The sequence below is a fragment of the Sinohyriopsis cumingii genome, chromosome 5, assembly GCF_028554795.1.
Source record: "Sinohyriopsis cumingii isolate HCF-2022 chromosome 5, ASM2855479v2, whole genome shotgun sequence".
Classification (NCBI taxonomy): Eukaryota; Metazoa; Mollusca; class Bivalvia; order Unionida; family Unionidae; genus Sinohyriopsis; species Sinohyriopsis cumingii.
Window position 1 is genome coordinate 77,869,108 of NC_142965.1, and position 288,358 is coordinate 78,157,465.

At 36.9% G+C, this 288,358-nt stretch overlaps 1 protein-coding gene across 1 annotated transcript; it reads left to right on the forward strand.

Moving 5' to 3' along the window:
- The first annotated feature begins 24,788 nt into the window (after positions 1–24,788).
- LOC149799535 (uncharacterized) lies at positions 24,789–228,923 on the forward strand. The gene is made up of 4 exons (XM_089957090.1): positions 24,789–24,875; positions 93,718–94,579; positions 227,887–227,965; positions 228,590–228,923. Exons 2-3 carry the CDS (start codon positions 93,804–93,806, stop codon positions 227,936–227,938), a joined length of 828 nt encoding a protein of 275 aa, XP_089813216.1. The 5' UTR covers positions 24,789–24,875; positions 93,718–93,803; the 3' UTR covers positions 227,939–227,965; positions 228,590–228,923.
- The last annotated feature ends 59,435 nt before the right edge of the window (positions 228,924–288,358 follow it).

The following is a 288,358-nucleotide window of genomic DNA, read 5'->3' on the forward strand; positions in this document are numbered from 1 at the left end:
AATGTATATTACTTTCAGTGTATTTCCTTTATAACTTTCATCTTTTTCTTGACAAATGGACAGTTGAATAAAATATATTTGACACAAAAATGTCCTCGTCGCTAAACATTTACAACGGTATTGTATCTGTAATGCCTTGTTAATACTAATGTAATTTTAGATAATATCTTAGCCTTTTATCAAGGTCTACACTCGGCCTTATTGTCAAGCTTAAAATCTCAACAGGGCTATACAAAACTGCTTAAATGATAACATCTTCCAATGGAGTCGTATTTCTCCACTTCAGTCCAAAAATGTCTGGGTGGTATGGATCATCCGACTAATCTAATTGCGACGCAGATGTCAAGGTAGGCACACATTAATTATTTTGCTTGGTTTTTGTGGTAAATCCAGTCCAAAAGTTTATACTGCCCAAGTTTTCAAAATATACATGTGATGTGGATGAAATAATTTAAGTGCGTTGAATTTTGAAGTTTTGACGAAAGAGATCAACAGTTGTTAAGGACTCAGAATTATTGATTAGCATGGTTGCGGATGTGCATACAAAATTAAATAAATATTGCGACAGATGAGATTGGAAAAATGTCAAGAGTATTACGATAGTATAAAGACTGATAATGATTTGCGTTCGATTACAACTTTGCAACGAAAATAATAAATATTCTGCAATACACCCGTAGTATGTAATCATGAAAATTGGTTTTTCATTTTATACGGCAACGTAAGTAGTTTTGTTAAATGCAATATAACTGGAGTAAAATGCCTTTCCGAAGGACACGCGACAGTATCCGACCCAGAGTGATCCAGTGGAAGGATTCGAATCTGCACCCTCTCGTTCGCAAGTCCAGTAGACTAACTACCCAGCCACCGCGATTCCTGCTTCCAGTAGTCACCTCCTACTTCAGGCATGAAGGCACATTGGGTCTATTCCACATCCTTAAGCCTTCAGTGCGTTTACTCACGATGGTGCTTTATTTATTTATTTATTTATTTATTTACTTAAAGTTTATATCGGGCCTGATGCTAATATTAGAAATTGTATGCTCGGATGCGGGAGGTCGTGGGTTCGATCCCCGGCCGAGTCATACCAAAGACTTACAAAAATAGTACTAACAGGTGTCTCGGTTGGCGCTTAGCATTAAGAGGTTAGTGTTAGGACTGGTCGGCCTGGTGTCAGGATAATGTGACTGGGTGGGACTTTATTCTACATGTCTGCGGCATGATGCCCCAGTGCTAGATATCATTATAAACTGTCACACTGCAGACATCGTAGCAATATGACTGAAAAATTGTTAAACCTACGTACGCGCGCGCGCGCGCGCGTGTGTGTGTGTGTGTGTGTGTGAAAGAGAGAGATTTTGATAAAAGTGACCTAGAAGACTTTCATCTAAGCTCCATATTTATCTCATCGATTAATGGGTTTCCTTTGGTGTCACTCGCATTAAGGTAACATATAAATAATCACGTGGACACTGGAGGTAGTTTTCATAATTAAGGTGTGAATCCTTACAGCAATACCCATGAACATGATGATAAATTAGTTCGAGATTACATGTACATGCAATTCAGGATAAAGGTCCGTTATTCCTAACCATGCACAATTGTGTATTGTCTCCAGTATGCATCAGATAAATGACCACTGTACCATTTCCTTCAGGTGAATAGGGCCTAATATATTTTCTAATGAAAGTTTGCATTATATATTATATATGCGATGTCAGCAGTGTGTCAGTTTATAGTCTTGTCTAGCAGCCATGTACATCATCTCCCACCCAGTCACATTAGCCTGACACCAGGCCGACCAGTTCTAACACTAACTTCTAAATAGTGAGTGGCAGGCGAAACAACTGTCAGTACAATTTTTTAAGCCTTTGGTATGACTCAGCCGAGGGTTCTAACCCGCGACCTCCCGCATCCGAGGCGGACACTCTACTGTTTATATGACCTCCAGTTCCGGAATGAGGTTGCAGCTGTTTTGTGAATATGCAACGAATACATGCTTTTTATAGTCACTTTAATGACGTCGGAAAGAGGGTGGTGGTTAGGAGCACACTGGAAGATGCACTTGTACAAAGGAGGGAACGCTTGAAGCTCAGTCTGACTTTGGAACAGATTATTGAATTCAGTCAAGTTCAATCAAGCGAGGGTTGAAGAGTATGCGGTGAAAGAGATTACAACATATCGTTCAGCCCAGGAAGATAAGGTGAAGGACATTACCACGTTTAGTTCAGTTCATTAACGTAAGGCTTGAAAGACTACGCTGATCTGACAAAGATTATTAAAGTTAATTCAGTTCAACAATGTAACACTTGAACACATTACTGATTTGATACATATTACTGATTTTATACATAGTACTACATTTATTCAGTTCAAAAACGCAACGCTTTGATGAATGGATGGAATTAGGAAAATGCATTTTGTTTGACTCGTGATTTTGATATTAACTCCACGTTATCTTTTATATACCATTAAGAAAATGTCCTGACATACAACGTTCGATCAAATAAAAAATTAAATGTATACCAAAACTAAGTTATGCATTTGATTTTATTCAAGATTACATACGAACCACAGGGTATATGTGTATTCCCAGCTCGCTCTTCCTTGTGCGATATAAAAGTATTACTCACCATAAAGTTTCAGATAGTTTATCCCTTAGACACAGCAGTGGCTGAAACTGTTGATCGTTCACATGTTATTGTAATGGTGTATATTGCACAGTTATATAATCGAAGGTATTTCGACATAATTTGCTATAGAAGTGAAACAATTCATAGCACGTGAGCGAATCGTACCACCCACCCACCCACACAGATGTGTGTGTGTGTGTGTGTATATATATATATATATATATATATATATATATATATATATATATATATATATATATACATACACACACACACACACACACACACACACACACACACACACCACTTCAATTCAAGGCATGACTCGCTCGCTCTACCTTAAACATTACCTTTTAACGTGCGACCATTCAAAAAGCTACAGGCAACCAGAAAACTCGAGAAGAAAATTTTGTCCGAAGCACTTTGAATTTCGCAGTTTTCCTATGTAGAAATCTATACGTAAGAGGCACAAATCAAACTGTATACAACGTCCAAACAACATCAGATCAGGAATAGTGATAACCTCGTACATCATTTCTAAATCTCATGAATATTCTAATTTTCAAATACCATTTTGTTATAGTTTAGATCAAAAGGTTGTGCATCAAGCATCTGTTCCATACAATTTTTAAATTATTGTACCCCAATCCAGCACAGAACTGTATATTTTAAACGAGATAGTTCAAATAGAAATCCGTATGCAGTACCTTACTCTTGTATACGTGTGTTTTCATCTCAAATTCATTCCCATTTGCAACAATATTCAATAGTTTTTGTGCTTGAAATGCTAACTACTCATATAGAACGAATCAGTTTGACAATAAATGTGACGGGTCAATGATGTGCATTGCAGCGCTCTGTGCAGTTTGACTTGTTTGCTTTACTAAAGAGTCGAGACGTTTTGGTGTTATTGGGCGGTATTTCATTCAATGGCTGACGTTTACAGTATTTGGCAAGTGTGTACTGACAGATAATTAGAAAGGTAATGCTACATTGATACAAGCAGCGCATCAGTCACTATGTCACAGGCTCTGCTATAAAATACGGGATAGCGCTGTGAGAATATATAAGACTCCAAGGTAAGATTTTAGACGATTCGAAATGTTTATTTGTACACAAATATTTAATAGTACACTTATTCATGTGTGTGGATCTCTCTTTATCTCTCTCTTATAAAAACTATAATGTATCTCTTAGCTCTCTCTCTCTCTCTCTTTCTCTCTCTCTCTCTTTATCTCTCTATCTATATTTCTATATATCGCTATCTCTCTCTCCCTCTCGTTCGCTATCTCTCTCTCTCTCTCTTATCAAAACTATAATGTATCTCTTGGTCGGGGTTAATACTTTGAATTTTCCACGGTTTGTTTTAATAGGATATACTTGACGTAAATCTAAAAACAATTATATGCATGCCCTCACTCTCAAAAGAATGTGATGGTCTAGTTATGCCTACCTAGTATGCGACATAATGTGTACGAGTACGGTATAATCGCAGAGGAATGAAAACGAGTACGGTATAATCGTAGAGGAATAAAAACGAGTATGTTATAATCGTAGAGGAATAAAAACGCTGTTGCCATTTTGAGATCGTCCCATATTTTCAAAGTGAATGATGCTTTAGGCTTAGAATGTTGTCATTTTTGTTTAAAAAATGTTTTCTTTAAATTTTAAATCTGATTTTGAGTCATATATTACTACGTCCTGTTTTAATTATTCTATATAAGCTCGTTTCAACTCCACCATAATAGTAACCTGCGAGGTCTAGATCAGATAAAAATATAGGTTTTCTCAAGTATATATTTTACATGTTTTTGTTTTGGTTGATAGATCGGAATCTCAGTTATGTGCTCATAATGCTACGTAACATTTAAATAGTCTTTCCAGAGTGGGTCGCTCAGGTGGCCTAAGTGAATAGAGCGTTAGCCTCAATTGCGGGAGGTCGTGGGTTCGATTTCCGGCCGAGTCATATCAAAGACTTACAAAAACGGTACTAACAGCTGCCTCGCTGGCGCTCATCATTAAGAGGTTAGTGTTAGGACTAGTGATGTCAGGATAATGTGACTGGGTACATGTCTACGAAATGATGCCCCAATGTAGATATCACTATAACCTGTCACACTGCAGACATTGTAGCGATATGACTGAAAAATTGTTAAAGCTACGTTAAAAATCAAATCTCTCTCTCTCTTTCTCTCTCTCTCTCTCTCACACACACACACACACACACACACACACACACACACAGCGCGCTCAGTCACGAGTACACTCAGATATAAAAATTAAAAAGTCTTGTTGAGATCGGGTGGTGTAATATTTCTTTTCAGCCTATGAATAGAAGTTTTGATTAGTCAATGAAGCTACCGAAGTTTGATCAAATACTCCAGGAATAGAATACTTTTTGTTGAAACCGATATTCGTTCTACGAAGGAGAGTAACTGAATGTTTTGTCGTGTCAATGAATGTGCCACAACAAAGACTTATCTCTGTGCCACCTTTTGTCTAGAAAACTAAAAATCTTGTACTTTTCAATGAAACGTAGAAGACCATTGTTATGAAGGTCATACTCGAGTTGGAACCAGTTTTGGAGAGAATCAAGACACGCAACAATTCCTACTCTAAACAGATTTCGTCGTCTTCATTTTAAAATATAAATATGGATGATATTCATACAGTAATATCACCCTTGTAAGTACTTTATGCATAGAAAGTCAGTTCAACTATTTGGAATGTTAGCAAGTATAAAAAGTGCGTTTTCTTTCTCTTTGCATTTTCCGTCTCTCTCGATTGTACTATTGAAACTTTGCACCATACTTTTTGTCCAGTTTTTCGAAGCAAATGCAAACATAAAATTGGGTATTGTCGGCTTGTATGTAAAAATTATATATTAAATAGGTACGGCTTGTACTCACTTATAGGTCGAGTCTTATCGCAAATAGAGTGAAGCAAACAGGGTATATATTGTTTGTAGTTGCATATTACTTATAAGCGGATGTAGACGGTGCTCTGTTTAACCTAGTAAGTATTTACAATCATTTCCTCAACTTGCATATTTTCTTTATGGATTGAACAAGCATACTTTTCAACAGATATTTATTTCCGAATTTACAGAATTAGTCTGCTCTTGACGCAGCATTATGAAAATTTAGCGATAACTCCCGCTCAGAGTGTACATTAATTAATACGGTCATGTTTTCATAGCGCGAACGACAAAATGCACTGGACGTAGTAATAACAGAGAACGCCGTTCCCTTCATGTAGGAATATTTGAACTGTCAGTCAAGACCAATCCTTGTACTTTGTAATAAGAGGTTTCCATCTTTTTATTCGTACTCTGTTTATTGATGTGTACGAGACAATATTCTCGTAAGTAGGGCGGTCGATGATACATGAGATCCAGAAGGTAATAGGGTTTTAACATAGGTCAACAGCGGCAACGTTTACACACATCCGCTTGTTTATTTTTCTTTCTCGAATGTTGGTGTAGTTAACAAAAGCAGATCCAGTAACATCGTTTATTAATGAATTAATTAATTAATTATTTTGTGAGCTGTAGCATAAATACATAGGCGAAGGGCACGTGGGACCCAAGAGCGAAGCCCGTGCAATCGTCTGCATTGTGAGCATTTCCAGGGAATAACTTTTAACCATTTAACAGTAAAGAAAGCTTACTACAGGAAGCGTTCTGGCTGTTTCGAGTTACTTTCTGAGACATCTTGTATAAAATTTCCTGCTTTCACTACTAACGCTGCATATACGTATGAACGGCTTCTTGAATGATATGTCAGAACACGTCCAACATTTCCACTGTTGTCACTATATATCAGAAATATAAATAAAATAATACTGAAAGCACAAGCAGTTTTATTTAGTGAAACTTGGAGCGAATAAGAAACTGAATATAGGTCTTGATAAGCAGTCTTTTGATTTCACACTTGAACCGATTTGGACTTATTATATATTAAATAAAATATATCAAAATAGTTGTCATATAAATTATTAATATTAGGTGAAGTTCTCTTTTCTTTTGGTACTCACTGGACATTTAATATTTAGGTACTCCATTCTCTCTCTCTCTCTCTGATTTTCTATTTCTTTTTCTTCTTCCCTCCATCAACCGTCTATGAATTGTTTCTATTGTACTAGCAATACTTATATTAGTAACACCAAGAGGACGTCTTAAGATATAGGTTTTACTACACTTGACTCATATACCATATACGTAGGTATATCGGAATATGCCAGTCATTCTTATATTTGATTGGTATGAGTACAATATATTTAAATTAGGTTTGATTCTGTTCCGTTCTGTACAATGTAAAATATAAACTTCATCAGTCATAACTTGAAAATGTGTCAGCCAATTCTCGTGTAATTTTCTTTGAATGAAGAGAAATAATATTGCTTTTAACAAGAAGATTTGCCCTTTTTCGGTATTTGGTTTTTAGTGGACTGATATACGAAGCAGTAGATGGAGCTAGCTCTTATTTGGTGATCCATCGATTGCCTTTGCACGATTATTACCTTTCATGTGTTGATCTTCCGTTAAAAACCAACCAATCAACCAGTCAATTCACTTACTCTAAGAAGTTGAAGTTAATAGACTCTTTAACCCCTGGACTCATCCATTGTCAGTTCCAGCGTGCATTAAAATAGGATGTCTGTTTTATATCGATATGTAAAACTTATCTATATTGCCGGCAGTACGTGTGTTTGGCAAGCGTGTGCGATGATAATTAGAAAGTGATGCTAAGGAGGTATGCATATACTCTTTTAGTCAAGCAAGTTCCTAACGTAGAGATATAATATCGCGAGAATATTATAAAAGAGAAGGAATGTAAGTTAAGAATTTTGACAGTCATAATTTAGGGACACATCTTGGTATATAAAATAATAGACCCATGTATACTCTAGGTTTTATAATCATGAAAGTATTGATGATGTTTTGTTACCTAGACAGAGATAATATTTATATGAATTTTAAAAGTTTGACAAGTGCTCAGATGGATACAATATTATGGATTATTCATATATCTAAAGGTTTGACAAGTGATCAGATGGATACAATATTATGGATTATTCATATTTCTAAAGGTTTGACAAATACACAGACGGATACAATATTATGGACATACTCATATTTCTAAAAGTTTGACCATTGCGAAAATGGATACAATATCATGGACGTATTCATATGTTTAAACGCATTGTGAAAGAAAACATATCCCTAATTGAAGATGCTTTCATTCACACTCTGTTCTAAAACTTTTTGGATGACTAAGTTCACGTTTATGTGTGTGTGTAGTTCCAAATGTTGCGAATACTTAATGCAGTACAAATTTTCTGTGTGAATAGTTTTTATGTTAATATGACAGATCAGCACGTATAATTGTCTTATTTTACTGACAGAAGGGATTCATTGTTCTCTCTCTCTCTCTCTGGGTTGAACTAGACACTTCATGACACTTATTATTCGATAGTATTGATTTTGTACGTATAATATAATACAACGGCAATATTTATTAAGTCTTTATTTATATATTCGATTTGAAATGCACAATCGCGTACAAATTACCTAAAATGAAATTAAATAAGTTTTTTTTTATCGTTCTGTCTGAAAGAGAAGAACATTTTCAGATAATTATATGTTCAAGGCACTAAAGTTACGTATAGATAACGGCTCAAACGCATTTATCCAATTGAATCTTAAGGCCCCCCACCTCTCCGTCTAGTTAATTTGGATAATGCGCATACTCTGTTCTCACTATTGCTTGTATTATCGGTCAGTAAAATTTTCAAGCCATTGCGCATATCTCATTTTGTTTATGTCAGCAAATGTCATAATAGATGTGCCATTTGGATCATCTAACCTTTTGAAGCAAAATATGTGCCGCTCATCACTGTCATTGACCCAATTTCTACGAAGTTTTATATGTATCACATATATTTCATATTCATCAGATATCAAAAGCTGACTTGTATATGAGAAGTGAAATGAATCTTATGTTAGCGAAAGAATGAGATATACATTATCTGATATTTTCAATATCACCATGCAGTATATGTAACATTTACTGTATATAACTGTTTGCAGGGCCACGCTAGGCTACCCCCTAAGCACACACACACACACACACAGTCACTTGAAATTTGGCCATCGTTTTATCATTTTGTATTATACACACTTTGAGTAAATAGATACATAGACATTTGCTTTGGTACCCTTTCAAGGAAAATCAAGGTCATTAATCAGGAGAGAGAGAGAGAGAGAGAGAGAGAGAGAGAGAGAGAGAGAGAGAGAGGGGGTTTATAGGAGAGTTCCAATTTGTTTCTTCCAGTTTTGTTAGCGATAAAGCTGTCAAACATTTAGAAAACTTTGACCGGTTACCAGTCGATTCTGACGATCGGTTTCCCAGAAGTTAAGTTCACATTTTTTTAATTCACACAGTATCTTATGAATTACACTATATGTCATCTGGTACGAAGTCAAAGAATTCCTCCTCCTTGTCTGATCAAGTTCTGAAATCCTCCATCATTGCCCAGTAAATCTCTGTGGTGTAGTCATCATAAATATCATCTGACTCCTTTCCTTGGCCTCGCTGTCATAAGCGGATGCTTGTTTAAAGTCTGAGTTTGAGCTTTGTTAATAACACTTCGATCATACAATTTGTAAAATCTATTAAAGATTGCAACTGAACACATCATTTGTGTGGCAACATGAAATAACCACCCTGTTACTTGCCAGTGTACTACAGTCGCTACTCAGTCGACGAGATCTCTCGTGGTAAAAGAAGCTATAGGATTAAGGTAAATTATTTACAGGAAAAGACACACCTCTGCTTGGCACCGAAAAAATATGTGTACTTAAGGCTCAATCACAACGATTGTCAACTTGAAAACAACGCAGGTGCTGCCTTTACAATCACTGGCAGGAAACTTGCATACCGTTACGATAAACGATAAATCAGGAAAACCCCGATCCAACTTAGTAAAGATGTCAATTGGTATTCAGGTACTTGGGGAACCAGCTATTGATATTAACCTAGGTTATAAATGTGCCATAGGGTACCCATTTCTCGGATGATTTCTTCATGAACTCGAGAAGAGCTCGTTTCACACCAGTTGATTTATTGGTAGATGATTTTGTCCCATTTGTCTGAACGACTGACTGGCAAGTATTCATGGAAGAGCTTAGACAGTCCACAATCGTTGTCATCTTCTTCACTATCCTTTTTCTTTTCTCCTCGCTTTTGTCTTTCGTGCTCTTGCATGATGTATTTTTTGGTGCGTCTTGAATCCACTTGTTTGTTGACCCTTTTGATCTTTTTATTCCATTAATGAGATGTTTGGGTCGGTTTATCAATTCAGTGTTATGACGACCACTAAGTGTCATACCCAATAGACCCTCTCTTGCTGCATATCTGTAAATCATGAATTTTCCAATCTCTTCTGTGGTTGAATCTAACATTTATTGATACACCTCTTGATTCTCCTTGTGATATACATTTCTTAGGATGGGGTCAAAACTTAATGACATTCCCTTTCCTCGATGTGTAAGCTAAAATATTCTTACAATATGGCCCAAGTCATTATCACTGACTTTTTTCCCCATCGACCTTTCTGATATTTTGGATACTATCCCTTCGTATTTTGTCTCATCTTGCTTAATCACCGAAGCATCCTCTCCTGATATGACAGACTGGATTACTGTATGCACTTGTCTCTGCTCGTCTACTGTGGACATCCTTATCATTACGTTTCTTATTGTGACCCCTAGTCGAATACATTTCTTTGCGTCACTGTTATCAATCTCTCGAGCAGTGTCTAATCCAAAGCTGACAATATTACCATTGTAGGGGTGCTGAACAGAGCATGATTTATTTGTCTGTGAAAGTGACCTATTTTTTAATGTTGCATCAAAGCCGTACGCAAAATCAAGCATACCTGGAAGCTCCATGCAAGAGTGAGAATGGAAGTGAAGATTTCACACTACCCAGAAGTAAGTTGTATCTATATTTTCCTCCTATTCTTTCAGCAACGGCGATTGCTACGATTTCGTCACAATGCCTTATTAAATCAGCAATGAGGGGAATGTTTTATTTTCAGTGGATGTTTTCTTAATGAACTCTTTCAACATTATTCCCCATTTCACTTCAAACTGGCTGACAGATAACTCCTGATCACATAATTTTGTTCTCAGCTCCTTTGCATGTGAATGTGGTAGCGAGTCGATGAACGTGACGAGAACCGAGATATACAAAGCTGCTGACAATCGCCAAACGTTTCGCATGGCTGTCTCAATATTCTCAATAGCTACTAATTTACTGCAGTCTTTTTCAACATTATCATCATCTGTCGTGTATTCCAGTATTTGAATGAGGCCTGACGTTTTACAGGCTGATATTAAATTCGTGATTTTGGACTTTCTCAAGTGCAGTACTGGAAATTCTGGATGAAATATTGCATACTTTTTGTTCCCATCTATAAGCTTTAAAATATTTCTTGCAATCTTGTAGTCAGATGCAAATAAAACTGTTTCATTTGTTTTACTCAATTCAGCCTTCTCCACAAAAAAATCATCGAAAACCACTTTCAATGTGATTAGATCGTCATCTCTACCACTGAAAGGTGGAGGATGACGGCATGATGGTGGTGATGGTGTGCTGTTTAGATCTTGATATTCTAGCATGCTACTATTAGTACCGCAAACATTTGCATCTTTGTCATAAATTGTATCTGTATTTCTTCAAAGTGGGCTTGAACATCTTGGAGAATATCTTTATCAGCATCAGCTTTTATGCTAATATTTAAACATGTTTTTTCTCCTCTCCTTCTTCTTCTCCTTCTCTTCTTTCATTCATTATATCTTCATAAATTAGTTGTATATCCTCCTCATATATATCACTGGCATCAATATATGGCAACAAATCACAAGATACATTTGGATCATCCTCGATGTTTTTCATATCCTCGATTGTATCCCAATTACGGTCAACTGATGCAATGGAAGCAATGACTCCACTAATGCCCTCCATATCGTCACTGGAGATGTTTAATGGAAGTTTTCGTTTATGTCATTATTACTAACAGTATCCATTTTCTCCACATCATGAATGGACAAAGATGAAAAGCTTTGCTCTCGATCCACGTTTTCTTGCTTCTGCATTTTTCATCGAAACCGCTTTGTCTAAAATTCCCGTGAAGGACTGTAATGACGTAGGCCTTGTTCAGATGCATTTTAGGATCCATGTGGCTTGCTGCTGAAAACGTTCAAAAGCGCACTCTTCGTCTGAGGTCATCTTTAAGAGCATCCATTCTAGATCTTCTTTTTTCAGTTGTGGTACTTCCTTGCATCACAAAGTTCTTTTTCTTCACACAGTGGAAGATGCCATGTTAATACATCATTTGACTCCTTATGAATGCCTTTGATTGTGATGGACAGGGTGTATGGTTGATTTATTCTCTTTTCAACAGGTTGTGGGTCTGGTTTCATGGTAAGCTGGACAAGATTGTCCATGAAAAATACAAGATGGTAGATTCTGAGACAAACCAAATGTTTTGGAAGATGAGATGTCACTTGCTTTTACATAGATTAGTGGATATGGATTCACATATATTTTAAAGTGACAAAAGTTCTTGAACTGCTGCTTTCTTGAGACGTCTGTCTCTATTTCGCATACTTCGGCTTATATAAGCAGCTGATGTGATGAACACAAAATATATGTGATGTTATAGTAGTTGATGAACAACTCATCTGTGATAATATTTTGTAATTTCTGTTAAGTATGTTGAGTGATGAATAAAAAAGGCAATGTACAGAGGACAGTTTTGAGGTGTAGATATCATCTGAAGATCGACGCCTGAGGCTGTCTTTGTTCAGTAGTGTTTGTTCTAATAAACATTGGGATGGTAAAGGAACGTGCAAGCATAATTCTCTCGTTATTTTAAAATGGTTCACATCAAAGCGGTGCGCAAGCCAATGATTTTCCTCTTTAAAACATTGAAAGCAAAAGGAGTAAAAAATTCTGCATTTCTCTGGGAGATCTTGGTCATCCAGACAAGATGAAAGGTACACGTAATGGGGTCGGAGTTTCCAGATTTCACATGACTTCTTGCAAGAAAACGCTCACCAAGCAGAAGGCAGCCTTTGGAAAAGAAGAGTATGACAGGCGCATACACACTGTGACTTTTCTTCAGAGGCACGAACTATCAGAGAGATATCATCACATGTTTCAATATTATGTTGCAATTCATGTAATTCGATACCAATGTGTATTCCTGCTTTACGTGCACACACATTTGTGCACTGAACAATTACGATATTTTCAGGTATGTCTCTAAGAACATTTTTTGTGTAAGGTTCTATTTTCTCGGGTCAATGGATACTTTCCAGATGGATAGTAATTCCATTTATGGCATCTGCACCAAACGTCCAAGCACCATTCCAATGACATACCTTCAAGCACAACTGAAGGTGTTCTTATCTCTTTTCTGCCAACTCGTTACATAGTCCAAAGATTCCCATTTACTTTCCTGCTCATCTTCATAGTCGGACACTTCTTTCTTACAAAATGTACTATAATGCCTATCAAACAATTGAAATTTATCCCATTCGATGTCGGTGATCTGTGTTTTATAATCAAGACATTAAAGATGGAATAGTCAGCCCCTCAAGTTGTAGCTTTTTAATTGTTTCTTCATACAGACCCAAACTTAAACTTTCAACAGACGCTAGTTGTTGATAAAGGTTCCATGTTGATTTGTTCGATTTGTTTGAAGATATAGACTGTGTTTATTGTTATAAGAGTTCATCACATTCCACTAAGACCAAAATACCATCTCCAAAAAATTCCATTTGCAATTGATTCCTTAAACAAAGTGGCTTAGCAGCCGCCCAACCAACACTCAAAACTGGGGGTTGGAGCTAAAATTAGCATTAAACAACCATTTAATTTGGTTTGGGTGGATTAATGTTAGAATTTCTTGCTATGCCACTACTATGACAATTTTACATTTATACTGATATATTATTTTACATAAATTATATTCATAGTGTGTCATTAGGTAAGGCACATTACTTGCCTCAACATGTTACAAATTTTAATGTGCTGTTGTGTTGTTGTTTATAAAAATTAATTTTAAATTAATTAAATGAAATTAATTATTTAAACAAATACTAATATTAAAGTTCTCATTTATACAAGTGAATATTTAATTTATTTAACTTAACACCATGAAGATTTGATCCCAAATTTTGGCATGTACGTGTAGTTCTATTTAATCATTATTGTTTTGCCCATACAACCCACTCCAGGCCCCTTCCCCCAAACCGCCCTCCGTCATTGAACAGATAGTATTTTAGTCTTAATCTTTGGCAAACGAAAGATGCCATCTGTCGCCTTAAATCAGTTTTGATGTAAAAGGTATCAAGGGATTAATTACAAATGGAATATTTTACAAATTATGTGATGCAGTCGGAATGTACAATATTGGACCAAATATCGTCATATTCACCCACTCGTGGAATAAAATTGCTACTTCGATCCTAATATTTGGCTAAGTCTGAGGTGTCGTGTACAACGAGATATCAATATCAATGTTAAATTAATTAAGGAATTTATTGCAACGAGAATATTTTAGATGACCTGGTACGAAGTGTGCAATATTTGCAAAACAATCGGTACCCTCACCCCCTCGTAAATCAAAAATATTATTAAAGTTCATATTGTGTCATTAAGAAAGAGAATATTAAAGGAATAAATGTGTCACGGTCAGATTAACTAGATCTCTCCATGTGAGGCCATTTGCTTTGATCACGTGACAATATGGCGTCGGCGTTCGCCTGACTTAGTATAGCGGAGTGCAACGCAGGGAGCATACTAAGCAGGGAACCACTCACTTAAGGACGCCAACATGTGCCGAATATTTGCACCTATCAAAACAAAACTTGTCAATGTGCCTGTGCTATCAGGTTGCCGACGCTGTACACACACACACACACACACACACGAGCGCGCGCAATAATTTTTATCAGCACATAAGCTTATGAAATTTCAAATAAGGATATACGTGTATTTTGGTGCAATCCGGCTAAGGAGTTTTCGTCCTGAAATTTACGTCTAAACACAGAGACTTGGTAAACATGGTAGAAATCATTGAATATTCAGCCAAGTCTTTTCACATGCATAGTTCAATGAGTCTGCCATATTAAAGTTCTCTAAGTGTAGTGCATGTTAAGCATTAGTACTAACAAGTTAGAAATGGACTTTAAGACAGACAGTAGAAAATACATGTATTTACAGTAGAGGTGGGCACAAACAATTTTGTGGGTATGTGTGCAGTTAGTTATCGCTCAGACTAAGAAATTCTTGAAAATCACATGACGGATAAGCGAATATCGTTTTCACATCACCTAGTCTGAAAATCGGTATGTCTGTTTCGGTATTTGACTCCACTGTAATACGTGCATTCTGCAGAAATTGAGCTGAATATAGGACTCACTGTACTTATTCAGTTCCTATAGAAAACATATGCAAACACCATATTAAAATTGTTGAAACTTTAAATTTCTGAGTGCTCATGATCAAACATATATTTTATCAGTATAGATGCATCCTGGATGACAGCTTCTGCGCAGAGAAAAATATATAAGCCACGGCATTTTCTGGACCTACATGGGTTTGAAACACGTGCTTTCAATTCTGCACCAAAAACTCAGGTGCTAATTTTAGTGATGAGTGTTGTAGACTCATGACTGTTAAAGGACTGAAATTCCATCAATAAAACAATGTCCCTATTTGTTTCAGCTACAACTAGTCTAAGCTCTCAAAAGATTCTTTTTCTTCTTCTAAAATCTTTTTCTTCTTCTAAAATCTATCTTCCATTATCAGCCAACCCTGGTCAGCCAAACCCATATATACTATATTTTATCTTCACCCAATTCCATACTGGTTCCCATAATTCCACGCCGTTAGTGCTGTGTTGTCCTGCAACTATACCAAATAATTATTGTTTTAGATGCTTCACATGCACCGCAACTGGTAACCCGTCTATGACATGTACGGTTTTCCTAATACGACTTAATTACCTTATAAACATCCCATAATGCAGTTTGTATTATACTCTCTAAAATCGTTGCGCTAAGTCATTGTATATCATCGGATGTACTTGAAGTTGGGTTAGAGCACCATTCAACAATCTCTCAAAAATTATGAAGGGTTCCGCGGCACTCAGTACCTCGCTTTGTACTAAGTTACGGGCTTGCTCAAATATTTAAGCACTGTGTTGACACCGAAGACATCAGCATTGCAATATTTCGCATTTATAAAAAAAAGGCGAAAACAAATACATTTTTCCATGAAAATCATAAGATATTTGTGTGGATCCTTTAAAAATTTTATGTTGTTTCCACAGATCATAACTACGGAATTCTTGTTGCTCTTTCATGTATAATTATTGATTAAAGAGTATCTATTCAACCATTCCCAAAATCGAGGTCAATCATATAGATCATACCTCAAATGTATGCCAATAGCTGCCATGCGTACCACCTCGGCTATTCGCCAAGAAAGGATTGACGCAGAAGTTACGAATACATGGAACTATTTTTTGTCTGTCAATCCTACAAACAATACAATAGTAGAAATATGTGGAATGCGATCGGAACATCGTTCCACTATTTCCGTCATGTCGTGAAATAAACCGCGGATTGAATTCGTCGCCATTGAGAACTACATTCTGAAGCACTTTCGTTCACATGGAATAATATGGCGGCGGAAAGAGACAAAGTCACAATCGAAATGACCTCGACCTTTACTGTCTTAACATATGCAGTGCACTTCGTCGAAGTTGAGTCATTAAACACATCAAAATGATGTTTATTCCTACAACAAATTCCTAGGTTAATTCATGACCAGAAAGAAATGTTTCAATCGAGATGAGGTGGTCTAGATATAATTGGATTTCTTTTTTTGCGGAGAAATTTCCAAGAAACTTACTGTATGACTTTTGTGTATATTACTGCGCCGACATGTAACCAATCATTTTTTTTGTCTCACATATATGGCCGAAGTAGTTCTGAATGGTACAGATATCGCGTTTATTCAAATTTGTTTTGTTTTTTAACTTACACGTTCTTGTACAGATTATGATAATGATTTTTCTTTTTGTTTAATCGTCTGTATCATTACTTTATGTTCTGGATTGAAGGCGATGGTCTTAATTCACTTGTATGGTTACGGCATCATATTCGAGGTTGTCTAAATTTATTTTCTGCTTTCAAAAAGATATTTCGAGATAACATACAAGTTTCATGACTGATGAGGTTTAGATAATGTTCTTCTCACATAACGCAGATTAGAGTTTTGGCTAATTTTTCAAGATAAAGAGCTAAGCTGTGCGCAATAAAAAGAATCGATTTCAGCTTCTGAAAAGCTGCATCAATAATGCATCGTCTATCTATCTATCTATCTATCTATCTATATATATATATATATATATATATATATATATATATATATATATATATATATATATATATATATATATATATATATATATATATATATATATATATATATATATATACACATACACCTACCTAGACGTGTCGCATCAATCTCAGCTCGCAACATCCTCATCATCATGGATGCTATTCAGGTAAACACACTTTCTTCCGAGGTATTTGTTGTAAGTTAATACAATACACAGCATTGTTATGTACACTACATCATTGTTACAGGCCAAGGACTAAACGAATTCTGAACATCGATTCGTTTATTACTTGCACACATCACACAATTATACGACTCTATGGTCTTAAGCTTAAAAAGAAAAGCGTGAGAACCAACAAGTGTTATAAAATGCAACAAATGACTTATTTCCTTAAAATACAAATTGAAAATTAAAAGGAACTTACAGTATTGTAAATTAAATCACATATAGTCCTAAACGTTCTATTACAATTCCAACGGTATGAAGTTCCAATTAAATTACAGTGGTATTCTAAGTAAATTCGATATTAAATGTGTTGATCTGCCTGTAGTTTCGGACTTTCAAATGTGCCAGTGGCCTTGAGTATGCTGATGTACTAACAGTCTTTTGATGTATCACAATAATATAATCCAAAATGTTCTTGTGTGAATTCACTATAATTTCAAATGAATGTTCTAGTCTAAAAATATTACTTGAGTTCTGTGCAATTCAAGAGTATAATAACTTGGATTACTTATTCCACTCAAACTAGAAACTGAACACAACAATAGACTGATTATGCTTCAGGTGGGAAGGGAGGAATAAGTCATAATAGAGCCAGGATGTAGGTAAGTCTCCTTTATCAAACATTCAAAGCTGTTAGCAAGTTTAGGAATTTTCTTATGAAAATGTAATATCCAACATTCAGATTGCAGTAAATATGCTTACTTTTATTGATAATGGTCTTAATATTTAATTCACATCCACATAGAAATATTAGCTATGTATTATGTTGTTTATAAAATAAATGTTACTAGTCAGGTACACCATGACCTTGATTTTTTACAAAGTCAAGAAAAAATAATGATATCCATTGCATATAATCATTAAGAAAAGCCAGCAAATAATGAAAATTAAATATATTTAACAATACGTATACTCATCACTTTTTACTTGTACACATCACACAATACTTATGCATATCACACAATACGTATACATATCACACATTACTTGTACGCATCACACAATGCTAGTACATATCACACAATACTTATACACATCACACAATACTTATGCATATCACACAAAACGTATACATATCACACATTACTTGTACGCATCACACAATGCTAGTACATATCACACAATATTTATATAAATCATTACGTATACCCATCATACAATACTTATACGAATCTCATGCACACCCCTTTATGGCCATCATTGTGCTGATGTGCCGTTCAACCCTATATGCATGCATCCATACATATTTGAAAATATTTTAGAAAAGAAACTTTATTTCATACACACTCAGCAAACAGACCTTAATAGTTCTAGCTAATCATTTCAGATTTATAAAACAACTAAAACTAATTGTAACCAATTTGAAATATGTATGTCGTTTGAAACTGGTGTCAGGATTCTCATAAAGCCCCCTTTGAGGCTGAAAGGTGCCCGGGCCACTTCGAGTGTTTGAGGCTTCTAGATCCTGGTTATATTAAAATTTTTAATTGACTCGAATGCCAAAACAAGCCCATATAAGTTACTATATAAAGATTTAAAATACAACTTAGTACAATACGAAACATATTATTTTCAGATTTTTTTTTATTTAACGAACGATTTTCGAGGCCCCTTTGCGGTTGAGGTTGAGGCCAGAACCATATGCCCCCCACCCCCAATTGGGCCTGCTCTCATGTCGATCAGTGTTTATGTCTTAAAACTCAACCAACAATTTCAACATTCATCTAATACATATTGTAATAAAATATTTGTAGTAAACATGAATGATAAATTATCTCACATTTATAGCAGCCGATTATAATTCTGAATGGGATTCAAATTTCTATGATTGTCATGCAGTGTGCAGCCTACCCGTCTACCAGTCTGCTCCACATATACATATCGCTGTGTATGGTATTTCAGTATTGCATATATACCATCAGCTGTGGTTTTAATTGTGTTTGGAATGCGGTGTGTCACTATTAGTTAACCGATAAGGGTAATTGTAACTACCAACAGTGACACTTGTTTGGCCGTTCTATATACAATTATAGATTGAGAAAATACAGTATTATTGTTTCAAGGTAATATGTGCGATGGTCATTCGATATCTGTGTATTGATCTATTGTCGTACCCGCTTCACCATGACCAGACACATGTATAACTTTGCGCCGGCGTCAGCGTCAATATTTTATGTTAAAGGTTGTTTTCTTTTTTTATGGGGGCAGGGTTTCATATTGTTGTAACTCAGATACGGTGTAGGGTGGTGGAATACATCAGTGCTCAGACGCTAGTGCGATACTGGTTTAGGCTTCCCTAAACTAGTCTCTCTGTAACCAAGTTTCTTTCGCAGACGGATAACATATTCTGGTCTCCATAAGGCTATTTGAATGTTATGTAGTTCTCTTTCGACGGGCAGCCTCTGAGACGACAGTATATTTTTGATCTCAACAGGCCACCCCCCCCCCCTCCGTCTCTCTGTCTCTGTCTGTCTCTCTGCCTTTGTCTCTCTCTCTCTCTCTCTCTCTCTCTCTCTCTCTCTCTCTCTCTCTATATATATATATATATATATATATATATATATATATATATATATATATATATATATATATATATATATATATGTGTGTGTGTGTGTGTGTGTGTGTGTGTATGTCAGTCTCTGTCCCTTTGACTGTCTGTCTCTGTCCTCTCTCTCTCTCTCTCTCTCTACACACACACACACACACACACATATATATATATATATATATATATATATATATATATATATATATATATATATATATATATATATATATATATATATATATATATATATATATATATATATATATATGTATGTATAGATACATATGTATAGATACATATGTATAGATACATATGTATACATATGTATACATGTATATATATATATATATATATATATATATATATATATATATATATATATATATATATATATATATATATATATATATATATATATATATATATATATATATATATATATATATATATATATATATATTAGAATTTACATATATTCTAAAAATAATAGTATTGATAATAATAGCAACATTGGTATGTCAGATCAGCATTCAATATTTAATTTTCAAATGGTTAAAGAATGACGAAAATCATTTCCAAATACGCACATTCCAATGTGTTAGATAGCCGAGGACAGTTATCTTGCACGTCAAGAACATAGGTAATGAGTGAATGCCTGAGGTATAAAACTGATCAATGATTTTAACTTCTTTAATAAGCTGGGCGTTCAAAATGTATTCCAAGGTACGAACGTCCCATTTCAGTCTAACATGGATTTGTCATTAAGAAAAATAGTTGATTAAATATCAATATTTTGGTGCTTTGTTTTGTTTTTATTGGTTGGAGTTGATGGAGGCTGCTGTTGGGGAGAGGGCTGGCTGTGGAATTCTCGGTAACCACAAACACACATAAAAAAATAGAATAAATATTAAACTTTATCGATTTTTCAATTAAAACAATCTTGTATGTTGCTTAGCATTCATTATGGCATGATTATATTACCTGAATACAAGTAAGAATTTGTTATATTCAGTTAGGTTTGTCTTGTGTAACAGGTTTTAAAATAAAAACGAAGCAAACGTTTAATCTACTTTTGACGGTGTTTACTTCTGTCATGTTTATGCCGCTGTGCTACCGTCTGAACATAATTTTTATTGTAGCCTGTAGTTCTTCTTGTAAATGATCTTGCGTTTTGTACTAATCATTTGATGAAACTTGTGGATTTGGAAGAATCTTTCTGAGGATTGCTTGACAGTGAGCAGATATCATCTATCACTATCACAAATTATCCTCTTTTTTTATTCGGCGCGAGGATGATATGGGCAAAATGCATTGAACGGCGGGAGGAAATATCATATAGATTTAAGATATCCCACACCCACCCATGCCACGTTTCGCATTAGTATATTTCCTAATAAAAAAAAATATAGAGCATTAATATAGACTAACATGTTTACCCTAATCAGCCGTATCCTCGGCATTCGTATATTTCAGTTTGTCTGATATAAATTGTAATAATTTGTATCCACAGCCTCGGAACTTGGCAAGGTGCGCAATATTGCAAGGATCGTAATATTATCAAAAGTGGAGTTAATTGCGATACATGTTATGGTTCACGATAACATAATTTGTGAATAGGTATGTTTCTTTTTAGTTAGCTCCATTTTCGGTCTTGTTGCCAACATCTGCTTGACGTTCGATACATTGACAAAAACAAAAGTACTTAAAACCGGCTTAAGATCGAATCCGACACTTCTTTTCTTAAACTATCGCTTAAAACTTATAAATATTTGATCTTTTAGAGCTGTTGAAGACTGCAAAAAAAAAAATTATATTATTTGGAAGAAAATCATCATGTCAGTAGACACTTTTTGTTGTACGTAGAGCGATTTAGGCAAAACATTGTATTACTTGAAAAATGGTTAGCTGTTGCAATATGTAAGTATAACGCATATTTTTATTTTCCAATATATTTTCTCGTTTCCCATTAAAAGAAATAGCGTTTCCTATTCTGGGGTAGTTGTCCTATGTTGTTTTAAACTCTTATAACTGAGTTTTGTTTTATTTTATTTAATACATGCTTTGCATTAGTGCAGTGTTTTTCAAACATTTTTTGTCTTTCGGCGCACCAAAAAGACCTAAAAATTTTTACGGTACACCTGTATAATGGGCTGCATGTATTTATATATCCATAATTGATATATATTTGTATGTTTCCCAGTATAGTCACACATAGTTATTCATGTCAGATATGTACGAATGAGTGTGCGACGATACATGGTTATGTGCATGAACTTCTATTTTTATTATTTTATTACAAAAACTGAGGACCACATGGCAGATGGGTCAGCCATGACCAAATGTGTTATCCTCGTTAAAGATAGTTTATTATTATTATTATTATTATTATTATTAGACTCTTATTATAATTAGAGCGATCGAGTTCTCCCGAGATCTCGCACAAGTCTCGCGTTACAAAAGGAACCAGTGAATGACAGACTGACAGAGTTTGCGTTTTTATATATGTTACTTTTTTAACTTTTGCGACATTGATTTACCATTTAATTTTTCGATATGTTCAAGGTTTCAAAACGTTAGCAATTTTAAATATTTTTCAAAACTCCCACGGCACACCTGCAAATCTCTCGCGGCACACTAGTGTGCCGCAGCATACAGTTTGAGAATCACTGCATTAGTGAATAAAAGTATTTGTTCTAGCATGACATATACCAATGTCTATTTTTACAAAAATATACATTTCTTTTTTAAACCTGTTGCCTTAATTATGGTTACTGAAGTATTATGGCTGCAAGCAATACAACACATTACACCAATTTGCATTTGGGTTTCATATTCTCACATTTAAAAGGCTTTTAAACATATCGTATACAAAAATGTCAATTTCCAATCAAACAGTGAGATGGAAACTCATTAATTGTGTTTGGATTTTGTTTCCGCATGTTAAATCAAAAACTGAGTATTGGGTTGTTTTAGTTCAAAACAGTTTGTCATATCCATTTGAATTGATGCCTTTCACGTCTCTTATGGGTGGGTTGATGATTGATAAACGCGATACCTAATTGACGTATGTAAGAGGAAGGTAGATGTTTGACGAACTCTTCATTTCGAAACGATACGCGATACTCGATTGCCTAATTGAAAAACAGGAGTTAATTTTACGTTTAGTCCCTCGTAAACAAGTTGCTGTGTAGGTATGCACAGCTGAGTAGTCTGCTTTACTTGCAGACGACAGCATATCTCTTAGATGCATCTATTTCATATTCAGCGTTTGTGACCGTTTGTGTTTGGCAAGTATGTGCGACAATGACAGATTACTGAAAAAGGTCACGCGTAAATTATATACGTAACGAATATGTGAATGGAATTATGTTTTCTCTATTGTAATCAAAGGGATGTTTCAGTGAATAGTTTTGGGGGTTTTAAGTACTATTTTGCATAGGTCAAACAAGTTAAGCATTCTTGTGTATGAATCTACCAAATGACTGACATCCTGTAACAAATAAAGTTCTTGTCTTTATAGAATAAAACCAATAATAGCACACTGATTTAAAAAAATATTATTGAATCCTTTCATTAGATCTGAAGGAATCACTTTCCGCTCTTTTTGGTATATATTTTTAACTTTAAACGAATAACTTCTGTCTACTGGTTTCTTTCAGTCCGGCGTGACTGTATATTTAGAGAAAAATAATTTACAAGACATTTAATAAACAGACACTAAAAAAACCAATTTATTTTAGGATTCTGAAATTTCAGTAGACAAGGACAGTTTAAAATATTTTAAAGCAATTTTTGAAACAACTCTCTATAGAAAAATTCATTCTTAGATTATAAAAAGAGAAATTCCAATATATTCGGATCACCTTGGTTATTCTACTGATGGATTGACTGCTAGATTGATCGAGAAGTTACAAATGAAAAAATAAAAACAGTTCAGTCCTTTCTAACTTCTCGGAAAATCCTTGTTTCGTTAAATTCCTACGTGTTCGTATAGCAGCCATTGACATAAGTTCGAGATATAACCCCACTGGACTAACCTCTAAGTTGCGAATAAATATATTTAAATCATCGGTGACCACCACTGAAGCAACGGGCAGGTAACCTCAACTTGTTTATTCTAGTGGCAATTAATTAGTTTTACTTATTCGTAATTACAATAATATGATATAGGTACTCTTAATTTCAATGGATAACCTCTACTGTGCTTATTAGAAGTCACTCATGATAACATGAGTAAAATATGCAACTTCAGCTTTGGTTCTTGTCACGTGATTATTTTAGCTGTTACCGGTAGTAATACAATGCCTTACTTTATGATGTGCTTTGCCCCATTTTCAGACACGTTATCTGAGCTGAAATTTAAACATTGAAAATGCCAAACACTGAATGAAATTTATATCAATGTGAAGTTTGTAATTAAACCATTGATCTTCATCAATGGATGATAATGTTTTACTCTCATCTCAATGCACGCTTTTCCTTGCTGAAGCCGCTATAGTTTAGCTGGTTGGGCTTTGGACTTGTAATCAAAGAGTAAGCTGCCTCTGTGTCATTGGGAAATGCACGCAGCTTTCATTTCCTCGGCATGATATAGCCAATAATGTGTCTAAAGTACCTAAATATAGAAGAAGAGAAAACATTAATAGCACTTTTCTGAATATCTATCTTTTTATGAAACAACTCTGAAAATGAATATCTGTCAGATAGAGCCAGTCTGACAATAAACTTGCTTGTAAACAACCATCGGTAGAGATATGTGCAGTTCGGTCGTGCTAGCATAACTCTGACATGCCAGCATATCACTACCTTCGATTCAACCAATTATCTTGTGTTCGCTTGTTGAGACTCATTGCGTGTAATAAACAAATGGAAAGTGATGCTCAACTCATATACAGGTAGTTTGCATCAGCGAACGGATTCACGTTTTCTTTGCTGCTAAAAAGGATTGATACTTTCATACAAATTTGGACTTCAAGGTAATATTTCCAATGAACATATTTATATACGTTTATGTAATCTTTCATATTATGCATAATTTTAATTTTTGTGATGATTTATCAGAAAGATTTTTTTTAGAACAGAATTATTTGTATCGTTCCCTTCGGCAACATAACCATCCTAAAGAATTGAAGTTTTTATTTGATTCTTAACGTTTTGAGAAACGGACCGCTGCTGATAAATTCAGAGACATTCAACGGGAAGGCAATATCAAACAGCTCCGTTGAACCATACGGTCATAATTGTTGCTTTTGGGTTTTCATTATACAAGTTAACAGTCACTTTACATGGCGATGTGCAAGATCTAGTTCGCACTCGTGTCCAATGTCTAAATTTATTAATAACAACTTTTACAGCGATATATAGTAACATTTATGTTGACTAGGTCCAATGTTATCATAATGAACTGCCGGGAGACTTTTCGAGAATGTATTGAAATATTAGGCTGTCTGTCCCATGACGAAATAGTTTCAACTGCACATGTGACCAACAACGAAGTATTTTAAGTCAACAAGATCAGTTTCCAGATGCAGTTTGTTGACATATTATGTAGACATTTCCGCAAATTTACATGCTTCGGTCGCCATATTGTGGCAGCCTCGCAGTCGGACAATATGGCTGTATCAGTTTATCACCATCTCTACATAATTACGTCAGTAACAATCGATAACTCGTCTCGTGGACTCAGCAGACGTTTTAATAACGTATGCTAATCGTCATGGCGAAGGCAACTTAAAATGTCCATTGGCAGTATTTGGTCATCCAGATTAGAGAGTATTTTGGGAATATGTCCATTACTCTAAGATTCATGATCATTCATATCCTATATGTCCGGACATACGTGACTAGAAATCTAGCAAACTAAATTTTTGAATTGATTAATCTCATTTAGTTCCTTTTATTTAACTTCCTCTTCAATCTTCATTTTTATGATATGAGTAATTAATTCAATAGTTATTATATAACAAGAGAAATAAAGTTTCTTTTTAATATTTCGATTACGATTATGTTGACCAACGTTTATACATGAATCGTTCACAACGGAAAATTCCTATATAATTGTTTTGTAACCGGAAACCACTCTTTTGGTATCTTCTTTTATCGCAACCATTATTATTATTATCCATTATTATTATTATTATTATTATTATTATTATTATTATTAATATTATTAATATTATTATTATTATTATTATTATTATTATTATTATTAATGGGAATAACCACATATAATACAAGAGGTTAAGGAATAGTCTTCCAGAAAAGAGATTTACAATGAACACGTGTGTAACCAATTTACTAGCTGCATTTTCCATTTTCGTCTTTTCCCTACAACATCTCGCTGGAGGTCTCGCATGTTGACAAAAACTTAACGCTCTACAAAAGTCACTTGAGATCGATTGGTGCGATCGTCCTCTTTCAGTTATTTAAATACTTGTTCCCGTGTCAATTCAGTTATCAACCTTTCATCCCGAGACATTTGAACCCTACGGAGGTAGGGTCGTTTCACACCAATCATCAACGAACGAAACTGTGTCAATAACACTTGTCCTTGTGTCGTCTTCTTGGCTTAATAGCCACTTTTCATAAGCGAGTGACAAGAACAATTTTCCTTGCAGGGCAATTTATCAAAATCTTATTTTTCGTTTTGGATTAGACTTGTGGAGAAATATTTTTATTTTTTACTGTATTTGGGTCATCTCTGCGTGTCTGTATTATTCCAGCTCTAGCATTTAGTACTGTCTGATACAATTAATTATCACCTTTCTGCCCCATAGTCTGTTCATACAGTTATGCGCTTTTTATGTAGCAAGAACAGACACCAAATGTGCATAACAGTTATAAATTCCAGTCTCTATGCACTTCGCGTTGAGTCATCCCATATGAAATAAATTCGACTTTTATAATGATTTTAAATTTCACAGTGTACATAATAGCGAACGTAGCTTGCACAGCTATCGCAGTTTAAATGTAAGGCTCCCTTTTGAAACCACTTCTGCGCTATATCGAACATAACAAGCCAAGCGATTGCAATCTAATGCAACGCTCTCATTTATTTCCGCTAGTGCATACGAAAATATGATTTACGCAGCAACAAATGAATTTGAATTTTAATATCTATTTGCCCTATGTTTCCTGTTGACTGATAGTGTTTTTCATGTCTCAAGGAAAAAGAGGTCTAAGAAGAGGCGATTATATATCAAGTTACAGGACATACAAGACGTTCGCTGTATCTCAGGATTTAATGGACGGTGTTTTCTCAGTTTTGCTCTAAAGTTCAGATAATTTATTTTAAAAAATTACTTTCGCAGCGATTTTCTAAGTGTTTTCTTGGATGAGAATCTTTTGGCCTATCTCAGTATGTTTCTCAGCTAAACTCGTTTGGTTTATAGCATGTTGCTTTCTTAACACTAGTATTTCTAATAGTAATCATATTAATCAGAAAGTGGTATTTAATGTGCTGGTGTTCCTTGTGTTCTAAGGCTACAGTTCTATCGACATGTTAACTCGTGAGTAGATAATGTCACTGCATGCATATCGTCAAGCAAACAAAATCGTAACAACACAAAATTATCTGAAAAAAATTAGACCTACAGTCAAATATATCTTAACCAGTCGCTTTTGGGAAGTGATACAAATGGCATCCTAAGATGTTTTTCTTTTCTTCAAAAGGTTAAATTCTACAATAATTTGGTGTTAGGGACCCACAAAGTGTGCGTTTATGAGAGTTGCTTAATAGTGGTGATCTGGAAGATTTTTTGATTGTTTTTACCAGTAAAATTATTTTTACTGTTTATAATAAAATTGTATTCTTTCATTACGATTTCCATCAGTCTCATTGGCCAGACCTTTTGAATTTATTTTGGTTCACATGTATAAACCGAAAAATATAATAATTTAGCTTTGCTCCCGGTTTTACAGATATTCTCACAGAATTAAACGTGAACTATTTGGAAGCTGCACTGATGTAATGCTGGATTACGTCATCAACGAATGCAGTGTGATCGTATAATGTTTACAGTGCAATAAATAAAGCTATAAATAAAATAATAAAATAAGAAAGAAACAAAGATATAAATCAAACTTTATAAGGATCGGAGCATGTAAAGCTTGTTCTGAATGAAAATAAGTCGTGACCAAAATACTGAAAGTAGTTAACATTCTCTTCAGTTGGAATTGGAATTTAAGCATTTTAATAGTTTTGACTGTAGCACTCACACCCATGAAAACAATGGAAGCACCTTGCTCGTCTTTGAAAAAAAGGTTGGTGGTGGCGTAAATCAGTTGAAGCTTAAAGCTAGAGTATCTGAATGTACAGAGGCTGTATTAAAATGTGTTTTACGAAGGTATTCAACAGAGAACTAAACCAAAAACTGGGTGAATCGAACTGTTGAGTTCTTGACCAGACGTTTCAAAAGCAAATAAAGTCATGTTCTTTTCGAATGTGCAATCCCACAATCTCTCTCTCTCTCTCTCTCTCTCTCTCTCTCTGGACTTTTGTAGAAACATTCTAGCGAAATTCAGGTAAAAAAACGAAAGTGGCGGATTTTCGTCTGTGTCATACATACAAAAGCACATTTTCAAAGTCGCAGCATCGTCGCCAGCCACGGGTTTTAATTCGCAATGCTCCTTTATCACAAGTGGCTGCCTGCTTATGCTAAGACTTCCTATTTTTTTCATGAGTACTCATAAACAAAATACATCATCCTCAACACAGTGTAACAGTATCCTATCAATGATAACGGCAACAAATACTGCGGACCTTACATTATTTTTGTGAATTAAAAAAATAATCGGAAAACAATACAAAAACGGTTTGGGGAGAAAAACAATAAACGGATAACGATGCAAAGGACGTTTTTTTGTGTGTTGTTGTTGCAGTTTATGCTTTATTTAAATCCGTCTTGATCAAAATCAAAAACAACACCAGAACGAAGAAAAAATATCAAAACGTTTGTAATAACCTACCTACCCAATCATGATTTTCAATGTAACCGGGACACACACGTTGTTGTATTTGGGATTATTGCCTGTGCTTAGTAGAGAAACTTTGATTGTCTCATTCAGATATAGTAAAGGTCATGTTAGATTACAATAATGATAACAAAAATAACTAGCTATTGCATTTGATTGGCTACGTATGTTTATGTGTATTCGTACAATTTACACTGCGTTGTTTCTTTTGTTTTCGCTTTATACTCTAACGAACGTAACATAATAAACGGTTGGTCCTTATATGTTTGAGAAATACAGTAATTTTTAAAGATTCACCAGTTAGCGTTAAAATGTGAATTATTGTCGAGCCGCCTAATGTGGGATAAGTGACATAGCTGTCACTTTTCCAACAAAGGCCTTGTCAACAGTTTCTTGAAGTTTTGTTTATTTAAATTATATATATATAATCTGTTTATTGATTCACGCCATATTTCGAACCAATCGTTATAAAGCTCTGAGACAATGCATTCTACAACATGTTCGCTTGCCACATTTACTTTGGCATCAAGATCATAGAAAGTTTTAATTTTCTTCATACTTGGAATAAATCGTTATGGAGCTGGGGCGATTCGTTCTGTGACATAGTCACTTGCCCTGTTGACACCGGGGGCCTGAAGCTAACACGTCATTCTTCGGCATGTTCGCTCTCCCATTTTGCCTTGTGTTGAAGATCACAGCAACAGAAACGTTGCGTTAGGAGTTTGCTTTCATATATTTATATATCCTAAACCCGTTGCTGGATTTTCTTCAGTTTTGGCAAAAATCATTATGAAAATCAGACAGTTAATTATGCTATCTCAACCTATTGACACTGGGGGCCAGATCACGCATTTACATCAATGTACTCATGTTTACGACATGGGTGCATAAGTCGTTTAGCTACATTTTATTTCTTATCGTAACTACGCTATTTGTAGGTGTCTAGCTGTCTTAACAGGAGTCCGTTCTACGATTAAATTTGTGGTTACCAACACACAGCAGCGACCTGTGTATTTGTTGCCCATGTGTAATTCTTTCACTATAGCATGTTATCGGTGTTTGGGTTACTTCTACATGATATTCCCTACCTGAAGCTTAATTGTTTTTAAGAAAGGCGTATGATGCTTAGATAATGAAATTAATAATTATAATTGATATAGTTAATGCTTACGTGAACGGGTTTTCCTGTCTCTTGTTTTATTATGTTTGAGTGGATATTAACTTGATAAAAAAAAAAAAAGATTTGCTGAACAGAGATTATTGCCGTAATAAGGATAAAACCAAAATGAAAGTGATATAGAAATTATTTGACACAAATACAAGTTTATTTTTGTCACTTGTTGAAAAGATGAAATTATTCATATTTGCATGCATTGCTGTAACTTTTTTAAACAAACAAACAATAAAACACATACATACATACATACAGACAGACAGACAGACAGACAGACAGATATATATATATATATATATATATATATATATATATATATATATATATATATATATATATATATATATATATATAGATAGATAGATAGATAGATAGATAGATAGATAGATAGATATACATTCGTTTTCTTCCGATCTAAAAAGGATCCAACAATTCGAAGTAACGTCTCGTTAATTAGGGCTATGGGCTATTTTTCTGTTTATGCACTACTATCTACGCCACAACGTGTGATACGAACTACCTACAATGACCCCTTAGTTTTGGAAATATTAAGAAATGGACAAGACATATCCGTTGACTATCCGTTGTTTGTCCATTCTTTCTATTATGACATCTTTGATGTAGAGGATATAAGGCATACATATTTTGCTGAATTCAGATACAGCCATTTTTCCTTGACTTCAGTCTTTCACATTGCTTCATCTGGTAAACGTTTCTTGTGTTATCTCCAATAACATTTAAATTTCGCTGTGTGTTATGTTTTACTGAACCATTCACATGCTTTGAATTCGAATAAAGGCTTTTTTCTTGGATAATTTTGTATCATACTAGTAAATGATTTACTAAACAACACTACATGCTGGCAATATATTCTACATGATGGGGATGGGGTTGGGGTGAGGCGGGGTTTGTGGTGGGTGGGGTAGGCGGGCGTTTTGGGGCTTCTTTAGGAGTAGAAAAAGAAGCATAATTTTTGCGAAAAAATGTATTTCAATCATGCTTGTGCCTTATTTCGCATGTTTGCATATATACTGGTAGTTTAATAGCTTAGTTTAACCCACGATTATTGTGATAAAATAACTGACACTAAGATAATATGATACATATATAGAATTCTGGTGTATAAGATTCGCTGTAGTTGTGTCGTATATGTTCGTACAGTTCCTTTTGAATATATACCTGTAGTGGATTTGAACATTTTAATCCCAATATCACTAAATAACGTATTCCTATCCTTTAAAAATTCGTGCCTTGTCCATGAGTTTTTGGTATTTAAAATTAGTTTAATAAATAATTTTCTTGTAGACAAACTTGGGTGTTTCCGACAGAAGAGATAGCGCGGATTCCACAGAGTCACGAAATTTAGACTGGTATCGATATGTTAATCTAAACGTTTAAGTAAATGTTGTAATAACTGTTAATCAGTCAGCGTTTCTATTGATGAGCTAACACTAAAACAACTATTAAAATGCTACGTCTATCTCAAGAGGAATTTTTAATAATCTTTAACTAGCAGCCCAGCGGTTATAAAGGGCAATATAAATCTCAAGGGATTGTCATGTTTATTTCTTGTTTCTTCTTATGTTCCATAAAATTGTAAAATAGGTTGCAGATCTATATTGGACAGGACTGTAGTAAATAAAAAGATTTTGCTTAACAATACTATGGTAAAATATAAGTTACATACATTTCATATCGCATATTGTACATAGTCGAACACAAAAGTTACGTTAACACCTGGTAATTGATATGTATTATATTCAAAGCCTATCTTTTTCACCTGATATATACTTTTATTTGACACATATATTTGACTTAGTAATGCTATAGCAATACAGAGAGTTACATTCACTGGATTTTGACAGGTTGCAAGAAGTAGAACATGAAAGGTTGTCGTAAAAAGAATATATTTTATTAAAATGTTTGACAAATGCGCCTTGATACATGCTTATCAGATATGCAATATGGTGGGTTTTTATTTTGTTAGTACTTCCTTTTTTCCTCGAAAAGACACGTGATCCTTGTGTTAAAATCGGTCGATTAAAAGTCACATTGGAAATAACTATGGTATGCAACGGCTGAAGCGATGTAAGTACCCGTATGCCTGACTTGTACAAAGTGGAGATATTATGTAACTTGTGGCTGTGTGAGGAACACTTTTGTGCAACCCCTGTTGGTATCTCCTGAGGGAGCTGCTTAGTTAATTCAGGTAAAAAGCATGATTAAACCGACTGACTGTTCTGTCGTGATAAAAGGGAAGGATACTTAGGGAATGGATGCCAAATATGAAGGTAAGATGTTTCTCTGGTTATGTACGCATAGAGGGTCTGCACAACGTGCTTCCTGGAACCAGCTAGTGCACGATAATTGATCATGTTAAATTCATGGACGATATTTTCTTTAATGAAAGGAATTCTGGCTATATTTTGTGTGGTACAAACTAGTAATAATGTAACAAGTAAAGAAAAGCTGGTTTTAGTTTTATCTGTTTTATATATACTCCAGAACTGAACCTTAGACGATTCAGGTCATTCATCGGCATCCTCCCCTATCGCAAGTTCACCTTAATTTTAATCATTTTCATAGGCTGATCATAAAAAAGTAACAGTGATCAAGGAAACAGTATGCTTTCGATGACGTAATTGATTGCAGTACATTGTATTCTTGAGATTTTGTATCAACCATTCCGGACCACCCAAACCCATACATAATCTTATTTGTTTTCCCCCATTTCTAGACTAGTTTCCATTCTTTCATATCATTAGTACCGTGAGTCCTTGAAGACTGTTTTCAAGGTACTCGTCTTAGTATATCTTCATATAGAAGTGAACTGTGGCGAGTCAGATGTCTTTCAGAAGAAAAAAAATTCCCATTCCTGAAAGATAATGCAGTTTCCATTGATATATATAGCACACACAATGCCTGTTTTCTTGTAGCAAGTATAACTTCTATAGGAACACACAATCAAGAGTCGCACAGTATGAGAGGAAATGTTTTTTGTTGGGAGGGGGTGTCATGTGAAAAAAATTAATACATTTGAAAATAGTTCACCAGTAAATTTCTATTTCATGGTTAAGTATATATTTGTATGCATAACATATTTTGCTTGCATGCATAAAGTTGTCCTTACATGATACGATTCTTTGGTCCTCTGCTACTTCAAATATATTGCACAGAGTAAATAAAAAAGTAACATTCGTATGATAAGTGGTGCATACTCTTTTGGCGGGTACGAACTATAGCAACTGATTTATTTCCATGCATACATTTCTTCTTTGTCTGGTCGTTTAAAGTGTAGTCTGCAAAGTATTGACGGTTATAATGTTCTTTTTGTGCAAATGAACATGGACTGTTTACAATATATAAACATATCCATACCTTAAATAGAATCAAATCTCTGTAACACTCTCAGTTCACGTGATTGGCGATATTTTGTCTACGTGTTGCAAATACAAAAATATTTGTTTACACATTTCGATGAATATACATCTTGTTAAATTTCTTGTTGGTTGTAAAAGGATTTGATTGGCAAAATCGTGTGCTATAGTTGTATTAGTTGTTCAAAACAAGCATGCATAAAACTTGATTAATGGAACTAACCCACCAGTTTTGTCTGTGGCGTTGGTGTACTACAGGATTTCTTAACTGGTTCTTGTTTTAAAAGGCGGTATTAACTCTCGTAAATCTGATGCGGGCAACCAAAAAGGGAAATTGTACACATACGCCATCTAGGGCAGAAATGTGTGTTTCTGTTGCTCGGCACCCCCTCCACCCCCCACCCCCGCTCTTTCTCTCTGCGTTAGTTATATCCGTATTCTGACACTCTTCCATATAGCAGGTTGTACTTGATACATAACATCTTTCCCAGAATAACGCTTACCTAGTGTTTGTTTACATTCCATGCTGGTAGGCAAGGTAGGTGTGTACAATATAAAACTTTTTGCTATTCCACTCAACGAGGCAAGCTGAAATTTAATTTTTCATCCATCGATCCCTAAATTAATCTATCCATACAACCAATCATCTTTACATGCATGGGTGGGGGTGGGGGATTTGTAAAGCCGCGAGCAGTATGGAGTTTTTCTTGACTTGAATTGAAAATAGACCTAAAATGAAGATGAAAGAAAATTATAACTTAATTGATTAGGAGGCCAAGATGCTAAACTTGAATTATATAAGACACGTATAAATTTTGAGTATAACAACTATCAGGCGTTTCTACAAAAATATTAAGGAATAACAAGTAGATAACGAAAACACATTTTCTATATTTGTTGTCGAATTACACTTTAATTGATTGCATATTGAGTAAAGGAATTATCTAAGATGACATTTAATGAAGAAAGATTTCCTTTTAGATATTATACATTATACCCACCAAGAGGAGGACGGTTATATGAACGTATTTTTCAACATTGTTTGTGTACTAAAAATATAATTTGTAGCACAATCCATTGAATAAATAGCAACAACAAAAATTTGGATAGATAAATAGTTTGTACCTGACATACACATGTGCTCGTTTCCTCCTTTCCTTACCTGTCAGCAAGTTGTTGGGGATTAATTATTACAGCACACACAAGTGTTTAGCAGATTAAGCGTAAGGTGGAATGTTGGCAATATTATTCACAATCTGCTCTTAAAGCTGGGGCATTATCAGTTATTATTTTGATTTGATTCTACTGTACTCTTAAAACCAAAAGTTGCACTTTATCCACGGCATCTTTGATAAAAAAATATTTTACAAATTTCAACCAATACCTTATTTAGTGTACACCACTTTGGACACGTTTTAGTGCTTGCTTTTAGTATAATTCACTTTGATGCTTACCTTGTTAAAAAGAATTTGCTCAACAGTCATTCAAAGCTCATATCCTTAATAGATGAACCGTATTCGATTATAATGGAGGGAGGGGACCTGTAAATTGCATTTGCGTATACTATCAGTGAAAATATTCAGTGTTCCATGCAACCAAGACTGCATATAATATCAATGGAGACTAGTTGTACTTTAGATCTCACGCGTTAGGTACATTTTAAAATACTTTCACGTGACTTAAGTGGCGTACATTTAATGAAACATGACGTAAGAACAACATAAATCTATAGGAGTGTTAGTTTTATCATGAAGGATAACCACCGCCACACTTTTGATAGTTTATCTGTCCTTCTGTTCATAAATCTGCATCCTCCTAAACGTTTGATGTAAATGCATGCAACTTAGCAGATTAGTCACCTCTTGATGGAAATGTATACAGCTTAGAAGATTAGTTGCCTCTTGATGGAAATGCACACAGCTATCATGTTAGTCGCCTCTTGATGGAAATGCATACAGCTGTCAGGTTAGTCACCTCTTGATGGAAATGCACACAGCTATTAGGTTAGTCACCTATTGATGGAAATGCACACAGCTATCGGGTTAGTCACCTCTTGATGGAAATGCCTACATCTATCAGGTTAGTCACCTCTTGATGGAAATGCACACAGCTATTAGGTTAGTCACCTATTGATGGAAATGCACACAGCTATCGGGTTAGTCACCTCTTGATGGAAATGCCTACATCTATCAGGTTAGTCACCTCTTGATGGAAATGCACACAGCTATCATGTTAGTCACATCTTGATGGAAATGCATACAGCTATCAGGTTAGTCACCTCTTGGTGGAAATGCATACAGCTATCAGGTTAGTCCCCTCTTGATGGAAATGAACACAGCTATCAGGTTAGTCCCCTCTTGATGGAAATGCACACAGCTATCAGGTTAGTCAGCTCTTCATTAAATGCACGCAGCTATCAGGTTAGTCAGCTCTTCATTAAATGCACGCAGCTATCAGGTTAGTCACCTCTTGATGGAAATGCATACAGCTTAGCAGATTAGTTGCCTCTTGATGGAAATGCATACAGCTATCAGGTTAGTCACCTCTTGATGGAAATGCATACAGCTATCACCTCTTGATGGAAATGAACACAGCTATCAAGTTAGTCCCCTCTTGATGGAAATGCACACAGCTATCAGGTTAGTCCCCTTTTGATGGAAATGCACACAGCTATCAGGTCAGTCACCTCTTCATTAAATGCACGCAGCTATCAGGTTAGTCACCTCTTGATGGAAATGCATACAGCTTAGCAGATTAGTTGCCTCTTGATGGAAATGCATACAGCTATCAGGTTAGTCACCTCTTGATGGAAATGCATACAGCTATCACCTCTTGATGGAAATGCATACAGCTATCAGGTTAGTCATCTCTTGATGGAAATGCATACAGCTATCAGGTTAATCACCTCTTGATGGAAATGCACACAGCTTAGCAGGTTAGTCACCTCTTGATGGAAATGCATACAGCTTAGCAGATTAGTCGCCTCTTGATGGAAAGGCTCAACTTTTTAGATTAATTGTCTCTTGGTGGAAATGCATACAACTTAGCAGGTTAGTCGCCTCTTGGTGGCAATACATACCGTGTAGCAGATTTAATTCCTCTTGATGAAAATGCAGACAACTTAGCAGAATCGTTTCCTCTTGATGGAAATGCATACAACTTAGTAGAATCGTTTCCTCTTTATGGAAATGCAGACAACTTAGCAGAATAATTGGCTCTTGGTGGTATGCATAAAGCGTAGCAGATTTAATTGCCTTTTTTAAGCAAAGGTTGTTCAACAAAGGTATGCTTCCTGGCTTCCACCACCTCACGATCGTTATAGGGGCTCCAGTATCAGACATACGAAAATGTCAGCTACAGTAAGATTTTGAACTATTGGTTTTTGTTTTCCTTTGGAGGGGAGGGGAGGGTTAAGTAGTCTAACACACTCGCCTTTACATATCTCGCCTCTGTCCATGTCAGTTCGAGTATCGGCTTGACCACCGAGGGTGTGTGAGCAAGCTTCCCAGTAGGTACCCGTGGGTCGTTGATTCTTCGTCAAGTTCTTCACGGGTTCTTCTTCACCAGATATACCGGCAGCCATGTTTATCCTATCGTCTGCGTCAAACTAAACAAGACACGACAAGACAAGACAAGACATTGTATTAACTATATGTATGAGATTATATCAGTAAGTAACATGCTGTAACCCCTCATATTGGTAAGGCAGCATAGAAAGGTAATGTAAAGCGCGGGGATTTGCGGTGGCGCACTATTGAAATTATTGTAAGGTTTTATCATTATATCCGATTAACATAGTGTTTCAAATAGCAGCAGGGAGGGCGAATCCTACAAAGGTCTAGAGACCGCCAAATGATAAAATAAGCCTTAAAAAAAAGCTAATCCTACAACAGCAACGAGACAAAAAAACGCGACCCCCCCCCTCAACTTGTTGTCGCCCCCGGGGCTGCTCTCTTCGAGTTTCTCACGTTAACCATACAATGTATCAAGGCCGACGCGGTATCGTGTCCGCGGGTCGTGTAAATTTATTGTTACAAATCCGTGCGGGGTTCTTTGAGCGCGACTAAAGAAATTTTTAAATTTATTTAAATCCATATCGCCACCACACCAGGTTTGATGAATATTTCTCAGCGTATGAACATCAACTCCATTGAATATCGCAAGAAGATTACAGTTATCCCTGATTACTTTTGGTATTTGTGTGTAACGTTGAGTAACATAAATGACATCGGTGTTTTTATGACGACCCCGGGAGAATATCCTTGCAGGATTTTTTTGCTTGTCCAGCATCACATCATCATACACTACTAGGTTATTTATTTCCCCGTCGAGGTCCTCAACGCTGGGAGCTTCTTCGATATCATTGATAAATTCAACTACATCCTCGTCACTCAGCGCTTTTGCACTCTCATTAAAATCTTTTATAACATTATAGCATCGCTGATCGTCTACAGATGGTGCTACCAAATACAGCTTATCCCACTTCATCCACTTCATTATCATGTTCAGCAACAACTGCGTTTTACCCGATCCTGACGGTCCAATGATAATCATTCTGATAGAATTTGGCAACACCGAATTATGCTTGACTGGTTCTTTCCTTCGCGTCGCAGAAAAATCAGTGATCTCCATTTGTATATAAGGAATAATAATTATGGATCTATATTGTGTGAAGTGTAAGGCACGAACCCCTACAAACGACATAACAACCATTACAACAAAAAATAACAGACAAGCACTTTCTGGTAAGTGTGCGCAATGTGGCACAAAAAAATTTAGATTTCAAAAAAAAAACAAGGTGGTGACATCGCAGCAACCCTCGGACGACTTCCAGGTACCCCTTGGGCTAAATATCCCGGAGAAAAGCATCTCCCAGGATACAATTACTGCGGTCCAGGGACACGACTAGATATCAGACTTGATGAACAGTCTAAACCAAAACCGGGAGAGTATCCGATAAACGCTATCGACGCAGCGTGTCACATGCATGATGTTGCTTATCGAAGTAAAGATCTGCAAGACAGGCATATCGCGGATGTGAAATTAATTCATGCACTAAGCGCCATAAAAAATAAATCATTTAAGGAGTCACTCGCTAATTGGTTAATAAGATCAGCGATGAAATCTAAATTAGTAATCGGGGCTGGATAATTAATAACAATGGAAGCGATTTATTATTCCCCGGCCGGATACTGGAGAGGTAATGCAGCAATTAATAAACTCGCCAACGCGGCATCAGTAACACGCGAGGTTGCCAAAAATTGGCTATCAAAACAAGCAATATGGCAAATCTACTTACCACCACCTCGACAAATCAATTTTGCACATTTGATGTTAGTACCCCCAATGAAGTTCATCAGGCTGACATACTATTCCTGCCTCATGATACTGTCCGCAGAAAAACATACAAATACGCGCTAACAGTAGTTGATGTTGCCAGTAGATACAAAGAAGCAGAACCGTTAGCGACTAAAACAGCGTCCGAAGTTGCCTCTGCGTTTTCGCGAATTTATCAACGAGGACCTCTAAACTGGCCACGATTATTACAAGTTGATCCTGGCAAGGAATTTCAGGGCGCGGTGTCATCACTGACAAAGCAGCATAACGTTACCATACGACGAGGACATACTGAAATTCACCGGGATCAGGCAATTGTTGAGCGATTTAATAGAACACTCGCTGAGAGATTATTCGGATACCAGTACGCGAGGGAATTCATTTACGATACACGATCTCGTGAATGGGTTGCAAGACTACCAAATGTGATCCACGCACTAAATAATGAAATTACCAGAACAACAAACATGAGACCTGTAAATGCAATCACAAAAAAATATATACCCCCGATCACTAAAGTGATTCACGGACATGTTTCAACGCAGCCAACGACGCTAGCGGGTAATGTCACCGTTAGGTATTTATACGAACCAGGCGAACTAGAAGGAGGAAAAAAAAGAGCAACCGATCCCACATGGAGTGTTACCACACACAAGATATCCAGCATAACCAGATCAACTGGGAGAAACGCAATCTACAGATTAGATTCAACTGCTCCTCAGCGTGGGTTCACACGCGAGCAACTTCAGGTGATCCCCGCGGATACACAATTACCACCTCGATCACTTAAATAACTGCAGCAACACCTCTGCGTCGATTACACTCAAGACAGGTCAGCATTACATTTTCACGCGTATGACCGAGATTGCTGTCTATTCTATCCACGGTAAATTGTCTTGGGTCGTTTTTCGAATACTGCCACAGCAATAAACAATTACAACTCGCGCAGTGATTATTCTGACGCTCACGTAACGACAACACAGCGTTGATATCTAGGTTAAACTCTCTATTATTTTTCTTGTCGCTTTGTCGGTAACTGTCTAATTTTTTTCTTATTTGATCTTTTTGCGTTAACTCAACAACGGCTGACTTCGTTGACGTATCTAATGCAATTCTTCGTAACTGAGCCATCTTTCTTACTCTGGACACGGCTAAATAAACTAAATTTGACCATTCGATGCGGTCATCAACGATCCAAACAGTTGTATCAGAAATAGTTAATCCTTGTGCTGAATGAATCGTCATAGCATATCCTAGTGTCCACGGTGATTTATTTATTGCTAATGCATCTTCGACCGCATCGACGTTAACTGTTACTATATCATTCAATACTAAATTTTGTTTCTCTGGTTTTCCGGGAATATCAACATCAGTATTCTGCAATCGTGTATCATCTGGTCTATAACATAACGGCACTTCCCGCGTTGGAAATTTCTGCCGCTGTAACTGAAATAGTCGCCGCTGAAGTGTATCTCTGACTGATTTTCTACTTGCAACAATTAAATCATCTGGTTTCCACGCCGTTAAAAAGTTATCAAATGAAGTCTCTGGAATTATTTCACGCATTATTTCACATTGGACTTTATTGGTTTGTAGCCTAATTAGTTTTTTAAACTCCTTTAATGTGTCATCAAGCGCTCTGATGTCATCACGCATTTCCTCGTAATAATCAACAAACCCTCGTAACCACTCGTGGGGAGATTCGCCGACAAATGGTGGTGGTTGACCATGATCGCCGCACATCACAACTGCGGTATTTTTCGTTAACAACCACGTCAGGAACCGTTGTAATGTATCCAACGGGACAGTGTCTATTTCATCCCAGATGATTTTCTCCGGGATATACTTCGTTCCCATTCGCGTAGGAGTCCATGTACCGCCGCTGTATTTGAAAAAGCCGTGATAAGTGCAGGCCTTTACCCCCCGTTGTATCATTTCTCTGGCAAGTCTGTGTGTTGGTGTTAGCACGATCAAATCAGAACCGCGGAATAGTTCGATTGCACGAGTTGTCTTACCACAGCCTCCAGGTCCGTTCAAATAAACTGTTCTGTGTCTAGCAATTGGATCGTGCACAGAAGGTCCCGATGAAGGTGTCCATGACATCCCTGTTGATTTCCGATATTCATCTTTAATTTCAACATCAGCTGATGCGCAGTACGAGTGTAATTCTTCTTTTTTTACTCGCCATGTTCCCCATTGACCATCCGATGTTGGCAAATCTAACACAATCAAATCGTCTTCGTGAATATAAAACGAATCTGTCGCAACTCTTGCCACGAAGGGAACTCTATTCACCATCGACAGTAAATTCATAGAAACATAAGCCAGCATAGAGGATCTCAAATGAGTATACTGAGCTGAATCACCGTCTATATAACTAACAACTGTTCCTAATCGTTTTCCGTCCGGGATTATTATGTCCTCGCGGGAGCAGAATGTATCTTTCGCAGTAGTATCAGCGATAATGAAATTTAATTCTTCCTCATCCATAATTAATCGACTGTGATGTCGTTTATGATCATATGCTCCGCCTTGAGTAAATTTACCTATCAATCTTCGGCCGAGATCTTTACAGTTGCGCTCTTCCTCGGACGTGTCCGCAGTTGGTAACCAAACTGAGGTTTGTTTTGAGTAACAAATAATCCCCGTACTGACAGTAATAGATTTTAATATTCCTTTATCAACCATAAATCGCAACAGCGAAAACGGTACCCATTTCTTTTCGTGGAAATGTCTGCCAAACCAAGCATAATTAATAGGATGTAACCGTGTTGCAAATTCGAACGATTCCACGTGAGCAAATCCAGTCAGGTCAAAATCAGGTAAAGGTCCGTTAATAGCTACTCTTGTCATTAAATTTGTGGGATGTCCAAACCGCGCAAAGTATTCAGCGCATTCACCACGGCCAAGAAAACTTCCTGGATAGCACGCAATCATATCCACCGATACCATATTATCACTAACAAATACACTATTCCATAAACCGCCGTGTCCGTATTCGATGCAACTCTGCTGAACATTCTCGAGAAAACTCTTCATGGTTGGTTTCCAATTATTTTTTTGTCGTGCTATATGTGCGGCAACACTTGGAACAGTAAAACAATTAGTTAGTAATTGATCAACTTGCTCAGTTGAATATTTTTCTGTGAGCGCTTTCATTTCATTTTGTAACTCCACAGTTCTATATATTTCTCCGTTCGGGGTCACGAACTGGTCATAATCACCAACTTCAGAACTTCTAAACAACCATACCGATACCGGATCGGTTTTACTCATTTGATAAATACAATCAAACATACCCGCGGAATAATACCTTATAACACGATCGCGTGGAAATATTTTAACTGATTCCGTCCAGGCGTGGCTGTTATGATCAATAATTGTTATTGAAGCTCCACTACGGTTGTATTTCGATTTATACAATTCCTCGCCTGTTAGCGATAATACCGTTATAGGAAATCTTAATAATTTTTCTAGCGCGGCAACATCCTTAATTGACGCCCCTACATCTTTGACTCGATTAGCCCATGTTGTTATTTTATTTTTTCTGATCTCAGTTAGACCATTTCCACGTGCTGCGTTTTTAAAATGTTCCATTACTCGCTCAGCTACACAATTTAACACCACTGATGTTTTCATTGGCGTGAGTTTATCTACACTTGGTTTCTTTATCGGATATATTCCGTAAACGACTGCAGTTACTGGATACGATCTGGCGTAATACGGTATATCAACCCCCGTCAACATTCCTGGTCTAGAATTATTGCTCAACAAAATAGTTTTCCTTTTAATGTCAAGGATAGGATCATTTTTATCACGGATAATCCACGTGTCATCGTCGTTTTCGTTGACCACTTTGACAATAAATTTTATCTGTATGAAATATCTTCTATCGTCGAGATACCCAATTATGTTACGCGCGATTGTATCGTTCATGGTAGCATCAATGATAACGCTCGCGTGAGCGATGCTAGCATCGCCAAAAACTCTTCCAGAAATGCTTTGCATTTCCGGGATAATTTTATATGTCGACCACGTGTGTGCGGCACCATCACGACGAAACTCTTCCTTGGCATTCTTGATAACACCAAGCAGTTCTTTTAACTCTCTTCGTCGTACATCGCCGGTTAACCGGTCAAGATCGAATCGACCTCGGGGAAATTGGAGATTTCCAGGTTTTATTCTGGATAGTCTTTCAAAACTCATTATTATAATTACGACAAGTATTTAAATAGACAAATATATTATATAATGAACCATTGTTGCTGGCTTCGACTTAATTCATCAACTCCGTGTAACAAACCCTGCAGGGGGGAATACTGCGGACAACACGCCCAACAAGTAAGAAATGGAAGTTTAGGACCAATACCGTGTATCCGATGCCACGTTGGAGTTAAAGGAAAAACACAATTATGTGCACGTTGCGGTGGGAAACGATACCGCGAGCTTAAACGATATTATACTAAAAAAAATAATATTTCCGCGGTTGATTTTCATGAGCGTGATTACATAAATAAGTTTTCAGACAAATTATGAATTAGACAAATGATTTGCTTATAGTATAATGAATCAAGAATTCGTCCCCGAACAAGAATTTGTTCCCGAACAAGAATTTGTTGCACATCCAACTATTCCAAATTATGAGGCAAACCGAGATGGCAAGGTGCGACACTGCACGCGAAGACGACCAGTTGGTGGAGTTGATAACAATGGTTATCGTCGGTTTACTGTCACGCCCGGAAAGAGATATTTATGTCATCGTTTCGTCTATGAATGTTTTCATGGACCAATCAAGAAAGGTTTTGTTGTTGATCACATTAACGGTAACCCTCTTGATAACTCCGTAGACAATCTTCGCATGGTCACCCAGAGCAAGAACTGCCTGTCGGGTAAAACAGGACGTGGTAAAAAAACTGTAAGACCTGTCCGGGGTCATAATACACAGACCGGTGACGAAATAGTATTCCCGTCGATGTATGCCGCCGCGAAGTATTACGATATTTGTTCACCTGTTGTACAGCGTGTCGCAGTTGGGATTAACAAAACAGCATTTTCAAAACGACTAAAACAAAAAATCTCATTTTGTTACGTCGACAACTCGGAAGTTAAAGACGAGAAATGCTCTGCATGAGAAATGTGAAACATTTCCAGAAAGTCTTTAGACTTAAAAATGTTTCACATTTCCAAAAATGTTTACATTTTTCCGTATTAGATAAAAAAAATGGTATAATAATATGAATTACGAAAACATAAGAATCGTAATTGATGAAATTCAAAAATTGAAACAGCGGGGTTTTAATATTTTAACAGACCCGGCCACAGTTATGTCGGATTTTGAATCCTTGAATGAGCTATCAACGAAGAAGAATACTCTTCCTTCCCGATATAGGTTCATTAAAATGCTGCAAAATTGCATTTATAGATCACTTGCCGAGATCACCAACGAACAAATATCCGAATTTATTCCACTGACGCGTGCAGTTGAAAGTATTCGTTGCACACTATCACATGAATATGAGACTCGAAAATTAATTAATTCCCGAGTACGACTGCTAAAAAATCAAATAAAGAATTCAGACGCGGCAATCTCAGAAATCAGAGATTTCCACGATTGCTCTGAAATGCAAGCATTTCCAGAAATGCAAGGACTTCTGGATACATTAAGCATTTCTGGAAATGCTTGCATTTCTGAGAAGTCAGAGACTTCCCTGAAAGTCTAACGTAAAAACGCTAGCGTGAGGAATCTCCGATTCCCGAGAAATGTTTCACATTTCCGCAGAAACACCATTGTGAGTTTCCGGAAACGTTAACGTTTCTAGGGTAAAAAAAAAGTATTATTTTTTTTTTGTCTTTGAAATTCTACCTTGGAAACTCTTGAGTTTCTCGTGGAAATGCAAGCATTTCTCGGGAATCGGAGATTCCTCACGCTAGCGTTTCTGGGGAACCCCATTGGGGTTCTCATGCAAGCATTTCTCAGGAAGTCCTTAGATTTTTAAGATTTGCTTGAGTGTTTCTGCGGAAATACACGAATGAGAATAGTTCATGATGTGTTCTTGGTCACAAAAAACTGTGATCGTGTGATACTTCTGTAACTGTTCCTGTTGCGGCCGTGTCAACAAGAAGTCTTCGTTGCCGTGGTCGTCAACGACTTGGTCGTCAACGACTATTTCGACAGGGAACTTGACACTGTCGAGTTCTGAATACTGTTCCGGGAAATCAAATGCGGTCTTGATTGCCGCGTTGAGAATTTGTTTGTCATGTATGCGAACTCGGACATGGATATACTCGCGCATTATACACAACTGCAATTTTTTAAATGAGAAGTCTTAAGACGAAAATCCATTAGGACTTCACCAGCAGGTTTATACTCACAGTCTCACCACGCAGGTCCAACAGATTCCCGTGTTGGTCGGTGAGTTTAAAATTTATCGTTGACAACCACGGATTATTACACCGCAGATAGACCACATTGATTGGTTCTTGCACAATCAGAAAACCAGGGGGGTGTTTTGGTGTGAACGTATACAGGATAAACCCCTGCGTGGCCGTCGTTGTGTCAGCGCTAGCGCTGCCAGCGCTGTAGCTACCGTCGATGACGTCACATACAAGATTGACCGCGACCACATCTGTGATATTTACGATCCCGGGTGAGATGTGTCTGCCATCGGATGCTGTACTGTTATCGTGTCTTAAAATAACAGGTTGTGGTTTTATTTTCGTGTACGCGTCAGTGATATCTTTGTAGGACTCATCGATGAGATCTTGGACTGATTTTCGCAGCACGGGTGCGTTATATCCAGGAAGTTTAAAATTTGGAATATCCTCCACGCGGATACCATATTGGGTTGCAAATTTTATTCTTCTGTCCGGGGTAGAATCAGCCAGAAATATTTGAATTATTTTTAGATTTATGATTTCCACCGCGGATGCAAGTTTGTTTAGTTTTTCTAACGCGGTGATAATTTTATCGCGAGAATGCAAAGCGTTCCGAGAACTGCTAGCGTTTCCCGTTCCAGGTTTTGTTATATCAGAGATATAATCCTGAAAATATCCCCGCAACAATTGTAACTGTCGTTGATGTTCAGTCGATATCGGAATAAAAAATTTAGATTCTATAACATCAAAATTGTAACTAACTGCAGTGGGAGTTTCATAATCACGTGAAAACACGATCCACCAAATATTATCTATCTCCCAAATTTCTCCTTTTCCTTTTGATAGTTTATCTGCAAAGGAAAAATAATCGCCGTACTTGAGGTCGTGTAGTTCTTCCTTGGTGGTCTCGAAATCCGACTTCGATGGTGGCAGTTCCGGACGGGGTTCAACCCGGGGTTGTTCTCGTGGCCATCCTAATACTGTTCGGATTGAGCTGCTATAAATATCCACGGCGTATCCCGGTGTTGAGATTTCAATGACCGCAGACAGCGTTGGTTCATGAGCTGTTATGGATATTTTAGCTTCCTTGCCGGTGATTCGTTTTATTTGGCGTTGTATTTCATTATTGATTTCTTCGATCTGATAACTCCCAGTGGGGAGTGTAATTGTATCCCAGTCGAATTCGTCAGAGTCGGCTTTGGTTTTCCACGAGAACACAAACGAATTATTCGGCTGCTGACCGGAAAATGATTCCGACCTGATATTGGGCCAGCTGTGATACACACTGAGCTTTGCTAATGCGATTTCGCTCACACGAATTGGAGTTCGAAAATTAATACCGAATTCTGGTGTCGTCGAGGACACTGAGATCATTGTGGTCCTTACCGGTGTTGTGTTTGTGACTATTTGTTGAAGCAATTCCTGTGGCGTTGCCATCGTTATTATTTACTGAACTTTTCAAATAGTCATTGTACGCGTGTGACATCGCCGTAAATTCAGAATCTGATATCGTTCCGTCGTCGAGACTTGATGATATCAGCGATGACAGTTTCTGATATGCGGTCACGGCGGTAGTTAATTTGGTTGTGTAATCGTGCAGTTTTGTATTCGCGCATGATGATATTTTTTTTGCTATTATTCCAAAGACGCCGGCGGTGGTTGTTGTCACAGAAACACAAATTGTGGCAGCGACTACTGCAGTCACGGGAGTTATCGCTGATAGTATTAATCCCGCGGATGCAACAGCGGTAGATACCGAATAAACCATAACATCTAATACTACAACGCGGCGTCGGTACTTCCTTACTTTACGATTAAGCTCGTCGATGACGGTTTTTAATTCTGATTGCCACTCATAGACCTGATTGTATCTGTATTCATCCCCGCGGAAATGCTTCGCATTTTCAGAAACGCTTTTGTGTGAGGACTCGGAAATCGGAGATTTCTCATCGGAGAGTCCTTGCGTTGACATTATTTAAATCGCATGCGATTCAATTATGCAGTGACCAATTGAGGCGTTTCTGCGACGAATTCCAAACACCACCAGTAAGATGTTGCGGTTAATTTCTTGTCTGCGGCTTCAAGTATAAATATTTCTTCGGTTCCGCTGTTTAGTATTATAGTTACAACCCCGGAATACTTATCGGTGGAATGTCTCCAAGGATATGTTGTGAAGATTTCAAATTTAGCGGCTGAAAACACAGACAACCTGTACACGCCAGTGACCGTTGCTGTATATTTGATAGTGTTGTTTTGTTGTGACCATGTTGCGAATCCCGATGATACCGTGAATACGATGCTGGTGATATGCCCGGAAGTAACTCCAACGGGGACTTTAATCAAACTGGTTTTGTTAACGATCTCAGGAATACCCAATACTATATCGTGCTGTGTTTGTTTGATCGTGTTAATGTTATTTTCTATTATCTGAACTTGATCTGAAAAACTTCTTTCCGTTCTGACTACACCTAACCGGGTATTAATCTTATTGATATCGTTGGCGTTATTAGTAAGATTTGGTATGATTTCAGAAAGTTTCGTGTCGACGACTGGAGGATCCCCAAAGAACTTATCCACGGTCTCATCAGTTTTTGAGAAGTTTCTTCGAAGTCTTGTAAACGCGCCCACGTGAACATCATACTCTGCACGCAGCGTATTTAGTTTACCGTTGACGATGTCCACGTATTGTTTGTTTGACGCATCCTGGTCGGATTCGGGATTTGCTAACGCGGTTATTTTGTTGCCGCTCATGTCAAGTCCGCCGGTCATTACGTCGCCGGATTTTGTTACTTTGTCGCTGACTAGGTCAACAACGAGTTTGTACTGCGCGTCGACGTATTGTTTGTTTGCTGCATCGTCGTTCGAGGCTGGATCTCTGAGTACGGTTATTTTGTTTCCATTCATGCTGAGTTCGCCTGTCATCGTGTCACCGGCTTTTTTCACACATTTATCAACGCCGCTATCAATACTGTCTTTGATGCTTGCGATTGATATATTCGAGTCCTTGATGCTACCACGGTCAGTAAAAACAGGAAAGTTACCAGGGATAGCTGTACGAACATTACGGATTAAATCATTCCACTTGATGTTGCTAGTTTTTAGTTTTCCTTGCTTGTCCTGAAAAACAGCAACTTCATCTGGGTCAACTCCAGCTAGATTCAAAAGATTATCGACTTCATCTCGGGTCGCATATTTTGAGAGATCAACATCTGTGCCAGGTTTGACTTTTCTTGTGAAAGGTCTTCCGTAAATATCCACCATTATTCTTATTGCTGTTTTTCAAATGCTAGCATGAAAATGCCTAGCATTTCTCGATGCGGTATATTCATACACTACTCGATGCGGAGACGTTGCTGGATTTCTTGAGATTGCATCAAGAACATTTAAAACCTCGTTTCCACAAATGGGCGGATCAATTAATGTTTGTGTTGGTAGCGTCGACTGCCACACTGGAACATTAAAAAATCTGCTGTTGAGAGTGCGAGGCACTCCGCGGACATACTTGAAAAACTCAGTTGGCGGTGCTAAACCGTACGAATCAAAATAGATAATTCCACGTGGATCGATCGCGTAAGCAACCCAGTGAGTTCCCGGACCGTCTTTGTTGTCGAGATTGATAATGCCAGTTTCTGGATTATTCGGCCGCGTCGGTAATTGATCTCGCATAAATACTCCTCTGAAATGTTTTATACGCAATTTTTTAACAGCATCGAGTAAATCAAAATTGCTCAACGGCGTTAGAATTTTTTTGGATACCATGATGGTGGAGTTCCTGGTAGTCTTAGCCCTGATCCGCGAGTGGATCTCCCCTTTTTTTTCTTGTATCCTTTTCCCGTTGCCTTTTTTAGTGCCATTCCAGCTGCGGTTCCAACTGCACCTAACGCTGCAGCTTTTGCCGCTGCGCCGAGTAATCCTGGAATTGCAGCGGCGAGTATTGGGATGAGGGGAAATATTCCACCGGTTTTAGTCATGTCCTTGATAGCTGCAGCAGAGAAATCAAGTCTGACACCAGTTTTTGATGTTAACGCCTTATTAAAATGTTTAAGCTGAGTGGCCGTCAATGACAATTTGTTTGGACCACTACCAAGTTGATCTCGTTTTAACGTTATTGATGTCCCGCACGTGCTTGCGTGTTTCGATTGCAATTTCTTTGTTTGACCGGAAGTCAAGGTGACATTAACGTGACTGTATGACATTATATTTCAGAAACTAATCTAATTGTTACATATTTTCTACGGGAGCGTCAATAACTCTCATTCGTCCGCCAACACCTTCAAGCAGCATTGCTTTATCGGAGAGTATAACCGCGACAGCTCTAAACCCAGCAGGGCCTGCAATTGTAGTTGGAACTAGAGGGGGACCTACGACTTGATTTGCATTAACTATTGCCGGGGGAAACACACCGACATTAGCTCGAAAATAAATATCAACGACAGTTTGTTTGGCTAGATCAAGATGTTCCAACGAAAAGTAATAAATAGGGTACAGCGTTGTGAAATCCAACTGTGATATTTGCAGACCAGTGTCGACATTCTGATCGCGCCCCATAAATGTCATCAAACGATGATACGCGCGTGCAACTTGATTATTCCTAAAACTTATTGTTATGTCTTCGGATGGTTCTTGATGACCGTTTATCCGCAGCGAAACATTAGTGACTTCAAGATTGTCAAATATCATGTGACTTCTTGTTTGTTCACCAACTCGGCTGTTATTTTGAAGTGCAATAAAAATGTGACGCGGCGCTGATATTCCCTGTTGTGATGATATATGCCAAGAAAACTGTCCAACGCCAGAACCTTGAGCAGAATCTGTTGTTGTTGTTAACCATGATATTAATGATTTGCCGCCTTGGTCCATAAAAGAGAGAAGTCGTTGTTCCTCAGCGAGCGATGGTGTCATCACTGGCACCCACAGTGCAAGTTTTGATAATACTACTTTACCGTTAAGTGCTGTCGTGTGAGCAATTGTATCATCTACTTGATGCCAAAGAGCGTCATTGTCGTCACCTTTTCGGGTAAGTATAACCGAATGCTTGGCTCCAAAAATAACCTTTCGGACATTTCTGCAAAACCCAAAAATGTGAGACAGCGGAATTGCGCATGAAAAATCTTTGCGATTTCCTGATAGCATTAATTTACGCGTAGAAAACCCAAGATTATAATTAGGATTTGTTGATATTACTGCGGTTGTATCTGCTGCTCCTCCTCCTGCTCTTACAGTACCTACAATAACGTTTCTTTGATCGGGAAATTGACTATTATCCTTAGCGAACATCATTGTTGGGCCAGCTGATCTAGTGTAATCATCTGAATATCGTGCTAATCCCAAGATTGTTGTAGCAACGTCAACATTATCCTGAATTGTTTCAATCTCCCTCCCATCAATGCTGTATGAAGCACTTTTGAACAGTGCCATGATGCCATTATTAACAAACCCAACTTGGGTATCAGGGTTGTATTCGGTATCATCAGTTTTTAAAATAATACCTTCAAATTCAAGAAATGCTTCCGCGGGCAAGAAATATCTACTTGTGTCTTGGACTTGCAACTCAATTCGGCCCCGTTGATCAGGTGTTCGTGCCTCGTAAGAATAATACTGAAAATCATGTATAGAATCGTCTTTGAGTATTGGTGCATCCATGTCAAATGCGGGATCGGATATGCGTTTGAACATTTTTATATAAAATCATCGCCGTCTAAAACGAAGTCCACTTCCTGATATCAAACTTGTATTTATTTGTTCGGGTGTTTGGGTTATTAATTCCGCGAGTTTTTGATTGGCAGCCTGATTTATTACTTTACTGACGTCCGCGGGCATAAGTTCAGTACTGGCCAGTTTCACCGGTGGCGGTTTTTTTGATCTACGAGTTAACCGTAACAGTCTATCCTTGATTGACGCGAATGCTTTCCCGGCGAGATCACCAACAGATCCAAGGGCTTTATCCTTAATGACATCAATAGCTTTCATCGACAATTGTTTTGCAATCGGTAATGCCTTAGGGGCTATTCTTGAAAACAAACCAGTAATTGTATCACCGAGACCATCTCCGTAGGTTGCTCTGTAGACTGGTAATCGCGAGTTTACTACGCGGACTTGTAACACACGAGCGTGTCCGGGTTGAGAATTGTGCACGATCATTTTATTTAATTATTGTTTCTCTAACTAAATTTGCTAGTCGCTGTGGTAACCGTCTGCGAGTTCATCAATAAGCCCCCGGTAAACGCCGATATCCATAATGCCACGCTGAAATAGTCTCTGACAGATATCTGCGGCTTCATTTATAATTTCCCGAGAGTTGTTTCCGGCACGTCTTCCTCCGATGAGAACTTCCAACCGTGATACGTCATTGACGATATTATCAGGGCAAGTAATGTGACCACCAAGACCACTACCAGTAGCGGCTGGTGCGTCGTGAAATTCTTCCTCTGGAGATTGCGGCCGAAGTTGTGGCTGCGGTGGTGGAGGTTGTTTTTTCCGCTGCCGAGTTTGTTTCTGCTGCTGCGGTGGTGGAGAAGAAGATTGCTGTTGTTGCAGAGGTGGAGGAAGTTGATACTCGGCGGGTTGTTTTTGTTCTGCTTGTTTTTCTCTTGTTTGTTTTACTAGTATATTATGAAGGTTTCTTAAATCTTCATTAAGATTTATAAAATCTGGATCATCATCTCTAGCCTGCTTTTTGTTTGTATATATTCGATATATCCATTTGATAATATTAGCATCAGCTGCTTTTTCATAGGCGGGGGTTAAAATTTTAGTTTTATTATATAAACCGCGTAATACTTTTTTAGGTAATTCTTCCCTTTTAGTATTTTTAATGTCTTCGATAAAATCTTCCTTAAATCTTTTAATCAATTCTGCGGTTTCCTTTACTGATTTTGGTTTTTCTTCCCCGGCGGCGACGTCAGTACCCTCAAGTATTTCTTCACCGACAGGTGGAGGTTGAGCTGCAGCGATATCAGCTGGAAGTGTTCGTAAAATCTTCTTTGTCTGTTTAGTTCTTCTTGCTATTTTTTCAGCCTGCGTCGCAGTTTGTTTTGATACCGGAAGAAGATCTTCTTTGATGACAGTTGTAACTTTCTCAGTAGCTTTGGTCACGGGTTTAAATAATTCCTCCGCGGATTCTGCAAAGACTTCCCGCGCTTGCTGTCTTAGTTGTAATTTTTGTCTGACACTATCACGGACAGGAAGAAATTTCTGAATTGCTTCGAGACGTTCTCGAGCTAATCTAGTAGTAAGTGCTTCTCCAATATTTGCCATTATTTATTTGTCAATGATTTAATTTCCCCGCACGGATTTGTAACAATAAATTTACACGACCCGCGGACACGATACCGCGTCGGCCTTGATACATTGTATGGTTAACGTGAGAAACTCGAAGAGAGCAGCCCCGGGGGCGACAACAAGTTGAGGGGGGGGGTCGCGTTTTTTTGTCTCGTTGCTGTTGTAGGATTAGCTTTTTTTTAAGGCTTATTTTATCATTTGGCGGTCTCTAGACCTTTGTAGGATTCGCCCTCCCTGCTGCTCAAATTGAAGCGATATCGCTACGTATAATTATGGTGCTCTATAATGAAACCTCTCCCCCTCTCTCTTTCTCTCTGTCTGTCTCTGTCTCTCCGTCTCTCTCTGTCTCTCTGTCTGTCTCTGTCTCTCCGTTTTTCGGCTATTCGTCTCTTAATGTCGATGCATGTGTAATATGTTCTAATAAAGCTATTGTAATATTTCTTGCACCCCTGGATGAATTATGTTAATACTTTGATCATAGTTCATTACTTGCCACCCAAGATGGTATTTCTCAGTTCGATACTAATTGCTGTCTTTGCTGTTGCTCTATTTCTGTTTGATATTTTAGTGTTTTTTTTTCTTTTTTTCTCGTGAAGATGCCTTCGAAACTTAACAGATATTTCATGTTATTTGAGCTGTCAAATATTCTTTTCCACCCAATACAACTAAGAGATTTAGGAGTAATTAAGGAGTTTATAAAGTTGCAATAATACGTTTGACATATTTGGGTTCATACCAAAAACCGACAATCCAGTATGATAAAAAAAACTACAATGAATACATATGCATTTACCTGTGGGTAAAAGGAAACTTTTGAGTATTAATAATTCAAAAATCAATTCATATTTACAACAGGTTCCAGATACTCCCATTTCATGGTTTTAGATGATTATGTGATGTTGAGTTCATTTATAATTAGCCCTTAACAATACTATTGTAGTACCCGTGGAAAGCAGTAAAATAAATTCGAGCTGATCACTGTTTGTGAGAATTATTCATACTTGTTTGTAACATTGTGGCTGCTGGTTGTAAGTTGAAGGATTGCTCAAATGGAGAGATCAATTCGCTGCACGAGAACACGTATTCTTTAATTGAAAGCATGATACAAACTCCCTCCTGAACATAGCCCAGTACATACGACTCATATATATTCAAAAATATGAACTTGTAATATATGTCATGTACTCTATGTGTACACTATACTCTATGTGTACGCTATATATTTAATAATTACGTTGCTATGAATGCTAGTACCCTACAGGTTATATTGTCGAATATAATGGTTGTATATATAATAATCAGAGGAATTAAATTCAATTATAAAATATTTATTTTCCTTATTTCTAATTTTACAGAAATATGATGTTATATCAACGGTTTTTCTTCTCCTTTCGTTCTTACAGTATTTTAATTTTAATTTTAAGGATCCGTTTGAAATATTTATTTCTATCCAGGATTCATTTATGGGTAAAATAATGACTATCAGAACTTAAAATTAAACAAAATTATTGTCATTCAGAATTTTGAGTGATATACAATATTTATTATTACGTACTTTCCTCCCCTTTAGTGGATTTGAAATGAGGGAAAGCTTGTTACGAGTTGACTTCCGCACATTTGCATAGTTAAAAAGTAAGTTTGTAAAACAACGATACGTAGGAGTACACTTTTATGGCTTTGTCTAAGTACAGAAGGCAAACTTCCCAAGCATTTCTGAGTTGCTAACTCTAAGTACAGAAGGTAAACGTTGCATTCCTTTTTCAGTTGCTAACTCTAAGTACAGAAGGTAAACGTTGCATTCCTTTCTCAATTGCTAACTCTAAGCACAGAAGGGAAACGTTGCATTCCTTTCTCAATTGCTAGCTCTAAGTACAGAAGGTAAACGTTCAATTTCTTTCTCAATTGCTAACTCTAAGTACAGAAGGTAAACGTTGAATTTCTTTCTCAATTGCTAACTCTAAGTACAGAAGGTAAACGTTGAATTTCTTTCTCAATTGCTAACTCGAAGTAGCCTTTCGTAGTTGCTAACTGTAAGTTTAGAAGTTTTCTCAGTTTCTAACTCGAAGTTCAGAAGTAAACTTTGCATGCTTTTCTCACTTGCTAACTCTAAGTATAGAAGGGTAAGTAATATTATTGTTATTTTGAGCTTTATTTGTCTAGAGTAAGTATAAAATCAAATCCAATATATGCACAATCTAATAATTTCATTCGGTACAGCAGGATCTGACAGCATATGTGTCTGCAGGGGTCACTACATTATATTAGCTTCATTTTAAAGTTTGTTTGTCATTCCCATCCTTTAATGATGGTTATGTTGTATTAATCCGACAAGAGTGCTTGAAACCCTTGACCTACATCGGCACCAAACGAGTATCTGATTTCAGTAGATATTTTAAGTTGGTATTGAAAAGAAAGTCTTATCCGTGTTTAATTTATACCGGCTGTACTAGGCACTATTTGAAGTATTGATTGTGGTAGAAGAAATAAAACTGAGAATTTCAAGGATGATACTTGTGTCAGTATCGCTGAGACTCTAAAAATCAAGGCTGTTAAAACAGTTGTATGCGCCGAGTTTCAACGGCTAGTTTGAAAGAAACATACACATGTGTTCAAAGCTATATTTGCTGGTTAGATATTCATTCTGATTTATCACAGTTGTTGCCATTTACTTAAAAGGTTTGTTTCACAAACCATGGTAGCGACGGAAGTCGACTGTATCTGTATTGGTCATAGATCATTCATAGGCATGCAGATCCATCTATTTGCAAGGTTGAATAAACAATTTGAAAGACGAAATTATGGAATATTGTCTTGAATATCGTCTTTTAGGTGCTTAAAAAACAAGAGCTAGTTTTATATCGTTCTGGGTAATGTATCATATACTAGGTGAGAAAAAGATATTCCAGGCTTTGGATTGTACACATCTGCAGTTCATAGAATGCTGATGTGCTCTGGTTTTCGTGAAAACTGAGATAAACGGTCTCTTATCTGCATGAAGCTTTATTATTGCATGAAATAAGGCTCAAAAGTCGTCTTTTCTGTATAGATGGAAATAACCGTTTCTCAAACTTTAATTAGTACACGTCATCCCTCCGTGTTAGTCAATTGTGCAAATTCTCCCTGTCTGCATTATTCATGGTAACTCAATTTCCTTTGGGAATTGTATTTCGAAATGATATAGATCTAACCAGATATAACAGACTACACATAATATCTGGGAATTCTTCAATAAAATTCCTTTTGTAATCCAGTCCATTGAGCGATCATTTTCTTTTTCTTCTTTTTGTTAACGGTTTGTAGCTTCAGCCGACTGTTGATAATCATACCTTACTCCCCAGGTCTTATATGGATTGACAATCAAATGATATTGTGTAAGGCAGGCGTACGCAACTTCCTCCAGGTGCGCGGGCCGGAGAAGCGATTTTAAAGCTACACTCTATGTTGTAAATAAGCAGATAAAAAAATATTTAAAAAAATAGATCGCGGCCATGTGTTTGACATGCCTGGTGTGAGGCTAGTCCGAGTTTCCTCTCACCCTTGCCACCCCTTTTTTGATATTTGGACATTTATGTTGGGGTATAGGGTCAGAGTCAGATCCCTATCGAAAAGTTGGAATTCGCCGACACCGTTTGGTGTCGGCATAGGGTAACCACCTACTAGTCGGCCTAGCAAACTAAAACGACCGTTCATCGAGATATACCTGCATGAAATCGATAGGAATATTATTTATTTTCTTCAAAATAGCGAATATAGCATTTATGTCTTTAATCCGCTGACAGACGAGATGTAACTACAGCGCTGTTGAAATTTGACCAGGAACTCCCCATTTGACTCACTATTTGCATTCCGAGTCACATGACTACGCAAATCTCGCAACCTACACGTCAGTGGCACCAGAGGTCCAATAACCACGTGCTATCAACAATATACCATTTCGAAAGTTGTAGTACATACAATTCTAAAATATTAATTAAAAGTTACGTAATACTTGTACATAAATATAATGTACACTCAATTCCCAACATATTTATTCTGAGAACAACGACTAGAAACCTGTCGGTATCGCAGCAAGGTGGAAAAAAAAAAAACAGTTTCCTCAAGTTCTAAGCACGTGTCGGCAATGTATTTTGTTGGTATCACGTGACTACCCCATTGACTTGTGCTCTCCGCTTGTTGAACATGGTTTTCTCCAAGTTGCTGCAACATTTACAGATTCCTGGTCGTTGTTTTCAGAATAAATATGTTTAGAAGTTTAGGTTCTTTCATTTTTCTGTAAATAGTACGTGACTTTGATTTATATGTTCGATTTTGTTTCCTGTAGTAACATTAGAAATGATTTATTGTTTATATCATGTGACTATTTGAACTCTGATGTCATTGACATGTAAGTCGCGAGATTTGTGTAGTCATGTGATTCGGAATGCAAATGGCAATTTCCAGGTCAAATTTCGTCAACGCTATTGTTCAGGCTAGTCTGTCAGCGGATTAAAGATATAACAAATGCTCTACTCGCAATATCTGAGAAAATAAATTATATTCCTATTAAAGTTTGCTAGGCCGGCTAGTAAGCGGCTACCCCATGCCGACACCAAATGGTGTCGGCGAATTCCAACTTCTCAGTAGGGAATTGACTCTGACCCTACACCCCCAACATAAACTTCCAAATGTCAAAAATGAGGTGGCAAGGGTCAGAGGAAACTCGGAGTAGTGTAAGGCATATATAGTAGTGCGTAAAATATATATGGCTTGAAGGTCTTATGGTAACGTGTAAGGCATATATGACGACGTGTCACGTGAGGCATATATGACATGACTGCCTTTGATATTTATGAGGCATTTATGACATGACGTGCCTTTGGCATTGTGTAAGGCATATATGACTTGACAGGCCTATGCTATTGTGTAAGGGATATATGACTTGATGTGCCTATGGTAAGATTATGTAAAGCATAGTGCTTGACAGTCATTTGGTATCTTGTGGGGCATATATGTCTTGGTAGGCCTATGGTATTGCGCAAGGCATTGGTCTCGAACTAAATTCACTACGAGGATCACATGAGGACTAGTACAATGACCCGATGGCCGCATCACTTATGAAATAATTTACATTATTAATTATTTTACAAATTCAGTGTGTCGTTGCGGGCCGTAGGAAACGCTTCCAACTTTCGCGTGCTCCAGACCCCAGGTGTAAGGCATGGCTTGGCAGCCCTATGATATTGTGTGGGTTATATATGGCTTGACAAGCCTATGGTATTGTGTAAGGCATATATTTCCTTGGTAGTCCTATGCTGTTTTGTAAGCTTAATATTTTTAAAGTCATCCTAAACACACTGACTCCTCAGAGAATATGTATAATTGTGTATTGTATTTATACAGAGATTTGTCATCACACTGACAGATGAACGAAATGCTTTAAATTTCAGCAATGCGGAATGTCCAGTATTTACCAGTGTCCGTGTAGTGCGTTAAAAGACTTCATTTTAACATCGGTGCATATTATGGAATACATTTGGAACTATAATTAGTCTCTCCTAAAATTAAATTTAGGAAATACCTTTGTAAGCCAAAAAATGTGTGTGTGCGTGTGTGGGGTGCGTTTCTAAAGGGATGATTAGCTGGACTAAGTATGCAGTCAATAAATTCATTTGTCAATATTTTTGTAACTAAGGAGTAGTTCAACAACTGTATTATTGCGAGTAACGGTGTTACCTGGAATTGTATGCTAATTACACTGGTCAACAGTGAAATCATTACTGACTTGAAAAGGCCCTAATCTGTAGTATTTTGGTGTGCCGAACACGAATATAACCGTGAAAAATTTGTATTGGCTCTCGTTTTCAAGATATTCATATACCTCATTTTCTATGTTTCACTGTGTAAATTTCTCCAGTAGGACTGCAGCAACATCCGGAATAATGATGTAACATTGCATAATACCATCATGCTCACATCATCCACAGTTGATTGCATCATTGTCTGATGCAATGCAATACTAATGCCATGCGGCTGCTGAAGTAAGTTGACGTCAGCAGTGTACTATACATGTGTAGGCCTATTATACTAATGCCAGGCGGCTGCTGAAGCTGACGTAAGCAGTGTACTATATAAAGCCCAATCAGATAGGTTCAGCATTTAAAATATTTTAGACGTTGTGCGAGACAGTTCAAGCTACTGTTACATAAAACTTATTATTTTATCCATTTACGTACAATAAAGAACAGTAATGCCTCGAAAGTGTGTTAATACCGCGGACAATTTTTGCTATATTTGTGGGGAAGTGACATTTGCCAACCAGAAGAAAAGTATCAATTCTCAAGTGAAGAAGGCATATCATCTTTACTTCGGATGCAAGGTTGGTGACCAAGACAAGCCTTGGGCTCCGCATATATGCTGTGCTACATGTACAACACAGCTTTCACAGTGGTTGAATTGCAAAAGGTCATCAATGCCGTTTGCAGTCCCAATGGTGTGGAGAGAGCCAAGCAACCACCTAAATGACTGTTACTTCTGCTTGGTTCCTCCTCTTTCCGGCGGAATAACGAAGCGAAAGAAGTCGAGAATAGTCTACCCAAACATTCCGTCTGCATTGAGACCAGTTCCACATGGTGAGGGACTTCCTATTCCAGAACCTCCAGCAGAATATTCTCTTGATTCATCTGACGAAGACAAAGGTGAGTCGACCTGTTCTTCTCCTGGTCCATCAGCATGCAGTGATCCAGATTTTCACTGTGGTGCATCATCAACCCCACACAGAATAACACAGGAAGAACTAAATGACCTGATTCGTGATTTGGACTTATCAAAGAACAAGGCAGAATTGCTAGGATCAAGACTCCAACAATGGAATCTTCTAGAAGAAGATGTCACAATTACTGCATATCGAAAGCGCCACCAGCAATTGGAGCCTTTCTTCAGAAAGGAAAGTAATCTGATATTCTGTTCCGATATTGAGGGCCTCATGAATGCTTTAAAAATCACTCATGACCCACAAGAATGGAGACTATTTGTGGACTCTTCGAAACTGAGTCTCAAGGCTGTGCTTTTGCACAATGGAAACATTCTTCCATCTATTCCAGTAGCGTATGCTGTCCACATGAAAGAGACATACGATAACTTAAGGCAGCTACTGAATTCCATTGAGTATAACAAGTACAGCTGGCACCTCTGTGGTGATTTGAAGGTAGTTGCCCTTTTAATGGGACTGCAGCAAGGATATACAAAATACATGTGTTTCTTATGCGAGTGGGATAGCCGAGCAAGGGAAATGCACTACATGAGGAAGGAATGGACTCACAGGCAGAATGTAGCCATTGGAGAGAAGAATATCCAACACCCAGCTCTGGTTGAGGCTCAGAAAATCTTGCTACCACCCCTTCACATCAAACTAGGTTTGATGAAGAACTTCGTGAAAGCCATTGACCGGACTTTGCCAGCATTCCGATACCTGCATGAAAAATTCCCTCGACTCAGCGAAGCAAAGATTAAAGAGGGAGTTTTTGTGGGTCCTCAGATTCGAGAGCTTTTCAAAGATGACCGGTTCAACAACTTGCTGGAAGGTGACGCGAAACAAGCATGGAATGCTTTTCGCCTAGTTTCTACAAACTTCCTCGGAAATGTTAGGGCAGAAAACTATAAGGAACTAGTAGAAGACATCTTGATGAAGTATAAGAAACTTGGCTGCAATATGTCTCTAAAGATTCACTTCCTTCATTCCCATTTGGATTTCTTTCCTAGCAACTGTGGTATTGTTAGTGATGAACACGGCGAACGTTTTCATCAAGATATCGCAACAATGGAACAAAGATACCAGGGAAAATGGTCCACTACAATGCTGGCTGACTACTGCTGGACACTCCTCAGAGATGCTCCCGAACAGCTGTACAAGAGACAGGCGAAGAAATCTAAGATGTAGTCAATGACTTGATTTTTTATAGGTAGGCTATTACAGTTGACCTTTTACTATTGGAATGCATTTCGTTATGTAAACATTAATTTCTTGCAGATTACAAAAAAACTAGAGCCAATTTTGCAATTTGACTGTCATATTCGTGTTCAGCACATAAAAATTGATAAGAATTGACTAATTTTATTTCAGTAACATGACTTTTGTAAAAATTTGTTGTCCAGTGTTATAAAAATTCTAAAGTAAACGTTAGATTCGTACAATTTTGTTGTTGTCACCCAATATTGCTTCCAAGTTGAGATATTTGAGGAGATTCTTATTCACTTTGTAAAATAACCTCAGCAGTAGACAGTTTCAAATTAAACTTGCTTTTGTACAAGGTTTTTTTCTGAGTGAAATTACAAGATTTCAAGAAGTTTGAGGCATTCTATAAATAATTCTTGACAGACTGATTATAGTCATTCTTATTCCAGCAGAGTATTTATCATATAGTCTGTACACTTTGCATAAAGTGGGTGCAGTTGATATCACAACACGTTAAATAATCAATTTATATGATTCTGATAGGGCCATATATGCCCAAGAAATTCTTGCGCAGTATTCTCTTTACTGACTGGCTGCGTTTGTGGGACACTTTTCTTTTTTTAGCCATATGGAACATTTTCTTTTTACTAATAATATAAACATTTTGGCTTCCATTTTTAAAATCGACTCCCCAAAGGAAATTGGGAAAACTGGTCAGGTCTTTCTGAATATGACAAATTCTACCCCCACATGGGCTCATTACGCCATGTGTTGCATATCGTAAGCTGGAAAATTTAGTTAAACCCCAAACAAGAAGACGAACAATGAACACTCAGGGTCCCAGTCAGTTGATTGCAGGCGTGGGTGGGTGAGTGGGCGGTAACACATAATCCGCCATATTTACAAGAGAAGTTTAAATGTTAACTTCTGGAAGTAAATAAACTCATCTCTGTTCATAGAAGAATGTGGACATAAACCAATCTTCCAAATGACCGAACGTTAGGCCTATCTAACCTCAGCATATTTTACGCGGTAAAATAGCTCGAAACGATCTAATGTTTCTTATGTGATGCAATTTCCACTGTCTCCTGTTCCAAATCAACTAATGCAAATATCCGGTCATACATAAATCACAGTAAATATATAATTTTTTCATCCAGTAATATACTTTTAATATACCCAACAACGTTCAGTACTGAAACTGACATACCTTAGGTGTACCCATTGTTAAAGTGATCGTCTAACCTAAACGAATGAAACTACGCCACATCACACGGAACATTCATATATATTCTGTATTGAATAATGACGTCTGAGTCTAAATTTTTATTCATTCGGAAGGACAGTTGCTCTTTGAATTATAATTTGTAAAAGGAAATATGCTTTTATATGTAATTGGTTATAAAACTGCTAAAAAATATCCACATGCGTTTGGAACTATTTTTTAAGCGCAACACATATTGGTTCAACGTCAGAAAAAACGAAATTGTTTTTTTTCTTCTTTCTCTCTACTGCCATTAAAATAAACACCATGCGATAAACATAATCTCAAATAGTAATGATTTATTATTAGATTTATAAAACTCATTGTTTAATGTTCAGCTTTTGCTCGACAAGGTTAGCAAAAGCTAGTTATAATGAAATTCATAAATTCAGTATTAAATCATTACCCATTTTAGATCCTCTATATCCAGTCAATGCCACTAATTTTCTCCCTGCCCCTAACACCACAAGCGTTTTTACAAAATGAACTTTAATTTTGTTCAGATAATTTCAGTTCAGTTTTAAGAAGGTATTCACTTGTCGACTCATCATATGGTGCATACACAAAACTACACACGTTTGGGCCCCGAGTGGCCGAGTGGTCTAAAGCGCTATACGTTACGGATCACTGCCATCTCACCTCTGTCTGCGTGGGTTCGAGTCTAGGATTCGGCTAATGTGGGTATGTGAGAAAACTGGCCAGTAGCTTCTCGTGGGTCGGTGGTTTTTCCTGGGGTTTTCCCTGGTTCTTCCTCCACCATTAATACTGGCCGCCATGTATAGCCTATCGTATGCTGAAAAATGGCGTTAAACCCCACAACAACACGCGTGTTTTATTTCAAGTTGACGGAAAGAATCATTTTGATATTTTGCATTGTTACGTCGAAGCCTTCAGGCCGAGACGTATGCAGACTAGGTATCGAACACGTTCATTCCCTCGAATGAGAACAAAATGCGAATGTAATTTTGCATTTAATAATGACCCCTTCATTTGCGCTTGTAACAGTAGGAGCTTTGCAATGTGAATGAATTCTAAATCAAATTGTGATTTGTGAATGTTCGACTTAATGTGCCTGAGAAAATATGTGCACGGACGTCAGGGAAAACACGAAAATAAATCCAATCTCAGTGTGAGATTAGGAAATAGGGACTAAACGCCAGTATTAAACACCAGATTAACTATGTGATTAAATGAATAAGTAATAAATATTCAGATAAACATTTATGGGTATAGCTAACATATAAGCTGTCAGTATTCTTGTACAGATAAGTTTCTTATGAAGTCATAGGTTTTAACAAAATTACCTCCTGTGAAATCCCTGTCCACCATCTTTAATATCATCCTCTCGTAATAAAATAATGGGCGAGATTCATTCCATAAAATGTTGATGATTTTAAAGCAGCTCGCTTGTTTTTCAAACGATATATTGCTTTTTTTTTGGAAGTGCACAAACAATACTTCATAACATTTAGCACATTTAGATTCATCCCACAATAATACTAAGGTAGGATAATCCGATAAATGCGGACACATGTTTCCAGTGGAGGTAAGACTGTCAGGAACATGAATCTGTTTCTGTTGATTTTTTTCCCCGTCTCCTTTAAGCTCCAGGGAGACAAATGATACTGAAAGGTACGCGTCTTCATAAAACCATTGTTTATCTTGCCAGGTTTTTTTTCCCTGTACCTAGGGTTTCTACAGGGAAGATGCAATGTTACTGGCCATTTTGTTTGTATGGTTGCTGCTGATAGTTTACAGGTGTAGCTGACATTTGTGGAAAAGAGCAAAGCAGGTACAAAGTAATTAGTTCTGGGACATACTCTTGTATGCTTGCTTCTAACACTGTTATTGTTTGTGGTAAATGCATATAAAGTAAGTTGAAATGATACAATGATTCACGAATGATAAGGGAAGACAGGATTCTTGTATTATATGGATTCGATGGACGTGGAGTGTATAGATTTGATGGGTGTGGAGGGGATAGCTATGATGGATGTTGTTGTTGTTGTTGGGTTTAACGCCATTTTTCAGCACACGATAGGCTATACATGGCGGCCAGTATTAATGGTGGAGGAAGAACCCGGGAAAATCCCAGAAAGAACCACCGACCCACGAGAAGCTTTTGGCAAGCTTTCTCACATACGCACATTGGCCGAATTGGAGACTCGAACCCAAGCAGACAGAAGTGAGATGGCAGTGATCCGTAACGGAGAGTGCTTTAGACCACTCGGCCACTCGGGGTCCCTATGACGGGTGTAGAGGGGATAGATCCAGTGGGTGCAGAGGGCGTTGAGTTTTAATGGGTGTAGATGAGATATATTTGATGGGTGTGGAGGGGAAAGATTTCAAGAACGTTTCATCCGGCGCACGGCTACTGCATATCTTCTTACGTGATTAAGCCTGTTTTAGTTTGACGCGTGCCATTTTATCACGTCAGACCAACTAAAATATGAAATTAACGTAAAAACATGTTTGTGTGTGCCTTTATAATCGTCCCATTTTTATAGGTTTTTAGTGCAGAATCTATGATTTAGGCAATGATCAAGTAATAATAACGATCACACAGAGCTGAAAAGACATCAAACGCTTATTCTCAAAATATTCCGTTTTTAATACTTTGAGATTGCAGACCGTACTTAATACTTTAAGAATGTTCACCGTACTTAATAAATACTGGATACCGTACTCAATACTTTGGGATCAGACCGATGGCTACTGTATCTCATTTCTGTGCAAATCAATATTCCATGTTGGGAAAAAAGTATATCCCGCCTATTTAGTGAGGCTTTTTATTATGGATGTTTTTACCAGTACTACAACATTTATCTAAAAGAAATCTTGCAAAGCTTCCAATATTTAATGCTAAGTCAGTTTAGGTTAACTTCAGGAAAGACACGTATTATGTGCTCGGCCATCTAATGCATAAATTAGAATTATTCTGGAAAACACTAACGTCGATCTTGAGCTGCATTGTATCAAAATAAAATTTCCGTGCAAAAATGAATACGTACACTTTCAAACTATACCAAGAAGGGGTATTAGAGGAAATAGACTGTCCAGTTTAACGAAAGAAGATAAACAAAAATTAACCATGAAGCACATGATATCGTGCGGTAGTAGTCGTCGAACCTTTAATATAGCAGCCACTGCCACACCATATGGTATAACGGTACCAATTGTACAATAACAGGTGGGCGGAACTTGAGGTGTAGGGAACATTGATTCAGAAATAAAGAACAACACTAGCTGTGATTGGTGCATTATGTAAGAGTTGTACTTTCTGTTAGGCTTAAAAAATAAGTTGGGCCTCTTAGCAACATGTGAGATTATGTTAATTCATATCTAGATCACATTTTGTATTTTTTATGATTTTTTAAAAATGTGGTACACATGGCTGAAACTGTCTGTTGTGACTAGATAACTCTTACCCCTGTCTAGTTCCAGCAGAGTTATCTCTCTTAAATGCAATGCAGTACCTGGTTTTGTCCTTGTCAAACTGACAATCTAGCATTGTTCTCTATGACAGTGTGTGACATGCATGCTGAGGTAGGATAGAAAGTATATTTATTTCACAAAACATTAGCATTGAGGTATATGGAAAAACAATTGGTACCGTGATACCATATACAAAGAGAAGATTTCGTAATAACGAACAATATGGGTGGGAAGCTTAAACAGAATCATAAAATAAATTCCTAAGAACTTCATTATTGCATATAAGTTATGTAGCTGTAGAGTTAACCACTAATAAAAGAACAAACGATCTTTAATGTTCCATCCAGGAGACGTTGTTCCCTTCTGGATGGATGATAAACGAGAGCAGTACAGCGCTGCACTGCATGGGTGTTGACATGCACAGAAACGCACAAAGCACATAAAAGGACAAAAGAATTGATGGAAAATATATTGCCACAGAATGATCTATGAAAGAGAAATTTTGTTAATTAAAAAATGAGTGATTTCGTTAATTTAAAAAATACAAAGTTTTTATCTGGTGATCTTAGTAGCTAAAATTTAGTTCTGACTTCAACTCTACGCATCAAATGTTTCCTATCCAGACGTGATTTTAAGACTTGTGTTAGTTTTGATTAAGATTAAGGTTAGACTAGTACTTCGAGGTCAGACTTCTTACAAATAAGAACACATCTCTCTCTCTCTCCACATCCGTCCCCACCCCACTCCGTCTACGAAGTCGTAGTATCAGTCCATCCGCCGATCTATTTATCACTATCTCTTAACCGCTGTTTGTTTCTGTCAGCGCCTCCCTCCTCCATTTTCTCGCTCGGGCTATCTTTAACATGCTTTTCCTATCCTTCCGTTCCCAGTTCTCTCGTTTTCCACCATGTATGTATCTGTGCGTGAAGTCTCTTTCTAGCATGTATTTTTGCTTTTTTGTTTGTTGTTGCTCTGTCTCTTTAAAAATATTTTTTTAATTCGTATGTAATTTGCAATCGATATAAGAGTTAATCATTGCTCCTGACTTGAGGTCACAACCTAGAAGCTGGTCAGCACAGGGTTTGATTGCATCTTTATCTTACTGAGAAATGGACAATGTAACCGGGGCGGAATTATTACAGATCGTTAAGCGCCGGGACGGCAGTATGCTTTGTGTTTGATTAATAGATTTGATCACCCAGACTTAGGCGCCATATGGCGCTTTATTCCTTGATAACAGCGTACACATTACGGGTGTAGAACAGCAATTTGGAGCGGTTTAAATGTAATATTCTAACTTGGACATGGATTGACTTGAGCTATGTGGCTTCTGGCTAGATTAATGGCACGTAAGTTTTATTTTGCTTTCGATTATCTTATCATTATCTTTGATTCACATATTATTTTTCTGTTGATTTCATATCGACTTTTATCATTAAAATTTTGTTACGTAATCACAACTTTAAAAGTATCGTTTGCTTTGAGCGCTAAAAAAATCTCTATCATAAAATTGGAGTTTATACATACGTATTTGAAATCAATGACGCTTGAAGGATAACCTTCATAATGCGCTTGCATAATTCAGTTGTATTATCATTATAACAGGTGCCAGCAAGAATGTTAAATTGTTTGTCTTAATTCCTTAGGTAAAATGTTTTAATATCACTTGTGTATTTCTTTTATTGTTGCATCACATACATACATACATACATACATACATACATACATACATACATACATGCATGCATGCATACATAAACACACACACACACACACACACATATATATATATATATATATATATATATATATATATATATATATATATATATATATATATATATATACACACTTACAAGGGAACAACTGTAAGCGATAATTGCACAAATTAATAAACGCCATAAACTATTTTTAAGCCAAATTGAAATTTGTGATAGGTTTGTTCCATAACATTTGTTAAATCAATATGTGTCAACCAACTTCCTACATATGCGAATATTGCAGCTTCCGATCAGATGGGAAGTTCTCGCTAAAAACAGCCAGAGTGACATGCATCTCAGACTAGATTTGTTTGAAACTACCTTGCAAGAATGTATATACAATGACCGCTATTTAGCCAAGCAAGGAAGGCTGCATGCATCTTTAGAATTAAAGCTGAGCTCTTAAACATTTCCCGCTGTTTAACTGAAAACCAAACATTCTGAGACAATCATAATATGGTAACTGAAAATTATGTTTCGGTGTGACTTTTTGTGGCTCTCTTAGCATTTTACGGTATCTAAAGTTCCACATATCTTTCTCTATTTATTGTTGTTGAGTACGATTTCCCTGACTTATGTCGTTTTATAACCTCTGTTTTCAGCGTATCATCGTTCTTGTCTTCAGTTTTAATCTTCCGAAGGAGTCAAAATTTACAAATCTTTTCCTTCCCGATTCATCTCACCCATTAATCAAGGTCGTCGTAGATCGAGTGAGTGGACTGGTTCTCTCTTCCAAAAGCTTTGTTCATGAGAAAAATATAGAGCACAAGAAAGAATTTATAATAAATCGATATGGTGAATCTTTATGTCATCGATCATTTTGCCATCTAAATGCCATGACCCCATTAGCGATTCTTCTTTAATCTAGTATAATATCATTTAAATCCGCAGTGATAAAGAACGACTTCATATTACAATCATTTGTTTAAAACAAAATTGTATGTCACAGATAAAATTATAGCGCTCTAAAGATAGCATATGGGTAAAGTGGAACGGGTGTAAATGCAGCATAATAGTGTTTTCTTGTAGTGAGATATGCATGTCTCCCTGAATATCAGATTCCTCTTCTCATCGACCTGAGTGTTTTGTGACATATTCATGGTATGCTGAGCACCTAAATCAGTTTGTGTATTCAAAATGCACGAATACATCAATACATCGATACCCTCCGTTTGTGTATTCAAAATGTACGTATACATCAATACATCGACACCCTCCGTTTGTGTATTCAAAATGCGCCTATACATCAATACATCGATACCCTCCGTTTGTGTATTCAAAATGCACGAATACATCAATACATTGATACCCTCCGTTTGTGTATTCAAAATTCATGAATACATCAATACATCGATACCCTCCTTTTGTGTATTCAGAATGCATCAATACATAGATTCCCTCCATTTGTGTATTAAAAATACATGAATACATCTATACATTCCGTTTGTGTATTCAGAATGTATGAATACATCGACATCCTCCGTCTGTGCATTCAGAATGTATGGATACATCGATATCCTCCGTTTGTGTATTCAAAATGTATGAATACATCGATATCCTCCGTTTGTGTATTCAAAATGTATGAATAAATCGATACCCTCCGTTTGTGTATTCAGAATGTATGAATACATAGATACCATTTGTTTGTGTATTCAAAATGTATGAATACATCGATACCATCTGTGTATTCAAAATGTATGAATACATAGATACCCTCCGTTTGTGTATTCAAAATGTATGAATACATCGATACCCTCCGTTTGTGTATTCACAATATATAAATACATCGATATCATCCGTGTGTGTATTCAAAATGTATGAATACATCGAAATCATCCGTGTGTGTATTCAAAATGTATGAATACATGAATAACCTCCGTTTGTTTATTCAAAATGTATGAATACATCAGTAACCTCCGTTTGTGTATTCAAAATGTATGAGTATATCGATACCCTCCGTTTGTGTATTCATAATGCATGAATACATCAATACCCTCAGTTTGTGTATTAAAAATTCAAAATGTACGAATGCATCGACGCACTCAGTTTGTGTGTTTAAAATGCACGAATACATCGATGCCTTCAGTTTGTTCATTCAAAATGTAAGAATACAAATTAACCAAAGTTCGTGTATTCACAATGCATCGATACATCGATACCCTCAGTATTAAAAATTCATGGAAACACCTTAGTTTGTGTATTCATATCGCATCAGTGCTCTCAGTTTGTGTATTCCGTATGTAAAAAAAACATCGATACCCTTTGTTTGTGTATTAAGAATGCACGAGTACATCAATGCCCTCAGCTGGTGTAATAAAATAAGGATGAATAAATCGATGCCCTTAGTTTGTATAATAAAATATGCATGAATAAATCTATGCCCTTAGTTTGTGTAATAAAATATGCATGAATAAATATATGCCTTTAGTTTGTGTAATAAAATATGCATGAATAAATATATGCGCTTAGTTTGTGTAATAAAATATGCATGAATAAATCTATGCCCTTAGTTTATACATTCAAAATGCATGATATTATCGATAACCTTAGGCTTTATTTATTGGTAAGTGGTAATTAAAAAATATTTCGTTGACTATTTATATATTGTAATAAATTTGGAGTATGCGCATTTGGTGATAGCGCCCCTTTTTATGAATTCTTTGTGATTACGTGTCTTATTATTGGAGTCAGTTGCAATGAAAATATTAATTAGCCCGAAATAATTAGCCAGTTACTAGGAGCAAACGTCTCGGAGTGAAGTGTTAATGAGTTTCCGTGATGCCATGGTTAACTAGTAGTGAATTCAGGTAAAAACCGAACGAGTGACCCTGGAATATCAGAGTCCTTATTAAAATCTAGTGGTGTACATTGGTGGTATGACTGCAGTGACAGTATTTACGGTAGGAAAGCTGTAAATTACACAATAGAATCAACAAGAAGGGACTTAGCAGATACTGTTTATGTCGCCTTGGTGTCAAATGTGATGCAGTTGTACTGGCGAAATGTGCCTGGAAACGGTAGACTGACTGGCCTAAGGTGGCGAAGCTAAAATAGTTCCCTGTGTTAGGTTTCTACGGCGTGAACTGCTGGCGGTACGGAAACCTAATTCGAAGAGAAACCATGCAGAAGTGCGGTTGATAGATATTTGACAGGCTGTGAGATCTGTTGTGTTTCTTCGATTTGAGTAAAATTTATGTTTAGAACGGACACATCGGGCTTTCTAATTTACGACACATCCGGCTTTCTAATTTACAACTGAAGTTATGTGGAAGTCTTTGGAAATTTGGGGTAAACTTATGACTTCTAACGGGAAACGCACCAGGGTTTGACACCGCTCGGTCAAGCAAAGACCCCTGGCTTCTAACAATATTATCTATTACAGAAAGTAAGAAACAAGCACACAGACACACATTTACGCAAGGGATAATGAGCCTTTAGTTTGCTAAAATGCATTTGTAATGTTTTTGAACTGGTCTGTAGTCATTGTTTTCAAGAATGTTCAATCTTTTGTTTTATCTCGTCTTTTAAATGAATGATATGTTAGAGAGTGAAACGTTAAGTACTACAGTATTTTGTGTGTGGACACGCATTGAAAGATATTACAGAATGCACACTGTAAATAAACCAAAGTACTTCACGAAATTAATTCTATGTTTGATAGGATGTACATATATTAGGCTGCATGGTTCCTTAATTATCGCCAAAAATTATCTCACTATTTATCAAGAATGCCATTGTTGTCTAAGCACCTTATTGTCACTGGATGGATGACATATATGTTGGAACCTTCCCAAACAGAATAGCTTTAATTTTATCTCTTCGTTTAGCTACTAATGTTCATACCCATTAGTACATCCACTCTGGTTTAGTGTGATGTCCATATTTGTATTGTTGTTAAGTTTTTGTTTTGATTTTGTTCACTTTTAAATCTCATATTTCCACTACACTTTGTCCCATTTATAAAAGCTCTTTTGGTCGCGTAATTTAAGTGTTTTGGAAACGTGTCTGAAATGTTGCACAGCAGTGGCCGTAAATACAGCTTTTTCTGCTTGTCGTGGAGGGAATTCAACATGTAATGGACTGACAAATCTCTCTGAATCTCACTCAGTGTTGATGTGAGTAGTTCACAAGTTGTTTGGCACAGAATGTTAACGTGTATTCTAAATGAATCCAGGCGTTGCTGACCCTAGGTTACATTTATCTGACTCGGTCAACATTTCAGTTTGACAAAAGTTACTACTTTTGCAAGGAAAGAAACTTTTAAACTTATTGAGAAGCAATTTTAAATTCATATCGGTTCTAGACATTTTCAGCTAGATGTTTCCATTTGTTGCTGCCTGATTTTCGACAATTTTTTTTTCAGGTTCAAACTTTCCTTTTAAACATTACTGTATATAGATGCAATATATATACATTTATATGCATATACGTATATGTATATATGTTTATATGTATACACATTTTAATGTAATGCAATATATACATTTTGCTAAATGATGAAGATACGAAATGATTGGGTTTAAAGAGTATACTGCAATTACGTTTTCACGTATAAAATTAATGAAAACTGTTTTTTTTTTCTTCTTTCTAACCAGGCAATTTCGATGGAAGATAAGATTTATATATGGTTATATTATCCTTTATCTTACTCATAACGCAATCAGATGATATTTCATTAAGAATGTCCCCGTTTCCTAAGTTTGTGTCATTTAAAAGACTAATATTTCTGGGAGTTTTTTTTTACGACCGAGTAATATTATTCCAAATGTTGTAGCTTTTCGCAAAATGAGTTCCATCAGCAAATCTCCTGCGATCTAATTTAATTAAGTATATGACTTCATTATCCCGAACACTCTTGTCCATTTTAGCAAAATCTATGGCCATGGAGTGGTTGCAAGTACAAAATGTTCTTTTCTCATACTGACATGTTTTGTATTCAAGAATGGAATACACCCAGTATATCCTTATGAATTTCAAACGTTTCTATTTCGTACTACGAGTGTTGATTAGACTGATGCAAAGAATATTTTGTAAAGACGAGTTAAAATGCATGTTCCAAATATATCAAAACATTGGCATCTTCAGATCCCATTCGTCTGAATGACCTTTATTTAAAAATCTTACACGATACCGCTATATATAAACAGAGGGACACATTTAAGGATGAGGCAAATTGTTATTTGGCTCGATAGAGCGATCGATCAATGGATCGATCGATCGATCGATCGATCGAGAGACTTTCATTTGATTTCACATTGTCGGCGTGTATTTGATTTACGATTTCATATTTAGTCATTTATGCATTAGGGAGTGAAGTAGATTTTCGGCTGTAATAGTCAGGTTCTTTAATGAAAATTATGCTTGCAAGTGTTTCAGACTGGTCTTGTACTTTACAGTACAGTACTAAAAGTAGGTTATTTAGTGCCTAGGCGATTCCAGTAAAACGGTGTTCACAATGACGTACCACGGTAGCGGACTCATGCTGATCCTATGGTAGGATTCGAACCCGCGCTCTTTCTGTCACGAGTTCGGCGCGCAAACCACTGAATCTGTTTCTACTCCAAGTTTAGAACATAGACACTGAACTGTATCAGTATTGCTCCATAAGCCTATCTCGTTTTTCTCGACTACATGCTTTTGATGATATAGAAGAATTATAGTCTTGGTTCCTTCATTTAGTGCCCTTAAAATAATCTCAGTATGTTTAATTAGGACCGTCCTCATAAGTCTAAATAATTTGGAACAAACATATGAAGGAATATCTTCCCTTCCAAGTTATTGATCCTAATGATATCGTTTACTTTATCCGCTTACTTACATGCACCCCATGGTAAATCCTCTGTGACCTTGAGTAATATCATTGTAATCCATAGTTCTGTTATGATCATTCGTAACCACTTCTGTTTAAAGAAACACTATTGCTGTTGTCGACCAGTTACAGTGCCCTGATAGTATGGTCAAAGTCGCTTAATGACAGTTCAAACTATGTAAATTCAGTATATCATGGAACCCAGTTTTGATTTTTTGTCACTATCCTTTATTAAAATCTTGTTTTATTTTTTATATTGTATCTGCTATTCCAACACAAACGAATCAGACATTTACTATACAAATGTAAAAAAGCCACACTTCAATGTGAGGAAAATAATTTTTCAACCAAATCTCATCGGAAATTTACTTAAGTGCGTTTTAAAGTCATATAATATTTTTTCAGAGAGAATTTAATTTCTTTGCTGCCCAATTGTCGTATATTTGTTGGGAATCATTTTTTAAATTTCCTCTGAAGTTGTTAATATTGGATGTATTAATTGATGAAACAATTATATTCCATAATCTTGTCGTTTGGTGCAGACAAGCAGTATTACGTTTTGAGTATGCACACTGCACTAAATGAACATTACTAGAGATTAATGCGTGAGTTCAGAGTTTCGTACCGTGCGTGCACTGCACCAACTTGAGATGCGAGTGAGTAAATCGGGGCGGATTCCATCTTTGTGGTAAAGAGAGATGGAGACTTGATTTTGTTTTTAAGATCCTTTTTGCCGCCAATGTACCCATTCAGCCTCTGGGGTATCAAAGCTCTGCTGGGGAAGACTAATTGCGATTTTATAGGTGACATCGCATTGGCACCGCCCACAATCCAAATCCAATGCGTAAATAACTCGGTAGAGATGTCTCCTGATATTTGCGTGTTCCAAGTTTTACAAACTTGGACGATGCTATTTTACCGGGTAACAGGTAGAAAAGCTTAAGTTAGTTAACTTTTTCCGGTTAACAGGAAGAATTGCCTGATACAACTATCTGACCGTATCACAATATGGGAACAGCTGATTTCATTTGTACAACGCTCTCACTCCACCTTCCCCACCCACCCCCTTTAATTTTGTGAAAAATATGTAAAACGCATTGCAATTCAAAATATCACAACCCCTACAGATACACGTTTGTCAGAATATTATAGATCAATAAAAGGAAATTTCGAGCACTGGAGTTATAACGAAGTATCATATAGTCACTGAATGAGCTTGGATTACTGCTACATCTGCTGCTCTACCTGCTGTCTATCCTGTTAACTAACTTGCTCATAGTTTACTGGCTATCCGTTCAAGTAACCCGTGGCTATTTTAACGGCGTCATGCAGGAGGTCGCACCAGGCCCATTGAACATCCATGTTCCCGCAAGACGAAATGTTGTTGTTGATATAATACTTACATCCATCCACCATATTTATATTGTTCTTCAGATCAATGTCTTAAACAATCCGGTTGTTATATGATGTCAGCTGTTTACAAATTCGACCAATGAAAAATACAACGATTTTGCTGGCTTATGTATATAATTTATTTAACTATACTTATCACAAGTTACGCTGGCCAAATGTGAAGAAGCTATCAGTGGTGTGATATCAGACGAGGGAAGGTGTTCCTTCAAAGAGCGATTAATTGTAATGTTATCGATTTTTTTTCGACACTTTTATCTATATCTCACTGGTAGAGCTTCTGCTTTTACGTTTTGTGTCACGTAATTCCGAAAAGCTCAGGAATAACTTCATCTTCTGAAAACTTGTACCCATTTCGAAAACACTTTTGCTGGCATCGTCGCATACTAAAGTACTTTGGTAATATGGTGGGAAAAGGTAGCAGCTTTCGTATATATGCGGCTTTTCTTTGTCTTGTCACTAAGTGAATTTCAAACGGCAGTGGTTTCCACATACCTTAAATCTGCCTCGGATGCGGGAGTCACGGGTTTGAACTCCGGCCAAGTCGAACCAAAGATTCATAAAGTTGGTACTATTAGCTGCCCGCTTGGCGCTCAGCAAAAAGAGGTTAGTTGTCGGCCTGGTATCAGGATAGTGTGATTGGGTGGGACATGATGCCACCTGCCTGCGGCATGATGCCCCAGTGCTAGACGTGCCTATAAACTGTCACACTATATACATCGTAGCAACATGACTTAAATTATTAAATCTACGTTAACAATCCCGCCCCAACCCCACATAAAACATACATATGATGAATCGAAAACCAATCTCCCCTTTAAAAGGGGCGTTGATTTGAGATTTCCGAAGAAACTTTGGTATAAAGACCTAAAATGCACGAATGCTTCTATACCAATAGGTTACACTTGTTTGAAATCAGTCATGATTCTTTATTTTTGTATTATCTTCTTATATGATACTTTATGTAACTGTTAAGAAACTGACACATCTCACTTTATCTCCACCACCACACGCACATACATATCTTGAAAGGAAAATGTTTAAAATCTGGTACAATGAATAATTAAAATCTCTTCATTTGTCAGCTGTCCGATTGTCAAAAAAGTCCCATCTTTTGTTTTATCTCTTCTTTTAAATTAGTTATCTATTACAAAGATCTCTAATATAGTCCGTTGAGTGGATTTTACAACCTGCACACTCCGAAATCCTGCACGAAAGTAATTATATTTTGCCAAATCATGTATGTCTAATAGAAAATATGTGCTGCATTCATTATTGGAATAAAGTGATATACCCAGCATATCATCTTTGTCTAAGTACGTCAGTTTTATTTTAAAGATAAGATACTTGTTGCAATTCGTTTCCTTCCGAAATGGATTAGTTTTAATTGAACAGTCATTTTTGACACGCAGTGCTTGTATCCAACCACTCTTCCCTGTGTCAAGTTCAATATAATGTAAATCCATGGTTGTTCGTTTCATTTTTATATATCATCTACACAGCAGTGTCACCCATGTTTCAAATTCTTTTAGTGTCATGGTCACATAATTCAATCACTCTGGTAGCGAGATGAAGATGTTGCATAGCAGCGGCCTTATATGCATTTTCCCCTGATTGGCATAGAGTGAATTCAAAACGTAATGTACGGTACAAACCTCTATGAATGTTTATCATTCTTCTCTGTTACGGAAGCGTGCATGCGAGTAGTTTACAGGGTGTGTGATATAAAATTGTGACATTTGTATTCTAAATGAATCCATGCATTGATGAACGCTTGTTACATTTGTTTGACATCGGTCAACATTTCAGCGAAAGAAGAACATTTGCATCTGTTACATAGAAGGAACCTTTTAAACTGATTGAAAATCAATTTTAAATTCATGTTGGTTCCTCGTAGTTTTCAGGAAGATGGTTTCATTTGTTGCTGTTTAATTATCGGGTAACGTTTGATTGTCAGATTCAAACTCTCATTTTGAACATAGCTGTATAATAGAGTGAAATATATAAATTTTGCTATCAGGTGCAGATACACAGTGAATGACTTAAAAGGCACACTACAATTAAGTTTTCATGTATAAAATTAATTAACACTGTATTTTGGTCTAATCATGTAATTTCGATGAAATATAAGATTTATATTCGGTTATAAAAACCCTTATCATACTCAACGCAATCAGATTATATTTTATTAAGACAGTCCATGTTGTCTACGTTTGTGTCATTTCAAAGACTGATATGTCAGGAAGTGTTTTTTATCCACTTGGATCATCTTATTCCTATCGTTGTAGCTAGTTACCAACTGATCCTCGTTATATCACAGGCAACTATTTGTTTTATAAGTCACGGAACCAGTATATGTGCATCTTCGGTAGCCAAGGTTCCAATATGTTAATCATATGTACACCTTGGCAGATCGAGCAGATATGTCTGTGCTTCAGGTCTGTCAATTTAAATGAATGCGACAGAAAGCCATAGCATCCAATCAAAATTAAGTTCCTACATGATCGAGACAAAGGGAGCACACAACTTGAGTAGACTCATAAATAAGCAATTTTCCAGTGCGGTCGTGTTTGCACAAATATATCTCACTCAAATACACCCGTAATGGCGTCTCTGGTACGTATTCATACTTTCGATGTTAAACTTGCAAACTATCCTTTTGAAGTCGATTCTGTCCACCATTTTCGACCGATGTACAATGCGCCGCAGTTACACACTTTTGGTTAGTTGGCATTGCATACAAAGGAGGCAACTCATAAAATCCAATAGATATCGCTGGGACAAAGCACTAAATTATTTGTACTATCCGCCAAGGTGTAGATAGGGTTAACATATCGGAACCTTGGCTTGCGAAGACGTGTTGTGGTATGCTAAACACTGTGTTTAAAACAACGAAGGTGTCTAATTTGTTGAAAATAATTACAGGATAAAATGACCGTAATTTTTCAGAAGTAACATGCGTATGGAAAATTTGTGCACGTTAATAGGCCTGAATCTAAAACCATTTTTAGTTGAATACAAAGGGAAAAAGTTCAACCGGACTTAGTTTACACACTGGGCACTTAAAGGGACCTTTTGTCTAGAAAGGAGGCCCACGGTTCACGCTTTTAGAAATTTCCTCTTGGCTAGATAACTCATAAGATTTGCGTGTGATTTGCCGATGTCACCAAAACAAAAGTATCGTAATTAGGTTAAATAATAACATTACATCCTAATGGAATTGAATTAGCTGTCTGTTCTTAACGTTAGTAAATCATGTATATATATATATATATATATATATATATATATATATATATATATATATATATATATATATATATATATATATATATATATATATATATATATATATATATATATCCGTGTGTGTTTGTGTATGTGTGTAATCACTTCTTCCCACGAATTCTTATGCCCTTTATGAAAAGAATATTTGCTACCATGGCCATACAGCAATTGTAAATGCAAATATTCATATTCTCCGCTGTAACATGAGTATTGATTTGACTTAATCACAAAATAGTAGATGCCAAATGGCTTTTGATATAACAGGGTTGATCTGGACCTGCCGGTTGGAGATGTTAACGGCAGTGGCACAAACGGGCCGATATATTTATTTTAAATAATTGTTTCTCTACTATTATACCCTATACGAAAATTAAACGCCATAATTGCTGTAAGTGGCTAATGGTTGGGAAGATTGTTTGCTGTGAAAAACCGTGCGTGCGGTACATATGCAAAATTCAGCAGCAGAGGCAACAAAGCTGAAGCTTTCCGCCTCTACCATGTGATCATGTGGAAAGGGCATCTAAATCCGAGTCAAGGTGAGCATGGCTTGTCAGAGGGTTTCTTCAAATTATATGTATTCCGAGAGATTATTTTTCCCTGGTAATACTTGTGCCCTAAATTAATTCTTGGACAAGTACAGTTATCGAAATTTACAAAGAATTCAAACACTGGAATATTATTTTCTGCGACTCAACAAAGAACTGTTGCCACATCAGTACGACGCTGACCACATCATACGTCATCGCCTTCCATTTTAGATTTCATTGGCATTCGAACTCAGTTTCATGAGGACATTTTATTACTAGAACTTCTATTTAGTAAAATCTTGGATTATTCTTGGATTATTTTTGGATTTGATATGTAAGACAGTAAGTTCTTTTTCTCATTTTTACTTTGTTTTTCTAGGGAAATAAATTATTTGTTAAAGTTTACAAAGTTTGTTGTCTTCACTCTTTTCTTGTTACTGTTTGAAAGAGCCTAAACACGTAACACAATGCCGACGCTTTGGCGTCCCGTAATACTATAGCGCCTAGTGTAAGCGATATCCCCTCCAAGAACTGAGACAACTGGGTGGTATGAAATTTAGCCTCGCATTAAAAGCACAGCTAGTGGTAGCGCTGCCGCCCTTTCACTACCCATTGACAAGATCGAACAGTTGGCTGTCGAAGCTAATGTCACCATACTAAGACACGTTGAAGAATATGTGCAAAAGGGGAAAAGATCGAAATGTACCAGCTGCAAAGTATTTGACCCAAGTGTAACGTAGTACTGCTTGTTTCAAGGCCAGGGTTACATTCCAACATCATCAGCTTTTGCCGCCAAGAAAACGGTTATCAATGTGGAGAGCAAGGGAAATCATTGCTTTAAGTGGGCTATCCTACTCACGCTTTACCCAGCAAACGAGCACACTTGTCGACCAAGCAATTACCGCCAGCACCTTGAAGAGCTTGGCTTTACAGATATAGACTTTCCTATGAAGGTTAAAGATATTGGCAAGTCTGAGCGTCTTAACCCGACCATCCCGGTCAGTGTCTGTGTCTGGAAAAACCGTCTATTCCCGCTGTGCATCAGCTAGGAAGCTCCGCAGCATACTGTCGATCTCTTGCTGTTTTGATACGTCTTGCGCAGGTAGTTTAAAGTCAGCCTTTTCATACTTCGTTGGCTACGGCTGTTGTGGTGTGATGTGCACTTGTGATGTCATCCTTATTGAACCAATTTAGACGTTTTTGCCTATCATCATTTTATCATCCTTCATTAGAAGTTTGTTGTTACACCATTTTAGGTGTCAATTTTACGCTCCGTTCCTTTGGGTTGGGATCATGTAATAGCAGGCCCCAAGGGCGTAATCTAGCCGGTTGTTTGGTGTATCTGAGCAATTACTGGTATTATTTATTTATCTACGTCGGGGGTGGGGGTGGGGATGTCCATGTCTACTACGTTTGTTAGAAACTGTTTTCGCATATTAAATGCCTTTCCAGATCCCACTACTGAGCTGAACGCTTGGGTTTGTTAGCTCAGGATTACCCAAACTTACGTTAGAACGCTATCGCTGAGACTCTCTACCTCAACTCTTATAAAGTCCTGCGGCTTGTCTAGCAAAAGGAACAATGACAGCCTTGATCCTACTGATAATATGTGTTCGTGAGAATGGTCGCGCACCAAAATATATTATTTTATATTAAGTTTGCCAAAAGTTCATCTCACCGTCTAAGGAGATTATATTATTTATTGACAATATTTGTTCGTTCGACAAAGGAGGTAAGTACTTATCAGCCGTGTCATTAAATAAGGCCCTGTACTAAACGACATCCTTAACATTCACGTCGAGGTCGGTCAACAATTCGTGAACCGGCATTCTGTCTGTATCTCTATAGTTAAAGAAGACAACAACACAATATTTCTCGCCGCTTTCAAAGTGAATTGTCGGTGACAATACGATTGTTTCCGCACTAGTGCTCGATCAATTACTCTGTTCTTAGACGAATAACAATTAATGTTGTAGTGACCAGCACTCTAGGCTAGTTGGATAATTGACACTAGCATATGCGATCAGCTCTAGTTCTGGTATCTGTGTAGCGCTTCAGAGATTTCTTACAGTTCAGGAGCGTACACTGTTTCGACTGTGCTTGGATTTGTTGTATGTCCGACACCAACCGGTTGGCCGATAGCCGTTTACGTCCCTGTTCGGTATTAAAACATAAATTCTTTCATAAAGGTAATGCAGGATTCCATTCGAGGAATGGCTGCTGACCTAAATATGGTGACTGGGAGGATAAGCATCACGTTCACTGGCCCAAAGTATCAGATCAATCTGTTCGAGCTCGAAACCATCATTTGATTTGAGAGCATGATCGAGTTTTACGGAAATGACATGTGCAGAGTAGTCAATCCGTCAACGTTTATCAACATCTCGCTGCTCTATCCACATCGAATAAATATACTCTATTGGAAATTCTGTTATTTTATATCTCTCGTGTGAGGACTTATTCCTCTTAGACGAGGCACATTCACCAGTTAACTTACTGGAGTGAACTATCACTCTCAAAACTGAAGAGTTCAAAGAGTGAACTGTGACACGATGCGTTTGCAAAGTCTGATTTGTTTTCAGTAACAGTGCTGCAAAAATATCTTCAGACCATCACCTCAAATTAAGGTCAACCAGATGCTGAAGCTCTTGACCGCGAGGTGGGCAGTTCTATCACTGTCGAAGCAGGCACTAGTGCCATCTTAACGTTCGTGAACTACTTAACGACCGAAAGTATGACGTCTGTTAGCGGATTTACCATTACAAGCGCTTCTGTTTATTACACTGGTCAACAGTGAAATCATTACTGACTTGAAAAGGCCCTAATCTGTAGTATTTTGGTGTGCCGAACACGAATATAACCGTGAAAAATTTGTATTGGCTCTCGTTTTGAAGATATTCATATACCTCATTTTCTATGTTTCACTGTGTAAATTTCTCCAGTAGGACTGCAGCAACATCCGGAATAATGATGTAACATTGCATAATACCATCATGCTCACATCATCCACAGTTGATTGCATCATTTTCTGATGCAATGCAATACTAATGCCATGCGGCTGCTGAAGTAAGTTGACGTCAGCAGTGTACTATACATGTGTAGGCCTATTATACTAATGCCAGGCGGCTGCTGAAGCTGACGTAAGCAGTGTACTATATAAAGCCCAATCAGATAGGTTCAGCATTTAAAATATTTTAGACGTTGTGCGAGACAGTTCAAGCTACTGTTACATAAAACTTATTATTTTATCCATTTACGTACAATAAAGAACAGTAATGCCTCGAAAGTGTGTTAATACCGCGGACAATTTTTGCTATATTTGTGGGGAAGTGACATTTGCCAACCAGAAGAAAAGTATCAATTCTCAAGTGAAGAAGGCATATCATCTTTACTTCGGATGCAAGGTTGGTGACCAAGACAAGCCTTGGGCTCCGCATATATGCTGTGCTACATGTACAACACAGCTTTCACAGTGGTTGAATTGCAAAAGGTCATCAATGCCGTTTGCAGTCCCAATGGTGTGGAGAGAGCCAAGCAACCACCTAAATGACTGTTACTTCTGCTTGGTTCCTCCTCTTTCCGGCGGAATAACGAAGCGAAAGAAGTCGAGAATAGTCTACCCAAACATTCCGTCTGCATTGAGACCAGTTCCACATGGTGAGGGACTTCCTATTCCAGAACCTCCAGCAGAATATTCTCTTGATTCATCTGACGAAGACAAAGGTGAGTCGACCTGTTCTTCTCCTGGTCCATCAGCATGCAGTGATCCAGATTTTCACTGTGGTGCATCATCAACCCCACACAGAATAACACAGGAAGAACTAAATGACCTGATTCGTGATTTGGACTTATCAAAGAACAAGGCAGAATTGCTAGGATCAAGACTCCAACAATGGAATCTTCTAGAAGAAGATGTCACAATTACTGCATATCGAAAGCGCCACCAGCAATTGGAGCCTTTCTTCAGAAAGGAAAGTAATCTGATATTCTGTTCCGATATTGAGGGCCTCATGAATGCTTTAAAAATCACTCATGACCCACAAGAATGGAGACTATTTGTGGACTCTTCGAAACTGAGTCTCAAGGCTGTGCTTTTGCACAATGGAAACATTCTTCCATCTATTCCAGTAGCGTATGCTGTCCACATGAAAGAGACATACGATAACTTAAGGCAGCTACTGAATTCCATTGAGTATAACAAGTACAGCTGGCACCTCTGTGGTGATTTGAAGGTAGTTGCCTTTTAATGGGACTGCAGCAAGGATATACAAAATACATGTGTTTCTTATGCGAGTGGGATAGCCGAGCAAGGGAAATGCACTACATGAGGAAGGAATGGACTCACAGGCAGAATGTAGCCATTGGAGAGAAGAATATCCAACACCCAGCTCTGGTTGAGGCTCAGAAAATCTTGCTACCACCCCTTCACATCAAACTAGGTTTGATGAAGAACTTCGTGAAAGCCATTGACCGGACTTTGCCAGCATTCCGATACCTGCATGAAAAATTCCCTCGACTCAGCGAAGCAAAGATTAAAGAGGGAGTTTTTGTGGGTCCTCAGATTCGAGAGCTTTTCAAAGATGACCGGTTCAACAACTTGCTGGAAGGTGACGCGAAACAAGCATATAATGCTTTTCGCCTAGTTTCTACAAACTTCCTCGGAAATGTTAGGGCAGAAAACTATAAGGAACTAGTAGAAGACATGTTGATGAAGTATAAGAAACTTGGCTGCAATATGTCTCTAAAGATTCACTTCCTTCATTCCCATTTGGATTTCTTTCCTAGCAACTGTGGTATTGTTAGTGATGAACACGGCGAACGTTTTCATCAAGATATCGCAACAATGGAACAAAGATACCAGGGAAAATGGTCCACTACAATGCTGGCTGACTACTGCTGGACACTCCTCAGAGATGCTCCCGAACAGCTGTACAAAAGACAGGCGAAGAAATCTAAGATGTAGTCAATGACTTGATTTTTTATAGGTAGGCTATTACAGTTGACCTTTTACTATTGGAATGCATTTCGTTATGTAAACATTAATTTCTTGCAGATTACAAAATAACTAGAGCCAATTTTGCAATTTGACTGTCATATTCGTGTTCAGCACATAAAAATTGATAAGAATTGACTAATTTTATTTCAGTAACATGACTTTTGTAAAAATTTGTTGTCCAGTGTTATCGCTGGGATGCAACGCAAACGTTTCAAAACATTGGTTGGTTTACCCTGAGCAACAGCCGAAACGCTATCATTGTCACCGGTACCAGAGTTAATTTTATTAATTGTGTTGTCGAAATACGAGTATCGCTTTTAGTCCGTGTAAACACAAAGTCGTGCGTGCACATAATGTCCGTGCAGTTCAGTTTGCCGTTCTCGCTAACGTATCACACGGAAGCCTTACAGCTAGCTTTGCGTCAATGCTTGCCGCTGGAGACACTGTCAAGTGCGTTTGTGTCAACTTGAACATACAAGCGTCTGGACATTTAGCCACTCTAGCCGTCTTCGGCTTTGTCAGTTAGAATTCACTCCACTGTTAGCAACACAAGCAACAAATAGAGAGCCATGGGTGAGCGATTAGACATAATCAAGGAATATAAACCACTGGTATGAAAGTATCGGCACGTCTTTTGTTTGAGAAATAAAAGAGTAATATTGCGTTTGAACGAGGATGAAATGAAATGGAGATAAACATCAGACAATAAGGAGACCCTGTGCATCCTAAAATGGGCTGTGATTAATTGCTTTTTCACTGTCAGAACAACATCCAGAACTATTGTGGGGTGAGGGTGTGGGTCTCGGGCGCGATAGCTACAGTAATGATACTTTAATGACAACGTGATATTTGACGCAACTCTCTGCAATAACCTTTTCTTTTGGGTGTATAGCGCCACCCATCACTCGTCTTTCAACAGAAAAAAAGCTATATTAAAAAAGACGCGCTATGCCGCATCACAGTAATGGGTGAGAAGAAAAGAAACAGCGAAGCTGCGAACAAGAGGGTATGGTATATGTAACTCTAGATGAGTGAGCTGACCCGCATGTTAAAGACCGTGTCATTTCCTGATCAGAGGGTATTAGGCAGATTAACTTTTAGTTTCGTCCCCATCTTGTTAGCAAACCATGGCGACAGGGTATATGTGCGTGTCCGGAGGACAGCTAACACACACACACACACACACACACACACACACACACACCACACCCACACACACACGCGCACGCACGCACGCACACAACTTCAGGTCAATTAAGCTTTCACATCACGCAGCCTATAGAGACATTATCATGTTGTAATACCCAAAACAACACAAGACGTTCGCTTGAAACAATTTGTACGATTGAAACACCTTATGAGCGGCAGCCGAACGTTGTGTGATCTGCATCAGAAAGTACAAGCGTGTCGTTGATATGGTCGACGGTGTCGACGGCACCCTGACGCTCGTGTCTATGGGACACCGGAGTGACAGGGATCGATCTATTGTCAATTATTATTGCCTCCACCATTACAAGCGCCTTTGAAAGCACAGCACTAAGCTGTGACCTGTTTTCGTTAATCGGCGGCTAGCTACGAAGGCCAAAGCTCACGGTGAAATTCGCGTTTTGGCCGAATTTAAGTTTATCACACCCATTTACTACGCGTCTAGGGTTTCACACATCAGTGCCATTTCTGAAGATGAGTTGAAACTCAACCTTCCATAGGATGGATATGATAAATACAAAGCTTTGAAGAATGAAAAACTCTCCGCTACGAAGACGCTAAACGCAACCGTCGACATCGACTAGGTAACAATAGACGAGCTCATTGCCCGTGGAAGAACGGAAGCCCTAAAAGAGCTTCTAAACAAAACAACAAATATGCTCATGGAAATTCAGCCTGAGCTGCATATTTTCTGTTGGCATGTCAGAGTTTGCAGAAACAACAGACATCGCCACGAAACAATGGTCGAACAACACAACTTTATAACCCAAGGGAAACTATTCTGGTTCTTTGGTGAAGATACGCTCTGATTTGTTTAGACTGATTTAGTGTTTTACGGTTTTTAGTGATAAGTTGGTAGGAATCGAACCCGCGCCCTCTCGGTCGTGAGTTTGACACACTAACCCTGAAACACCGCGGCTTCTGTATTGCAATTTTAGAACAAGTACACAATGTATCCGCATTGCTCCACGAGGGTAATTCTCCTATTTTCAACACGTGCGTTTGATGAAATATGAGTTATATGCTGTTATGTTGCTTCTTTCATTATCAACTTAAAATAATCACAGTATGTTTAATTAAGACTATCTACTTACGTCTGAATCATTTTGAGGACAACACATCCGGGAAGATCTCTTCAATTTTTTTAATCCTAATATTATCGATTAGTTTTGCTGCTTACTGACTACATTCCATAGGTAAATCTAATGTGACTTAGCGTCTTTATCCACAGTGATAGAGCATAAGGTTATATCCTGAACGTTTGTACCCAGATATTTAAAACAAAGAAACAAAAACAAAACATATGCCCCCCCCCAAAAAAAAAAATCAAAGCTATACAAAATACCTTTGCTGTTAAGGTCTGTGTAACGTCGCCCTCTTAGTTAGAGGGGTGGTTAATTAAATCCAATTGGATTTGGCTGGCGTTATCTAGAGGATGACCTCCCTCGATATTATAGCCTAGCAGGAGTGAAACAAGAGTAGAATTTCAACAGAGAACTGAGCGATAATACTGGGAAGAAATAAAGCAATACGAGCTCCCTTTGACAAGAAAATAACAAATTTAATCAGAACAAATTAATAACGGCAATTCCAGTTCAAGTTAGATTATGTCAATGGAATTTAACAGGAGTGTCCAATTTGGATTTTATTCATCATCATAACGAGAGGTGAAAAGAGCACAATGTCTACGACAATTTGCCTCACCTTCCTCCTTTGACCGTGTATCAACGTCTTTCTAGTTCATCGACTTCCTAAGCTCTATGCTTTGTCCCTTCATGGACTTCCTGGTCCTTTTATTCTGACCTCGTCCTTCTTTTTTCTCGGACTTCTGTCTTCAGACTGTCCCGTCTCTCTCTCCCAGAAAGCTGATCCTTATTGAGGTTCTCTTTCAGAACTTGTGCGTCCTAGCACTAAAACCTGTCTTTCTTTTTAAAGACGGCCACCTGGTCCCTTTTCTGTTTAACAAGGAAAGCACTATTCTCTTTAGGCTTCCTCGGAGCCAAGACTACTTTCCTCTTTCAGGAAATTTCAGACTTAAGAATTTCGACCAAGGTCGTCACTTTACATTCTGATTGCTTCTAAAGTGTGCGCCTTAATTTATTCTGTCCAATCGTAGACAGCGGTCCCTAATTTGTCCCAAAGAAATAATTCCTTTCATCAGATGTAGACAGCTCAGAATCTGTGAACAACGGTGCGTAACAATGTTCCTTTGAAAAAAATGATAAGCTGACATAGGTTCCTACCAAGCGGTTAGGGTTGGTAGCTCAAATGTTTACTTTCTAAGAACCGTGTTAAGATACCCCGGTCAATTTCACTGAGTTGGAATGCCGCCCCTTTGAAGTTTACACTGACATGAGAGGATGAACGAAGAATAGGTCGAAGTGACCCTTCACAAACACTTTTCTGGCTTAAATGCGATAACATTTTAATGCTCAATGCATTCAACTTTAAAGTTCACTGCAATTCAAAATTCGACACCTCACAGTCTGTAATTTAATTGCTCTGATAAAGTTGGGGCAAAGTAGCACGTCCGCAAATGACAGTCAACTTTTGTAATAACAAGTGAGCATAATCAGGTACTTCAGCTCTCAGTTTTTGACATTATTCTTTCAAAAAAATCTTTTATAGTTATATCTGTTCTAGTTATATATGTTATACACCCAAAAAAGAAATAAATATCGTCTTACATAAAGATAGAAAGGGCATATATTAAAATGAGGGAAGTTATTATCACGCAAAACCCAACTAAAAAGACCTTTTAACTTTTTTGAAGTGCACTTTAATGTAATATTACATTTTGATACTAATTTGCAGAATGGAAGGGATTATAATTTATTTGCTGCCCAATTGTAGATATATTTTTATGGTTCTTTTTATTGTTTCATCGCAAGTTTTTAATTACGGATGTATTACGCGATGAAACAGTTATGTTCTTTAATTGGGTCATTTGGTGCAGATAATCTGTGTTGGAGTTTGAGTATGTAAATTGCACTAAGTTCGTATAGCTATAAGAGATAACACGCGAGCTGGGTTTCGCGCTGTGTAAGTACGACGCCACTTAAGTTGAGAGTTAACAAATCAGGGATGGATCGATCAATTTGTGGTAAAGTGGGAGGTGGACTTGATTTTTGTTTTACGATTTTAGTATCCTAGGGGTCGCCTTTGTACCCACAGGGGCTCGTTACACAGAAAATGAAGAGTATCAGTCAGTGAAGGTGGGGGGGGGGGTAATCTGTACCAATATAACAACTAGGGAAGACACGAGTCCGTACCCCTCGGTATGTCCAACCGCGCTAGTTTGTCCTATTTTCGTTATCTAATGTACAGCTTACGCCAGTGTAATCAAGAATACTTTCATTTTCAAAACAGGTAAGCACACTTTATTCAGTTCATGGCATATTGGAGATATTTCAATAATTGTTAGCCGATATTGACAAATTGACAAGGACTGGATAGAAAGATGACGTCAGCATTCGGATAGTCTTGTATTTCACCACTGATTGAAAGGTAATATCCGAACAACCTCTTTTGTTATTTTAACGATTATCTAGCAAAACAATGGTATGATACACTTAGCTGATCCTGGTCTAACATCAGTTTGATTATCTGACATCATTTATAACTTTTCCCCATATTTTGGCAACTCACTTCAATCTTTTTTTTGCGTTCCGCTTCTACTATATTATTGTTTGTTGAACACACATCCAAATGAAAATGTTTACTAATATATTCACGAAAAGTCTATTTCCACTTTCCCCAACACCCACAAATTATTTCTTGGGAAAAGTATATTCAACACGTGTGCAGTCAAAAAGAGTGTAACCCCTAGGTACATGAGCATCTTTGTCATACCATTATTGGTTAATAAAAGGAAATGTCAAGCACTTAAGTTACATTTATGTATCATGATTGAGCTTGGATAAATTACTGAACAGAACACCTGATTAAGATGTAAACTGTTGGCCGGACGAGAGCTGCATGTTACTCTTTATGCTGGCTATTCTTTCGTCATCTAGCTTATATTTATTTTTCTGGATATCCAGTCAAGTAGCTCGGAACTATTTTACCGTCGACATGATGGAGAGTGCATCAGGCCCTTTCAGCATCCCGAGCGCACAGAGCGAGAGCTCGTTGGAGGACTTTGTATAACCTTCAGATAAGATTTACGTTATAAGTTGTTTATATTTTTCTATCCATCTACTAAATATATTTTGTTTATAAATCAATGTGTTAACTAATGCACTAGTTCTACAATGCCAGCTGTTTGCTCATTCGTCCAATGAAATATATCATTTTGCTAGCTTATTTACAAATTTCCACGCACCACGCTGGTCAGATGTCAAGAAGCTATCAATGAAGTGATATCATATTTCTGCGTTTTTAAAAAATCCATTTATGGATCTTATGATTCAGTAAAGCAGTAGACTCACGTATAGTGTGTGTACAAACGAGATTAGTGTTCCTAGGTCTCGCTGGAATTCCCATTTTCCTTGCCTCATTTGTCACAAAATTGCATTTATCTTGTGATCTTTATCCCAATTTCTCAATTGTATAAAAATGACCCGCTGATAGAGCAATACCTTTATGAATAATTGAACAGATCAGTTGAGAAAGGTTAAGATCTTTTTACTTACTTAGATACTCTGAATGTAAAATAAATATATTTTGAAGGACATTGCTATATTGAAAATTTATATCATCTTGTGGAATATCTAACCTAATGTATGTGGATCATTTTTTCTTCTTTATTTGTTTTTCTCGATGTTTGGCAATTAAGTTAATTTTGCAGAAGACTAATCATTTCAGCAATCGAGCCGATGTCCTGAAACTCTTTCAACAGCGGCTTGACCATCACTATCAAAGTATGGCACATGACGTATACACTAGTATTGTAATAACCATAAGATTTTTTGTAACATAAAAAGCTGAAAATAAGACACAAATATGAACATCCTTCTTGGAAACCAACCATTCCCTTTTTATTGTTGGTATTAAACATTTAGTCATTCAAATGATCTTTGTAGATGGAGATTTTAATAATGGAAGTTAGCATTGGATGGAAAATGCTGAGGCAAAAAAGTAAAGTTGGACGTTCGAACTGCTTTATTACCATTTCAGTGAATACATGTTGAACGAGGTATACTCGTAGACCAGTCTGATGTTCTGCCTTTTAGTGCCGTTGTACATCAAAAAATTAAATCTTTAAGAAAATAAATGTAAATGAAGATTTTAAAAGGTTACCTAGATTGTACTAATACTCTTCCATATTGTTAACAATCGAATGGACCAATCATTGAAAGTTTGTAGAATGTAACTGATGTCTTACGTTTTTGCACATTGCATTCTCTCACGTAAATTAGTAAATCACGCACGATTTGAACCAGTGAAGGCGCTGGAAGTAGTCTTTGGGCAAGCAAATCGAAGAACAAAAAGAGACACTATGGTTCATCCGTTATGACGGCATCATAGAAGGTGACATTTTCTGCATCATTTTCAAAATTGTCGCCAACATTGTGAGTAAGTTAGATTTGATACGTATTTGGACAATAAAAGCACGCACCAAACATCGATAATATATGTTGGTGTCCTTGAATATCAAATTAACATACGTGGCTTCAAAAAAAGGATAGAATAAAGAAAATAACGTCAAGGTCGGAAAAGTTTATACTAACTTTACTTGTTCTAGGGTCAGTGAGAACATAACACTCGCAGGCTTCTTGGTGTTCTGAGTTCGATCAATGTTACGCGTCGCATACGTAACAAAGGGTTGGCAGATGAAACTTACCCCCGTGAATCTGGTTATGATCCTGGTTTTATATCAGAATCTGACCTATCGTAATATATATATATATATATATATATATATATATATATATATATATATATATATATATATATATATATATATATATATATATAAGCTGCAGAAGAAACAAGCCTACGTTACATGCAAGGAATCTACTTATGTTCAGAGGCAAATATTCACTTCCCAGAGGCTGCTTCTTAGCACAGTTCAAACTATTAATTTTAATGCATCATCTTAGGTTTCAGATATATCTTGCCACGTGACATTTACAGGATTTTATTAAAGGAAGGGTGAAAGAAGATTCTCACTTTTGTCCTATAAATATGACTGCAACTGATGGGGGGGGGGGAGGGATTCAAAACGTTCTACCGTCTATTTTCTTTGCACTCGATTGTATTCTTCTTCGGATTTTACCTTAACTTTAACATAGATTCTCGACATACCTGAAACTGTCAGTTTCTTTGCGTAAGGATACCTTTGTTCTCTCAGTTCTATTCCATTGTATAATTATTGTCTTTCTGAGCCGTCAAAGGTTGCTGAGCAACAAGACTCTTTCCTGTTTTGATTTTATACAACTCCACCATAGCTACAATTTGGATTCTGTTATTTATAAATGCCTTTAAAAACCATAAGAATATTCACTGTAAGTTCAATTATGCTAGTTAACACACCCCTCTCCATTATAAAAGGTAGCAGAAGATTAATATTGGAATACTTCATATGGAGAGATCGATTCCATGAATTAATCAGTCTGTCTAATTTACACATTTATGGCTTGTTACTTAAATTGGATCCGTTGTGACACATTTAACCAGATTTTGATTATTTTTGGTTTTGCGAAATGATGAATAGATATACAAGTACTTACATATCATAACATACAGGAGATATACAAGCTGGTGTATCTACCAGGGGTATTAACGTTAAAAACGTGAACGTCAGAACCCTCCCCTATGTTGTAAAACAGTGTATGTGTGTGTGTGTGTGTGTGTGTGTGTGATTTAGATTTTTAACGTAGCTTTAACAATTTTTCAGTCATATTGCTACGATGTCTGCAGTGTGGCAGTTTAAAGTGATGTCTAGTACTGGGGCAATATGCCGCAGACATGTAGCATGATGTCCCACCCAGTCACATTATTCTGACACCAGGCCGACCAGTCCTAACATTAACCTCTTAATGCTGAGCGCCTAGCGAGGCAGCTGTTAGTACCATTTTTAGAATATTTGGTATGACTGGGGCGGACGCTCTAACCACTAGGCCACCGGAGAGGTCTTGTAAAACAGGGCTGGAAAACGAGGTGGTATTGACCTTGATAAAATTCATTCACAGCTATATCGTCTATCGATTATTCTCGCCTCTACTCTCTTAAACCACTGACATTTGGATTCTCTCTCAGTTAATGTAGCCTTTACAGACCAAAGAGATACAGGTCTTCCCACTTTCTTTGTTCTTTTCTGCTCAACAGTTATTCGAGTTCATTTTTTTTTAAAACTTACTTCGAGCATATCCTTTTAAATAATGTAGCTCAAGTGGATATCTTTTTTCTAAAGGTTCCTCGCGTCTGTTTAATATCATTTTAATTTCTCTCAGTTACTTAAAAAAATCCGTTAAAGGCCAACCACAAGTTGCTAGTCTCATTTCCATACATCTTTTAGACCGCCGAAGAATTCGACCAACAGTAGGTTAATAATTGACTTGCTATATACGGATCAGCAAGTAAAACAAAAACAAAAATATCTTCTTCGAATTCGTTCATTTATCGCTTTTTGACTAATTAAAATTTCTTTGTAGTAGTGCTTTTACGTCGCAGCAACACAATATTATCTATACTGTGCCAACTAAAGGCAAATGTTCGAAAAATGTTAAACTGACTGAAAAATGTCAAACTTGCACAGAAGCCGTCGGAAGATAAACCCATGCAAATAAATGTAAATGTGAAGTACAACAAAATAAATATTAAGCACACACGTGCTAGAATTACGCAAAATGTATATAAAACAAAATATAAAAGTGATATAAGTAAAGCCTTTGGTATTTGAATGTTTGAAGGTCTTTTAGATGCAATAGCTTCATTCCTCATTGCATTCGGTCAAAGATTATCAGAGTTCGTTCGTTGTTCTTGTTGGTTGGTATTATGGCTCCCGAGAATTGAGTAGAAGTGTGAGTTAACAATAGCAATAAGAAAACCAACAGCATCAAACACAGGGACCACCAATTCTTGCACAGCAAGGCATCAGCAACTGATTTAAATATTTAGTGAGGTCTTTGTTCTCATGAAACTATACCTGTACACATAAATCTGATTCAAAACTACAAGTCGGATAAGATAATGTAGAAGAAAAAACGTAAAGGATTCAAGTGTTCAAAATCGTTTACAAAAATCTTGGATTCTTTACTTTTGGTTAAACTTTAAGATTTTCTTCATTTGCTTCTTTGTACGGTGGGCGGAGGAGCGGTAGGTGGGCGAGGAGAGAATAACTTGTAGCTTCAGCTGACAGTTTCCAAACTGGTCCAGTTACCCATTCAGGGACGGTGGTTTACTGACTTCACACTCAACCATCATTATCATTTTGATTCTCTTAGTTCCTTCAAAATGTCCATCACAATCCAAGATATTGTTTCCCTTTTACTTCCATTCATTTCTTACGTTATTATTTTATTTTCTCAATTCCCGATATAGATTAAAGGATTTTCTTTCCGTTTCCATTCCCCTGTACAATTATTGTCATTTTGATTGCGTCAATCATACACCAATGTCGTTACCAATAAAACATAACCTTTTCCCTATTCGGTCCGTTACTCGATTGGACCCAAACTCGAAGAACAAGATTAACATTTAACCTACTTTGGATACATGAATGAATGCGAGCGAAAAACGGTTTCTGATGTATCGTCTTTCTGATTTGCACATTTATCGGATGTGGGAATGTTACAGTATTATTTGGAATATATCGTTTCTAAGGATCGATATTTTGCCGCATAAGTAAATGGCCCTAATGGTCGAAAGTAAGATTTCTTTTATTAATACGTTTGTTCGATGTCCTCTTGTTTACATTTTGTAGTTAATACAGTAATGAACATGAAGAAGAAGAAAAAAAATAAACACGCAAGCAAACAAAAATAAAGAAACAAACTAGTTTAGAGACCACAAATCCTCACACAGAAAAGAAATAATTATCGCAGTTGGAATCTCGTATTATCAATGTCAACTGCTATATCAGTGTTAACACTACTGCCTGCTATGTGCTTTTCAATAGCCGATTAGTAAGTAATTTGGTATATAGACTTGGGGTGGTCAGTGTTTTGGTTTATTGATTGATTGTTGGTGTCTGTCCTTTATCACCTTTTTGAAAGTCTGCAGCATCAAAAATAGTCGAGATGGATGTTTATGCAAGTAGAATGTTTTTCACTCATCGGCAAGAGTACAGGGCCTTTACCTTAAAAATCTTGTATCTGCACACAATTTTACTTTTTCAATTTCTTATTGTCTCATTTTTATAAATTTAGATATTTCAATATAATCGGTATAATCTTAAATAATTAAATGATTCCATTTCATGTCACAAATATATTTTCTTTGATTTTTTGAATAATTTTCAATACCTTGACAGCCCTGTCAAGTGGCTTTCCACTTGGTTCCGTTACGTAGTTATATTACTGTCATTATGATACTCAGATTCGTTTAGGAAATGGATCTCTACAATCCAAACGAATATTCTTTAGCTATGTTCCATGCCCATCTACTATTTTTTATAGTTTAACCCTCCCAGATATTGATAGATGATCGACTGATTGATTGATTTATATTTTGAATCACAAGTGACAAATTAAAACAGAATCTGCATATGTTGTGTTGTTTTATTCTTCAGGCTTCGACAAGCGTGATGAAAATCATGATCATAGCAGCACAACTCACCATCAGCGGCCTCCTCCGCTTCGCCGTAAATTCCATAGCATGGACGGAAGTTTGTTCAACCAGGATCAGCGCAGTAAGTGCATAACGGCACTTCCCTCTTCCATTAGTGAGCACCAGATGGTTTGCACCAAGTCGCCAAGCAGAGATAGCGATAACGTCATGAAAAGACACAAATATGCCTCAAGTCAGCCACTTCATATCGGGCAAATTCCCTCTGATCCTCAAAAACCAATCAAGGGAGATAATTTTTGTGATAGTTTATTTGGAGACTATTTACCACAAAGTGTTACCGAGTCAGAGCCGGTTATTAGCACAGACGGCGACATGGCACATAACAGAAATTTAAGTTATTCGTCAAGTTTTACAGATCCAAATTTTGAAAGCATGGATAAACTGGATATAATTGGTGAAAGTTCTGAGACTCGGTTTCCTTGGCAACGTGACGTGTCCACACAATGTGATATGCCACTGTTTAGTCATAGGAGTAGCATGAGCAGCCGGAGTAGTCGGACAAGTTTCGACTCAGATGATTCTCAAGATACTGCATTTTTGCCCTCTCCTCCAAAAGCAGACGTTTTGAAAAGACAGCGCATGTTTCGGCATAGCCGACCCCATTCAGTTGGCTGTTTTGAGAACACAATTTACGAGGAGGAAGTGCAACAGATGAGGGAGCAAAGTAGAAGGGCCCGGAATTCGGATTCTTTCTTGCACAGCACGTTCCCCTATAACCGAAAACGGGTGCCATATTTTGCTCCGGAAGACTCTGAATCAGCAACGGATTTAGAATCCATCACAGAATATCCGACAAGAGAAGGGTGAGTTTTCTTTCTGTTTTTAATGTGTAGATTTATACACTCTAACCTCAATTCTTTGTATTAATATTAACTGTACTGCGCACCCTTATCCGAAATAGGCAAAAGCCTCTAGACCGGAATTCTCGATACTTATTAAGCACAAACCTCAACATCCTGTTAAAAGTCCTAAATCTGATAGGGGTCTTTGAGTGTATTGACAGTAAGTAATTAAGTACAACTAGTATGCATAATGCAATATTTTACTTTACAAATCTAATTTCTGAGTTAACGATAAAAAAGTTAAAATTAATTAATTTATTTTATTTTGTGATGAAGCTAGTTTTATTCCCAGTGTCGAGTACCATATTACCTTGTTCAGGGCTTAAATCTGACCATAGTATGACACCGCCTTCAAATAATACCCGTCAGTATGATCGTAGTATGATACCAAATTCAAATCATACTCATAGAATATGATCATAATATGATACCAACTTCAAATGATATCCATCAATAAGATCATAGTATCGTACCTACTTCAAATCATAAAATATGATCATAGTATGATTCTTAATTCAAATCATGTCCATAAAATTTGATAATACTATCATACCTACTTCAAATCATACCCATAAAATATCATCATAGTATGATACTTAATTCAAACCATATCCATAAAATATGATAATAAGTAAGTATGATATATACCTACTTCAAATCATATCCATACAATATTATCATAGTATGAACATTACATATATTCTCAGCATTAGGTTGATATTTAAAAACCTTGTATCATTAAATTTGTTTCATTTTGGTAAGCTTCCTAACTTCTAGGATAAGAACACAGTGGGGAGTATAGTACAGTAATACTATTTGATGCTTATTTGGGAATAAAAACTCTTTATGTTTCAGAACAATGATAATGCATCAAACAGTGTTACATATAAGTTTGACCATGTCATTTAAAGGGCTTTCGGTCAAACACGTGTCGCATTTGCTCTGTCCAAGTAATTCTAAGTGCTTTCGGTCAAACAAGTGTCGTATTTGCACTGTCCACAGCCAGCTTATTAAACATGGACGTTTCGTAAGCTGACCTAAGTATTATAGAATTCAGAATTGTTATACAGATTGGCCATCAGTTTTCAAACAGTATGCTATGGAATAAAAACATTAAATACAGCGTATAATTTACGTGTCTCAGAAACAAAGACAAGAATTTACTTTCATCACGTAAAGAGACTTAGTACATCGTCATCATTTCGATACTGCTTTCTTAACTTTGAATGTGTTTTGGCATCAGTTGTGCCAGCAGTGCTTTTCAGAAAAAGGGAGTCAGTGCGTGAGTTATATCAGGGACGGATCCAAGTGGGGGAGGAGGTGGAGGCGGTACCTATGCCCCATCTCTCACCTGAAACAAAAGTGAGCGCGATAAACCGGAGCGTTTTATAGAGTTACTTTTCTTTACAATTTGATGGCTACATTTATGCCATTATCCAACTACCCTGCATTATTAAAGGTACTTTAAAGTCAACAAAAGTATTCTCCCCCAATTCGTTTTTCAGCGTCGAATAAATTCAGTAAGCGTGTAGAAAAGATAAATCTTGGCTATTGTGTAATAACCATTCCTAAATCCGCTTGAGTCTCAGTTAATAACGTATTATCACGAGGAGACTTAGATACTCTTAAATCTAAATATAGCGGGAAAACAGTTCTAAAACAGCTTGCTAAAACAATCGGTCTATAATCTGATATTTCGGTTTGTCACCTTTAGTTTTACAAACTATCGTAATAATACCTTTTGTACAACTGTCTGTTACGTTGCCAGTATCCAGGTTTATATTAAAAAGTTTGATATACACATTTACCATTTTAGCAATTGAGGCTTTTATTTATTTAATATATTAACAATCGAAATTACTTTATTATTTTTAGATTGTTAACGACTTTTAGTATATCTTAACCAGTAGTGGAGTCGTTCAGAATAGATCCGCCACTTGCACCGTTTCCGGATTTCTCGTTCGTCCCTGTGTCCACTTTTTTTTTTCTCTTAAAATATTCAAAGCATTCTTGCTGTGCGATACTTTAAACACGTTTCTTTTCTTGTCGATAGTATTTATTATATCCCAGTACCTCTTTGACTTTCTTCATTGTGAAGTGCGTGTCTTTCCTTGCAGTGATTCTTTGTAACAAGAGTTCTGGTTTGCAAGAATTTCTTTGCACTGTCTACTAGCTTTCGTCTTTATGTTCTTTATGAGAAAATGTCAGTTCAGAAGAGCAAATACAACTACTGCTTATGTCATTGATGCTTCTATCTGCATCATCTCGTGTTATGTTATGTCATTGATAAATTCATGCACTTCAAAGTCGATGTAATTCAAATTATGAACGTTTCTATTCACCAAGAAGTCATTAGCTTTAATTTGTTTTTAAATTTCATTACATGCTATTGTCTATTGTACTGCAACAATGTATGCTGGATTTGACCTTGTCCAAAACTGAGTTCATTTCTGCTTGACCTGATTGACTTTCTTTTCTTTTAAATTTCATTTTATATCAATAACTAATAAATAGCTAAATTATTCTCTATGTCTGTGAGCTTAATATCATAATTATTATTAATAGAAGAAGTATATATGCTTATTTGGGTCAGGGTTTTGGACTTTCCTAAATGAATTTTACAGGTTATGATTTTGATTTTGTAAACATCCGGATCATTCTAGAAGGTTATTTTCCATTACGTAATGTGTTTTAAAAAAAAATAATATGTTGATTGTGACCTGAGGTCAAGTAGAGAACTATATAATCTTGTAATTGTGAGGACTTGGTTATTCGTGCTTTAACATCTAGCACTTTTACTTTGTATTCTATTTTGTGATCAGGAGTTGGGCTGGAATATCTTCATGTTCAAAGTATTGAATTCAAGTGATTTTTTTCACTGGAAATACAAAAGTTCTCTGATAAAATTCTTGCATAGAGACATTTACTGGAAATTATAGTATATTCAAACCTGGAATTCTATTTCTGTGATTCAACAAAAGACTGTTGACACATCAACACTTCAATAGATACCACAAACACGTTATCGACTTCAGTTTTGGTATGTTTTTCTGGACTTTTACTGAATTTTATTCAGGACTTTAAGTTACTAAGAATTGTTTCCTTAATTCTTTTATTGGGGGGGGGGGTTAATTCGCAATACCATAAGTTTTTTTCTTCTTCTCATTTTCACTTTGTATTCTAGGGAAACAAATATATTTGTTGACTTTACAAATCTTGTTGTATTTTCTGTTATTTATTTTAAGAGCATATACTCGTAACAGAAAATTGGGTGCTTGTTCTTGGGATACGAATTTTGCTAAAATACTGCTGATTAAGTTATCGAAGAAAAAAGAAGCGGAAGCAAAAACAGCATCCGCAGCAACATCAACCATAGTCAGCATCGACAATTCTATAGAAATCATTATTATTTCCATCGTCTTCGTTGGTTTTATTGTTTATCACGGTAATAATTATCAATAATTATCAAGTAGATGCGGTAGCAGGTTAACATAGCTTGTTCATTTCGCCATTCTTTCTTATTAGCTTCTCTTCTTGATGGAGGAAAGTAAAATGAATAAGGAATTATGTACCAATCCATCCATTGAAAGGCCACAATAGACACACACGTATATATATATATATATATATATATATATATATATATATATATATATATATATATATATATATATATACACACACACACACACACACACACACACACTCTACAATGTTTGTTTTCGTAGCTTTAATTTGTTTTTAAATTTCTTTACATGTTATTGTCTATTGTACTGCAACAATGTATGCAGGATTTGACCTTGTCCAAAACTGAGTTCATTTCTGCTTGACCTGATTGACTTTCTTTTTTTTTAAATTTCATTTTATGTCTATGTTTGTGAGCTTAATATCATAATTAACACACACTTTTTGTTGCAGCGTTGGGAAAAGGTATGTGGCAAAAGTTGCAGTAAAAACACGTACACTATAAAAGTACATGTACTAATGTACTTTTATCTTAATAGGTTCCTAAATGTTTTCATTGAAAATACTTTATTACTGCATTGGAGAAACACATGATGCCTAGTTAGGAACCTCATCAAAATTAAATTCTCTACATCAAAAAGTTCTTACAAAATGTCATATATCACAAAACGGTGGATCCCAAACTTTTCGAGTATGATGACACATTCCTGTTTTCCAAACATTTCGCGGACCCCCACATGCTAATAGTTGTACGTTTGGCTCCATTAATTGAGAAAATACGTATCCCTAGGAATAATTCCGCGGCTGCCTTGGAATAACCTCTCGCACCTCTGGAAGTCCACGGTCCACGGGTTGGGAACCATTGTCATCAACTATTTGTAAAAATGCCGACAGTGGTCAGTTTCATAATTGTTTCTAAAGTTACCAGTTAAAGTGTCCATGTGTTCTTAAAAGACCCATATAGCGATTGATAACTATATAGATATGTAGTAGGGGTGAAGGAGAGAGAGCACGGAGGATCAAAACGTTAACAAACAATTCTTGGATCTTTCATTCTATGCTTAGGCTACGTAACTTCAGGAATGGTGAAGAGATCATACTTTACTATTAATTTTGACGGCGTCAAGCAGAAATCCAACTGCGACAGTTAAAATGGAAACCACAAAAGCGTCAAAACAATGGGCAAAATTATACTTGTACACGTTACTTTCGCCTTTTATGAAAGAGTTTTGCCAAAGGGAACAATATTTGGCTGTGCATTTTATACTGTATTTTTCTTTTACATTATTCTCGTGTACTTTCATGCCATTTTTCCTGCACAAAAGTTTGGCTAGATAAATGGCAGCGGAATAAACCCCAGATTCATGGCACTGATAAATTTAAGTCATACAAGGCAAAACTTTGTGAGCTAAAACAAAATGTGCGCTTTACGTAACTTAACCATGCTTACCTTTTCTACCGATTCATAAAATATTAAAGTTCTTCTTCCTTATAAAAGGTCAAATATATCGAATGAAAAATATTATACTTGGTGCGATATTAATCTCTCTTTTTCTCTTTTTTGCCATGCGTTCTACTTAAAAGTGGACACTTAATAATAATAATAATAATAATGAGGACTTTCTATAGCGCCTAATCTTTAGAAGCTCTAAGCGCTTTACAACATTAGACAACACCTACAAGATAAAAGAAACATATATAATGATATGATTACAAAACAAGCACCATGATATTAGAAAACATAAAAAACATGCTGAGAATATTTAAGGTAGGAAACATTATGTCTTTAAGTTTGTTCTAGCAGTCGAAATAAGTGAGTTTTGAGAGCACTCTTGAATGGTATCACTGTGTCTTTGTGTTTAAGTTCAGTGGGCAATTCATTCCACGTTGCTGGGCCTTGGTATGCAAAAGAACGCTGTCCATATGACTTTGTTTTCATAGTGGGAATAATGAGTATACGATTGTCAGAAGGCGATGTTACATGACGATGTAATTCTGTTAACTTCCGGTGGTGGGTTGGTATTTTTTAATCGGCCGTCGCATCGAATTCATTTTTTCACGGTTACATTTTGGGTACATGTTGACGATGACATTGACCTCTAACGATTAAATCATGTTTACAATTTATTCTATTTGTTGCTGTTCTGTATGGAAATTTGCAATTGTTGTCATTTAATTGTAAAATGGCACACAATCACTCACACTCAAGGAAACTGAGTGAGCGGTTTTGTAAAATATTCCGAATGTGTGAATGTAAACATACATACACCTATCTGATGATCCATTTAAAGATGCTGTCATAACACGTCATATACGTAGTTACTCTTTTACGTACGCTTAAAGTCTTACAACCACTTGTAAGTTATGTACTAGCTTAAACGATCACCGGGATCAGAAGCTCAATTCCATGGAATCAGGACCTAACACTGTAGAGAACTCTGGATGATAATCTGAATAAATCGATAACGTATTTATTGGATGCAGCAGTAACTGCCCTTGATACCTGAATGTCTTTGACAACGTTATGGATCATTTTAAAAAGTAGTCTATAGTAGACGCGTAGTAACACATAAAAGCAGAAAGAAAACAAAAACAGAAAATTTTCCACACCTTGAAGGTTACAAATATTTGGCAATAGTAAGATGTTTTCCTTTCAGTCGATATCGTACAATTATTGACGTTCAACTGAATAAAGGGAGCTATTTATGTATAAGATAAGTTTATAAACGCCTAATGAATGATGAACCTTATCAAATACGGTCGGACACTGACTTTTTCGAGAGCTAGTTAAGATGATCCATACTTTTATAGCTCATAGGTGAAATAATAATACGTGTAACTGGTTCAGTGTGAGGAAAGAAAGATTGAGGATATATGAAATAGGGAATATAATAGATTTACCGAAATAAGAGTTCCATTCTCAAATCAAAACACGTGTCAATTGCGAAAATTGATCGGACGATAATTCAGCTAGACTTATTAAATGCGACCTAAATTTTTTCACTCATTATCCAAAGTGATCTGACCAATGACTCAGTTTGTAAAACAAATGTTTTGGAGAAAATGAATAGCAAGTATTTGTACAATTAGATTTGAAAATGTCAAGAAAAACCGATTTACGATGAATTTTTTCTTGGAGTCTTACTTAGATAATTTCTCTAATTTGGATTTTCTATATTGTTGCTTAGTTGCAGGATATCTTCCGTTTCGGCGACATACGCAGACACGGTGAGTTAAACATACCCGTAACTCTGTGTGATTTCCTTTGCATAAAATATTATGGCTAATCATGAAGATGTTCTTTAATTTGATGTTGCACAATCTAGAAATTATTTATAAAGTAGAAGTATGTAATTCATTGCCAGAAGTTTTGCATATTTAGAAATTGTATTGGTTCTCTTGACGTATGAAGAAGAGTCTTCATAGGTTTTCGACAAATTTTAATTTCAAAATCAGGTATTATATCGGCAGGCTCCCATGGAAAAAAATCTATATTTACAAGTCCTTGGGTTCTCTTTACCCAGAATAACTTCTTTAATATTTGATTGTCCACCTTTTTTTTAGCGTGTTACGTTTTTCCCAATTTCGTAAGCGATAGCAGCAAATCATTTGACATTCGTACCCTTTGGAGGCCTGACTCACTCCTCCAAGAAACTAATTACGTTTGAATTCAGCTAAATTCTTTTTTTATTTATCAAAACGTTACAAGGGAAATGAAATGTACTATAGTCAAAGTCACATGGGTCACGTATGCACATTTACTGATTTTAAATTAAATGTAAATTTTTTTTTTTCTTCTTCAAGTTTAGCACCAATTTTCTTTAACCAAGGTCTATTCAGTCCTGATTTTTGATTACTCTGTACCTTGACTGTCATCAAGGAACGTCCATAAGAAAGGTATCGATGTCTATGGTCTTTAACAATGGTGGCCATGTACTAAACTTGGGTCAAGAAAAAGGCAAGTCGAGTGGAATCGTCACATTACAGGGTAGTACGAATTTGTTTATCAATATGCGTAGTTTTCATTTTGGCATCATAGCACGACGTTCAATCCGGATTGTACTGGATCACACGTGTATGTTCATTTCGTCCAAAACTGTCTACGTACTTTACCATTGATATTGCCGCATACGCTTCTTGGTGCGTCTAAATGATTACCTTCCATAACATTGTGGATGGGGAAGAATCCAAATGAAGTGAATACTTGCCACTTAAAGGTATGTAGAATCAAATTCTAAAATTTGACACCTATTACTGAAATAGTCGGTGTTGAATGCGTACATGACCTCTGCGACTTTTACTATACCAGATTCCACACACTTATGTTCTATTTGAAAGATCTGATGAAAACGCCAATATCTTCTTTAGAGTAAAATTTTCAATATCAGACTGACTCTTATCAAGTAATGAATTTGATCTTAGGAATAAGCACTGCCATTTATTGCCATCTCGAAGACACGCCTTGAACATCACTTCAGAGAACGTTGCCATTTTGTGACAGCAGCAGTTCAGTTTGTAGGCAGAGATACGCCCCCGAAGTTGCCTGGTGTAACAAATACCTTCCACTGTTGTGCCCAAAATGCCAACGATCAATACGTACTTGAACCAAGGTCACGATCTCTATCTTCGCGTTACCGTGAAACTTAGGCCAATCTGCACTTTTTGGGAAGTTAATATTGCGACATTGACTCCTAAGGTTACGCTTCGCCTTTTGCTCAATTTAAATTTATTTTTTTAGATAAATAGATTCTTTGATGGTTGTATAAATTTGTTATACCGTGTAACAAGATGTCAGGAAGACAATCATCCAACCGTTCGGTCCAATCCATAAATATACAGCGTTTACAGGCATCATAATCCACATCTGTATGATTTCAAAGTTCAAAGTTTATCGGCAAACAGCAATGTGGTATGTAGTTAGTAAGTTAATTCGGAAGCAGTTTCAATTTGATTGAGATGCAGCAGCAATTTGAATAAAAAGGAACCGTTGATCCAGAAATTCGTTATAATAAGCATACTAAGTAGAGACGATATGCTGATAACAAGATCAAACACTTAAATGTATGTTCGCCTCTGGCCAAACTGATGTTGTGTCTCTCACAATGGTAATTTCAAAGTTGTTAACGCCATTTGCAAGATTCGAAACGGTAAGAAGACCAAAGGTACGCACGTTTAGATCGCTACGAAAGGGTTCGATACAGTAAGAAACGGTATGCTGTCCCATTAACAATGAAACGATCTTAACAGGGTTTTTTCCCATTGTTAGAACTTATGATTTTAGTTTCAATATTTTTGCGATGACGCGATTAACTTTATTAAATGTCAGCTAAAGCACACCCACCCACCCCGAAACAACGAACTTTGATACATACGAGAGGAGACACGCTGGGAAAATATCATGACACAATATTAAACTGTTCGTAACAAAATAAATAAATCGATGGATGTTTCGAAACGGGAACGGCACAAAAGACCATTGAAACGATTACCATCATTACGGTGTTGAAGCGGTACGCAAAGAATGGTTGCCAAGAAACGTTTCAGGTCTCTGTACTTCTCTGATCACGCACAGGGGAATCATAATTCCCTTCGTTTATGTAAGGCCATTGCTAGGAAATCTTTCCTCAGAAAACAATGTTAAATATTGACTGTATTTTCGAGGGGAGACTGACTGAGGGAAAGTCAAGAGAGATGGGATGAGGTAGAATAGCATAACTTTGGTTCTCAAATTTACAGCCGTCCCTTGGTGGAAATATTCAGCTGCCGAATCCAACTCAACCATGCATGGAAATGTTCAGTTCCCAAATCCTGTTCTTAAAAAGCAGGGAAGTTTTGTTTTGCCATATTCAATGATTCCATACAAATCTAGGGAATGTAACTCTGTTTTCATAAATTCTCAATATTTTTAAATGGTTGTGAAATTGTAAGGACGCATTAATAACGCTGTATTAATAACTCTAAAATAACAATTTGAGATACATTATTGCAAATCGTTTTGACCGAGTAATTCTGAATGGTTCGGTAAGATTTGTATCAATACAAATCGTTTTGACTCTGTAGCTCTAGGGGCTTAATACAATTATTTATCAATACAGAGCCTCGCCACAGCTGTTAGAGAGTCGATTCAACAACATAATTTTCCTATTAATCTCTCGAACATGTTACACAACATGCTTGCATGTAGAGGGGAGGATTCATTATTAACTTAATTTACAATACAGTCTGGTAAATTTCAAATCGCTGTGACAGTATAAGGCAACGTGTGATAACAAATTAGTCATGAAAAAGTAGTTTTAAGCAAGGCTTTAATATCCAGCTTCATTTTACGAAGTCTTTAGAGTGTCCCAATGCAAATAATGATACATATCAGCCAGCATGTATGTATGTATATATGTATATTTCTACCTACCTACCTATTGTCATCAGCAAAATTGATACAGTTAAGAGCAGTGAAACAGACCATCCCAATTTTCATGAGTTTTGGATTTATACTTTGCACATGTCTGATAAAAAAGATCCGGTTATATTGTGTGGTTTACTTGAAAGAGAATTGACCCCGGAATGATTCACTGTACTCGTTCAACTCCCATAATAAACTTATGGAAACATCATGATAGTAAAGATTCGATACCTTTAAATATTTGAATGCACATGATCAAGCCTATATTTCTCAGTTTAAACGTAACATGATGCATTCTTCTGTGTAGAGAAATACATATGAGCCACGATGTACCAGTTTCTTTAGAAAGAGTGAATTTATATTTTTTTAAAAGTAATTTGTCACATTTTCTGTATAAAGGGCGCTCTATGTAGATTTTAAAATTAAGCAGAAACGCAGTGTTGATTACGTCGTTCGACATAATTCATCATATACTTTACCAATATCTTTGAAACAAGTGAAATAAATTACCCTGTACATTCAGCGCACTATCTAGACTGTAGAATTATTTCTTAACAAGAGAGAAATTCAATGATATTTTCCACAATCAAACCAGTTTGGAGGACTTGTGTTTATCGTTATCTATTTTTGTGACGTACATTATAATCCTGCAATGTGCTTTTGTGTCCCGTCGTTCATGTCATGAGTCAGTTTTTTATTTTTCACGTTTTGTAGGGTTTATTAGAGAATGTGAATTCATTAGTCTTTGTTGTTGGTGAATTCATTGTTTATAATAAATCCCATGTTGTATGAAACTGTATTCTTCGATTGTGCACAGCTTCCAGAAATCAATACCAGTGAATGCTTTAAAATATTCTAGTCTCATAATAGTCGATATAAACCCCATATTGAGCTCAGGCAACCACCTTTGCTCATATTTTGCATAGAAGTGCTCAGACATAGCCCCATTTGCTCATATTTTGCATAGAAGTGAGCACCCGTTCAGAACCTGTACATTATGATGATTCGGTGTTTTAATGCAAGCTATAGCAATTATCAGATACATTTCAGTGCTCTCCAATTCGAAAGACACTACAGTCCTAAACATTCTTTATAAAGTTGTATATTATGGTTCATTAGCTGAGAAACTATAGCGTTAGATGATTTAGGTTCGTCGAATGGATAGAGGATCGTACCAAGGTGAAAGTTAAAAGTCCTCAATTGTCGCAAAATGATTGGCTTAATTTATGCTGTCATCGAATTGTACGCTTACTGTAGGAATCGTTAAATACGCAATTATAAAAAGAACACGATAGTAACGTGCATTTCCCCCAGTAGTACGTGTTTAAGGGAACGACACCTGTCGTCTTTGATGATATAGCAGCTATCTTTTTGACATTATGCCATAACATGTTTCATAAGTATAAGTTTCCATCAGCAGCCTAAAAATGTTTTTTTTTTTTTATATACATTATCTTACATCTAGCAATATATTTTCTGTTTTGTTTTGCTAAGGGGCCTCAGTTGGCCAAGTGGTTAGAGCATCCGCCTCTGATGCGGGAGGTCGTAGGTTCGATCACCAGCCGAGTCTTACCAAAGACTTACAAAAATGGTGCTAACAGCTGTCTCGCTTGGCGCTCAGCATTAAGAGGTCAGTGTTAGGATTGGTCGGCCTGGTGCCAGGATAATGTGAATGGGTGGGACATCATTCTACATGTCTGTGGCATGATGCTCCAGTGCTAGACATCACTATAAACTGCCGCACTGTAGACATCATAGCGATATAATTGAAAAATTGTTAAAGCTACGTTAAAAATCCAAAATCATACACACACACACATACAGAGAGAGAGAAAGATTATTCACACATCTAACTTCTGTCCGCGTAGGTTCGAGTCTTTGCTCAGCCAGTCTGGATATGTGAGAAAGCTTGCCACTAGCTTCCAGTGGGTCGGTGGTTATCCTCTGGTTCTTCTTTCACCTACTCTAGACCATTCTGAAAATTTATTCATGTATTCATGTGACCCTGGGTCGACGAATCAGAAACGAGGCTAAGCTAGTCACTAGCTTCATTTTACCTCGTAACTATGGCTACAACAATTGACAAGGGAAAAATCGTCACGAATATTGTTGTGTTCCGTTCTGCAATGGCAATGCTAGAATTCACATAGATTTAAGCTTCCACCATATTTATTCCTTCAGTGAAGAAGATGGAGCTTCGTAGAAAATGGATTGTTGCAATACGTCGTGATGAGAGGCCGAATTTTAAGGTAAGAAACTGGAGGATTGTTGGTGTTTTTGTATTTTTTCTTTGCAACTGAATGATATAATAAAGATAGATTCAAACGCAAAATAGGTTCTGTCGATGAAGCAAATGAGTGTATGTATGTGTGTTTTAAATTGGTAGGTTTCTAAAAATGTTACCCCTAGTCCCATTCCACAAAACAGGCACATCGAAAACTGGGCCTACCTCCACGTAGCGCCATTATATCAGAGATTATGAATTAATGTACGAGTAGTAATTAGAGAAATATTAAACTTTATTATCTCGTTGAAAAAATATATAAAAACAGTAGAATGAAAATGACCACGATAGAGAAAATAGATAACACCAAACACCAGTACAATGAGAGAGAGAGAGAGAGAGAGAGAGAGAGAGAGAGAGAAAGAACGTGACTGGACAAGAATTAATGCAACTGCTGATGAAACATATTGATGTGTGTAAACGTAAGGGGAAATAAATACGTAAATCCCAGTTCATTGTAATTCTATCATTGTAGTAAGTTAATGTCAGAGACCCCCCACCCCAAATGGAAGCAAATATATATTTGCTTTCCTTTTGGGGGATTCACTGACATTAACATACTACAAAGATATATATATATATATATATATATATATATATATATATATATATATATATATATATATATATATATATATGTGTGTGTGTGTGTGTGTGTGTGTGTGTGTGTGTGTGTTCCTCCCTTTTTTCTTGAATATTCTGGCATATTTATTTACTACAGTTGTACGCCATATGTTTTCTCGATTTGCCTAGCTTAGCCTCGTTTTCGCGATACGATAATATTCATGAAGGTCTCATTAAGAATGGTCTATATCGGTCGCCACGTATAGCATATCATCAGTTCCGTACTAACAGGAGGGGGACCCGGGCGGCAGAAGTCTTGGAGCACCAAAAGCACAGGGGCCATAGATCTTGGGGCGCTAAACCCCTTTGGGACAACCTTGTCACCCCTGGCGCCATTCACCTTTTGATCGCCACTATCTGTCATGGACTGAAAATGGCATTAAACCCCACAAAGAAAACAAATACTAATTGTTCTTCTAACTGGTTTTACTGTTTGCAGCAACCAAAAAGTTACCAGTCATATTGTATATTGGTACATGTTTATTAGTGGATGAATAACCGATCTAATTGATAATGGCTGAATTGCACTGTTACCAGTAATGTACATTTCTTATGCAATGATGCTGTAACATTTGACGATCTTGTTATTGGGATATGTTTGTTCGTTACCTATATCTGCTCCGATGGTTGTTATTGAATCATGCTAATTTTGATCGGTGCACTTGTATTTGGTAAAATTTTAATTTTTCCCCTTGGGCATGGTAACGCGGATTCGTTGTGCAATCTCTGACTTACTATTTGTAATGGTGTCCTAAAATAGCACTAAATCGTACGTCAGAGAGAAACGTAGTCCAAGGTTTTCATTATACGAATCAATCAAACGAATTTATGACTACTCACATTACCATATCGTTTCCGTACGACAGCGTCGAATTGAAGCTGGTTTCTCGTTGATAGAAGTTTATAATGGAATCACAGAATTTAGCTAACTCTAGATATGCTAACACTGAGTGGCTTATACTTATTTTTACATATATTTGGTTTCAATAATTCATTCCAATCGCTGAACGTTTCTGTCACCCTTATTTTCATAACCAATGCTTACGTTGAATTCCATGATATTTGTGCAGGAAGTTATGTCGAACATTCACCGAGGTGTTGGCGTGGCAAATACAACAGTAGTATGCTTAATAGAGGTAGTGACATTGTGATCTGCATGAGGATGCCGAACGCCGCTTGTGTTATTGCCTGTTTTTTGTAGGTCCTTCATCTTCCAGCAGTTCACTGGTATACAAATGCTTCATCCATTTTTCATATAGATGACTGTGAGAAATCATCACAGTTTATTTCCTCAATTTCTGCACGATAACTTTGACAATGATGTATAGCATTGTATGTTTCTAAACGTGTCTTTTCTACTAAATCAACATGATTCCACTGTATTCTTCACAACTTTCCACAAGGATAAAGACTAATTCAATTAAATCCAGAATGTAACAAATAAGTTATATACTTAAACCCCACATTAAAAGTGTTTCGTTTTGCATTTGCTTGTAAGAGCTATTGGAGAGGTTTTGAGAGGTTGACATAGTACTTGTACTTTTGTACTATTTAGTAAGAGGCTAGAACTTACTTTTTATCTATATAAAAATATTGTTAATTTCAAAACTACCTTTAAACGCCTAACGATAATCCGTAGTCTTTGTTGCGGATCTCTGTTTTTTCCTTTTACTGATAGATTTAGACTAGTTCTTTGGATTAGCTCCAGGATAAGATGACCCTTTCCTTCAAGCCTTGCGATGCATATAGTTCATTATAATTTGCAGAGTTTGAATGCACCTCGGTTCATGGGGGCCAACCTGCCTGCTGATACTTATTAGAATTTGTTTAACCGTAAAACTAGCAGGATCCACACCATTGATGGATATCTAATAGTTATCGTTCGGTCCTCTATCAAAAGGAACAATTACTTGTTATTACGGTCAATTTGTATGCTCAAAAATAGGGTGAAAATTTGACTGAAGGCACAAAACTTGAATATATCACGTTTTAGAATTATTACAGTATGATATTCCGTCCTGTATGGTAGTTGCCAAATTTTAATTGAAGGCAGACGCCATGGAGAAATACAATTCTACATGGCCCAGGCCATATTGCATAACTTTTTATAGATATAAAAGCAGTCTAATGTCATTTTTTATTTTCGGCAGAAGATTTATAATATGATTTACTGGATTTGATGGATTGTCTACAGAGCAGCATTGTGAATAGGAAAAGAAAAATATGTTTGTTTGTTTGTTATGAGGCTGCTGTATTCCGTATGAATGTTATAATATTACTTGTATTCCGTATGAATGTCATGAGGTTACTTGTATTCCTTATGAATGATGTGAGGTTACTTGTATTCCGTATGAATGTCATGAGGTTACTTGTATTCCGTAGGAATGCTGTGAGGTTACTTGTATTCCGTATGAATGGCATGATGTTACTTGTATTCCGTAGGAATGCTGTGAGGTTACTTGTATTCCGTATGAATGGCATGATGTTACTTGTATTCCGTAGGAATGATGTGATGTTACTTGTATTCCGTATGAATGTCATGAGGTTACTTGTATTCCGTAGGAATGCTGTGAGGTTACTTGTATTCCATATGAATGTCATGAGGTTACTTGTATTCCGTAGGAATGCTGTGAGGTTACTTGTATTCCGTATGAATTGCATGATGTTACTTGTATTCCGTAGGAATGATATGATGTTACTTGTATCCGTTTGAATGTCATGAGGTTACTTGTATTCCGTATGAATGGCATGATGTTACTTGTATTCCGTAGGAATGATGTGATGTTACTTGTATCCGTATGAATGTTATGATGTTACTTGTATTCCGTATGAATGGCATGACGTTACTTGTATCCGTATTAATGTTATGATGTTACTTGTATTCCGAATGAATGTTATGATGTTGATTGTATCCGTATGAATGTTATGATGTTACTTGTATCCGTATGAATATTATGATGTTACTTGTATTCCGTATGAATGTGATGAGACTTTTTGTATTCCGTATGAATTTCAAACATAGGTGCCTGGTATAAAATCGGTTACAAGTAAAGAACTAAAAGCGAAGAAAAAATATATTGTTCGATACGAGTCAATTTTTTTTTTTACCAGACAGTGTTTGAATAGTTGATGTGTCATGTGACCGTGTAGCTAATCATTTGATCCACACAAACATCAATAACTTGGTCTTATCGATTGCTTTAGAAAACATTCTTTACCGATCCTAGCACTCTTGACAGTGATTGAGTAACATTTGACAATACTTATTAGGAGTGATATTTTCATACATATGTTAGTTGCTCTTATGCTTTTGTTAATCAGATACACACTAATATGCGATCAAGTATTTATAGTGAGTAAATCATTGCTGCTATCTATTTCTGTTACTATATAATATTAGGCGTTGGTGTTCTGGTTCTGAACAGTTTGAATACATCAGAAATAATTAAGTATCTCATACCACGTTTTTGTTATCTCCTTTTAATGTCTCGGAATATAGCAATATCTCATACCACGTTTTCGTTATCTCCTTTTAATCTCTTGGAATAGTTATAACTTTTTAGTTCATCAATCACTTCAAAGAAAACTGTAATATTATATGATGCCATGCTATCTATTCAAAAATTTGATTCGTTCCAAAATAACCGACCGAGGCTTAGTTACCGTTTGGAGTCTGCCTTTCGGTTAATTTTTTACCTGATTATATAGTATAGTGGGTATAATAGGTTATAATCCAGGAACATTCCATGTGTTACCTGTTTCGACTGAATAAGAGTGACTATCCGTAGCAAAACGGGGCTTGTCAGGAAAGTAATCGAACCAATCTGTTGTAATGTATTCTCGCTTAGAAGTACCCTGAAATATGTCTGCGAGAATGACGGGTCTGCGAGGAACTGCTGAATTCTTTAGAAAATTGTGTGAATAGTTTACTGTCAAGCATGTGCTGCACAGCCGCTCAGTGAGTTCGAGTGTTTAGTTATTCCATCCTTTGCTTCTTTGATTGTACTTGTATGAGAGAGTAATCTTATCTCTTTAGGTTCTGGTTTCTTGTATTCATTTGCGTTAAATACGCATTTTATAACATTATAATTAATTTCTTCTAATTTGATAATGATAGCAGCGATTTCAGTATTTTTAATTTGAGTAACATATTTTGTACATTTGTAATACTGTAATAAAACCGAGGTATAAACATATTTAAGCAAAGCAGAAATGAAAAATATAAAATTGAAAAGTACTTATGAAATAGAACATTCTTAAAAACTATTAAAACTTTTTGTGGTGGAGATTTATCTTGTTTGGTAGTGGTAATCGATATCTAGAGGAAAATCGACCACGGTGTTATTGCCCAGATAAAATAGAAATGGATGAAATAAATGGAGAACGGAGCAGAGACACAGAATAAAACAACACGAGCCCCTGTATACAGAACATAACGATTTACTTAATTAAATATACAAAATACAAATTGTGAAGACCGATTGTATGGATCCGCTTCTACAAGAAAAATAATTTAACTCAAAGTTCTACAATACGAATAGAGTTCCGTTTTACGCAGATAAGGTAAATTTCGTCACAAAATCGAGGGAACGACTCGAACTTAAATTGTCTGGCATGTTTTCATAACCTGATTGCTGCTCAGTCTCCAGAATCAACATAAACTGTCGCTTGTGGTCAACTTCCACAGTAACATTATTGCTCACTCTAGCTTACTCTTGTGTCACCAAGTTCAGCGGCCTCTCTCGGAGGTCCAGACTCTTATTCTGATCGTCCGCTTTTGTATCCCGTCGTTCACTCTTATATCAGTCGCAGAAGCTATTTTCTTGCTAAAACAATATAAATGCGACATAATCCTTCGATCGTTTTCTCACATCCGAATTAAATATGCATCCCACTCTGTTATTCAAAATAACCAGCATCATATTTCACAACAGAACGCTACTGCTATTTGGTTTCAGGTCATGACCATGTATTCAGCATAACAGTACCGTATTTGTCCACATACGCTCGATTTTCTCTCTTCCCACAGATAATTTACATAGTACATTAAAATTAATATATTTCTCCATTAGTACATTAAAATTAATATATTTCTCCATTAGAATTAGTTACAATTACGAATTAGTCGATAGCATCGTCTGCTCTCGCTTAATGACAGTTTAGCCCCTGCAGAGTGAACTATTAAGCACTGTCTTGAATTTAATGATGAACACATAAAGCTGATCAATAAATAATCATTTATCCTGCAATGCTGCTCGAACGTTAACACAACTGGTTCATAGGTAAAAGAATTCAAATCTTAGTTACAAAATCAGATAAAACAAAACTCACATCTTAGCTTACCTACACTACTGCTAAATAAATATTCCTCGGCAGGAAACATCATACAAACCTAATAATTATCAGTTGCAGCATATATGATTAAAATAACATTTAAGACAACTCAATTCAAACACTATTCTTAAGACTCATTACAATGTAAATTATGTGTGAAATTAAGACACCGTACCTTTGGCTTTGAGGTTCGCTCACTTGTTACATTTAACACAACCATCTTCTTACACCCCTGGTTACTTGTTTCTCATAGACTCGCAACTACACGTCCTTTGGACAATCTTTACGAATGATATTGCCTACTCACAGAGTCAAGACATTTTAGCCTCGAGCGAAAAATTGGATTGCCTCATTTTGCGGTGTAATCCATTTTTTAAATACGAGACTTCGCATGGGAAACACCCCCCAAACCGTTAACTTGCCCAATCAGTTTATCTAACCTCCACTATTAGCATGCGCCCTTCCAGGTTTAAAAAGTTTACTTTACCACTTTCTATACTATACCGATCTCTGCAAACTTTCAACTTACGACAAATATTTCAGCAATTACAAACGCTGCTTCTGCAACGTTTCAACCATTGGTATTTCGATAACAAACTCATTTCTTTACCCCTGTCCATTTCTGCCTGACATATCTATCAAACGGAACCTCATTAATAGTCGGTCAAGTCTCATCCAGGCAAACGTACTAAAGAGTTAACATCGTTAAACATGGCACAGTTTCAACCCGGTGTAAAATCACATACATTAACTTAAAATTAATGTGTTATAATGACAGATGCAAAATTCACACTTTTACACCTGCATTGAATAAACAATAAATATAATGTGACCTTTCTAAGAAAAGCGGTTATGTTTCGGTAAATGCCACTACCTTATGTATATATTTATTTTTTAAGTAAATAATTTGATATTATATTATGCTACATTGTACACAGTTTAGTGCCAAAGTATTTACTTTTTAACTAACTAAAAATGCTATTAGATAGGCACAATACAAGAATCGAAACCATTGTATCGTTAGTTGCAATGAAACTTGTTTTAGAAAAACGTTTTTGTATCCTGGACGCAACATTTTCCATGTTTAAGTCCGTCCGTCCTTTAAATACACACTTTTCTATAAGGACGAGTGAGTCAACTTTATTAATTTTGAACATTTAAATGAAATTCAACTAAAGTCAGGCAGTGGCAGTATACAAGGTAAACAAAATTAGTGGCAATTACATTGATTTCATGTGGTTGCAATGTTAGCCTAAGATCGTGATAATATTCTCAAACTTAACTCAGACCACATTCCAAATTCGTACATCTTATTAGTCATTAGAATTTAGAGGTGAGTCACATCTGTTCATAAAAATGATTTCACAATTTTGATACCGTTACACCAACTCTTTTAATTTTCAACTGCCCCAACTGGATCATTAGTTTGTACGAAATCAGAACGTTATTTTAGTAGTCTTACTGACTGTTCATCTATCAATATTTGTTTAGGTACAGTACGGTACAAAACCTTGTTTTGCAATAGGAAAATTCGAAGCAAAAATGCTTGTTCACGGTTGATGCACATAGAAAATACAATTATTTTGTCACAATTCCATAAAGGTATTTTTAAAAGACTTAAGGGTTTTCAGTTCAGTGCACTTTCCACCTTTTCTTGATGCATTGAAATATTTTTCATGTCAACTGTGTGATTCTTCATGCGAAAACGTTTCTCCCTGTTCTGTAGATGTGTATCATGAGCACTTACGACCACCGTCAGACGATTGTGCTCTGGTTTTGAGTGCTAGCAGGTACATAAATCGAGTAGTAAGTCAAAGTCTTCTGCAGCCAAGGTTCCGATGTGTTATGCCTAACAATACCTTGGCGGATCGATAAGATATTTGAGTGCTTTGTCATGACGTCATCTGTTAAATTTCATGAGTTGTCTCCCTTACTATGTAATGCCAACTAACCAATAGCGTGTAACTGCTGTGCATTGTTACTTTTTACATCGGCCGAAAATAGCGGAGGCAATTGACTTGAAAAGGATACTTTGTAAGTTTAACATCAAAAGTATGACCACGTACCAAAGAGAAGCAACTGCATGCGTATTTGAGTGAAAGGATGTATTTGTACGAACATCGACGGCAGTGGATAATTGCTTATTTATAGGTCCATTCTAGTAGTGTTCACCCCTTATATCGATCATGTAGAAACAGTGTTCAAATTTGAAGAACCTGGTTTTGATTGGATGCGGTGGCTTGCCGCAGCATTCAAGTGAAATTTACAGACTCGAAGCACGGAATTATGTGGTCGATCCGCCAAGGTGTAGAGAGGGTTAACACATCATAACCTTGGCTAGCGAAGATGTCTATACATATGCTCCAGAAGAGATGCTTAATATTCGAGGAAATACCTTGGAACAGTAACAACAAAATGTATGATGAAATATACAGCTGGGTGCGTAATAATGGAGCAAATAATGTTAATAACTCATGCAGCATGAAAATCATGTTTGTTGAAACACTTATATTTTACTAAAGATTGGTGTCCATTTAATGTACATGACGAGAGTAAAAGACCGAAATGGTACCTTGGTAAAGACGATGTGTAAAGCTATTATGAGTTGATATTTAGAAAGAAGTCCATTGTACAGAGGTATTATTAGTTGTTTTTTAGAGAGAAGTCCATGGTACAGAGCTATTATTAGTTGCAGTATAGAGAAAAGTCCATGTTACAGAGCTTTTATTAAATACTATATCAGAGAGAAGCCCCTGTTGTACACATATTATTAGTTGATATTTGGAGAGACGTCCTTAGTGCAGAGTTACTGCAATTGCTATTTGGAACTATGCCAATACTGATTCCATGGCAATCATATATTACAGTTGATTCTTCCAGCATTGATTTTGGAACATCATCGCCGCCAATTGTTGAGATAAAAGATGTTGACATGAATACTTGCAAGAATGTATGTCTATATATATCGACTTCCTACGGCATAATATTGTGTTCATATGGCTTGACTGTACTTAATTAAATATTTTGGGCTTATTAAATGTTCTTGTGTGTACCATAGCACTAGTGTATACCAAAGTACTTGTGTGTACCATAGCACTAGCGTATCCCAAAGTACTTGTGTGTACCATATCACTAGTGTATACCAAAGTACTTGTATGTATTATAGCACTTGTTTACCATAGCACTTGTTTGTACCACAACATTTGTTTGTATCACAGCACTTGTATGTACCATATCACCTGTGTGTATCATAGTATCTCTGTGTACCATAGCACTTGTGTGTATTCTAGCACTGGTGTTTACTATTGCACTTGTCTAAACTATATCACTTGTGTTTACCGTAGCACTTGTGTGCATCATAACACTTGTGTGTATCATAGCATGTGTGTGTACCATAGCACTTGTGTGTACCATAGCACATGTGTGTACCATAACACTTGCGTGTATCATCATACGTATCTGTACCATAACACTTCTCTGTATCATAGCACTTGTATATTTTATATCACTTGAGTACCTTTGCACTTGTATGTACCATATGTCACTATTATATGGTCTTAAACTAAGTAACAGAAAAGAACGAAAACAAAGTTTTGTCAAATTCAGTAAATAATTTATTTCCCTAGAATACAAAGTGAAAATTTAAAAACAACTTTCATTATTGTGAATTATCTCAAACAGTCATACAAGTTCTGTAAAAAATCCAAATATATAAAGTTTCAACTGTATTCCAGCGGTACTCCAAATAAGTTTCAATATTAAGTATATTCATGTGCCTGTAGTCTCGAACGTAGTAATGTACCAAATGGCCTGGAGTGTGATGATGTACTAACGGTCTTTTGATATATCACAATAATATAATCCAAAAATGTTTTTGTCTTAATTCAATATAATTCGAAATTAATGCTCCATTCCAAGAATATTATTGGTTAGCACTTTGTGTTTCGTGTGAATAATAATTTTCAATAAATAATTCCAGCCAAATGAAAAACTGAACACAATGATAAGATTGATTCTACTTCAAGATCACTCAGCAATTTCGCAAGTAAACAACATTTTATAAAAAGCAAAGATATAAGCACAGAACCAGGATTAGGGTCAAAAGTTAATTTCTAGAATATTCGACATTATCGTCAACGTAAGGTTAATTACTAAAATTATAATAAAGAACACGACAAACATGATATACACTAGGTTTTTTCATGACGAAACCAATGTTCTAGACTCTGATTGAGATAAACATGTCAACCGCCATTGATAATGATCCTAATATGTAATCTACACTCAAAGAGAAATTATAGCTACGTATTATGTTGTTCACAAAATAAATAAGATACACAGTGAACTTGATTTTTTGACAAGGTAAAGTACAAAACAAAAAATTATATATCATATAACCATGGAGGAAGAAAACAAACACTACAAATTAAATATACATAACACATATCACTTGTATGTATTGTAGCACTTGTGTGTACGATAGCACATGTGTCAATAATTGCTATTGTGTGTACCAGATCACTTGTATAAAACTGCACTGAGCACAAATCAAAATATCATAACAAATAATCGGATGATACAAAGGTTAACTGATAATTGCAGTGGTGTTCATTGCAAAATGCTGTGACAAATTTCAACTAACCTGGTAATTACATAATTACCGTACGTCAAGGGGTTATTACATGATTAAAAAACGAAGACAAATACATAAGTTTCTATATTAGAGAGATTTCTCTTCAAGTTTTTGCCTATAAAATTGCTTCTGCGACTCTTGCAGACAGAATGAAGCCCATTTTAGAGGCTGTATAAGTAACACACTGAAGTGTTTTTAAGCCAGAAAAGGTGTTGGCATATCGGCTGCATCGAGCAAATGAATCAAGTTACGCTGTTCTATTTTTTGTGAGGGCTGTTTTAAGATGTCTTTTCATATTTTTGACATCACATTAGAATTACTCCTTTGATTATTAATACTTTAGCATTTCTTATTTAATTTCAGTTTAAAGGTAACATTGTTATCCATGTGTTTATGTCTGAAACATTGACCTGTTGTTTTGTTAGTTTGACCCGTTGAGTTGTAATTATCGGTTGTGTTGTAATTTGACCCGTAGTTGTGTACTTTGACCCGTTGTGTTGTAATTTACCGGTTGTGTAGTATTTGCCTTTTTTATATACAGTCAGGATTTAGTCGTACATCACATGTGCATCTTATCAAATATTCTCAGGTTTAAAGAAAACAGTCTGTCAAATCAGATTAAATTATCTTTTTCGTTAACTGTAATGCGAGTATATAATTTTGTATGATACGCGAGCTATCAAATATATCTTAGGATAAATACATCTTTTAAAATATGTAAGTACAAAATGACAATATCAGTCGTATGATCAACTTCAGCATGACATGTTTTATCATGTTAAAATATTAAATCAATATACCATTCACACCAAAAACTGCGAACGGATTCAAGATCCCATTTTCCAGTATTCCTTTTGGTCTGTACTGTTATGCAATATGTGCAGACCGGTTCACAACTGTTAATGGAATCCCTTTAATTTAGGTTTTGCACAAACAGTGATCAAAATGTGAAAACCTTATGTGTTAACTTTGAATACGGTAAATAACTACATCGAAAGTGCAATACATTTGTACACAGTGCAGTGAATATCCTTGATGTTTGGCCTACATACATTAAGTGAAGATTTTATATTTACAAATAATACAAGCTTGCTATGATGCATTATAAATAAAAGGGTAATAATTGGATCGTGAAGAATGTACTCGAGAAAACGCTACAAATGACACAAATGCACACCCTCATGACTTTTGTTTATTCTCGATTCGTCAGCATTGATCATTCATACTATGGCCATTACTTTACCATTTGGCACTAAATGGACTGACTATTTTAATGGTCATTCAAATAAAAAGTCCTAGAACATGTTATGAAAATCATCCTGGCTTATTTTATTTTAATTTGGATTTTCGAACATAGCTTTTAAAAAATTTCATTCATATTGCTACGTTGTCTGCAGTGTGGGAGTTTATAGTGATGTCTAGCACTGGGGCATCATGCCGCAGACATGTATCATATGTCCACCCACTCACATTATCCTGACACCAGGTCGACCAGTCCTAACACTAACCTGTTAATGCTGAGTACCAAGCGAGACAGCTGTTAGTATCATTTTTATAAGTCTTTGGCATGAATCGGCCGGGGATCGAACCCACGACCTCCCTCATCCGAGGTGGACGCTCTCATCACTAGGCCATCGGAGCGGTGCTTTTTTATTAACTGTCTGTGTATATGATCAACTCATATCATACGACCACCAGTAAAACTTGTACGTGTAACTTTTTATTAATCACAACGGTCTAGCTGTATGCGACAAACAATTATTAAGACGACATGTAGCTGTCAGAGTAAGATAATGCGCTCGCCGTTCTGGGAGATCACATTCTGCGAAAATCAAATAAGTTTGTGGTCCCTCACATTTAATTTTAACATTTTACTACAGTACAATTAACCCAAAACGTTCTACACTAATAAATACGATTTTCTAGGCAATGCTTTTAAATCCTGCTTAGGACTTCGCTGTATGTATTTCGATACGTCTACAAACGGGTTTCAACGGGCTTGACGGCTGTATCTGGTAGGTGAAAACATTTGGTTTACTCAGGTCATATCCATTGTCTTGCTTTACAAGAGTCTAAGTTAGTCATCTTAGAATTTCTCAAATGAACATGATAAAATCTTGAGGATACATTTCCATATGTCATTTTTTAAAATAAATATTTTTTTTTTAAAAACAAAAATAGTATGCTTGAAGGATTTTCTTCGATATCAAAGACATTGGTCTAAAAGGATACCAACATAATCAATCACCTACTCGAATGAGTCAGATAACGTTGTTTGATTGGTTGAATGCTAGTGATGACATCAGTTCGAACGGAACGGAAAGTGGTATCTCTGGATTATACAAGAGCATCCTTGATAATACTAGGCAGAATTAAAGTTTAATGCAAATATTACTATCATACAGGTTAGATAATTTTTTATTCATACTCTACGGAGATTCGAACCGAGGTCCGCGGGTAAACGGCTCCCATCGCCTTGCCTTAGAGTGTGTCTTTTAGGCACTAGTGTATATACTACCGACTTTGTGACATCGCTTTTGGTAACGTGTTCTTACGCAATTATAAATGTTTTTGATCACATTATGTAACATTATACATTTGACAGGTTACTGTTACTGATAGAATTAGTTCATCATACGATCGAGTGAACAATCGAAGTCACTGCCTTGTACAATTGCATAACCTGCTTATCTCTGGTTCACTCCAATTTCACTGTAACTGTTCCCTGTCCTTTTGCCTTTCTTTTCCTTCCTTTTCCGTTTTCTCTCCAACCTTCCTATTGTTTCGCCTCCCTTCGGCCCTCAAACTTTGTGTGGGTAGGTGGATATGTAAGCATGTAGATACCCAGATACTTGAATGCGTCAGTGCGTATGTACATCTGAGGATACGTCTGGGAATACGTCCGAAAAGCTATTTCCCCATTTTAAAACAAACAGAGAACAACCTAAATTTTCTGTCGGTTATCCTACTGGGGATAGATCATTACTCCCCTCTAGTTATCAGATCTTACTATCGTTATTGAACAAATACCAAAGCTATTAGTCGCCCAAGCATGGCAGATCAAACAAACCTAGTTTCATGAGATGCTTGTACTTCTTAATGGCTAATTCATCACTTGCATTAACGCACCTGAGACTTAACAGTTCCGCTCTCGTCTCAATTACACAAATGAGTGAATGAAATTCACTAAATGTTTTAACTACCTTATGCTCAGCGAATACGCACATTCAAGATTTTATCATTTGTGAAATCATCTAAGATCGGTGAATACAAACGGATTCTCGGAACTCATATCAGCTAAAGTAATACATGAAATCTTAGAATACCCCATTCCTACACACAAGACGACAAAAATAAAACAATTCGACAGCCTTATATAAAGATCATTATTGCACGAATTCATATATATAAATCCAACACAGTTATACTCAATCAAGACAATTGATCTACGAATTTAAATAACTAAATCCATGCACATATTATCAAATAATTCAAGGAAAACATTATATTGGTATCAGCGAATCTCATGAAATTGACGCAAATACCTTTGTGCTTTCAATTGACGCAAATACTTTTGTGCTTGCAAGCGTTCCTCGCTTCTACCGCCAAAATTGTGTCTGTCGACCGTCCAGACATCCGTTCCCTTGAACAAATTTTTCTTCCAAATTCACTCTCGGAGTTCCCTGTACCTTTACTCTTGCAGCAAAGCTTAGACTAATTAGATTTTTCGATGGGTCGGGGGTATTTACAGCTAGGAAATTTCGTGTAGGAAACACGCCCCTATTTAGCGTAACCAATATGTATGAAATATATTTACCACCTTTTATCCTCTAGGCCAAAAAATTGCGGTCAGTTTGCCCTGCCAGGTTTTCGACGAACGGTTTCTGGAAATTTTCAAGTTTGACAGTTCCACTAAGAAATCGAAGTTATCCCTGTCCCTAACAGTACGTCTGGCTGCTAGATAAACAAAAACTTAATTAAAAATCAGCACCTCCACCGACCAGACATTAGAAATCATTGCAGTATAGCGATCATCGGTATGTGCTGAGGGTACATGCCTCACCTCAGTTTCAAGAACAACACAAGCAGGAACGATCAAAGTCACAAATAAATTCATATATTTAATTATTACACAATAGTAGCTCAAAAGGTCACATCATACCTTGAAGTTAAAAAATTTGCCAGGGACTAATTTACAAAACTGTCCCGTGCCACCTGTACGATTTAATTCACAATCAGATTTCTGAAAGCTGTATTTCCTTGCCTAATTCAAAGGTCACCAGAATATAATCCCTAAGTGGTCGCTGTAATATCTTCAATTGGGACAGCGGGAATCTGATTTTAATCAGATTGTGCAGCAGTCCAATTTGGTCCTTTATTAAGTACCGATTCCGAGAAATGAAACCTCAGATTTCTCGTTAAGAAATCCCGTTTACCACGCGTAAGTGAAAAATTCCATCATTTCATTGATAATTGATTAAATTCATTTGCTAGATTCTTGATATAATTCAATCGCATTAAAAGTGCATCAAATTCTCTCTCTGGTCTTTTGTGTCCTTTATTGGGAGCTGTCAAATATACACCACACATTATATATCAAGCTTTACATACGGGTCATTGGAATTGTTAGATGAGTTGTTTAGATAGTTCTCGCAGATTCCTCTTGATAATAATTCACTCTTTTTTCGTGCTATACCAGTTTTTGCGCATTTTGGGATTGCCACAAATTACGAATTTAAATATCCATTGAAAAAGTAATTCTTCTTTGCGAACATTTGTATCACTACCCAAGTCTTACATGAAACGATAGAAATCATCTCGGCTAGTTTTGTCCGATAGCGTACTGGTTGTACAACAGCGTCCCCCTTAAATCTAATTCGTCATATTGTGTATGGTATTGAAGGCGACAGTGATCATCAACTCCAATCAGGAGGGATATGCACACTCCCTTATTAGATAAAACTTGATTTGTGCCCCAGGGGGAAAACGAAGTCAGTTTTTCTTCCGATTATATATGCTTGCTCTTTCTTTGGTAATGACTTGTATCCAGTAGCTAGTGCGGGATTTGGTTAACAATATATATAAAAGGATTGGATACTTTGTTCTTTCGATCTTCAAAAACTGATATTTAACAAATCTTTTATCTAAAATTACACGTTTTCCATGAAATTACAATTTTAAATTGATATCATTCTGAAATGGGTTGATGTTCATTTAGGGCGTAAGTTCTAGCAGATACTGTAAGAACCAGTGAAACTTCCTGTGATTTAGATAAATCATGGAAAACATTTCGAATAGATGGCGTAAGTTCTTCAATAAAGTAATTAATACACTTTTTTGGTATAGCACAAAAAATAGTGAATTAATTAAATAAATGTATTTAATAAATGAATGTTTCTCTATTTGTAGCAACTTTGAAGCAAAGCTTCCACATTTGTTTGCATTTTCTCTTGTGTAGTTCTCATCACCGTAAAATTAACGTGCAAGAGAAAGGACAAGTGGAGTGTCCACGATGCGAAAAAGGGCCTAGCCTTCCGTGATCTGATACATGTTAACTCTCTGCAATAACTTTTCTACAAACAAATCATTATTTGGTTGTAAAGACCAATTTGACTAATTTCTGGTTCTGTTTAACTACATAAACTTTAATAAATAAAAATATTACATTTTTGAGCAAAATCTCGACCTATGAATTTTGATTTTGAAGTAAAATGGCCCCAGAACGTTTAATATGGAATTCATAATCTGTAAATAAATGGATCCGAAGAAAACATATCACTTATTTGCCCCTAAGATGAAACCTGTTTTCAGCTCCATGGGACATTTTCAAAAACAGATACAAAAAAATTAATAAACGGCATAGAAATTAGCCGTCTTGAGTTGGCGTACGCACTTTGGAATCAACAAGCGTGTCATACACTCATTTCTGTGTTCACTTCCAGCTGTCATAAAATGTTTAAATCAAAGGATATGAGAATAGCGAATTTTAGAAGTGGATGCCTTCAAACTAAACCTTTAGTGTATTTCTCACACTCGAATAGACCAAGAACCCCAATGTATGCCTTGTTACAGTTATATGTATTATCTTCATTAGACAGATCGACACTTTTCTTTATATTCAGTTTAATACTTTATTCTCCAAATCAAAAATGATGTCAAAAGGCCAAACGAGAAAGATCATAAAAATTGCTAACATAATGGTCCATATAAACCAAACAGTATAAATTCCGAAAAAAATATTTAATTTAATATCTGTCAAATCCTCTTGAGGTAAGAATATCAGACCGTAACAGAGACAGACGAAAGAAAAACACGATTCCAGTGTACCTGACGACTGGCATATAATAAAATGAAGATGGTTTTGGATTCCAGTTAACTATTTTGTCTCATAAAATCCGTTTATAATTTGATAGTGCTTTGTAAACTCCGACATCGATACTTGCACAAGTAATGCATGCCAATTTAGATGCAGCATCAATTTCTAACAGATGAATTTGTGCACCATTATATTATGAGAAACTCTTAGCATGGATTCTACGGCAGCCAGGTATATATCATTAAGAATGTTTTTAGCATTCAGCATTTAAATGCTGTTATTAAAAAAGAAAATTAGAGCATATCAGCTAAAGGTTTGTAGTGTTCTTTAGCATGGTGGGATACAGAGGGTACTTCTTTTGATTTTTGGTTGCTGTGCTTAAATTTTGCAGGTTTTGACTTTCCTAACCTTAAAATTACATCTAAGATATTTTAGCAAAAAATTTTTTGTTTCCTGCATTTGCTCCAACTCAGTTTCCAACCTTTCTTTCCCTTGCAAAATCGTAGCATACAGATTCCTCTCTTAAATCCAATTTGTTGTCTAATGCTTGGTTTTTGAAAATAAAGAATACAAGAATTTGAGCTAAAGGGTGTATCCGAAGAGGAATTGAATGATATGGTAACACCAGCGGAAGCATACAAGCTATGAGCTAACGAATTACAGATACATACAAAGAAATTAGAAGTAGTAAGCAGCTAATTTGATGCATTAAGCAACATATTAGAGGATCTAGAACGAGAATTAAAACGGTTTTACAAGCTGAGACCCATCAATTGAATGGAAAGGGAAGATTGGGAAGAGATAGAGAATTAGATGGAGCAAAGCAATCTTACTTGGATAAAAAGTCTTGGGGAAAATTACACAGAAATAGTTTTGCTTTGTCTGTCATTTTACAATTACCTAACCAAAGCTTGCAGAAATTAAACACAGCGACAAAACGTTAGACGCCGAAACTGCGAAGAAAAATCAGTAACGGTTCTTATACCTTATACCAAAATGCACGGCGAGTCTACAATCATTAGTCCACTTTGCTCTTAATTTTTTTCAATGTTAACAAGTACTATTTAACTACAAATGGATTTTGGCAGATAAAATAGTTACCTGGAATTCGAAGTTACTTACCTTTTTTTATATACTTGCTGTGACGGTTGCACGCATTGGGGTGGGGTTCTTCCAATATATATTAATTAAATTATGATGAAAGTTCCATCCTGGCTCGTGGGGTTAGAAAGTTAAATTAGTGACGAGGTAGATTTACAGCTCTGAGCCCCCAGTCAGCAATGCCGACGGTTAAATTATAGAGAACACGAAGATGAAATTCAGTTAATAACAATTTAATAAATTCGATAATTTAAAACGATAAACTCTCAATCACCCGTCTTTCCCTCAGACAAGTGACAGCCTAATTCATCCCGTGATTTACAGTGTGAGTTCGATTTTCCCCCTGTCCTTGCGTCTACTCATCTCTTTCTTTCCCGCTAATTCCTTCCTTCCTTCCGTTCCTCCAACACCTCCTTCGACTCTGTTTCCCTCTCGACAATCTCCTCCTCCAATTTCGCTCCCAGTTTCCTCTTCCTCCCTTCTCTCCCCTTTTCCTCCTAGACTTCAACTTATCATTGACTTCTCTCCTTTCTTCTCCTTTCCTCCGTCTCTCTATCTGAGACTACGGGACCAAACTGTAACTGGTCTTTCCCTCAAAGCTTCCTATGAAAAAGCACAAGGCGTTAACATATGCTTTATCGAATCTCACCTCACACTAGATCAACAATTAATCATCAGATAAGGCGATTACGGTTTCTGTCACGTATGCGTGCACATCGAAATTCCCACACACTTCTTGCAGGGTAAACAATGGCGTAATAACACGGTATCAGCGAATTGTCATACAGACATCAATACATTGCGTCACATCAGTATACACACACACACACACACACACACACACACACACACACACATATATATATATATATATATATATATATATATATATATATATATATATATATATATATATATATATATATATATATATATATATATATATATATATATATATTTATTTAATCTCATTGTACTACAATATGACAACAATCAGACGCATGCCTGTACATTACACTCCCACAAGCGTACACAAATATTCAACAATGGCAAAATCTATAATCACATGAACACATGTGCTAGTCTGCTATAAAATACCCACATAGCGAAGTACATTTTTAAATTTTACAACGGCTGGCAAGCTATATAATTCTTTACAAATCAACTCATTTCTTCAAAATATGCAAACATATTAACACCACAAAGTAATTCTTCGTACTACGATTCTAGTAATAATAATGTATACATACGATCTACAATTAAAAATGCAGTCGCATTCCGCAAAGACCGAACAACTAGCTCACTGACCTTATTTGAAGCTGTCTGTACTTAGAATTTCCTGTTCTAAGATATTCCCGCCAATAACGAATGGCTGTTCGGAGTTACGCTATCCTCCTCTGGGCAATCTCTCTAGCGAACTAATTCTTGCCGGAAGACGCGGAGATATCATTCTAGCCAAATCAGGGTCTCTTCCCATCTCGATTCTGATTGGGTGGCGCTGTGACCCTGTCAAATCGTCTTAGCGGCCAGTTCAACCTGGCTGGCTGTCTGCAGGGAAAAGAAGTTAAGACACTCCCACTTCTTTGGGCAACGTCTTTTGATCTGGACAAACGTTTCCACATCTAGGTGATAACTGACTATCTGGCGGCCTCGCAGCTCCTAGGTCTGGCTCTCCACTTCTAGCCACGGCAATCTTACGTAAGGAATTAGTGCTAGCCTGCGGCAATGTTTAACAGTTTAACATCAAACAATGGCTTGTCAGAATTACCTTGATTATACGTGTTTCAAACTGGGGCTACTCTGGGTCGGGGTAAACGTGACACCTGCCATACTGCGGAGAGCATAATGTTAAATATTGATTTCATATACATATACCATATATATATATATATATATATATATATATATATATATATATATATATATATATATATATATATATATATATATATATATATATATATATATATATATATATATATATATATATATATATATATATACACAAATAATACTATCGTACAGGTTAGATAATTTTTAATTCGTACTGCGTGAGTTTATTACTAGGTCGTCATGCGAGTGTGTCTGCTACGCACGAGTGCATATAACACCGATTGAGTAACATCATTTTTGGTGATGTGTGCTTAGTCGTGAGGGAATATGGGCTCGTATGTACAAGCAAGGCGATGTATGCCGTTTACTCGCTAACCTGGGTTCGAATCTCCGTAGAGTACGAATTAAAAATTCTCTAACCTGTACGATAGTATTATTTGTATTAAAATATTAATTCTGCCTACTATTATCTAGCATTCTTCTACATAATCCCGGAATAGCACTTTCCGTTCTGTTCGGTATATATAAGCCAGAAAAATGTTTGTGAATGGTCACTTCGACCTTTATACTCTCCGCCCCTGACCCCCCAATTCAGTGTTAAACTTGAAAGGCCAGCATGTAAGATTCTTGAGATTTTACCGGGACATCGCAACGCTGTCCTGAGAAAGTAAACATTTGAGCTACTAACAATTTCCGTTTGATAGGAACCGATGTCAAATAGTCATTTTTAAAGGAAAGTAGATATACATCGTAGTTCAGAGATTCTAGGCTATCCAAAATCTGGCGAAAAAAATGATTATCTTGTGAAAATTTAGGAACTGCTAAGTGCGATTTGTCAGAGTAAATTAATGCGTACACTTTGGAAGAAATGTGAATTTAAAGCGACGACCTTGGTCGAGATTCTTTAGTCCAAAAATTCATGAGAGAAGTTTGGCCTCGAGGGAACCTAAAAAGAATGCTGCTTTCCTCGTTCAAGAAGAGAAAGGGGACCAGGCAGCTGTCGTATGAAAAGACAGGTTTTAGTGCTAGGACGCACAATTTCTGAAAGTGAACATCATTAAGGAAACAGCTTTCTGAAAGAGACGAGACAGTCCGAAGAAGTCCGGAAAAAGATGACGTGTTCAGAATAAAAGACTAGGCTATCCAGAAAGAGGAGAGTTAAGAATAGGAAGACTAGAGAGAATAGGAGAATGTGTGGTGCACTGGTCAAAAGAGGAAGGTGATGCAATTAGTCGTGGACATTGCGCTCTTTTCACCACTCGTTATTGTGATGAAATAAATCCAAATTGGACACTGCTATTAAATTATGTTGATATAACTTAGGTTGAATTGGAGTTTCCGCTATTAATTATTATAGATTAAATTTTGTTATTTTTCTTGTCCAAGGGGGCTCGAATTGCGTTATTTCTTCTCAATAGTCTTGCTCAATTCTCTGTTGATGTTCTATCTATCCACTCATACTGTGCCATAAAATCGAGGGAGGTCATCCACTAGATAACGCCAGCCAAATCCAATTAACCACCCCTCTTACTAAGAGGGCGACGTTACACACCTTAACATGAATAATGGCGAAACTTTGATTAAAATCTGTCGAGTATCTTTGAAGTTATTTTTCAGGCGTGTTATGTATTTTTTGTTTGTGTGCTTTACCTTTGTATGTGACTGAAACCGCTCCGGTGGCCTAATGGTTAGAGCTTCCGCTTCGGATGCAGGTGGTCGCTGACTCAAACGCCATCCGAGTCATGCCAAAGACTTATAAAAATGGTACTAACAGTTGCCTCGCTTGGCGCTCAGCATTAAGACATTAGTGTTAGGACTGGTCGGCCTGGTGTCAGGATAATGTGAGTCGGTGGGACATGATGCCTCAATGATAGACATCACTATAAACTGCCACACTGCAGACATCGTAGCATATGACTGAAAAATTGTTAAAGCTACGTTAAAAATCCAGATCACATGCACATTGTCCGTGATTGAAGATATAGTAGAAATGATGTACCTAAATTTTATCTTTTTTTATAATATTATTTACGGATATTTGAGTTCAATGTATACACACATTTAGAATAGTCTGGTAGAGAATGTTTGACCGACATCCTGTTTATTTAATTATGTCTTAGGCTTTTATATAAGATTAACCTGAATTTATTCTAAAATTCCTATGTTAAGACCAGTTTGTGGAATAATTTTCTGTCGTGTTTAGATATAATTTAAGATGAAGCATTCATTTGAAAAACATATTCATTGGAAATACAAAATACTCATTGACTTTTAGGTCTAAAATAATGTTTTGGAGTTATTGTGAACTCAGGCAAAGACATTATGGATTACATCCTTGTGATACAAGAAGACTGTTAGTACATGAACCTATTCAAGACTATTGGTATATCAGCATATGCATGATTCTTTCGGAACATTCTATATTTTTGGATTTGTGATAGAACATTAGGGTTATTTGGGATTTAGTTCGCAACACCGTAAGTTTCTCATACATTTTAGATTTGAAACTTAGAAAAATAAATTTATTTGTTTATTTTTTGTAAGTGATTATAGACTCATTACCCCTTTCTGACTTTGATCACATCACGGGTAACGAATAATAAATTGAAAACAATTTTTAACCTGTTTGACCGTTTATTTTTCTTTCCTTTTTTGCAAAAAAAAAATACATATTAATTATATTCATCGTAAGATAAATACAAATGTGCATAGCAGGGAATAAATATTATTGAAATCAGGGAAGAAATATAAGTAACAATTATTTTAAAACAAAAAGAGGTGAATTTCAGGTTTCAGGTAAAATGAATGACAATAATCACCAATTTTAATATATTCTTTATCAGCATAATATGTGAAACGCCTATGGTGATACTTTATTGATGCAAAATGGTTATAATGCTGAGCTTTGCAGATTTTTTTTAAAAAATCATTTAAATTTAAAAGTTCAGTGCTTCTAAAATAATCCAGATAACTTTTAAGGTGTAGCATCTTCCATAGCTTTCTTCTTAAAACGTTACATAACATTATCTTTAATTTGTATTATAAATTATCAATGACCAAATTTTAATAATATTTTATCTTTCACACCATACCATCAAAATTCATGAATATTAATAAAAATGACAGATGTCGTATCACCTGAAAGGTTTGTAATGTTAAATATCGGGAGAAGTTCATTGCCGATTTTGGTGTACTTTTCAGTCATTTATTTTGTGAAGTTCTCTATACGATTATTATATTAATTTCTAACCTTTTTTAAGGTGACTTTTTGAAATTAAGTTCTTTGCTTAGTAATTTTGATCCGTTAGATAAATTTAAGTTTAATTACTACGAGATAATATCGCCACACATGTGTATAATTTAATTATTTCAGTTGCAGATTTTATTAAATCAATTAGTCATTCTTCTTGACATGTATAACTAATTATGAGTAATTTACATGTAATTCTGTTGATATTTACCGGCTTTCTCTCTCTTTTTCCACTTGCTGCTTGTTTTTCCTAAACATATGTATTCATTTATCGGCAATTATGAAGTATCTGAATCATTTTAAACATAAATCTCCAATTATTTGCGCCTAGCGTTTAACTTTCAGAGTGTGTGTTCGGTGTTAATTATTTTCAGTTATTTTTTGTGATATGCATTTTAAATTTCGATTATTAATTGGCTTTTCTTAACGATTATATGTTATGCATGTTTATATTTTGTACTTGACCTTGTCCAAAATCAAGTTCATAATGTACCTCACCAGTGACATTTACTTTGTTACCAACATAACGCATAGCTAAATTTTTCTCTGGGATTTAAATTTTCAGATCATTATTAATATAAACATGTTTACCTGAATTTGAGTTAAAACATTCATTCTTGATTATGAACATGGAATCTTCTAGAACGAAAAAGTTATCAAGTGACAAAGTATTTTCATAAAATATTTATTTAAAAAAAATCAGAATTTTGTAATTGCAACATGGTCAGATAGAGGAGTATATAACCTTGTTAATCTAAAAATTACTCATGCGTCAGCATCTGACGCGGAATCATTCTTATTGTTTTCAGTTTTTCATTTTGGTGGATTAATTTATTCATATTAATATTCACTGAACTGGAAAGTGCCCAGTAATATTCATGTTCTGGAACATTAATTTTAATTATAGTGAATTAGAACAAAGAATTTTTGGATTATATTATTATGATACATCAAAAGACTGTTAGTAGTACATCATCACACTCCAGGTCACAGACACATTTGCACATTAGAGACTACAGGCACATCAGCACATTCGATATTGGCTTTTAATTATAACACCACTGGAATTCAGTTGAAACTGAATACATTTAGACTTGTGATCCTTTTTTCTTCTTCAAGACTATTTCGAATTTGATTCATAATACTGGAAGTTCTTTTAAAATGTTCACTTTGTTTTCTAGGGGAATAAATTATTCGTTTCATTTACAAAATGTATTGGTTCTCGCTCTTTTCCATTAATTACTTTAAGACCATAGAATCGTAACATTTGTTAACAGAATTGTTGATATATTTCTTAATGATGTTGAAGTTTGGGTTTCGTAAACATGCACCCCACTACTGAGTGTGGTAAGTTTCAAATATTAATAGCAATTATTTATTGCCGATGATTGCAAAGGTTAGATTTTAAAATGTATTCATTGGAATTGTTTGCTAACAGGATTCCTGCAGAATCCCGTTGGCGACGGATTATCTTTCAGTGGGCGTATGGTTTGTATATGCGTTAGTATCGTACTTAAACCGGAATGTAGCCTCAGATGGCACAAGCTGGGGTCACATCGATTAAATATTAAGTTTCCAAGGGTGATAATTGTCCGTTATCACCTGGAAAACGAACGATTGAGGGGGTAACAATTAAATGACAGTGATTAAATGCTTATATTTTGATTGTTGGATCCAAGGGCGGTAGGACATAAATTTTGATTGCTGACGTCTGATAGTTTAGTATTAATTGATGATTGTCGGATCTTGGGTTTTATGTTGAATGGATTTTAATCAATTACTAATAATGAGCTACTGACAATTGGCATAGCTCGCTCCGTTTGCATATAGGTATTGCGACGACATGGCTAATTGTTTATGACAAGTGTAATATCCTCTGTGCTTGGTCCATAGTCATTAATTCTGTTTTTGTCACGTGGTTGTAGGGTTATAGTTTAAGAACAATCAAAATAAAGTATTTTGTGACTGGTGTAAGCAAGCATGCCATTCAAAGAGCAATGTGGGTTGTATGGTGTTAATTGTTCAGAAATTATATTTGTTAAGTGGGGGTAGTTGGGATGACGTTTGAAGAAAATTTAAAATAAGATGATTTGTGACAGATCTAGGATATACAAGATATATGCTACATAAATGGAAGTGCCCGTTCTGGAACGGACCATATCACATTTATCTGCTTAGCTGTCTTCGCGAAAGATTATAGGCGGAAGAATATTCATTGTCTGCGTGGGGTTTTAAAAATATCTGACAGACTCCATTAATGTAGTGATACCTTCTAATCTGGCCTTTGCATTTATTTTCTTTCGCCAAATCAATTATCTGATTATTTATATGTGTTGCTGTGTTCAAACTTTAACTATTTTCTCTCCCATCCAATATATCCCATTTCAGGTCTTCCGTAAACTGCTGTTGAAGCACACAAACTTTGTTCTCCTTTGCATCCACCCCCTCCCACTTTCATGCACTCGTGTGACCTCATGCAAGGTCGAGGGCTAGATGCCTTCTGTGTGCCGTACGATTCACATGCCTGTATTCATGAGAGGTACTATAATGTTTAAGCAAGGGACTTGAATGAAGTTCAGCTTTCAGTTCATCAAGATTCTGATATTGTTTCTTTGTACCGACTCCTCGGGAGAAATATAAACAGCATGTGTTTGAAATTCAGAAGGGTATAAGATCGCTCTTGAAAGAACGCAAAAGCTTATTATTGTTTTAGAATCCCTTTTTGTTTCGAGATATTTGACGCATTTTGAAAATATCAGAAATCAAGAGACACACCCCCCCCCTTACATACATTTTAGTGGAAAAACAAGAGCAAACCTCTCAAAATTCAAAATCTCAATTTATTCGTCGGTTTTTCAATATCGTTGTTTAATTTAGACTTCTTTCAACGAGTAACCACAAGAAGGTTGTAGTCACTGTCACGTTTTGTACCTTTTCTCATCGGCCGGACGCACAGATCAGGATTATCGTCTTTAAATATATGCAAAGGTTTAAAGCACCCGACCGCCACTTAACCAGATACTTTTGAGACGGAACAGTGTCGATAGGTTTCAAATGGCCGTTCCGTTGTATGACGAAACGTATGAGACCAGGAACACTTGTGGAATTTGCTTAAATGACCTTGTAGTTTTATATGAAATACACATAGACTAGTATTTATATGGAAGACGGATTGTCATGCCACCCACTTTGGTGGTGCTTGATCTTTATCATATATACTTTTTGATAGGGTCAATGACAGATTTCGTACTTCAGTTTGCAGGATGAAGCACACCTGGTTCATTCCTGCCTTTCTGTTGATCAGAATGGCTATCACAAATTCACAATATAGTCAGGTGTTTGTATTTAATCTAACTGGTTGACAAAGTGCAATATAATAATAATAATGGAAAAATCACTTTGTGTGGGTTGTTGATAAAAGCACCGACCATCCGGAAGACGTCAACGTTCAAACTCATCTATTATACATGTGACAGTGTTCCGGAAGAATATACTAGAAGTAGTTATGGAATGCAACAGCTAATAAAAAGTAATATTGATATTCGACACAACTAACCTGAATTATCACGCACATGTTGAATCTTAAATGATCATTTCAGCTGTAGGCAACACAAAGGCACAACGAGTTGATCGTTCCAAGGTAGTACGTCTGAAGCAAAGAACAATTATGGTCTGATCTTGGATATTTATTGAGATTTAAATTATTTATTAATATTGTCTGTGACTCGAATTTGAGCAGGTTTATTACGGGTCTTTGAAGGTTTTTGACAGTTTGGGAAAAATGAGGAAGCATTTTCAAGGCTTTGAAAGTTTGGGGAAATCGAGCAGATTACCCTTAGGTTTTAAAAAGTCTTTGAAAATTGAAATAAACCCAAACATTTCTTTTCTTTCCATAATCACAAATAAAATTGTCCAAGGTTGTTGGATTCGGAGGTAGTCGACCTTTCCTGGTTTCTTTCTTCTGATTAATTAAAGTTTGAATTTTATAATTAAACAATATTTTAGTATTTTGCATTAATTGTTTTCTCATATAAAATAACTTGTATACAAAATGTTAGCGAAAATAGGTCTTATAAATCTGTTTGTGGTCTTTGAAAGTTTGGGAAAAGTCTTTGAATTTATCATTCAGAATTCTGTATGAACCCTGTTAAATAATTAGAGACAACATTATTAATATTATATTAAAATAATTTGTAACGGGCGAAGACGGAAATTGCTATTTCACATTAAAAATCCAATTAAGAAAGTTTTAATTATAAAGCTTTTGTTGCAGTACGTCTAGTGTCATATCGAAGCTTCAAGTCTCTTTTGAGGATTATATATTAACGCATCGAGTACCGTATTGAATCTTCCAGCCTTTTATGAGGTTTATGTTCTAATACTTTGAGTGTCATATTGAAGCTTACAGTATGTTATGAGGTTTATGCTGTAATACATTGATTATGGTATTGAAGGCTGAAGCCTGGTATGAGGTTTATGTTGTAATACTTTGAGTATGGTATTGAAGATTGAAGCCTGGTATGAGGTTTATGTTGTAATACTTTGAGTATGGTATTGAAGATTGAAGCACGTTATGAGGTGTATGTTGTAATACTTTGAGTATGGTATTGAAGATTGAAGCATGTTATGAGGTGTATATTGTAATACGTTGAGTATGGTATTGTAAACTTGCGCCTGTTATGAGCTTCATGGAATAAATAATTGCATCTTTTGATCTTTCTAAAACCCAATTTTGCAGAATGTAACTCGTCACGATAGCGCTTCCATGAGGCAAAATGCCGTTATAAATAACCCCTTTAATTTGACTGATCAAAGCCTTAGAAAAGTTGAATACCAGAACTTGCTTTAGGTTTTGAAGACATATCCAAAGATAACCACCTTGCATGAGTTCGCGTTCCACTGCTTAGACATTGATAAAATGTGATTGGATAGTGCAGGACTTTGATAAAATTTTATTGGATTGCGCAACGTTCCTTAGCAGTTATTTCGTGTTGTCATACGGTAGAAATAAATTCTTGATGTTTGAATTTCTTCAAGGGATTTTGTCGTATGTAATCAAGTTATTTTCAATAGTATAACGGTTTAGTTTGCAAAATACGAAACGTTGGCTTGTGTCATTGTTATTTTTGTGTCTTCATTACATTAAGAAACGAAATACTTCTTTAATCGGATTCAGTAAGGATACAAGTCGAGAGCATTTTATCTTTCACTTGTTCCGGCGAAACAGGGAATACTTTCAATTATAAGTAATGTTTGAATATTTACTAACAACCCATTACATCTGCAGTTACACATTATCTTTTTCGTAAAGTAGCGTGCAATTAAATCCGTGATAAATATGGCCTTCAAGAACATTCTTTACAAGCTTGAAATTTTCCCTAATAGAGATCCGTCCGTTCAGTGAGATCATATTTTTTAATTCATTTACTACGATATACGTGCATTCAGGAGAGAAGGCATGGCTGTAGAGTTCTAACGGAATGATGATTCAAATCATCCAATATATACTATGGTAGGTCGCAGAATATAACATGGGTTATTTAAACTTGATCTGTCCGTGGGAACTTCAGTTATCCTACCTCTGTATTTCACACTGATCATTCTCTCTGTCTCTCTCTCTCTCTCTCTCATAAACATATTCTCCATACATATGCATTGCTGTTTAGCAAAAAGGTAATACATATACTATAACTGTCAGATGAAACGCAGGAGTTTTGAGAAAATGGTCGCCTAATTGACTTTGGATAATTGTTGCTAAATGTATTTGATTGAATTAATCATTTTGGGCAAATAATGCCCACCCACCATTTTTAGCAATGCAGGTAATATACCACAAGAGCTTCTGGGATGGTCTTTTGTCCGTCGTCTGTCGTTCGATATCTGTCCGTTCTTTAGCACAAGTTTGTTATGGCTATTCCTCATAAGCTACATGGAATATTGCCTTTAAACTTTACACACACATTCATCCCATGATCTAGTTGATCCGAAATGAAAACTGTACTTCTTGTACAGCTAACATAGCCGCCAGAGTGGCCATCTTGAAAATCTTGTTATCGCTACTTCTTCTAAATGGATGGTCGTATCAACATGGCTTTTCTCTGAAAGACGTCTGTGATGTGTAGTTGGTCCTAAGTAAATTGGTGCCGATCTGGCAATTAATTTGGCCGTCATGGCAGCCATCTTGAAATTAATTCTTATTATCATTACTACTTATGAATTGATGGTCATATTAACCTTGGATTTTCACTAAAAGATTTTGATGCTTGGTTGATCTTGGTTGAAAATGGTACCGATGTGACATCCATTATGGCCACCACATCAACTATGTTGAAAGTCTTCCTACTCCTCCTGAATGGATTATCATATCAGCATGGGTTTTACTACAAGACTTGTTATGATGTCTAGTTAGTCCTAAATAAAAATGGTACCGCTCTGGCCGCTATGACTACCTTTTTGAAAATCTTGTTATTGCTGCTCCACTGAATGGAATGTAGTATCTTTAAAATGGTTTCATCTTCACTCCTGTCCACATGGATGGCTGTTTCAACATGGGGTTATCTCCACATGGATGGCTATATCAACATGGGGTTATCGCCAATTGACTCCCTTTGATGCCAGTTAGGAACAATGAAATTGGTACCAGTTGTAGATCCAATATGGCTGCCATAATGACTGTCTTGAAAACGTTTGTCGTCACTATTATCCCATAAAGATGATCATTACTATGGGTTTTCCGCCAGAAGACTTCTAATGACGTCAACATTGTCATAAATGAGATTGATGTCAAGCTGACATCCATTATGTGCACCGCAACAGCTAGTTTGAAAACAAATCTTCTTATCCATGACAAATATCAGAGATAGTTTTAACATACAACAGTTAAAAGGAAAAATGGTTTTATCTTGAATTGTTGGAAATTCTTTTCGCCCAGTAAACATCAGTCCCTTCGAGGGACTCTTGTTATTTGATATAGATGGCATTCAAAGGAAAGTAAGCTGCAAAAGTAAAACCTTGGCTAAGCAGGAAATAGTTTTATGAGATTGAGTTAGAATAAGATTCAGTTGCACGTGTATAAACAATTAATATGCGAGACAAAATAGGTTTCCTCATATCTTTTGAAGATATGGTGAAGGTAACCTGATGGTCATTTTCTCTAAAAAAATTAAAAAGAGTTAATACAAACAAGATGCTGACAATACCGAGCGTTCACATTGTTCTGTCATGCCTACACGAGACAATATACTGGAATGCACTTTTCTGTCAAACTGTGAGAACTATTAGTAGTTAATGGGGATCTTATAGGGTCTATGGGATTTATCATTACAAACACCCTTGGGAACATATAGGGTCTATGTAAATTTAACATGGAGAAAAATCGTGGGAACATATAGGGTCTATGGGAATTAACATGGCCAAAAACCCTGGGACAATATAGGGTCTATGTAAATTTAACATGGACATAAACCCTTGGGACTGTATAGGGTCTATGTAAAATTGAAACAGGGAGGGTCTCTATTTTTTTTTTAAAAAAATAAAAAAAATAAAATAAAAAAAGGGGTAGGCAATTCAAAGACTATCTCTTTTCGAGAAATATGGCTGGCCCTGAAAAGGGCCTTTGGGTTTTCTTCTTCTTCTTCTTCTAATTTCTTCTTTTCCTCCACCAAGTTCTTATTTTATCTCCTACACTCTTCTTCTCTTTCTTTTTTTTCTTCTCCTCCTCTTCTTTCTTCTTCTCTTCCTCCTCTTCTTTCTTCCTCTTTTCATTTTCTTCTTCTTTTTCAATCTTTTCGTTCCATTTGCTTATTCTTATTCTTTCCTCTTCATCCTCCTTCTCCTCCTTGATCTCTTTCATGACACCACTAATCTTGTCCTTTGCTTTCCTTAAGTTATTAATTTCCATCTTCACACGATGGGGACTATAGGAATAATGGTCTTCAACCAGTCTTAATAGCATCTGTTCCATTATTCCTAAGTTGTCTAAAACGTCTTGCAAGGTTTGAATTTTGTCGATTTGGTTTGACGCCATCTTCTTTTTATTCTTTGCAGAATGGTTTGAACAAAGAACACTGTGAGTTCTTATAGTGAAAGCGCGGACGTGAAGGAAAACATCCCCCTAAAAAACATAAAATTGATCTTACCTAGATCATGACCCAACAACGCGCGGACGTGAAGGAAAACATCCCCACTTTTCTCATTTCATATAATATAAACCTCAACTATACTCTCCACATACGCTAAGAATCAATAAATAAACCCATAATCTACTATTCACACAAACTTACTTCATCATTTACAAACACAAACACACAATCACATACACTCCCACTATTAATAAAGAGTTAGTGTTTATTTTCACACTACTCTACCTACACACACACTGGCAAATCGATCGTTATTTCTTTTCTAGAGTATTGGGGTAGCCCTGAAAAGGGCTGTTTTGTTTGGAACTTCATGGACACCTGGTTAATGGTGGCACCTTCCAGGCCTGGCGCCACATACGCATCTTATCCCCCAGTTACTTTTTACCTTTTTGGGGGGAGAGAGCAGAGGCAGGATATGTCGCTTCAGAATCCCAATTTTCGCTCTCTGGGATTTTGAAATTTTTTCTTCTCTCCTTTTCCTCCTCCTCTTCTTTGTTTCTTCTTTCCTCTTTATATCTTCTTTCTTCTTCTTCTTCTTTATATCTTCTCTCCTCCTCTTCTTTGTTTCTTCTTTCCTCCTCTCTTATCCTTCCCTCCTCGACAATGGCTTCCGCGGCCAGTTCATTTAATATGCGCCTGGCATATTCCAGATGCACATGAAGCTCCAACAGTTTCTCAAGTCTCGTGTTCATTTTTTGGTGTTGATCAATCAACAAGGGTAACTGGACTGCCGAACGAGTTTCAATTTATACTGAAAGCGCGGACGTGATGGAAAACATCCCCCTAATAACATAAAATTCATCTTACCTAGATCATGACCAAAAAAACAACAACGCGCGGACCTAAAAGAAACACTCACTCACTTTTTATGCTACCCATCACTATTTTAAATTTTTTTTATAAATCACTTCAATAGACTATCCACATACGCAAAGCAATTCAATCTAACTCCAAATATACACCTCAAACACTAAGAAAAGATATCATTTTAATCTACTATCCACACCAACTTACTTGAGCTCTTACAAACACAAACACACCAACACATACACTTTCACTATCAATAAAGAGTTAGTGTTTATTTTCACACTACTCTACCTACACACACACACACTGGCAAATCGATCGTTACTTCTTTTCTAGAGTATTGGGGTAGCCCTGAAAAGGGCTGTTTTTTGTTTGCTATGGCATTCTTTTTTAGTTTCTAAGAATGCGATGTCCTCTGAGGATAGACTTTCTGGCGATAGGTCTGCTTCTTCGGAAAGAGAAGAAGAACTCTTTGGTGTCGATACGGCAATCGACAAAGCCTCTGTCAGGTTCAGGTCGCTGCTGCTGTTGTTGTTGTTGCTGCTGTTGTTGTTGTTTTTGAAGTCTGTACTTCTCTGTCCATTCTTCTTTCTCCCTGTTCACTTCTTCTCTGAAGAGCTCTTCAATCGGTCTTCAGTGATTTTTAACATTCTCACATTCTCTATTTCTTCTGGCTTCGGTATCAGACTGTGTCTGACCCTATGCAAATTCACGTAGGCTTCGTTGAGCTTAGCTAGTTTGGAGCACATCTTCGTAGGAGGATGAGTCGACAATGGATGGTTAGACTGGAAACAACCCCGGTTCTTAAAGTGAAAGCGCGGACGTGAAGGAAAACATCCCCCACACGGTTTTCGATTCGCAACGTTCAGTGATTGTCATGAGAGGGATAGTAAGAAATGAAAGAGCATCAATTCAACATTCTTATAGCTAAACAAAAGACAAAAGCATTTTTTCAAAACACAACATTTTTTATTCAAAAATCACTTAACACTAAACAACAACTCTAACATTTTTTAACAATAATCCAACACTATAACATCAAACAATTTTTTTCAAATCACTAACATTTTTTTCTTCAATTACAATCTACTTTAAACAAGGCTGACAACGTTGTGAATGAAATTGTGATTTCCACTGTTGGAAATCATTAGGCCATTGATGGACACTACGTTTCCTAGCTTGAGACAAAAGATAAGCATAATGGTCACAAAACCATCGATCTACTTTCACATCGTTTCTAGCAGAAGAACGAGGATCGAAATGAGTCACTAAATGTTCTAAGGAATAGCCCAGGCTGCGATGATGCAGAAAATACACACAGTACTGTCCACACACCAAGGAATCTGTGCCTTGTAATTTCACGTTATTGAATCGGGTGGTTTGAGCATTTCTTCTCATAAAGTCAATGATATCGTCTTCCAAAGGGGGCAATCCGTACGAATCGAAATATTCCACACATCCTTCTTGAGGAAAGTAGACGGCTACCCAGTGGGTTCCTGGGAGATGACTGTCGTCCGTGTTGATCACGTAAGCTTGATGGTCTTTAGGTATGCGATGAGGGAGTTCATCTTTAGCACAGACGACAGGATTCCAAGAAGCCGTATACGAACTGTGGTTCAAAAGGTAATAAAGTTCCCAGGTATCCATTGATTTGTGTTTGTTTTCTTCTTCACAGGTAATAATAAGTCGTCAATTCGATCCTGACTTTTTGCTTGAAAATGTCTGACGAATAAACGGTTATTCGTTCTGTTTCCTCACTCTGATTCAGGAGAGCTTCGATACGATGGATCTCTTGAGTGGTTAATGGTGGACAAGAATGTTCACGCAAGTCTTTATACCACTGGTGCAACACGTCTTTGTTCGAGATGAGACTCCAAGCTTCGTCCAGATACTCGTCCAATTTTTCTTCTTGACTCAACATCAGGCATTTATCGTGTTGAATTTGACTGGGATGATCGTTTTGACATCCATAGCAATTTTTCTTGATCAATTCCGTCATTTTGTCGACCAAGTGTTTGGCAAAACAGGAGACTAAATGGGCTTCTTGTTCTGGCCATCTCGATTTCATCATGATCACTTCTTCTTCCACAGTCTCCTCACATTTCATGTCCCAAGTTTCTTCACTAGGTAAAGAGGGATAACAGTCTTCCATGACTTCTAATAATCTAGAATGACTTCTCTCAAACTGTTGATTTCTATGGTATTATCGAATTCTGCATACAGGATGACGTTCACTGTTGCTGGTAGTTTATCTGCAAACTGAAGTTCCACACGAATCTGGCCAGATTTTATAGGGTGGAAATGTCCCTCGTCGCTGCCTTGGTCTGGAGTGAAATCGAAAGCCCACAAAGCATAGCCTCCTGCATATTCGTTGTACTCAATGCCGTGACTGGTGTTGGTTCCTAACTGGCCGGTAGCTTCGTACAGGGACAAGTACGATCTCAAGTAATTCATTTTTGTGGGATCAAAGTTAGGTTCGAAAGGTCGGGTACACAAGGTCTTGCCATCACGACTGACTTCGATTTTCTTTACGTTGAAGTGTTGAAAGTTGAAAGGATTTTGAGCGAAGGCTCCGTTGAAGGCTGAATTCGAGACCATACCAAGGATTAAACGTTTGGGTAACTGTCCTTGGAACAGATGATCTTCGGTCATGGAATGCTGTCCAGCAGGAATGGTGAAGGTTTTCACTTCTACGCGTCGTATGGGATACTTGGCGGTCGTTCTGCTCAACGTTTGACTGATGTCGTTACCCACTTTGGGTAACACTTCCACGCGTCGTACGTAGAGTTTGGCCTCTAAAATTGTGCTTTTAGGATTGCCAGACTTAGTAGCATCACCATCAGCCAACAAATGGAAAGCGGCACTGCTACGATTCAGTCTCAAGCGAAGATTGACCCCGTTTAGCAAATATTTCTCTTGCAACCACATGTCCAAATGCAAACGATCCATCAGTTCTAAACTCTTTTCTTTTAGGATTTTGCTTCGTCTTGCCTCAAAGCCGTCATTGTCAGTTGCGTCAAACTTGCCCGCTTCGTCATCTACCCACAGCACACAGGCATTGAGATGACTTGTCTTGGCATCTGTTCCGTACGTCAAGAGATTTTCCAGGTAGGCACGGTAAGGGTAAGTATCCATGCTGCTGCTGACCAGTTTGTTGTTCAAGTACAAGTCCACTGAGCTGAACAAGGAATGCATGAAATTGTTGACGGGAGCTATATTCTCAGTGTCTGTTACTTCACCATTATCCTTATCTAGAACTTTGACTTTCAAGTACAAGTAACTGCTATTCAGATCGATGTAATCTTCGGGCTGTCCCTTGATTTCAAACTCGATGGGAGCGGAATCGGTCAGTGAGGAGACGGGATGAAATTCCACCCACTGGGATTCTTGCATGGTCATCATGGTAGGGGGCATGGCAAACAGATCCAGTTCCGTCTTGGAACAAGCGCAAGACTCTCGGTGCATCATTTTGTTCTGTTCTTTCTCAATAATCGAAAACGTCTAAGTCTCGAACGGTTCTTCTTTTCTTGGCTTTTCTCGCTTGAAGTCTGGTGAAAGGGTGTTTTCTTCTTCGTCGTCTCTTTCTACCTTGTCCTTGCTGAATGCCTGACTCGGTAGCGTGCAGGGCATTTATAGGTGTGTCTCGTCGGCCTAAAATGTCTTTGCCCGTTTGCAGCAAGACATTTTTGCCTGCCCTCATGAAGGCTTCTTTAGGGTTTTGTTTGTCGATGATGACATTTTGGAGAAATTCTTTGCCTTGCGTCAGTGCCGCATCTTTCAAGGCGTGCAATCCGCGTGTCACCATCGGTTTCAACACTGGGGCCACCGAACGAAAGGCCGATTTTAACATGTCTCCTAAACCGTGTCCTCGCTGTCGAGCCACCCCTTGGTACACTGGATACATGACTTGCTTACGAGTCGTGAGAGAACCGTTTTCGAAAATGGAGTTTCACCGTGACTTTTCCTTTGGTGAATGGAATATTTTGTCCCAAATCTCCTTTTATAGTAATGTTGACCGTGTCCAAATACGACTTGCTGACCGGCAAATAGTGAGGATGGACAAATTCGCGGTGGACGTGGTAAGTGTTTCCACCTTCCTCGTCAGCGTTCGTGGCAGAATCCACTTTGAAAGGAATGACACGCAGTAACGGCACGGAGGTGTGTCCCACCACGTTGTACTCCACCACATCGGAATACACAAAGATCAAATTCAGTCCTTGGTTCAGTTCTACCGGGGTACGAAAATACTGGCCAAAAGTCACGTTGTCAGAAATGATGGGTGATTCGCCTTTCTCTTTTTCTACTTTCTTCCTCATCTCCATGTCCCCGCCCAACATGTCAAACAATTCAGGACAAAATACAATGGACACGATTTTAGGCCGCTCAAATTTCATCAAGAAGCGACGAGCTACTTTGTGGTACTCTATGGTGACACTTTTGTTCTTGACAATCTCAAAAGCTTTCCCAAACACGCCATTAAACCTGGAGGCTATGGCGCTGACCAAATGATGACCACTGAAATAATAGCCTGGGAGAATGGACAAGTGGTAGGTGGTCGTTTTAGTGTTTTGATCATAGTCTTTAATGTCAGATATGGTTCTCTTATCCAACTCCTGTTGCAATTGCTCGTCATGAACTTCCACCTTAAACCAATTTTGCTGGGCAATGACATTGAGGACTTGGGTCGGGTGAATCATTTCTACTAAAGCCACTTCCCAATGGGCTTCGTGATCTAAGGGGATGGCTTGAGGTAATTTGGCCGTGTAACAGCACAACGTGTTGTGGGGAAACACCTCCATGGAACTGTCACTGGGTAAGGTTAAGTAAAATTGGTTTTGGTGACTCATAATTCTAGAGTTCTGTGGCTGTCCGAGGGGTTAGTGGATGTCAGAGGCGTGTCTCCGCCCAAAATGGGGTTCTGGTTGTGGTTGTTGGAGTTGTGACTGGCACTGGCACTGGACACAACGTTCCCGTTCGAGGAGAATTTCAGGGAGGGATTGGGAAGCAGGTAACCGATGCAACTGCTCAATAAAATGGTCCACAATTGTTTGTCTCCTTGTTGCAAACTCAAATTGGCGATGGCTGCCCCGATGACACAATACACCACGAAGATTTGGCAGAAAAAGACGATTTGCGTTTTAGGCACACGTTCTCCACACCACACCCACAAGGGTTGTTTTTGTAAATCTTGCACAGAAGAACTAGGTGAAGGAGGAGTGGTCGACGTAGCTGCGTCTGTGTGAAAAGGCATGATGGTCACTTCTTTTTATAGTCGATGACTTGCGAAGCGTCGATCCAAGAATCGAAACTGGGTGGATATCCTTTCCAACGTACTTTGACTTCTTTGACACGTCGTTTGCCCACTTTACGGGTTCTGCGTTCGAGAATGCTTTCGATGTCGTACACGTCGTCTTCTTTTTTGGTGACACGTTGTAACTCGGGCAAATAAAACGTTCCTTTGAGTACTTCTCCGTTCATGTCTTCCAATTTATAGACGGCAGGATGACGGCCATGTACTCGTCCAGTGACGCGAAACAGTTCGGTCGTCCAGTTAGGTAAGTAACCTTTGTCGAAAGTGCGTTTGGTTTTGCCAATGCGCACCCAATCTCCTACGGTCAACTCTCCACTTTTCTTGGGGACAGCCCTCGTCGGGGACGTACCGAACAGACGCTCAAACACCAGCACTTCGTTGTCGGGAGTCACGTCTTGCGGGGCACGTCCGATGCTTCGATGGTAAGATTGGTTGTACGCTTGCACCAGGTGCGGTAAGATGTCGATGTACTTCAGAGTGTGGTGATGCGTAAAATATTTCCACATGCGTTCTTTCAAAGTGCGTTGAAAACGTTCCACGATGCTGGCTTTGGTTTCGGGATTCTCGGTGGTAAAAAAATGAATGTCACGTTTCTTTAATTCTTTTTGGAAAGCTTGGTTCAGAAATTCGGTGCCTTTGTCCGTTTGCCATCGAAGAGGGTGACGGCCACTTTGTTTCAACACTCGTTGCAGGGCTCGCACTAACTCGCTGCTGGATTTGGAAGTCAAGGGCACGACCCAGGCAAATTTGGAAAAGACGTCGATGACACAAAACAGATATTTGTAGCCACGATTGTAGCTGGCCAAATGAGAGACATCGGCTAAATCGGCTTGCCATTGATGATCGATGCCTTCCACTCGGGTGCGACTTCTGGCAAACTTGCGTCGAATGGGTTTGTGCAAAGTGTAGGTAGCTTGTTCTTGTAACCATCGTTGCACTTGAGGTAAACGGAGACTTTTCAGTCGCGTTTTGGCAGCACGATACAATTTTTGAACTCCTGCGTAACCTGCAGGATGCGAGGGATCGTAGTAAATGCTAGCTAAGACTTTTTCCATTTTTTGTGTTGATTGGTGTCTTAATAAGGCACCCACTCTTGGAAGAGGCTACTCTTTTTCTCTTGGGGTATTTTCTTGGATTGCAAGGCTTTGCGTGTGCGACCGGCAATAGGTGTCGAAGAGGAGGATGTCTGAGCAGGGGATATCGGTTCTTGTTTCACTTCTGTCTTCACTTTCTTTTTCTCTTGTGAGGAAGAAGGGGTGGCCATCATCTTTTTAATCCATCCAATTCTGGAGGTAGGTGGTGTTGTTAACTTGCGTACTTTTTCTGGTGGAGTTTGAAGCCCTTCTTCTTCTTCTTTTCCTTTTTCTGTCTTGACCACTGGTACCGGTACTGGTACTGGTACTGGTGATGGTGCTGGACTTTTCATCAAGGTCTTAAAATCTTTCAAAGTGGGTAGAGCTGTTTCGTCTAAAGCTTTCTGGTGAAAGAGTTGCAGTCGTTGCAAGAGTTGACCGTACTTTTGCGATTTTTCTGTTTCGGACAAATCTTGGCGATCCATCAAGGATTGCAATTCGTGTTGTAACTGGGACATCTCGCTCAAATTGGGATTGGGAGGTAAATGCGGGGTGCGTTGTTCTTGCCACCGATGGTATTCCATCCATCGTTTGTAAGGCACTAAAGCTAGTTTTCGTCCTTCCATGGGGTTGTCAGGGGTCGATTCTGAGATCTTGGAACTTCCGAGGCCTTTTTATCTTGCTCCCACCAGTCCTCCCAACATGGTTCCCAAGACTCCTTTCAGTATGGGGCCTAACAAGAGAGGTAAAATGCCTCCACGTTGGACCAACATCTTCTTTTTTTGACGAATGGGAATTTTCTTTTGAACCATTTGGCGAAGAACGTGACGATGTTTGCCTAAGCATTGTTTCTGGTGTTTGGACAAAGGAATTGTGCCTTTCAAAACGTTCAAACAACATTCGCACACGGTATCGATGACCTCTTTGGAAGCCGTTTGAATGAGTTTTTTTCGTAGGGGTGGAGAAGCTTTGGACAGGACAGATAACAGGTCCCCATGTTTCGCTAAACGTGGTGGCAGTCCTTTCCTTTTCTTTCCTTGGGGTTTTCTGGAGGGTGACATTTTTTGATTGTGGGTTCCGGGACATTCACCGAACAGACACTAACGTCGATGACTTAACGCACGCCCTTTTATCTTTTTTTTGGGACTATCGCTTTGTCATAAAGGTGACAATGTTTTTCCCAAAATCACCAAGGAATCCTCCCCTTTGTTGACGCCTCTTTTTCTTGGAACGACTGTGTCTTTTCTTAGGGTAATGTCGATGCTTGGCTAAGCGCTTTGTCGGATGACGCGTCTGCCTTTGTCTCTTTCTTTTGTGGCTTCTTGGAGGTGACATCTTTTTTACAAGTTCACTGATACCCCGACTTGGTCACAGGCTCTTTTTATACTGGAACGCGTCGCCACTGATTGTCTTTACGTTTTATCAGTTTGAGGACAGGCATGACACGTCGTGCAGGGGTACGCAACGGACTAAATCGAGCCAGTTCTTGCTTGGACAAATCCAGTAAACTTTGTAACATGCCCGATCTTTCTTGGACTTTGATTTTGGGAGAAGGTACTTTGTGAGCAGCAGCCACTGCCACTAAATTGGAGGGTCCTGCCACTGGGGAAGTTCTTTTGGGGGTCATCAACAGAGATGTTCTTGGTGTGATCAACGTCTCCAAGTACTCTTCAGTTCTGGGTGTCATCAACGGAGAAGTGGATGAACGTGAGGATGCCGGAGACGCAGTCACTGCCGTGGCAGGTCGTGGTTTGCGAGTGTAAGGTTGCGTCCTGGCCGAAGTGCCTCTCTTGCGACTAGTTTTCTTCTGTGGACTTTTCTTTTTCTGGGGACTTTTTCTCTGTTTCTTTTTCTGGGGGCTTCTTTTCTTTTTCCGGGGTGGTGGTGTCTGGTAAGAGGAGGGTCCTGCCACTGGAGAAGTTATTCTTCTTGGGGACCTGGTCTTTTTCTTTTTCTTCTTGGGGCTTCGTTGGACTTTTGTCTTGGGGATAACTTTGGGGGCATTAGGATCCCATCTTAAGAGTGAGCGAATGATGACCCCTCCTAGAGTACCGCTCCCTCCAGGTTTCAAAATGATTTGTTTTTTGGTTTGAGTGTCGATGCGGGGATCGGCCAGTTGGACCAAAGCGACTTTGTTTCGATCGAAAAAGCGTTGGGTTTGATGAGGAATCTGAATGATTCCTTGGAGTAATTGACGTGACGTCACCGTGAACCATCGTAAGACTTCTTTGAGACTAGCTTCTAAGACACGGGCTCGTGTTTGTGGATCTTTTTCTCGACTGATGCCATACAAGGCACGAATCAATTTGACGGGAAGATGCGACTGAAGGGACGTCATGTTCACACTGTGTGAGACAGACGAAAAAGGGTCTGAGGTTTTTATAGATTTTTTGATGGGGAGTGAAATGAAGTCGAGGACGGAGACGTGTACAGGACAGGCCCTCCGTCTTGGCACCAGTGGTGAAACAAGTGGGTACGAAATCGCAAATCCTCGGGGGTCGTAGGTTTCAAATCGACGAGTAAATAGGCGTGTGGCGTTTGAGTGGCATCGTCGTACGCCTGAGTCAGCCAAGGCGTTCCTAACTGTTTGGCTAAGACTTGCACTTGCGATTTATCTCGAGGGCTTTTAAACAAGACCACGTAATGCGCATTGAGACTGATGGTGCGATGGGCTTTACTTTGTTGAAACAAATTTTGGGTGATGTAAATGACACTGGCATTACGGTGATGCCCTTTGCGCGTGAACCACAATTTAATTTCTTCTTCGTCTTCTCCTAACATGTCGTCGAAAATGACCAAATGGGTTTGACGGGAGTCAGAGACGATGCCGTCGTCTTCTTTAGGAATGCCTTCCACAAACACGATGGAATCGCCTTGACTTTCTCGCAAGAGGCTGTACGCCGATTGCCACTCTTTGTAACACCACACGATCCGTTGAGGGGGTCGATCGATCAAATGATGTTTATGTTCGATCAAACGTTTGACGAATTCGGTTTTGCCTGAACCGCTAGGTCCAGCAATGAGCATGTTAAAGGGATGGCGAAGATACAAAGCCTCCCAACTGGCACGATCTAAGTGTTCGTCGATGACTTTGACAGTAGAGGAAGAGGGAGCAGAGACAGCAGAGGTAGCCATGTGTGTGAGAAATGTCACTTGTGACACGAAAAGAAACAAGACAAGAGTTTATATACTTTTTCAGAACACGTTTATTGAATGTTTTTTTTCAAACATGAATACGAAAGACAAAAATACATAAAAGCCAAAGGCTTAAGTACAAGGATAAAAGGCACATGATAACGATGAACGTGGAATAAACACAAGTGTCTGTACAACAATCACATCTTTTGGGTAATGTTCTAACCAGTTCAACAGGGGGTAAGGTCACACAAGTGTCCTCCCGAAAGGGTCTTTCAGGTCTGTCCACGACAGTCCTGTCCTGGGTGACGGGTTCTTCTGGCACCGTCACTAACACGGGTTGAAAAGTAACTTTTTTCCTTGAACAACTCTCGTGCATACTGGGCCACTTCTTGGGTCCAAGCCTCAAAATCCCATTCTTTCCAGGCACGGACATCTGTCCAATGGGGATGTAAGTCACAAGCTACACACACATCGTCATACACGTCTTGGGTAGCTAAAAGTTGACGAATCTTTTTTTCCCGTAGAGGTCGAGAAGTATCCAGATGAAAACGCAAGGCTTTGAGCAAAAGGAGTTTTTCGTGACCATTTAAGGCCATGGAGGTGGTAAGTACTGATCGTAAAGAGTCCACAAAGAATCGGCTGGTAAACGAAATCCCAAAAAACAAGTCACTAAGACACACACCACTTGTCGTCCCAAATTGAATGGATACAGTTCTTGTAATAATCGATGGTAATGATCCACGGTTTGAATATGGTCATTGAGTTCCTTCCACGGAATCTGTTGGATGACATGTGACATAAGTCGTGGCATGGCAGCCTGTTTTTATAGTCTCTTTGTTTCGGAAACAATACACGTACTTTCTAGCCAGAGATCTTCGTTCTCCAGTAGGGAATCTAAATCTTGCATACTGTAACCGAAACTTCAGAGTTCGTTTAGAAGTTTCCTCTTCCTCTAAGTAGATTCCACGTAAAATATGTTGATAATCCTTTAACTTGTCTTCCTCAATGTATTGCTGTAGGTGAATCTCGAAGTAACCAAAATCATGAACATTTCGATCATTCACTAACTCAAAGTGTTGAACAAGGTCTGACCACTGAAAGAATTTCTGACGAATCAGTTCTCTTATACCATTCAGGTACCAGTGGTTAAAGATCTGGTGACGTAACGGATGCAATTGTTCTTTACGTTTCACTTGTATTTTGACCAGCTCTCGGTAAATGCGTTCTCTCAACTCCACAGGCAAGCCCAAAATGTACTCTTGTAAAGTATCCATAAGTATATACACTGTTTTTGGAATCGTTGGGTGGTAGCCAATAGCCTCGTTTAACTTTGTGCCTAATGTAATATCCACTCATAATCAGTCTTCTTGTACTTTGGAACAGAGCATAATTTAAAAACGGATGAATCACTTTGAGTTTACGTTTCACTTGTATTTTGACCAGCTCTCGGTAAATGCGTTCTCTCAACTCCACAGGCAAAGCACGAATGTTCTCTTGTAAAGTATCCATGAATAGGTCATACTAAATCCTCTTTGGTCTGACACAAGAAATGTACTCTTTGCACAAACATGGTTTCACTTCAGTGTCGAATTTAAATCGTTGAGTCACTAATCTACACATTACAATTCGTTCAGAAGTTTCCTCTTTCACCAAGTTGACATTGTGTTCAAGATGTTGGTAATTCGTTAACTCTTCCTCTGGAATTCGATGCAGTACGTTTACAATGATGTAGGTAGAATCGTCCATACCAAACCAATCCTTTTTAAAACTAGAGGATCGTTCATCAATGTCTGTCCGATGGAACACTTTCAATTGAATCAATCCTTGTATAGCCTTCAGGTACCAGTGGTTCAAACACCGGTGACGTAACGGATGCAATTGTTCTTTACGTTTCACTTGTATTTTGACCAGCTCTCGGTAAATGCGTTCTCTCAACTCCACAGGCAAAGCACGAATGTTCTCTTGTAAAGTATCCATGAACAGATTATTATGGTAAGAAGTTACTTCAATGTCTCGGTCCCACTAAAGGTAAGTAATGACAACTCGGTGACCATCGAGCATGTTCTACGTAGGCCGAATCTTGCGGTTCCCAGTGGTGAAGTGACACACTGCAACTGAAGCACTTGACTTTATCTCCTTCGCCCAAGTAGAAAAATCCGGCTCTGGCTAATTCTTCAGGGGTCGGTCCTCCCAGATACTTAGGCCATTTTCCTTTGAACGATTGAAGACGATTTTCAAAGTCGCAGTATTCCGACAAACGCACAGGAAACGAATATTCGTTTTTCACAGGTTCGTTTCGATGAGGGTTGAGTGAAATGGGCAGGAGTTTGCTCAGGGCTGGATGACATCCGTAGGGAGGTAAACGTGAAGGTCGACATTCCCCTTTAAAACGAAACCCGGTAAAATGTCTAAGAGGACGAGCGGCATCGCTTTCGCATCCCTCAGGTTTGACACGCACAGCATCACTTTCCATGATAGGGGTAGTGAGAACAAAGTTCCCATGATGCTTTACGGCATCGCTCAGGTCACAAGGTACAGCATCGTATCCATCGCAAGGCTCACAATCGCACTCGTCTGCAAACTCCGTTACGCAATTACAATGGTAACCACATGGACAATCGCAGTTTCCTTCCGGACATTTTCCGTCGCAATGCCTGGGTCTTATCCATCCAGTATTAGTCACACAAGAGGAAGATACAACTTTTTTACAATCCCCAAACTGGAACGATGTCTCTTTCAAAGTATTCATCTTGTTTGCTCGGTCTTGGTAGTCACAATGAACTATCGATCTTGCCTAGGGTTCCTTTTTATATACAGACCAATACCGACGTGACCGTACGGTAAGGTGAAATGATTGGGAAGTCGAACTCGCTTCTGGTACACGATTTGATAAACTTTTTCCAAAGGTCGACTGACGATGTGGTGAGTGGGTAAACGTACAATCTTGTTAGGTTGGTAAGTGGTCACTTTAAAGTTTCCATCCTCTTCCGATTGCAAGGCTTCTTTCAATACCCCAAAGTTGACCACACGACTGGTACGATGATTCAGAGTCAGTCCTTTCACTTTGCACGTCGTGTGCACTTCTCCTTGTTTGTCCCGGTATTCGTAGCCGTAATTTTTGGGACCGCCACTGACGAAACTTAGAATCTTGTCGTCGGGATGCTCGTCTGTCCAGGCTCCTAAACGGTCTCCTTCGATGTCAGGGTGATGTTGAATCGGGTGATGGATGTAAATGCAACTGTCCGTGTCAAAGTACAGGACGCGTTCTTCTAACAGTTCTAAAGCTTCGTACAATTTTAAGCGAGCATGGGCTGTCACGTAAGCCGCAATGATGACATTTCCAAAGGGGTCGTCTTGTACAAAGTCCAGATCTTCTTCGTAATTGACTAAGATCAAATCCTCGCGAACGACGCCCACGTGTTTCATGAATTTGGTTTTGTCGTGAATCATCTGAAAGTAGCGGGAAGGTTCTGTCAAATATTCCGTCTTGGGTAAACACGGGCGTTGTGCCATTTTACCCCACAAGCAATTTAACATCACTTTGGCAAACGATCGCCTGCCTTCGTTTTTCTCGATGTGGTCTAAAGTGATGCCTTCTTGTTCGTAGTATTTCTCTTTGAATTGTATTTGGTCTTCGGGAGTGTGACACCAGGAAGGATAGCCACTGGCTTCTTGCTTCAGTTTCAAAAAGGCATCCACGTAGTCTGCGAAAATGCCTTTCTGAGTAGGGTCACCCTTGTGGTATTGTTGTGTCTTGGGAAAGTGGCAAATTTCGTACACTTCTAACAGTTGGTATCCCATGTCCATAGCTTTGAACAATTCTACGCTGACCCAGGTTCCCGTCAAGGCCCGTTCTTCCTGGCTGTGATGACAAGGCTGGTCTTGGTTGCACGTTTCGGCACAAGTACGGCACAAAGGAAACATCAGTTTGCCTTGACAATGGTGAGGTAAGACGGGATGGTATAGGTTCGTGGGAGGCAAAACTTTACACTTGATCAAGCCTTCGTATTGTCGAATGTTTTTCAGGTCGATGTGTTCCGTGAACAATTGCGGGTGCCCTACAGGAAAGCGACAATATTTGCACACGTAGGGATACAGCGAACACACGTCCAAGTATTTGATTTCTTCTCCTTTCTCTTCGTCGGTTTGGTACAGCAAACAGGTGGCATTGGTCCTTCCTCCGTACAAACTATCCCTCGGGTTCAGCGGGTCCATGAACTGGTAACTTTCCACGAGGCGTTTAAACTCGGGATCGGTTTTCATACGGTGATCGTACTCGTGTTCCCACATTTCCACCACTTGGTATCCTTGCTGTTCTAACTTTAGGCGTCGCTGACAAGTGTCCTGGTACAAGTCTTCCATGGTTCGTTGTAAAAACTGATTTTTAGTGCCACGGTCAGGGTAACAGACGGGACATCCGTGAAATAAGCAACCGTTAAACTCGTACACGATCTTGGGGTTTTCTAAGTCCCAGCCATCGACCGAATACGTTCCGATGGTCTTTTCGCCCCCTCCGTTGCGGGCATGCTGAATCCACTTGTCTTCCTTATCGCACAAGTAATGTAACCAACGTAGGGCTTTGACCGAGTATTGACGCTTGACATAGTGGGTCGTTTGAGGACTGATGACAGCCACGGTGTTTTCAGGCATGAATCGTTGTCGATACACTAAGGAACACGCTTTGGCAATGGTGCAAGCTTCTTTCAAAGGATCGACCCCTCCGTGTTCCATGAACAGTTCTCGAAATTTTCCACAGCAACGCCGTAAAATGTCCACGTCGGAACGACAATACTTTAACATTTCTTCCTGAAAGTCGAAAGGGTCCGAGGCGTGAGCCTGGTACCAAGCGTAGAAAGCTTCTCGTTGTTCGGTACGCATGTTGTCGGGGTCGTAATAGTGAGCCTCAGGCAAATGGGGTAGAACGGCATGTTGATTGGCTTCCGTATTGAAAAAGTGTGGAAAGTACCCTTTAGCCATTTCTGTCATTCCAAACGTTTTAGGCATTCGACTCAAAGGCATGGCCAAATAGCTCATCGAATCTTTAAACTGTACTTGTCCCACTTGCATGAAAATGATTTTGGCTCCGTTCAAAGTCACTTTAGGACGTTCGGTGCCTTGTTCCGTATAGTACCTCAAAAGAAACTGTCCATCGTATCCGGAGAAATTGTGAGCCATCACCGTGGCATGACGATGACAATCTCCGTAAAGTTCGATGTCCTCTTGGCTCCACGTCTTGTCGATGGGGTCTAAGACCCATTTGGCAAAATCGTCTAGCGTCTTTGGTCCTCGAAAGATTTTTTCACGCCCTCCAGGAATCTTGCTGCAGTGAGGGCAATGACTGAAGATAGGTTCTTGAATACACTTCTCGCACGCTCGATGAGCCACGCAGAAATTAGGAATGTGAATGCCAGTCTCTTGCATGCATTCGAAATCGAAAAAGATGAAATTGCCTTTCTTCTTGTGACCGTCCTCTTTCTCTGGTGGGGGTTGGTATTTTTGCACGTAACATTGGTGTTCCAAGTCCACGATGTGGTGACAAATATGACAAATTTTTTTTCCTGAACATACGTGTGCCTTGGTACTATTGGTACGTATGCCTTGTCCACACGTAGGGCACAATCTCAGGAGTTGACAAGCACATTTCTGCTGTGAACCTTGCGTTTTCAGATGTTGTTGGTAACAGGTAGGGCTGACAAACGTGCGCAGACAAGTTGAACAAGGCACTGGTTCTTCGCTCAGACAGGGTGAAGAGGCCAAACATCCTGAGCATTTCGATCCACAATGCTTGTGTTGCTCTCGATTATTATAACCATGGTCACATTTCTCACAGTAATAACCGTATCCCAGGAATCCGGTGATACTGGTAATGGTATCGAAATGGTCATCGTGATGATAAACGTGAATGTATTTTCCGTCCTTAAAATCTTGCCCTCGAAACAACAGAGACCCGCGCACTTCTTGAGGGTACACTTTCAAGGTGTATCGTGGAGCTAGGGCATCTTGCAATTTTTGCATCTCAGGAATGCCACAGGGTGTGTCTTTGGACATGCCAGCTTGTCGTAACAGGAGTTCTGCTTCACTTCGTTGTTTGGCTCGGTCCGATTGTCGAATGTTCTCCCAGTCTCTTTTCCATTCTACCGTGTCGTTCTTGTTGGCATAGGTTCGTCCCACCACGATGGCACGGGCTAAACACATCTGGTCATGAGGATTGTGAATTTGGACAAGGCTACGCTTAATGCTGCGAAGGTCGTTCACCAATAACATCTTTTTGTGTCCGGTCCCTTGAGGAGGAGAGACGTGGGTCATGTCCAATGTGGCTTTTCCGTCGGTGATGTCAAACTGGTCATTAGATTGTTGCACGTGTTGAATCTTGTCCATGACTTTGGAAGCGGTCAATTCTGCAGGGGTGCTAAACTCGATCCAAACAGGGGATTTCAAACCGTCGTGTTGTATGGAAAGTCTCAAGCGATCGTCTTCTTTGGGTTGACATTGTCGCTTAAGTGCAGTGAGCAGAGAATCCCACACTCCGGTGATGAACCCTTCTGCTTTCTCTAACGGTACTTCGGACTTGAAATCTTTAAACTTCACCGTGTATTTGTAAGCCGTGGTTCTAAATTTTCTAGAGGAGCGCTTTTCCGTCTCTCGAATGGAATAGTATTTTTCAGGGTTGACTAAGGGTGGTAAACTTGGTTTAGAGGTTTCAAATTCTGGTTCACTCATGTCCTCTTCAAAATCACTGGCATGAATTTGTGCCAAGATTTCAGCCCTGGTTCGAGGCGATAGATCACGTTTCTGCCTCTTACTTTCTTCTTTCTTCTCGAATGAATGGGATCGTTTCATCTTGAAAGCAAAAAGTCAAATGACTCAAGTTCAAACACCATAAACTACTTTATAGTCATAGCAGACCAGCGTATATAAAAGGGTGTGTGTCTTGTCCTTTCACTATTCATTTCACTCTCAAGCCGAGCACAACGATGGAAGAGACTAACCAGATGGAAAGTTTCGTCAGAGCTTTGCGAGGGGTCATTAGAAAATTCTCTTCAGACCAGCCTACGGACTACTCTCCTTCCTTTCGAGATAAAAGTCAAGATACTTGCTATATCTGTCAGAAGAAAGGGCATTGGTCTTCAGAGTGTCCAGACCGTCAAAAAACAGGAGCTAAAAAAGACAAAAGTCAAGATACCTGTTATTATTGTAAAGAAAAAGGACATTGGTCTCCAGATTGCCCAAAAAAGAAACAAGAGGAGTCAGAAGAAAAGAAGGATTCTTCAGAAGAAGAGAGGGATTCTTCAGAGGAAGAAAGCAGACAGGTGAAGAAAAAGAAACAGGAGAAGAAAAGAAGAAGGGAAGAAAGTGAGGAGGAAGAAGAGGAAAAGAGTGTGACGGTGAAGAAATTCAAAAAACAGAGAGACTAAACAAGGAGAAAGAAGAAGTCAATGAACTTTTTATTAAAGTGTTGTGTTGTGAATTGTGAATTGGATTGTAAAAAATGGAGAAAAGAATAAATGAATGATATAAGGTAAGAGTCTTTGAGTTATGATTTTAAAATAAGAAGCTACACTCACGCACTCATACACAGACACGTACTATAAGGGTAAAATGGGTGGGTTATTTTTTTTTGAGTTATTGGCAAATTGAAATTGTATTTCTTTTCGAGATATGTGGGTGGCCCTGAAAAGGGCCTTTTTTCTTTACGATGTAGGGGTGAGTTTAAGCAATCAACTTTAACTGCCTTATGCCTTTGCCACGGCCAAGGCCTACTTCTGGACTGCGTAATGTTGATGATGATGATAATGATTGGGTTGAAATCACTAAGGGTGGTACGGTAGGCTTAGTCACAGGGTTGACGTGTTTAGCTCGGGAAGGTCGTATTCTCTTCGGTCGTGATAAAGAAGTCTGATACATTTGTTTCAGACTTCTTAACTCCGCTAAAATATCCAACAGTACCGTGACCGTTTGATTCTCACCCTCTTGTTTCTTTGCTGCTACTTCTTCTTGCTGTTGTTTTTTTCTTACCTCTTCTTCTTCTTGCTGTTGCTGTAGGAGAAAAGCCTGTTCCGCTTCTTTTTGTCGTTGCATAAATTTCTCCAATTCTTCTTTCTGTCTCTGTCTAAAATTCTCCACTTGCGGTAATGAAGAAGGTAACGAAGGTTCCGGAACAAATTCTTGCGAGGAGAGAAAATCCACAAAATCCCAATTCACCTCTTCTGAAAGTAAGTCCGGGTTCCCTTGGGCGGTCTCCGCTGCTGGTGCACCCCATTGGATCGTTTTCTGAGTTTCCGTCATGTTGAATCACTGTCGCATAGATTGACTGCACACAAGCGCTAGCAGATCTATATTGACTACGTGACGTCACAGACTGCTCTCTTCGGATTGGATGCGGCTGGCTGAATTTTGTAACGCGTGTTCGGATTGGTGAATGAACTCAATCCGTTTCAATCCTACCTGTCCCTATAAATAAGCGCAGTTCAGTGCATTGATTCACCTATTCTCGGAACCTCAACATGTGGACCGACGTTGAATCTTCAACCCTTGTGTCAACAATGATGTTCAGAACGGACATGCTCATGTATGTCCGGTCCAAGTGGACCGTTGTCCACAGGACCAGCAGCAGCCTGTGGATAAGAAGAGTCTATATAGAGAGACAAGGTTGCCTCAAGAGGACTCTGATGTATGGCCCTGCTGTAAGACGAAGTTTGAGGACAAGAAGATGTCGCAAATGCCCTTTATGTTAAGGGCATATTAACATAAACCAAAGGCCCTTTTCAGGGCCAGCCATATTTCTCGAAAAGAGATAGTCTTTGAATTGCCTACCCCTTTTTTATTTTATTTTTTTAAAAAAAAATAGAGACCCTCCCTGTTTCAATTTTACATAGACCCTATACAGTCCCAAGGGTTTTTGGCCATGTTAAATTTACATAGACCCTATATTGTCCCAGGGTTTTTGGCCATGTTAATTCCCATAGACCCTATATGTTCCCACGATTTTTCTCCATGTTAAATTTACATAGACCCTATATGTTCCCAAGGGTGTTTGTAATGATAAATCCCATAGACCCTATAAGATCCCCATTAACTACTACTATTTGAGAGACAAAACATAGAAAAGATGTGCGTCGTTTTTGTCCTTCAAAGTTCATGTCTTTGTAGTTAAGCTGCATTATTGACTCCCGCAACTGTAATCCTGGATCCCTGTCTTTAATTACAGAGCTTTTTTAATTTTTACAACCACTGACTTTTTATGAAAACCCTTCGCATACTATTCCTGGACATTTACAGTCATTAATATCCCTAATTTCAAATGATTAATGAAATGAATTTAAATGAATTAAAATGTACGCAAACAGTGAAATAAATGTCTCTCCATGCAACACGTATACGAAATGAATAAAAGTCACCGCTTCTGTATTTTACATATATATTTTTGTTGCATCATTATTCTACACAGCTTATAGTTATGACTCTTACATCACTAGTTTCTACAGGCCTTGAGCTATGACTTTGGATTTCAGAATCTCAACTAACACTCTGACGACGCATTTATCTTGACTTGTAAATGCAGAACGTTGTGATTTATTTGTGAATTTAAAATATTACTCCATCTTCACTGTTGATTCACGCGAAAGTTACGAGCACATAGTCATGTTCAGGCCTTTTTCATACGTATGCAAATCATCTCGTTTGCATGTGCTCAGCGGTTTTAAATGCAAATTAAGGGGTTCATTTAGTCACTACTGTTTTTGAAAATTTGTAAGTTTGCTTTCTCTGCGTTTCCTACCACCTCGGTTAGAACTTGTTCAAGTGGTTCATTTGGGTTGGTTAAGCTGTTAGTGATTTACGTCCTTGTGAAGGCATGATTGAGAGTTTCTGCCATTATATCCACGAAAAGACCGTACAACCATCATGAACCTATACTATTAGCTAGGGGAAAGCCCACTTTCTGTATATTTAAGGATACAATTAAAAAAGATGTTATGTTTGACTATGTTATCAAACTATTGTATACGTTTCAGTTTTAAAACTTTGCTTTGCGTGAAAGAAATGTAACACAACAATAAATGATTTAATAATATTATAAAATATTAATTGTATTATGAAATTAAAGTGTTACAGATAAGGCCTATGTTTCTTTTACCAGAAAGAGTGTGTAGAAAGATTGCAACGGAGTAGGAGACTACTACAAATGATCACGTTTTGAACGGATATAAAAGCGTATGTTTGTATGCATGAGTGTATGCATTAGCGTTTAACGACACCGCGGTACAGTCATGTGTACATCATGCAAACATAAAGTAAAGTTTTAAAACTAAAAGGAAAGAATTGAACAGAAAGTTAGGAAGATAAACCCTTTCAAATAAACGTAAGCACAAAGTACACAAATATAAAATATAAACGCTAAATATGTTTTAAAAAATGAGTGAAAGGTATATTAAATAAAACATACATGTAAACTCTTCAAACCATACGGTAAGAAATCAAGTTGCTAACTTACAGTATTGCTGATGTAATTTCGACAATTTAAGATCGTTCACCTTAGGACGCGAGCTTCCTTCATGTCGTGATCTTCTTACGTGACTTCTATCACAACATCCCAGGTCGCAACAGAACCCATCTGACTGAACCAGCCAATGGAAATGTTCTCCAGACTCATAAACAGGTTTATTATACATATTAATATTGAGGATCGTAAACAGCTTTTTATAGGTCCTATGCAATGTACAGGCAGGCACCAAAAGTAAAAGACAATATGTATGTATATATATGCATATCACTCATTTAGCAAACATACACACATTTATAGATGAAATATTATTAGGTAATCGGCTATCAGTAATATGTACTATAATTTTATATTACCCGTTGCATTTTATTTATTTACGCGAATCTACTATCATCACCAAATATACCAAAAACAAAAGGTCATTTTGGAGATGTTTACAGTATGGTTAATTTCTTTTTTTAATAAAAGTTCCCCTGAGTAGATCCTCAAGAGCTCAAGTCAATTCTTGTAATCTTAACAGTTGATCTTAATTGCAAAGTGCATTTTATCCTTCCATGTTCTCATTCGTCTTATCTTTCCTATGTATATCTACCTATCTGCATATCGCTAGCCTCATCGCTAATCCAGCTTTGTAGCTATAGATCGATTTATTGTATCTCTTTGCCAATGGGCGTGTATTTCTTATTTGTAGAATTTGCAATATACGCCATTGAGGATCTGTCCAATTTGCTGTTACAATGCTTCCAATTACGCATTTCCATTTTGTTAGGTTGGGCTCTTCAATTATATTTCAGTATCAATGTTAAGGCTAAGGAGCCTAAATTCGACTTTCCCGATGGATTTTGAATCCCCCTCCAGACAGTTCGCTGGAATACGATCAGGTTCAGTGAAAATAAAGTTTTATTGTTATGTCCTTCTGGCCGCTCTGCTGATATATGTGGTTGACATGTCAGTGCCTGCAGACTTCTTCCTATAATTTATTTGTTATTTTTGTACTTTTAGTCTCAGGTTTCAAAATGCATGTATTACCTGATGTTAAACACGTCCCAAAGTTTGATTTATACCCTTTGATTACTCTTTTTTTTCCCATTGATATCTAAGCAGTTCCACAAATGTAACAAAGTTTATTTGTGCATTTTTGTAACATAAAGCAATGCCAGCAACAACACTAACAAAGTTATCGAAACCTGATGAAGAAGGAATGTTATCTACTTAGAAAATCTGACCAAGTGATCAAATCTTGTGATTCAGTTTAGAGATTTACTGTTTCTCTTCTAACAATAGAATTTTATTATTAACAAATCATAATGATTAGTAATTAGGAGGAAAATAAAGTGAAATGAATAACCTGGATTATGTATTAATATGAATGAAAAATATCATTATTTATACAGAAAGCTTCCATGTTTGAGAAATCTCAGAATTTAACGGTGGATATTAAAGTTTGAGAGAAGGAAAATACCATACATAAATTAAAAAAAGGTATCAAAGAAAAACTTATTTATCAAATGGATACATTGATGACAGTTTTCACCACCCTAGAGGACGGTATGATTGGGCAGAATTAAATTATGCAAACATTAATGAGTGAGTTGCTGTTTGTTCTGTTTGTATTATTAGCTTACACTAACGATATGTTTGTATCAGTGAAGCAAATCTAATTTTCCATTAAATGATCAGTACAAACTACATTTAAAAGTCATATAAGCAGCATATTTCATTGAAAGATAAAAATTTAGATCTACACTTTTTATTATATGCCAATAACATTATCAAACAGACATCAAAATGGCCATGCGCTTTTCGTCTGCGTTGTCCTCTGTTGAATGTAGATGTACCTACTCGAACGATAAAGCGCTTACCAAACATGGCAGTGATATAGCTTGTGGATCAAGTCTTTGAGACGATATATATATATATATATATATATATATATATATATATATATATATATATATATATATATATATATATATATATATATATATACCGTATATTTTACTTTGCTTAAACGTTTCATGTGATTACTCTTTAGGTAAATAAGATTTATAATACGAGATATCTGTTCCTCACGAGTCGTGTAAACGTATACGTTCTCCCTGTAGTGTACAGTTGTGGATAAAAAGGTTAGATACTTAGCGTATTTTTCATATTAACACGTGTTTCTGAATCCGACAGGGACTAATTAAGAAATTTAAGTTATCCATTAGTTGAACACAAATCCAATAACCAGCTTGATAAGTGCACTGAGTTCGCCATATATAGGCCGTATAAAACAGCCTTTGTGACCGTAATTAAAGGAAACATAACTATACCAGTAAAACAATAATGTGTGGACATTTGTTGTTAAACGTTCCTAACGTGACATTTTTAACTCTCATTGTACCGGAGAGGCGATTGATTTGAATTTTCCGTTGAGTAATGGTCGAACTTAGTGTTGCAAAAAAGATGTTGATATTGCAAAATCATGCAATGTCATGCTCTAGCGAAATAAGAGCATCAATTCAAACGTTGTGGAATGAATAATTTTATAATATGTACATTCACCAAGCAAAGATATATCTTCTTTTAGCGGCTGTATTGTCTTCACAACAACAAAAAGCAAAAAACGTCTTATTAAATCATATAGAACTGTTTTATTCGTTGTTTATCGCGTTTCTTTGCATGGCGTAACTTTCATATTCAACATTTTCATAGATTTTAAAATGATTCCGCGTCCATTCAACAATATCATGCTAGAACATAAGTGGGGAAACAGCAATACCATTTGCACATTTTAATGGCTATTGTTAACATTAGGCAATAGGTCACTTTGGATTGAGTATTTGTCCATCAACGTGATTTGCAAAGAAAATGCATGGAGACCGTTTCAAATTTATTTAATAAAACACAACGACGGACAACAATATATGCTAAGTTCAAAGTAGACGGGAAATGTGAAGGACTCCCTGAAACTATATATCTCTGTCAAAGCTAGGAATTAGGAAATATTCCTGAGCCTATAATTCAAAATACAAAAGCCTCCCTTGCAGTTTACCAGCTAGTCAACTGTTCGATTTCTAAACAGAAGCAATGTGTTTATCTTTATGTTTTTAAATACATTTTACCGAATTTTAACGTATTTTTGTCTTATAAATTTTATATTGTTGTACTTATTGTTCACGTTTATAAAACAATATCTTTCTAGATATTTGTGCAATTCGTTTTACATTTTTCTAATTTGACCTTTAGTTGGAACCGTATAGTAACTATTGTGCTGAGGACTCGGATAACACTGCTACATGCATACATTTATACATTGCCAAAACAGTTAATAATTCCCATTCCTTAAAATTTTAAACATTTTTCTTGTTTTCTTTTTCAAATTAACGTGTTTAGGTTGTACTTATGTGAGGTCAGGCTTTTTTTTATTATCAAACAGTGGTACATGTGACATGTCACTATCCAATCAGGGCCCAATTTCATAAAGTTGTTTAGGAAATATTTCATAAGAAAGATGACTTTTTTTCTAAGTTTGTTTCAGGAAAGGTTTCGTAGCAGAGTAACTTTTTAAGATCTTTAAAAAGTTTTATAACGATAAACCGGTATCTTACGTTCAGTGTTGGACTGGCGGCCTAGTGGCCACCCAAGAAATCCATGACAATATCGGTTACTAGGGTCATCTGGAGGTCCCTAGAAGCCCCATAAACCCTCACAGAAACCACATAACAGCTTACTAGGCCAGTCCAAGCTAGGATAAGTCCACAGCTGTTAAACTAAACTGCGCATAAATGGTAAAATAATTTAAAACATCTCTGAGTGGAAGTTCAAACAACAACAATAACAACAACAAAAGAGATGATGGCGATGACGGTGTTTTGTACCACCAAAGACAAATATTACGAAAATGGATATATAATGCTGGTAATAGTAACTCACAATCTTTAGGAAATAATCCCGTTTAAATTCCCCTCCCAGGCCCTTGGGTGCGGAGATTGAAAATAATACCAAATGTATGTTTATATTGCCTATCTGTTTATGTGACAAATGTTCAATGGAAAATATCATGATCATCATTCTGCTCTAATGTCTGCATACATTTCTTTAACGCACGAGCTCGGACTCATCCTCTTTACCGTTTCTGTGTTGTCAGCAGTATACATTACTTTGATATGCTGTTGACATATATAAACGAATGGTATGCTATGAGGCGCCGTAGCGGACAAAAGCTGGTCCAATCAGAAAGTTGCAGTTAAAATTTCGATGTCGTATGTCGAGAAATCCAATATCACGTGTTGGATCTAATTGCATGTCCTTAAAGTTCCATTTTCTAGATTGAGATTTTAGATTTTTTATGTTGAATTATGCAGTGGTGGTTTAAAGTTCTATTTCCTATGTCGACGTTTTACAGCGTATATTTTGAATTACACAGCGGTGGTTGAAATTTCAATATGATATGTCGAGAATCCCTAATTCACACGTTGTTTGCAACTGTTTGTGATGAAAGTTCCATTTCATATAGTGAGTATTTACATTTCATCTGTTGAATTTCACACCAACGAGAAGCAGCCTACTTGTTTAAAAATAACTCATCCTGTTCACGAGAGCGACCTCTAGCGAAGAAATTCACAGTAATTCTCAACCTGTGAATGATAACTTTCAAACTGTAACTGCATAAATGTAATGGCGCCTTATAATTTAATACACAAATGATGTATCTTAATGCTCAATGCTATTCTGAATTGCTAACGTGGACATTGTGTAATATTACTTTCAACACCAACACATCATTTCACCATATAAAAATAACAATTCTGACAAGCACAGTGGAATATCCAATCACCGCTGTGTAATTCAACAGATAGAGTCTAAAATCTCAACATACGAAATGGAACTTTCAGCACAATCAATGTGATTCAACATGTTAAATTAAAATTTAAACGGCAACGTTCTGATTGGACCAGCTTTTGTCCGCTACGGCGCCTCATATGCTTAGTTTCTATTGGCATCAATATACTTTCCTGTCATGCGCAATACGCGAGGTTTTAAATCCAATGATGTCCACCTTCGAATGAAACTCATTTAACTTGATTTGTTTTTTTTTTTGTTTTAAATTTGCTTGTTTGTTTGATGTTTTGCCTTTTATGTGTTTTGTATTATTATTATTATTATTATTATTGTCTTAGTTGTGTTTTTTTTTATTACGAACGAAATTATGAACTGTATTATGAACTAAATTATGAGCTGTATTATAAACTATCTTATCAACTACTTATGAACAGGGTTAAAAATTATAAAATGAATTATTTTATAAAATATCTTATTGTGTTGTGAATAATGTAATGAATTACACTGGTCAACAGTGAAATCATTACTGACTTGAAAAGGCCCTAATCTGTAGTATTTTGGTGTGCCGAACACGAATATAACCGTGAAAAATTTGTATTGGCTCTCGTTTTGAAGATATTCATATACCTCATTTTCTATGTTTCACTGTGTAAATTTCTCCAGTAGGATTGCAGCAACATCCGGAATAATGATGTAACATTGCATAATACCATCATGCTCACATCATCCACAGTTGATTGCATCATTTTCTGATGCAATGCAATACTAATGCCATGCGGCTGCTGAAGTAAGTTGACGTCAGCAGTGTACTATACATGTGTAGGCCTATTATACTAATGCCAGGCGGCTGCTGAAGCTGACGTAAGCAGTGTACTATATAAAGCCCAATCAGATAGGTTCAGCATTTAAAATATTTTAGACGTTGTGCGAGACAGTTCAAGCTACTGTTACATAAAACTTATTATTTTATCCATTTACGTACAATAAAGAACAGTAATGCCTCGAAAGTGTGTTAATACCGCGGACAATTTTTGCTATATTTGTGGGGAAGTGACATTTGCCAACCAGAAGAAAAGTATCAATTCTTAAGTGAAGAAGGCATATCATCTTTACTTCGGATGCAAGGTTGGTGACCAAGACAAGCCTTGGGCTCCGCATATATGCTGTGCTACATGTACAACACAGCTTTCACAGTGGTTGAATTGCAAAAGGTCATCAATGCCGTTTGCAGTCCCAATGGTGTGGAGAGAGCCAAGCAACCACCTAAATGACTGTTACTTCTGCTTGGTTCCTCCTCTTTCCGGCGGAATAACGAAGCGAAAGAAGTCGAGAATAGTCTACCCAAACATTCCGTCTGCATTGAGACCAGTTCCACATGGTGAGGGACTTCCTATTCCAGAACCTCCAGCAGAATATTCTCTTGATTCATCTGACGAAGACAAAGGTGAGTCGACCTGTTCTTCTCCTGGTCCATCAGCATGCAGTGATCCAGATTTTCACTGTGGTGCATCATCAACCCCACACAGAATAACACAGGAAGAACTAAATGACCTGATTCGTGATTTGGACTTATCAAAGAACAAGGCAGAATTGCTAGGATCAAGACTCCAACAATGGAATCTTCTAGAAGAAGATGTCACAATTACTGCATATCGAAAGCGCCACCAGCAATTGGAGCCTTTCTTCAGAAAGGAAAGTAATCTGATATTCTGTTCCGATATTGAGGGCCTCATGAATGCTTTAAAAATCACTCATGACCCACAAGAATGGAGACTATTTGTGGACTCTTCGAAACTGAGTCTCAAGGCTGTGCTTTTGCACAATGGAAACATTCTTCCATCTATTCCAGTAGCGTATGCTGTCCACATGAAAGAGACATACGATAACTTAAGGCAGCTACTGAATTCCATTGAGTATAACAAGTACAGCTGGCACCTCTGTGGTGATTTGAAGGCAGTTGCCCTTTTAATGGGACTGCAGCAAGGATATACAAAATACATGTGTTTCTTATGCGAGTGGGATAGCCGAGCAAGGGAAATGCACTACATGAGGAAGGAATGGACTCACAGGCAGAATGTAGCCATTGGAGAGAAGAATATCCAACACCCAGCTCTGGTTGAGGCTCAGAAAATCTTGCTACCACCCCTTCACATCAAACTAGGTTTGATGAAGAACTTCGTGAAAGCCATTGACCGGACTTTGCCAGCATTCCGATACCTGCATGAAAAATTCCCTCGACTCAGCGAAGCAAAGATTAAAGAGGGAGTTTTTGTGGGTCCTCAGATTCGAGAGCTTTTCAAAGATGACCGGTTCAACAACTTGCTGGAAGGTGACGCGAAACAAGCATGGAATGCTTTTCGCCTAGTTTCTACAAACTTCCTCGGAAATGTTAGGGCAGAAAACTATAAGAAACTAGTAGAAGACATGTTGATGAAGTATAAGAAACTTGGCTGCAATATGTCTCTAAAGATTCACTTCCTTCATTCCCATTTGGATTTCTTTCCTAGCAACTGTGGTATTGTTAGTGATGAACACGGCGAACGTTTTCATCAAGATATCACAACAATGGAACAAAGATACCAGGGAAAATGGTCCACTACAATGCTGGCTGACTACTGCTGGACACTCCTCAGAGATGCTCCCGAACAGCTGTACAAGAGACAGGCGAAGAAATCTAAGATGTAGTCAATGACTTGATTTTTTATAGGTAGGCTATTACAGTTGACCTTTTACTATTGGAATGCATTTCGTTATGTAAACATTAATTTCTTGCAGATTACAAAAAAACTAGAGCCAATTTTGCAATTTGACTGTCATATTCGTGTTCAGCACATAAAAATTGATAAGAATTGACTAATTTTATTTCAGTAACATGACTTTTGTAAAAATTTGTTGTCCAGTGTTATATTATGAATTGTCTTATAATCTATCTGGTGAACTATCATATGAATTATATTGAATGATAGTGTGAAATCTCTAAAAAGCTATCTAAGAAAACGTTTCTTATAAACATTTTTATCCACTGTATTATAAACTATCTTATTTTTATTTTATTTGGAGGGTGCTCTCACCCTGATGATCTTTTCAGACCATTTAGGGAGGCCCTCCTGCCCTACTTGTAAATGTTTTCTAAATATTCATAAATCTCTAGGAAAAATTCTTCTGCCATCCTTTCTTCTTCTTGTTCTTTCTGTCGTCTCTTTTTTTTTCTCTCCTCCTGATTCTTTCCCTTTGTCTTGTTAAATCTGTAGTTGTCCTTGTTATTGGTGATTTAGGTATATGTTTTTCCATTTGTTCTGCTGTTGTTTTTTGTCTGGGTCTAGGCTGATAGATTCGCTAATTTTGTTTGTTCTGGGGTTGTTGTTGATGGTCTTACTATTGTTGTTTGAGGTATATTTACTATTTCTGAAGTCTTTTTTCTTTGCTCTTGTTGATTTTTTTCTTGTCGTTGATGTTGTTGTTGGAATTGTTGTTGGGATTGATGTAATTGTTGCTTTTGTTGTTGGAGACTTTGCAATTGTTTATCTGGCTGCTTCTTTGCGGTTGCTTGTTGTTGTTGTCTTTTGTTTCCTATATTTGTCTCTTGATATCCATTTATTTGTTTCTCGTTGCTGTTGCTATTGTTGTTCCAGTTGTTCTTGTTCTTGTTGGATTTTTTGTCCTCTTTTTGCTTATCTTGCTCTTGTTGTTTTGGGCTTTGCATTTCTTCCTCTGTTTCTTTGCGGATGTTTGTTGTTGTTATTGTTGTTGTTGTTGTTGTCTCGGTATTCTCGGTTCTCTCAGTTCTTTGTTTTCTGTTGTTGTTCCTGTTGTCTTGCAGCAGAGGAGTTCTCCTTGCTCTCTTCATGAATCTCTATTTGATTTGTTGGGCATTTATGCGGAGTGTCTCAAGTTTCTCCGCATCTATTACATATATGGTATATGCAGCCCTTGTACCAGGCTTTTGTCAAAAAGCCATGTAGATAAAATGCCCTTTTAATCCCTCTTAGCGTTGTCTTTTCGATTACAAGTATCCTGCTTCCATTGAATATGGAAAATCCCGGAACAGTTGCTTTCCACTTTTATACCAATTTTTTTCTCAAAGCATACTACAGCTTCCTCTATGGGAATTTCCATACGTATATCAGACAGGTGGAGCTCCCCTGTCTGTTTCTTAATCTTCTTTCGGAATGATGTAGGTTTTCTCACTGCTACGGTCTTGCCCTTGATACTTATTTCTTCATTAAGAAGAACTGATAAATCTCCTCGTGGTCTTACAATGCATCCCTTGTATCCTTTTCTGTTTATAGCATATAATTTGTTGTGATGTGTCCGGATTCCTGATATTCAGTGCTATTAATACCATTGATATATCCGGTATTCTTTCCCTTGGTATATTACTCGTATCCAGTTCTTGAGTTTCCTCTTGAGAGCTACATTCTAAAAAGGATCTTTCTTCTGTTTCTATACGTTTGGTCTTGAAATATTGCTTTAGTTTCTTTAGTGAGCTGTGATCTTCCGCCATATTTTCTCATTTTCCTTCTCCTCGCTCGTGAGTTGAATTAACTTTTTGTATGCATTTGTAAATTGTCTTGTAATATTGTTACTTTATGTACATTATTACGTGTATTCCATGGATTCTGTATCCTGAAAAGTTAAAGTGTAATCCTGGTTTGTTTGGTACGTAGTCCGGTGGACTTTCTCGCGGTTTGCTTTGTATGTGCCATTGCCGAGACTTTACTTCGCAAGAAAGAGTATCAGAATCAGAACTATCTTATGAACTGTATTTAAAAGATATTATGAACTCTCTTATGAACTATATTTGAATGATATTATGAACTCTCTTATGAACTATATCTGAATGATATCATGAACTCTCTTATGAACTATATTTGAATGATATAATGAACTCTTTTATGAACTATATTTGAATGATAGTATGAACCCTCTAACAAGCTACCTTAGAAAACGTTTCTTATAAACTTTTTTTATCTGCTGTATCATGAACTCTTTTTTGAACTATACTTGAATGATATTATGAACTCTCTAACAAGTTACCTTAGACAACGTTTCTTATAAACTTTATTATCCACCGTATTATGAACTATCTTATGCACTATATTTGAATGATAGTATAAACTCTATAACCTTGTTTCACAACAAGTTTGTACTCGGCAAACTCGTTCCATTGTCAGACTCACTGATGATTCAATCGAAGAAATTATAAATCTAGGACAGCATCAAGCAGCTTGAGATAACAAAACAGTAGCACAAATTACTTTCCAGTATAGCTTTTATATCCAGGTTGGTGCCTAAGAGTGTTTAGTTCGCCAAGAACTGAATCTAAAATTACTTGATTGAGAAATTGGAGTTTATGAAGAATATGTTAACATTTGCAAATGCTTTCATTCATAATTGTTGTAATAATAAAAATGTTCATTTTTTCCCTGATGTTTTACGATTTTAAGTGCGGTGACCTATCCTTGTGAGTTCAATTTTATTTCCTTGTAACTTTATAGAGGTTTGTGTGCTTACGATCATTTCAGAAAATTATATCGAGTTCTCCAGGTAAATCTAATTATAATTAATCATGTTTAGACTTGATTTCCCGCTATGCAAAAGAGCATTAAGGAACTAATATGAAATAGTGAAAATGAAACTGTTTAGTTAAGGAATAATTAACCTTTCATAACCAGGCGCGGCTCTATACAATTTGCAGATTGCCCCTGCTTAAACACGAGTAGAGACAATGGCTTTATTTGCTCCACATTTATTATCTGATTAGTGGTCAACCCTAGTAGAATTGTATCAGGCTGTACTATCTTGTTGGTGGTCAAAATTAGTCGTATTTATTAGGCTATTTTATCTAATTAGCCGTCAAAATTAGTCGTAAATCATTTCAGAACTGTTTCATATCTCACCTTTATACCTTATGCCTCAAGAGGTAGGTAGGTAGGTAGGTGTGTGTGTGTGTGTGTGTGTGTGTGTGTACGTATGCGCGCGTGTGTGTGTGTGTGTGTGTGTGTGTGTGTGTGATTTGGAGTTTTAAAGTAGCTTTAACAATTTTTCAGTCATATTGCTACGATGTCTAGCACTGGGGCATCATCCCGCAGACATGTAGCATGATGACCCACCCAGTAACATTATCCTGACACCAGGCCGACCAGTCATAACACTAACCTCTTAATGCTGAGCGCCAAGCGAGGCAGCTGTTTGTACCATTGTTTTATAAGTCTTTGGTGTGACTCGGCCGGGCATCGAACTCACGACCCATTCGCATCCGAGGCTGACGCTCTAACCACTAGGCCACCGGAGCGGTCTCAAGAAGTAGGTAATGTATCATAATGGTTTACAAAGAATACACGTGAAATGTCGTTGATTGTACCTGCTTTCCAACTTGAAACTTTGATTTTGTCATACAGTCATTGGAGGTCACGGACACACGCTAAGACTGTAATGAAAGCTCAAAAATCATTAATCTCCATCGCCCTTGTTTCGTAACAAGCGAGATTACACATTTACATATCACTGGATACTTTGAAAAGATAATCAATACGGCACTTTTTGCAGCGTCCATCAACAGTATGGTAACGTTTTCAAATTTGTTTTTGTCTTGTTTCATCTGTCAGCCGCTATCACGTTAATCTGACTGTGACCTTTCTATCACGTTCTAGTTGATAACAGATGCTTCTAGACTTCAAAGTTTAAAACTTCAGTTACACTTACCTCATTTTAACCACCTTTCAGAAGTACATTTGCCCACGCACTGATAACACAAGTATCGCGTGCATCGAAAAGTTCTGATTCATAAAATAGACGAATTCAAATATTGTTATAAGCTCAAGCAAATTACAAATCCAGACAAAATTGTGCACTTTTTGCCTAAGTCTTTCTATGTTACAACAGCACTGCAATGTCCACTCAGATATCTATCTTCTGTATATTCGTAACCAGGGTTCCGAGTGGCTACAGGCGTTCGCCTTTACATGTCACTGGTATCTCCTCTCTGTCCGCTTGTATTGGAGTCTCGGCTCGGTCAACTTGGTTGTGTGAAAAGCTTGCCAGTAACTTTTCGGGGATTGGTGGTTCTTTCCGAGTTTTTCCTCGACTCAAATATATACCGGCCACCATTTATAACTTATAATGTACTTTAAAATGGTGTAAAACCGCACAAAACAAACGAACAAACGTAATGCAACACTTGCCATTCAGATTGCATACACCAGACAAATTTTAAGCTGGAAATGTTATTAATGTTTTATCACTAGGAGTAGTGAAGGGGGACACTTTACGTATAATGGGAATTAGCATTAAAAACACCCTTGGGACACTTTACGTATAATGGAAATTTAACATGGAGAAAAATCGTGGGACACTTTACGTACAAGGGGAATTAACATGGGAATAAATCGTGGGATACTATACGTACAAGGGAATTTAACATGGGAATAAATCGTGGGATACTATACGTACAAGGGGAATTTAACATGGGATTTTTTTTTTTTAAAAGTTTTTTTAAAAATTTAAATTTAAATTTAAATTTAAAAAAGGGGTAGGCAATTCAAAGACTATCTCTTTTCGAGAAATATGGCTGGCCCTGAAAAGGGCCTTTGGGTTTATGTTAATATGCCCTTAACATAGAGGGCATTTGCGACATCTTCTTTTCCTCAAACTTCGTCTTACAGCAGGGCCATACATCAGAGTCCTCTTGAGGCAACCTTGTCTCTCTATATAGACTCTTCTTATCCACAGGTTGCTGTTGGTCCTGTGGACAACGGTCCACTTGGATCGGACATACATGAGCATGTCCGTCCTGAACATCATTGTTGACACAAGGGTTGAAGATTCAACGTCGGTCCACATGTTGAGGTTCCGAGAATAGGTGAATCAATGCAGTGAACGGCGCTTATTTATAGGGACAGAAAGGATTGAAACGGATTGAGTTCATTCACCAATCCGAACACGCGTTACAGAATTCAGTCAGCCCGCATCCAATCCGAAGAGAGCAGTCTGTGACGTCACGTAGTCAATATAGATTCGCTAGCGCTTGTGTGCAGTCAATCTATGCGATAGTGATTCAACATGACGGAAACTCAGAAAACGATCCAGTGGGGTGCACCAGCAGGGGAGACCGCCCAAGGGAACCCGGACTTACTTTCAGAAGAGGTGAATTGGGATTTTGTGGATTTTCTCTCCTCGCAAGAATTTGTTCCGGAACCTTCGTTACCTTCTTCATTACCGCAAGTGGAGAATTTTAGACAGAGACAGAAAGAAGAATTGGAGAAATTTATACAACGACAAAAGGAAGCGGAACAGGCTTTTCTCCTACAGCAACAGCAACAAGAAGAAGAGGTAAGAAAAAAACAACAGCAAGAAGAAGTAGCAGCAAAGAAACAAGAGGGTGAAAATCAAACGGTCACGGTACTGTTGGACATTTTAGCGGAGTTAAGAAGTCTGAAACAAATGTATCAGACTTCTTTATCACGACCGAAGAGAATACGACCTTCCCGAGCTAAACACGTCAACCCTGTGACTAAGCCTACCGTACCACCCTTAGTGATTTCAACCCAATCATTATCATCATCATCAACATTACGCAGTCCAGAAGTAGGCCTTGGCCGTGGCAAAGGCATAAGGCAGTTAAAGTTGATTGCTTAAACTCACCCCTGCACCGAAATAAAAAAGGCCCTTTTCAGGGCCACCCACATATCTCGAAAAGAAATACAATTTCAATTTGCCAATAACTCAAAAAATAAACCCCACCCATGTTACCCTTATAGTACGTGTCTTTGTATGAGTGCGTGAGTGTAGCTTCTTATTTTAAAATCACAACTCAAAGACACTTACCTTATATCATTCATTTATTCTTTTCTCCATTTTTTACAATCCAATTCACAATTCACAACACATCACTTTAATGAAAAGTTCATTGATTTCTTCTTTTCTCCTTGTTTAGTCTCTCTGTTTTTTGAATTTCTTCACCGTCACACTCTTTTCCTCTTCTTCTTCTTCCTCCTCGCTTTCTTCCCTTCTTTTTTTCTCCTGTTTCTTTTTCTTCACCTGTCTTCTTTCTTCCTCAGAAGAATCCCTCTCTTCCTCTGAAGAATCCCTCTCTTCTTCTGAAGAATTCCTCTTTTCTTCTGACTCCTCTTGTTTCTTTTTTGGGCAATCTGGAGACCAATGTCCTTTTTCTTGACAATAATAACAGGTATCTTGACTTTTGTCTTTTTTATCCCCTGTTTTTTTTTCTTTTTTGACGGTCTGGACACTCTGAAGACCAATGCCCTTTCTTCTGACAGATATAGCAAGTATCTTGACTTTTATCTCGAAAGGAAGGAGAGTAGTCCGTAGGCTGGTCTGAAGAGAATTTTCTAATGACCCCTCGCAAAGCTCTGACGAAACGTTCCATCTGGTTAGTCTCTTCCATCGTTGTGCTCGGCTTGAGAGTGAAATGAATAGTGAAAGGACAAGACACACACCCTTTTATATACGCTGGTCTGCTATGACTATAAAGTAGTTTATGGTGTTTGAACTTGAGTCATTTGACTTTTTGCTTTCAAGATGAAACGATCCCATTCATTCGAGAAGAAAGAAGAAGAAAGTAAGAGGCAGAAACGTGATCTATCGCCTCGTACTAGGGCTGAAATCTTGGCACAAATTCATGCCAGTGATTTTGAAGAGGACATGAGTGAACCAGAATCAGAACCCTCTAAACCAAGTTCGCCACCCTTTGTCAACCCTGAAAAGTACTATTCCATTCGAGAGACGGAAAAGCGCTCCTCTAGAAAATTTAGAACCACGGCTTACAAATACACGGTGAAGTTTAAAGATTTCAAGGCTGAAGTGCCGTTAGAGAAAGCAGAAGTGTTCATCACTGAGGTGTGGGATTCTTTGCTCACTGCACTCAAGCGACAATGTCAACCCAAAGAAGACGATCGTTTGAGACTTTCCATACAACACGACGGTTTGAAATCCCCTGTTTGGATCGAGTTTAGCACCCCTGCAGAATTGACCGCTTCCAAAGTCATGGACAAGATTCAACACGTACAACAATCTAATGATCAGTTTGACATCACCGATGGTAAAGCCACACTGGACATGACCCACGTCTCTCCTCCTCAAGGGACTGGACGCAAAAAGATGTTATTGGTGGACGACCTTCGCAACACCAAAAAGAGTCTCGTCCGAATTAACAACTCTCATGACCAGATGTGTTTAGCCCGTGCCATCGTGGTGGGACGAACCTATGCCGACAAGAACGACACTGTAGAATGGAAAAGAACCTGGAACACTATTCAACGTTCCCATCTAGCCAAACAACGAAACGAAGCAGAACTCCTGTTACAACAAACCGGACTGTCCAAAGACACACTCTGTGGCATTCCTGAGATGCAAAAATTGCAAGATACCCTAGCTCCACGTTACACCTTGAAAGTGCACCCTCAAGAAGTACGCGGACCTCTGTTGTTTCGAGGCCAAGACTTTAAGGACGGAAAATACTTTCATCTTTATCATCACGATGAACATTTCGATACCATTACCAGTATCACCGGATTCCTGAAATACGGTTATTACTGTGAGAAATGTGACCATGGTTATAACAATCGAGAGCAACACAAGCATTGTGGATCGAAATGCACAGGATGTTTGGCCTCTTCACCCTGTCTGAGCGAAGAACCAGTGCCTTGTTCCACTTGTCTGCGCACGTTTGTCAGCCCTACCTGTTACCAACAACATTTGAAGACGCAAGGTTCACAGAAGAAATGCGCTTGTCAACTGCTGAGATTGTGCCCTACGTGTGAACAAGTCATACGTACCAATAATACCAAGGCACACGTATGTCGAGGAAAGAAAAAATGTCACATTTGTCACCACATCGTGGACTTGGAACACCAATGTTACGTGCAAAAATACCAACCCCCACCTGAGAAAGAGGACGGTCACAAGAAGAAAGGCAATTTCATCTTTTTCGATTTCGAATGCATGCAAGAAACTGGCATTCACATTCCTAATTTCTGCGTGGCTCATCGAGCGTGCGAGAAGTGCATTCAAGAACCTATCTTCAGTCATTGCCCTCACTGCAGCAAGATACCCGGAGGGCGTGAAAAAATCTTTCGGGGACTCAACACGTTAGCCGATTTTGCCCAATGGGTCTTAGACCCCGTCGACAAGACATGGAGCCAAGAGGACATCGAACGTTACCGAGATTGTCATCGCCATGCCACAGTGATGGCTCACAATTTCTCCGGATACGATGGACAGTTTCTTCTCAGATATTATACGGAACAAGGCACCGAGCGTCCTAAAGTGACTTTGAACGGAGCCAAAATCATTTTCATGCAAGTGGGACAAGTACAGTTTAAAGATTCGATGAGCTATTTGGCCATGCCTTTGAGTCGAATGCCTAAAACGTTTGGAATGACAGAAATGGCTAAAGGTTATTTTCCACACTTTTTCAATACGGAAGCCAATCAACATGCCGTTCTACCCCATTTGCCTGAGGCTCACTATTACGACCCCGACAACATGCGTACCGAACAACGAGAAGCTTTCTACGCTTGGTACCAGATTCACGCCTCGGACCCTTTCGACTTTCAGGAAGAAATGCTAAAGTATTGTCGTTCCGACGTGGACATTTTACGGCGTTGCTGTGGAAAATTTCGAGAACTGTTCATGGAACACGGAGGGGTCGATCCTTTGAAAGAAGCTTGCACCATTGCCAAAGCGTGTTCCTTAGTGTATCGACAACGATTCATGCCTGAAAAGACCGTGGCTGTCATCAGTCCTCAAACGACCCACTTTGTCAAACGTCAATACTCGGTCAAAGCCCTACGCTGGTTACATTACTTGTGCGACAAGGAAGACAAGTGGATTCAGCATGCCCGCAACGGAGGAGGCGAAAAGACCATCGGAACGTATTCGGTCGATGGCTGGGACTTAGAAAACCCCAAGATCGTGTACGAGTTTAACGGTTGTTTATTTCACGGATGTCCCGTCTGTTACCCTGACCGTGGCACTAAAAATCAGTTTTTGCAACGAACCATGGAAGACTTGTACCAGGACACTTGTCAGCGACGCCTAAAGTTAGAACAGCAAGGATACCAAGTGGTGGAAATGTGGGAACACGAGTACGATCACCGTATGAAAACCGATCCCGAGTTTAAACGCCTCGTGGAAAGTTACCAGTTCATGGACCCGCTGAACCCGAGGGATAGTTTGTACGGAGGAAGGACCAATGCCACCTGTTTGCTGTACCAAGCCGACGAAGAGAAAGGAGAAGAAATCAAATACTTGGACGTGTGTTCGCTGTATCCCTACGTGTGCAAATATTGTCGCTTTCCTGTAGGGCACCCGCAATTGCTGACTGAACACATCGACCTGAAAAACATTCGACAATACGAAGGCTTGATCAAGTGCAAAGTTTTGCCTCCCACGAACCTATACCATCCCGTCTTACCTCACCATTGTCAAGGCAAACTGATGTTTCCCTTGTGTCGTACTTGTGCCGAAACGTGCAACCAAGACCAACCTTGCCATCACAGCCAGGAAGAACGGGCCTTGACGGGAACTTGGGTCAGCGTAGAATTGTTCAAAGCTCTGGACATGGGATACCAACTGTTAGAAGTGTACGAAATTTGCCACTTTCCCAAGACACAACAGTACTGCAAGGGTGACCCCACGCAGAAAGGCATTTTCGCAGACTACGTGGATGCCTTTTTGAAACTGAAGCAAGAAGCCAGCGGCTATCCTTCCTGGTGTCACACTCCCGAAGACCAAATACAATTCAAAGAGAAATACTACGAACAAGAAGGCATCACTTTAGACCACATCGAGAAAAACGAAGGCAGGCGATCGTTTGCCAAAGTGATGTTAAATTGCTTGTGGGGTAAAATGGCACAACGACCGTGTTTACCCAAGACGGAATATTTGACAGAACCTTCCCGCTACTTCCAGATGATTCACGACAAAACCAAATACATGAAACACGTGGACGTCGTTCGAGAGAATTTGATCTTGGTCAATTACGAAGAAGATCTGGACTTTGTACAAGACGACTCTTTTGGAAATGTCATCATTGCGGCTTACGTGACAGCCCATGCTCGCTTAAAATTGTACGAAGCTTTAGAACTGTTAGAAGAACGCGTCCTGTACTTTGACACGGACAGTTGCATTTACATCCATCACCCGATTCAACATCACCCTAACATCGAAGGAGACCGTTTAGGAGCCTGGACAGACGAGCATCCCGACGACAAGATTCTAAGTTTCGTCAGTGGCGGTCCCAAAAATTACGGCTACGAATACCGGGACAAACAAGGAGAAGTGCACACGACGTGTAAAGTGAAAGGACTGACTCTGAATTATCGTACCAGTCGAGTGGTCAACTTTGGGGTATTGAAAGAAGCCTTGCAATCGGTAGAGGATGCAAACTTTAAAGTGACCGCTCACCAACCGAACAAGATTGTACGTTTACCCACTCACCACATCGTCAGTCGACCCCTGGAAAAAGTCTATCAAATCGTGTACCAGAAGCGAGTTCGACTTCCCAATCATTTCACCTTACCGTACGGTCACGTCGGTATTGGTCTGTATATAAAAAAGGAACCCTAGGCAAGATCGATAGTTCATTGTGACTACCAAGACCGAGCGAACAAGATGAATACTTTGAAAGAGACATCGTTCCAGTTTGGGGATTGTAAAAAAGCTGTATCTTTCTCTAGTGTGACTAATACTGGATGGATAAGACCCAGACATTGCGACGGAAAATGTCCGGAAGGAAACTGCGATTGTCCATGTGGTTACCATTGTAATTGCGTAACGGAGTTTGCAGACGAGTGCGATTGTGAGCCTTGCGATGGGACCGATGCTGTACCTTGTGACCTGAGCGATGCCGTAAAGCATCATGGGAACTTTGTTCTCACTGCCCCTGTCATGGAAAGTGATGCTGTGCGTGTCAAACCTGAGGGATGCGAAAGCGATGCCGCTCGTCCTCTTAGACATTTTACCGGGTTTAAAGGGGAATGTCGACCTTCACGTTTACCTCCCTACGGATGTCATCCAGCCCTGAGCAAACTCCTGTTCCTGTCACCCAACCCTCATCGAAACGAACCTGTGAAAAACGAATATTCGTTTCCTGTGCGTTTGTCGGAATACTGCGACTTTGAAAATCGTCTTCAATCGTTCAAAGGAAAATGGCCAAAGTATCTGGGAGGACCGACCCCTGAAGAATTAGCCAGAGCCGGATTTTTCTACTTGGGCGAAGGAGATAAAGTCAAGTGCTTCAGTTGCGGTGTGTCACTTCACCACTGGGAACCGCAAGATTCGGCCTACGTAGAACATGCTCGATGGTCACCGAATTGTCATTACTTACCTTTAGTGGGACCGAGACATTGAAGTAACTTCTTACCATAATAATCTGTTCATGGATACTTTACAAGAGAACATTCGTGCTTTGCCTGTGGAATTGAGAGAACGCATTTACCGAGAGCTGGTCAAAATACAAGTGAAACGTAAAGAACAATTGCATCCGTTACGTCACCGGTGTTTGAACCACTGGTACCTGAAGGCTATACAAGGACTGATTCAATTGAAAGTGTTCCATCGGACAGACATTGATCAACGATCCTCTAGTTTTAAAAAGGATTGGTTTGGTATGGACGATTGTAGTTACATCATTGTAAACGTACTGCATCGAATTCCAGAGGAAGAGTTAACGAATTACCAACATCTTTCACATAATGTCAACTTGGTGAAAGAGGAAACTTCTGAACGAATTGTAATGTGTAGATTAGTGACTCAACGATTTAAATTCGACACTGAAGTGAAACCATGTTTGTGCAAAGAGTACATTTCTTGTGTCAGACCAAAGAGGATTTAGTATGACCTATTCATGGATACTTTACAAGAGAACATTCGTGCTTTGCCTGTGGAGTTGAGAGAACGCATTTACCGAGAGCTGGTGAAAATACAAGTGAAACGTAAAGAACAATTGCATCCGTTACGTCACCAGATTTTTAACCACTGGTACCTGAATGGTATAAGAGAACTGATTCGTCAGAAATTCTTTCAGTGGTCAGACCTTGTTCAACACTTTGAGTTAGTGAATGATCGAAATGTTCATTATTTTGGTTACTTCGAGATTCACCTACAGCAATACATTGAGGAAGACAAGTTAAAGGATTATCAACATATTTTACGTGGAATCTACTTAGAGGAAGAGGAAACTTCTAAACGAACTCTGAAGTTTCGGTTACAGTATGCAAGATTTAGATTCCCTACTGGAGAACGAAGATCTCTGGCTAGAAAGTACGTGTATTGTTTCCGAAACAAAGAGACTATAAAAACAGGCTGCCATGCCACGACTTATGTCACATGTCATCCAACAGATTCCGTGGAAGGAACTCAATGACCATATTCAAACCGTGGATCATTACCATCAATTATTACAAGAACTGTATCCGTTCAATTTGGGACGACAAGTGGTGTGTGTCTTAGTGACTTGTTTTTTTGGATTTCGTTTACCAGCCGATTCTTTGTGGACTCTTTACGATCAGTACTTACCACCTTCATGGCCTTAAATGGTCACGAAAAACTCCTTTTGCTCAAAGCCTTGCGTTTTCATCTGGATACTTCTCGACCTCAACAGGAAAAAAAGATTCGTCAACTTTTAGCTACCCAAGACGTGTATGACGATGTGTGTGTAGCTTGTGACTTACATCCCCATTGGACAGATGTCCGTGCCTGGAAAGAATGGGATTTTGAGGCTTGGACCCAAGAAGTGGCCCAGTATGCACGAGAGTTGTTCAAGGAAAAAAGTTACTTTTCAACCCGTGTTAGTGACGGTGCCAGAAGAACCCGTCACCCAGGACAGGACTGTCGTGGACAGACCTGAAAGACCCTTTCGGGAGGACACTTGTGTGACTTTACCCCCTGTTGAACTGGTTAGAACATTACCCAAAACATGTGGTTGTTGTACAGACACTTGTGTTTATTCCACGTTCATCGTTATCATGTGCCTTTTATCCTTGTACTTAAGCCTTTGGCTTTTATGTATTTTTGTCTTTCGTATTCATGTTTGAAAAAAAAACATTCAATAAACGTGTTCTGAAAAAGTATATAAACTCTTGTCTTGTTTGTTTTTCGTGTCACAAGTGACATTTTTCACACCATGGCTACCTCTGCTGTCTCTGCTCCCTCTTCCTCTACTGTCAAAGTCATCGACGAACACTTAGATCGTGCCAGTTGGGAGGCTTTGTATCTTCGCCATCCCTTTAACATGCTCATTGCTGGACCTAGCGGTTCTGGCAAAACCGAATTCGTCAAACGTTTGATCGAACATAAACATCATTTGATCGATCGGCCCCCTCAACGGATCGTGTGGTGTTACAAAGAGTGGCAATCGGCGTACAGCCTCTTGCGAGAAAGTCAAGGCGATTCCATCGTGTTTGTGGAAGGCATTCCTAAAGAAGACGACGGCATCGTCTCTGACTCCCGTCTAACCCATTTGGTCATTTTCGACGACATGTTAGGAGAAGACGAAGAAGAAATTAAATTGTGGTTCACGCGCAAAGGGCATCACCGTAATGCCAGTGTCGTTTACATCAACCAAAATTTGTTTCAACAAAGTAAAGCCCATCGCACCATCAGTCTCAATGCGCATTACGTGGTCTTGTTTAAAATCCCTCGAGATAAATCGCAAGTGCAAGTCTTAGCCAAACAGTTAGGAACGCCTTGGCTGACTCAGGCGTACGACGATGCCACTCAAACTCCACACGCCTATTTACTCGTCGATTTGAAACCTACGACCCCCGAGGATTTGCGATTTCGTACCCACTTGTTTCACCACTGGTGCCAAGACGGAGGGCCTGTCCTGTACACGTCTCCGTTCTCGACTTCATTTCACTCCCCATGAAAAAAATCTATAAAAACCTCAGACCCTTTTTCGTCTGTCTCACACAGTGTGAACATGACGTCCCTTCAGTCGCATCTTCCCGTCAAATTGATTCGTGCCTTGTATGGCATCAGTCGAGAAAAAGATCCACAAACACGAGCCCGTGTCTTAGAAGCTAGTCTCAAAGAAGTCTTACGATGGTTCACGGTGACGGCACGTCAATTACTCCAAGGAATCATTCAGATTCCTCATCAAACCCAACGCTTTTTCGATCGAAACAAAGTCGCTTTGGTCCAACTGGCCGATCCCCGCATCGACACTCAAACCAAAAAACAAATCATTTTGAAACCTGGAGGGAGCGGTACTCTAGGAGGGGTCATCATTCGCTCACTCTTAAGATGGGATCCTAATGCCCCCAAAGTTATCCCTAAGACAAAAGTCCAACGAAGCCCCAAGAAGAAAAAGAAAAAGACCAAGTCCCCAAGAAGAACTTCTCCAGTGGCGGGACCCTCCTCTTACCAGACACCACCACCATCACCCCGGAAAAAGAAAAGAAGCCCCAAGAAAAAGAAACAGAGAAAAAGTCCCCAGAAAAAGAAAAGTCCACAGAAGAAAACTAGTCGCAAGAGAGGCACTTCGGCCAGGACGCAACCTTACACTCGCAAGCCACGACCTGCCACAACGTCTCCGGCAGCCTCACGTTTGTCCACTTCTCCGTTGATGTCACCAGGAACTGAAGAGTACTTGGAGACGTTGATTACACCAAGAACTTCTCCGTTGATGACCCCCAAAAGAACTTCCCCAGTGGCAGGACCTTCCCATTTAGCGGCAGTGGCTGCTGCTCACAAAGTACCTTCTCCCAAAATCAAAGTTCAAGAAAGATCGGGCATGTTACAAAGTTTACTGGATTTGTCCAAGCAAGAACTGGCTCGATTTAGTCCGTTACGTACCCCTGCACGACGTGTCATGCCTGTCCTCAAACTGATAAAACGTAAAGACAATCAGTGGCGACGCGTTCCAGTATAAAAAAGGCCTGTGACCGAGTAGGGTATCAGTATTTTTAGGTGCTCCTAAAGACTCAAAGATGTCACCCTCCAGAAAACCCCAAGGAAAGAAAAGAAAAGGACTACCACCACGTTTAGCCAAACATGGGGACCTGTTATCTGTCCTGTCCAAAGCTTCTCCACCCCTACGAAAAAAACTCATTCAAACGGCCTCCAAAGAGGTCATCGATACCGTGTGCGAATGTTGTTTGAACGTTTTGAAAGGCACGATCCCTTTGTCCAAACACCAGAAACAATGCTTAGGCAAACATCGTCACGTTCTTCGGAAAATGGTTCAAAAGAAAATTCCCATTCGTCAAAAAAAGAAGATGTTGGTCCAACGTGGAGGCATTTTACCTCTCTTGTTAGGCCCCATACTGAAAGGAGTCTTGGGAACCATGTTGGGAGGACTGATGGGAGCAAGATAAAAAGGCCTTCGGAAGTCCCAAGATCTCACTCAGAATTCACCCCTGACAACCCCATGGAAGGACGAAAACTAGCTTTAGTGCCTTACAAACGATGGATGGAATACCATCGGTGGCAAGAACAACGCACCCCGCATTTACCTCCCAATCCCAATTTGAGCGAGATGTCCCAGTTACAACACGAATTGCAATCCTTGCTGGATCGCCAAGATTTGTCCGAAACAGAAAAATCGCAAAAGTACGGTCAACTCTTGCAAAGACTGCAACTCTTTCACCAGAAAGCTTTAGACGAAACAGCTTTACCCACTCTGAAAGATTTTAAGACCTTGATGAAAAGTCCAGCACCATCACCAGTACCAGTACCAGTACCACCAGTACCCGTGACCAAGACAGAAAAAGGAAAAGAAGAAGAAGAAGAAGGGTTTCAAACTCCACCAGAAAAAGTACGCAAGTTAACAACACCACCTACCTCCAGAATTGGATGGATTAAAAAGATGATGGCCACCCCTTCTTCCTCACAAGAGAAAAAGAAAGTGAAGACAGAAGTGAAGACAGAAGTGAAACAAGAACCGATATCCCCCGCTCAGACATCCTCCTCCTCTTCGACACCTATTGCTGGCCGCACACGCAAAGCCTTGCAATCCAAGAAAATACCCCAAGAGAAAAAGAGTAGCCTCTTCCAAGAGTGGGTGCCTTATTAAGACACCAATCAACACAAAAAAAAATGGAAAAAGTCTTAGCTAGCATTTACTACGATCCCTCGCATCCTGCAGGTTACGCAGGAGTTCAAAAATTGTATCGTGCTGCCAAAACGCGACTGAAAAGTCTCCGTTTACCTCAAGTGCAACGATGGTTACAAGAACAAGCTACCTACACTTTACACAAACCCATTCGACGCAAGTTTGCCAGAAGTCGCACCCGAGTGGAAGGTATCGATCATCAATGGCAAGCCGATTTAGCCGATGTCTCTCATTTGGCCAGCTACAATCGTGGTTACAAATATTTGTTTTGTGTCATCGACGTCTTTTCCAAATTTGCCTGGGTCGTGCCTTTGACTTCCAAATCCAGCAGCGAGTTAGTGCGAGCCCTGCAACGGGTGTTGAAACAAAGCGGTCGTCGCCCTCTTCGATGGCAAACGGACAAAGGCACCGAATTTCTGAACCAAGCTTTCCAAAAAGAATTAAAGAAACGTGACATTCATTTTTTTACCACCGAGAATCCCGAAACCAAAGCCAGCATCGTGGAACGTTTTCAACGCACTTTGAAAGAACGCATGTGGAAATATTTTACGCATCACCACACTCTGAAGTACATCGACATCTTACCGCACCTGGTGCAAGCGTACAACCAATCTTACCATCGAAGCATCGGACGTGCCCCGCAAGACGTGACTCCCGACAACGAAGTGCTGGTGTTCGAGCGCCTGTTCGGTACGTCCCCGACGAGGGCTGTCCCCAAGAAAAGTGGAGAGTTGACCGTAGGAGATTGGGTGCGCATTGGCAAAACCAAACGCACTTTCGACAAAGGTTACTTACCTAACTGGACGACCGAACTGTTTCGCGTCACTGGACGAGTACATGGCCGTCATCCTGCCGTCTATAAATTGGAAGACATGAACGGAGAAGTACTCAAAGGAACGTTTTATTTGCCCGAGTTACAACGTGTCACCAAAAAAGAAGACGACGTGTACGACATCGAAAGCATTCTCGAACGCAGAACCCGTAAAGTGGGCAAACGACGTGTCAAAGAAGTCAAAGTACGTTGGAAAGGATATCCACCCAGTTTCGATTCTTGGATCGACGCTTCGCAAGTCATCGACTATAAAAAGAAGAAGTGACCATCATGCCCTTTCACACATCAGACGCAGCTACGTCGACCAGTCCTTCTTCCCCTAGTTCTTCTGTGCAAGATTTACAAAAACAACCCTTGTGGGTGTGGTGTGGAGAACGTGTGCCTAAAACGCAAATCGTCTTTTTCTGCCAAATCTTCGTGGTGTATTGTGTCATCGGGGCAGCCATCGCCAATTTGAGTTTGCAACAAGGAGACAACCATTTTATTGAGCAGTTGCATCGGTTACCTACTTCCCAATCCCTCCCTGAAATTCTCCTCGAACGGGAACGTTGTGTCCAGTGCCAGTGTTAGTGCCAGTCACCACTCCAACAACCACAACCAGAACCCCATTTTGGGCGGAGACACGCCTCTGACATCCACTAACCCCTCGGACAGCCACAGAACTCTGGAATTATGAGTCACCAAAACCAATTTTACTTAACCTTACCCAGTGACAGTTCCATGGAGGTGTTTCCCAACAACACGTTGTGCTGTTACACGGCCAAATTACCTCAAGCCATCCAGTTAGATCACGAAGCCCATTGGGAAGTGGCTTTAGTGGAAATGATTCACCCGACCCAAGTCCACAATGTCCTTCCCAATCAAAATACTTTTAAGGTGGAAGTTCATGACGAGCAATTGCAAGAGTACTTGGATAAGAATGTCAAATATGACAATAAAACCTATGATGAGAAACTTAAAACGTGGACCTACAACTTTGTGATTCCCCCAGGCTATTATTTCAGTGGTCATCATTTGGTCAGCGCCATAGCCTCCAAGTTTAATGGTGTGTTTGGGGAAGTTTTTAAGAAGGAAACTTTCAGGAACAAAAGTGTCGCCCTGGAGTACCACAAAGTAGCTCGTCGCTTCTTGATGAAATTTGAGCGAAGTAAAATCGTCTCCATTATATTTTGTCCCAAATTGTTTGACATGTTGGGCGGGGACATGGAGCTGAGGAAGAACTTAGAACAAAAAACATCACCCGAATTACCCATCATTTTCGACAACGTGACTTTTGGCCAGTATTTTCGTACCCCGGTAGAACTGAACCAAGGACTGAATTTGATGTTCGTGTACTCCGATGTGGTGGAATACAACGTGGTGGGACACACCTCCGTGCCGTTACTGCGTGTCATTCCTTTCAAAGTGGATTCTGCCACGAACGCTGACGAGGAAGGTGGAAACACTTACCACGTCCACCGCGAATTTGTCCATCCTCACTATTTGCCGGTCAGCAAGTCGTATTTGGACACGGTCAACATTACTATAAAAGGAGATTTGGGACAAAATATTCCATTCACCAAAGGAAAAGTCACGGTGAAACTCCATTTTCGAAAACGGTTCTCTCACGACTCGTAAGTAAGTCATGTATCCAGTGTACCGAGGGGTGGCTCGACAGCGAGGACACGGTTTAGGAGACATGTTAAAATCGGCCTTTCGTTCGGTGGCCCCAGTCTTGAAACCGATGGTGACACGCGGATTGCACGCCTTGAAAGATGCGGCACTGACACAAGGCAAAGAATTTCTCCAAAATGTCATCATCGACAAACAAAACCCTAAAGAAGCCTTCATGAGGGCAGGTAAAAATGTCTTGCTGCAAACGGGCAAAGACATTTTGGGCCGACGAGACACACCTATAAATGCCCTGCACGCTACCGAGTCAAGCATTCAGCAAGGACAAGGCAGAAAGAGACGACGAAGAAAACACCCTTTCACCAGACTTCAAGCGAGAAAGGCCAAGAAAAGAAGAACCGTTCGAGACTTAGACGTTTTCGATTATTGAAACACAGCAACAACAAAAAATGATGCACCGAGAGTCTTGCGCTTGTTCCAAGACGGAACTGGATCTGTTTGCCATGCCCCCCACCATGATGACGATGCAAGAATCCCATTGGGTGGAATTTAATCCCATCTCCACACTGACCGATTCCGCTCCCATCGAGTTTGAAATCAAAGGACAGCCCGAAGATTACATCGATCTGAATAGCAGTTACTTGTACTTGAAAGTCCAAGTTCTAAAAAAAGATGATAAAGGAGTAGAAGACGATGACGATATAGCTCCCGTCAACAATTTCATGCATTCCTTGTTCAGCTCAGTGGATTTGTACTTGAACAAAAAACTGATCAGCAGCAGCATGGATACTTACCCTTACCGTGCCTACCTGGAAAATCTCTTGACGTACGGAACAGATGCCAAGACAAGTCATCTCAATGCCTGTGTGCTATGGGTAGATGACACACCGGACAAGTTCGACGCAATAGATAAAAGCAATGAAGGCTTTGAGGCAAGAGAAAGCAAAATCTTAGACAAGAGGAGTTTAGAACTGATGGATCGTTTGCATTTGGACATGTGGTTGCAAGAGAAATATTTGCTGAACGGGGTGAATGTTCGCTTGAGACTGAATCGTAGCAGTACCACTTTCCATTTGCAGGCTGCTGATCTTGCTAAGGCTCCTAAAAGCATAATCCAAGAAGCCAAACTCTACGTACGACGCATAGAAGTGTTACCTAAAGTGGCAAACGACATCAGTCAGACGTTGAGCAGAACGACCGCCAAGTATCCCATCCGACGCGTGGAAGTGAAAACGTTCACCATTCCCGCTAACCTGCAATCCATAACCCAAGATCATCTGTTTCAAGGACAGCTACCCAAGCGTTTAATCCTTGGTATGGTCGATAATGAAGCCTTCAACGGAGCCATCCATAAAAATCCTTTCAACTTTCAACACTTCGGCGTGTCCAAGATCGAAGTCAGTCGCGATGGCAAGACCTTGTGTACCCGACCCTTTGAACCTAAGTTTGGTGACAACGAGAAGAATTACTTGAGATCGTACTTGTCCCTGTACGAAGCCACGGGTCAGTTAGGAACCAACACCAGTCACGGCATTGAGTACGACGAATATGACAAAGGCTATACTTTGTGGGCTTTCGATTTCACTCCAGACCAAGGCAGCGACGAGGGACATTTCCACCCTATAAAATCTGGCCAGATTCGTGTGGAACTTCAGTTTGCAAAGCCACTGAAACAGACAGTGAACGTCATCCTGTATGCAGAATTCGATAATACCATAGAAATCAACAGTTTGAGAGAAGTCATTCTAGATTATTAGAAAGCCATGGAAGACTGTTATCCCTCTTTACCTAGTGGAGAAACTTTGGAGATGGAGTGTAAGGAGACCGTGGAAGGAGAAGAATCTCAAGACAAAGACGAAGAAGATATCATGATGAAGTCGAGATGGCCAGAACAAGAAGCCCATTTAGTCTGCTGTTTTGCCAAACACTTGGTCGACAAAATGACGGAATTGATCAAGAAAAATTGTTATGGATGTCAAAACGATCATCCCAGTCAAATTCAACACGATAAATGCCTGATGTTGAGTCAAGAAGAAAAATTGGACGAGTATCTGGACGAAGCTTGGAGCCTCATCTCGAACAAAGACGTGTTGCACCAGTGGTATAAAGACTTGCGTGAACATTCTTGTCCACCATTAACCACACAAGAGATCCATCGTATCGAAGCTCTCCTGAATCAGAGTGAGGAAACAGAACGAATAACCGTTTATTCGTCAGACATTTTCAAGCAAAAAGTCAGGATCGAATTGACGACTTATTATTACCTGTGAAGAAGAAAACAAACACAAAAAACAATGGATACCTGGGAACTTTATTACCTTTTGAACCACAGTTCGTATACGTCTTCTTGGAATCCCGTCGTCTGTGCTAAAGATGAACTCCCTCATCGCAAACCTAAAGACCATCAAGCTTACGTGATCAACACGGACGACAGTCATCTCCCAGGAACCCACTGGGTAGCCGTCTACTTTCCTCAAGAAGGCTGTGTGGAATATTTCGATTCGTACGGATTGCCCCCCTTGGAAGACGATATCATAGACTTTATGAGAAGAAATGCTCAAACCACCCGATTCAATAACGTGAAATTACAAGGCACAGATTCCTTGGTGTGTGGACAATATTGTGTGTATTTTCTGCATCATCGCAGCCTGGGCTATTCCTTAGAACATTTAGTGACTCATTTCGATCCTCGTTCTTCTGCTAGAAACGATGTGAAAGTAGATCGATGGTTTTGTGACCATTATGCTTATCTTTTGTCTCAAGCTAGGAAACGTAGTGTCCATCAATGGCCTAATGATTTCCAACAGTGGAAATCACAATTTCATTCACAACGTTGTCAGCCTTGTTTAAAGTAGATTGTATTTGAAGAACAAAATTGTTTGATGTTATAGTGTTGGATTATTGATAAAAATGTTGTTGTTTAGTGTTAAGTGATTTTTGAATAAAAATGTTGTGTTTAGAAAAAATGCCTTTGTCTTTTGTTTAGCTATAAGAATGTTGGATTGATGCTCTTTCATTTCTTACTATCCCTCTCATGAACGTTGCGGCTCGAAAACCGTGTGGGGGATGTTTTCCTTCACGTCCGCGCTTTAACTTTAAGAACCGGGTTGTTCCCAGTCTAGCCATCCATTGTCGACTCATCCTCCTAAGAAGATGTGCTCCAAACTAGCTAAGCTCAACGAAGCCTACGTGAATCTGCATAGGGTCAGACACAGTCTGATACCAAAGCCAGAAGAAATAGAGAATGTGAGAATGTTAAAAATCACTGAAGACCTGATAGAAGAGCTCTTCAGAGAAGAAATGAACAAGGAGAAAGAAGAATGGACAGAGAAGTACAGACTTCAGAGACAGCAGCAACAGCAGCAACAACAGCAACAGCAGCAGCAGCAACCTGAAGCTGACAGAGGCTTTGTCGATTGTCGTATCGACACCAAAGAATTCTTCTTCTCTTTCCGAAGAAGCAGACCTATTGCCAGAAAGTCTATCCTCAGAGGACATCGCATTCTTAGAAACTGAAAAAAGAATGCCATAGCAAAACAAAAAACAGCCCTTTTCAGGGCTACCCAATACTCTAGAAAAGAAATAACTATTAATTTGCCAATGTGTGTAGGTAGAGTAGTGTGAAAATAAACACTAACTCTTTCTTTAAAAATATGAGGGTATGTGTTTGTGTGTTTGTGTTTGTAAGTGATAAAGTAGGTTGGTGTGGATAGTAGATTAAAATGATGTTAGTTTTTTGGGCTGTTTGAGGTGTATATTTGGGGTTAGATTGGATTGCTTTGCGTATGTGGATAGTCTATTGAAGTGATGGGTAGCATAAAAAAGTGAGCGAGTGTTTCTTTTAGGTCCGCGCGTTGTTCTGGTTAATGATCTAGGTAAGATGAATTTTATGTTTTTAGGGGGGATGTTTTCCTTCACGTCCGCGCTTTCAGTATAAATTGAAACTCGTTCGGCAGTCCAGCTACCCTTGTTGATTGATCAACACAGCCAGAAGAATGACTAGCAGAATAGTGAAACTGTTAGAACTCCAGATGCACCTGGAATATGCCAGGCGGATAGTAAACGAACTATCAGCGGAGGCTATAGTAGAAGAAGCAAGAATAAAGAAGGAAGAAGAGGAGAGAAGACAGAGGGAAGAGGAGGAAAAGAAAAGAGAAGAGATGATGTCGTTTAATATTCCTGAAACAGAGGATTGGGGTGCTGAAGCGAATCATCCTCCCTCTGCGCTCCCCAGAAGAAAGGTGAAAGAAGACTGGGGAAGAAGATGCGTGTGCGGCGCCAGGCCAGGAAGGTGCAACCATTAGATAGGTGCATCTGGAGTTTAAAAAAAACAGCCCTTTTCAGGGCTACCCAATACTCTAGAAAAGAAATAACGATCGATTTGCCAATGTGTGTAGGTAGAGTAGTGTGAAAATAAACACTAACTCTTTATTAAGATATTGTGAGGGTATGTGTTAGTGTGTTTGTGTGTTTGTAAGAGCTCAGGTATGTTAGTGTGAATAGTAGATTATGGGTTTCTTAGCAAATGTGGAGAGTATAGTTAGGGTTATATTATATGAAATGAGAAAGTAGGGGGATGTTTTCCTTCACGTCCGCGCGATGTTTGGTCATCATCTAGGTAAGATCCATTTTATGTTTTAGGGGGATGTTTTCCTTCACGTTCGCGCTTTTCGTATAAGAACCCACAGTGTTCGTTGTTCAAACCATTCTGCAAAGAATACAAAGAAGATGGCGTCAAACCAAATGGACAAATTACAAACCTTGCAAGACGTTTTAGACAACTTAGGAATAATGGAACAGATGCTATTAAGACTGGTTGAAGACCATTATTCCTATAGTCCCCATCGTGTGAAGATGGAAATTAATAACTTAAGGAAAGCAAAGGACAAGATTAGTGGTGTTATGAAAGAGATCAAGGAGGAGAAGGAGGATGAAGAGGAAAGAATAAGAATACGCAATTGGAACGAAAAAATTGAAAAAGAAGAAGAAAATGAAAAGAAGAAGAAAGAAGAGGAGGAAGAGAAGAAGAAAGAAGAGGAGAAGAAAAAAAAGAAAGAGAAGAAGAGTGTAGGAGATAAAATAAGAACTTGGTGGAGGAAAAGAAGAAATTAGAAGCAGAAGAAAACCCAAAGGCCCTTTTCAGGGCCAGCCATATTTCTCGAAAAGAGATAGTCTTTGAATTGCCTACCCCTTTTTTAAATTTAAATTTAAATTTAAATTTTTAAAAAAACTTTTTAAAAAAAAAAAATCCCATGTTAAATTCCCCTTGTACGTATAGTATCCCACGATTTATTCCCATGTTAAATTCCCTTGTACGTATAGTATCCCACGATTTATTCCCATGTTAATTCCCCTTGTACGTAAAGTGTCCCACGATTTTTCTCCATGTTAAATTTCCATTATACGTAAAGTGTCCCAAGGGTGTTTTTAATGCTAATTCCCATTATACGTAAAGTGTCCCCCTTCACTACTACTAGGCTTTACTTTTTTTATAGCTGTCTCCTCATTTATACAGTCTTAGCTACGATGTCGTAGCCTCAGCTAGATTTGTTCTGGTTGAGGCTACGAACTGATCCCATATCATGTAATGGAGCACAAAAACAGTAATCACTCAAGTCAGAAAAACAAACAGTTTAGAAATCTACTATATAAGTGTAATCATGTTGTGAAAGAAGTTTGGCTTATTTTGAATTTATTAAGCCCTTACACGATAAAATAAATTGGCATGTTTACACTAACCTCACAGTGTCCGTCATGACAGATAACGCGAGACTCTCGCCGTGACCCCTTTTCTACGTAAGGCTGGTCAGACCATATTTGGATATTCTACGCTAAATGGCGCATAATGGCTTCTTGGTGGAATTTCAAAATTGCCGATAAACCGTATTTACTCTTAATGCGCAGAATTTCTGACTCAAATCGCGCCAAATATTTACTACGATTTGTTTACATTTCCAAATAAGGCCTCAACGTCCTTATGTGACACACAAACAAACGAGGCTGAGAATGGAAGTAATCATTATTTGAACTCATATGGCCGACGATCTAAACGAAAATATCGGATAAAAAAGGTAAACGAGATTTTACAACCATTTCTACAATGATTTTCGATTCTTCCGGTATTAAATAAGAGGACTACTCAATTTATTGGGTTATATGCAAAGAATATGTTTAAATTGTTGATATTAGGCTAAAAGAGCGCCGGGTGTGAATCACGCCCGGCTTGCTCCTTTGACACATATATGCTCATGTTAGTACCCTGTCCACGAGGTACGAGTAAGGGTACTAATATTAGTACTAATACAGCCTATGCTGTGTTTATGTACATTTTAAAGCTTTTAGTTAGCAAAAGTAAGCAAACATAATAATCCTACATTAAAAGGAGAAATTCTTTGCATAGTACAGCTTAGAAGGTATTACAGCAATATCCTTAGTTAATCCAGCTCAAAAATCGCCATGGCCGAGACTGAAACAAAAATCTTTTGTTTTACAGCAACAGATGGTTCATTTCTACACATATTCTTGAATGATTACTGCATGTCTTCCAACCGATTTACAGTTTCGTTTAAGAGCATGTAACTGCAAATATTTACAAAGCCTTTGTAACATTCATTAAATTCGCATCATGTGACGGAGAAAACTTGATGTTTATTTATAACACCAGAAAGGAAGTACTTGTGCTAAAACCTAGCTTTCTTGTGTATTTGTACACTATTTATTAACAATGGTTGAAATATTATTTTGTTATTTGTTATCTTCTGCTTCGTTATTATTTCCATAACTACTTGATATTTTAAGAATTGAACTCCATATTTTACCGGAATAATGAAGTTGTAAAGTTTAAAAATCGATTATACGCTTTTCCTGAAAGACCTTCGCTTTCATCGTGGCAGTTTATATGCAGTGTGTAATCGACGTTTATGCTTAATGACTTCATGAATCCTGCAAAATGTGAAGTTCTTAACTTGAGCAGAAGATGCTTCAGTTACTTAAAGTAATATAAAAATATCTGCACAAATATTTTAATGTCAAATAATAAATGTATCTCTATACGAAGACTGTATTGTCTTCATCCTTGTTTTCCGTATACGTTCATCTTTGTTTCGAAATGTTACGACACGATACGAAGTAAATGTATAATTCATAAGATAATTATATTGTAAGATCCACAAAACATTTTTTCTTCCGGTTTTTCTGTTAAACACCGCACCTAACAAAATCAAGTTAAAGATTGAAACGTTAAATAACTGATACTTTGTGCTAACTAATAAATGCCAAATATTTCGGTCGATCAAATAAAGCCGCAATGTAGTGTTTCTAGCTAATTTTTGGACAAAAGTGTTCTGGCCATCTCTTGTCTCTTTTTTTATCTTGTAAACTGGTCATCTCTTATCTCTTATTTCATCGTTTAAACTGACTCAGACAGTCTTACAATCTTACCAGTTACCCAGCTGTGTTTTTCCCTCAATCTAAATGTATCCTCTCTTTCCATATTTTCGTCATTAGATTGTATCACTGGGGATAGCTATGAAATATTTGAAGCGTAAATGTTATATTTAATACCCGGGGACTTTTTCTCATATGGAATATCCTTTTTGTTTCCTTTGCTGATAGATCCCATAACCAGAAGCTGAAGTCGAATTTGGTGGCAGAATCCATCAAGAGAATAATTATAATGTTCTTTTAACTTTTGAATCCACGGTATATGCCGTATGGGATGAAATAGTACATTAATTTTTCTTTAATTCTGCAAATTTAGGAGCGGGAATGGGAAACTTTAATTGACATTATGCTCGACTCCCCATATGCGATACTACATTGTTTGTTTTCTTTAAAAAGTATTTGTCCAATGACCGCAGACTTCATAGGAACCGGGAAACTCACGGCAGCTTTACGTGGCAGCTGGCGGACAGACATTCCTCTTTCGGCTATTTTGTACTTATTCCAGCTCATTATATGGTGATATCTTGTTCCATGCTGGGTTTCAATGTTTACCGCATATTAATATGTGGTTCCCACTATTTCAGAAGCTGCTTACAAAATGCACCAGCTTTTATTGTTTTCAATGAACTTTCCTCTTTGTCTTCAGAAATAATAGTGACGTCAGAGATTATAAGCACGTGGGTCTTTAACTTTATACAGTGAAAAAGCAAGTTGCAAAGAGGATCATAAAAATATCACCTTTGTTACTTCATTTGCGTTTGCATCTCTCAAGAAAGAAAAGATTTCTAGACGCAGGTTGAATCTTTTACCGGAAATTTAGAGCTTTTTGTTTTGATGCCTTCTTAAAAAAATCGGTTTTACTTCAAAGCTAAACCTGAAAGGAATTCATCCACCGACACAGCAATGCGACAGTTTTGTAAATTAAGAAATGAGATTAAGCAGAAAAAAATATATAAATTAAATTTGGAACCTTAATACTTCTTCGTTCCGAGACATCGTAGCATTAATATTATTTCCTGTCGTTTTAATTTCAGTTGTATTATATTAACAGTTGTATTTGATGCGCTTTGCAGAATATTAGAAACCGCGAGACACAGCAGTTACTAATTAAAAAACTATATCATACTTTTAATGAAGAGCTTCCTCATCAGAATTGAAGAAACGGTTTTAATTCTGACTCGCATAAGAAAGGAGATAACAAAACCTGGTCTTAGATTCAAATCCTCATATCTCCATACTGCTCTTTTATCAAGTCGTTCCTTCAGAATACTCAGTACAAAAATATAGTTATTGTATCGCCGTTGTTTCAAGTAAGCCAGACGTCAGGTGTATAATCCGTTACAAGTAAGCCAGGCGTCAGGTGTATAATCCGTTTCAAGTAAGCCAGGCGTCAGGTGTATAATCCGTTACAAGTAAGGATGTATTGCTCTTTCAGTTATAATTACCAGTGTTTAAGTACAAAATTCGCTGACTAATCCACATTGTCATTTTCTGGAACAGCAGAGATGGAACGGTAGCAGACATTGTGTATGTTCAGTGTCATTATGCTTGCTTCTTTATGTTTTGAAAACAATAACTATCGAGGGTTCAACAAACAAGGATATTTGTGGTTTTTCATGGACAGAAGACAAATACCGATATTAACATTCAAAACAAAAAAGGTCAAACTCATAATATTAGGCGAATTACTGCTTGTCATTCCATTTTCTATGAATTTAGCCGGACTATTACTGTAGACAGTCAGCATGAACTTTGATGGAACTCTTCACATATAGAATGACACTTTGAACGGTAATGGCTAACATTTCATTTCTATATTTATGATAATTGGTATAGTAATCAGACTATGGTTACATTTTAGTTCTTGTTCTATTTCAAAAACAGACTAGCAAACATTATTATGATCATGCAGTGAAAAGGTTTTAGCATCGTTATGGCCTATCTACCCGGCGGCAGTTTTAGTCATAGACGATATTTCTGAAAGCATTTCGTGAACAAGTTAGAAATTAAATGTGGAAAACTACATGTAGAGAACAAACGCAGCGTAGCAAGAGTTGTCATACGTATATTGCATCCGTATCTTATAACCTTGGATTATAGGTCTGCAAAAGGTGGACCAATTCATTTTGTGGTGTGGTTCTGTTTTGAAATACATTCGATAAGCTTGGGATTCTTGATATTTATTGGATTATAATTGCATACGTGTCTTGACTGGTATTCGAAAACGATCAAATCAGGGCAAACTCATTATTCATATAAGTCAATACAGAAGCAAGGTCCAGTTCGCAAATACTGAGAGAAAAGATTTTACTGTTGTTACAAGATGCATCTTCCAACAAAAAAAGAAACAAGGCTTCATCAATTAACTTTCCTTTGAATAAGTTTTGTCTTGCAACACATCTTGAAGCCAGTTATGTGGTTCACGAAATTATTTAACGCAAATTGAATGATATTTGTTTAAATAATATTGAAATAAAAATGGTTTAGAACGTGATGTCCGTTATAATGATAGAGGGAGTACATTAAATGTTGTAAAACATACCATATTTATGACACTTTTTGTTCGAAATATGGATTATGGAGTTTCAATGTATTTGATAATTAATGTTTTGTGCAGAAGAAAACAAACCAGTTGAAATGACGAGTTACTTTAAGTTAGCAAGGCATTGTTAAGTAGTGCAAACGTCGTTTGCTTTCTTTCATTTAATAAGTTCTCAACAGCTTATAATAGACGTATATCAATATTTGGAAAAGGATTTCTTCCATTAAAGTAGATCCGATATTATAATTGACTTTTCAAGGAAATTTGTGGCTTGCGTGCAAAGCTGTTTTCTCTCACAGTATCTTCATTTTCCCCACAAAACTGGATAAGGGATCACCCAGTTTTGTTCACGAAACACGACAAGTATTCTTTCGTTGGAGATAAATCGAAAGTATTTCATATTTGGCCTGTTTTGACTTTTCATCATACACAATAAATGAATATTGACAAATAATTGAACACATTACATCGGTGGACTCATGGAAACAGTGTAAAGAAAATATGTGATGGACATGGACCTTTGACAACTTTGATTAGGGGTTCGTTATTAAATGTCCATAGGACATGGCCTCCTGTCCAACATGTGCTGTATATCCGTTCGGTAAGTTCAAGTGTGTTTATTCACTCTTTGTTTTTAACCATAAATACTGTAGTTGTATGAGAAAAAGGACATATAGCGACACCTTACCTGATCATTTTAGGCAGACTAATTATATATGATTCTTGCTTACCATGTTTCTTTTCTCAATAAATACATGCCAACATAATAGGGACGACGCACCTTCCCGTACCTCACACGTTTAACAGCTTTTCCTGTCTGTGATAAGCAGTTCGAATGAAATGCATCCCACTGCAGAGTAGGTTGGAACCGGTGATATCGAACACGCGTCAGCTAAGAAAGCAGCAAAAGTCATACGAACGCTTTGCTAATGAACTTTTTCCTTGCACGTATATAGTACCAAGAAATTGTATTGCTATTAAGTCTGGTAGGCCTTGTATTGCCATCAAGTCTGGTAGGGCTTGTATTGCGTATTATGTATACTATTCCTTTTTTTCCATTAGGTCTACTAGGTTTTGTATTGTCATTAATTCTGGTATGCCTTGTATTGCCATTAAGTCTGCTAGGGCTTGTATTGGCATTAAGTATGCTAGGGCTTGTAATGCCGTTAAGTCTGCTAGGGCTTGTAATGTCATTAAATCTGATAGGGCTTATAATGCAAGTAAGCCTGCTAGGGTTTTTAATGCCATTAAGTCTTCTATTCCTTATATTGCCATTAAGTCTTATATGCCTTGTATTACTATTAAGTATGATAGGCCTTGTATCGGCATTAAGAAATCTAGGAATTGAGGATGCTTATACAGACGATGACAAATTGTATGATGGTGCTAAAATAATATATAAAGATAATACACACTAAAAAATGAAAACAACGAATATCTTAATTTTTGACAATAATTAAATTGGCTAGAATGTAGAATTTGAATGTAATAATTATGCACATGTGGCCTTAAGATAAGGGTACAATTATATGCGGGGTAGAGTAAACGAGAAAATGTCTATTCATTAAAGAAAGGCTATGTCTTTAAAGATTATATAATAATTTAATGCATGAATGCTTTGTAGATATGCATAACAATTCTTTTTATAACTTCTGATTTCGATTATTTAAAACATTATATATGAGTTTATATACGGCTGGGCGTTGTCCAGAATATGTTCTGTCCGTAAACATATATGCAAAAGCAGTCCAGTCTAAAAATGGTAGTCATCTTCCCAATTATTTTCCATTTTCACAACTAGTTGTAGGGTTTGCCGATTTATCAATTTCAATTTCAAGTCGATCTAACGATATTCTCACCAATTGTAGCTCTAAATTTCTGAGTAATGCTGTGTTGGTAGTACGAAAACAGAAGCATGTAATTTCTCTTTATAATATAGCTCCAGATCAGTCTATCAATCAATCTTTATTTCCATTCTGTTCCAAACTATCAGTCTCTGTTTGAAGATATAAATAAAAGTGCTCCTGTCTATTATTCAGTAATTTAAGCAAACACGATAAAGACCTATGAATAAAATCAATTGCCAAAAGGAGCAGACGGTCTGCTTTGTTTCTTTGGAATATGATCTATATAGATATAGTTTTTATATATTTCATATAATCATAATTCAAAATATGAAACAAGTGCTTAATAATAACTTGATACATTTCGGTAAATAAAAACTTTCTTCCAAGTTTGTCATACACAAAACAATTGTATGTTTAGTTTTAGTTCAAGTAATCGTTTGCAAAAATATATATTTGCTTTTTTAATATAATTTGTTTTCCCAAAACAACAGCCTTATATGTAATGAACTAAGATGTACAAACCTAAGCGATTATAAACATGTGCAACGATATTTCACAAGAAAAAGGACCATGGCACATTTACTATCTCTAAAAGATTCAGAAGCTTAGCTGCTTAAGTAAAATTTGATTTATCTTAGATAAAGCCAGCAAAATGTGATTTGGCTAAGATGAAACCAGAACAAATGTGATTTGTCTTTAGATAAAACCGGCGATATTGGACTTGAAGATAAGTTCTTAAGTAAAACAGAAGATGATCAAGTAATTTAAAATTATCTTCATAACTCTTTTAATGTATATAGCAAGGTTTTGGACACCACTGTATTTCGATATTTTTTTATTATTTCATCTCTTGAACTGACACGGACCATATTACTACGTTAACAGTGATCCAGCTGCATATTCCAATTAATCTGAAATTGTTCTCTATGTTACGTTATTCACTATGACTCATTATCAACTTGAAACATTGTGGATAGGCACATTTACTTCAAGAACAAACTTTTATCCTGTACATATGGAACTGCGACGCACTATTTTTCGCTTATGATTCATCTTTTCTGCTGTCTTGGTTGTTAGCTGCCATAACCGGAAGCTGTAGTGGACTCTGATGACAGGGCCCATCAACAGAATAATTATGTACCTTTAACTTTTGAAACTAATTTAAGTCATACGTGATCAAAGGGTATACATTTTCTTTCTGCAAATGTAGTAACCATGGCAGCCATTAATTCTGGTGTTCCCATCTCTTCTTAAGCAATCTTATACCGTTTGTTTTTTTCTACAAATATTTTTGTCCACTGTTATTTATGGCTTATAAACAAATTTTAGGTCTTATTTCTTCAAGGAACCTGCTGAATTTGCTCAGATACATGTAGAATGGTATGAGCTTTGATAACAATATAATAGAACAGAAATTATTTAGTAATCTAGAAATGTCTCTGCGGTTTTGACATTGCAACTGGCGGATAGACACTCTTATTCTGTTCTGTTTGAACTTATTCGAGCTAATTATCCTGTTATTTATCTTTCTTTGATAGGTTTCAATGTTGCTATAGTTTTATCATCGGTTCCCCTGTTTCAGAAACTATTTACAAAATACGCTATAGTTTTCCTTTGTTTACAAGGGACTTTCCCTCCCCCACACCGCTTTTTTTAAACATTTTTTTTTACCTCAGGCACAACAAGGCTGTCAAGGATGGGGTGTCTGGTGTTCATAACTTTACAAAGAGGATCCTAGAAATATACAACGTTTTTGCGTTTCCGTCTCTCAGGAAATACAAGATTTTCAGACGCCCCTTCTATCGTTTACCGGAAATTAAGAGCTAATTGGTTGAAGACTTCTTTTTATAAAAAAAAAACAACGGATAATGTTTCAAAATTGGACTTCAACGGAATACATCTAGCGATACAACAATCTGACAGTTTTGTCCTGTAACAGTTACTAGTAAAATATGCACATACCCTATATTTAAGCCATTATAAACAAACCATTTTCTTTCTTACTTTCATAAAAAATGAACGGACAAAATCTGATTTTTCGTTTCGTCATAGCTTCAGAATGCTCAGTAAGAGAAGGTCTTCATTTTACAGATGTGGTTTCAAGAAAGTCGGACAACAACTATATAAAAATCGATAAAACTGTATTTAGGTGGTGTTATCGTTTAGTTTATAATTTATAGGTTTTATGGGCAACTTTACAGCATTGCTGAAAATTGGTCATGGCCATTTCTGGAACGCGGAGACGGAACGGTAGTATATTCTATGGATGTTGTGTGGTCTTTTCTTTGTTTCTCAACATTGAGTAGCGCATTGTTTCAGGAGTAGCAAGCCTTTTAATCCAAATTATACCCAATTCTCCATTTTTTTCTTCGACAAAATATTTTTCTACTGTTTCTTATTGCTTGTAAACGAATTTTATGTTTTCTTTTCAATGAATTTGCTGAAGTTGCTTAGACACATGTACAATGGTATGACCTTTGTTGATGATGCTGGTGCTCGGAGATTGTATAAGAATCAAGGAAATTCCATTTGGCTTTAACATGGCAACTGGCGGGTAGACAGCTACCATACTGGTGTCTTTGTACTTGTTCGTGCTAATTATCTACTTTTCTCTAATTTGTAAACGCAGTGGACCGTGATACGTCTCTAAAACACTCCTCGGGTAAATGCGAAACCTATGCACATTTCAAGTCTGCAAAATATATACACGACAGAACTTGCTTATAATGTGCTGATGTGCCTACCTCGAGAAATTCACAAAAAACAAAGAAATAGAACGTCAGTGTATTTTGTTGTTCGTCATGGTAATAATTCTGACTTAGTACTATTCTTTACTCTCAACGGATTCTCGGTTTTTAAGCATGTAGATGCTATCCACACATTGTACAGCCAAAATTTAATTGCGGAATATATGAGAAATATCAAAGGTCAACCAAAAGAAACATCTCTGAATATTCAAATCATCTGTGTTTTTGTTGTGTTGTTCGTGGCAGTGGTGTGTTTTTATATATAGAAAATTATTCGACTGAGACGAGATTAAACTGAAAACAAAAATTAAAAGAAAATTAAAATCTAAAACCATCGAAGTAACAACCTGTTGATTATAATTAAATGTATTTTAACAACTGCTGTTAAATTAGCAGATATTCTTCCTTAGCCAATACTTTCAACAGATCGGGACTCTTGTTTTAGCTACAAAAGCCTTTGTATGGATTGAGAACGATAATGCATTCCTATGGTATAAAACAATGATTCCATACCCCCAGGTCGCGAACCAAATCAGGGTCGCGAGGACCTTATGGAGGTTAACGGAGGGTCACAAGGTTTTTTGAAAAAGGAACAAACTTATCAATATGTTGAAACGCTGTCGTGAGGCTCAGGAGTTTTTAGGGTCGCGGTTAAGAAAGGTTGATAACCACTGATATAAAAGCTTTTCAAACTGATGTGCGTAAGCTTACTGTATATAGTTAAAAATGGCAAAATTCCAAGAAATACAAACTTGCCATGGCATCTAACAATCTACACAGGTATGCACTGTGGTTTAAATTGCTTAATTTACTGGTGAAATTCCAGCTCAACTCCATGTTTACTGTTACTCTTCACAAGAGGAACATTTGTATTCTATTTAGTTAAAATGAAAATGATATACCTTGAATTGATGTTTAAGTGCAGATATTATCTTTTTTCACGGCACAGATAAATAAGGATTTCAACTCTTAATTGTTCCAGTCTCCAGGTTTTCGTTGATTGTCCTCTGGAAACATTGAAATCGGTCACTAATCGGATTGCTGAACGCGGTCCAATGTGCATTTTAGTACTGTCGGATACATAAATCCTTCCTGCTTTATGACGACAAACGATCAATAGTTTATACTGTCTATGGTCTAAAACTAAGTAACAGAAAAGAGCAAAACCAAACAAATTTGGTAAAATTCTACAAATAATGTATTTCCTAATAATACAAAGTGAACATTTAAAAAGAACTTACTATATTGTGAATTATATCCTAAAAAGTCGTACAAGTTTCATAACCAGTCCAAATGTATGAAGTTCTAATTTAATTCCAGTGGTATTCCAAATAAGTTCATGTGACGTCACCCTCTTAGTAAGAGGGGTGGTTATTTGGATTAGACTGGCGTTATCTAGAGGACGACCTCCCTCGATATTATAGGCTGGTGGGAGTGGAAGGATAGAATTTCAACAAAGAACTGAGCAAGACTGTTGTGAAAATATAATGCAATACGAACCCCTTTATGCAAGAATAATAACAAAATTTAATCAATGACAATTAACAGCAGCAACTCCAATTCAATCTAAGTTATGTCAGTAGAATTTAATAACTGTGTCTAATTTGGATTTACTTCATCATAATAAGGAGTGGTGAAAAGAGCGCAATGTCCATAATTGATTGCATCACCTTCCTCCCTTGACCGTGTATCAACGTTTACCCCTTCCTGGACTTCCTAGTCCTTTATTCTGAACTCGTCACTTCTTTTCTTTGGACATCCATCTTCGGACTGTCCCGTCTCTCCCCAGAAAGCTGTTCCTTAAATGACAAAATTACCCGTAAATCTCTATACGTATCACTTTCTATACGTACATAACATTTCCTTAAGTTACTCAGAAGCATAAATAACTATCCGAACACTGCATACATTCTAAACTAATCCGATAGAACATCATCCTCGCTTCACAGCGACTGGCTATAAATTAACATGTTAGCGGCATATCTAACATTACCGTATCTCTTTATCAACGCTATCACATGCTCGGATACTATTGCATTCACGAAATTCTAGCTCACAGCAATCCCTAACTCAAAAAATTATTGAAATATTACAAAAGCAGATATAAATATTCGATGATCATTAACTCACGATAATCAGTATCGTCCTAATAAACAAAGTAAATTATTTCATATAACCCTATGAAATCCTTCACATATGAAAACTTGGATAGCATGTAATCGTCAATTGTATCAATAAACTAGTAACTGTAAAATTAAAGAGATAAATTGCATAACAATTCTAATATAAACAGATTTCCGTGAAATTGAATAAACGAAATATAGTATGGATCCTAGTCATATCAAACACATTTGAATAAATAAAACAATCAAAAATAGAAAATTACGTGGAAAACTAAAATGATGTACCTTAATGCTGTTCTCTTTCAGAAATGGTGCGTCCCAGCACTAAACCATGTCTTTTCTTACAAGACAGCCACCTGGTTCCCTTTTCTTGTTTAACGAGGAAATCATTATTCTTTTTAGGCTTCCTCTGTGTTATACTTTTCCTCTCTCATGATATTTAGGACTAAAGAATTTCGACCAAGTTCGTCACTTTAAATTACTTTCAATGTGTACTCCTTAATTTACTCTGCCCAATCGTAACCAGCGGTTCCTATATTATCCCAAGACAATCGCTTTTTTTCGTCAGATTTTAGGCAGCATAGAATCCGTGAACTTATGTATAGATCAGTTTCTCTTTGAAAAATGATAATTTGACATGGGTTCCTATCAAGCGGTTATGGTTGGTGGCGCAAATGTTTACTTCCTCGGGCCAGCGTTGCAATGCTCTGGTCAATCCCACTGAGTCATAAATGCTAGCTTTTCAAATTATAACACTGAAACGGGGGGGGGGGGGGGGGAGAGAAAGGTAGAAGTGACCATTCACAAAGACTTTTCTGGCTTAAATGTGATAAAATTTTAATGTTTTACGTTTTCGGCAAGATATATTAACATTTTTAACATATTTGCCTGGAAATATTCATTTTATATAACGCAGTAAAACTTCCTGAAACTGAGTTTGACTACAATGAATTTAAATGAAAATGTTTATACTGTAATAAAAAAAAATGTACTTGTTATTTTGAACTGGTATTAATATATAATTACTAGGCTCTGTTAGTTTTACATATATACTTGTCGGTATTGGGACAAGATGTAAAGTTTAGACTCTATTTATATATTCTTGCCCTCATTGGAATGTACTGAAATGAGATGTAAATTCTGGGTTGTAATTCTGTACACGTATCCGTATTGGAGTGAAATGTGAAGTTTAGGTTGTATTTGCATACACTTGTCCATATTGGAGTGAGATGTAAGGTTTAAGTTCTATATATATATATATATAAAACGTAGATATATATCTTATTCAGTGATCGAACACTGCCACTGGTATCTTTGAGAAAAATAATTTCTTTCAAGCGCAAGAATCCGATTTCCATTAAACTCTGTTCCGCATTCCTGTCCTTATTATCGCAAAAAAATATCATTGAAAAAGTATTTATTTTTGCAATTTTCGTAGTTTGGTTAAAAAACCCAAAACACTTTTGTCCATTGATTAAATACGTGAAATTCGTGATCATATATATATATATATATATATATATATATATATATATATATATATATATATATATATATATATATATATATATATATATAGAGAGAGAGAGAGAGAGAGAGAGAGAGAGAGAGAGAGAGAGAGAGAGAGAGTAATTTGCACACCCGTATGTTTATCACAAGGTCTGATTTGCCTTGGAATATATGTTTTGTTGCAGACAATTTTAAGTTGCATCAACACTTGTAATTCATACATCTTAAATCACATATGTGAAGTTATTTTTCGTTTCGAATCTCGTGTAGTTGTATTTCTTTTTAAATATCCTCCATCACATTTCGCATAGACATTATTTTAATGTCCTTTTTTTAAACTTTTAAAGATATCACAATATTTAAATATTACTCTCGTTTGTTACACTATCTTTATTCATGATGCAGTAGTGTTCTAAAAATAGGACATAGTCTTTGAATGGACACATTTTTCTGGGTTTGAGAAATCGAATATTTCAAATCTAATTGTGTTTTGATTACCGTATATACCCGCTTATAAGTCGAGTCCAACTGGACAAACCCAGATATGCTGTCGCATAATGCAGCGGTATATCTGGATTTGTGCATTTTGTTAGGAAGTTATAGTAGAACAAACAACATAGACCATGATCTGCAGGCCCGTTATGCGACTGCATAAAAGAGTCTATGTTGTTTGCAGTTTGACTAAACTTATAAGCTAGTATAGAAGGCAATTGCTTTCTATTTCCTGTAGAGCATTTAGAACTTATTCAATGCCAGATGAAATTCTTCTTTTTTGCAGCAGAAATAGTTTAAGGTCTTATTTAATTGAAAAGGTATGCTACTTCTAAAATTAATGTTACGATATTTTTTGTGACTGAAAACAGCACCGTATTCAGCGTGCAAGATCACATAAGGGTGCTATGATACATTTAAACGTTATGATGCTGAAAAGGGTGATTTTCCAGTGTTCTTTATAAGAGATTAACCTCATGGTTTAAATCCACGTAAGAACATGGATAGCGCCAATCATACCACCTGACGTTAATTTGTTTGTTTTGTTTATCTTCGTGTTAGGTTCTTTTATAGCTTGTGTTTTATCCCTGTGACATTCGTTTGTAGCTTGTGTTTCTCTCCGTCACGTTCTTTTTGTAGATTCTCTCTCTCTCTCTCTCTCTCTCTCTCTCTGTGCGAAGTCCTTTCTAATTTCTCATGGAACATGAGATCTGTTTTTAATTCTTTATTGACGTGCCGTTTACTTGTCAGTAAGGATCACTGACCGATTAAAATGAAACTCATTCACAAAGTGCGCGAGGACTTAAATATGTCAACATTTTATTTTAAGTGGATTAGATCAGACGGTCGCAAATTTGGGAAACATAATTAGTACATTAAGGGGCGGTAGTTTCATCGTACAAAAACATTTGTGCATGTCATATCCAACTCTACACTTAGTTCCTATCTAGAAACGCGCTTCAGTTCGCCCATACTACTCCAAAACACCGTCGTTTAAAAGGCTTGTCATAAAGTTGGGTCCTTGAATCTAAAAAGTAACATTTCAATCTCTGATAGCAATATGGTTACATATGTCAAGAAAAAACTAACTAATGATTTTTGTTAAAAGGATGTTTGTAAGATTCTGACTGAGGTATTAAGGTTAATTCATTTTGCAACTGGTGGCTTTTATACTGAACCAAAACTACCATACACCTCTCTTTTTTACTTTCATTTTTGACAGGAAATAGCTGTTTTGAATATTGTCCAGTGACAAGGCAGCTAAAAGAATCAGTATGTACCTTATACATGAATAAAGTTCGCTAGTACTATAACAAATTAGCATACTTTTCATCACCCTCAACCATCTAGATTTTTAGATATTTACCTCTGTAGCAGACACACGTAAATACGTAAGCCAAGGCGGATACCCATTTGCAGCCAAATTACGCATTTGATCTCCAATGCTCGTCTAACTGTGACAGGCAGTCACCAAAAAGCCAACCTATTTTCAAGCCTAACTCAAAGTAAACCTAAACCACATTACAGATTTAGCTTCTGTGTGAATTTATAAATGCTAGGATTGTGATAACTAGGCTCATGCCTACTACCTTACAAATATGGTGTGTGTATGTGTGTGTCAAAATACGAAACTATCCAGTGAGACCTCATGGTAGTCAAGGCGGGAATCAAACTCACGCTTGCATGGGTGAGATCTGAGTGATCCGTAAAGGCGAGCGCTTTAGACCACACGGTCACCCGGGCTAGGCAAAGGGTAATACCCGTGTGTCATTGACTGAAGTTGTGTATGTGTATCAAGGCGGGGATGACCAAACCTGGCACATTCTTCAGGATGGTTTGATCATGAAGACTATAATCCTATATGGAATGCCAGAGCTGTCTTAAGATGATAATATTTATTATATGCTGTGCTTTTGTACTTATATGATGTGCAAACTTCTTTATATGCTGTGCTTTTGTACTTATATGATGTGCAAACTTCTTTATATGCTGTGCTTTTGTACTTATATGATGTGCAAACTTCATTATATGCTGTGCATTTGTACTTATATGATGTACAAACTTCATTATATGCTGTGCTTTTGTACTTATATGATGTACAAACTTCATTATATGCTGTGCTTTTGTACTTATATGATGTGCAAACTTCATTATATGCTGTGCTTTTGTACTTATATGATGTGCAAACTTCATTATATGCTGTGCATTTATATTTATATGATGTGCAAACTGCAACATGTGCACATCATATAAGTACAAAAGCACAGCATATAATGAAGTTTGCACATCATATAAGTACAAAAGCACAGCATATAATAAATATTCTCATCTTAAGACAGCTCTGGCGTTTCATAATCCTAACCTAAAAAATATACGTTTAAATCCACGCCGTGTTAGCCAAAAAAAATGTCACAAGTTATTTTATTCATACTCTGCTTCGGGATATTTTTCTCTATTTTTTAGCTTTTGAAAATTGCATGTTGATCCAGCTGTTTGTAGGCGAAAGTTTTGTGCATGCGTTATACAGAAGTAAAACAGGAAACAGCTGTTCATTCGTCTCCATCAACACGATCTTAATGTTACAAACAAATGTTTATCACACGTTTCCAATTGCTGTCTCGGACATGTTGCAGATTAAGTTTGATTTACTCTCTTCTGCGACAAAAAGTTCATATCAAATCCTTTATAGCAAGCGTGTCTTTTCTTACCCCTCACTCTACCGTTTTACTTGTTTTTCTTTTTCTTCATGTTTTCTTTTTCTTTCCTTTCTTCTTTTTTCTTTTTTTGCTCTATAATTATCACATTTAATTTGCTCGCATAACAACACCTGTTAACGCTGTCCATGCAAATCTTCATCTCAATACTGTAAGGTGACTAATTACTTTTGGGGTACTACCCAAGGATAATATTTTACCATATGGGAGTTTGGATTACGCACTTGTACCTTTTTTCTCTTGACTCAGAATCAGACATTGTATTGTCCTTTTTTCTGTCCCAACCTTACTTAAGATGACTGCATAACTGCGATTATTAGGATCGGAATATTCTTCGGTGTCCATTTTTGCCCCTAGGTCTGACTTTCGTGAGAGATAGTTATTTCTTAAAATGTTTATTTTTTATTTTAGATAATCTGGGAGTAAATAGTTTATTTTTTATTTTAGATAATCTGGGAGTATTCAAATGAGACCGCATGATATGTTTCACATACTTCTTTATATTATACAATCAGAGGAGTAACTTCACGGTACGAGCTGCAGCGGTTATTAAATTTGACCATTCAGAGTACACGAGTCAGTTATTCTTCACATGTACAAGGGGTAAATACAAGCGCATCCCGTGATACAAACATGAAACAGAATTTGGCCACTAAATTTGATGGTTGTCATAATTTTATCGAGGCATCTGGCAACATTTTTCCTTGTCTTCTGATACTACAGGTTACACTGTTTCGATTTTCCTCACGAAACACTTGTTGCATTGATCAGTATATTGATTTCAGGAAATACATAGCAAGCACTTTAAGTGCCAAGTTTGCAATCTGTCGGATAGACGATGAAAACGATAAAGCTGAATCAGTTGTTAAATCTCTGACTAAGCCGAAGCTCCACTTTTTTTCTTAGTTGCAAAAGTGAGTGTTTGCGTGTGGCATCATGCCGCAGGCATGTAGCATCATGTCCAACCCAGTCACATTATCCTGACACCAGGCCGACCAGTACTAGCACTCACCTCTTAATGCTGAGCGCCAAGCAGGCAGTTGCTATTACCACTTTTGTTTTAAAACAAATTTTTGGTATGACTCGACTGGGGTTCGAACCTGCGACCTTCCGCGTCCGAGGCGGATGCTCTAACCACTCGGCCATCGCACGGTCAATTTGCAAAATAAAACGCTAATTAATATTTCAAACTTTCTGTATGCCATAAATGTATTTAATTTGGCTTCATGCGTCGTATTGGCGCAATAGAATTCATTGTTTAACTCGGTGCAGATATGGAGTAGGTAAAAAAAACTGCATCTTTCTCTAAAATTATCAAGAGTTCAAAGTTGTGAAAGAAAAAACAATGTTTAAACATGGAACTGAAGACAGAATGGTCCTCTATATCAATTAATGCGAATCGTAACAGTCATTAGATATAAAGATGTCAGCTATGTTTCGTCGTGAACTGAACAACTTCGATTCTTGAAAATTAAATTTAAGAGAAAATATAAACCTTAAATAAAAATCCACAAGGTATGGTCAGTACAGTTTGGTTTGTAGAAGAAACCCTATAAAAATCCACAAGTTGTAGTCAGTACAGTTTGGTTAGTAAAAGAGACTCTTATAGAAGTCCAAAAGGTATTGTCTGTATAATTTGGCTTGTAGAATAGACCCCTGTATAATTACACAAGGAATGATATTTGGTTTGTAGAAAAGACCCCTTTAAATATCCGCAAAGTATGGTAAATAAAATTTGGCTGATGAAGAAACCCCTATAAAAATTCACAAGGTATGGTCAGTACAGTTTGGCTTGTAGAAGAAACCCCTGCAAGTAATCTATTGCAATTGCTGACTATAACGTTGCATGATGATATTTATAATGTGTTAAATTTTATTATTAAGAAGTCCCGAAAGCAATTTGATAAATGTCTTACAAAACAAGACAGTGATTTAGATCTTGCATCAGCCTATCTTAGAAAACATAATAAACTAATTGAGAAAATTCACCTGATACGCGATTCAGACGTTGATTTCTGTATCAGTGAGAAATACATGCTCCAATATTGAATGATTCATGTTGTAAATGTACGCAAATACAATTAAACAGGACGTTTCTAGACAATTGATTTTTGCCAATCCTGTCGACATATATGTATTGCCGTTTAATACATCCTTTGAGGAAGCACTTAAACATATTTCGAAATCTGATCATTGACGTATTCTATCCAAACGCGACAGGGACTAATTTAGAAATACAAGATATTCATTAGATGAACGTAAGTTTATGAACCAACGTACGTATTCCCGGTGTTTTCACGGCTTTGGACAAGGCCTAATATTAGACACGTTGCGTATTTCCATAGTAATCTCGTGTATCTGAAAACGACAGGAACTAATTGCAAAATACAAAATACCCTTCAGATAAAGTAGAACCCAATAACTTGTCTGATAGGCATGTGAGATCACGATAAACAGATTGTCAAAATGAAGTATTGTGTCCGTCACTCAAGAGGACATGACTATTACAGAAAGACATGTCAATCTGTGGCTCTTCATTCGGAAGTATATAGACCTAATAACATCGTGTAAACCTTCTCGAACTAGTTTTGATTAGCAGTTACTCAGATAGACAGACGGACAGATAGGTACATAAATAGGTACATATATACATGCATGCATACATTTGACCTTACAGCCGAAATTATAGGTACCAATATCAATGAAGGCTTGACGCATCGTTGTATGAACAACTACTATACAAGTGGTTATTTCTTTCATGATGTTCTTCCTGAATTGTATTCCCCAACGACATCTGGGAGTACACCTCAACGTTACGTTTATTGATCATCCTTATTTAAGAACTGTTTTAAACGTAAGACAGGCAAAAATACATGACATACGCTTTAATTTTGCAGAGGTCAACATTTAAATTGCACCATGCAAGTTGCAGGTAAAATTTTGGGGTAGATATTTGTTGTTTTGTTTGGTTTTTTTTACAATTGTTCTTATCTGTAACATTAGAGACAATAACAGCATTGCTACCGGATCGCATTCTTATTTAGCACGTCACTCAATACGATTCCTACAAAGACCTTTGCACCAGCTGCACATAATTGATTTGACCTCAGATATGTTTTAAATCTCATTTCCTAACCTTGTTTGACAACACACTCGTAATCAGCGTTCTCCATTGCTTATTAACTTCGTTAATGACACAGTCAAGCAAATTACGAATTTTACTGACGGTATCAAGCGGCTAAAGATAACAAATTATCAGAAAGATCAGTCTAAAGGACAGCATTCATATACAGCTATCTCTCAGCAACACTTAAAAGCGCGAAGAATTATTGAAATACATGCATACATGCTTAAGAACGTAAATAAACAACATACATACATACGCACGCACGCACGCACATACATGCATACATACATACATACACACACATACACACATACATACATACATACATACATACATACACATACGCACACATACATACATACATACATACATACATACACACACACACATACATACATACATACATACATACATACATACATACATACATACATACATACATACATTCGCATATCTGTCAATCAATTCATGTATCCATTCAGCAATGCATGCATACATACATATGGACGTTTGTAGACAGCTACTAACATATATGCGTACATACGCGCATACATTGATACATACATTCACGTATCTATCCGTCAGTCAATCCATCATTTATACATAGATAAATAAAACATGTATAAAACATATAGACCGACATGCATGATCATAAACAAGATGGAAATGATTTTCAGAGAATAACGATGATGACTTTATTTTAGACTTAAATCCATAGACAATAAAACCAGCAATATATCACATGATATGACACAGAAATCACATATTAATACAACAATTTGTTCCAGCGATCAATTATTGATGAATTACTACAAGCAAAGTGAAACACTTCTTTCAAGATATTGCTGTTACTACTGGCTATCCTATTTCTAATTAGTACACTCTCTTTCTTAGCAAAACGCAGTCTATTGACATCGTTGTTCACAAACATACCCTACGCACTATGACCCCTATTATAACCCATTAAAAATCAAAATGCATTGTTGTAACATATATTTAACGCGCCATTGTAGAATGTAAAATTTGTCCATAGACAAGCGCAACACAAATTCATACAATACGATTTAAAAAGCAAATTAGGATTGACACGGCTACAGTTATATGAGTGAAAGAAGTCTGGTCACAGTAGTTACCTTAAAAATTCAATTTAGAAAGCTACGCAATCTCTCTCTCTCTCTCTCTCTCTCTCTCATATATGCTATTTCAGTCAATTGTCATAATAAATACATTTGAATACAGTCCACTGGGGTCTAAACTGGACGTGCTTATGATAATGAGAGAGAATTGATTTTGGAGAGTTTTCTAGAATGAATGCCCGAATAGGAAAAAACAACTTGTCTCAGCCGTTTCCTGTCTAATCTGGACCTGGAACGTCGAAATGCAATACGTAAATGGTAAGACTTCCGAAGTAACTCCTGAACAATGGCGCCCTCCGATGAACTAGTGGTTAGAGCGTCTGCCTCGGATGCGGGAGGTCGCGTGTTCGATTCCCTGTCGAGCCATACCAAAGATTTATAGACATGGTACTAGCAGCTGCCCAGTTTGGCGCTTACCTCTTAGTGCCGAGCGTCAAACGAGGCAGCTGCTAGTACCATGTCTATATAATATATATAATTACTATTATTAAAATGAAAAACTATTTGAAGGACTATTTAGATTATACCGTCCTTTGCAAAGTTTACTAGAGTTAACTTTTCTTACACGCCAATCGATACTACTATTTATATTTTCTTTCTTCAGCTCATCCTTCTTAGCGCTACATTTTCTGTTCGGATATTGTCATTATGAGTTTGTCATATATTTTAATTTCCTGAAGCAAACATGGCCTGTCTATTTGTTCCTCTACTTTGCAAAATCTTAAGTCAGCATGGTCTTTGCTCTTTACTCAAAGGTGACACGTTTGTCATTGTGACAGGTAAATGTTCAATGTACAGCCATATGCAACGGATCAGAACAGCAATTATTTCTGAAACTCGATTTAAAAAGAAACTTTCTTCGATCTTAAATGTCTGACTTAGAACGAAAATGCGCATTTAAAAAGTTAAATATCTGTGCATTTCTTTCCAGAATGTCGACGTGTTCATGGACATATGTCAAAGGGGATAGGTCATTTTGTTTCAGTTTGAAACATGTACTGTCTTCACGGTATAGATGCAGTTCAGATTCGTTATTCTTTATACTTTCACTTTTTTCCACTGATAGTTATCAGCCAAGAGTCCGAATGACATCGGGAATTACAGTATTTATCATGCAGATCTATGCATTTATTTTTAAACATCTGTGTTTCTGTAGGTGCGATAAAATGCCCACGTTGCTTGGAAACTTGCATGTTTATTGTTTTCTTTCTGCAGTTGTATTAAGAAACCGCTTTTTTTCAAAATGTATTGTCGACATATCTGGAATAGTTAAAATGTGTATTTTGTTGACAAATATTTGAACACAGAATTTATCTTATCTTTAAGGATTTTGTTTAACTTTGTATGCAAGTAATTTTCTTTCATAGGTTCACTGGATGCATAATGCATTATTTTGTTGAGAAGGAAATGGAGTCCTACAGACTGTGTAGGAGTATGTAATATTGCCGGTGCTTTTGACATTACAGCCTGTCATGTTACGTGCTAATGATATGTTTTTTTTTCATCAATCGGATTTTCTTTTTTCCTCTTACACAAAAGTCTTCTGCTTCCTGGTTGTTGCGCTTAAGAGTGCCACAGCATGCCATTGTTAAACTGACTTCTATGAAAACTTCAGATGGAAATATGCGCTTTTTAAAATGCAGTCTATTTGGAAAAAAGTCTCATCATGAATTATATATTTCTTTAAAAGTAGTACTTCCAAGTGATTCATCTCTCTTTTCAAAAGTACAATATCAACTATTAGTTTCACGCACCCTTATTCTGCAACCTCATATAGGTCAATTACACGACGTAGAATGTGTCATTCACAATAACAGATTTAATATTCTTCCTTTAAAGACTTCATCACTAATTTAAGCCGTCTGGTATTCTTCGAAAATGTCCAGAAAATAAAGACCAACTGCCCTAGTGAAATGCAAACAAACAAGAACATTTATGTCGTTAATCTGGAAGAATCATTAGCCATGCTGAACTCCAGTTCAATACCCTATTTAAGTTAGTGGTCTTAGAAGGCAGAAGTTGACACGGGTCATAGGGCTCAATGAAACTCAGAAGCCAGGACTTATAGTTACGCGGTCATTACTGTCAATTTGTCACCGTTCAGATATATATTTTTGCGCTGAATAAGGATTTAAATTTGGGGCTATTAAAACCATATTGGATGGAATTTTTCTCGCGAAAATGGCCTAATACCTATATTTATGGGAAAGAGCACGATGATATTTGTAGAAACGGTTGCTATGAAATGAGCACTCCCTGCCTCTTGATGAAGGGAAACCTGGAACAGGTCATGATTGTATCCAAGAACATATTTATAGCTTTTGTATGGAAACGTCGTATGTTTTGAATTTATTCCCATGCCATGGTGTTTTTTATTCACCACTTTTGCGCATTTCAACTTGCTGTGCCATCTTTGATTGAGAACAGTAATAAAAAATATGGTTCTATTCTCGCATTCTCACACGTTAAATGGTTTCAAAGTCGGCAAACGCTAAATAATCCAATCTCATTTCTGCTTTCTATTTGATAGAAATAGCCATCATATTATGGTCAAATGTCCGTTTTATTTGACTTGACTCTTTGATAATAAAATGAAGATACGAACCTCAATCGAATATTAAATGCAGTTGTCATTCACAATACAGCGTTATTTACATCACAAACAATGAAGGATTAATCAAACAGTTATATCTAAGGTCATCACATTCAGTTAAACAGTCCCATAATATATGAAAGCATAAATGAATGTAGGACACCCATGACTGGAACTGTAAGGCCACTACTGTATTTGTATCTGTAGCATCCGTTCGTGGAAAATCCTATTGCACAATCGGGAGCAAACGATTCGTAAATGAAAAATTATAATTTCGAGCGTGATTCTGCATACGTGATGTGAATTTGTATTACTTTTTTTCTGCTGGGAAGAAAAGAACATTAATGGTAAACGCATTTACGATTAAGTTTATAGATACAGAGAAATTAAATGAACCCATGTAGGTAGTCGCATTTCTTTATCATAGAAGAATGTAGTAATATTAAATCAGTGGTATAAATATATGGTAGTAATTGAAATTTATTATTCAACTTCATTACTTTATACAGTACGTTCAATTATATCTCATTTATGTTCAGTTATGTCACATTTAATTGGATACTAATTTCAGTCATTCGTATTTCCCAAATCATTTTAAAACTTTATTTTTAATTAGGATAATATAGCCATTATTGTGCTGACATACTGATAAACTGTAATACATCGATACTTTATATAATACTATTTGATAGCGTTGTGTAGTATTGCATATGGGTTGAGAGAGGTTATGTTTCAACGTTTATGCTGGATCTTGAACAATCACCAGAATTCAATTGTCTTTTATCCCTTATGTCAAACATGTCTTCCACAGTCGATTGAAATATTTATTTCGGGGGAGGTGGGGATTTCGGATAACAAATAACAAGTGGACAGACCCTGTTTACCTATTTTGTTTTCGACTTGGACCATATTTCATGGAGACCTTAAAGAAAAGGAGTCGTACCTAGAACATATTATAAGGAAGATCTTTTCTTAATCGATCATCTTGTAATACAGGCAATTAAAACAGGTACGTATGTATGTGGAAGTAAACAGGTAAGTATGTATGTGCAAGTAAAATAGATAAGCACATGCAAGTAAACAAGTAATTAAGAGCAGGCAAAAAGTGCAATTAAAGCAGGTAAGTGCAAGTAAAATAAGTAAGTGCAAGCAAAACAGGTACGTGCAAGTAAAACAGGTACGTGTAAGTAAAACAGGTAAGTGCAAGCAAAACACGTATGTGCAAGTAAAACAGGTAAATAAGTGCAAGTAAACAGGTAAGTTAGTGAGAGATGAAAACAGTTACTTAAGTGCAAGTAAAGCAGGTTTGTGCGAGAGCAACAATAAGTGCAATTAAACCAGGCAAGTAGTGCAAGTAAAACAGCAAAGTATGTATGTACAAATAAAACAGTTACGTACAAGTAAAACATGTAAATATGTAAACGTAAGTAAAACATGTTTGTGCAAGTAAACATATAAGTATGTGCAAGTATTATCGGGGATATAACTTTACAACCTCATCGTGTCATGCAATCGCCCTAAAAGAATCCGATAACTGTTCAAAATATAAAGATGTAGAAAAGGATATGTATGATATCTTACGATCTTGATGACAATTATGAAGACGACGACTACGATGATGAAAAAGAGGATGAAGACAGGAATGTGCAAACTGAAGATCTTGATTTTTTTCACTAGTTTTCATGAAAATCCTAAAGGATCTGCTTTGATTTGCCCCCAAAGGCTTGGAAAATGTGTTAATATCATCGTTCGCAACACACAGATGTTGACAGAGTTCTTTCGCCTTTCGTATTATTTTTCTGCCTTAATCTTTGATGTACGCGAGTAGGCTGTAAAGCGAAATCAATCAATTAGTTCCACATTTACGTTGGTTTCATGTTTTTGTTCAGATGCAGTATCCTTAGTAACAGTGGCCATTGAACATCGTATATGAATATAGCAATCAAAGCACTTTAATCAGTTCAAATTTGACTTTTGTCCTCTGGGAATTCGGGGCAATTTCGTTGCTGAGTTTTTCAGTGCATTTTGTATTGTGATCACTATATCAAACAATATTTCCTTCGAGAGCGCACATGTTAAGGAGTAATGATGCACCGCACTTTTGATCAAGACACTGTCAATCCTCTTATCTGATGGATGCGTATTCTTCAAAAATTCATTTTATTGATAATTTCGTTACAAAAAAGATCTTATGATTTCGCAAATTTAAATTTGTCGTCTGTGTCTAAGTTATCATTTATAGCCAGTAAAATTTAAATAAGATTTATTTATGCTCATGTTTCTATCTCATCAGTATCTCTCCTTTCATTTTCACAATTACACTTCTGGCACTTCTATTTGTAATGGTTCACAATTCGTCTAGTTTACAGTAACACAAGGTGTTCAGGAGTTGTGTAAATTCCACGTGGTTTTGACATGGCAACTGGCGGATTCTGCGAATCTGGCATTTGACCTTAGTCCAACATAAGATCGGGTTATCGCCATTAGGATGCTTGTCTTTATCATTGCTGTTTTCCATGGAAACTTTCCTCAATATTCCAGTCTTCTTCCAGTAGTTTCACCAATCTGTCATACTGACTTCTTTGTAGTTATGTCTCTGAAATATAAGAAGAACTGATATAATCGAAATCTCAAACTTCACCGTTTTTTGTGAGAACGCTGATAAATAAAATTCAGTTATGTTTGCAAATGTAACTTTTAAGAGATTCGAACAACAGTGCATGACTGTACCAACTTAGTATCCTTAAGTCGTATTTTTTCTTTGATTACAAGTTCTTGCCTTGAAAATTTCACGCAAGGTGAAAATTTTTACATTCTCTGATCGAATTTCTGAGAATTGGTTCAAAACCATACGAGCGTGTTTAGAGACACGATGCATGCATTTTTCTCCTGGAAAACAATATTGACAAATATTATTCCAAACCCCAAAGAAAACCCAGCCAAAATAGATGGAAAAGGACGAAGAAATCGATACTTTAATCTGGCATTTCTGTAATAAGGTGATATTGAAGGCAGACGTCACACACGCTTGATGATTACCGACATGATTGATTCTTAATGAGTACGATCTGGTAAATTAGTTCTGATTAAAGATTTCTTTCTTCAGAGATAATTACAATCTAGTGGGGTGGATTTATTTCAAGAAATGAAACATATGCAGATTGAGACAACGTTTATGTCATTATGGATTGTCACAGGGATTGGCAGATTCGTATTATATTTAATGTATAGGCAGTTCCATATTCTTGAAAAGAGGAAAAGTGGGATTTTCGGCTGAAGTCCTAGTTCATATGTTTGGTTAAATTTTTGCTCAACATAGCCTTCAGCTTATTAATATGTTTCCCGTACCATTTCGTGTGTGCGCTTTACGTCATTGATTTTGTACAATTATAAATAAGTGCTAGTCTGAAACCAATGACATAGTCTGAGACAGCGACATGGAATGGCGTTCATTGTGGGAATGTTAAATGACCATATCTGATATCTGGGTTTAGTGATCTGAATAACAAAATCAATTTATTAAATATATGGTTTTTTTAGGATTGGAAAAGTTACTAAGGAACTGGAAGAATATTATTGGAATGGAATCACGTCGATAAAACTGAATGTTGATAGAAGTAATTTCTCCAACATATTGCCAATTTGTGCATTTCTAAACGACATTCCAGTCAATGTCACGGAGTTCCAAAGACTATATATTGACAACTGTTAATCCTTGACATTGTTAACTTGTATTGGAAGTAAAATACGGCTCATCTTTCCTATCGGATCTGGAAAACTCAGATTTGGAAACGAATGAAAGGAACAGAGCATACTTTTGACAGTATGTTCTTATCGGTCATCTTAGTGAAATACGTGTTTTAATATACATCCCATGGTGTACCTGTCATGTAATTGGAAGAAAGTATGCAGCTTTTAAAGTCACAGTATTATTCTTCATAACACTGAAATGCCACATAAAAGATAGTGTTGTTAAGCACCCTTGCTAAGTATTTTATTTTACTGAAGACGAAAATTAGATTTATAGACGAAATTTCTTTCGGAATCGTGGAATGTAATATTCTTCAGTTTTACCTCATTACTTCAGGCAACTAGTTGCATATGTAACTCTTGCCACCGGCAGAAAGATTATGAACGACGGTCCAGATTGTTCAGACTTTTCCTCAGTTGGAATTGCAAGACAAAAGGTCATCTTTTGTGTTCAATTTATGATTTTCCTTGACATGAGAAGCATTTTTGTGTAGATATAAATTTCACGCATGTCTTTATCAGACGGAATATTGTTGTTTCTATCAGAACCTATGCTACATAACTATTTGGCAGCAAATGAAGTTTTCATAAGTGTGATTAATTACCGTCATGAAGACTTCTTTCCCAAAGCTGTGTCCTGGAAATTACTTCTAGATTTATCTGCATATATGGATTAGTCTCAACCATGTGTTGCATAACAATTCGGTAAGTTCTTACTATGTCTATTCATTCAATCTTTTGATTTATTCCAGTGATAAAAGAGAAAGAATTGAACTAATCGTTTTTATGCTTGGGCATTAAATTGCTTCTTTCACGTTTACCATTATTGACGTGCCAACGTTGAATATGAGTAATGCAGCTTAGAAAGACGCCATTTTTTGGTTTGTTTGCATAAACCAAAACACTTAAATCAACCTAAAATAAAGGAATTACAGAATGCAAAAGATTTTAAACAGTTTTCTTTTCATGTTAATCGCTCCATAAAATTAAAGTTTTGTTATTATGAAAAGTTAAGAAATAGCCTATAAATGTGTAACATATGTGCTTACATTAACGGTCACGACAAAGTTAAAGGGTCTCTCGGATTTCTATCCCCTTCGACAATGTTGAACTACGTTACCATTTTCAGTTCATGAGTTGGTGGTGAGATTTACTTTTTCACGTTAACTGCGTTCTTGTTAGTAACAGAAGCTTTTTTAACGCAAAATCATGCCTATAAGTTACAGATTGTAATATGGAAATATTTGCTTAGATTTCTTTCATATCTGGCACAAATTCAAAGATGCATAACTTACAGTGCTTTTTTGTTGTTGTTGTCGGGTTTAACGCCATTTTCAGCACACTATATGCTATACATGGCGGCCAGTATTAATGGTGGAGGAAGAACCCGGGAAAACCTTGGAAAGAACCACCTACCCTCGAGAAGCTACTGGCAAGCTTTCTCACATACCCACATTGACCGAATCCGAGACTCGAACCTACGCAGAGGGGAGATGGCAGTGATCCGTAACGGAGAGCGCTTTAAACCACTCGGCCACTTACAGTGCCCTCTTCGGGTTAGTTAAACAACTAAAATGAAGTATATTTATCACCTATATTACCTTTTGAAGCACAATAAGTACCGACCATAGTCTCCACTTTGCTGGCCTAAGTTCTTTCTAACACTCCAGATTTAAAAACACGCGTAGTGCAGTTGCATCAGTGTCCACGTTACATGAGGGTAAGATAGCTGCACTCGCTCCAGAGGCTTTGTCCATTTAAAATGAATGCATTAAATCAGTATTTAGTCTGCGTCTGATAGTTTCTTTGTAAACCTTTATGGTTTCGATATGATCGCTTTGTTTTGAATATGCGACAGCACAGTCTGATTAGGATGAAATACCATTCCCTGTGGTCTGGAGATTTTAACAGCAGAAATACGAATGCAATTGGGAATTATCGTACTCAGGCGAGATTATCCAATTATTGTAATTTATGGGGTGAGACTTTTAACTCTGTTACTTCATCTAATCATCCCGAATATTTTTGTTTTTCTTTATTAATTATGAATTAGACCATTAATCACTAAATAGGGCATTTATTACTACATGTGGCATCTATCTGAGGACACTGACCAGGACGAAAACAAGACCACACAATACAGTACTGTTATTTTTGTCAAGAATATTCACATTTCTATGGGGAAAAACACTAGATAGAAGGCAAAGTATTTAAAAGTGGAAAATTTGAGCGAATGGACTAAAAGTGCACAAGCGTATCAATATCGTGTCTCTTTCCATCATCATTTCTTGCTGAACGCTAAATACGGCATGTAAAGCCACCAGCTGACGACGTTTGTATTTATATACAATTATAATCTATGAACGTATATAGAAACAGAGTAGTTTTTTATTAATGACATTACACACACACACACACACACACACACATATATATATATATATATATATATATATATATATATATATATATATATATATATATATATATATATATATATATATAAACATTGATAATTTGTACATATAACAATATTTCTCAGATATACAATGAAGTAACAATGCAGTCTAAATAGTTCAAACAAGCTCTGAAGTAACAAGAAATCAGTAGCTTTAAAAGCTTAAAAGTATAGTGCTAAATAACCATTATTATTACGTTTAACGAAGACAGAATACCGCAATAATACGACCCAAAACCGCAATATAATCAGCAAGGGAAATTAGAATATTATTTTGGATTTTACATGATTGTATTAATTCTGTTTTTGAGTAACCTTCAGTGTGAAAAATATTGTATTGTATTTCCACTCATTAGAGTTGTAGTTTAATTACGCCAGTTGTGCGATACATTGCCATGGTTAGTGAGCCTCAACGTCATCGCTTACACATCAAATTGTGCCTTAATGCTTCTTCTTGTCTCGATGATTTTGTAATTACAGTATTTTTTATATTTATTAGTACTCACACTTCCAACAGCATTAGTACTATATTTAATACTTGTATACAAGTAAGTATCAGGCCCGAGAGAGAGAGAGAGAGAGAGAGAGAGTACGTATTTATCATTCGTTACAATACCTATTTTGTGCCCTGCATGTGAAAAGAAAACAAATTGAGTTTATGCCAATGTTTTTTTAAGTATCTCTTCCTTAAAATTCTTGTTAAACAATTATTTTTTTTCTCAGATAGATAATATTGCTAAATTTATGGCAACATTGTCTTAATTTTGGTCACTTATATAAACCATTTAGCTATCATCAGTATGGAATTGGACAGTTAAGCTTTATTATTTAAAAAAACTAAAAAATTCCCAGCATCCATTTTACTGATAAATTCAGTAATTATGTTGTTTATTTCTGGAACCCAAAATTATTCAAATCATTGTCAGCTGTTTTTCTTCTACATTGCACAAATAAATGTTAAATTCTTTCAAGTTCATTGATACTAAAAATACACATCCCCCCAAAAAAGTTATATTTTCCCACAAAATTCTCACATTTTCACTCAAATAACATTTTCCGACAAAAAGCATACATTTCCAGAAACAAATCCATATTTCCGCACAAAAATCACACGTTTCCATAAAAAAAATCACAGTTTGGACTTATTCTGAAATGAATTTGCTGTCAATATATGATGAATGACACGAGTTAGAAACCAAATATAATCTATTTAAAAATCTTACATTTTCTCACAAAGACCACACGGTTCCAGAACAAATCACACATTTGCAAGAAATTCATTAGATTTATGTTGAACCTCGAATACGAGAGGTCGCGGGTTCGAACTCCCGCCGAGTCATACCAAAGACTTATAAAACTGTTACTAGCAGCTGTCTCGCTTGGCTATCAGCATTAAGAGGTTAGTGTTAGAACTGGTCAGCCTGGTGTCAGGATAATGTGACTGGGTGGGACATCATGCTACATGGCTGTGGCATGATGCCCCTGTGCTTGACATCACTATAAACTTCCACACTGCAGGCATCGTAACGATATTACTAAAATTGTTAATCTGCGTTAAAAATCCAAAGCGCACACACACACACACACACACACACACACACACACACTTATGTCGAAAACATTTGTTGCATGACGAGTGACGTGTATTTGAAACCGAATATCCACACAAATCTCTGGTTTTTCCACAAAAATCACACATGTTAAGAAAACACATTTTCCGATTAAACTCACATATTTCCACAAACAAATCACACATTTCCACAAAAACACAATTCAGTTTGGACTTAACGTCGAAGCGTCTATTAAGAAAATTCCCCCGAAATCACACATTTCAACAAAACGCAAAAATTACACATTTCCTCCAAAAATCTGACACTTTCCCAAAAATATCCAACTGGACTTATGTTAAAAAAGATTTGCCAATAAGATTTATATGGCATAATAATAATAATAATAATAATAATAACAGTGTTTATTTGTAATACAGGTCTCTGGCCCATGATACGTATCCACGTAGCCATTATGATCCAAAACAATAAGATGTTTAAGTGCGTAACAAGGGAACGGTTTCTCTAAATCTTCAAGGCTTTTCTAGTAAATGTTGCTAAATTTATCCTCTGAATTTTACTAGTATCATTTTCTATAAAAGACCTACATTTTTCTAAAGTTGGATTTTTATTACAAGGGAGGGTACATATTTTATTCGTACTTCTCCATACAGAGGACAAGCAGTAATAACATGGAATTCATTTTCGATATTAAGTATTACAAATTTGACACAATCTTTCCTCATAGAAAATAATTTTATATCTTCCCGTGTTACCTCTGGCGAATTCCCCACTCTAAGCATAGTTATTATACAACCAAAATCGCCAACTCTCAACTATTCTTGGTATCTTTGACAAGTGAGTTCTACTTCCAATGACCTATAGAAGCGCAGTCTTTCCATCGGCTTAATCTCATCCTGCAACTTTTGCCTAAAAATATATTCACATCTCTGGCTGAACAATCTAAGAAATGTGTTTTCACCATTTACGCCCTTGAGTACATCAAACATTACCAAAAGCGAATGTAAAATGAAGTTTTGCAACATTGTTAACCCAGCAATCACAATTCTCCCAACATCTTAACTGTAAATTTTAGCATTCTTTAGGATATCTGTCTTCCGGCATTTTTAGTGTTCTTAACCAATATTTCAAAATACGTTTATATCTTATACACTGCATAATAATTCTTCTTGATTCATTATATACGAATGAATTTGGAGTAGACTTAGATGTAGCAAGAATATATTTACAAAATGGCAAATGAGTTTTTCAGTATCATTGGCATCGTAAAACATGTACCCCATAGTTATGGATTGGAACTATCTTCGCGTCCAACAGACAATGCAATCTAGTTACGGGTAATCTGACAAATTTTTAAAGAATTTGCTACAAAATATACATAGCCTTCGGCGCCTGCAAAGACAGAGTTTTTGACACATATATTACGATTTTTTTGAAGAAATAAATACTTATATGTTTCAATCTTTAATTCTGTGTGGCCAAAGTGACATTTTTCGTAACTTCTGAGATGGCGACCTCTGCGAAATGCAATAATTCTTGGTTTTGTTTCTTCTTCATATTCACTTTTAATTTCCACTTTGGACAATATGTATGCAGCCTATTGGGCATATTTTGTAACTGGTGTGATGTGTCAGCAAAGACAATTAAATCGTCTAATAATAATAATAATAATGTGGACTTTTTACAGCGCATCACCTTTAGAACCTCTGAGCTCTACAATCTTAGGTAACACTCGAAAACATAAACAACAACAAGACCATAAAACAAACACCATGAAACTATAAAACAAAACACGTGGACAGTAATTAAGGAAGTCTTTAAGTCTGTTATTGTAGTCAAATTAAGTGTTTTAAGAGCATTCTTGAATGAGATCACAGTGACATTGCTTCTACAATATATGGCAATTCGCTCCACATAACTGGGCCCTGGTACTCAAAAGAACGTTGTCCTTATGACTTCATTTCAGCGGTGGGAATGCGAGTGTCGGAAGAGGAGCGTAAGCTCCTAGATGGGATGTACACGTGGGTGGGGTCAGAAAGGTATATTGTACTGGAGTCAGTCAACGACATGTAGTATGATGAACAGATTTTGTGATTGATTATAAGTCGAAAGTGTAACCAGTGAAGGGGGAGGTGTGCTCACTTCTTCGTACGCTAAGGGTGATCAGAGCAGTCGTGTTTCTGAAGTTTCTGTAATAGATACTGAGATAAACCAGACAAAAGTGAATTACAATAGTCCAGTCTTGAAATTATTAAAGAACACATAAGTGTTCTAGTGGCATCAATCGAAAGAAAATTGCGTTGAGTCTATTCGTCAGTTTAATACTTGATGGTGTAATGAGAGCGTGCTGTCGAGAGTGACACCTAGGTTTCTTACTGACTGTGTAAATTTTATGATTTTATTGCTAATACATATTGTTTGAGGTAAAGGATGTGAATAATAAAGTTTTTGCGTGGTGATCGGGATGGCTTCAGTTTTATCATCATTCATCTGCAGCTTGTTACTTGTCATCCATGACTTCATGAGCGCATAGAAACGAAGAGAGGGGGGAAGAGACCATGGCCATATGGAACACCAAAACATAGATCAACTGGGCAGGAATGTTTTCCATTTATGGACAAAGTTTGTGTTCTGATGACTAAGCATGACTTAAACCATGGTAAGGCTGTATCTTGAATACCAAATGCATCTATTGTGTCAAATGTCACAAACAAGTCAAGGAGGGTGATGACTATAATCGTTCCACTAACCAAAGCAGAGAAAAGGTCATTAACCACTCTCAGGCAGACACTTTCAGTACATGGCGAAGGTTATATGCAGACTGTTCATTGCTGAAGAGATTATTTCAATTCAGATGATATAAAAGTTGGGATAGAACGTATAAAAACATTGATCTGGGAAGAATATTTTGAAAATATATTTTTTCGAAATTTTGAATGGCTGAGTCTAAAATTCTTAAAAATGATTAGATTACATTGATCTCAAATACCATTCGAGTCAGTCTTGTATGATGATAATACCATAATTGATTATGGAACATTCAAGATCTCATTAAGGATGCCATTAGGTTCTATTCCTTCGACAAATTAAAAGATGTAATTAATCTGAACATAATGTGTAATATATATTTTAGTATTATAGTGGCAATAAAGCAATATTTAAGCCTAAAGATTATATACGCGATGCTTTAAACCCATTCTTGAGCTCAATAAAAGAATTATTCATGAACAGTTGGTACGAATGTTAGTGACTTCTATCATGCATGCATTTTGATAAACTAAGGATACCGTATATACTCGCTTATATGTAGATTCCAGATACAAACTAAAGAGACCCAGACCTGCCGTCGCATAATGCACTGACTAGCAAATCACGGTTTACGCAGTTTCTTATGAATAATCAGTATAAGAAACAACATAGACCATTCTTAGGGACTCTGTTGTTTGCATTTGGACTCAACATATGTATCGAATGCATGTGGAACCCTTAAACCAAGGGGAAAGACACGAAAGGTTTCAATTCAAAGATCACGTGCAAGAACTTTAAAAGTTCCAGTCGTTAGAAATCCACTGTTAGTAGCACAGGATAATATAACGAAAGATTTTGGTTCAATAGTGATCCTCCGTATAATACAGGATATATGTAGCCTACTGTATGCACTTTGTAAATCGAGCGATTCTCAAGAGAATCGTGAAAGCAAATTAAAAACTGAAAAATTATTGTTTTCCTTGAAGGGGTGTTAGGTTTTATGCCATTAAGAAAATGCAATCATTCGCCTTTCATAAAAGGCGCTTATTTCGATGTATTTTGAGACAGACAGAGCACTTTCACGAGGCTGAGTTCTTGACTTAGGTATCAGGAAACCACATTTTTGACTAATTTTGCGATTTCGTCTGAAAGTTCCAGTGTCTGCCAGAATATAACATAGTGATTATCACAGTGACACAACTACCTGAATTTTAATTTTTTACATTCAACAGGGGTAAATTTATGGAAATAAATGACATTTTCTGACAATTTATGATACTTTCTATTTGTCCGTATATCTCTTCTTAACTAAATAATTCTCAAATACAGGTAAGAAGACAGCGTGTCTCTCTCTCTCTCTCTCTCTCTCTCTCTCTCTCTCTGTGTGTGTGTGTGTGTGTGTGATTTCGATTTTAAACGTAGCTTTAGCAATTTTTCTGTTATATCGCTATGATGTCTGCAGTGTGCCCAGACCTGAAGCATATTGTCCCACCCAGTCACATTATCCTGACACCAGGCCGACCAGTCCTAACACTATCCTCTTACTGCTGAGCGCCTAGCGAAGCAACTGTTTTTATATGTCGACGGTATGACTCGGCTGGGGTTCGAACCCGTGACCTCCCGCATCCGAGGCGGACGCTCAAACTACTAGGCCACCGGAGCGTTGCAAGAAGACAAGCTGTGTCTGTCTCTGCTATGTTGCCAAAATAATGTTCTAAATTTATTTAGCACTCGTGATTTCATCACAGTCCAGTATGAATATCGACTCAAACGTCGTTTGAACCCATTTATCATAGCGAAAAAAATGAATTTGGGGGGATTTCGGGTTTTCTGTTTCCACATGAAGTAGTTGTGCCTATTAAATCGAAAAGGAGTTTTTCTGCGATTGAAAAAATTGGGCAGATTCCAATTTGGTCTTGTGGATTTGTGATTTGTTGTATCCGTATTGATTTTTATTTTTGATAGAAGTGAGGAATGTCGACCATATTGTATAAGATATCATCTGATCTCCAATATGAAACAGATTTTTCGAAACATTGAATGCCCGAACCATAAATAACACGCCACGTATCTTGAACATGTATGTGCTGTATAGGAAGTACAAGCGAGTATGTGCTGTTCGACATTTCGGTAAATTCTTCATTTGTATTAATTCCTTTTAAGTAGCCATTTTATAAACAACAACAAAATGTATTTCTTTTTGTAAACCTATCCATTCATCTGACCAAGTTCGTACCTTGCATGCATTATTAAGGAAACGCTCTTCAGATACCCCGCATTTCAGAGAGAGTGACAGGTTTAAAGTGAAGTTGTTTGCATTTTCAACATGCACAATAGAGAGAATATTGACATACCTTAATGATACTGTTATGTGCTGTGGCTGAAATTTATTTGGATATTGTTCTTGTGGAAACTGTACACGATCTAACCACACAGCTAACAAAAATGACTGCTCCTATGTGCTCAAAATATCAGCCTGAATTACGCTACGTACTCTATCTTTAGAAGATATTAAATTAGGGAATCGAATTTTGCCAGAATAAACAATACCAGCATCTAAAAGTGCAGTGAATGAATTACAAAACATGTAAAAAGCAAAAAAATTAAATAATATCGCCTCTTATTTTTGCAATTTACCATCGAAGTCCAAGAAGTGGATATAAAGAAGCGGAGCTAGTAGTTATTTGGTAGATACACATCTGAAGTAAGACCAAACAGTGTACTCTATAACACAATTGCACCTCTCAAACCTACACCAGACTAAAGGGAATTAAAAGTTCTTTAACAATATGTCAGATATACAAGGTCTTTTTTTTAAAATAGCCAGGATAACCAGTGAAGAAAACCAGGACATTTTTTTTCTTTCAAAATCTAACCCTGTGCTAAATGACAAACTTGAGAACGCCACGTGAAGTGAAAAGTACCGCTTTTCTTTGTTTAGACTTAAAACACATAGGGCTCATAGATTTAAAAAGAAAAAGATGACTAAGTGTTTTGAGGATTATACTTTTATTCTGCTGCAGTCTCACCAGGCAAAACATTTTTGCTTGCTCTATCATCAGTAAAGTAAAATCATATCTGTATTAATTTAAACAACGACGATTTTGCCTACGATCTCCCATCTTTATTCCGAAAAATGAAATAATTCTGAACAATTAAAAAAAAAGCAATCCTCATGTGCTTTAATAGATTCCAGCAGTTTGAATGTTAATTAAGTATCCAACTCGCTTTCACTCAAGAAACAATGGAAGCGAATTGCATGCCATCGTTTTCTAGTTTTAATAGTAGCACAGTTTTCGCCAGCTAAAAAAAACCTGTAAAAATAAAAGTAAAAAAACAACCGGTCTTACGGACACACCTAGTAAACATTTAAATGTTTTGTGATCTGCATTCCTCGGGGTGTTGTAAACAGGTAAATATTTATCGACTTATTTGCTTAAATCTTCAAACAGAGAACATATAAACGTTTCCTTCAGCCTGATTAATAGTTTGTTCAAATCAGGAAATTCACTCGCAGTACAAAAACATAACGTTGTCATTTATTTATAAAGGAAAATGCGTTTGTGTATCCGTTGTTACCGAGCCGTCGGCACGTATAAATACTGACTATATCAAACTCAAAGTTACAAAATATCAATAGAAAATGCATTAATGAGGTAATAATTTAAATTATTGTTTGACAAAATTTTTTGGTACTTTTGCAGTCGCGAGAAGTAGCTTTATATGTATCATTATTCGGCAAAGTAATTTAAAAACATGGATTCATATAAGACTGAAATTTTAAGTAATCTTGTCAATTTCTGAATTTCAAATCTAGGTACCAAGATTTGTTTCCCCATGTCATTATTCTGTCTTTAGCAGTTTAACCGCATCTTTATATCCCGTTGAAAGTCATTTCCAATTTATTTTCAGACTGCTTTCATGGATTCTCTTATCATATAAACCCGCATTTAAAGAAATTTGAATAAAATTAGATCGATTCAGAAAAACGGTATGTACATTTGTATTGTCATTTCTTTTTCACAGTTCTACGCAGTATTCCTCTTTGTCTATGTCACCTATTTATCAATCAAAGTTTCGAATTCTTATTCTAATTGCGCATGTGAAAACAGGCTCATTTTTCTTCCCACCGTTCTGAGGCTCTGGCCTCAGTTTCATGAATCTCTCATTTTCCTCACATTAAGAGGTGCTTTTGTTTTCTTTCTTAAGATATATTTGACAGTACTGGGATGTTTATGAGCGGTGGATATAATCGCAAGGGATGAAAAATAATTATTTCAGTTTAAAAATTGTATACTTGGGAGACCTTTAAATATTTTTTAAACGAGTTAATGAATTCCTTAAATTTGGAACTTTGATTTTGCCTCAGATAAAACTTGAACTAATTTCTAATTAAATGCACGATAATGTGACCTTATTTTCAGTCTGACTGTACGTTTAACGTTCAGTGAAATGCTCATAATTCCAAAATAAACCGTACTAAAAACATTGAAAAATCTCAATTTGAGGAAGACTCTTTAGATGTAAAATGAAAGCGGGGTGTAGTTTTCTTCCCTGCATATCTAAGATAATTGTCCGTGAAGAACTAATAAGGTTGAACATCTTCCTATTTCAGTATTTTGTTCAAGATTGATACGCCGTGAGTTTTCGGTCACGTGAGTGTCACTGTTGATCCACTGAGGATTCGATTCATGTCTGAAACATTTTGGAAACTTCTTGCACTTGGGACGGGCAGATATACGAGGATTGCTTTTTCATTGAGGTATTGTATGGCTCATCGTGAACATCACTGGAAACGAATTAAGGTTATTTCAAACCGCGCTGTCATACATCCACAGACTGGGGCAAACGATAACGTCAGGGGCCCTGAAACGTGGTCCAAACCGCGATTTCGGAAAAGATGTGAACGAGACATTATTATCTTCATGTCTATCAACATTGTAAAACATTGTGCGTTCCTCTGCAAATTCATTGTCAATCAATACACATAAATATGTATAACAACGATTTTGATTTTCATTCTTTCTCAGATTATTATTTCCGCTTTCCATCCTACAAATCTTTTTTAGTACAAAGTCAGATTTGTTTAACTTTATTTGAAGGAAATGAATAAAACATTCAAATTATCTTGTTCCAGAAAGATTTGCATAGAAGCTGTGACCATTCTGGAAATCCTTTCAAGAGTAACAGAATTGTCCTGCAGTTGATTTGGTATTGTTTAAACAATATTTAATAGATATTATCTTCATTTTTTTCATCATCACAAGCGTCGTCATCATCATTACTAAATTAACCGTCGTCCTCCTCCTCCTCATTATCAGAAATACTAAATAATATAGAGAATAACTTGTGGAGGTCGAGAGATAAGCAAATTTGTATTAATTCTCTCGTCAGTAGGCTCTGGTTCGATAGGGTGATGACTCATGTGATGTCCTCTTGTTTCTCGCTGAATGCTGATGTGAAAAATTGTACATCATGTTAAGCGTAGCTGAGACGCAGTTATGAATTTAGATGTTATGTTTGTTTTGAATGACTAAAATAATTTAAAATTAAGGTTTATAACCTATGGGTTGACCGGGGACCCCGGGTTGGTTGTTGGTCTAAGTGTGCGCCTTTCTCGATCAATGCCATCTCACCTCTGCTCGAGTCTCGGGCTTGGCCAATGTTGTTATGTGAGAAAGCTTGCGATTAGCTTCTCGTGGGTCGGTACTTCTTTCCGAAGTTGTCCCGGGTTCTTCCTCCACCAGTTATACTGGCCGCCATGTATAAGCCTGTTGTGTGCTGAAAAATGGCGTTAAGCCCACAACAACAACATAACCTATGACTGCCATTCGTTTCCTTGTTCTTGGAAAGTACCCCTCTAAATGCTGACAACTGACTACAGTTGTACTCATTATCTCATTATGGTTATTGTTCGTACACTAACGTGCTAACAGACACATCACGCTTCTAGTGATTTAAAATATACCCAGCATGCTATAGGAATTGATGACATCATTTCTGCGGCAAAACATCGATAAGTACAGATAACAATATTTCATCCCGAGCAAAGAAACCCCACAGCGTGTTTAAATATTTTGATTTGATAAATAAAATTGTTGCTTCGTTGTTTGTTTGATTTGTTTTGGATCCTTTAGTAGATATAGAGATATTATTCATTTTCATGAGGTTTTCATAATCTGCAAACATACGCTCTAGTTGAATACACTAGTTTGCTTCTCATTTGAAAAAGGCACACATGAAGTCGAATAAGGAGCACGTTGAAGCACAAGAAATGAATTGATTAAAGGATGAAGCTTAAAGCTGGAGAGCGTGAAAAGTTAATGTAACAGTTCTTTGTCTAGACAGACTACATTAGGATGAGATTATGGATAAATGATTTAATTACATGAAGAAGCTTAAGTTTCACGCCACAGAGACAAAAAACCATCATATATATATATATATATATATATATATATATATATATATATATATATATATATATATATATATATATATATAATCAATTGGCATATTGCAATAAAATGTTTCCTTTGTAACACAGTTTGTAAGCTACTTTGATGTAATCCTTTTTGTCGGCTGCAGTGTAAATGCAGTCTGAGTCCTTAGATTACTATCATAGAGGACCGAAATATCCAAATCAAAACGCAAAATGATTCGACGTCGTGATCAAGACATTTTACAAAAAACGTGTTTGGATATATGTAGCATAAAACGTGCTTCTTAGGGTTAAAATTGTGGTGTAGTAGGAATACCGGGAAAGATGTAGTCTTTTTATCGCATTAAATGTAGCGGTCTTCTGAAATGATAACAAGAAACAGTGGTAAAGACGTCACGTAACAAGACCCATAGATCTAGAGTGAACGATAATCTCGGCCACATCTGAATGTATCAGCTGAAAATTTGACCATATCAGTCTTGGGGAAAGGCTGTAAAAGCTGCGCCCCCTTGACATCAAGTGGACACAGAGGCTATTTATGTATTTAGTACATATATTTCTTGTTACCTACTAAAGAAAACAGGTATATTTTCTTTTCACTATACCTGTTTTTAAAGCAAAAACCGTCGACGTGCATGGGTTTTATCTCTATACCATGCCAGTGTAATTAACGGCTGCATTACTATATCGATATAAAGATCTTTCGAAATTTACAATAATTTTACTAGTGCGACCTTTTACTGTAAAAAAAAAAACAAAAAAACTTCAAACTGCGTATTTTGTAAACTTGATGATTGTTTTCAAACGCAGATCAAAAGGTTTTTATTTTCATTAACACGTTTGTTGCGCAGATTATTAATACAGTAAATGTGTGTCTGTGTGATTTGGATTTTTAACGTAGCTTTAACAATTGTTCGCTACGATGTCTGCAGTGTGGCAGTTTATAGTGATGTCTAGCATGTCTAGCACTGGGGCATCATGCCGCAGACTTGTAGCATGATGTCCCATCCAGTCACATTATCCTGATACAGTAAATATTGTTCGGCTAAAGATACTGTAGAAATACACTGGGCCGGCACATCCGAGACATTTCAGTGCATAATGCCTTGAAAGATTTTAATGACCTTTAATTTATTTGAATGGATATAGGTTCTTTATTTTGTTCATTTCTGCATTCAAACGTGTTTTCTTGTTTTAGTAATCCCGCAGTTTTAGTTCGGCAAGAGACGCTGTACCCAAATTTCAATTATCAGTTTCGATTTGCAATCAACACTCATCAATGTCCAATTACGCCATTGTTTTGAAATAAGATTATGATTGTGTTGATAGTTAGAACTGGTATTTAAGCAATTCTATTGCTATATTTAATCAGGATATATTCCGGAAACGCGTTCGTTTTTTTATTTTGTATTTTTGTTGTTGTCGTAAAGTGCATGTGAGACAGAATATCGAATAGCATCAGTTATTGTAAGTTCAATGCTCGAGTCCTGTGGAAAACTATTCTGGAGTTTATTTTTTGGCATTTTATTTATGACGCCTCATTAAATAATGAAATAATGTATACTATCCGATCTAGAGTCTTGACATACTTTAAGATCTATTATATTCATTCTGAGAGAGAGAGAGAGAGAGAGAGAGAATTAAATATGCTTATGTATGGAAATACAGACTTTTTTTATTTAAAAAAACAAACATACTAAAGGGAGATGTATTTCCTAAATGGGAAGAAAAAGTAGTTCCAAACATAATTTTTTCTTGCCGATACTTGTCAGTATCTTATATTGAAATATATAATAAATTAGGATCCCATCCCTTGAGCTAGTGTTGCCATCATCCACATTATGGCGTCATAAGGTACATGTCATCAAACATTAAGTTAAGATACTATATTTCGAAATTCCTTTTAAAACCTTCTTCTTGACTGATATACAATTTACGCTTGCGCACTGTTAAAGGTGTTAAGTGCAATAATTTTCATTATAAACTTTAATTTGCCTCCATACAAATAAAACTTGCAATGCATTGTCATATAAAAGATACTGAAGAGGACACGAAAATAAATGAACAAACATAGATATGTGTTCGTTGTGGTCTTCAATTTCTACCACATGACACCGTTACAGGCACTACAAGTAGCAGTATGTAATGCTTGTCTACCTGCATATAAATTTCAAGGCAACGCACGATATAGCAATATATGAAAAATTATATAAATATGCATACATATTGTGGAGGTCTAAGAGATGGCAAATAACAAATTTGCCAATACGCTTTACTTATTTTTTTAACCAGGCCCTGGTCAGGCCTTCCGGTGATATAATAGTGACCCAGGCAATTTTCACGAATATTAAAAGCTCAGCCACAATTTGTCTTTCATTCTATCTGTAAATGACAGCAACGCTGCGAAGACCTTTAAACTCAATATTGAGGCTTTCATCAGTGCTATTCAATTACGTGGGATAGGACTGAAGAATAACTCTTTGGAAATATCTGATAATGGGAATTGACAATTCAGGAAGCTTGCATTTGACAAAGCGAATGACCATTCAGCGTGGATCACCCCAGGACCACCTGGAATATATATGAACAATATAATAAACACTCTCTGGAAATTATATAAGGAACGTGTCTGCTTTTACATCAAACATAGGTCGAATAGTTATTGGAGATCGCGTACAATCGGCTACACAATTGATTTAGGAGCCACAAACTCGGATCTTTTCCAGTTGAAGTTCATAGCACAACATAAACAATGCTTGGAAGCTAAACAACTTTCACTAGCACATTGAACAGTGCTTGCATCGTGACAAGAGAAAACATATAAATGGCTTATAAGATTGATTTAAGATCCAGTAACTCAGTAACAATTTCCGGTAGCACATTTAACAGTTCTTGCAAAATGACAGGGGTGCGCATGCAAGTGCCTTCAGGATTGACATGTTTCTGAGATTTTAACGCCATTTTTTCATCACATGATAAGTATACATGCTGGATTGATTTGCGAATTTATAGCAGATTTTGGATGTACAGAGATACTTGAGGACACTATCTACTTCAACCATTTTGTATGAAAATTTTCAAAAACGCATTTGTTTTTAAATATACCGTCTTCTGAAAACCTTAGATGTGTGTGTATGTATATATACTTCTTTAGTAATAATGTCCATTTCAGATCTTTCTAATTCTAAATGAACCTGCAGGAATCCATTACGACTGTGTACTTAGATGAGAATTAATTACTAGATCGACATGCGAGTGTGTCTGTGTATATATATCTATATCTATCTATCTATCTATCTATCTATCTATCTATATATATATATATATATATATATATATATATATATATATATATATATATATATATATATATATATATATATATATATATATATATATATATATATATATATATATATATTGCAATGTCTTTTTAATATATGATGTTGATCACAAAGTTGAGTGACGTAACCATCTGACTTTCTCATTTTGACTGTTTTAAGTTAATCAGATCTATCAAAAATGGAAATCTTACGAATATTATTTTCACGTGGCTTTAATAATTTTGCAGTCCTGTCGCTACGATGTTTGCAGTGTGGCAGTTTATAATGATGTCTAGCACTGGGGCATCATGCCGCAGACATGTAGCATGATGTCCCATCCGGTCACATTATTCTGACACCAGGCCGACCAGTCCTAACCCTAACCTCTTAATTCTGATCGCCAAGCGAGGCAACTCTTAGTACCATTTTTATACGCTTTGGTATGACTCTGCCGTAGTTCGATCCCGCGACCTCCCGCATCGGAGACACAGGGTGCATGGAAATAAGGAAACCAGAAACAAACACTTACGCTGAAATTACGTATCTGCTATCCCGGTTATGACATAGTAAACCTGCCGTAATATAAGCATAGTGACCGTACAAATTTCTGAACGTTGTTTCTGAAGTTATGTTAGGAACTGGCCATTTCATTTTCGGGTCGGGGGTAGGGTGGTAGTATGTTCCTTAGGTGTAAGTGGAATGCTGAGTCCCGACTTTCTTTTCCAGCAAGGATATTTTTTTTACCTTTTACCTCAGGTTCAAAAAAGGAAATAAATAAATAAAAATGAATTATAATAACTTCCGTTCGCTCCCCCTCAAATATTAATACTTGTTAATACGGAGTCTCTAGTACGACAATATTTTAATGTAGATTTGTAGACCATAGATTAATGGTACACCTAAACACTCTACAATATTAAAACGAGCCAAATACCAGACTATCTTATTGAATTAATCATTCCCCCTGTCCGCACAAACAAATAATAACCTTCGGCGTTTAAATAATATGGTCACATGCAATTTCAGATTAAATTCTACCAAATCATCTTTTATGCCATCAACAGTATCCTTGTGGAACAATCTCGAACAGGATACTCAGCGTCGCATGTCTTACAGTGTTTTGAAAAAGTGTCTTTGAGAAAATGTTTATGTCCAAATATCGTGTCTATCAAAATGCCAAGTTTTATTAATTGAACCCTCGATATTATCCATTCTAGATTACGACAAGATGTACGTTCATTAAAAGCTGATCTTTGCCGTATTCAGCTTGTTGATACCCCATTTTTGTTCCGGTCTTGAGATTGAAAAGATCATGCATTTATTCATGCTCTGTCGCAAGTATAGTAGATAACGAACTGAGCTGATGAGAAAATTACTCTAAGTGACATAATTCAACTATTAGTTTAGATTTACTAATATGGGGAAAGAGTGATGCAAATGAAAAATATAGAACTCAACAACATGTATGCACATATATAGCCTATACTGGATTCCCAGTAATATAATGAAATCGTGATCATTTATTGTGGATCTCTCTCTCTCTCTCTCTCTCTCTCTCTCTCTCTCTCCAATTATTATTCATTATTATGTTGTCATGTTGAATATGGTGTATTATTATATTTTCTCTGTTAATTTTACAGTGTCAGAATCGTGCAATATTTTACGATATTGCACACATTTATATTGCACTCACGTGCATGACACGTGTGCCCATAGTATACGAGGAACTATTTTGTAAATAAATCATATACACTCGTGTAGCAGACGCTTTACGTTTTGGTTGATTAAATTTGTTTCTGAATGAACTAAAGCAGATGTTTCGTGGACTGCCATATACCAGCTGCTTTACTACATTTCGCGTTAACTTTTTTGATACAATTTTTCGGATTTTGGCGATAGACGCCAGATTTCATAAAATTGGTGGGTACCTACAAATAACATGCAAGTTACAAGGCATAAACTGTTCCCTTTAGATGGTAATAAGAATGGCAAAAAAATATACTTACAGTTTTAAATCCTGCATTTCCACAAAATGTACTTTCTCAGTTCTGCAAATCCGAATTACATGAGCCATGTCATGGGTTCTCAAGCTTGATTACGCATTTCGAAATTGTACTGTAATTTCGACTATATTCCAAGTGCAATTAGTCCTCCTTACTGCACTCAGAATGAAATAGACCTACATTTCATAGCGTCTTTTGGATAATTGAAATTGAATGACTTCATATTTTTCCCACATTATGATTTCAATCATTCAATGGCAGAACAGAAACACACTTTCAGACGTCAACACGTTCTTCCGTCGCCACTGAAATCCAATGTACTTCATGTAGAATTTGCACATAAATCCAGTCCATAAGCACGAAATTTCGTAGAAACTACAAAAATACCAAAATCTATTCATTCCAGATCCAATAAAAAGGTTGTTGCAATGCGCATTCATTCACAATATAACTCCAAATTTCAATTTTAAGTAGACCAAAACGCCATTTTCTTTTGAAAGGTATGTCGAGCGCGCAACTAAGTTCAAATTTATCTGGGCGGAGTTAAGTGCGCATTATTAATGTTGTTGTTGTGTAATGATGAATTTGCTCTTGTGTATTTAGTTTGGAATACGGCATACATTCAGTTACTTTGTTTCGTGTAGTGTATTTTTGTTTACATAATTAAGCCGTAGGTATCAGAGGAAAATGAGCATATAATAAAAGAGTTACTGCATTTGTATGGGAAAATATGAACTCGTTTTATCGGATGGATAGACTGCACTCCCAAGGTCGTGCAGTATTACCATCCGAAAAAGTCGTTCATATTTTCCCATACAAATGCAGTAACCTATGAATACTTGTATAATGTAGGGAGAGGGTTAATTTAATATGTTAGAAGCTGTGTCTAATCTCATTGTATCCTATTGTGGCAAACATATATGTTTAAAGTAAACCAAAAGAAAATGACGTTTCGAAGACATTGTTATGAGTCCACGACAACACAATCAATAACTAGATATCATTGTGGACACCTAATGCCGTTTATAAAGTATCTGTGCCAAGCAAATGCTGCTCGATTTTGCTAAGAACTGCTGTCACTCTTCCTGTCAAATAGTTTCTTAAATAATTTATTGTACAAGCGGGCTCAACGTTTTGATTAGCGTTCAGAGCTTTGTATGTCTCAGCGAAGTGTAAATAATCTACAAATAGCTTACATTCACTCGCTGTTTTAATTAACCGAAAAACTACTGACCAACCAGACCATTAACATTGAAATAAAATAAAATGAACCAATTTAAAATAAAATAAACCAAAGGCTTGTCAGCTCAGGATTTTTCTAATAAAATTCAAAGAATTAGAAAAAGGCCCGTAATGGTAACGGTTCTAGCCATACAGATACATAAAACTCATTTAAATCTTTTTATGTGCTATTTTCTGCCATATCACCCCAGTAGTCTTTGTCCACGGAAGCTAATGACAGCATTTCCTACAAGTCACTGTCATTTCCAGAGTAGCCAGTGTCATCATCATCATCATCGCTTTGCTTGTCTCAAGCCTACTTAATTCTGGTCATGGCGATTATGTCAAATGGCCCTCTTTCTCTTGTTGATGCAGCATTCCATGGTTGAATCTCTGTCGGATCAGGGTCAGCGATTGCAGGCTATATCCACTGAACTGTCATGAAGTCTGACGTTGTGATCTAATTTAAATGCACCGATATTCTTGTATTCATTTGTTTAAAAAGTCTCTATCCAACTGACGACACAACGCTTCTATTCTGAAGTGGTGCGTGTATGTACTCGCTGATATGTCTAGTCCAACTGCAAACTGCACAGACACTTAAAGCACCGGCAGATCCTGATCAATGTAACTTGTTAGGAATAACAAGTGGAACAAGCAATATCCACTCTGATCTGCCAGCGCGGGATGATGCTTGCAGTTGTACTCGACTTATAAGCGAGTAGAAACGATATTAACTTGTTTCATTTACATTTTTAGAGCACTAAAGAAGCTGGTAGTCATGAACGAACATTCTCTTCGAGTTACCAATCTCTTCTCATTCTTATTTTTTAATTTATTTTATTGGATGGGTTTACATTCACCATCAACTGCCCCATTCGAAAGAATTTCGGAAAAAGCACACGACCTCAGATATATCCATTTCTAGTCTAAGTAAGAAAATATGAAATTCAATGTATTTTCTTGTTCTTAACCAGTCACAAAAGTAACACAATCAGAAACATATTTTTATGAAATTAATTTGATATTTGTATTATTACTTTAAATTCATTATCATCAACGTAAATTTGTATTATTATTTACTTCTACTAACTATTCAACTACTCTGTATAAACTTAAATTTGTATTACTTCTTAAATCTACGCACACTTTCACTTAATCTTGTATAAATATTTAACGTCTACTCACTGTCCACTTAAAAATGTACTATTATTTTAGCTACTCATCTATCTACTTAAATGTGTATTTTTATTTATAGCTACTCACCTTCCACTTAAATGTGTATTATTACTTAAAGCTACTCAACCTTCCACTTAAATATGTATTATTACTTATAACTACTCACCTTCCCCTTACATGTGTATTATTACTCACCATTCCACTTAAATGTGTATTATTACTCACACTTTCACTTAAACATATAGTATTGATTATAGCTACTCACCTTTCCACTTAAATGTGTATTATTACTCTCACTTCCTCTTAAATGTGTATTATTACTTATAGTTACTCACCTTCTACTTAAATGTGTATTATTACTTATAGCTACTCACCCTTCTACTTAAATGTGTATTATTACTTATAGCTAATCACCTATGTATTATTACATATAGTTACTCACCCTTCCATGTACGTTTTTTTTGTTGTTGTTGCTTTGGGATTAACGCATTTTTTAAGCACATGATATGCTGTACATGGCGGAGGAAGAACCCGGGAAATCCCCGGTAAGAACCACTGACCAACGGAAAGCTACTGGCTGCTTTCTCACATAACTACACTGGCTTAGCCCGAGACTCGAACCCACACTGACCGATGTGAGATGGCAGTGATCGGTAAAGGCGAGCGCTTTAGACCACTCAGCTACTCGGGTCCTATGTATGTATGTATGTATGTATGTATGTATGTATGCATGTATGTATGTATGTATGTATGTATGTATGCATTCATGTATGTATGTATGCATGTGGTTATATGCTCTTACGTTTTCTCTGAAATTCTGTTATTTCCGTATTTTCGTATCTTTTCTTTGAAACACGTGTCCTGGTGTTTTTAATCAATCATCCAATAAGAAGGCAAAAGAAAGCAATCGTGCAATTCAATTTTACCACGCAGTAGATGCCAGAAAACGTTGTTCTGTAAACTGAGGTATCCTGTTCTTTCAATAGGGAATACATTTAATAAGACGATTACAGTTCGATTAGGATTTGGCCATTGTACACTCGGCTTCAGTAGTGACCGTTGCTCTGGAAAATTTCTGACCTTGTTTTTGTCACTCTCCAGACTGGTTTGGCTTTTGCAATCAATATGGCCGTGACAATAATGAGTGACATTTCATTTACCATTTCGTATCATTTTGATTGTTTTTGTTTCTTTGTTTTTTATAAAGATGTCCATAATTTCCAGATATAACATCTTTATTACCTACATCCTGTATATTCATTTTCAGTCAATTTACTGAGATAAAATAACTCTCCAAAACTTAAATGGTTTCAAACAACAACAACGATGACGGATTGAAATCTCTCTCTCTCTCTCTCTCTCAGACACACACACACACACACACACACACACACACTGACACAGACACACACACACACATATTACATTGGCTGCCCATGTACAAAACGTCACCTATTATAGTGTCATACCGGAAACAAGCGTGAGCTGTTGCTTTGAAGTTGAATGGCATTAAAATGTATGTTACAGTCAAATAATGCCCATCATGTCAATGCAATGTTAACGACAAAAATAACGTTCTAGTTAAGAGTTTAACAATTTCAGTTTTGTTGTTGACATAAAAGTCAAATAATTGAAAGAAAACACTGTTTCTATAACTTCTATATCCTGGTAATTTATACATCAGCGGCAAAACTCACAACAAAGGCAAAACTCGCAAAACTCACAACAAAGGCTAAACTCACAACAAAGGCAAATCTCGCAAAACTCACAACAAAGGCAAAACTCACAACAAAGGCTAAACTCACAACAAAGGCAAAACTCACAACAAAGGCTAAACTCACAACAAAGGCAAAACTCGCAAAACTCACAACAAAGGCAAAACTCACAACAAAGGCAAAACTCACAACAAAGGCAAAACTCGCAAAACTCACAACAAAGGCTAAACTCACAACAAAGGCAAAACTCACAACAAAGACAAAACTCGCAAAACTCACAACAAGGGCAAAACTCACAACAAAGGCTAAACTCACAACAAAGGCAAAACTCACAACAAAGGCTAAACTCACAACAAAGGCAAAACTCACAACAAAGGCAAAACTCACAACAAAGGTTAAAAAGCATCTCAGTTACTTCATTCATGATAGATAACGTGTCTGCTTTGAGTTCTTGTTACCACGCGCGTATGCACGTGTGTGTGTGTGTGTGTGTGTGTGTGTGTTCAAGATCAGTTATTAAATGTTTCAATAGTTTGGTTCCGCATTACTTGCTGTTCGACATTTGATTACTTTGTCAGATTCTATCCAGCGTCCGTCTTTAAAACGTGCAACGTTTATAAAAGTTTATCATACATTTTTGTATTTCAATAAGAAAAATAATCAGATGTAATTTATTAATTAATTTGGCGTACGCTTATTTCATGATTAAGGCTTTTCCATTAACGTGCTTAAAAGTTTCAAGTGAGATTGTACATATACATGTGCGAAATGGTTGTCATGGTTATGGAGATAACGTTGTTGTCATTTTGTTTAAATTTGTACAGAAAAGGTGTTTCATTATCTTTCTCTTTTCCAGAACAACCGATGCATCTAGAAATAACAGTTTGGTTACAGAAGAAGAACACAGTAATGTTCAAGATGAGATGCAGCAGCTGATAGTCAATGGTACGGAAAAAGGCCTTGGTTATCTTGACGTCCTCCCATCTCCCCGAATGTCACCCGATATTTGGAAAGGAATACCGGACGTTGTCGTCAACTCTGACTCCGACGATTCTCCAGGTTAGTCGATAATAAATAGCGGCTCCTATAACAACCTATACAGGCAAATGTTAAAGTTATCCCATTAATTTGATCCTAATTTTAAAAAAGAGATATTTTCAGCCGTTATCAGTAGTAATTGCAGTAGTAGTAGTAGTAGTTGTTGTTGTTGTTTTTATTTTCTTGCTGTTGTTGTCATTCTTGTTTTTGTTGATGTTGTAGTAGTAGTAAAAGAAGTTGTCGCTTTAGTAGTAATATGATCGCAAAGAAACAAAAGTGTGCATATAATTCAGGTTATGCATATCTGTAAACTTTGTTGTCATACTGCAGATGAAATCCGTTGATTCTGATTGGTCAGTCGCAAGTTCATATGGCGCAGTACATCTCTCGTCTGGCATTAAACACGTGATTCCGTATATACCGCCTGATGCTAATGACCTGAGGCCAAAGAGAGTTAACTCGCATCACCGTTACATCTGCCTGTCCAGGATGTATATGCACGGAGAATTTGCAGATATAATTATGGGAAAAAATACGATGAAAACCGTAAACTTGCAAACTGTTTACATGAAGCGGATATATTTTGATCCCATTCCTTCAACAGGCGTTTCCGTCATTGAAATTATGAAGTTTTAATGTCATGATGTCAAAATCGTTAATGTACAGTTATTTTGATCTCTTAACAGTATTCCTGATTTATATAAATTAATGCAAATTTTACTGTGGTTTACCGTAAAGGTACGAATTTGGCATGCTTTGCTTTAACGATCAATTTAGTTTACCTTTGTTAATGCTACTAGCACTACATAGCAGCCCAAAGGTTGGGGGGGGGGGCCTCGTTTTCATTTCACTTCGTTCTTTGTTTTGTTTGCATTGCGATAAAAGCCCAGGCATAGCAAATGAATTAGTCTGTTACAATACGTTCTGCACTATCTTCTCTTAGTAAGCGCATCTGGTAACAGGCAATTCACTATTCAGTTTTGGATCTTATCCCTACGCCGACCAGTTCGACCGACACGTATTTATGATAAGAGTCAAACAAAATAGTTCAAAACACTCGGGGCGTTGACTTTCTTTAATGCGATAGCTTGCTAAGGTCAGTCCAATATATATTTTGACTGTACCTTGAACTAAACCAGATTCTTCACGTAAATGTGCTATGACGCGCTTTTGTAAAACGTTGAATTTAACAGGCTACTTGAAGTACTTCCGTTGTCACAATTTTAAATTTCGGTAATTAATTTGTGCACGTTGTCAAGCTCTTCAAACTCGGAGGTAAATAATAGTCTGCAATCCCATAATGCCTAATGGAGGTGATCGGTTTTGAAAAACAACGGAACTTATCAAGATTTTACTACAGTGCGCTCGAAATGGCCTTGACCATTTCCGCCCAAGCTAGAAACAGAGCTCTTATATTATTAGAAGGCCATTTTCAGCTGCCTCATGCTTGATGTTATTATGTCAAAATAACCGCATTGACGCAACAAGAATTCGATGATATACCGTCAGTAACAACATTGCATGCAATAGTTTAAAGATTTGCAAACTTAAATTTTCATTCTAAAGTTCCAAGAATTACAAATTAAAATATTAAATATTTCATCAGTGATGAAACCTAATGAAATAATGTTTTTAAAAGCCAGTATTTCATTATGAGGATCTATTTTTCTTATCTAGACAGATATTTCGTCAGGCAACAACTTAACAATTTGGAAAGTGTTACTACTACCTTCGAGTCGCTGTAAGATATCTCGGTCGCATTGGAAGGGGACGATGATGTTCTGAATATTTATAATTTACCTTCATTCGAAGCAGCCTTAGTCTTTTCTCTTTAAAAATAAAAACCATTTTTGTGGAAAACAAAACAGCAAAACAGTACAGCCATCTTACGCAACAAGGTAATTGAGAGCATACGATGTGTTTCCCCAATGGATACGAGTTGAATTACAGGTCTGTCAAAGATATTCGAATTACTTCGTATATTGTAAACTAAGAGGTGTGTTTTTTTAATCTTAAATGTAATGAATCATTATTTTAGTTTCCTGGCACATGGGGCGTAGAATTTTGTGACTTGATCATGTGATGATTTCTTTCTCATGAACAAATTCAAAATGGCTGCCTCTATGACCCATCCGATCTTTTATGTTTTTTTAAACTCAAATATTAGAGGACGCTGTGATTGAATGGACTTAACTAGAAATTAATAAAGCATCGACACCAACGAAGAATTGTAAACAGCGATTTAAACTGAATAATACATTGATTGGTCGTTAAATTAAATGATGAGGTCACAAAATATAAAATTTAAAATTTCAGTATTTATTGAGTAAAGAGAAAGGAAATATTTGTTTTTGTTTGTTACCAATATAATGAAATGTCCAGCCAACATCGCGATGATGAGAGAGAGAGAGAGAGAGAGAGAGAGAGAGACAGAGAGAGACAGAGATTCCATTTATCTGACGCAGAATAAAATAGTTTATATATATATATATATATATATATATATATATATATATATATATATATATATATATATATATATATATATAAAGGCGCTTTCCCCAAAACTCTCTCTTTCTCTCTCTCTCTCTCTCACACACACAGACGCACAAACTATCTGTATTTCATGGTTCTTTGTGATAATAGTTTTGTAAGAGCTAGTAACTTTGCTGAACATTAGGCAGTATGTACAGAAGAAACGCACTTAACTTTAATCTGCTATAAACAAATAAGTTGTCCAAATAGAACTGGCTTTTTGAGGGGAAACTACTCTTGCAAGACTAGATTTATAATGTCGTGCATTGTTCTGTTTTAAAAGAGTTACTTCCCTTAACATAATTAGGGCGGCTGCTTATAGCACTCCCGGTACTAATTCATTTCCCATAATAAACCTATGAAACACAATGATATTAAAAATTCAATAACTAAATTTTTTAAGTGCTGATGATCAAACCTATATTTATCAGTATAGATGAAACCTGGATGTCAGCTTCTTTGTTGAGGAAAGGATATGAACCGCTGCATTTTCTGGACCAGCATGTGTTTGAAACATGTGCTTTCAATTCCGCACCAAAGAGTCAGGTGCTAATTTTAGTAATTAGCGTTCCAAACTCAAGGCTGTTAAAGGACTAAAATTACGTCAATAAAAAAATGTCTCTTATTTTCACTTACAACTAGGATAAGCTCTCAAAAGAATAATTGTCCTAAAACATAACTTACATTATTAACCAATCCTGGTCAGCCAAACCCATATATACTCTATTTTATGTTCGCATTTCCAGGCTGGTTCCCATTTTTCCATATCATTAGTACCGTGTGTCCTATAAGTCTTGTGTATGTATTGTTGTTGTGTTAAGGCAAAAGTGACTACTAATACTACTATTTTTACCGTTATTATATTTTAATATATATCACTCTTTACAGATTTTGAATATATTTATGTTTCATATTTTATCTTGTGGTATTACATGTGTATGTTAATTTGGAGGACTTTATCTTTCTTAAAGTTTTCTTTTACAATGCTTTATATTTACATTTTTTAATTTAGACTTTTAAAGCAGTATAATTATGACGACACACACACATACATGCATGCATGTTTACATACATACATACATACATACATACATACATACATACATACATACATACATACATACATACGATTTCACTTGATAAAATATTTAAAAGGAACTTACAGTATTATGAATTAAATACCAAATAATCATAAATGTTCTATTACAAGTCCAGAAGTATAGTGTATTCCGTTAGAATTCAGATTGTCTTGAATGTGTAGATGTACCAACAGCCTTCAGTGAGTTTGATGTGCCTATTGTCTTGATATATTACAACGATATAATCCATAATGTCTTTGAACGAGTCTTCAGTAATCCCATAGTAATGATTTAGTCCAATAGCACTTTGTAATTGCAGCGAATAATTTAAATAAATGATTTTTCTCAAATTATGTCTGAACACGATTCATCAGACTGATACTAAAATATGAATGAAAAAGTTTGTTTCACTCATTTTTATATACCAATTTAATTTGATCTAAGACACAATATAATACCCAGGATATGGCCTCATGTTCGCTTTCATAACATTCTTAAGTTTGTAAATAAGGCAAGATCTTGAACTCGGATATCAATAAATAACTTATTTATAACTTTAAAAACATGACAAAATTCCAGTAAACCGAAACCTATCCTCAATCACGGACAAAGGTCGAGCACACAATATAAATTAAATATATCTAATACAGGGTCTGGATAAATGATGTAAAATAGGACAAATTGTTTAAACATAGATTTAACTATATTCTCCCCTTTTTTTATAATTCGGGTGCCGCTATCATCTCTGAGGTTTCGTCATATAGCAATTTCCTTGATTCAGCAATGAAAAGACGTCAGCAGTCAATGACACAATGTAAAATGTTTATCGCTTAATCACATTATACCAAATTTCCACTCCATTATTCTAAACTAGACCGAGTTTCCCGGTTAATGGAAAGCGTTATATATTTAACCATTCCAATTTCAAAACAGAGTCTGATGCGTGCCAGTCAGGTACGAAGAAAAACAAAATTTCCCATAGTTTATGATGGAAAGCATTAAATCCGCTGTGTAAGCAATATAATAACTACGGGGTTCGTCTGATCTTCCAGCTCCACTATATGACAGATATCGTTTTAATTAAGCGTAAAGTTTTTGCCAGATATTTTTTTAGTAAGCTACGCAATGTTTGCTTTTTTTAAGATCGCGTTTGCCCTTTACCCCTATGATATATTTGACCAAATTTTGCAACTTCCATCAAAGTTACTTAATTCATATAATGTCATGGATGGACACTGCAATGTTTTCAAATACAAAATTAATGAGCAAAGTCGAAGAGACAATTAAACCATACATTTTGAAAATTCGAATTATGGTAGATTTTAATCAAAATACAACATAGTATGATGCACGATTCAAATTTTAGGACTTTAAATTCTTTCAATTCGAGATAAGGCGTGTACATCGCTATATTATGATTGAAAACTAGGGTAAGCCTGCTTTTAAAAATTGAAATGTCTAGACTTTATTGGTGGCTTTATCCGAATTGTGCTGAATATATTTAAACCATAACGAATGAAACAATCAGGTGAACGAATCACTCAAATATAAGAATGAATTTTATATAGAATACGTTTGAAGAAGTTAATGGGATTTTAATGAATGGGAACTTTCGTAAGGTAACATACTATATCGTGAAGTTTATGCCACCGAGTATCATTGCCTTTTGTGCCTTTTGATTCAAATGAGTGATTTAAAATATTTGGTTGAAAATTTACTTTGCACTTGTAATGTAAACTATTATTTCAATTATGTATAATTGAGACCACCACGGTTAATGGAAATGGCTACAGCAGATGTTTATTAAAATTCTTGAATGTTTTAGATTACCTTTGATTCAAGGCCTGTTTATTATCAACCTAATATAAAATTGTACACAGAAAAGTACTTTATCTGCATCAAATGACTAGATGACATGTTGTTGACGAGGCTGTTGAAACTTACACCTCTATGGTGTTTGCACATTATTTCTACCAATTAAAAATGGCTATGTTCATGCTGTACTTCTGCATGATATTCTTTCTCAGACCGCTGGCGGATACATCACCATTTGCAGCAATGTTACTTTTTGCAATTAGAGAGCTACAGAAAGATAAATCAATCGGTTCCATTTATCTTCTTTTTTTCTGCATGCAATTAATTTTGTTTGCTTTTCGTGCTGTTTAGTTATTGATGATCTTTGGTTCCTAAGATTTACCTCCTGCACGGAAAGTGTCCACCATCGTTGTTAATAGACTTTCATAACAGGTTTTACGAAAAAAATCTTTTTGTCACTTTAGGAACTATTTTAAGGAAACCCTGAAAGGACACGCTTCACATTTTGTTTTCTAATCTGTTTTCTCGATATACTAATCCAAGGTCTCGATTTGCAAATTCAACATCTCGATTTACGAATCCAAAATCGTTATTAACTAATTTGAGAGCTCGTTTTAGTAATGCGAGATCTCGATTTACTAATCTGAGATCTCGATTTACATATTCTTACTAAATCATGAACGTCTTTGATTGCATATATTCTCTGTATGCAGGTTAATCAAAACAAAAGACAAATCTGCAAACTTGTTTCTTTCCCCAGGGCCGTAATTTCCTGTATTCATTTCGAAACAAAGCAAGGTAAACTAACTTTTAAGATGACTGCAGATTTTGATTTCATGCGAACTAATTGCAAATTCTGATTATATCATTTTAAAACATTCATATTTCTTCTCACATGAATGTATGCATTAAGCTGGATATCATTGCTAGCCATAGGTAATCGATCACTTCATTCTGCATCGATCCTTACATATATACTTAGCCGAAACAGTATCTGTCTGATTGGACGAAGCTGAATGAAACTGATCCAATCATATTTCTTGTTCTATTAATCTAGAAAGACGGTTGAAATTAGACATCACGATCATTTGCAGATAACGACACATAGCTCATGTCAGTATCTCCAATTCAAACTGTTCATACTCAAGGTTTTCGTTCGTGTCAAGCAATAATGGACATCATGGAAGTCGTCATATTAATCTCCAAAAGTGTGTAATGAGCCCGCTGTCTTTGGTCAAACGATTAAGATTGCTACGGGCAGTAACTATCATTTGCAAGAGGGAATTTGTTCAGAATGTGTCAAATTTCAATTTGGATCGACGACCTTTGACTAAGGAAAATATAGACTGGACATTTGATATGTTGGTTTTGGTCCAACTTACACGCTGGCCCTGAATCTCACTAACTAAAAATAGATAAAAACAGCATAAATCTTAAAAAGATTTGATCGGCAAAAGTCTCTACAGACGTAAGCATGTACGGTGCAACAATCTCGAAATTTGGAAACTATGGGGACGTTTGAAAGAATGGTAGCAGAGAATGACATTGGCCATAGCAAATCCCAAGTCCAACATTGTACACATTGTATGCATCTAGTGTACTGAGTCTGATCTAGTGACACGATATTGTCCGCGACTCAGCTTAAGAAAAATGATTGTACAATATAAGCTGAGAATCTAAATGAGTTCCAGTAAAGAGGGGTGGGAAAGAGGGGTGGGTGAAAATTCATCGGTGAACTTCCAACTCGAAAAATTAGCTCGAATAATTAGTCCAACGAAGTGGAAAGATGTTTTTATATGCTATAATATAAACATATTATACAAAAGTAGAATATTCAGTTTTATTTGTTCGTGTTCTAAATTGTAGCTCTCAATCTTGATGGACATTGAGGAAACCTTGTTAATGCTATACATAGCTGCGTGAGTATATATATATATATATATATATATATATATATATATATATATATATATATATATATATATCTTGCTATCTAACTTAAGTCTACCGCTAAATTCAAAGAAAAAAATTAGTATCAAAACTGATATCAATCATGACAGGTACCCACAAATTCTAGAATCTCCTTCATAACCATGTAATAAAATATAAATAGTGTGAACAGCCTCGAAATCATGCTTTGAGTATGAATTATTGACAGTCTATTTTCTAATTGTTATCTTCTCTCAATTTCAGACTTGCTGAATGGGAAAAAAAACATCCACCGGGGAACCTCTAATTTGTTAACAGTACCAAATAAGGTAAGATCAATTTTTACCATACTTTAGTTTCAAAAGCCGGTTAACAGTTTATGTCAAGAAGCCGATGTCTTAGACAAATTTGACTCTATGGCATGCGCATTTATTTCAAAGCAGATTGTGAGTAAACAAATTAACTTTGTACTTACCAAATTTAAGTCCAGCAAAGTTAATGGATACTGCTTTATTATGTTTTAATTTTAAAAATCAAATTAGTCATGACTGTCTCTACATATTAATACATCTGTCGCAACCTAGCAAATTCAGTGCTCTCCGTGCAAGGTTTCTGTGATTTTTAGCTCTAACGGTCATTGACCAGCTGACTATTTGGTATGGTGGTTTGTCCGTCGTCTGTCGTCCGACGTCCATCCGTACGCACAAGTTTGCTACCGCTATTCCTCCTAATCTACTCCGAGGATTGCCGTGAAACTTAACACACACATTTATCCAGTCGTCTGCTTTGCCCAGTGGTGCTGCTTGCACACCCAATAGGCCGCCACAGCGGGCGCCTTGAAAATCTTGTTAGCACTCCTCCTAAATGGATGGTCATATCAACATGGGGTTTTCATTCAAAGACCTTTCATAACGTCAAGTTGGTCCGAAATGAAAATAACGCCTATCTGACATCCAGTATGGACGCCATAGAAGCCATCTTGAAAATCTTGTTATCGTTACTACTCCTGAATGGATGGTCATATGAGCATGGGGGTTTTGACAAAAAGACTTCGTATGATGTCTAGTAGTTGTTAAATGAAAATAGTGCTGATCTGAAGTGTAATATGGCCCTTACGGCAACCATCTGCAAAGCTTGTTATCAATGCTTTTCGTGAATGCATTGTCATATTAACGTGGAGTTTGCAATAAGCAACTTTCATATAATGTATAGCTGATTCTAAATAAAAATGGTGCCAATCTGAAGTCCAATATGACAGCCCCAACGGTCATTTTGATAATCGTCTTGTCGCTAAATGGATGGTCAAATCAAAATGGACTTTGCTCTAAAATGCATCTTTTGGTGTATTACTGATTCTTAACAAAATGGTATCAATCTGAAGCCCAATATGACCGTCATAGCAGCCATATTGAAAATCTTCTTATCGGAAATATTCCCGAACAGAAAGTTATATTAACGTGGAGTTTTCGTCAAAAGACTTCTTCTTATGGCCAGTTGGTCTTAAATGAACATGGTGCCGATCTGACATCCGATATGGCCAAAACACACCAGCCTTCTTGAAAATCTTGATATCGATATTCTTCCTGAATGGATGATCTTATCAACAGGACGTTTTCACTAAAATACTTCTTATAATGTCTAGGTCCTGAATGAAAATGTTGCAGATCTGACGTCCAATATGGCCGCCACAGCAGCTGTCTGAAAAATGTATTGCTGCACCTCCTGAACTGAAAGTCATATTGACACAGGGTTTTCACCAACAGACTTTTTATGATGTTTATTTTAGTCTTAGGAGAAATTGATACTGATATGAGGTCACCAGCTTGAAAATTTTATTAGCACTATCGTTTTGTTGAAGTTAAATTCAAATGTCACTGATCTGATGCCCAGTATATGTCCATCTTGAAAATATTTTTAACTACTTCTCTGAACATTCATTTAGACATGGGGTTTTATCAGAAGGGTTCTTATTGTGTTTGTTTTGTGTCTAAAATGACTAACCCTCAATTTAGCCACCAATGTGACTATCTTGAAAATAATGTTATCGCAAGTGGATGTTTATATTAACACCGGGTTTTAACCAGTAAGCTTATTATGATACCTAGTTGGTCCTAGACGAAAATGGTGTTAGTCGTACATCCAGAATGGCTGCCATAACGGTTGTAGTGAAAATATTGTTGTCACTGCTCACACTGAATGGATGATCATTATGACATGGGTTTGTGGCAGCTGCGCTGGTTCAGTGGCTAGCGTGCCGGACTCGCGACTGAATAGGTGCTGGTTCGATTCCTTCAATCGGACAGCTATCTTGATGTGTCCTTGGAGAAGACAATCTTTTACTCAGACTGCTAAATAACCTACTTGTGTTGCTGTGCCTTAAAGCACCAAACCAAACCAAATGACAGAATACTTATATTGATGTGTACATTACCTTAAATGAAAATTGCGTCAATTTTATATCCCTTATGTCCACCACAGCAGCTAATTTGAAAATCGTGTTATCGCTGAAGAATATCTTAGATGGTTTCAATACTAGTCACTTAAAAGGACGAAATGGTCTTATCTTGAGTTCCTGGAGATTCCTTTCGCCCACATGAGCGTCGGACCTTTGAACGAACTCAAGTTTAGAGACTGATGTGTACTAATGAATTACCAGGAGAAATATAAAAAGAATGTACTAGCAATACCTCGCCTCTCAAACTACATAAAAGAAAGTCATTACAAAAATCCAAGTAGTAGCACCTGAACGAAAAACGTAGCAATCGTGTTTGATACCATTTATTATCTGGACAAACATTTAGCGCAGAAACGATCGACTTCGCCGTTTGTGTCAGAGGGAGTTGGAGGATAATAAATGGTTCGTAAGGTTTAGAGATGGAGCTGGTTACCTTCAAACATTCGGACTAGGAGATGAGTGATATATGCAATTTTGCCCAAGTTGACTAATCAAGACGACTCTCGAAGCTTCAGCATATACCCCGGATCAACCTCTTGGTAGCTTCAGCATCTACCCCGGATCAACCTCTTGGTGGTTTCAGTATATACCTAGGATCAACCTCTTGGTGGTTTCAGTATATACTACGGATCAACGTCTCGGTGACTTTAGTATATACACCGAATCAACTACATGGTGGTCTCACTGTATACTCTGGATCAAACTCTTGGTGGCTTCGATATAAAATCCTGACTGATCTCTTGTTTACGAAAATTATGTAATCATTATATTTGGACGAATGTATTTCTCGTTGTCATCTTCAAGCATAGCTGCATGAGTTCTTTTCAATAGGAGAAAATGAAGCTGCAAAACTATCGGCCTAACACTTTGATATTGAGTGGTATTGTACAACTTATATGGAATTATCATTCTGTTCCGTCTATTGACGCATCAACCTGCAATTCATGACATGTTTTAATGCAAATGGCGTCTGTTAACTTTCAAAACATTAGCGTCAGGGACTTCCCGTGTTGAACAGTTGGGCGTTCAGTGGTTTGAATAAATACGTCCCATCACCACTTTCATTAGAATTGCTGGAATCCAGTGATCTGGTACCAAATGCTGGCTTTACGGTACTGTGCATCATTTCTGAGCCCCAGAAATTTTATTAGCAATCATTTTTGAGCCAGTGAGAAGGATTTGAGCGTTAAAACATTTTATTTTGATTACTGTAGGTTATTTGTTTAATCGTCGTCATCCCAATGGAAAGAGCTCACAGAAAAGGGTAATTGTTTTTACGTTAATTTTTTTTTTACTATTCTACACCTTCAAATGGTTAGAATGGTTAGAAAAATGGTTGTTTACTACGTTGACATTTTTTATTTGGTCACTATATATGCAAAAACTGGATTGATGTTTTCTCTAGTTATTGATGACCATTCTGACCGTAGCTGTTGCATTAGTAGTTTCAATTTTCTTATATTTGCACATGATCACTGCCCATTTATCTTTATTATGGATTGTGGAGCAAACAATTTTGGCCTGTGCATTCCCTTCTTTCAGTTGTGTCCTCAAACCCCATAGCGGAAGAATAATCCATATACTAATGAGTTCTTTCTTACTGAGATACGTCACTTCCTTGTGAATGTCAGGCGCAGATAAAACAAAAATTTACGTTTTTTTACGATTCTGTGCCTACATATGCTTGGAACTGTTAGTCAAGTAAGAGTTTAACGTTGTTTTTTTCTGAGTTTATCGTGGTATAAAATGTCATTTGCCTCCCCACGCGGCAAATAACGCCCGAAGGGCGTTATGTAAGCTGTGTGAGTCGGCAACTGACAGTTTATACCACGATAAACTCAGAAAAAACAACGTTAAACTCTTATAATTGAAATTTAAATTATTTATTATGTTATTTTATTTGCATCATTAAAAAACAGAAAGCTTAATTGAGCGCAGTAATACATCTTTGTCGTGTTTCTGTTACGTAGCTATTTATAGCACTTGGGATGTCCAGCTTGATCGCAATAAGGTCATAGTAATACCAGTCCTTCAACCAATAGAAGCCAACTTTATTCAATTATTTTTTTTAAAAAATGTAAGAATGTTGTTTTCCTTTAATGCTTACTTCGTGTCTGCTTCACTGGCAGTGTTTATCTTATGCTGTACACGTGACTCTATTTATAGAAGTGGAAAAGTAGTTCTTCTTACAGTTCATACAGAAATGAACGCAATTCATTTTGATCACGTGGTAACATTCTGACCAATGGAAATGTTACTTTCCTGTACCAGCTACTGGCATTGCAATTATATGGATGTTGGATGCATTGGCAATTTTTATTTTGGTCACAATCGACGCAAAAATGCCGAAAAACTGGATAGATTTTTTCTTCAGATATTGATGACCATTCTGACCGTAACTGTTGCATTAGTCATTTCGTTTTTCTTTTCATTTATGCACACGATCACTGTTCATTTTATAATTTAAAACTAACTTCCTGCACTAGTTCTGGTCTCCAGTTTTGTACTTTTGCAAAGGATAAAACATTACAAAGAAGGTATTCTTCGGATTTTTCCACTGGAAACCCCGGTTACACAAATAAAAATGTGTGTATATCTTAGAGAGATTGGAAGGAACCAAATTTTTGTATTTGAATAGCAGGGATTGAGCTGGATTTGAAAGTGAGAAGCTGTACCTTACTTCTGATTTCCATCTCATAGAAAAATTAATGCTTTATATACTCATATAAATAAAGATGGTGAACAAACAGACGACATTGTTCGTTTTTAGATATTTAAAAATTCATAAAGTGTACTTCCAGAAAATAGTAATGCCTATACTTTGAAATTTAATTTCTATATTTAATTAATAGTCCGCGTTTGTATAATTTGTGCCATTCCAATTTTTCAATTTAATTTTCTGAACACATAACCTGGCTGCTTTTAACATCACGTGACTTTGAAAGTGGTGAAACAGAACATTAGCCCAAGCAAGTGAAGTACAGAAGGGTATATTGACATTCTTTTTATTATGAATCGTTACGTAAACTTTGACCTGTGTCTTCTCCTCTTTGAGTGGTGCCATAAAAGCCCATACCAGAATAATAATTTATACAACGAGTTCTTTGTTTTAGTGATACGTCATTTCCTCAGACATATCAGGCGCAGATAATACCTTCTCAAGCTTTCTTTTCTGAGTGATACTTTTAAGGCAGTTATTCGTAGATGATGTAATTTAAATTTGTAATAACATTTATGAGATTTTCAAGAATGGAATAATACAAGTTGATTTAAAACCGTAACCTCGTTATTTGACTTTCTAGCCCACCAATAATTTCGGATTTTCTTGATTATTCTATGTTTTTAAATTTCTTGAAATAGCAGTACATAATATAAAGAAAAACAAGGCAGTAGGAAGTCAATGGTCGGAAATATGTAATGATAATTTTCACCTCAGTTTTCTTTGTATTGCAAATAGATGAGAGAAATGTCGTTGGTAGCCATCAGTTTAAAATTGACCAGTGGGGTTTCCCCAAACGCTGTTTTCAATTTCCCACACGAGTCAAACAGATAGAAATGAGTTAGCCTGCAAAATCTCTGTATGAGTCACAAAAGCTAACGATATCTCGCATGGTTTCAGTGTGACGAGTCGATGAAAGCTGGATAAAATCATTTATAGGAAAGCTATATCTACATTTTCCAGAATGATTGGTTTTGTGTTTTTCACCATTGCATGTCGTAATGACAGCGTTATACAATTTGTCATTTAGGCATTTTTATGTTCTTTTCCCATTTTATTATGCATCCGCAGGGACAATTGCATGTGATCGAAATATACAATGTGGTGGATGCACTTTCTCCAGTACTCGCGTTGGATGCAATTTGTCCTGCGTTGATCACAAGAGACTCGTTTGATTTCCATCAGAGCAGTTGTGAAATGTCGTCTGGAACTATTACCAGACCACACGTGACCTCCTCTGTTTATATGTTTGCAACAAAAAATGTAATTTGTTCAAAAGCATCCGACCTTGCCTTCCCTATTTTGCATAAAATGCCATCTTAACGAATGAGTTATATGAGACATAGCTGAAACAGGATGGAGCGAAGAAAATCTCATTATGGAGTATGTTAAAAACTCCGTCCATATTACTTAACTTGATTCGAAAATGGTACAGTACGGTTAGCGTGCATAAGACCGTTGCAGTCGATAGATTGGCTTCTAAGGGGTTCCAAACGTTAAAAGAATATTTGTTTTTTTATGAAAATATTCCGTTGATGAGGTCCGCAGAGTATTATCCTCTGCTACTATGGACTAAGTATTTCCCTGTGGTACATGCATATTATTCAGCCCATTTTTAAACTATAAGTCAAAGTACTGGTGTTTGTTAGCATGCAATCACGTGCCATGTAATTCTTTGTGTTGGCCTTTTCTGTGTAAATCCGCACATTTATATCAACTTCATCAAATTCATTCAGTATGGTCAAGTACGATATTAATGACAATATGACCTGCACTTGCATCTGTAATGTAACCACATTTATAGGACAGTCGCCTTTATTCACGACCCAGCAAAATTAATTCCGTATATAAATATAATCTCATATAACACCAGCCTCTGTATCAAAGATTAATTTCCAAAACTCATCTTAAGTACTCTGAGCAAGGTTAGAATATAACGATGTAACCACTCGAGAGTTGACGTGATTTTGTAGATAGAAAATGAGCTCGTTTTGAATTCCTTTTTGTTTCACCTTCAGTACGTTTCTAGGCTTAAAGTACAGAGAAAGCTGCCTAATAACAGGTTGTGACTTGGTATAAATACCCCAGACAATCAGAAATATACATATTTTACCTGGTATTGCTGATGTATTAACTTACTGTTTACATCTGAAACAAACCACCTGTTTATAGACGAATGTCAAAACTGCTTATGACGATGTCTCTAAATATGTGCAGTCTATACCTCAAGTCAAGTCTGTTGATAATGATGACTCACTTGACGCACCATTTATTAGTAGGTGGTCTTTATAAACTCGTAAATGTATATTATGATTTTTATTAAAAACAGGACTTAAAAATCTGTTCTGGTAATGTCGCTGTAATAGTGTATTACATACCGTTAGCTTATTGCATACCATTAATTTGTTGCATACTGTTAACTTATTACATAGCGTTAACTTACTGCATTCCGTTAACTTATTGCATACTGTTAACATATTGCAAACCGTTAACGTGTTACATACTGTTGAACCAAGGCGCCTGTTTATGCATCTAACAGTGAATGACAATGACAAATGAAAACATAGTTGAATTCCTGACTGTATTGGGGTGGGGGCTTGGGGATGGGATTATTTGCTAGATGAATCATGCATGAGAATGCAAATATTACCGTCTGAAGGATCTGACAGTCAGGGTGGGTTTTTTATGTGTGCCTGTTTAATGAACTAAGAAATCAAACAGAATAGTGGACACAGCATAACACTGCAGTTATTTTGCTTTTCACAGCCTTCTAAAAATATCTTTCAATCACATTACTTGAGTATGATATCGTACTAGCGAGGACTTTCATATGACATGGGCCCGTATTTGGTTAGAATAAATCCTTCCATACGAATAAATTTGGAATTATTATATACTGTTAATTTCAAAATTGACTCTACTTATGTATTGGTCATCGAAGTAAGATGATGCATATATGAAACCAATGTACTTTAACGGACACATTGGGAGCTATCCGCATGTTACCAAGACCTATGGGAAATAATATTATCTCAAAGCTTTATTTGGTGTATTAGTTAGTTTTAACGAGAAATGCATGTGCCTTCGCAAAAACATATTTTGAGGAAGAAGTTTGATTAATGAGCAACATTTAGATGATATCGACCTGATGTTTAGACAGAAAAATTGGATTAGTTTATTTCTGCTTCATGCATATAGGCAAATTGATGCAATGAATTCTCTCCGTTGTCGGGCGATACGACATCGAATAGAACGACATATTTACATTTCAAATGCTGTGAAACATACAGTAGCGTACTAACGGGGAAGGGGGAAGGGGGCGGACAATGAGATTATCTCGGGCGCCAGAGGTCTTGAGGCACCAAAACCACCGTCGCCGGAGGTCTTGGTACGCCAAAAACCCAATTGGGCCTTAATCGTCGCCCCGGGTACCATATACCCTTTGTACGCAAATAGAAACGTAGCTTTTCATGACAAAATACTAGGTTCAGGAAAACGTAAGAAATTCATGTGATATTGAAATATTTTTGTTCTGTTAGCAAAGGTGTATTGCTCCAAAGCACGATGCTTTCCGTCAACTGCTTTTCAGGCACTTTATAAATTCAAGTATATATCTGTGTTCGAAATATCACTTAAGGAGGTCTGATTCGAAATTTGCAGGAAGCTTTAAGAAGGCCTTAAATTGAAAAAATACATGTATTTCTTTCTTTTGTGATCCTCTGATACATATTCTATAAGTATTTCATAATCACAAACTTCTGAATTGTATGTATGCATGCAAGTATGTATGTATGTATGTATGTATGTATGTATGTATGTACGTACGTACGTACGTACGTGCGTGCGTATGTATGTATGTATCAAGTGGCAAGATCGATTCCAAAGGTATTGTATTCGTAACAAATATGTCGTTGCAAAGACTTGAAAAGCAGCCAAAGCCACTTTGCAGTCATCAGTTTCTAAATGAAGATGTTGTATAGTGACATAAAATATGATATAAATCGGCATATTGTGCACAATTTTCAAATACTTGATATGAATACCTACAAACATAGCTTTGGAAAAACTTGCCCATCACCTACAGAACAAATTGAAAACATGAGGAGGTATTGTTCGGCTCGCGCATTGGACACATGTACATGACTCAGTGGTGCCTCCTGAAGGGTGTACCTCGACCGAGATTCACACTTTGCTAGTATCCATTAACAGTGGAACACGTTCTTGTTTCGTGTGTGAACTTATGTCTTGTGTGACAGAAGATTTATGATGAAATACTGCCAGAGAAAACCATGAAATGTTAAAAAGAAAGCAATTTATATAACTCATTATGACCTTGTATTTTAGGGATTTTACTTTTCCCATTGTCTTTTATATTATATATCGATAATGAACTTTTAAGATCGTTAGCTTTTATCTTATAGGACAACATGTTTAACCAGCTCAGTATAACAAAGACTGTGCTGACGTGCCGCTAAACTACATACATACATACATAAATACATACATACATACAGACACACAAACACACACACACGCACACATACATGCACACACGCACGCACGCACGCACGCACGCATACATACATACATACATACATACATACATACATACATACATACAGATACATACATACATACATACATACATACATACATACATACATACATACATACATACTTGTCATAAATTAAAAAAAATTAATATTATCCTGTTACGTGTTTCTGGTAAAATCACAATGAATTAAAATGTTGTTGTAAAAATAATATATAAGGTAAATACGCATTTTGTTACTCGGAAGGGAAAGACGCATTTTGTTACTCGGAAGGTAAATACGCATTTTGTTGTTCGGAAGGGAAAGACGCATTTTGTTCCTAGGAAGAGAAATATGCATTTTGATAATGTTGGAGTCGGAAGCTGAATCTTACGTTCTATCTCACTGGCTGCTCAAATGATTTGTTCCCATTAGTTTTCTTTCGGAATACAAATACTGCGTGGTCATGAATAGCGATGAGAGGAGACTTGACTGCATAAATGGAAGCAGGACTCGAGCCCGCGTGACAGTAATGAGAGCTTTCTCCTTTGTTTCGCGTGTGTGTATATATATATATATATATATATATATATATATATATATATATATATATATATATATATATATATATATATATGAACGTAGATTGGTATATATGTACTTGTTGATGTATATATAACGTGAATTTCAATGTGTATAGTCTGGTAATATAAATGTATTGCCTTCAATAGCAGCTGCATGAAGTCCCATATGTCGAGTCCGAGTTTTTTTGTTTTTCTTCATCTCTTTTGCATCTAAAGCTATTTCCTTTACATAAAATTTTAAAATGCACAAGTGCATTCAGTGATGCTAATGATAGGGCATTCAGTTCTATTATGTTACGCGGTATTTATGTGTATGGCACTTTTCTGGCATTCGATTTATCACGAGATGTAAGTAGTCTATATTACCTTTTCTGGCTATATTGGCATGTTATTTATTAGCTCTGTTTATCATACTATTGGTCCCCAGGCATTCGTAACCGTTTTGAGTTGTACAATTCTGGAAATTTAGAAGACTGAACATATTTGCAATGATCATAAAATATGAAATCTCGCGATGCTGAACAATCAATAGTTGCTACGTAGCTCTATCAAAATAAATAAAGCAAGGGGAGATAAATTCTTTACTATAAGAAAATACTCGTATCCTTTTAAAATTGGATTTTTTCTGACACTTCTCAAAGATCGTTTCAGTTCTTGAATATTTAGAATTTTCTGTCAACCTAAATTAGATTACTTATTCGGAGGGTTTGAAACTGTTATAAGTTATCCCCACGCTTCAGTGGTTTTACTGTGATTCCCTCATTCCGTTCTTGTGTCCGTTACCACATCTCCTAAATCAGTGGGTCGAAATTCACAAAACTTTGTTGTGGCGTTGCGTGCAGGGTAACCATCTGCGGGGCAGGGGCTGTGTCATAGTTAGTTCCCACCCTGGAGCCACTGGAAAGGAATGCGTGATAGGCCAAATACAAACAAAATGTTTTTTAAATTGTAATATTTTCAAATATGTTCTGACCATATTTCATATACACCAGTAGAGTCATGGCAGGATGACGCATCATATATGTGACGGAGTATGCATTTTGTTCCCTGGGTCACTGTGGATACCGTGGAGTTATGGAGGGCGGGGGAGGGGAAGGGAGGGATTATGATTAGAATTATGCAGTTAAAATATGCGAATGTGTAACGGCGAGCCATTATAGTTGCGCTTGTTTTGTTTTGTTTCTTGTTGGGTGGGTGGGTGGGGGGGTCTTTTCTTCGTGTTAAATAAGGCATTTTGTTGCCGTAACAAAACTAATAATGTAATTTTAAGAGTCAGTTTGTAGATTTGGGTTTTTCTCATGTAAGCTGTTTAAACACAGAATTTAAGCTTTAATGATTGAAATGGAAACCAGACAAAAGGAAATAATCTGGATAGATTTCTTCTGCTGAAATGAAGACCATGTCATGTACCAGGCACAAATGACTCAACGGTGATGATATATCCAATAGGCCATGGCATGTACCCGTCGCAAATGAAAACAACTGTGATCATATATAAAAAAAACATTCGATTGCTGAAAACGTGATTTCTGCTTTCATAGGGAAACAGTAGAAACGTAATTTATGACCTTCGGCACATTCTAGGCTTTTGGAGATTGGACTTTTTTAAAAATTGTTTTCAGATATTTGATTCTTCACAAGATACACGCATTCAGATAATTCTATCCTTCTTAATCCCAAAGGCTTAAAATCCAGTGATGATTTCAGGAAGTTTATCTCTTTGTTTTTGCTAATAGAGCGAATTCGCACCTTGATTTCTTATTTTAGGAAAGTAGGCTTCGATGACACGGAGATGATGGTGGGTTGTGTTGTTATTTAAGGAAATGCTTCAAGCATTTGACATTAGCTATAATTCATTTATGTCTGTGATAAATACTGAACATTTATGTGTGTAATAAATATTGAACATTTATGTGTGTGATAAATATTGAACATTTATGTGTGTGATAAATATTGAACATATATGTGTGTAATAAATATTGAACATTTATGTGTGTGATAAATATTGAGAATTATATGTGTAAAAATGATAAAATTTGGCATTTTCACCAATAAATAGATGTTGACCTATATATACTATGAGCTGACGAGTTTCTTAGGACATTCAAACAACGTATTGGTCAGTTTTAAAGTAATTGTAATGTTGTTTTAAATCATCCAGTTCAACTTCATTTATTAAAATAGATACATGTGTTGGCCAAACGGTTTTATTTTACATTTATCTAAAATGGAAATAGTATGAATAGAGAAAGATGAAACGATTGATAAACTAGATTGTTGTTATCACATCTATATTTCAACATTTAATTTCATTTTTAACAATTGAGAAAGTAGAAAATTCATTACATGAAAAGAAAACTAAGTGGAGTCAGTTATTATAAATGACATGGTTTCCTTTCAAAATTCTTGTATTCCAAATTGTGACACTATTCTTGAAAAAATTCTGTTTCGTGCAAACAGTTTCAGTTGATGTCAGGTGCTTCATTTTTGATTGCTCAATATAATAATTTCCAAACGGATTTTCAAATGAGAGAATTAATCATGTTTACACAATAGTTTTGTCTATATCTCTGTCATTTGAAAAAGACATCATGTGTATAAATTCGTACTTCTGTTGAATCTGCCTCTCTTTGGGGGCAACGAGTGGTCGAGTCTCAGGTCACAATTAATTTTACTATATATTTTCTACCTTTGTTTCTCAGTACTAAACTTTCCATTTTGTCCAAATAAAAATAAATAATATATGTTTCTAATGTACTTTTAAAGCTGAATCCATGGTGAACGTTTTCTATTTTGAACCCGACATTTGTTTTTAAAGGCAGGATTATAAACAAAACACCGTTCATTGGGTCACAAATTTCGCTGGATCATCATCAATGCTTTATTACTCACTCTGCACTGTCTCCAAAATACACACAGACAGCCACACCATAATACTCAAAGTCTGAAGAATAAATAATTACATTTAAATCACAACTAAAAATGCCTAAATCTAACTCTTGCATCACCACCAAAAGAAGAGGGGGAAAATGCTCTAAAAATAGATTCGGACTACACTCGTGGGTACTGAATCGGAAGTAACAATTGTGACCTGGTTCCTGTCAAAAGCGTTTGCCTTTCTCGATCACTGCCATCTCATCTCTGTCTGCGTAGGTTGGATTCTCGGGTTCGGCCATGTGGATAGGTGAGAAAGGTTGTCAGTGGCTTTCAGTAGGTATGTGGCTCTTACCGAGCTTTCCCGGGTTGTTCTTCCACCAGTTTTACTGGCCCCATGTATAGCCTTTATTGCGCATGGTTTGGTTATTCCCGCAATTTAATACGTCCAAATACCTAGCCCTCGATCAGTAGCGGCCTTAGCAAGTTGCGAAAGGTGCCCTGGCCCGCAGGTTTTTTTTTTTTTTTTGGGGGGGGGGTCTGAAAAGTTGGAGTTTGTATAAAACTAATTATAATTAAAACAGGTTATTTAAATATAAACTTGATTTTTAAAACAAGCCTGTATCCTTCATGAATATTTCAAAGAATTTATTCAGTGATATATAAATTAGATTGGGGTGGGGTGGGGTTCCCGCACAACCATAAAACAGCCGCTGCCTCGATAATTTTTGCCCACACCACCTTGCAAAAAATAAAGAAAGTCGGTTTATTGCCGTACATCCTGACAGCAGTTTAGCATCTGCATTTCACAGATGTGATACTGTTGAGGCAACAAGGGTTCTCGCTTCTTCGGAAATTCCATTGTAAGAAGCTGGCAAATAGAACCGTGCACAGCATCATATTGTTTGTGCGGGCGCCCTAGGCAGAAACAGACGGACCGCTTCCCTAACCCACAATTAAAGTTATAATACATTAGTAATGCCACTGCTTCCTCTTGACAACTCGGCACCAAACGCACTTGACAGTAATTGAACCTTCTGGTAAAATCTGTCCATGTGATTAGATTAAAAGCAATGACGTCATCTCAAGAGAGCACATTTTTATATACGGAAACACAGATGCCCTTAGATAGCACGAAGGTGCATTCCATTGTAGGATGCGTGATTTTCATGATATGTGAACTAAAGGACTGAAAGTAGGTAGGATATATTAAGGACAGAACTCGAAACCGAATACTCCCCGAAGCACGTTGACTGCTTGTCTTTTGGTACATTTGCCTTCTGAATACGTTGTCACATATGGCCATATTATCAATCAACACATATTTTATTATCAGACGAAAATATAAATGAAAAACAAGATTTACATTATATTTCTATATATTTTTTAAATTATACAAAAACAGTATATAAACTCCATATATGATCTTTTGGTCTATAGGAAGGCAAAATAACGACTTGATTCGGATAAGCTAACAAGTCTGTGAAAAAGAAAATAATCGTCTTCCTGTGTTTCTGTCCAACTTTTCTATCATTCTACCGACTGAGCTAATGTAAGCAATAAGTTCAACTTGGTTAAATTTTCAGATGACCGTATGATATTATAAGTATATAAAACGCATTTTAAAATAGGCTAAAAAGTATATTTTCCCTGTAAAACACAGTCGAGTACTTCTGTGTTTTATCCTTAACATAATGTTTTGTTACACATCTTTCCTTTTCTTGGAATAAGGTACTCAGTTGTACCCTTGGTCAATTATTTCTTTAAAGCTGGAAAAGTCCCCATGAAATTACGAAAGCAAACAAAGTTTCTTTTTAAATTATCTTTTCATAATTTGAAATTATGTCAGCAATTTCATATTTGCAGGATTTCCAAGAAATTCAGAATCGATTTGTGCCAAAAATATGAAAACGTGTGCTGTCTTGAAATTTTGATTTTGATGCTTGAAAACAGGCCGGCTTCTAGGGAATAAAACACATAAAAGGTAACCTTGTTCTTGTGAAGAATTCATCACCAATTGTTCACCGAGTAATTATGGTCATATTTTAGAATTACATACCAAACATGACGGCCTTTGTATGACCTTTGCTTATATATATGGGCCTATATCCTCATGTAAATATTGGCTGTCCTTACGTCAGTGCTTTATACACAAAAGGTGTCCGCCAATCAACCAACGATCAAACATTCACGAAACTCAAACTTCACACGTGCATGTTTTCCTTGCTTGTCGTTCGTATGATTTATCAGTACATATTTCTTAGCCGTTGATATGTCTTTCAAGCCACGAACTACAAAATCATGACCCAAGCAATTATACCCAGAATTATTCCTATCTCAAATTACTAAACACTTATAAACCATGATATCGTGAGAATTCATTATATTAAGAAATCAGTGACGTCCATTTTACGAAACTAATCTGTGCTACTATAAAGTTTCGTAAATAACGCACATTATGACGTCTGATCTCCGTAATTGATTAAAATGATTTGGTTTAAAAATATATTTCCACTAAGGACTCCACATAATCAAACAGAAAAATAAAGAATCTAAAAACGCTATTAACGGGGACGTGAATACTAACTAGCATATATCCTAGTATTTGTATATGAATTTACTTCTGGTGAAATTGATTGTGTCTTTTCTTTTCATTTGTGGTAAAATCAGAAATCAGAACTAAATGCATTCAACTTCTTCTTTTCTTTCTACTTCTATTTTTGTGTTTAGCCAAGGGTTTTAGTTGATATGGGGGCCCTGGGTATCTGCGATGTCCAAGGCGCGAGCATTACAGACCACTAACATCTTTGTCCGCTTGAAGTGGAGTCTCTGCGTGACTAATGTGGGTATGTGGGAAAGCTTGCCATTAGTTTCCCCGTGTGTCGGAAGTTCTTTCCGGGTCTTGCCTGATTCTTCTTGCACCAAATATACAGGCCGCCTTGAAAACTGATGTGAAACCCCACAAAACCGAGAGTGGATACATAAATCATCGTAACCTACAATATGGGTTGGAGGTCTGAAGTACTGAATATACTTTCTGTTCTGTTCTTTTCTGTTCTTTTCTGTTCTGTAGCCCACAGTATGGTCTTTACACCTTAAAGTGACGTGCCGGGGTAATCTACGTGCAAAGCAAACAACAACATTGTAAATTCATTTTTCATTAATAGAAAGATTAATTCAACCGTTACATGGTAGCAGCACGAATACAGCCCTCTAAGCATTGAAGTGTTCATCTAAAGTATACCATAACAGAACGGTACTGAAATTCTTCTGAAAATATATAGTATTTCGTTACGATTTGATTATTCACAAGAGCGTGTGAATTTCATTTTTTCAGCTACTTTTTGACTCCAAGTAACACGAAATTGATCAATGGCCCCTCAGAGGTTTATAAATATATTTGTTCTGTGCAACACATGGCTTTGCTGATTATCAGGAAGGTGTGGTGATATTCTATACTATGCATCTGAAGCCATTACATTATTTGTCTCCAGTTTTATTTGGAGTACAATAGCCTGTCATTAGATACCTGCTGCGATATTACGAAACTATCGATTTGTTATTCAAAAGATAAAATAATTTGTCATCAGATATCTGGCGCGATAAACACGTTAATATCGATCAGAACACAAAAAAGAGATTATGCTAAAAAAAAATCGAAATTGAAAACTATACAAAGCTCCTTATAACATCAAATCTTTACGGTCGTGTGCTGTTTGAAAATAAAGTTATCGTAGAAACTGTTTCCTGTATGTGACTGAAACGCCCTATCACAATTTCAAGACTACGTCCTACTTGTGACTGAACGTTTCTTATAACGTATTCAAGATTTAGTCCTATTTGTGACTGAAAAGTCTTATTACATATTGAAGAGAATGTCTTAATTGTAACTAAAATGTTTTATTACATATTGAAGAGGATGTCCTAATTGTAACTAAAATGTTTTATTACATATTGAAGAGGATGCCCTAATTGTAACTAAAATGTTTTATTACATATTAAAGAGGATGTCCTAATTGTAACTAAAATGTCTTATTTACATATCTGAGACATAGTCATACTTGTGACTCAAAGGCCCTATTACATATTCAAGATTTAGTCCTTTCTGGTGGAACAGGCGGCCATACAGATATTTTCATCCCCCTGGCTGTGAATTTAGATGGCAAGAGCTGTGTGGACGGGGCTCAGGTACAGCAGGACCTGATGGCCATCCACTGAATCTGGACTCGTCTCCAGACATCTCGACATTGTCATGTCACGTGATTTAAACAGTCCCGGACGCGAGAGTGAGGGTGCTCTGCACAATTTTCCGTTACTTAAGTCGAACGCTCGCGAAAATCTGAACATTATAACACTCCATCACTCTCCCCCAATCCATTTAACTCCTGTAGCGATGGATAAAGCAACACCTGTGGATACACTGGGATATGTAGCTGCAAACTTGGATACAAGCAGCTCAGGACATGGTGTCGGTTTTCACTGAACTGAATCAGGACTGGAACATGGCAGCCGGCCGAGTGATCGAGCAAGACTATTTAGGACCACACTGCTCATCTCCATAGCACGTGGAATGAGTCAGAAAAGGTGCCCTTAAGTTTGCCTACTTCACCTTAACTCTGGTCAGCATACCGTAGCTGATGGTGATTCCACCGTAGTCGTCGAAAATCCAATCAGAAGACAAAGGTGACGTCACTCACCATCAGCACCTGGAATGTACATGTAGTAACGGAATGTCGATTAGCAAATATTTCACAGAGAAGAAAAGCTCTTGTTGATAGTGAGCTGGTTAGATTTAAAATCCAAATAGTGACCCTGAACTCAGGGAGGACAACTCTCCGACGTAGGAGCCGGCTACGCCTTCTGGAGTGGCCGAAATAAAGATTAGCGAAGTGAAGCTGATGTTGGGTTTGCCATCGAATCACCGCTAGTCAGCAAGTTCGCAAATCTTCAAAGGATGTAAGTTACAGACTAATGCCAATGATACTCCCACTCTTTGGAAAAACACACGAACCTATGATTGGTGCTTATGCACCACCATGACCAATCCAGATGAAATGAAGAGCAAATTTGATAAAGACCTGGATTCTCTTATCGCAGAAGGCAAACAAGCGTGTCGTTTTTTGGTCACTTCATTGCTAGAGTTGGATAAGATCACTAAACACCAGTTGTCATCAGCAAAAATGGCTTTATCAAACACAACGTCGGGCTTCTCTTTTTGAGGAAAAGATCTTAACACATCCTTCTAATTACCAAACCTACCAAACCGTAGGAAGTCATCTTGGATGCACCCTCGTTCTAAGCACTGGCATCTCAGTGACTACGTCATCGTCAGAAAAAGAGACAAGCATGATATCTGAGTGACGTTGGCATATACGAATTGCAGAATTCTAGACTGACCAAAATCTCCAAACTAATTATCCAGATTCAGCCTATGAAACGACCAAAAGGCAGAAAAGCGCACAAAAAGAAAAGTGTCTCCAAACTGAAACAGGAGAGTATGAAACGGGCACTTGCTTACGAACTTTGCGGCCAAGCAGAAACAAATAACACAAACTCTGAGTACTTAGAGGAAAAATGGGCATCCTTCAGAGACTTTTGTTACTCAAGAACATCTCAAACTCTCAGTCCCACTACATGTAAACATCAAGGCTGGCTTTATGAGAACGATGCTGCCATCCCAAAACTTAAGAACGAGAAACATGGGCTCCAAAAGGTCAGGTTAGACGTAAGTACTTCACTATCTATGAAGGCAGCCTTCAACAACATCAAGAGGACTTTTCGATGCAAACATATCGAGTTGCAAGACTCATGGCTGAGCAACAACGCAGGTGAGATTCAGTCATGCGCAGGCATGTATTACTTGAAGAACTTTTTTGATGCGTTGAAGATAAGCTACCAGCCAGTCATCAGGAACATCACCACTGGGTACTGTCGGCAGCAAACTGCTCATTGATAAGGGAAGGATGCCACAAAGATGAGGAAATACTTCATCCATTGACCCCCTATGTATGTATGTATGTATGTATGTATGCATGTATGTATGTATGTATGTATGTATGTATGTATGTATGTATGTATGTATGTATGTATGTATGTATGTATGTATGTATGTATGTGTGTGTGTGTATGTATGTATGTATGTATGTATGTATGTATACATACATACATGCAGGCGCAATTTGCGACTGCAGATTAGGGAATATGCTCTTTGCATTTGGACTGGATTTATAAGCGAATATATGCTGTAAATGTTGTGTTGATATAATATAAATCTATTGGAAGCAGAACGCATATTGTATTATTGGTTCCACTCTGCAGTTTTGTTTATTTTTTGAAGAAAAAGAATTTCCCAGATTGTCTTCACTGGTAATTCTGGCTAATTAGAATAATACCCTGTGTTTTGGGGAATTAATAAAATAACTTTTAATTCACTTCATTTTGGTGTATGATTTATGGGTGTAAATTTGGGTCTGGTCAGTATATAGCTTGGCCCTACTTCATATGTGCATCTTCGAAACAGCTGCTAGTTCCGCTCTTCAGTTTCATTTCTGGACTTTCATGGTAAATTGAGAAAAAAAAGAGCCGATAACTCTTTACACTTTCTGTATATTATATAATTCATTTACTATATTTTCAGAAGCTGGTTTTTGCCTACTCTGGCAAAATTCATTTTACCTAATTAAATTACTGCTTATTGGACCAGTTCATGCTCATTTTTCGAGCATATAGTCCAGCCATTTTATCAGCATTCTGCTTTAGATAGTGCATGATTTCCATACGAAATGTCAGTCACAGTACATGAAAGTAGCATAGAAGTATGCCAACATTTTCTTCATTCTGCATACTGCCAATGCAAACAACTTCACCTTATACCTGTCAATGTTTCAGAAGTAAGCGATATATGTAGAACGGAATCTTGTATAGGGGGAACATGCTATCATGTACAAAGACGTGATGTAATTGGCTGTCACCTGAGCTTTAAAAATCATGATATACATAATCTTGTAGTACAATCAGTAACAACTAACATCTGCACCACTTCACACACAAGGGTATGATTAATTACTGTTATTGGCTGTTCTTTCCCTATGGGCAAACATATTTTTTTCTCAATATGTTTTAACAAAAATTAAATTTGAAGATTAAAATGCATATTTTATAATTCAACTCATGTAAACTATTAATTTTTTTTGTCCTGTACTTTTCGCGTTTATGAAATTCATATCAGACAAGGAGTAGCAATAAACTAACGTCTTTTTCAATTACAGAAACGAGACTTTATATTTTCTGGCATCCCTTGAATTGTTACATGGCACACAAAAAGTGGGAAATTTAACTTAATTAGTCAGGTTGCAGTGACGTTATTAATCGTCGCGCCACAAACATGCACGCTGTAATAAACCATACTCAGTATCATGCTGACAGTGGTGTACGTCAGCATAGGGTTGATTGTGCTACTTGTTGGGCTCAGTTTGTCTGCGTAACGTCAAGCTAATTCTATTGTTTTACTCTGTTTCATGCGCGATCCATAGATTTTTCGTGCGAACTCACGGCAGAAATACTTTATATGTGTGCATGTAGAGAGACTCAAAACGGAAGGTATCAATTAAGTATAATACAAAAGAACTCATGTAACACGGATAGCAATTACTCGATTCATTATAATCAAAGTATAAAGACATCTCTTTCTTTTCAATCTCGAACACTCGAATTACTCGATTCATTATAATCAAAGTATAAAGACATCTCTTTCTTTTCAATCTCGAACACTCGAACAATAAACTTTGGACCCGGTGTACTTTCATTTCTGGAAGTTCTACTCCATATGAAATTATCATCGGATTATCATTATTCTAGCAGCAATCTCACTCCATTGGATGAAGATATCAATCAATGAAAGAACGAGTACATACTTATTAAATACGAGTTTTCAGTATATACTTATTAATGCTATATAAGTCAAACTAATTATTTTCCTACAACCTCATATATACATCTGTATCAGCTACAAGTGTTTTTAAATTCTTTGTCAACTGTCCAGAAAACTAGAACTAAATTCTGACGTCGCATACAGTAAAATTAATATTTCCAACCCACCCAGTTCAAGAGAAGTTTTGAAGATTGCCGACGTCTCTTGCGATGACTAAACTGGTAGCAGTTCACGACAAGTTAACGATTTTTTAAATATAGATTTGAAACAAGTGTAGTTTATTTAAGTATTATGCATAATTTCGACATTTGTCCAGCAACAAAAGTCAGACAGTCGTTTTAGATCGTATCGAAGTAACTACCAGAAGTCACGTGGAGATCGCTCTACCGTTGAATTTCACATTGTCTGCGTCCAGTTAGAATAGTGAAATTGGTGCAGTGAGCAAACCTGTAAGGATGATTCAAAACACAAATAATAGCACCAAGTTAATCCATCATAAGAAGAAGAAAAGAAAAAAACATTTACAAGATTACACTTTTCATGCAGCAATATTACATCATATTTGCACACTTTATGCGATGCCTCAGTACATACTAAATATTAACCTTCTTACGCATTAAAAGTAGTTCCAGTAATTAATTAAAATCAATTTATGCTTACTACAGGTATAAAATAAAGGCATGTATCAGTGTTGTAAATTGATCAGAACAAATGTCGCATCTGTCACGAATATGTGACATCAATAGATTACTACATTGACGTTTCACGTGCCGTGAGGTCAGCTAATATAACGTACATGCTCGAGATGATACAGCTGTCCTGATCCATGTGTTAATAATGCATTTACAGTATGCACGTGCATAAATTGGCAGCAGTTTATAGTACAAAGAAATGTATGATTATTAGGATACAGAAGGAGCGTTATAGCTGTCCATTATCGTGTAGCATATAGAAAACAACGAAGATAAGAATATTTATACCTTGATAATTATACACTGTATTAAAAAAATTAAAAGGTAACGACAATGTATTTGTCATGTTTTGAAGAATGTCGACGCCTCTTGCAAGACCAAACGGCTATTGCGTGCACGACCTCGTTCTTTAAAGTTTATTTATAAGCTTCAGGAAAATGCACAGTTTGGTGGTTTTACCTGATAAAGGTCATTTTCAAAGACCAATGATGCCGGTGATACTTTTTTAAAAAATGATTTGCAAAAACGACCAACATTATCAAAATTTATAATTCTAATAGTTTAGTGGCACAAATTCCAGCTTCCAGTTATATTTCTTTAAAATGTAAAAAAAAAAAAAACTTGCTTCTTTTATCTATAATCAGGGTAAAATTACATTGGCATTGATTTTCTTTTAGTACAAACGGGATTTAGTTCAACATTGACCTTGGTACATACTACTTATGTTAGTTACGGAGACAGTCCGAATATGATTGGTGTGTATGGCGTTTCGTTCTTTATAAAGAGTTAATTTTATTGCTTGATAACCGTTATAGTATCGCGTCATCTTGTGTTATATCTGTACGAGTCCAACAGAATGCAGCAACACGTTGGTACACACGGTACAACGATTTTGTTTTCTTTCTGAGGGAACAAACATGGTAGTAAATACGATACGCCCGATGTTATTCACCTCGTCTCTTTTATACAAATTACCGCTATAGCTCTGTATTATTGCGAAGGCACAGCCCTATCATCAGATGATAATTATACGACCAAAGTGTTACTTAGCTGAACAAATGCAGATGAGCTCCGATGCATATTCCAATTACATTTTATAATGTAAACTATTCTTGGATGGAATTTATTGTGCACGCATCATGTTATCAACATATGACCAATGCATGTCTCCACTTTTATGGCATGCATTGGCAACTCTAAGGCATCTTGTATTGTCACTGGCCATGAAAATTGGTGATTCACTTTCCAAGATGGTCTACGTTATATTTTTCTTGATATCTGAATAGTGTGATGTCATTACTAAGAAAGATAATGGATATTAAAATAAAGACATTTGTGAAAGGATTTCATAATAATAGCTGTTTGATACAAATTTCAAAAATTTGGACTGGAGTTTAGATGAAATTGTTTGAGATCTATGACAACCGTAGATTACATCCTAGTTCACTTGCTGCTAGGGATGAATGCCATTTGTCAAAGGATACCAGAAAGATGAAAAATTGACGGCTTCCAACTTCTTTCAAATGACAGCTCCATCAAAGAGAAAGATAAATCTATTCTATAAATGTCAGTGTCTTGGATAATTATTACTTTTCTTTAGATTGTTCTGGAGTGGAGAAAGCTCTCTACCGCTAATGGACATGTTCGATTTTATGAAAGGAAGATATGTTTAGTCTGGTGTATCCAATCAAAATTTAACCAATAACAGAATCGTACCAGCTCTCCATCTCTCATGTAGTTCACTTTCTTTAAATCAATGACACTCAACAGTTGATGGGTATAAATAACTAAGCAGAATGCTTATTATTGCTGCTTTTGCATTGTCGCTACCGTTGATACCTGTGAAAATCATGGTTGAAGAGAGACAGGCAAATGAAGTCTTGTCGACGGAGACGAGAGCATATTGAAGCGTTGTACTTGTGCACGAACATCGTACGTGGAAGACTTGCGATATTTGAAAACAATTTAAATGCAGAATGTTGTGTGTTCTTTGATTTTGGAATCTGGATTTTGGAACGTTTGAGTCATGTCTATGAGAAAAGCTATACAAAATCGTCGAAGAGGACAGTTAAAACGAGGTTATACTATTGATGAATGTACGCTGAACTCATATGGAAGTACGAGAGATAAAGGGGTATGTCAGTTTCATTTTTAATAAGAAAACAATGTCTATCATAATATACCTACCTGCTTGAGTACATACATACGCACGCACGCACGCACACACACGCACGCACGCACGCACGCATGCATGCATACATACATACATACATACATACATACATACAATACATACATACATACATACATACATACATACATACATACATAACAAAGGTTACACCAATTTAAAGAAAATCGGATATTAGTTAGATATAAATGAAGTGCCAGCCTGGAAAGTTTAATATTAAATACAGAATCTGTGTCATGAATAAAGATTATATTCCCCTGTAATTCAACAATATTACAGAAATTGATTTCATTGTTCCGTAGAGAATTGAGATTTGATTGTGAAAAGTTCATAAGGCTTTTCCAGTCCTCTGTGTATAACAATCAAATGTTAATTAATGACACTTCGTGCTGCAGTTTTTAGATGAGGTCAGCAAGTTCTCCCTCCCTATCTGGGTGTATAACTCACCATATTCGTAGTTACTTCAGTGCACGTTTTTGATAATAGATAGGGAAACATGGTAAGAAATCTTACCCTCGCATGTATTATGTCATCTTCCGTAGGTATCAGGTTTCATAGGTAAAAATATGTATAAACGAAATATAGATCAAAAGATATACCTTGATTTTTTACTTATTAGTTTCAATACTGCATACGCGATATATGCAGAATCACTTGATCTGACTGCGTTTGTTTTGGGAACAATTTCTCTGCTTTCATTTGGCAATAGCACTATTCTTTTGCAAGCGTCAATCAGTTATTGAACTGCACCTTGAGATATTTGTTCTTATGTTTAACTACAAGTCCTCGACAATGAAAAACATTATACCCTTTTTCGGTAGAAAAAAAACATTATATAAATCTTGTTGTATGCCGAACACTTTCTAGTGAATGTCGTACAATTTCTAATGACTGCAGTGTTCAACCCCTTTGCGATGTAGCCGACGAAGAGGTTTATGTGTCACAGCTGTCTCACTCTCCGATCGCTGCCATCATCTGGTGGCAAATAGTCCTTAACTTAAAAAACGTGCCGAAGTTAGTGCGAAATGATTCAATTCTCCGATCTGAAAATGACCGCCCAAATAAATACAACTTTGGATAAAACTGAACGTCCCCCTCTCTCTGTCTCTGTTTATGTCTCTCTCTCTCTCTCTCTCACAAACACACACACACACACACACACACACACACACACACACACACAAACACACACGCATACACGCACAGAGCATATGTTCGTTAATACCGTATCAGGGAAAGGATCTCACAGAATAAGTGCCTACTATAAATGTAACATCTTACAGATGCGTGGCTAGAATGTGTTTATTTCTTTTTCATTCTTACATCGACCCGATGCATATCGTTTATAAAGGATCTGATAACCTTATCCTTCAAGAAGTACCGAAATAACATCTCTTGTCTCAAAACATTTCATCTGGAGCGAGAACAGTACATCACATATAAATAGTCCTATGGTAGATATACATACACAAAACTGCATACGTATTTTGTTCTGAGGTAAGAGCGAGTTTGATACGGCGTACAGATACGTTGAGGTCGTCAGGTCGAGTCGTATTTATACGCAATATCAAACGAGTTATTTTCCTCAACACAGTAAAAAGCACAAATGCGGTTTTGTATTTATTTCATACACCTTTTTACGCTCTCTAAATATTTGTAACTTTACTGTATGAAAGAAATTCAAAGCTACCTGAGATTTATACAGTTTGGTTCACTGTGTCTAATAATATCAAACGCAGACGTCAAAGAAGGCACCGGAACTGAATACGAGTCTATACAATAGAGAAACGAATATTTTGACTTGCACCGATAGATAATTTTGTAATACCTACGGATTCGTCTTAAATTTATTGGTAAAACCCAATTATTTCCATGTATAGGACTATTTTTTCTTTGTTGTTACGTAGTGTAAATAATTTTCGTCTAATAACAATGTCAGAGGCAAGTTTTAACTGCACTTTTAAAATCTGGTTTAAATAATTCCACCAGCCAAGCCATGAACGATGCATGTTAGGCTATTGTAACGTCAAGAATCTCAAATAAGCTCAGTTATAGGTTTTCATCAAGAGCGAAGAAACAAAAAAAAGTATTGGTTTTTGTCGAGTAGTTTTTCCACTTGTAATAAATTTCTCAAGTTGTTTATACCTTTAGAAAAAGTGTAATACCATAAACTGTATCTGTCATTAAATATCAACTAAGACAATATTAAAGGGATTTCTACTACTACTCTCCTGTCTTCAAGGTTTAAGCAAGATTATGTTTTTTTTTCTTTCTTCAAAAGTGGTTGATTCGACGGAAAATCGGTCTTAATGCCGCTACCATGTACAATAGGACAAAAAGTATCAAAGCACTGGACCTCATTTTCAACAGCTGTTTAATAATTTTTACGAAATCACATTTTTTATCAATTTAATTGTTGTATAAATGCTTCATATTTGTTAAACGTTCTCTTAAATGATCTTTTCCCCTTTTTCTTTTCTGTTTTTTTTTGGGGGGTGGGGGTATCATAGCGAACACGTAAATTAAATTCATTGTTAAGTGTATTAGCCTCTGACGGATATTTCATAGTGATTTATCAGTGGAACATAACGTTCACCCCATGGTCATCTTGTTGTTTATGACGATTTCTCAAGTAAGAAAATCATTGTCCGTCATTGTCCGTTAACCACATAATAAGTACAGATATTGTTCAATAGCGAGTCTTGATCATTGTTGTCTTTACTGGCATGTTAGGTTGGAATTTCAAAAAGGGTTAGAAGGAATGAGTTCTGATATATTCTGTATAATAATTAACATGCGTGGAGTGCAGAGTGCAGTTTACGCTTCAGTTAAGTTAACTACTATTTTCTCCCTCTGGTATTAAAATCATTCAAGTCCAATGAAAAAACAACCTGTTGACTCCCACGCGTAATTACTCTTCATGTAGTAAAAACTAATTAGTCTCTAATTGTACCATATTAATTTTCAATGGTAACGTTGGCAATAGGTTCATTTTTAATGGGACAGTAATACAAAAACGAAAACATCTTCACTTTTAACCCTACTTAACTCGAAGGCAATTATGCCCCACAAATGTACATGTATCCACCACATTCTTTAAGTTCATTATTGAAGCAATTTGGTATCCCAAAAATTGGGACAATTTCAACAAAAGTCTTCAAATGTAGCTTATGTTGGAATACCACGTTAATAATTTCCTGCTATTGGATAAATGCACGTTGAAAAAGTATTTTAGATAATTATGCCTTTTGCCTGAAATATCTGATCTTCTTGTGACAAAAAGTCTTGCGAGTTGTCGTTTCTAGATAGAAAAAAAATGTATATTTCACTACATAAAGGGAGTTTTATTATCGTCCTTACATGTGATCATTTATTTTGGAGATACATATGACGCTTACTCTCAGCTAAACACATTTGTAGATTGCTCCCCAGTTCCTCCAAAAGATTGTATTTAAAATGAGGTTAGGTGAATTTCATTAAATAGGCATCTTTGAATCTGAGCGGGAAAAATATAAAATAAACGGTCACACATGATAACCGTCGACTTATCCAATTATGCCACATAAAAGACGATTGCGTTACGCAATATATATCGTGTAAGTTGGTTATGGGAATATGCATCATACAGTTGACTCATTTTGCTGTTGTTGTTGTTGTTGTAGGGTTTAACGCCATTTTTCAGCACAAGATAGGCTATACATGGCGGCCAGTATTAATGGTGGAGGAAGAACCCGGCAAAACCCCGGAAAGAACCACCGACCCACGAGAAGCTACCGGCAAGCTTTCTCACTTATCCACATTGGCCGAACCCGAGACTCGAACCTACGCAGACAGAGGTGAGATGGCAGTGATCCGTGACGGAAAGCGCTTTAGACCACTCGGTCACTCGGGGCCCCAACCCATTTTGCCTTGCTCAAGGCCGTGGAAGGTGGCACGGCCATGACCGTACCAGAGTTTTGAACATAATTTTATGCCCAAATGTGTAGGAAATCATCTAGCTTGACAGCCAAGTGGCTTGAAATAACTCGAATTAAACCATGCAGTTCTTCATAAAGGTCCAAATAGTTAGGGGGAAGCGATGGAAAGATTTCGCATCACCAGCCATTATAGATGGCTATAAAAAGACAATCAGTGGCGACCTTCATGTTGCTGGGAAAATTGTTCTGAGAATTCTTTTGAAAATTCCTCGGTTCGACACTACAAGTAATATATTTTTGAAAAGTATATATTTCCTTCACGATCATAAAATCATTACGGCAAGACTATACTGTTGGTTGTATTATGTATTAAAAACTATGAAATTATTATACCAATACATTATTGCATTAATATCTTTTTTAAAGTTGTGCCATACTTCTGGCAAGGTGGAATCAATTCGCTTTATTTCGTTAGTGCAATTATTAGATAGCCCTTCGTGTGCTTTTAAAAGTGACCTTTCAGATAAAGCCGTTCGTGTCACATTGTTTGCTGGAACGTCTTCCTTCTACCTCGTTATTTCAGGTGACTATCAATGGACAGGCCTCACCATGATTAACTTGTTTGACACCAACGCAAATAAGTGTGTGGAACAAATATTTTTTTCGCGTATTGCATTGCGCAAAAGAGTTCTCGTGCGTCCTGTTTAAATTTTGTACGAAAATCCATAAATTATCATGTATACGTGCAAGAATACACAGTATGGCAAAGACACTGGAGAAAATGTAAGAAAGAGACACTTATACGCATTTATAAATTTTGAGACTTATTCAGTTGCGAATGACTGTGTGCCCCTAATACACTCAGTATGACGTTCGGTATGTCCCGATGTGTCCATATCTTCCACTATGTCCACGTGGACATATCTGAAGCGGATTTCGTAATTTGTAAACGCCATCAGTTGCACACAAAAAATGTATTAAAAAAATCGAAGTTCATGGTGTGAAAATAAGATAAATTGCCAGTCAAAAAAGGGATTCATATAACATAATGTGTTTGTATCTGTTACAACTTTAATTTCACTTCTCGGTTATGCAGAACAATGATACCATTGATCCTGGCTTTGTACCATGCAGATCAGAATATGAAACTTGGTCTGGTTATCTACTTTGTGGAGATAAAAGCACCATCTGGCATCAAGGCCACGAAACCAATCGAAAAGTAAATCAGAATTCAGATCGATATAATGCGGCCTCTTTATCGATCTAGTAATGGATATTGTTTATGATATTAAGTGACTGTTTATAGTCTTTTCTTTCCGAAATTCCTTTGAACAATGGTTGAATGTATAGGAGTGAGAGAAATGTTCAAGCAACAAACGGAAGCTCGGCTTGTACAAGTATATGATAGTTTGAAGAAGAAAAAAACATTAACATATAATGAAACTTGTAGTTTTACAAGTTTTTATCTCAAATTTTGTGTGTGTGTGTGGTTTGGATTTTTAATGTAGCTTTAACAATTTTTCAGCCATATCGATACGATGTCTGCAGTGTGGCAGTTTATAGCGTTGTCTTGTACTGGGGCATCATGCCGCAGACATGTGTAACGTGATGTCTCATCCAGTCAAATTTTCCTGACATCAGGCCGACCAGTCCCAACACTAACCTTTTAATGTTGACCGCCTAGCGAGGCAACAGTTTGTACCATTTTTGTAAGTCTTTGGTATGACTCGGTCGGGGTTTGAACAAGCGACATTCCGAATCCGAGGCGGACGCTCTAACCACTAGACCACCGGAGTGGTCTTTTATCTCAAATAAAACTTTTGATACAAAATTTCGAAATTGATAAGAATCAAGTATTATGTAGGGTGTGAGCCTGCTATGATACAACGTGGGCTTGCATGACCCAAAGTTATGGAACTTTCAAACAGGTCGATCAGCGTTAGCCAGTACCCCGTGACTCATTAATACCTGACTCATCCACCGCAACCTTTCAGCCTTGGACCATCAGGATATGCTTCCTGTAAGTAGTTTTACAATGTTAGATGATCTGGACCAGTCACAAACTGCACAAATATATTGAAAATATACAGAACGTCAGAGCCGACAAAAATTGGAAAATTTATTTCTTATTTTCATAACCTATTACTAATTTTCTTCTTTAAAATAAAAGTGTAATAAAAAAAAATAAAAAACACAATGCTTGATAAATATTTTTGTTAAAAATGTATGCAAACGAACGTAGGTTTGGCTTTATTCTGTATTATAGACTATATGACTGTTCCAACATTGGCACGAATTATTTCGGCCCATTCCGTATTATAGACTGTATGAATGTTCCAACATTAACACGAATTATTTCGGCCCAATTTGTTAATCGCAAACCAAAGTAAAGTTCATTTCTGGATGACACTGAGTTCCTGACGGAATTACAATGAACCACTTTCATGTTCTTTTATTTTGTTATATATTTGTGGATCTTCATAACCTATCAATCATTATTTTGTCTTCTCCGATTATTGTGCCTTCATTTACTTCAAGTCAAGTTTGATGATGACGTTACCAGTTTAATCAAAGCAGACATCAGTATCTGCCATTCACGTGTCCTTACTGTAACAATCATCAGGGTCGTCTTTCAATGTGCATTTTCGTAACATTTAAATCTCGTGGTTAATGAGTTTGTAGCAAGCAGGTTGATCTTTGGGAACTATCACGCGATTTCGTTATGTGATTATTTCCTGCTCTCCTTTTGAGAGGAAACTGGTTAGATTGAAAAGACATATTTATGCCAACATCATAGATTGTGATCTTTCAAATACAACTTTATACTTCCAATCTTTATGCTTTATTTCTAAATAAAAGAACACACACAAAATCTATATATCAAATTCTAAATGTAAGCTGATTTCTCAGACGTTTGGATCCTGCTGTATCGCAACCGCTATATGTCTCCATTGAGGCTTTTGCTCAAAAACGTAATATATAATTTTCACAAATTCTCTCTCTCTCTCTCTCTCTCTCTCTCTCTCTCTCTCTCTCTCTCTCTCTCTCTCTCTCTTCTGAGTATATTCGTGTATTATACATTTATTGTGTGGTGTTCTTGCTGATAAATTCCAAAATTTCTTTTAGATATTCTTTACAAACTATGAAAAACCGTAACTGCCATTTCCTAGACTTATGTAATATTTCTATACAGATTTGTATGGTTATATGAACAGGTTTGATAGAGTTTCTGTATTCGCATGTATATATTAGCTTTGTATCAAACTTTGATATGTAAAATCATCAAGAGGTCTCTTTCATTTATTTATTTGGTATTTTCGTTCTATTTAAGTAAATTCGTACATTTTTTATATAAAAGTCATGACTGACGTCACTAACGTTTTTCTGAGACATCGTTACACTAATTTTTGGTCCTGTGCTTGACACATGCCATTATATAATGCATCCAGACAACTGGGCAGATATATTATGTCCGTCATGTATTTACTTAACCGTTGTTTGAGTCAGATGAATGCACAAACGTTTTCATTTGTGACATAATGTTTACCATGATATGTATATTTGATTTAATATTTATTTGATTTAATTTAATTGTTTGATTGTTAGTTTTAAACTTTTTGTTCCATTACATGTTATAGTAATTCTATTTTGTTTACTGGAATTTGACATTTTCCAGAAATTAGTTTGACCTGACTGTTTTTTCGTAAACACCTAATAATAAAACTTTGTATCATAAAGCTGACCTAGTTCGTGACCTTGATACAGAATTAGTAAGAGTTGAAGTAAACAACTTCTTTTTTTATTTTATTTTTATTCATTCTTAGTGTGGATTTATAGGGTGGAATCGAGCCTGTACTGAGTGTACGTGATTTTACACATGTGAATAATCTCTATTTCGAAATTCTGGTCTTACCGGAATTGCGTAATAGTCAGATATATTAGTGATGTATTGAAAAATAATTTTAGTTGGCTTTTAAACACTTCAACATCAAGGTGGTGTTTTTTCTGTTTTGACCAGTTAGAGTTTAATACTTTAATTTTTCTTAAAATTATTTGGACTCTAAGAGATTAATTCTTTTCCCTGGGAATATTTAAGTGCTCATACAGAATTCTTGGACAAAGACATTTATTGAAATGTTATTCGGAATTAAAACACCGGAATATTATTGTTTGTGGATCAACAAAGAACCGTTGACACGTCAATCTATACTGGTTACAGTATACGTCATTGCCTTCCATTTTGGATTTTCGTCGGAAATAGAACTCAAATTCATTAGAACATTTTGTTACTTGGACCTCTAATGTTTTATTCTTGGAAAATTTTTGGATTTGATTCTTAAAACCGTAAGTTATTTTCCTCATTTTTACCTTGTTTTCCTAGCTTGTTGTTTTAACGTTTTTCTTGTTACTGATTATGAGAGCCAAAACACGTAACAACCCGTACGTCATACATCAATCTTTAAATCGATATGGAAAAGTGTGGTTAAAGACATCAATGTATCAATCGTATTTGATGTTAAATTGTTTGTTTTTATAAACTAATATTATATTGAAAGTTTTAAAAGAAATCAAGCTAAAAGAAACTTTGACAGCAATTTAAAAAAACAAAACAATTTTGACACCAATCTGTTTTTAGATAAGAAAGTTATTTCTTTCCTCTTGAGAAGAATCCAAAGCGGAGTAAATCTTGCTGAAATACTAAAATGCCAAAAATGGCGGAAGGACTGTTATCGTCTCTTTCCGTCTGCCTGAACGAGCTCCTTATATTCTATGACACTTATGTCGTTGCACGAAATGTGCAAAGTATGTCATATAAAAATAAATTGTTGAATTGTGCAAACCTAATTTACCTGCCACATTTGACCCACGTGCAACATTTGACCTAGCATTGAATATCCAATGATCCTATTGCGGATTTTTTTCCCCGTTTGGCTTCAGCATTAAGCGTTGCTGCGATAATTCTGTATAGGTATATATTTCACTTGTTAGACCGTGTTTTTTTAAAGTGATTCAGAGGAAAAGAAACTCTGTCAGATGTTTTTCATAAAACTAAATATATTCATTCACTGAGGCCCTATCGCATATGCAGTTTAGATTTTAGGAATATCTCAAACGGAACAATCACGTGCGGCACGGAACCTTTATATCTTGCATGGAGGTTGGTTTGTAGGAGTGTGTATACCATAGACAGGTAGACAGAAAACAGTTGTGCGCGAATCTCCTTAATTAACATACAGGATTTCTTTTGACGCCTAGTATATTTCTTAATAAACCTGGGGTATGTACTATTCGCGTTTTTGTCTCAGCTGATAGATATATATTACGATTTTTGTGATTATTTTAATGATTCCAGTTTCATGGAGCTGACGTCATAATGCACAATATTCACCAAACCTTATTGTATTATGGATTACTTTCGTAAAGTCGACTCTCCTTAATTTCTTAACAAAAGGAATTCTCAGAATATTCTAAAGAATAATTATTTATTCATTTGTTATATAAACATTTATTTGGATTTCGTGTTTGGGTCATGTTCCATCGTGCATGGCGTAAAGTACCAATCTCTGGTGTGGAAACGCTTACTGATGAGTTGTGCAAATTTAAAACAAGAAAACCATGCATGTGTGAAATTAGAGATTCGTGATGTATTGTCATTAGTTGATTAGCAGAAATTATTTTTAGTATTTGCATGTTTACGAACTCTTTAGCTGACAACGAGTTTTGTGTTCAGAATCTTGGAAGTATATGATCTGCCAAGACATAGTAGCGCTTGGGCATATATTTAAAAGGACAATGACCTCATTTTTTATCAGATCTTTTTCACTACGGTTGTCTAATTCGTATATTTGATATTTACTTATGTTCATCGTCATAGTAGTTGTATATAGCAGGTTAGAGCATTATAATTTGTTCCAAGCTTTTCCATGTTCGTTATATTTAATGCTACTCCGTGAATAAGTATACTTTCCAAGAATAATAAATTGGATAACTCAGTGTGAATTATGAATTATATTTCTTCACTCCAGCTAGTGTAACTACCGCACTGCCAATACAATCGAACTGTATTTATTCCAGTGACACTGACAACGAATGAAATACACTTACAATATTCACTACATGTTGTATACGCATTGCTGTCTTACCTATTTGCATATTTTTATTTATAAAACCAAATTCAGCTTCATTAATGTATTTTATCTCGCCGATTGGAAAGTTACAAAATGTCGTCTCGTCAATTTAATCCAAGCTGAACTTGTTTGATAATTAAATTGGGCGCATATAAAATAAGAATGGTACAGCAGTTGCACTCTCAGTTGTTTTCTCATTGGTAATCGTTGCTACCACTGAATGTAGTAAATTGCTATTATTGAAATATCGATTAGTATACGTTCGTCTGAAGTGGAACTATTTTTTGCGTAGGTACACAAAACAACAGAATACAAGAGCCAACGCCAATATTACCGTAAGACATATGTTGCTTAACTTAGCTGTATAAATTAGACCCTGAGACATAAAGCATGAAGAAAATGAAAATTTGCTTGTTCAGAAGCTAATAATCGATATATTTCATCTCGTGGATGAAAACCTCGAGTATTATATATATATATATATATATATATATATATATATATATATATATATATATATATATATATATATATATATATATATATATATATATATATATATATATATATATATATATATATATATATATATATATTATTATTATTATTCGTTCCAATCTTTTTTCTTGTGTCTTTGTTTGAAAGTTGCTTTTTTGACATTTAGAAGAGTGTTCATGAAATATGCGAGTGTAAATTAAATTTACTCTTTGTTTATTAAGCACAGTTCACAGTCAAATCTTTCCCAGGAGAACATGACATCTGTGTTGACTCCAATTTTAGTTTCTTTTTTAAGACTACTTCCCATCTACGAAATTTAGTTGGTTAAGATCTACAGGCTATTGCCGTTTGCTGTGTTGTTCACAAAGTTAATTCGTATTCCTTTCCGAAGATTTACATTGCTGAAACTTAATAAGACAATTAGTTCTGACATTTTGGATGAATAATTTACAATCATATAGTGCAGTTCACACCCAGTAGTCTCGTTTCGCAATAAAATTTGTAATAACTGATATGTAGAAAAGAATCTTGTAAATTATAAGTGCCAATGCTTGTCAGGACCAATATTCTTTATATACACGTATGCCAATACTTGTCCAGACAAGTATTCTTTATATACACGTATGCCAATACTTGTCCAGACAAGTATTCTTTATATACACATATGCCAATACTTGTAAAGACGAGTCTTCTTTATGTACACGTGTACCAATACTTGTCATGACAACTATTCTTTATATACTCGCGTGCCAATACTTGGCAAGACAATTCTTTATAGGACAAGGACACGTATCGGATATAAATGTAATTCTGGTACTGTTTCTTTAAAAGCGGAGTTTAATCGTTCCATTCCTTAACTTTTTAAATGATGTAAAGGAAATGTTATATAAAAACAGGCTACAGTGAACTTTGTTCGACACATTTGGGGAAAGGGATGGGTCAAAATTGGCGTAATATTGTATTTAATTCAACAAATCGTTTTCTGTTTTTGTTCACTTGTCTGAAAAATCTAATGTGTTTACACATATTGCTGAGAAAAGATTTCCTGAATTACTAATCAATTTGTCATGATATTGTGTATATGTTTCTATTCCCTCAACTGCTTTTAGTCATTCCCTGACATTTATGTGTCAGCTCATTATTTTATTATAGAGAAAGCCATCAGATTCTAGAACGCATTAGAATCAAAAAAGCATTTTTTATATGTATTTTTGTAAAAGATGCATTAAACCATAGGTGTATTGCACTTTCAACGTTAATGGATCAAACTAAAAGTGATCGATCTCCATCTTCTAGGACACTGTGAAATTTTCACTTATCACGCAAGTGAATCTCTTGGGAGCTGATTAATTTTTTATGCGAGGCAGCACTCCCTAATGCAGTAACCTTTAACTTTTAAACGGTGCCAGCTTTCTTCAGCATCATACGTATATTTTTTCTATGTATAGACTGCCAAACGTTTTGGGGAATGGGGGCATTAAAATGCACACAGAGAGTCTTCCAGGTGCGTGTATACATCTGACTTCATTAATAAAGTGGTTCACCACAAAGTCGCACACTCTTTGTACAATACATGTGGGACTTTTTACTTGGAAAATGCTTGTTGTGTCACGGCCTTTAAATTTTTGTTAATGTTTTATGAATACTGAGTGTGGACGCCTTGACACTCAATACCAACATTGGATTTATTCTTCTATACGTTTTGACGTTAGTTTTATTGACCCTTACGTTATAAAATCTTTCAAGATAATCTTCCAGTAAGACATAGGTGTTAATATAGTACATAATATCTAGAAATGTCATTGCTATTTTCTACTTTCATTTCTTTGTACACTTGTTGAATAAGGAGGCCTGACGTTGGGGTATCTTTGCTCTGCGAGTCTCTTATCAGCGCAATAATACAAAATCCGGCAAGAAAAGAAATATAAGAATTTATTTAGCCGTTTAAGTGAACATAAATATGAAATCACGAAGTATCCATACTGGGCATCAGCATGAAAAACATGTGCCTAGAAAGTTCCATCCTGATCGTTTCAAGTTTCTGTTCTATCTTCTATGCCGTCAAACGAATAAAGCCGTTCTTCCTGTACGCTATAGAGGCTACGGTTATCTGACAGTTGATGCCCAGTAGAGTGATATTGAAGGAAACAAAGCCATTATTGGAAGACGTATTCAGAGAAAATGTTTAAGTGGAGTTCATCAGTCTATGTTATGCAACATGTGCAGCTGACTGTTTTTTAATCAACGGACATGACAATCAGTGCTAATGAACACAAATGGCACACAAAGCTTTATGTGTCATGTACGTTCTTTAAGTTGTTGTTGTTGTTGTTGTTGTAGGGTTTATCGTCATCTTTCAGCACACGATAGGCTATACATGGCGGCCATTATTAATGGTGGAGGAAGAACCCGGGAAAACTCCTGAAAGAACCATCGACCCACGAGAAGCTACTGGCAAGCTTTCTCACATACCCACACTGGCTGAATCCGAGACTCGAACCCACGGAGAACGGAGAGCGCTTTAGACCACTCGGCGTTCATCAAGTATTTAGCTGTACACCTGTAATCTGTGTTTTGGGCTATCGCTTCAAAATGTCAATGACGATTATTAATATATTTTGTTTTAATTAACTCTTCCGCCTAAAATCTTTAGCTTCCACATTATTTATCACGCTTAAAAATATGAGAAAGTATATCAGACATATCATATTGTACTAAGTGAGTTGCATAGTCATAAAGCAATCATTTGTTAAATTCGTGTTACAAGAGTTTGGTTCGGATGTAAAATCGTGTTAAAAATGTATTAATGACCATTAATTTACTACAATAATAAATTGATATCGATTAGTTATTGATGGACAGCAAATTGAGATTGATGATAACAGTAAAAGAAGCACTGTGTTCGTTACGCTGATGTTAATGTCTAAATTATTTTTGCTAAATCTTTTTGTAGGCCCTCGTGCATTTTTATTTTAGATTTTTTTTTAGAATTTGGAACGTTTTCATCATATTAACCAAACAAATCTCTTTTGGAGGACAAACCGACTTCTTTTGCCTGGCAGACTATCAATCGATGAATACTTTATCAACTGTCGTTTACATTTGTTGGCATATCCTTGCATGTTAGTTTATAGTTTTCGATCTTTGCCAAACACAGAATTTAGTTGATTTGAATTTATTTGAACTTCATTTTGTAACATTTGGACAAGTTCACTTCAAAAGAGAAATTCAGAAGTCTAGCTCTGTGGAATAACGGAGGAGAACATGTGACTCTAGAGTGCTATCGTGGATACATGAATCATACTATCCCGTCGATATTCAATTAGCTGCAAAGCTTTGATACCGGTTTGTATCCACTAACTAAAGAAAGGTAGACAAACAAATCTTTTTTTTTTCTCAATACCACAATCCCCAGGGAAGTAAATAAATACGAAAAACACATGCCTGCTATCTAGTCCAAATATGAAACGTTGATTACAGCGTATTTGATTATGAGCAGTTATAGCTGATGATCTTGTATTTGTATTTGTAATCATTCCTACTTTAGCATTAAACAACCTGTGATTCTAACCTCTACGTAAGTGCGAAAGGCACTCTTGCATGACAGAATACACATTTTATAGTAAATAATACAATTTTAATGGTGTCAATAGTATGGTTCATACCACTCATCGCGTGAAGTTTGCGTGTACCTAGTGTATGACAGGTTCAGCAAAGGAAGGATATAAAGGGGAACCGTGGGGGCTGCAATGCACCATAAAAGAGTAAGCAAAATATTATGAAGAAAATAGAAAATACGCATATATAAAACGTGTGCTTTAAAAAGCCGTGGAGAATATTTTATGTACATCCTCCCCTCACCTGCTAGCCTACTGGTCACCTGTCTGATTGCAAAATCCTGGAGAATATTGTGCGTCTTTTCGCCCACTTGTTTTCCGATGTTCTGTGTTGATGTGTTTATAAGAAAACACGTCAATTGAGGTCATAGTTTAATACATTGGCCCTAACCAGACTCTTATTTACCGGTCTTGTCATAGTAGAACACGTGTTTACCGCATGTTTTCTTCGTGTTTCATTACGACTTCCATCAAAGAAACATTGTGTGAAACATTTGCCTTGATTTGTATGGGAAGAATATGTACATTGCTAAGCTTTATAACTAATCTACATTGGTATAGTTTTCATGGGCGACTTGCGTAGGAGTTACATGAAATGAGCTGAGACATCTGCAGATTAATAATTTATATTCATGGATTGCAGTTAACGCATTTAATTTTAAAAAAAGAATGCTTGCCACATCTGGCGTTTGACTTAATCATTGTTTTATTTTCTTCTTTTTTTTCTTCTTTCGTTTACAAACATTTTGACAAAACCAATCGCTTTGTTTGATTGAGAATTTTAGAATCTGAGTACACTTTACGCATCCATATAATTTTCTCGTGTCCTTTTTCCTGAGGTGTCACTTTGTGTCGTGTGCAATCATTATAAGGCGAATCTGATAGCTCTGCAATTCAGAAATAAATGTAAAACTGCTAATGCGTCCATGTGATGGATGACACGTATACATGTAAAAACATTAGGACCATGCGATGGAGGACACTTGTAAATGTAAAAACATTATGAAGACCATGTGATGGAAGACACGTATAAATGTTGTTGTTGTTGCTGTAGGGTTTAACGCCATTTTTCAGCACACGATAGGCTTATACATGGCGGCCAGTATTAATGGTGGAGGAAGAACCCGGAAAATTCCCAGATGGAGGACACGTAAATGTAAATTCATCATCAAGACCCTGTTATGGAGGACACGTATAAATGTAAAAACATTAAGACCATGCGATGGAGGACACTTGTAAATGTAAAAACAATAATGAGACCATGCGATGGAGGACACTTGTAAATGTAAAAAAAGACAATAACGAGACCATGTGATAGAGGACACATGTAAATGTAAATCATTATCAAGACTATGTTATGGAGGACACCTTATAAATGTAAACACATTAAGACCATGCGATGGAGGACACTTGTAAATGTACAAACAGTAAGACCATGCGATGGAGGACACTTGAAAATGTAAAATCATTATCAATACTATGTTATGGAGGACACGTATAAATGTACAAACATTAAGACTATGCGATGGAGGACACTTGCAAATGTAAAAACAATAATGAGACCATGCGATAGAGGACACGTATAAATGTAAAATCATTATCAAGACCATGTGATGGAAGACACGAGTAAATATGAAATATCAATGAGACCATATAATTGAGGACACGTGTAAATGTAAAAATTTGAGACCATGTAAGTCCAAATTACATATCTGCGTCGTGACAGTTTCGGGGCGAGTGCGTAGTGTAACAAGATAACCATGTGGGATTTCGGATTCACAACAGAACACTTTTGACGGTGACACACATACAATGTTTAATGATAAATGACTTGAATTTTGGATCAATTAACATAATCCACACGAACTAAATAATAAAAATACAAATAAATGACTTTACACAGTACAAGCACAAGGGGTGAATGATTCAGTGATTTCATAACGAAAGAACAGTGTGTTTTACTCAAAT

Excerpts from the sequence above, each read along its gene's own strand:
- LOC149799535 (XM_089957090.1), top strand. The coding sequence starts at position 93,804 with ATGGACGGAAGTTTGTTCAACCAGGATCAGCGCAGTAAGTGCATAACG. Across the intron at positions 94,580-227,886 it reads GAATATCCGACAAGAGAAGG|ACTGCTTTCATGGATTCTCT; the intron begins GTGAGTTTTCTT and ends ATTTATTTTCAG.